Source organism: Rhinopithecus roxellana, chromosome 8 (assembly GCF_007565055.1).
Source record: "Rhinopithecus roxellana isolate Shanxi Qingling chromosome 8, ASM756505v1, whole genome shotgun sequence".
Taxonomy (NCBI): Eukaryota; Metazoa; Chordata; class Mammalia; order Primates; family Cercopithecidae; genus Rhinopithecus; species Rhinopithecus roxellana.
Window position 1 is genome coordinate 4,216,450 of NC_044556.1, and position 286,720 is coordinate 4,503,169.

The 286,720-nt window shown below is 44.9% G+C and overlaps 7 protein-coding genes, 2 long non-coding RNA genes and 2 pseudogenes across 24 annotated transcripts; 6 read left to right on the plus strand and 5 right to left on the minus strand.

Moving 5' to 3' along the window:
• Positions 1-22,289: 22,289 nt before the first annotated feature.
• LOC104661106 (zinc finger protein 44) lies at positions 22,290-72,095 on the plus strand. Of its 8 annotated transcripts, XM_010361667.2 has the most exons (5): positions 22,298-22,498; positions 46,695-46,821; positions 47,755-47,815; positions 48,685-50,261; positions 69,022-69,107. In XM_010361667.2, coding segments are annotated over exons 1-5 (1,770 nt in total). In that variant the 5' UTR covers positions 22,298-22,495; the 3' UTR covers positions 69,024-69,107. The 8 variants fall into 8 exon arrangements, with proteins under 8 accessions (XP_030792255.1, XP_010359969.2, XP_010359968.2 ...); XM_030936395.1 differs by lacking the exon at positions 69,022-69,107 and having other exon boundaries at positions 22,290-22,498; positions 47,755-47,818; positions 48,683-50,934; XM_010361666.2 differs by lacking the exon at positions 69,022-69,107 and having other exon boundaries at positions 48,685-50,934.
• An 8,858-nt stretch (positions 72,096-80,953) lies between these two features.
• Positions 80,954-126,822, minus strand: LOC115899111. Its single transcript, XR_004058761.1, has 3 exons — positions 125,657-126,822; positions 92,400-92,511; positions 80,954-82,034 (listed from the first exon to the last, which is right to left on the minus strand). It is a non-coding gene; the product is annotated as an uncharacterized LOC115899111 (long non-coding RNA).
• On the plus strand, positions 92,452-100,380 carry LOC115899112. Its single transcript, XR_004058762.1, has 3 exons — positions 92,452-92,557; positions 95,687-95,742; positions 99,636-100,380. It is a non-coding gene; the product is annotated as an uncharacterized LOC115899112 (long non-coding RNA).
• Positions 118,921-119,644, plus strand: LOC104661108 (annotated as a pseudogene). Its single transcript, XR_747803.2, has one exon. The product of XR_747803.2 is annotated as a 60S ribosomal protein L14 pseudogene (transcript).
• Positions 126,823-130,861: 4,039 nt separating the features above from the next.
• Positions 130,862-161,591, minus strand: ZNF136 (zinc finger protein 136). 2 transcript variants are annotated; one of them, XM_030936772.1, is made up of 5 exons: positions 161,446-161,591; positions 156,666-156,767; positions 134,209-134,335; positions 133,945-134,005; positions 130,862-133,551 (listed from the first exon to the last, which is right to left on the minus strand). In XM_030936772.1, exons 3-5 carry the CDS (start codon positions 134,240-134,242, stop codon positions 132,120-132,122), a joined length of 1,527 nt encoding a protein of 508 aa, XP_030792632.1. In that variant the 5' UTR covers positions 134,243-134,335; positions 156,666-156,767; positions 161,446-161,591; the 3' UTR covers positions 130,862-132,119. The 2 variants fall into 2 exon arrangements, with proteins under 2 accessions (XP_030792632.1, XP_010359971.1); XM_010361669.2 differs by lacking the exon at positions 156,666-156,767.
• A 9,957-nt stretch (positions 161,592-171,548) lies between these two features.
• On the plus strand, positions 171,549-186,714 carry ZNF625 (zinc finger protein 625). Its single transcript, XM_010361670.2, has 4 exons — positions 171,549-171,752; positions 183,512-183,638; positions 183,843-183,903; positions 185,377-186,714. Exons 1-4 carry the CDS (start codon positions 171,750-171,752, stop codon positions 186,305-186,307), a joined length of 1,122 nt encoding a protein of 373 aa, XP_010359972.1. The 5' UTR covers positions 171,549-171,749; the 3' UTR covers positions 186,308-186,714.
• A 4,157-nt stretch (positions 186,715-190,871) lies between these two features.
• On the plus strand, positions 190,872-200,926 carry LOC104661111 (zinc finger protein 20). Of its 6 annotated transcripts, none has more exons than XM_030936710.1 (5): positions 190,872-191,445; positions 195,165-195,342; positions 196,395-196,530; positions 196,739-196,799; positions 198,303-200,926. In XM_030936710.1, exons 2-5 carry the CDS (start codon positions 195,325-195,327, stop codon positions 199,699-199,701), a joined length of 1,614 nt encoding a protein of 537 aa, XP_030792570.1. In that variant the 5' UTR covers positions 190,872-191,445; positions 195,165-195,324; the 3' UTR covers positions 199,702-200,926. The 6 variants fall into 6 exon arrangements, with proteins under 6 accessions (XP_030792570.1, XP_030792573.1, XP_030792571.1 ...); XM_030936713.1 differs by having other exon boundaries at positions 195,165-195,337; positions 196,404-196,530; XM_030936711.1 differs by having other exon boundaries at positions 195,168-195,342.
• Positions 200,927-218,187: 17,261 nt separating this feature from the next.
• Positions 218,188-237,603, minus strand: ZNF788P. Its single transcript, XM_030934901.1, has 4 exons — positions 237,390-237,603; positions 221,777-221,903; positions 221,514-221,574; positions 218,188-220,947 (listed from the first exon to the last, which is right to left on the minus strand). Exons 1-4 carry the CDS (start codon positions 237,390-237,392, stop codon positions 218,391-218,393), a joined length of 2,748 nt encoding a protein of 915 aa, XP_030790761.1. The 5' UTR covers positions 237,393-237,603; the 3' UTR covers positions 218,188-218,390.
• Positions 231,354-231,845, minus strand: LOC104661112 (annotated as a pseudogene).
• Positions 237,604-249,590: 11,987 nt separating the features above from the next.
• LOC104661150 (zinc finger protein 433-like) lies at positions 249,591-264,758 on the minus strand. Of its 2 annotated transcripts, none has more exons than XM_030935125.1 (3): positions 252,994-253,129; positions 252,727-252,787; positions 249,591-251,686 (listed from the first exon to the last, which is right to left on the minus strand). In XM_030935125.1, the coding sequence occupies exons 1-3, from the start codon at positions 253,127-253,129 to the stop codon at positions 250,036-250,038; spliced, it is 1,848 nt and encodes a 615-aa protein (XP_030790985.1). In that variant the 3' UTR covers positions 249,591-250,035. The 2 variants fall into 2 exon arrangements, 1 of the variants encoding a protein (XP_030790985.1); XR_004058638.1 differs by lacking the exon at positions 249,591-251,686 and adding an exon at positions 264,623-264,758 and having other exon boundaries at positions 252,647-252,787; positions 252,994-253,120.
• Positions 264,759-272,540: 7,782 nt separating this feature from the next.
• Positions 272,541-280,281, plus strand: LOC104661152 (zinc finger protein 878). Its single transcript, XM_010361715.2, has 5 exons — positions 272,541-272,675; positions 273,303-273,347; positions 276,634-276,760; positions 276,963-277,023; positions 278,823-280,281. The coding sequence occupies exons 1-5, from the start codon at positions 272,673-272,675 to the stop codon at positions 280,141-280,143; spliced, it is 1,557 nt and encodes a 518-aa protein (XP_010360017.2). The 5' UTR covers positions 272,541-272,672; the 3' UTR covers positions 280,144-280,281.
• Positions 280,282-286,720: the final 6,439 nt, after the last annotated feature.

The following is a 286,720-nucleotide window of genomic DNA, read 5'->3' on the forward strand; positions in this document are numbered from 1 at the left end:
TGGGCAGATCACTTGACCTCAGGAACTTGAGACTAGCCTGGGCAAAATGGTGAAACCCTGTCCCTACAAAAAATAGAAAAATTAGCAGATGTAGTGGTATGCACCTGTAGTCCCAGCTACTTGGGAGGCTGGGGTGGGAAGATCTCTTGAGCCCAAGGGGTGGGAGTAGCAGTGAGCCAAGACGCACTGCACTCCAGCCTGGGCAACAGAGCCAGATCCTATCTCAAAAAAAAAAAAAAGTACATGAAAGGATTAACTCTGGAGAGAAGTCATATGAATGTAAGAAATGTAGAAAAGCATTGAATTCTCTCAGGTCCTTGCATAGACATAAAAGGACTCACTGGAGAGATACTCTATAAATGTGTGAAATGTAGGAAAATATTCTTTAACGTTATTTCATTTCAGATAGAAATAATTCTCATTGGAGATAAACCCTATGAATGTAAACACATAGTAAAGCCTTAATTAGCCTCAGTTTCTTTCAAATGCAGTTATCCCCTGATATGTGCAGGAGATTGGTGCCACCACCCCTGGGCATACCTAAATCCACGCATGGCAGGTCCCTTTTTTAAAAAGACGTATTTGGGTTAGGCACAGTGGCTCACATCTGTAATCCTAGCACTTAAGGAGTCCAAGGGAGGTGGATCACTTGAGCCCAGGAGTTAGAGGCTAGCCTGGGTAACATGGCAAAACCCTGTCTCTACAAAAGATACACAGATTAGCCAGGTGTGGTGGCATGTACCTGTAGTCTCAGCTACTAGGGAGGCTAAGGTGGGAGGATTGCTTGAGCCTGGGAGGCTGAGGTTCCAATGAGTCAAAATCACATCACTGCACTCTAGCATGGGCAGCAGAATGAGATCCTGTCTCTAAAAATAAAAAATATTTACATATTTCTTTCTTTTTTTTTTTGAGATGGAGTCTCACTCTGTTGCCCAGGCTGGAGTACAGTGGCACGATCTTGGCTCACTGCAACCTCCACCTCCTGGGTTCAAGCAATTCTCCTGCCTCAGCCTCCTGAGTAGCTGGGATTACAGGTGCCTGTCCCTATGCCCAGCTAATTTTTGTACTTTTAGTAGAGACGAGGTTTCACCATGTTGGCCAGGCTGGTCTTGAACTCGTGACCTCAGGTGATCCACCCTCCTTGGCCTCCCAAAGCATTGGTATTACAGGCGTGAGCCACCGCATCCAGCATTGAAGTGCATTTCTAATAGACAAGTAGTTTTAATTGCCTCTCCTTTATTTTTTTGTTTAGAGATAGGGTCTCACTTTGTCACCAGGATAGAGTACAGTGGCATGATCATAGCTCACTGTAACCTCGAACCTGGGCTCAGGGCATCCTCTTGCCTCAGGCTCCCAAGTAACTGGAACTAGAGGCACACCCTGCCACACCTTGCTAATTTTTTCTTTTTTTTTTTTTTAGAGATAGAGGTCTCACTATGTTGCCCAGGCTGGCCCCTCGCTCCTGGCCTTAAACGATCCTCTAACCTAAGCCTCTGAAAGTGCTGGGATTGCAAGTGTGAGCCACTGTGCCCAGAGATATGTTTAATTCTTAGATGGTTTTAAAATTGCTGTATACTAAAGAGCTTATGAAACATGACATTTTGGTATTTGTTGTGACTTTACCACTGGCCTCTTGGAGCAAAGAAAACCCTTCTTCTCCATCACTTTCAGCCCATCCCCGAGCAGGATGGGCTGACTGACAAGGGGGACCCTTTTGCTGCCTGCTGGTGCACACGCTTCGCTGAATCCCAGACTGAGCACATTGGTTGCCATGTGCAAGCACTACAGCCTCAGCACACTGCTGACTACACATGCATCCTCCTGATCAGTTCCCATGAGTGGCCATTCCTGCACTTCAGGAGCAATGGGCCAGGCCATACCAGTGCTGGGAAGGCGGCCTTGCCCTGACCACATCATCTTCTTAAGGATGTCTCACTTGTCTCCTCTCCCAGTTCCAGCCCCAGCCCCTTGCTGCCCCCACCTGAGATGTTCTGTTAATTCAAATATCCCAGTGGTGAGGAATATGCAGTACCCTTATGGCTGGGTCAGGTTAAGGGGGAAACTTGTAAGATGCACTTCTGAAATTTCACAGGGAAGTATGGATCTTCAAATTCAGCTTCTGGTTCAGCAGGTTAGGGACAGAGTGTGAGAGTCCGCATTTCTAACTCGCTCCCATGTGCCATCGTGTTGGTCCATGGAACATAGAGTGCTGAGGTAATAAAAGACATAGTTAGATACGCAGTAAGGTTACAGTTTTATAGGATAAGTTATACTTTTAAAGATAGGTTACACTTTTTTTTTTTTTTGAGACAGTGTCTTGCTCTGTCATCCAGGTTGGAGTGCAATGGCGCGATCTCGGCTCACTCCAACCTCCGCCTCCTGGATTCAAGTGATTCTCCTGCTTCAGCTTCCAGAGTAGCTGGCACTACAGGTGTCTGCCACCATTCCTGGCTAATTTTTGTATTTTTAGTAGAGACGGGGTTTCACCGTATTGGCCAGGCTGGTCTCGAACTCCTGACCTTGTGATTCGCCCATCTTGGCCTCCTAAAGTGCTGGGATTATAGGTGTGAGCCATCGCACCCAGCCTTTTATAGGATTTTGAGCAGAAAAGTGATGTTTGGTTTGTGTTTGAAGAAGCTTACTCCTACTGGTGGGCAGAGAATAGATGGTAGAGGGGAGCTGGGAGATCAGCTTAAAAGCTGTAGTTGTAGTTTCAAGAGAGGTTGTGCTGGCGTGGGTTTGGGTAATGTTAGCGGATATTGACAGAAGGTTGTGTATTGAGAAGTCTAGTTATGAACCCAAGCTGTGTTTTTGGAGCCAGGTTCCGGGGGTGGGGAAAGGCCCCATCAATCCCACTATTTACCAGTTCTGGATATAAACAGAGGATCAGTGGTGATTGTCTTCAGTGCAGGAGAGAATAGTGTGTGGCTCTAAAATATGATGGTAGAAAGGGTTCTCACTAGTCTAAGAGGTTACGGGAGGCTTCCCCAGTGGGACTAATTCTCAAAGCCTGAAGATGGCCGGGTGCGATGGCTCACACCTATAATCCAACACTTTGGGAGGCTGAGGTGGGCTGATCACTTGAGGTCCGGAATTCCAGACCAGACCAACCTGGCCAACATGGTGAAACCCTGTCTGTACTAAAAAATACAAAAATTAGCCAGGCATGGTTGCACATGCTTGTAATCCCAGCTACATGGGAGGCTGAGGCAGGAGAATGGCTTGAATCTGGGAGGTGGAGGTTGCAGTGAGCTGAGATCATGGCACTGGACTCCAGCCTGGGCAAAAGAGTGAGACTCCATCTAAAAACAAAACAAAACCTGAAGGTTGACTAGGAGTTACACAGGCAGGGGCAGCTCCCAAAGAATTTCTGATGGAGCAAAGGAGAGAAGAGAGTCAACTATGAGTCTTATTTTCAGAGCCCCTGGGTGCTGCCCATCACTCAGAGGAGCAAGGCCAGGGGAGATGATTGGAGGGGAAATAAAGGGTTATGTTTTGTAATCACTCATGGCATGTTTGAGTCAAACAAGCGAAGTGTTGACCAGCGTATTGGATCTGGAGCCTGAGAGATCTAAATGAAATTTTGAGAACATTATCATATGGATGCTATTTGATGCTCTGGGTCTAGCAGAGGCCACCTTGTTTCAGGGTAAGGGGCAAAGTATAGCAGAAGACAATTGCTCAGGAGACCAATGGCTGTCCACCTCCAAGGTTAGCAGGAGGAGCAGCCTGCAATAGACTGGGCAGGCCAGTGACTTAGGAGGAGAATGAATTGGGTGTCCCTTCCTGGAATCCTCCAGGAGAAGGTATTTAAAGATGGGAGAGTGGTCACCTATGTCACGAAACCAAACTGAGTTTCCTTTACTTCTATCTATATTCTCCTGTATTAAAGTCCTCCAGCTGTTTGGAAGGCTGAGCTGGGAAAATCACTTGAGCCCAGGAGTTTCAGGTTATGGTAAGCTGTGATCATACCACTGCACTCCAGCCTGGGCCACGAAGTGAGACCCCAGCTCTTTAAAAATAAAAAAAGTCCTCCAATAAACTGTTTTTAGCCATTTTCCAGTAAGAAAAATAAAAAGTTTCTTGTTGTAGTAAGGGTGGGATTAACATTCACACATTCTTTCTAGGGTGTGGACTTCCCAGGGTTGTGCTGAGACCAGTATTTTTAATTTTATTTCTTTTATTTATTTATTTTTTTATATTTTATTTGTTGAGATGGAGTTTCACTCTGTCACCCAGGCTGGAGTGCAGTGATGCAATCTCGCCTCACTGCAAGCTCCGCCTCCCGGGTTCAGGGGATTCTCCTGCCTCAGCCTCCTGAGTAGCTGGGACTACAGCGCCCGCCACCACCCCCGGCTAATTTTTTGTATTTTTAGTAGAGACGGGGTTTCACCATGTTAGCCAGGATGGTCTCGATTTCTTGACCTCGTGATCCGCCTGCCTCAGCCTCCCAAAGTGCTGGGATTATAGCTGTGAGCCACCTCACTTGGCCAAGACCTCCAGTATTTACAGCAGGGTGATGGTCAGCTTAGAATATTCTGACTGTACCCTCAGTGAGCAGGTAGTGACACAGGTTAGGGAGAACAGAAGCAAATAAAACAGATGGCGGTCTTTACCCAAGATACTACAGCCTATATTGGAAGATGGTTTCAAATGAATTATTCAAATCAAGGGACATGGACATGAGAGAGCCACAAGTGGATTCAACCTGGGCCAGTTGGACTGCTTACAAGGAAAAGGTATTTACACAGTGCTTAGGGTTTAGCTGCAGAAATGATTGGATGGGTCACTGGTGAAGGGGATGGGGCTGAGGCACAGAGCACATGCTGAGAACCACAAATTGTGAAGGTCAGGGAGCTGCTGAGATACAGGAAAAAGGAGAGAGCTTATGTTTGATAGTGTTTTACATAACTTTGTTACCAATAAAATAATAGGTTGCTAGCATGTTTGTTTTCTCAAAGGAACAATTATTTCTCAGGTTTGTTTATTTATTTATTTATTTTTATTATTATTATTATTTTTTGAGACAGAGTCTCGCTTTGTCGCCCAGGCTGGAGTGCAGTGGCCGGATCTCAGCTCATTGCAAGCTCCGCCTCCCGTGTTCACGCCATTCTCCTGCCTCAGCCTCCTGAGTAGCTGGGACTACAGGCGCCTGCCACCGCGCCCGGCTAGTTTTTTGTATTTTTTAGTAGAGACGGGGTTTCACCATGTTCGCCAGGATGGTCTCGATCTCCTGACCTCGTGATCTGCCCGTTTCAGCCTCCCAAAGTGCTGGGATTACAGGCTTGAGCCACCGCGCCCGGCCTTGTTTATTTGTTTTTTGAGACAGAGTCTCACTGTGTTGCCCAGGCTGGAGTGCAGTGGCACAATCTTGGCTCACTGCAACCTCCGCCTCCCAGGTTCAAGCAATTCTCATGCCTCAGCCTACCAAGTAGCTGGGATTACAGGCGCACGCCACCACACCTGGCTAATTTTTTTTTTTTTAAGATGGAGTTTCGCTCTTGTTGCCCAGGCTGGAGTGCAGTAGGGCAATCTCTGCTCACCACAACCTCCGCCTCCCGGGTTCAAGCGATTCTCCTGCCTCAGCCTTCCCAAGTAGCTGGGATGACAGGCTTGTGCCACCACACCTGGCTAATTTTGTGTTTTTAGTAGAGACAGTTTCTCCATGTTGGTCAGGCTCCAGACCTCAGGTGATCCGCCCTCCTCGGCTTTCCAAAGTGCTGGGATTATAGGCATGAGCCACTGTGCCCAGCCTAATTTTTGTATTTTTAGTAGAGATGGGGTTTCACCATGTTGGCCAGGCTGGTCTTGAACTCCTGACGTCAGGTGATCCGCCCACCTTGGTCTGCCAAAGTGCTGGGATTATAGGCGTGAGCCACTGTGCCTGGCCCAGCCTACTTTTTAAATGCATATAAGATCTCTTAGAGTTTTCTTCCTCTATTTTACATATAAACATAAGAGGAAACCTGGGACTCTGCTGGCTTCTTATTCAAACAGTGGGATTGAGGGTCTTTGTCTCATTTAACTTCCTAGTGTTCGTAAGAGGCAGGTGAATAACCTTGCAGGGGCCATGAGCAAAGTTCCCCTTTGGCTTCTCATGTTTTCTGAAAAATCAATTCACAAAAGGAAGATGAATTCAAAAAAAGGCACACACAATGTATTCGTCGTATATACACAGGAGCTTTCAGAATGAAGACTCAGAGATGCAGGGGAAATTGTACATATTTGTTCTTATGTTTAGCAAAGTATGGACAGCCATATAGAAATATGATTGGACAAGGCTGGGCATGGTGGTTCACGCCTATAATCCCAGCACTTTGGGAGGCCGAGACGGGCAGATCACAAGGTCAGTAGTTTGAGACCAGCATGGCCAACATAGTGAAACCCTGTCTCTACTAAAAATACAGAAATTAGCTGGGCATGGTGGTGGACATCTGTAGTCCCAGCTACTTGGGAGGCTGAGGCAAGAGAATCACTTGAACCCAGGAGGTGGAGGTTGCAGTGAGCCGAGATTGTGCCACTGCACTCCAGCATGGGCAACAGAGCAAGACTCCGTCTCAAAAAAAAAAAAAAAAATGACTGGACAAAAATGGTATGATTTAATGCTAGTTAACTAAGTAGGGGAACCCAGCAAAGCCGGCCTGCCTAGATTCTTCTTGGGCTCTCTGAGCATGCATTCCTGCTTTCTGGGTATGGGGCAAGACCCTCTTTGGAATAGGGGTCGTATGACCTACAGTCAAACAAGATAGGCCAGAGAAATTATGCCCAATTTTTACATAGAATGGCAGAAGGAAAGTTAGGGTAATATGTTTAGGAGTTATGGCCAGCTTTGGGGAAAAGGGATTCCAATTTCTTTTTTTTTTTTTTTTTTTTTTTTTGAGACAGAGTTTTGCTCTTGTTGTCCAGGCTGGAGTGCAATGGCGCTATCTCGGCTCACTGCAACCTCCGCCTCCCAGGTTTGAGCGATTCTCCTGCTTCAGCCTCCCGAATAGCTGGGATTACAGGCGTGTGCCACCACACCCAACTAATTTTGTATTTTTAGTAGAGACGGTGTTTCTCCATGTTCACCTGGCTTGTCTCGAACTCCCGACCTTAGGTGATTTGCCCGCCTCTGCCTCCCAAAGTGCTGGGATTACAGGAGTGAGCCATCATGCCCGGCCTAGGGGTTCCAATTTCTATGACCCATCCTGGAGAAGAGGGATTCTAGTTTCTATGGCTAGCCTCTGAGGAGAATGGGACTGAGAGACAGGAGGGCAGGAGAGATTCAGAGAAAAACTTTTGCTTCTGCCTTGCTTCTGCCTTGCTTCTGAGGCCTTATTTTTGGGGTATTGCTGTCTGAACCCCAGCTACCTGGAGTGGGCAGCAGAGCCTGAGGCCAGTGACCCCATATTGAGACCAGTCTGGAGCCTGCAAAGGGAGGGAAATGGAGCTCCCCTTGGGGTTTCCTGGGCAGCCCTCCCTCCCCTGCTGGTGGCCTCAAGCTGCTCAGAACAGCCCCAGGAGTGTGGATTCTGAGAAGCTGCAGAGCCCTTGAAAGCTGGATGGAGATTCACATGTAGATGCACCTAGGGGGTTCTGTCCTTTCTGAGGTTGTAAATCTGGGTGCCTTGGGATCGTTTTCTGGACAGTTGTGCATTGTATAAATAGCTTTCCCTTTTGAGCAGTCTAACTGGCACCAGGTGAATCCATCTTTGGCTCTCTAAATCATTGAATTAAATTCATTAGAAACCATCTTCCAGGCGGGGCATGGTGGCTCACGCCTGTGATCCCAGCACCTTGGGAGGCCGAGGTGGGTGGATCCCTTTAGTCCAAGAGTTTGAGACCAGCATGGGTAACATGGCAAAACCCCAGCTCTACAAAAAATACAAAAAATTAGCTGGGTGTGGTGGCAGGTACCTGTAGTCCCAGCTACTCAGGAGGCTGAAGTGGGAGGATCACCTGTACTCCAGGGGTCAAGGCTGCAGTGAGCCAGGTGAGGGAATGAGACCTAGGTGAGGGAATGAGACCCTGTCTCAAAAAAAAAAAAAAAAAGAAAAAGAAAAAGAAAAAAACCACCATCTTCCAGCATAAGTCTGTGATATCATGAGTAAGTTCTGCATCCAGTTTTGTTTTTCTGTCCTCCCTAACCTGTCACACTACCTGCTTATGGAGAATATAGACAGATTTTTTTTTTCTTTTTTTTTTTTTTTTTTTTTTTTTGAGACGCAGTCTCGCTCTGCCACCCAGGCTGGAGTGCAGTGGCCGGATCTCAGCTCACTGCAAGCTCCGCCTCCCGGGTTTACGCCATTCTCCTGCCTCAGCCTCCGGAGTAGCTGGGACTACAGGCGCCCGCCTCGTCGCCTGGCTAGTTTTTTGTATTTTTAAGTAGAGACAGGGTTTCACCGTATTAGCCAGGATGGTCTCGATCTCCTGACCTCGTGATCCGCCCGTCTTGGCCTCCCATAGTGCTGGGATTACAGGCTTGAGCCACCGCGCCCGGCCTTTTTTTTTTTTTTTTGAGACAGAGTTTCGCTCTTGTTGCCCAGGCTGGAGTGCAATGGTGCAATTTCGGCTCACCACAACCTCCGCCTCCCAGGTTCAAGTGATTCTCCTGCCTCAGCCTCCCGAGTAGCTGGGATTACAGGCACGCGTCACCACAACTGGCTAAGTTTGTATTTTTAGTAGAGACGGGGTTGCTCCATGTTGGTCAGCCTGGTCTCAAACTCCTGTCCTCAGGCGATCTGCCCGCCTAGACCTCCCAAAGGGCTAGGATTACAGGCATGAGCCACCGCGCCTGGCCAGAGTTTTTTTTTTTTTTTTTTTTGAGACGGAGTCTCGCTCTGTTGCCCGGGCTGGAGTGCAGTGGCCGGATCTCAGCTCACTGCAAGCTCCGTCTCCCGGGTTTATGCCATTCTCCTGCCTCAGCCTCCCGAGTAGCTGGGACTACAACAGTTGTTTTTTTTTTTTTTTTTTTTTGAGGCAGAGTCTCGCTGTGTCGCCCAGGCTGGAGTGCAGTGGCATGATCTTGGCTCACTGCAAGCTCCGCCTCCTGGGTTCACGCCATTCTCCTGCCTCAGCCTCCCGAGTAGCTGGGACTACAGGCGCCGGCCACCTCGCCCGGCTAGTTTTTTGTATTTTTTAGTAGAGACGGGGTTTCACTGTGTTAGCCAGGATGGTCTCGATCTCCTGACCTCGTGATCCGCCCGTCTCGGCCTCCCAAAGTGCTGGGATTACAGGCTTGAGCCACCGCGCCCGGCCTTTTTTTTTTTTTTTTTGAGGCAGAGTCTCGCTGTGTCCCCCAGGCTGGAGTGCAGTGGCATGATCTTGGCTCACTGCAAGCTCCGCCTCCTGGGTTCACGCCATTCTCCTGCCTCAGCCTCCCGAGTAGCTGGGACTATAGGCGCCCGCCACAATGCCCAGCTAATTTTTTGTATTTTTAGTAGAGAGGAGGTTTCACCATGTTAGCCAGGATGGTCTCGATCTCCTGACCTCATGATCCACCTACCTTGGCCTCCCAAAGTGCTGGGATTACAGGCGTGAGCCACCGCGCCTGGCCCAGACAGAATATTTTAACCTGACCATATTTTGTAAATACTGGAGGTCTCAGCATGCTCAGATGTGTTGGTTTGGGCATGCACAGAGTCAATGGAGTCAGACTGTAATTTCTAGATATCAGGAAAATCTGTGAAGGTCAGACTTTGACAAAGACCCATTGGATTGCCTTGTGGAGAAAGAGGTTATGAATTTGACAGTCTATGTAGGTCAGTACCTTAAACTGACTTTAGGTGAGTTTCCTGCTGGTGGAAATGAAGATCTCGAAGGAGAGAGTGTTTCCACACCCTGGAGAGAAAACAGGAGGGTATGGTGAGCTCCCAGCATTAAACCTTTAAGTGTCCCTGTCTCATCAGCAGGTTCTGATCCACTCGGAGACTCCATTACAGTAGTCAGAGTCTGGCTTTCTGTGAAAGGAAAACAGAATCTCAGGACCCAAACCTCATTATGCCAGAGGGAAAGTTAAGGTTGGGAAATGAGTCACACAGAAACTACCTTTCTTGTTGCCAGATAGATACAGTTTCACATGCTGACTTTAATCTTCTGTAAAAAGTAAATATAAGCATGTGATGAATGCAAAAGTGACTCCTCCTCCATCTCTTTCTTTCCACATGTACAATGTAGATCCACAAAGCACTAATCAAAGCCTCAGAAGAATGTGACCAATTGCGTACCCCCACCTTTTTTTTTTTTTTTTTTTGAGATGGAGTCTTGCGCTGTTGCAAGGCTGGAGTGGGGTGGTGTGGTCTTGGCTCACTGCAACCTCTGCCTCCTGGGTTCAAGCAATTCTCGTGCCTCAACCTCCTGAATAGCTGGGACTACAAGCACGTGCCACCACGCCTAGCTAATTTTTGTATTTTTAGTAGAGATGAGGTTTCACCATGTTGGCCAACATGGTCTCGATCTCTTGACCTCTTGATCCTCCCGCCTCGGCCTCCCAAAGTGCTGGGATTACAGGCATGAGCCACCAGGCCCGGCCACTCCCACCTTTTTGTTGTTGTTGTTTTCCTCTTCTCCTTCCCCTCCTGCCCTTGCTTTCCTCTTTAAATATTTAAGTCCCAAAACCCTCTTTGGAGAAAGCACAAGACACAGATCTACTGTGACTGTGACTTGTGTTTTTCTTTTCCTGAGGCATCCTCACCCTTGTCAAAAGAAACCTCTAAATCGATGAGATCTGCCTCTATCACTTTTCCGTTTACACTCCCAAGCTTGGGAACGTATTTAGCCTCCTAAATGGGGATTTGCCTGTGAAATGTAAGTGCTGCAGGCTACTTATCTGAGCTAGTTCATGGTTTTTTTTTTCTGTTCTTTTTTGATTCTTCATAGGAAATTGCTGCCATATAATTCCAGTTTTTCTGTACATTTAACAATTTTATTTTGTTGTTGGCATGTTTTTATTTTCAGAGTTGAAAATTAACAGATTGAGAAATAAGGTGGAGAAAGGCTTAGCCATGTTGCCAGCAGCCTCATCCCACATTTCTGATGCCTGGAGGACATTGGCCCTTCCTGTCACTGGTGGCGAATATCTGGAGCCACTGCCACACAGGCAGTAAAAAGAATTTACCCAAACCGCTGTAGATAAGGAAAGGCAGGTTTATTAGTGAAAGTAGAAAAATATTTTACAAGGATGCAACAGGCAAGTCAGCAAGAAGGGAGTTGACTGCCAGGAAACAAAGGCTTGCTGGGGATTTTACAGAATGGTGCTTGTGCTGTGAGCTGAAGAGAGCTTTGTGCAGTACTGATAATGCCAAGGTTGCAGTGAGCTAACCTGCAATTTTCTATCAGCTGAGGTGTCTGGTGATAGCTGGGCGCAGGAAGATTGTGAGTCGTTTGCACAGGCAGGCTATGTACCCTGGACCATAAAGAAAGGCAAACTTAGAGCTTATCTGCTTTCTCTTTTTGCTTTCCCTGCTCCTGTCAGCCCGGCTCCCCCTCCCTAATTAGGACTCCACACTCCCTTCTGCTGCAGTGTGGCCTGTGTGGCCTGGGCTCCCACTGGACAATGGGTCTGGAATTCCCTGCACGAATTTGTGAGTCCCTGTCCAGGAGGAAGAACCTGAAAGGGACCATTGCATACAGAAAGGAAATTCGACTTCAATACAAAGGTGCCCTGGGAGGGGTCAGGTCACAGCGCAGGGAGGAAGCCGCATCCCTGCACTCCAGTTCCCGGGTCTAGCTGAGATCCGTCCCTGTTAGTTATATAGCAGCCTGTGTCCCACTGGGACCTGGCTGTCGGAGGCGGAGAGGGCTCGGGACACCGCGGAAGCCTGGAAATGAGTGTGCGTGATCAAGCGTCCCTAGGCTGGGGCGGGGGGGGGGCGGGGGGGGCGGGGGGTGGGGGGAGCTGGCCGGAACCGGCTGTGACGCGACCCAAGCCTCCCCGCGGACCCCAGCCTCCCCGTGGCTACTCCCGGGTCTGCGGATCTGAGTCCGCCTATTCACCTCCTTGCGAGGCGACAGCCGCCCCGGCGCCCTCTCTGAGCAGCTCCGTGTCCGCAGCGCCGCGTCGCCCCAGATTCTGCGGCTGTAACCCACACAGGTCCGCTGCCTGAGTCACTGTACCCAGACGCCGAGGGCTGCAGCAGAAACAGTTTAATAGCGGGAGAGGGGAGGACATCCCAGATCTGCCCTCCTGAGAGGTTTGGGGATGGGGTGTTTGGGGGTGTGGACAGGGGCGGCTGGGGTGTGGGGTCGCTGGTTGGTGGGGAAGTGAGGGGGTGACTCCTGGGACGGAGGTGAAGAAACCACATTCTCCTGCTGAGTGGGCTCCCTCGTGGGGTCTTCAGCCTGCTTGACTCCAGCCTTTCCGCTGGAATTCAGGATCTGAGAAAGAACTCAGGCGACTCTTGAACAGCTCTCAGAAATCTTATCCCCAGGCACGATGAGGAAGCCAGCGGTCGGCGTCTGCTGTGACCTGAGTCTCAGGGAAGCGCCCGTGAAGCAGCGGGGCTGAGGGCACCTGGTTAATTAATATCTAACTGCAATCTCGCCTCCAGCCTGGCTCGCAGTTCCTGTGAACCCCGTGAGGAGGCTGCACGGTGACAACAGAGGGTCACCAGGCAGAATCCAGACTCCTGTGTGGGTTTTGTGTGTGGGAGGAGCTGTGGTCTCTGTGGTCCTCAGTCCCTTCTTTCTTTTCAAGGGTGACCGTTTCCCTTCTGAGTCTTCCAGAGATGTGGGCAGCAGGGTCTCAAATCCACCCCTGTCCCCTCATCCTAAATCTTCCTCGGGCTGGCTGCAAACCCCTTGGTTTCCAGAGCCTTCCCCAGGCTAATTTTCTCTCCTCAATTAACAGCAACATTATGAACTCTTTGTTCCCCACCCCACCCCACTGCCTGGCAATATTTCAAACAGAGGCAATAGTTTACCATTTTGTTTTCAGTTAACGATGTATGGCTCATTTTAAAAGTGTTGTTTGTGCTCATGGACATTTCACATGTGAAGAGAGCAAACAATAACCTGCTGACAATCTTCGGTGAAATAAAATCTGTCTCTCCTTCATCTTCCCTAGGTACACACACCTTCTGAGAATGTATTTGGGTTGAGGTTTCCCTTTAGAAACGTTGCAGGGTGATCTTTTCCTGGTCCTGGGTTTCAGAACCGCCTAGGGCTGTCCCAAGATGCCCACAGAGTCCAAGTCTCTTGGAGGGTCTAGTGAATGTCAGATCCTGGGTCACTCCTCCCAGAGGACAGCCTGAGATGTGGGGGTGGGGCCTCTCAAGGGAGCAGCTGGTTGCCCTGTGGTGGAAGGATTCCTTTGTTATCCTCTTCTAAAAAGCTAATCCCTGGCCAGGCTCGGTTGCTCACGCCTGTAATCCCAGTACTTTGGGAGACCGAGGCGGGCAGATCATGAAGTCAAGAACTCAAGACCATCCTGGTCAACATGGTGAAACCCTGTCTCTACTAAAAATACAAAAATTAGTTTTAAAAATACAAAAACTGTTTTGACAGTAGCTGCTGTGGAGTTATCTTGCACAGTATTGAGTCCATTCTTAAACAGGGAATAATGCCTACACTTTGTATAATATTGTTAAAAACATAAATCCAGGGACTGGACATGGTGGCTCACACCTGTAATCTCACACTTTTCCAGGCCAAGGCAGGATAATTGCTTGAGCTCAGGAGTTCAAGGCCCACCTGGGCACTATAGGGTGACCCCATCTCTATAAAAAAAAAAGTTTCAAATTAGCCAGGCATGGTGGATGCACCTGTGGTCCCAGCTACTTGGCAGGCTGAGGCAGAAGAATTGCTGGGCAACAGAGTGAGACCCTGTCTCAGAAAAAAAAAAAGTAAACCCAATACATTATATCTAATATATAATAATATATTTATTATAATTATATATAATATATTATATATTATATATAGCATATACATAATATCCAACATACAATATATCCTATATATAATATGGATATATTGGATATATATAATATAATGGATATATTAGATATATATAATATAATATATATATAAAATAATATTGAGGTGGAGTCTCACTCTGTCACCCAGGCTGGAGTGCAGTGGTGTGATCTCGGCTCACTGCAACCTGTGCCTCCTGGGTTCAAGCAATTATCTTGCCTCAGCCTCCTGAGTAGCTGGAATTACAGGTGCGCACCACCACACCCAGCTAATTTTTTGTATTTTTGGTAGAGATGGGGTTTCAACATATTGGTCAGGCTGGTCTCAAACTCCTGACCTCGTGATCTACCTGCCTTGGCCTCCCAAAGTGCTGGGATTGCAGGCATGAGCCACTGCGTCTGGCCTGTTCTTACAATTATTACTTTGCCATTGCTAGTTCTGTAGTTCGCTCAGTTTTTATGGTTTTGTTTGTACCTACCATACACACATGTCACATTTATATATATTGTAGGCCCAACAATTCCTCAACGATTTATAATTTTACAGATACCTTATAAAGCAATAACGAGAAGAACAGTAAAGAAATACACATTCAGTCTGGCTTTTATACTTATATAATGATCTTTAATGGTGCTTTCTCTTTTTCCTTGTGGATTTTGACATCCTTTGGTTTCAGACTTAACAGTTTTCTTTAATTTTTCTTGTAGAGCTGGTGTGCTAGGAACCAACTGTCTCAATATATTTCTTTTTGAGACAGAATCTCTCTCTGTTGTCCAGGCAGTAGTGTAGTGGGGTGATCATAGCTCATTGCAGTCTCAGCCTCCTGGGCTCAAGCAATCCTCCACCTAAGCCTCCAGAGTAGGGCTGGGACTACAGGCATGCACCACCATGCTCGGCCTCAATATGTATATTTCTAAACCTAGAAACTCCTTTGTTTTGCCTTTCATTTTGAATGTGAGCTTTGCTGCATATAGGATTCCTGGTTAAAGTATGTTTTGGAGAGCAGTGTGATGAGGAACTGGTGCGTGAGAGGCTTCTACTGAAAGGAGGACAATCATCTAAGTAAAAGCAGGTATTCCAGCCTACGCAACATGGCAAAACCGTGTCTCTAAAAAAAGAAAAAATAATAAAAACAAAATTTAGCTGGGCATTGTGGCATGCACCTGTCGTCCCAGCTACTTGGGAAGCTGAGGTGGGAGGAACACTTGAGCCCAGGAGGCAGAGGTTGCGGTGAGCCCTGATCATGCCACTGCACTCCAGCCTGGGTAATACAGGAAGGCCCTGTCTCAAAAAAAATAGATAAATAAAAATAAAAAATCTATTTCCCTTCAATTATTTTATCATTATGGTAGTCTGTGTAACTTAATGCCAAAAAAAAAAAAAAAAAAAGAAGAAGAAACCAGTGTGGTGGCTCATGTCTGTAATTCCAACATTTTGGAAAGTCGAGGTGGGAAGATCACTTGAGGCCAGTAGTTGGAGAACAGCCTGGGCAACATAGAAAGAACCAGCCCTACCAAAAAAAGAAAGAAAGAAGAAAATGAGCTGAGCATGATGGCATGCACCTATCGTCGAGCTATTTGGGAGACTCAGGTAGGAGGATCGCTTGCGCCCAGGAATAGGAGGTTGTAGTGAGCTATGATTGGGCCAATGCACTCCAGCCTGGGTGACAGAGCAAGACCCTGTCTCAAAAAAAAAAAAAAAAAAAAAAAGGCCAGGCGTCATAGCTCATGCCTGTAATCCCAGCACTTTGGGAGGCCGAGGCAGGCGGGTCACGAGGTCAGGAGATCGAGACCATCTTAGCTGACACGGTGAAACCCTTTCTCTACTAGAAATACAAAAAATTACCTGGGTGTAGTGGCACATGTCTGTAGTCACAGCTACTCAGGAGGCCGAAGCAGGAGAATCGCTTGAACTTGGGAGGCGGAGGTTGCAGTGAGCTGAGATGGTGCCACTGCACTCTAGCTTGGGTAACACAGTGAGATTCTGTCTCAAATAAATAAGTAAATAATATGAAGAATAGGATGGAAGAAACAAATACTGTGATTGGAGATATTTAGTTTACTTGGGAAACTAAAGGAAATAAATTTAAACTATTAGAAAACTATTAAAACTTGGGAAGGAGTCAATTTGCTGCTTATGGAGTAAACATATCCTATATATACAACCAACATATACCATATGATACTAAATTAAAATTACATCTTACAAATATATAAACATTTCGGCTGGGTGTGATGGTTCATGCCTCTAATCCCAGCACTTTGGGAGGCCAAGGCGGGCGGAGGTCAGAATATCAAGACCATCCTGACTAACACGGTGAAACCCCGTCTCTACTAAAACTACAAAACATTAGCCGGGCATGGTAGCAGGTGCCTATAGTCCCACCTACTTGTGAGGCTGAGGCAGGAGAATGGTGTGAACCCAGGAGGCGGAGTTTACCGTGAGCCGAGATCGCACCACTGCACTCCAGCCTGGGCGACAGAGTGAAACTCCACTCAAAACAAACAAACAAACAAAATATATATAAACATTTCAGAGGAATGGGACTAATTTCATGTACATCATCTATCTGCATACAAGCATGAATGTTTCCTGATAAAATGACCTAAATGTCTCTTCCATTGCTATATATACAATTTTGATGGATTGAAGCTTTTTCATCTCAACCCCCACTGGCTAGAAATGCTATAAAGGTGAGTAATTAGGAAAATCTGATTCAAATTAAATCATGAAAAATATGCCAGAAAATTTAAATCAGAAAAGGAAGTTTATAAAATGTATCACTCTATTTATTGTCTTTATTAGTGCCCCACGCCTAAAGTGGATCTAGACTATGGATTCATATATCTTACTTTCAGGAAAAAAGCACATTGAGGTAAGAAAATTCTCTAAATTTTCCTTACATAAAGGTTCATGAGTTGAACAGGTAGTGTTTTCTGGTGAAATCAGTTAATAAAAGTTTTCCTTTTATTTTGTATTCTTTTAGTTCATTACACTGATTGAAATGTACTTCTATTTATATATGTGTGTGTATATATATGTTTACATATATGTGTGTATACATATATATACACATCTATACATGTATGTATATATCTATACATATATATGGGGGGAGAGAGAGAGAGAGATGGAGTTTTGCTCTTGTTGCCCAGGCTGGTACAATCTCTGCTCACTGCAATCTCCACCTCTCGGGTTCAAACGGTTCTCCTACCCCCGCTCCCAAGTGCTGGGATTACAGATATATGCCATCAGGCCTGGCTAATTTTTGTATTTTTAGTAGATATGGGGTTTCTCCATGTTAATTAGGCTGGTCTTGAATTGCCGACCTCAGGTGATCTGCCAGCTTCAGCCCCCCAAAGTGCTGGGAATACAGGCATGAGCCACCACACCCAGCCTGATTGAAGTGTACTTCTAATCGGCAGCTACGTTTAGGTTTTTTTTTTTTTTTTTTTTGAGATGGAGTCTTGCTCTGTCGCCAGGCTGGAGTGCAATGACACAATCTCGGCTCACTGCAATCTCCACCTCCCAGGTTCAACCAATTCTCCTGCCTCAGCTTCCTGAGTAGCTGGGATTACAGGCGTGCACCACCACACCCAGGAAATTTTTGTATTTTTAGTAGAGACAGGGTTTTGGCCCGTTGGCCAGGATGGTCTCCATCTCCTGACCTCATGATCCGCCCACCTTGGCCTCCCAAAGTGCTCGTATTACAGGCGTGAGCCACCGCGTCTGGCCAGGTTTAGTTTTCATACGGATTTTTTGTTTTGTTTTGTTTTTGAGACAGAGTCTCTCTTTATCACCCAGGCTGCTGTGCAGTGGTGTGATCTTGGCTCACTGCAACCTCCACCTACCAGGTTCAAGCGATTCTCCTGCCTCAGCCTCCTGAGTAGCTGGGACTACAGGCGTGTGCCACCAGGCCCAGCTAATTTTTGTACTTTTAGTAGAGACTGGATTTCAATGTGTTGGCCAGGCTGGTTTGGAGCTCCTGACCTCAGGTGATCCACCCGAGTCAGCCTCCCAAAGTGCCGGGATTACAGGCATGAGCCACCACCCCAACCTGGTTTTAAAATTGTGCAAGTAAGGATCCTTTGAAAGGGCCAAAAGACATTTGGCCCTTTCTGTCTCTGTGTGAGACAGAGATGGGCCACACCATTCAGTTTGGCAGGGATATTCAGTACCTGCCATACCATCAATGGAAAGTCACAACAAATACCAAATGTCGTCTTTCAAAGGATCCTTACTTGCACATTTTTAAAGCAGGTCATGCATAAGACCTGATCCTCTGCATTTCTAACTCACTTCCAGGTGTCATCCATGCTGCTGGTCAGTGGACAAAACTTAAGAGTGCTGAAGTAATAATAGATGGGGTCAGATAGACAGACAGGGAACAGATCCCATGGGGCCTGGTGGGCCATGTTAAGGACTTTGATTGGATTTTGAGCAGAGAAGTGGTGTTTGGTTTTTCATTAGGAAGTCTGTTTAGGCCAGCTCACATCTGTAATCCCAGCACTTTGGGAGGCCAAGGCAGGTGGATCACCTGAGGTCAGGAGTTCGAGACAAGCCTGGCCAACATGGTGACACCCCGTCTCTACTAAAAATACAAGAAATATAAAAATACAAAAAAATGAGCTGGGTGTGGTGATGTGCACCTGTAACCCCAGTTACTGGGGAGGCTGAGGCAGAAGAATCGCTTGAACCCAGGAGACAGAGATTGCAGTGAGCTGAGATTGTGCCATTGTACTCCAGCCTGGGAGACAAGAGCAAAACTCCATTTCACAAAAAGAAGTCTGCTCTGGCTCCTGGGCAGAGAATAGATGGTAGAGTGGCATTGGGACATCAGTATGAAAGCCATAGTAGTAGCTGGATGAGAGGTTCTGCTGGCCTGGGCTTGGGTGGTATTAGTGGAGGTTGACGGAAGTTTGCATATCTAGAGTGTAGATGTGAAGACAAACTTTATTTCTTTCTTTGGAGACAGATTCTTGTTCTATCACCAGGCTGGAGTGCAGTGGCACGATCTTGGCTCACTGCAACCTCCACTTTCCAGGTTAAAGCAATTATCCTGCCTTAGCCTCTCGAGTAGCTGGGACTACAGGCGGGTGCCGCCATACCCAGCTAATTAGACAAATTTTATTTTTGTAGTTGGGAGGGAGGACAGGGAAAGGCCTCACCATTCCCACTACTTAGTAGTATCTGGATGTAAACATAAAGGGTCAACTACAGGCCGGGCATGGTGGCTCACATCTGTAATCCCAGCACTTTGGGAGGTCGAGGTGGGTGGATAACCTGAGGTCGGGAGTTCGAGACCATCCTAACCAACATGAAGAAACCCCATTGCTACTAAAAATACAAAATGAGCCAGGCATGGTGGCACATACCTGTAATCCTAGCTATTCGGGAGGCTGAAGCGGGAGAATCGCTTGAACCCAGGAGGCGGATGTTGCGGTGAGCCAAGATGGAGCCACTGCACTCCAGCCTGGGCAACAAGAGTGAAACTCCATCTAAGAGAAAAAAAACCCAAAAAAACCCAAAAAGCCAAAAAACAAAAAACAAAGGGTCAACTACAACACTCTTCAGTGCAGTAGAGTGTGTGGGTCTAAGAGCATATGATGGTAGAGGGGGTTCCCACACTAGTCTGAGAGCCTAGGGGAGGTTTCTCTGCGGGGCTGATGCTCAGATTGAATCCTGAAGCCTGACTAGGAGCTACACAGGCAGAGGTAGCTCCTCTAGAGCGTCTGACAGAGTGAAGGAGAGAGGAGAGTCAAGAGTGAGTCCTACTGTCCACAGCCTCTGGGTGCTGCCTCTTACACAGAGGAGGAAGGCTCAGGGGAGATGATTGGAGGGGAAGTGAAGGGTTATGTTTTCTGTTTGGCCATAATATGTTTGAGACGAATGAAGGTGTTGAGTAGGCCGTTAGACCTCGGAGTCTAAAGCTTGGAAGAAAGATCTGAATGGAACTTTGAAAAGTAGGCCGGGCATGGTGGCTCACGCCTGTAATCCCAGCACCTTGGGAGGCTGAGGCAGGCGGATCACGAGGTCAAGAGATCGAGACCATCCTGGCCACATGGTGAAACCCCGTCTCTACTAAAAATATAAAAATTAGCTAGGCATGGTAGTGTATGCCTGTATTCCCAACTACTTGGGAGGCTGAGGCAGGAGAATCGTTTGAACCCGGGAGGCAGAGGTTGTAGTAAGCCGAAATCGCGCCACTGCACTCCAGCCTGGTTACAGTGCGAGACTCTGTGTCAAAAAAAAAAAAAAAAAGACAAGTGTCAGAATAAGAAGGTTATGTGAAGCCCTAGATACAGAAGGCATCACCTGGTCTCAGGGTGAGGGTCAAAGTGAAGCAGAAGAGGAAGGCTCATAAGAAGAGTAGGCACTACCCAATTCCAAAGGTATCAGGAGGAGGGAGAGCGGGTCAGTAAGGTGGGAGGAGAAAGAGGTTGATGTCCTTTTCCGGAAGCCTCCAGGAACAGGTATTTCAAGATGAGAGAGTGGTCAGCTATGTCAAAGGTCACTGAAAGTTTGAATAAGATGAGGAGGCTGGGCGCGGTGGCTCACCCCTGTAATCCCAGCTCTTTGGGAGGCCGAAGCAGGCAGATCAAGAGGTCTGCTAACACAGTGAAACCCCGTTGCTACTAAAAATACAAAAAATTAGCTAGGTGTGGTGGCACGTGCCTGCAGTCCCAGCTACCCAGGAGGCTGAGGCAAGAGAACTGCTTGAACCCAGGAGGCGGAGGCTACAATGAGCTGAGATCACCATATTGGCCAGGCTGATCTCCAACTCCTGACTTTGTGATCCGCCTGCCTTGGCCTCCCAAAGTGCTAGGTGATAGGATATCTCTCTTTCTCTCTCTCCGTGTGTGTGATTTTTGAAGGCAAGAGTATCATTTATTTGTTAGTTATAATCAGATATCATTTTTTTCCTTATTTTCCAAACATGCCCATTTTTCCTGTCTGGAAACACTATCATTTTACAAATTGAATAAAGATTTTATTTCATCAAATGATACCTGATGTTTGACTCCTTTCTTTTTTAGCCATTAGTTCCAGCTTCCAGTTCATGGTTTTAGGTCTCCTACTTTTGCTTCATAGAAATATGGGAAATTTCTATGAAATTTCTATGAAATATGGGAAAACCCTCATGTTTTCAAATTCATTCCCTAATGTTTCGGCTTCTGATTGGAGCCTTTAAGTCATTAACATTTAAAGTCTTGAAGGAAAGAGTGTTTCTACACTGTGCACAGGGTACAGGAGGGCAAGTTGAGCTCCCAGAGTTAAATCCTTCAGTGTCTCTCCCTCATCATCAGGTGCTGGATCCACCTGATGGGAATATGCTGGGACTACAGGAGCCCGCCACCACGCCCAGCTAATTTTTTTGTATTTTTAGTAGAGACAGGGTTTCACCATGTTAGCCAGGATGGTCTTGATCTCCTGACCTTGTGATCCACCCGCCTCGGCCTCCCAAAGTGCTGGGATTACAGGCGTGAGCCACCGCGCCCGGCCTCTGCCTTTTGGTTTTTATTTCTTCTTTCTTTGGAGGCAGAAATTGGGCATAAGACAATATGAAGGGTGGTCTCCTCCCTTAAATATAGTATAGAGACGGGGTTTCACTCTGTGCCAGGCTGGTCTTGAACTACTGGCCTCAAGCGATCCTCCCACTTCGGCCTCCCAAAGTATTGGGATTACAGGAGTGAGCCACTGTGCCCGGCCAAGAGGACAGATTCCATCCCCATTGATTTCATCCCCACTCCAACCAGTCAGTAGCAAGTCTAGCCACCTCCACCCTTTGCCCCAAACTGCCCTTGAGAAACCCCTACCTACGGACCTTGGATGAGAATAATTTGAGTAGTAACTCCGTCTCCCACGTATCGTAGCTGGCCTAGTGTTTATTAAACTTTTTTTTTTTAAACTGCAATACCGTCGTATTTATTTGCGTAGTGCGCAGAAAGAACTCGTCCAGCGCTCATAGTGGGAGAAAGGCTTGACCTTGCAGAAGTCAGCCTCATCCCAAATTCCTGGTCCCCGGAGAACATCAGCCCCCCGACTCCACCCCCCAGTCCCCTGCTGCTGCAGTGTGACCAGTGTGGCCTCGGCTGCCCTCCTGCTCTGAGGCCAGGGGATGGCTCCAATGGACAGTGAGACTGGGATTCCTTGCACACAATTGTTCAGGAGGAAGAATCAAAAAGGACCCACTGAGTACAGATAGGAAATTCCGCTTTAAGGCAAACGTTCCCCGGGACCGGTCGGGTCACAGCGCAGGGAGGAAGCCCGCCCTGCCAGGGGCTGGGTCTGGAACCTGTTCATCCGGCTGCACTCAGCACTGTGAGATGGCTTCCTCTGTCACTCAGTGCCCAGGAGGCGGGACCTGGAGCACTATCCAATCAGAGTAGAGAGCAGGTTCCTGAGAACTGTCAATCAGGGCCGCTGCGCAGAGGAGGGTGTGACGTTCTAGGAGCTAGTGGCCTCTTCACCCTGGTGACCTCTGTTCCATGTTCTGTCACTGAGAGACGCCTTGGGACATCTGTGGTGGCTTCTGTCGCGCTGGGACCTACCCTGGCTACGGGAGGAGTTGGGAGGACCCGGGACACCGCACAGCCGGGAAATGGTGAGTGTGCGGGGCCCGGCGTCCTGAGGCAGGGCGAAGGACTGGTCGGAACCGGTCGGAACCGGCTGTGGCGGGACCCGGGCCTCCTGGCAGCGTCTTTGGGGTCTGGGACCCGAGCCCCCCTGTGCACCTCGGTCCTTGGTTCCTTTGGACGCAGGGTGGGGCTGGGCCGGCGGCCGGGACCCCGGGCGTCCTGTCCCGTCCCTGAGCGGCGACTGCCGCCCCGGCCCCCCTCTCTGGGCAGCTCCACGCCCACAGACCCGCGTCTCCCCATATTGTGCGGCGGAACCGGCACAGGCTCGCGGCCCGTGTCATTGCAGCCGGACGCCGAGGGCTGCAGCAGAAACAGTTTAATAGAAGAGGACACCCTAGATCCGCCTCCGTGAGAGGTTTGGGGATGGGGTGTTTAGGGACCTGGACGGGGGTGGTTGGGGTGTGGGGTCGCTGGTTGGTGGAGAAGTGAGGGGTGAGTCCTGGAACTGGAGGTGAAGAAACCGTATTCTCCTGCTGAGTGGGCTCCCTTGTGGGGTCTTCAGCTTGCTTGGCGCCAGCCTTTCCGCTGGTATTCAAGATCTGAGAAAGAACTTAGACGACTCTTGAGTAACTCTCAGAGATCTTATCCCAGGCACAGTGGGGAAGCCGGCGGTCGGCGTCTGCTGTGACCTGACTCTCAGGGAGGCGGCCCCGTGAGGCAGCGGGGCTGAGGGCACCTGGTTAATATCTAACTGCAATCTCACCTCCAGCCTGGCTCGCAGTTCCTGTGAGCCCGGTGAGGAGGCTGCATGGTGAAGACGGGAGGGTCGCTAGGCACAAACCAGACACACACACAGTTCCTGCTGTGGTCTCTGTGATCTTCAGACCCTTCTTTCTTTCCAAGGGCGGCCATTTCCCCTCCGAGCCTTTCAAAGATATGAGCATCAGGGTCTCAGAGACCTGTCCCTTCATCCTAACTTCTCTTGGGGTTAACAGTAAAATTTTGGTTTCCAGAGCCTTCTATATGCTAACTTCACCCCTCAATTCCCAGTAACATTATGAACCCTTTGTCCCAAGATGATATTTCAAATAGACACAGAATTTTGTCATTTGTTTTCAGATAGCAATGTATGGCTCTTTTTAAAAGGATTTATTTTGTTCCTTAACATTTCACAGGTAAGGAAGAAGAGAATAACCACCTGACACTCTGCTGTAAAAAAAACAAAAAACAAACAAACAAACAAACCTTTGTGCCTCTTTTATCTCCCCTAGGCACAGATGCCTTATCAGAATGTCCTTTACAGGGTGATGTGACCTCAACCCACCCTGTATCTTTCCAGGCCCTGTGTTATGAAACTTTCTGGGGCTACCCTAAATGCTGGAAGCTGCCAATCTCATGGAGGGCCTAGTGGATATCAGCCCTTGGGTCACTCTTCCAAGAAGACAGTCTGAGGTGTTGGGGTGGGGCCTCCCAAAGGACCAGGTGGATGCCCTGGGGTGGGATGAATCTTCTGGTATATCATTCCTGTAAAAAGCTAACCCCTGGGCTGGGCACGGTGGCTCATGCCTGTAATCTCAGCACTTTGGGAGGCCAAGGTGAGCGGATCAACTGACGTCAGGAGTTCAAGACCACCCTGGCCAACATGGTGAAACCCCATCTCTACTGAAAATACAAAAATTAACCGGGCGTGGTGGCAGGTGCCTGTAATCCCAGCTACATGGGAGGTTGAGGCAGGGGAATCACTTGATCCCAGGAGGCAGAGGTTGCAGTGAGCCGAAATCATGCCATTGCACTCCAGCCTGGGTAACAAGAGCAAAACTCTGTCTTAAAAAAAAAAAAAAAGGCCGGGCACGGTGGCTCAAGCCTGTAATCCCAGCACTTTGGGAGGCCGAGACGGGCGGATCATGAGGTCAGGAGATCGAGACCATCCTGGCTAACACGGTGAAACCTCGTCTCTACTAAAAATACAAAAACTAGCCGGGCGAGGTGGCGGGCGCCTGTAGTCCCAGCTACTCGGGAGGCTGAGGCAGGAGAATGGCGTAAACCCGGGAGGTGGAGCTTGCAGTGAGCTGAGATCTGGCCACTGCACTCCAGTCCGGTTTCTCCAAGCCTAGTTTTCATTCCTTGGTGACACATGGCTTATCAGCAAATTGGATAGTGTTATTCAGGGGACAAGACAAATGATTTCTGCCTTCTGGACTCTCTCTGACTGTGAAACTGGAAAACTGTATCTAAAAACTGGAAAACCCACCCAATGAGGTTTCGCAAGAGCCTGAAAAAGACATAAGGCAGTGTCTACTAGGAGTGTGATTGCTGAGCACTTCAGTGAGCACCTTAGGGCTGGGGGATGTGCCAGGTGATAGAACGACCTGACCTGACAGTTGAGTCAGACTTGTCCAGTCAGTTCTGCCCCACCCTGGGTTAGTTAACCTGAAAAGATTTGTTCAGTTATTTCAAATTTAATTGTTTATTAATTGTAAAGTGCATCCTATCACTAGAGATTGATAGAGAAAATAAAGTATTTCTAAAGAGGCCAGAAAGGGTTGGAATTCAGAAAACAAATTATGTAGTTTTCTATTCCTTCTTTTTTTTTATTTTATTTTATTTTATTGAGACAGGGTCTCCCTCTGTCACCCAGGCTGGAGTGTGGTGGTACCATCATGGCTCACTGCAGCTTAGGCAGCCTAGACTGCCTGGGCTCAGTCTCTGGAGTAGCCAGGAGTATGCCACCATGCCCTACTAATTTTTGTCTTTTGTAATGGGGTTTCCTCCTGTTGCCAGGCTGGTCTCGAAGTCCTGGGCTCAAATGATCTCCTGCCTTGGCCTCCCAAAGTGCTGGGATTACAGGCATGAGCCACTGGACCCAGGCCCTATTCCATTTTTTAAAAACTTTTTTTCTTTTCTTTCTTTTTTTTTTTTTTTTTTTTTGAGATGGAGTGCAATGGCACGATCTCGGTTCACTGCAACCTCTGCCTCATGGGTTCAAACAGTTCCTCAGCCTCCTGAATAAATGGGATTACAGGAACGCATCACCACACCTGGCTAATTTTTGTATTTTTAGTAGAGACGGGGTTTCATCATGTTGGCCAGGCTGGTCTTGAACTCCTGACCTCAGGTCATCCACCAGCCTCAGCCTCCAAAAGTGCTGGGATTACAGGTGTGAGCCACTGCGTCTGGTCTTTTTCTTTTTCTTTTTCTTTTTGAAACAAGGTCTCGCTCTGTTACCCAGGAGTGCCGTGGTATGATCTCAGCTCACTGCAACCTCTGCCTCCAGGGCTCAAGTGATCCTCCCACCTCAGCCTCCCAAGTAGCTGGGACTACAGGTGTGCACCACCATACCTGGCTAATTTTTGTGTTTTTGATGGAGATGGGGTTTCACCATGTCGCCCAGGCTGGAGCATTTTAAAAAAACTTTTATTTACTTTTATTACCCCAGAGACCGTGTAATAGGTTTGTTAGGTCTTTTGTTGGATGATTTCAAATGGAATTTCAGGGCCTACCAGTGGAAATACTACCAAGGGAAAAATTTGGGGAAAACTCTTCCATTTTGGCTGCAGAAAAAATGAATATATTTTCACAAGAATGTGTGGTAGGTATCTGATTGAATTATAAAGCTTTACCAAAACTTTAGTTTCTTTTCTTTTTAGGCTGGAGAACTTGGGACAGTGGATAAGTCTGGTCTGTTCCTGTTATCTGGACTTGGCAGATTAATGCAACATTCTGTGGGACTTTGCAAATAGCTAAAGAACTTAAGTATCATTTGTTTACTAAAGGCTTCATCATTATGAAAGTAGTAACTGATGTTTATTATCTGAGATGGATACTTGTGCTTTTCTTGTTGAGCTATAAAATAGAAGTGACTTACAATTTCCTTCCCTCATATAAACACTGAATTTGAGTGATTTTGATAGATTCATCACATGTGGGGTTTTGTTTGTTTTATTTTTTAAATCCATGTAAGGCATGGAAGGGTAAGCAAATAGCCTTGACTGGGGTGGAGAGGCTTGAGGCCAGTGACTCCAAGTGGAGGCCAATTTTCAGCCTGCAGAGGGATACTGTGTGCCCAGTTTAGTTGGTTCTTCCTGGGGAGCCTCCCCTGCAGGTATCCTAGCCTGATCACTCCAGCAATAGGAGGAGCCTTTTTTTTTTTTTTTTTCTTTTTTGAGACGGAGTCTTGCTCTGTCTCCCAGGCTGTAGTGCAATGCTATGATCTTGGCTCACTGCAACTTTCGCCTCCTGGGTTCAAGTGATTCTCCTGCCTCAGCCTCCTGAGCAGCTGGGATTACTGGTGTAGGCCACCATGGCCAACTAATTTTTGTATTTTTAGTAGAGATGGGTTTCACCATGTTGGTCAGGCTGGTCTCAAACTCCTGACCTTGTGATCCGCTGGCCTCGGCCTCCCAAAGTGCTGGGATTACAGGCATGAGCCACTGTGCCTGGCCTGGGAGGAGCCTTTTTTTTTTTTTTTTTTTTTGAGATGGAGTTTCGCTCTTGTTGCCCAGGCTGGAGTGCAGTGGCGTGATCTCGGCTCACCACAACCTCAGCCTCCCGATTTCAAGCAATTCTCCTGCCTCAGCCTGCTGAGTAGCTGGGATTACAGGCATGCGCCACCATGCCCAGCTGATTTTGTATTTTTAGTAGAGACGGGGTTTCTCCATTTTGGTCAGGCTGGTCTCGAACTCCTGACCTCAGGTGATCTGCCCGCCTTGGCCTCCCAAAGTGCTGGGATTACAGGTGTGAGCCACCGTGCCCAGCCAAGGAGGCTTTTATACTAAGAGAAGCTACAGAGCACTGGAAATCTGGAGATCCACAGGCAGAGGCAGTTAGGGTGATGCCATGTCTGAGGTTGTATTTGTTATTGTTGTAGGGCTGTCACTAGACAGTCTTCAGGTAAGATAAATCTGAATTTAGCTAAGAAATGAGTTTATTCTAAAAGAGCACTACATAAGGGGAAGAGCACTAAGTATAAGATCTGAAAGCATCTTAAAGCTTGGGTGGAAAGTTGCTTTCAAGGTGAAGAGCAACCAATATTACAAAGGAAATGAGACGGAGAGGGCAGGATGGAGGGTGAAAATCAGATTCTAGATCACAGAGTGTTTTACCCTGACTTAAGCCTGTTCATAGGATGAGTCATGAAAGAGGGGTTGTGTTTTGGTGCAGGCTGAGGGTGTGTCAAAAATCAGTGGCCTAGAAGAAAGTGCGAAACTTAAGTAGTTTCCTTTCTTTTCTTTTCTTCTTCTTTTTTTTTTTTTTTTTTGAGACACAATTTCACTCTTGCTCAGACTGGAGTGCAGTGGCGCCATCACAGCTCACTGCAGCCTTGACCTCCCCAGGCTGAGGTGATTGTCCCATCTCAGCCTTCTGGGTAGCTGAGACTATAGGTATGCACCCCCATGCCCAGCTAATTTTTTTGTATTTTTTGCAGAGACAGGGTTTCACCATGTTGCCGAGGCTGGTCTTGAACTCCTGGGCTCAGGTGATCCACCCACTTCAGCCTCCCAAAGTTCTGGAATTAGAGACATGAGCTATCAGGCCTGGCTGCAAGTTTCCTTTGGAAGCATTTTGTTCAGAGTAATCAGTAGAGGCAAAAACTATTCAGCTAGTTATTTATAAGACAAAGAATGGGAATTTGGAGGGCCTTGTTACAGGTTAAAAAGGCAGGAGCCAGAATTGATGTCAGTGAAGGATGTTTCTCTGCACTGGGCTGCTTGTCCAGAACAGAAAGAACTGGGCATGGTAGTGGGGGTCAGGTAGTTTGAGGTGATTTCTTATACCTTTTTTGTTTTTTTGAGATGGAATCTCACTCTTTGGCCCAGGCTGGAGTACAATGGCGTGATCTTGGCTCACTGTGACCTCTGCCTCCCTGCAACCTCCACCTCCTACGTTCAAGCTATTCTCCTGCCTCAGCCTCCTGAGTAGCTGGGATTACAGGTGCATGTGACCATGCCTGGCTAATTTTTCTGTTTTTAGTAGAGATGGGGTTTCATCATGTTGGCCAGGCTGGTCTCGAACTTCTGACCTCATGATCTGCCTACCTCAGCCTCCCAAAGTACTGGGATTATAGGTGTGAGCCACTGTGCCTGGCCTCTTAAATCATGCTTATTACCAGGATTACAGGGCTTATCCAGGATTACAGGGCTTATGTAAAATTGAACATTATCAGGTGCTTGGTTGTATATTCAGTGAGTTTTTTAAATCAGAGTAGAAATTGCACTCATTAAAATATCTTTGAGGGCTCACATAAGTCTCTTGCATTTAGGTATTCTTGACATATACTTTATAACAAACTGATAACCTTAAGCAGCTTGTTTAACTGAGTTCTTCAACTTCTTGTAGCAAATTATTAAATCTGATAGTAGAGTTGTTGGTTTTATACACATTTGGTTAAAAGGGTGGTCCCTAGGGCTTGCATTTGGCCTCTGCAGTAGGGTCCCTGTTGTGGAACTGAGCCTTCAATTTGTGGGGTCTGTGGAAATGTTAGATGGTGTCAGCATTGAATTATCGAACACCAATTTTTGTTGGAGAATCGGCTCGTGTTCAGCAAATGCTACATATTTGTTGTCAGAAGTAATGTTAGATAAAAGACCCATGGATTACAACCATGACTCTGGATTTGTCATTGTTATTCATTATAGGTTCAGTGTGTATTCACCCATAGGCATAGTTTTGCTTCTTCAGTTTCTGGTTAGTTAATACTACCATTAATATACCATCCACATAATGCTGAAAAGGCAATCCTACTACAAGGTATCTACCCAAAGGACTGGAAATCATTATATCAAAAAGTTCCTTGCACTCACGTTTATTGCAGACGATTCACAATAGCAAACGTACAAAATCAGCCTAAGTGTCCATCGACAGAAGATTGAATAATGAAAATGTGATATATTCACACAGTGGAATACTATTTAGACATTAAAAAGAATGAAATTGTTTCTTTTGCAGCAATATGGATGGAATGGGAGGCATGATCTTAAGTGAAACAACTCAGACACAGAAAGACAAATACTGCCTGTTCTCATTTATAAGTGGGAATTAAAGAATGTGTGTAGGGCCAGGCACGATGGCTCACACTTGTAATCCCAGCACTTTGGGAGGCCAAAGCAGGTGGGTCACGAGGTCAGGAGATCGAGACCATCCTTGCTAACATGGTGAAACCTTGTCTGTACTAAAAATACAAAAAAGTAGCTGGGTGTGGTGGCACGCACTAGTCCCATCTACTCGGGAGGCTGAGGCAGGAGAATCGCTTGAACCCGGGAAGCGGAGGGTGCAGTGAGCTGAGATCGTGTCACTGCACTCCAGCCTGGGCGATAGAGTGAGATTCCATCTCAAAAAAAAAGAATGTGTATATATGTGGACAAGTGAAGACTCATGGGGATGAGGGAGGTTATTTGGTGGATAATGGAGATTGCTCCAGGGATGGATGCACTGAAAGGCCTGACTTTACAAGGCAATATATCAGTGTAGTAAAATTGCACCTGTACTCCATGAATATATGTATATAATTTATACATATATATGTATATGTACATATACATATGCGTATATGTGTGTGTATGTATATATATATATGGAATGCACATTTTAGGGTACTACCCAAGAGTACTGAATTAGTAATTCTTGGAACTGGGCCCAGTGATTTTTTTTTCTTTTTTTTTTTTGAGACAGTCTTACATCTGTCATCCAGGCTGGGATGCAATGGCATGATCTTGGCTCACTGCAACCTCTGCCTCAGCCTCCTGAGTAGCTGGGACTACAGGTGTACACCGCCATGCCCGGCTGATTTTTGTATTTTTAGTAGAAACAGGTTTCACCTTGTTGGCCAGGCTGGTCTTGCCAGGTCAGGTTTTTTTTTTTTTTTTTTCTTTTTTTCTTTTGAGTTCTTTTGCCCAGGCTGGAGTGCAGTGGCATGATCTCGGCTCACTGCAACCTCTGCCTTGTGGGTTCAAGCATTTCTCTGCCTCAGCCTCCCAAGCAGTTGGGATTGCAGGTGCCCACGACACCTGGCTAATTTTTGTATTTTTAGTAGAGATAGGGTTTCACCATCTTGGCCGTGCTGGTCTCGAACTCCTGACTTCGTGATCCACCCACCTCAGCCTCCCAAAGTGCTGGGATTACAGGTGTGAGCCACTGCGCCCGGCCTCCAGTGATCTGTTTTTTAACAAGCTCTTCAGATGATTCTCATGCACATAAAGTATGAGAACTAGTTCATCAGAGCCACCTGTTAAAATATAATGCAAAAATATATAACTAAAATGTAAATATAATTAGTAACTAAATTGGGACACTAGAGAATATTGATTTGATTCAAAGACAGCAAGAAAGGATGAACAGACGGGGGGAAAACAGGAAAATTGTGCTGAAAAGATTTTTGTTTTCTTTATTTGCCTCCATCTGTTTGAGACATGCTGTTACCTAAGGCTATGGTCATGCAGTTTACTCACACATTGCAGTGCTCATAGGACTTGACTTTTTTTTTTTTTTTTTTTTTTTTGAGGCGGAGTCTCGCTCTGTTGCCCGGGCTGGAGTGCAGTGGCCCGATCTCAGCTCACTGCAAGCTCCGCCTCCCGGGTTTACGCCATTCTCCTGCCTCAGCCTCCCGAGTAGCTGGGACTACAGGCGCCCGCCACCTCGCCCGGCTAGTTTTTGTATTTTTAGTAGAGACGGGGTTTCACCGTGTTAGCCAGGATGGTCTCGATCTCCTGACCTCGTGATCCGCCCGTCTCGGCCTCCCAAAGTGCTGGGATTACAGGCTTGAGCCACCGCGCCCGGCCGGACTTGACTTTTTTTTGAGACAGAGTTTTGGTCTTGTTGCCCAGGCTGGAGTGCAATGGTGCGATCTCGGCTCACTGCAACCTTCACCTCCCAGATTCAAGCGATTCTTCTGCCTCAGCCTCCCTAGTAGCTGGGATTACAGGCATGTGCCACCACGCCCGGCTAATTTTGTATTTTTAGTAGAGACGGGGTTTCTCCATGTTGGTGAGGCGGGTATCAAACTCCTGACCTCAGGTGATCCGCCTGCCTCGGCCTCCCAAAGTGCTGGGATTACAGGCGTGAGCCACCGTGCCTGGCCAGGACTTGACTTTTAAGTTAATTTTTTGATGTTGTTGACAATGTTGTTTTTGTCTCTACACTCTAACAGTTCATGAGTTTTTTAACATGTGGGGGAAACATTGCTGGGTTATGGATTATAGACAAACTTCAGTTTATTAGGACATCATAATAGCATGTGTGGATTAACCGTCTGACCAGACCGGGTGTTGTGGCTCACGCTTGTTATCCCAGCACTTTGGGAGGCCTTGGTGGGTGGATCACCTGAGGTCAGGAGTTCGAGATTAGCCTGGCCAACGTGGTAAAACCCCATTTCTACTAGAAGCACAAAATATTATCCGGATGTGGTGGCGGGTACCTGTAATCCCAGCTACTGGGAAGGCTGAGGCAGGAGAATTGCTTGGACCCCGGAGGCGGAGCTTGCAGTGAGCCGAGATCACGCCATTCCACTCCAGCCTGAGCAACAAGAGTGAAAATCTGTCTAAAAAAAAAAAAAGTTTTCTGACTATGTATGCATGTCTGTTTATACTTTTTTTCCCCCCCGGGCTGAATTCACTTTATTTTTCTTTCTTTCTTTCTTTCTTTTTCTTTTTTCTTTTTTTTTTTTTTTTTGAGACGGAGTCTCGCTCTGTTGCCTGGGCTGGAGTGCAGTGGCCGGATCTCAGCTCACTGCAAGCTCCGCCTCTCAGGTTTACGCCATTCTCCTGCCTCAGCCTCCCGAGTAGCTGGGACTACAGGCGCCCGACACCTCGCCCGGCTAGTTTTTTGTATTTTTTAGTAGAGACGGGGTTTCACTGTGTTAGCCAGGATGGTCTCGATCTCCTGACCTCATGATCCGCCCATCTCGGCCTCCCAAAGTGCTGGGATTACAGGCTTGAGCCACCGGGCCCGGCCCACTTTATTTTTCTTGTATAAAAACCCTATGTTGTAGCCACAGCTGGGTCCTCTGCACAGGGTCTCTGGTGTGGGTCTTAATGAAGTGGTCAGTGAATTCCTGATAGGGAGACTTGGCGAATACAGTCTCCTTTCAGAGGTCGGGAGTCAGGTAGCTGTAGGTCTTAGAGATGGCATCAAAGGTGGCCTTGGCAAAGTTGCCCAGGGTGGCAGTGCAGCCCCGGGCTGAGGTGTAGCAGTCACCGATACCAGCCATCATGAGCAGCTTCTTGGGCACAGGCGCCGAGACAAGGCCAGTGCCCCTGGGTGCAGGAATGAGGCTCACCAGCACAGAGCTACAGTGGCCTGTCACCTTGCAAGGGACGGTGTGGGGCTTGCTGATCTTGTTCCCCCAGTAGCCTCTGCGCATGGGGACAATGGAGAGCTTGGCCAGGATGATGGCCCCGCGGATGGCAGTGGCTGCCTCCTTGGAGCACTTAACTCTGAGACCGACATGGCCATTGTAGTCCCCGATGGCAAAAACACCTTGAACCTGGTGCGCTGGCTGGCATGGGTCTGCTTCTGCACTGGTGTAATCAAAACCTCATCCTTGAGAGAGGCCCTCAGGAAAAAGTCAATGATCTCAGATTCCTTGATGGGCCGGGAGAAGAGATACATTTCCTCCAGGGACTAGATCTTCATGTCCTTGACCAGGCGGCCCAGCTTGGTAACGGGCATCCACTCCTTATCCTTGGCCTTGCCTCTGCGAGCTCTGCGGCCCCGGCCCCGGATGCCACTGCCGAAATCTCCGCGGAAGCCACCGCGGTTCCCCATCCCCGGGCCCCTTAGGGCCTCTGGGCCCCCGCGCTGCACCTGCATCATCAGCCATCTGGTTTTTTCTCAGAGTAGAACCTTTTAATATTTATTTTTATGTTATCTGCTTGTGATTATGTATCATCTCCATATGATTATATATTGTATTTTTACTGGATTAGCATTCATGCTTAATGGTGTGGACTTTCATCTGTGAAATAATTCTCAGTCATTTAATTCATTTGCATAGTAAATGCAAATGTTTGTTTCTCTCTTTTTGTTTTGGGCATACTTTATACACAAATCCTTTTTTACATGGAGGGGTTGGTAATATTTCCTTTTAGATGGTGGTTTATTGTTTACATTTATTTTATTTAGATGAATTCTTCCTAAATATTTTATTTTTTTAGATAATGTCCATCTCTGTCACCCAGGCTGGATTGCAGTGGCACAATCAGCTCACTGCAGCCTCAAACTCCTGGGCTCCCAAGTAGCTGGGATGATAGGCATGTGCCACCACACTTGGCTAATTTTTTAATTTTGTGTAGAGAGAGGGTCTGCCATGTTGCCTGGCTGGTCTCAAATTCCTGGCCTTGAGATCCTCTTGCCTTGGCCTCCCACAGTACTGGGATTATAGATGTGAGTCACTATGCCTGCCTCTTCTTAATGTAATTAGAGTTCAATTTGCCAGACTTCTCCTTTGGAAGCTACTTTATTTTCTTATATAAGAAGACTCTTATTAAATAAGAAAAACATTTTTCTGGCCAGGCACGGTGGCTCACGGCTGTAATCCCAGCACTTTGGGAGGCCGAGGAGGGTGGATCACGAGGTCAGGAGATTGAGACCATCCTGGCTAACACGGTGAAACCCCGTCTCTACTAAAAAATACAAAAAAATTAGCTGGGCGTGGTGGCGGGTGCCTGTAGTCCCAGCTACTCGGGAGGCTGAGGCAGGAGAATGGCATGAACCTGGGAGCCAGAGCTTGCAGAGAGCCTAGATCACGCCACTGCACTCAAGCCTGGGCGATAGTGTGAGACTCTGTCTCAAAAAAAAGAAAAAGAAAAAAAAAATTTCTGTAATTTCCAAAAGTGTGCTGCTTTTGTCTTTCATAGGTGTTGTATGTTCTTCTAATTTAATCTTTAGGTCTGTCTCTTGAAACTGGCTATAAAGTTTATCTCTGCTCTGATGTACCTCCAGGGATTTGGTTGTGGATGGTTACATTGTGCCTTTCATGGGATACATTTGTTTACCAAAAATAAGGCCATTGATGCAGATATAATTTGATAAAGTTTATTATAAACCAAATTTGAGGATCAACTTGAGAAGACACACCAGCAAATTTGGATGTGTTCCAAAATCGATTACAAGTTGGATGCCTGTATGAGAAAGTTTAGGAGAAGCTGGGGGACTACTCATACCAGAATTGTCCTTTTCCTTGAAGGGTACAATATAGACGTTACGTTCATTGCCTATAGATGACAGCTGACAGGCTAAAATGTTCTAAGTGGAAGACAATCAGCAAAACATGATTCAGAAATAAATCAGTGCCTTTTTTGATGTTAATAGATCACATTAATCATATCAACAGTTTGGAGAACTCACAATAAGATTTGAGGGACTCATGATAAGATCCTTTACTCACAGTCAGGATGTAAGCCATTTAATTAGAAGACTTCTCGCCAGGCGCAGTGTCTCATGCCTGTAATCCCAGCACTTTGGGAGGCCGAGGTGGGCGGATCACCTGAGGTCAGAAGTTTAAGACCAGCCTAACCAATATGGTGAAACCCCGTCTCTACTAAAAAATAGAAAAAGTAGCCGGGCATGGTGGCAGATGCCTGTAATCCCAGCTGCTCGGGAGGCTGAGGCAGGAGAATAATTTGAACCTGGGAGGCGGAGGTAGCAGTGAGCTGAGATCATGCTATTGCACTCCAGCCTGGGTGACAGAACAAGACTCCGTCTCAAAAAAAAAAAAAAAAAGAAGAAGAAGAAGACTTCTCCAAGTGGGTTGATTTGGAAACCTGCCAGATGTGACCTGTAGGTTATCACTTCTTTATCTTAGCAGAGGGCGTAGTGCTTGTATATGAGACCAGTGACCTCATTCCTGTAGACTTCAAAGCCTAATGTGTGGTAGAGAAAGAGTCTACCTCTCTTAGTCACTTAGGACTGCTATACCAGATTGCCATAAACTGCATGCCTTAGACAACAAATATTCATTTCTCAAAGGTGTAGAGGCTGGAAGTCCAATATCAAGCAGATGAGCCTCTGGAAAGGGCCTGCTACCTGGTTTGAAGATGGCAGTCTAACCCTTATGTCCTCATATGGTGGAGATATGTCTGTAATATCTGTCTAGTTTTGGTATTAGGGCAATGTTGGCCTTATAAAATGGAATAGAAAGTGTTTCCTCTGCTTCTCTTTTCTGGAAGAGATTGTAGAGAATTGGTATCATGTCTTCCATAAATGCTTGCCAGAATTCAGCAGTGAAATCATTCTGACCTGTTTGCTTGTTTTTTTTCTGGGACATTTATTATTTATTAATATCTTCAATAGATACAGGCCTATTCATATTACTTAGGTCTCTTTTTGTGAGTTTTGGTAGTGTCTTTCAAGGTCCATTCCATGTAATTTTATCAAATCTGTGGGTACTTAGTTGTTCCTAATAGTCCTTTATGTTCCTTTTACTGTCCGTGGGATTAGTAGTGATGGCTCCTTTTTTTTCTGAGTTAACTTGGTTATGGGTTTATGAATTTTAATGATGTTTCCAAAGAACCATCTGTTGGTTTGTTGATGTTTTCTACTGATTTCTTCATGGCTATTTCATTATATCTCTTCCCATTGTGACTTTCATCTGTTTGATTTACATTCATCTTGTCATTTTTCTCTAGTTTCCTAAAATGGAAGGTTAGGGTGTTGATTTTAAACTGTTACTTTCTAGGAAATGCACTCAATTCTTTAAATTTCCCTCAAAGCACTGCCTTTACTCCATTCCCAAGATTTTGCTAAGATATATTCTTTTTCATCAACATTGCAATATTTACAGTTTGCTTGACAATTCTCTTTGAAGTTTGTGTAGTTGAGAAGTTTGTGGCTTCAATCTCCACTTTGTTGAGGTTTTTCAACTATGCTTCTGTTACTAATTTTTACATTAATTCTAATATGATTTGATCACATACTTTAAAAAAATTTGTTCAAGTGTGTTTTATGGCTAATATTGTTCATCTTGGTGAATATTTCACCAAGGCTTGAGAAGAATATGTATGCTGTTGTTGAATGAGTGATTCTATAAATATGTTTCAATTAAATCCGGTTGATTGATAGTGCTGTTGAGTTCAGCTGTATCATTAGTGATTTTCTGCAGAACTGATCTGTCAATTATTGATAGAGGTGAGTTGTTTTCCCCCAACTATAATCCTAGGTTTGTGTATTTTGCCTTGTGGTTTTATACGTTTTTGCATTATGTATTTTGATGCTCTGTTTTATGGGCATAGATGTTAAGGATTATTATGTCGTATAGGATTGACTTCTTTATCATTATGAAATCTCTCTATCCCATGTAGTTTTTAAAAGTCTAAAACCTGATTTGTCTGAATGTAATATAGCTCTTCCAAATTTCTCTTGATCAAGGCTAGAATGGCATGTATTTCTTCATACCTGTATATTTAATGTGTCTGTTTCTTTCTGTTTAAAATGCTTTTTAAAAATACAGTTTTGGGCCTTGTTTTTTATTTCACTCTGCCAGTCTGTCTTTTTTACTGGTGAATATAGATAATACACATTTAAGTGGCAGTTGACATAACTGGATTCAGATAAACATATATATTACTGTTTTCTATTTGTTGTTCTCCATTTTTTTTAACTTCTCTTTTTCTACCCTTTTTCCTTTTAGCTGAGCATTCTGTGATTTCATTTTCTGTATTATTTATCTATATAGTCTACTTTTTCTTAGATTCTATTAGTGAATTCCCCAGAGTTTGTGGGAGTTTTTTTTTTTTTCCCCACTGGTTGCTCATATCTGATATTTTCATTTAAGTTGTATCTTGCAGTTGCAGAAATTCTATATGGCTCAATTTTTAATATATTTTGGTATTATTTTATCCCTACATCAATTTTCTGGTTTTCTCTTAGTTCTTTATCATTGTCTTTACCAAGTTGAGTATATTTAAGACAGTTGCTTTACAGTTTTTATTCAATAAATCCAATGTTTGAGGTTTCTCAGAGATGATTTATCTCAAATTATTTCTATTAATAAGCCATATTTTCATGTTTCTCTGTTTTAGTTATTTCTCTCTTTTTTGTGTGTGTGTTGAAAAGGAGACATTTGAATGTTACAATTGGGTAACTCTGGAAATCAGATTTTTTCCCCTTAATTGTTTGGCATTCTTGCTTGAAGGCTGAAATTATTCATTTCTTTTTCTTTTTTAAAATGGAGACAGAGTCTCATTATGTTGCCCAGGCTGGTCTGAAACTCCTGGCCTCAAGTGATCCTCCTGCCTCAGCCTCCCAAAGTTCTGGGATTACAGGCTTGAGCCACTGCACCTGGCCTATTCATTTGTGTAGTAACATTTTCAAATAATGTTTGCACAGAGTGTATTTCCTACTGGGTATAGACACTGAAGTCTCTGTTCTTTTGCTTCTATTCATCCAGTGTTCTGACAGAGATTTCCTGAATGTTAGAAGCTAAAAGTAAAAAAGATGAAACAAATGAAAACCTGACCTCTTCCAGTCTTCATGGATAGCTCTCTGCTGGGGTATTCTTTGAGCACTTAGCCAGCGCATTTACTACTTTAGCCTTCTGTTTCTGTTTAACTAAATATGGATGTTAGCCAGAGCTGAAAAAGAAGATCCCCAACCATCTTTTATGAAAATATGTTGTTTCCTGTGCCTGCGTGGGGCTTTCTCCATTACCCAGTATATCTGGATGCTTTTGAATATGTTTATTTGTAAAGAAAAATTATACTCTAGCCTTTTTTCCTAGGACTTAGATGGTCTAATACATGTTTTTTTTTTTTTTTTTCCTTGAGACAGTGTCACTCTTTCACTCAGACTGGAGTACAGTGGCACAATCTTGGCTCACTGCAGCCTCAACCTCCCAAGCTCAAGCAATCCTCCTACTTTAGCCTCCTGAGTAGCTGGAACTACAGGCTTGTGCCACCATACCCACCTAATTTTGTTTATTTTTTGCAGAGATGAGGTCTCCCTGTGTTGCCCAGGCTAGTCTTAAACTCCCTGCATTTAAGCAATCCTACCCCCTTGGTGCTAAGAGCAGCTCGGTCATGGAGACCCTAACCCAGCAGCACTAGAGGAATTAAAGACACACACACACAAATACAGAGTGTGGAGTGGGAAATCAGGGGGCTGACAGCCTTCAGAGCTGAGAGCCACGAATTGAGTTTTTACCCACATATTTATTGACAATAAGCCAGTGATAAGCATTGCTTCTATAGATTATAGATTAACTAAAAGCCTTCCTTACAGGAAACAAAGGGATGGGCTCTGACTAGTTATCTGCAACAGGAACATGTCCTTAAGGCACACATTGCTCATGCTATTGTTTGTGGTTCAGGAATGTCTTAAGTGATTTTCTGCCCTGGGTGGGCCAGATGTTCCTTGCCCTTATTCCAGTAAACCAACAACCTTCAGTGTTGGCGTCATAGCCATCATGAGCATGTCACAGTGCTGCAGAGACTTGGTTTATGGCCAGTTTTGGGGGCCTGTTTATGGCCGATTTGGGGGCCTGTTCCCAACATTTCCCCCTTTTTGTTTTTGCAAGATGATAAAAGCAAAGGCAGCTTTATCACGGTGAGTTACTTCTTGTAGGAGTCAGGATCTGCATCTGCAAACTATACACAAACAACACAAATTAAAAGCACAATCATCATTGAAATCACAGAGACTCCAAGTGTTTCTATCCATTTTAATGGGTTAATAGCTGCTAATCTGTCTGCAGCTACTTCAAGCACTCCAGTTCCTGGCACTAAGGTCAGGTGTGCCTGGGATGCTTTAAATAGTTGTTTTTTAATTTTGCAATATCCAAAGACAAGTTTGTAAAGTGTCCTTCTAGATGCTTTTTTATTCTTTCCCAAATTTAGGTCTTTTTAAGAGCCATTAATAGTTTCCACAAATCCTTATGTTTAGCTCCTACAGCGGGCCATATTATTTGAGGCTGAGGTGCCACTATACCACCATGTTTCCAGATAATAGGAACTCTTGCCATATTTCTTACCATTTCTACCATCTGACCATTTTGTTCAGACCAGCTGAACATAGTGTGGCTGTGGCATGCAGACTGAGAGGTGCAATTCAAGCTAAACATCCCCTTAGGGGACCAATCAATAATGATTCCATAGGAATTGTTGCACAGCACCTTTGCCTGTTTTGCAATGCAATCTTCCCAAACAAGTACGTTTATTATTTCTGGCCAGGTTCAATTCTGTTTACAAATAGGTTTTTGAGGGTGGTGTGCATCAATTATAGGAGCAGATTTATTATGGTAAATACTGAGACCAGAAAGCATGTGTAACTGTGTCATAGAGTGATTACATCCAGACATTATTGCCATCCAGTATTGATAAATATGCCCAATAAGTATAATTGTTCTGTCAGCCCTTGCTCAAGGAATACTCATGGCACTGGTGATCACTGCTATCATAGCTATCATTAAATTACTCATTGTGACTGGTTGTCCCACTTTTCTCAGGTGTTTTTTGCCATCTGTGGACAGCTTCTTGATCTGTCCCCAGGTAAGTGGCTGTGTTTGATGGGTGTTGCTCGTGACAGTTGGGGTTCTCCTCAGCGTCAATCTTGACATGGCTGCAACTGGGAGGGGGTCCTTGGGTTCCTCCCAGAATCTCTTCTTCAGCATCTGGCTCATGATAAGGTTTCAAGTGTCTTGATGGTATCCAAATCGGCTGTTGATTCGGCCCTGGAGAAACACAAGCATAACCTCTACCTCAAGTTATTATTTTACCTATTTCCCAACTTTTTGTTATCAGATCTCTCCAACAAGCCAGTTGTTCTGCTACTGTCTTTGCAACTGGTTTCTGTAGATGCTGTTCAGCTGCTGATAGCATCTGGCCTCAGGCAGGCTAAAAAAATTTAAAGTCAATAATGCTAGATTCAATTGCATATGAGGTATCCTGTAGTCCCTGTTTCCCCCTTTTTGCTTTTGCAGCTGCTTCAGGGAGAGATTCATTCTTTCCACTATGGCTTGTCCTTGAGAATTATTTGGGATGCCAGTAATGTGTTTAATATTCTGTATGGAGAAAAATATAGCTACAGCTTGGTTAGCATAGCCTAGGGCATTATCTGTTTTAATAAAAGCTGGAATGCCCGTCACTGGAAAACATGGCAAAAGGTGGCATTTAACACAGGCAGAAGACTTTCCTGATTGGCATGTAGCCCAGACAAAGTGAGAAAAGGTATCTACACATACATGCACATGAGTTAGTCTCCCAAACGAGGGAACATGTGTGACGTCCATTTGCCAAAGAGAATTAGGTTTCAATCCTCAAGGATTAACTCCTCCTGTAAAAGATGAGGAATGTACCACTTGGCAAGCTAGGCATTGCTGGATAACAGCTTTAGCTTCTTTCCAGGTAATGCTGTATCTGTGTTTGAGACCAAAGACATTAACATGGGTTAAATTGTGAAAGTGTCTAGCATTAGATATTACAGTAGCAACTAGGCGATCAGCCATTTGTTTCCCTTCAGTTAAAGGCCCTGGAAGAGGTGTATGAGCCCTAATATGAGTAATGTAAAAAGGGTACATTCTACTCCGAACTGCTGTTTGCAGTTGGCTAAATAAAGTCATCAGCTGTTCATCTGTATAAAATTGTAACTGAGCATTTTCAACTAACTGTATAGAATGAACCACATATGAAAAATCAGAAATCACATTAATAGGCATATTAAAAGCAGTCAATACCTAAATTACAGCTGCAAGCTTGGCTTTTTGAGCTGAAGTATACAGCATCTGAAAACTACCTTTCGAGCCAGAATAAGAAGCTTTACCATCATTAGGCCCATCTGTAAAAACATTCTCAGCATCGTCAGTTGGTTTAAATTTAGCTATTTTGTGGAGAATTCAATTAGTTAATTTTAAAAATGGAAACAGTTTTGTTTTAGGAAAATGATTATTGAGAATACCCACAAAGTCAGCTAAATGGGTTTGCCAAATGAGACTATTTACAAAAGCTTGCTGTATTTGTGCCTTCGTGAGAGGGACAATAATTTTTCCAGGATCACATCCACGTAATTTAACAATCTGAGTTCTCCCATTTCCTATCATAGTAGCGATTTGATCCAAATAAGGAGTCAGATTCCATGAATTAGTATGTGGAAGGAAAAGCTACTTTACAAGATCTTGCTCTTGAACAATAACACCAGTAAGTGAATGCTAAGTTGAAAAACTTAGTAAATCTATAGTCTTCTCTGGATCTATTCTGTTTATTTGTATCTTATGCACTTGCTTCTCAATTAGCTGTAACTCTGCCTCAGCCTCCTTTGTTAATTATCAAGGGCTAGTGAGACTAGGATATCTCCTCTTAGGATAGAAAATAGATTACTCATGGCATAAGTAGGAATGCCTAGAGCAGGTCATGTCTAATTAAGGTCCCCTAGTAATTTTTGAAAGTCATTTAATGTTTTCAATTGATCCCTATGTATGGTTACTTTCTGTGGCACTATTGTAGTGTCATTTACTAAGGTCCCCAAGTAGGAGTAAGGAGGAGTAGTATGAATTTGTCAGGAGCTATAATTAAACCAGCATAGAGAAATCGAATTTTGCAAGTGATCATAACATTGGAGTAATATTTCTCAAGTGGGGGCAGCAAAAAGTATATCATCCATATAATGAATAATGTAACACTGAAATTTTTTTACGAGTAGGTTTAATTGCTCACACTGCATACTTCTGGCAAATTGTTGGACTGTTTAACATGCCTTGTGGCAACACTTTCCAATTAAAATGCTTAGCAGGCTGCAGGTTGTTTACTGCAGGAATTGTAAATGCAAACTGTTCACAGTCTTGCTCAGCTAAGGGGATAGTAAAGAAACAGTCTTTTAAATCTATGACTATTAAAGTCCAATTTTTTGGAATCATAGCAGGAGAAGGCAGTCCTGGCTGCAATGTCCCCATAGGTTGTATAACTGAATTAATGGCTCTTAAGTCAGTTAACATTCTCCATTTACCTGATTTTTTCTTGATTACGAAAACTGGAGAATTCCAAGGGGAAAATGTTGGAGCTATGTGTCCTTTTCTAACTGTTCAGTAACTAGGTCCTCTAAAGCCTCCGGTTTCTCTTTACTTAGCGGCCATTGTTCTTTCCAAATTGGCTTATCTGTTATCCATTTTAAAGGTATAGGTCCTGGAGGTTTAACAATAGCCGCCATCAAAAATGATATCCTAAACCTTGGCGGGAACTTTGTCTTTCCCTTGAAGCAGTTCCTTCAAACCTTGCAAATTTTTTCCTAGTCCCATACCAGGGACATACCCCATTTCATGCATCACATGTTGACTTTGAGGGCTGTATAGTTGCTCTGGAATTAGAACTTGTGCTCCTCATTGTTGTAATAAATCTCTTCCCCATAAATTTATAGGTACAGAAGTTATAATTGGTTGAGTAGTCCCAGGTGGTCCATAGGGCCCTTCACAATGCAAAATATAACTACTTTGATATACTTCAGGGGCTTACCAACTCCAACTATGTTAAATTGAGTGGGTTGAATTGGCCACGTGGATGGCTAGTGGTATAGAGAAATAGATACAGGAGTGTATCTACCAAACCTTTAAATTTCTTTCCCTGAATAGTTGTTTCACAGGTAGGACATTTATCAGTAATTTGATTCACCCAATAAGCTGCTTTGCCTTGTTGATTTGTGCTTCCAAATCCTCCTGTTCATTTAGTTTCACTTTTCCCCATTTCCACATATGGCACAATCAGCAGCTGTGCTATACGCTCTCCTGGCTCTGCTTTCCAGGGAATAGAAGTAGATATAACAATTTGAATTTCCGCATTGTAATTTGAATCAATGACTCCTGTATGTATTTTCACTCCTTTTAAATTTAAACTAGACCTACCTAGAAGCAATCCTATCATCCCTGCTGGCAAGGGTCCACAGACCCCTGTTGGAACTTTCTGCCGGAGTTCTCCAGGAAGAAGGCTCACAGCTTTTGTGCAGCAGAAACCTACTGCGGCACTACTGGCTATGGGAGGGGACAGACATTTACAGGGGTGAGGGAATGGCCTGAGCCAGCAACGTCCCAGTTTGGAACAGGGCCCTGGACAGGCCCCTCGTGAAGTTTCCCGAAATCAGGTTCCCATCTTCATCAAAGTTAGAGTGACACTGATTAGCCCAGTGTTTTCCTTTTTTGCATTTTGGACATATTCCAGGCTCAGCAGTTTTCTTTTATCTCTCAACTGGCGGCCTGACTCGCTGATTTTTTTCTACGTTCTTTTTTAGTATGATCATTCTTCCCACAGTTAAAACAAGCTCCAGGAAATGGAGTATTTCCTTTACCCACTTTCGGTCCTTCTGTGGCTTGTGCCAACAAAGTAGCTTTAACAGGGAACTGCCAAGCCTCTAAATCACCCTTTCGTCTGGCTTGCTGAATTCCTGCCTGAATAGAACTGAGACTGGTCACTCAAGGCGCTGAATGAACAGTCACTGCGGCAACTACTTTTCACCCAGTGTCCTCAAAAAAAAGAAAGATCTAGAGGGTCAGGCCACTGTTTTTCTTCAAAATAATGAGGGGGTGCAGAAGGGTAGGAATGAACCTCTTCCTCCTATGCCACTTTAGCTTTAGCTGGCAAACAAACTTGCTCTGTCACCTCCTCTGTTACTTCATTATACTCTCATTCCTCCTCATCATCAGTGTGGAAAGGTTCCAAGGTGGAACAAACCAGAGCTCACACTTGTCCCATTGTTACTCTGATGCTTCCGAGCTTCCCTTCTTACTCACCATGGGGATTGCTTAAGAGTACTCGGGTGTCCTCCAGCTTAGTTCCACGGTCTCCAACCGTCGCTTTGGTGACTTTTCGACCTGGGTTCAAGCTCCACGTATGGGCACCACTTGCCGAGACCAGCTTAGTCGTGGAGACCCTAACCCAGCGGCACTAGAGGAATTAAAGACACACACACAGAAATATACAGTGTGGAATGGGATATCGGGGCCTGGCAGCCTTCAGAGCTGAGAGCCACGAACAGAGTTTTACCCACATATTTACTGACAATAAGCCAGTGATAAGCATTTTTTCTATAGATTATAGATTAACTAACAGCCTTCCTTACGGGAAACAAAGGGATGGGCTCTGGCTAGTTATCTGCAGCAGGAACATGTCCTTAAGGCACACATCGCTCATGCTATTGTTGGTGGTTCAGGAACACCTTAAGTGGTTTTCTGCCCTGGGTGGGCCAGGTGTTCCTTGCCCTCATTCTGGTAAACCAACAACCTTCAGCATGGGCATCATAGCCATCATGACTATGTCACAGTACTGCAGAGATTTTGTTTATGGCCAGTTTTGGGGGCCTGTTTATGTCCAGATTTGGGGGCCTGTTCCCAACACTTTGGCCTCCGAAAGTTCTGGGATTACAGGTGAGAGCCTTCACATCTGGCCTTCTAATGTATGTCTTAGTCTGTCCCAGGTGGTTGTACGGTTTTTGTGTATTTTGCAACATTTTAAAGTAGTTCCTGCCCAGTTTGACTCTGATTGGATTCCATTGTAGATGAAATAGAAAGAGTCTTGTTTCAGACCTTTGGATAGTCCCCAGACTGAATCAAAAATACAAAGGCAATAATTTGGAAATAAAATATGATCTGTACTCTCTGTGGTGATTAGAGGTCTACCATGGGAACTCTGACTGCTGTCTTGAAGACTGGCAATGAGGTGGGCAGAGATGGGGCCAAAGAAAAAAAACAATACAAGGCTTTCCTATCATTTTTCACTTTCCTGTTTATATATCTTTTTCTCACTGTCAATAGGATGAGATGTGGAAAATTATAGTTTTAAATCCTCTGTTTTTGTTTAGCTGTCTACTTTCTTGATGAGAAGTGTTTTTTTTTAAGTATTTTTAGACATTTATGACTTCTGTAAAAATGGTTTATGTAATGTTATTATTAAATGTCTGCTGTTGAGATTAATGGAATATAATCGATATTCATGAAAGCTGACACTGAATTCTGTCTAAGAACATTTGCAGCCTGTCCCCTTCTTTTTTTTCTCCTTTGACATTACCCAATAAAAAGTTTAAAATTTTTCTGTTTAGTTGGTAAAATCTCTTTTACTAGTCTTTTGTTATACTTAACTACACTTGATCTACAGGGAACCAGTCACCAGCTTCCAAAATATTCTCTCCATGTAATCACATAGGATAGGCTAAATCCCCCAAGTAAGAAATTGAAAAAAAATGAAACAACAACAACAAAAAACATTGGAAATATCATCTACCAGAGTTGCTCATTAGGGACCCAGTGCCTAGAGTGTTTCTTTGTGTCTGTCTTAGTCTATAATACTGTTTTTTTCATTACTTATAACAGGATACCAGAACTGGGGTAATCTGTAAGAAATGATATTTATGTTTTGCAGTTCTGGAAGCTGGGAAGACCAAGTAAGGTCAAAGTGGGCATCTGATGGGAACCTTCTTGCTGATGGGGACTCTGTAGAGTCCCTGGGTGGCACAGGGCATTACATGATGAGGGAGCTGAGTGTCTAGCTGAAGTATCTTCCTCTTCTCATAAGGACACCAGAACCTCATCTGTGATAACCCATTTATTAATTAAGCCATTCATACGTGAGTGGATTAATCCATCCATGTGTTCCAAACCCTCAAAACCCACTTACCTCTTAAAGCACTACCTTTCAGTACTACCACATTGGAGATTCAGTTTCAGCATGCATTTTGGAGGGGGAAACATTCAAACCTAGCAGTGGCTGATTGGGTATGCTTCCTCTGCTGAGGATGTAATACAATTTCAAACTCTCAGAGGGAAGTTAGGAGTTAAGCAAATACCATAATTTTTACACAAATAGTTTAGCCACACTCCACCCCTGTTGTTAGTTATGCTTATGGGGCCCTCCCCTAAATACATTGTCTAGACCCCATGAAAGGTTCAACATTGTGAACAAGCAGTTATAAGGATATGCAGTCTCAGGACTGCTAATTGTAACTCTCTTTTGCACAGTAGGTCGTAGGACTTTGTCATGACAAGAACTACAGACCCACTGTAGAAACAGACATTAGGAGTAATCCAGGCAATAAGATTCATTTGCATAATTCACCAATAAGAGACATGTTCCTGTTCAACTGTTATTTTAGCAAGCACAATTCCAGCATCAGACAGTGAGTGTAGACACAGAATAAGAGTGGATTTACCATGTCATTGAATAAATGCTTGGAAACCACAGCATCATGGGAAGTTTATGAAGTGAGTATAGGTTCTCAGTACTGTGAGTTTCAACCTTCCTTTTCTGGACATATGGGATGTTTCAGGACTCAGTGGCCTTTGAGGATGTGGCTGTGAACTTCACCCATGAGGAGTGGGCTTTGCTGGGTCCATCACAGAAGAATCTCTACAGAGATGTGATGCGGGAAACCATTAGGAACCTGAACTGTGTAGGTATGGATGACATCATGTCTTCATTTAGTCAATTAGAAACGTTTGTTTTTTGTGGTCATCAGTGCTGTTCAGTGATTTGAAATGCGGAAAAGGGATACAGTTCACCCTTGAACAATACAAGGTTAAGAAGTGCCAGGCCCCAACCAATTGTATGTCCTCATATAATCTTTTTTCTGCCACAGCTTAGCCTATTTTGACTGGCAGCCTTATCAGTCATACAAACAAGTGACGAGCACAGATATGTCATATGTATTGCATACTGTATTCTCAGAATAAAGTAAGTTAGAGAAAGTAAATTTTTTTTTCTTTTTTGTTTTTTGAGATGGAATCTTGCTCTGTCACCCAGACTGGAGTGCAGTGGCACGATCTCGGCTCACTGCAAGCTCCGCCTCCTGGGTTCACGCCATTCTCCTGCCTCAGCCTCCCCAGTAGTTGGGACTACAGGCACCAGTCACCACGCCTGGCTAATTTTTTGTATCTTTAGTAGAGACAGGGTTTCACCATGTTAGCCAGGATGGTCTCGATCTCCTGACCTCGTGATCTGCCCCCCTTGGCCTCCCAAAGTGCTGGGATTACAGGTGTGAGCCACCATTCCTGGCCTAGAGAAAGTAATTGTTAATAAAAAAATCTCAAGGAAGAAGAACTATATTTACTCTGCATTAAGTTGAAGTGGATCCTTATGAAGGTTTTCATCCTCATCTACACATTGAGTAGGCTAAGTAAGAAAAGGGTTTGGTCTTGCTGTCTCAGCGGTAGCAGAGACTGAAGAACATTCATATATAAATGGACTTGTGCAGTTCAAACCTGTGTTGTTCAGGAGTCAACTATAGTTCAATGAATGAATCATGCATGATTGCAGTGTACATAAAATCTTAACAATTTTTGTGTCATTTTGTATCAATTTATAGTGAATTTTCTGGATCTCTCTTTTAGGAATGAAATGGGAAAACCAGAACATTGATGATCAGTACCAAAATCTCAGGAGAAATCCAAGGTAATTTGTACTTATAAGAGACAGGTGATGTCCCTGTAATGTTTCTGAGAATGACAAGCACTTTTAAAAAGAAGCAAAGATTATCAACAAGCCCAGCTTAAATTTATTTATTCTTAGAAAAATTTCTCTATAAAAATGTATTATTAAATGTGACATAGCTATTCAGTGTTTGCAAAGTAGTTCCCATGGAAACAATATTAAGATTTCCCGTAAGAAACTGGGTGTGGTCACTCATGCCCGCAATCCCAGCACTTTGGGAGGCTGAGACAAGAGAATCACTTGAGTTTGGGAGTTGGAGGCTGCAGTGATCTGTGATGGCACTGGTGCACTCTAATGTAAGTGACAGAGCAAGACCCTGTCTTAAAAAAAAAAAAAAAAAAAATGCCGGGCACAGTGGCTTATGCCTGTAATCCCAGCACTTTGGGAGGCCGAGGCGGGTGGATCACAAGGTCAGGAGATCAAGACCAACCTGGCCAACATGGTGAAACCCCGTCTCTACTAAAAATACACAAAAATTAGCTGGGTGTGGTGGCGCACGCCTGTAGTCCCAGCTACTTGGGAGGCTGAGGCAGGAGAATCACTTGAACCCAGGAGGCAGAGGTTGCAGTGAGCCAAGATAGTGCCAACTACACTCCAGCCTGGTGACAGGGAGACTCCATCTCAAAAAAAAAAAGAATCCCCATATGCATATCATCATCTTGAAAATAGCTGGGATTGAGTTCTCTTGCACAACATTCAGTCCATTCACGTTCAAGCAGGGCATGAAGCTTATAGCTTGCCTGATAACATTAAAAATGTAAATCTAATACCTGTTGATAAATATAAATTCAATAATAAACCTTTAGTAATGTACTTTTCATTTTTTACAGGTGTGATGTGGTAGAGAGATTAGGTAAAAGTAAAGATGGTAGTCAGTGTGGAGAAACCTTAAGCCAGATTCGAAATAGTACTGTAAACAAGAACACTACTGCCAGAGTAGATGCATGCGAAAGCAGTGTGAATGGAGAAGTCATAATGGGTCATTCATCCCTGAATTGCTACATCAGAGTTGACACTGGACACAAACACCGTGAGTGTCATGAATATGCAGAGAAGCCATATACACATAAACAGTGTGGGAAAGGCTTAACTTATCGCCACTCCTTTCGAACACGTGAAAGGCCTCACACTGGAAAGAAACCCTATGATTGTAAGGAATGTGGAAAAACCTTCAGTTCTCCTGGAAACCTTCGAAGACATATGGTAGTACAAGGTGGAGATGGGCCTTATAAATGTGAATTGTGTGGGAAAGCCTTTTTTTGGCCCAGTTTATTACGTATGCATGAAAGAACTCACACTGGAGAGAAACCGTATGAATGTAAGCACTGTTCTAAAGCCTTCCCTGTTTACAGTTCCTATCTAAGACATGAAAAAATACACACTGGAGAGAAACCGTATGAATGTAAGCAGTGTTCCAAAGCCTTCCCTGATTATAGTTCATATCTGAGACATGAAAGAACTCATACTGGAGAGAAACCTTACAAATGTGAGCAATGTGGGAAAGCCTTCAGCGTTTCTGGTTCCCTTCGAGTACATGAAAGAATTCACACTGGAGAGAAACCCTATACATGTAAACAGTGTGGGAAAGCGTTTTGTCATCTTGGAAGCTTTCAAAGACACATGATAGTGCACAGTGGAGACGGACCTCATAAATGTAAGATATGTGGGAAAGGCTTTGATTTTCCTGGTTCAGCACGAATTCATGAAGGAACTCATACTCTAGAGAAACCCTATGAATGTAAGCAATGTGGGAAATTGTTATCTCATCGCTCGAGCTTTCGAAGACACATGATGGCACACACTGGAGATGGCCCTCATAAATGCATGGTATGTGGGAAAGCCTTTGATTCTCCCAGTGTATTTCAAAGACATGAAAGGACTCACACTGGAGAGAAACCCTATGAATGCAAGCAATGTGGGAAAGCCTTCCGTATTTCCAGTTCCCTTCGAAAACATGAAACTACACACACTGGAGAGCAACCCTATAAATGTAAATGTGGAAAAGCTTTTAGTGATTTTTTTTCCTTTCAAAGTCATGAAACAACACACAGTGAAGGGGAGCCTTACGAATGTAAGGAATGTGGGAAAGCATTTAGTTCTTTTAAATACTTTTGTCGCCATGAAAGGACTCACAGTGAAGAAAAATCTTATGAGTGTCAAACTTGTGGGAAAGCCTTCAGTCGTTTCAGTTACTTAAAAACGCATGAAAGGACTCACACGGCAGAGAAGCCATATGAATGTAAGCAATGCAGGAAAGCATTCTTTTGGCCCTCTTTCCTTCTAAGACATGAAAGGACTCACACTGGAGAAAGACCCTATGAATGTAAACACTGTGGTAAAGCCTTCAGTCGTTCCAGTTTCTGTCGAGAACATGAAAGAACTCACACTGGAGAGAAGCCCTATGAATGTAAGGAATGTGGGAAAGCCTTCAGTTCTCTCAGTTCCTTTAACAGACATAAAAGGACTCACTGGAAGGATATTCTATAAGTGTATGGAATGTGGGAAAGCATTCATTAGCTTTATCACATTTTGATACTTGAAAGAAATAAATCCTATAAATGTAAACATGGTAAAGCCTTAAGAAGTTTCCAGGCTGGGTGCAGTGGCTCATGCCTGTAATCCCAGCACTTTGGGAGGCTGAGGCGGGCAGATCACGAGGCCAGGAGATCAAGACCAGCCTGTCTAACATGGTGAAACCCCATCTCTACTAAAAATACAAAAAGAATTAGCCAGGCATAGTGGCTCGCACCTGTAGTTCCCAGCTACTCAGGAGGCTAAGGCAGGAGAATCCCTTGAACCCAGGAGGTGGAAGTTGCAGTAAGCTGAGATCATGCTACTGCACTCCAGCTTGGGTGACAGATCGAAACTCCATCTCAAAAAAAAAAAAAGTTTCTATTTCTTTGGAATAGAGTTGCTCCCTGATATATGCAAGAAGATTGGTTCCAGTATACCCTGAGTATACCTAAATCCACAGATGCCAGCTCTTTTATAAAATGGAATATTTGCATGTACCTACCCACATTCTCCTGTATACTCTATATCATGTCTAGATTAATTAAAATATCTCATGCATTGTAAAAGCTGTGTACATAGTTGTATTGTTTAGGGAATCATAAGAAAAAAATCTGTATGTATTCACTACAGACTCAACTATTGCAGGCCTATCCACATAGAATATATCACCTATAGTGTTACAATTTCTTGTTTCAATACTCAGATTACTTTTGTTTAACGACCTGAAGGAATGTGTTAACACCAACCACAATTCTGGGTCTTCTCTCTTGATAACCCAAGTATTATGATGGTTATGACAATGATGATTGCTGTATGGTGCCTAATGTGATATGTACAGGTGACTAGATGTGTGGTATCATAGATAAACAGTGAGACTTCAGGCTAACTTGAATCTTGACAGGACATCAAGACCTTCATCTATGTTGGAAGACCCAGGTTCTGATTGAAGATGTTGACTCTTTGCAGGAGGCTAACTAATATTAAGGTTGGGATCTATTCAGCTTGAGGGCTGAAGATCTTTGTGTTGAAGGGTATATCTTCATATTTGCAGATATTTAGTTAGAAACATTGTTTTAGGAAGCTAGGTTTTTTTCTTTGAATCCCTAAAAAAATCCTTACAGTGTTCATTTGCATATTTTCCCTTATATGACACAGAAGCTTTTTTCAGTCAAAGGATTTTAGTTGAAGTTGATAATCTTTAACACGTGCACCTTGGAGAGGCTAGAGATGCCCCAAATCTGCTGCAAAGTTTTTGTGTGTCCAAATCAATGGCACTGCTCCTGTTCTTAATCTTTTGCATCATCATCATCAGGGTCATCATCATCACTTGTAGAGGATTTCAGTAAATCTTCAGTTTCCTTATTAGTAAGGGTTTCTCTGTCTTCTTTTGTGTTCCTCAATGTTGTTTTTATTCCTGTCAGAGATAGCCCTTTCCACTAACTTTCTTTGCAACACTTAAGATATTCCTGACTGCTGTATCAGTCTTGGGGAAACCCCTGAAATCACTTACTCCCTCACTCTAATGGCTTCCAATATGCTCTGCGTGTCCTGGGCTTTAGGACGTCTACAGCCTCTGCAGTAAGCACAGTCGTATCTGCAATTGTGAAGCTCTTCCATAAATATACTGTGGTACAGTCAGGGTTAGAATCAAGGCAACATAAATTGTATAAATGAGGTGAGGCTGGGCGCACTGGCTCACACCCGTAATCCTAGCACTTTAGGAGGCTGAGGCAGATGGATCACTTGAGGTCAAAAGTTAGAGACCAGCCTGGTCAACATGGTGAAACCCCATGTCTACTAAAAATACAAAAATTAGCTGGACCTGGTGTCATGCACATGTAGTCCCAGCTACTTGGAAGGCTGTGGCAGGAGAATCACTTGAACCCAGGAGGCAGAGGTTGCAGTGAGCCAAAATTGTATCGCTGCACTGCAGTCTGGGTGACAGAGTGAGACTCGGTCTCAAAAAGAAAAAAAAAAGTTGAAGTGGGTGTAAATTGCCTTAATCTGCTTGATGATGCCTTGATCAAGTGGCTGTGGCAGTGATACAGTGTTAGAAGGCAAGAACATCACTTATACTTTTTCTTCAGCATAACAGAAAAATTAAATTTTTGTTTCTGTATTGAACATGAGCTTTGCTGGATATACGATTCTTGGTTAAGCTACGTTTTTTTTTTTTTTTTTTTTGAGACGGAGTTTCGCTCTGTCACCCAGGCTGGAGTGCAGTGGCCGGATCTCAGCTCACTGCAAGCTCCGCCTCCCAGGTTTACGCCATTCTCCTGCCTCAGCCTCCCGAGTAGCTGGGACTACAGGCGCCGCCACCTCGCCCGGCTAGTTTTTTGTATTTTTTAGTAGAGACGGGGTTTCACCGTGTTCGCCAGGATGGTCTCGATCTCCTGACCTCGTGATCCGCCCGTCTCGGCCTCCCAAAGTGCTGGGATTACAGGCTTGAGCCACCGTGCCCGGCCTAAGCTATGTTTTATAGCAGAGCATGATGAGAGTGTGTGAGAGGCTTCCCATTGAAATGAGGAATGGAACCTAACAAAAAGCAAATATATCTATTTTACCCTAGTCATTTATCATTACAGTAGTCAACTAATGTCACAAAACAATGATCAATATGAAGAATGGGATGGAAGAAGCAAATAATGTGGTTGGAGATTATAGCATTGTCTTCTTAGGAAACTGAAGACAAAACAACTGGAAATCTGTTAAAACTGTGAAGGAGTCAATTTGCTGCTTATGGAGTAAGCATATCCTGTATTCATGATAGCATATACTATTGACTTAAAGTAATATTTCTTGCAAATATATATAAATTTCTGAGGATGGTACTAATGCCATATGCAACATCTATTTGTAGACAAGTATGAGTGTTTTCGGATGAGATGACCTAAGTATCACCTCCATGGAGATATATATATATATACCACTTTGGTGGATTGAAGTCTCCTCATCCCAATGCTCATTGGGGAGAAATCCTGTAATTTAAGTAATTTGGGAAAATCCAATCCAAATTAATTCATGTATAGTGCTCCAGAAAATTTGCATCATCAAAGAAATGTTGTAAAATTTATAACTATTGGCCAAGTGTGGTGACACACATCTGTAATTCCAGCACTTTGGGAGGCTGAGGTGGGAGGATCGCTTGAGGCCAGGAATTCAAGACCAGCCTGGGGAACATAGTAAAACTCCATCTTATTTTATTTTTTTTTATTTTAATTTTTGAGACGGAGTTTCGCTCTTGTTGCCCAGGCTGGAGTGCAGTAGTGCTATCTTGGCTCACTGCAACCTCTGCCTCCCGGGTTCAAGCAATTCTCCTGCCTCGGCCTCCCGAGTGGCTGGGATTACAGGCACCCGCCACCACGCCTGGCTAATTTTGTATTTTTAGTAGAGACAGGGTTTCACCATGTTAGCCAGGATGGTCTCGATTTCCTGACCTTGTGATCCACCCTCCTTGGCTTCCCAAAGTGCTGGGATTACAGGCATGAGCCACCGTGCCCAGCCTTCTCTTCTTTTTTAGAATGTGTAAATTAGACAGTTTTTCTCATGTCGTGCACATAAAAGCAGTATTTTCCAGCAGTGGTTGCTCACTCTCCTCCTTGCTGGACAGACAGTCAGTGTATCCAGGGTGCAGTGATTTTGGAGTATCCAGGTGTGGATAAACTATCTACTCGTGATTGGAGTGCTTCCCAAATTCTCATAGCCAGGGGTCCAGGCATGGTGGCTCAAGCCTGTAATCCCAACACTTTGGGAGGCTAAGGCAGGAGGATCACTTGAGTCCAGAAATTTGAGACTAGTCTCAGCAACATAGGGAGACCCTGTGTCTACAAACAATTTTAAAAATTAGTTGGGTGTAGTGGTGCACGCCTGTAGTCTCAGCTATTCAGGAAGCTGAGGTAGAAGGATTGCTTGAGCTTGGCAGGGTGAGATTGGAGTGAGCCATGATTGTGCCACTGCATGCCAGCCTGGGCAACACAGCGAGACCCTGTCTCAGGAAAAAAAAAAAAAAAATAAGTCAGGTATGCTGACATGTACTTGTAGTCCCAGTTACTAGGTGGGAGGATAACTTGAACCCAGGAGTTTGAGGCTGTAGTGAGCCGTGATCATGCCTCTGCACTCCAGCCTGGGTGACAGAGTGAGACTGTGTCTCAATGGCATAAGTTAAATAATAATAAGAAAGAGATTTTCTCCTGGCTCTGAAACCATTTCTGGACCTGCAAAGCAATCATGTGGAATGAGGTGGGGCCATCCATCATCAGGGCAGGTAGTACATTAGCCAGATATACTGGTGTAACGTTAGACATAGACCAATAGAACAGAACAGAGAGACCAGAAATAATCTTCATTTATGGTCTGTTGATTTTCTACAAATGCCCCAAGATAATGGGCAAAGTGTTTTCAACATGGTGCTGGGACAATTGGATATTAACCTACAGAAAGATGAACTGACACCTTTATCTCATATCATATATGAAAGTTCACATTAAAATGATGAAAAGCAAAAACACAAAGTTAGCATCAGATGTAGGAGAGTATCTTTGTGACTGGGGTGGGGAAGGAGCTGTGTGTGTGTGTTTAAGAACACCAAAGGCGCCTATAATCCCAGCACTTTAGAAGGCCAAGGCAGGTGGATCACCTGAGGTCAGGAGTTTGAGACCAGCCTGGCCAACATGGCAAAACCCCGTCTCTATTAAAAATACAAAAATTAGCCAGGTGTGGTTGCGCTCGCCTGTAATCCCAGCTTTTTGAGAGGCTGAGACAGGAGAATCACTTGAACCTGGGAGGCAGAGGTTGCAGTGAACCGAGATCACACCACTGTACTCCAGCCTGGGCAACAGAGCAAGACTCTGTATCAAAAATCAAAAAAAAAAAAAAAAAAAAAAAGACTATCTGTAAAGGTGAGACTTAGAGAAAGTCTCATTTGAGTTGTTTGCTGGAGGAAGGGTTTATAAAGTTGACAATTTATTTAGGGCAGAACCTTAAACTGACTCCAGGTGAGAGTTTCTTGCTTTTGAAAATAAAGATCTTGAAGATGAGATTGTTTCCACATGAGGTGGGAACAGGAGGGCATGTTGGACTCCCAGAGTTAAATCCTTAGGTTTCTCTGCCTCATCACCAGGGACTGGTAGACTCTTGGGCTCCTTTCAACAAAGTCTGACTCCCAAGCTTAGGAATATGTTTTGTCACTTGGCATTTTCCTTGTAAATGGTAGTGCAGTAGACTGCTTAAATGAACAAATTCAGATATTTCCTTTTCTTCCCTTTTTGTTCCTTTATAGAATATTGCTGTCATATAATTCCCCTTTTTCCCATATATTAAATAACTGTATTCCCTTGTTGGTGTGTTTTAATTTTTTGACTGAAAATGAGTAGACAGGCTGGGCACGGGGGCTCACTCCTGTAATCCCAGCACTTTGCAAGGCCAAGGCAGGTGGATTATCTGAGGTCAGGAATTTGAAAACAGCCTCACCAACAAGGTGAAACTCTGTCTCTACTAAAATACAAAAATTAGCCGGGTGTGGTGATGGGTGCCTGTAATCTCAGCTACTCGGGAGGCTGAGGCAGGAGAATTGCTTGAACCCGGGAGGCAGAGGTTGCAGTGACCCGAGATGACGCCACACCACTGTACTCCAGCCTGGGCGACAGAGTGAGATTCTGAAAAAAAAAAAAAAAAAAAGAGAGAGAAAGAAAATGAGTAGACTGAGGGATAAGGATAAGGTGTGAGGAACCCTTCGCCATGCCACCAACAGCCTTTCTTTCTTTCTTTTTTTTTTTTTTTTTGATACGGAGTCTGGCTCTGTCGCCCAGGCTGGAGTGCTGTGGCCGGATCTCAGCTCACTGCAAGCTCCGCCTCCCGGGTTTACGCCATTCTCCTGCCTCAGCCTCCCGAGTAGCTGGGACTACAGGCGCCCGCCACCTCACCCGGCTAGTTTTTTGTATTTTTTAGTAGAGACGGGGTTTCACCATATTAGCCAGGATGGTCTCGATCTCCTGACCTCGTGATCCGCTCGTCTCGGCCTCCCAAAGTGCTGGGATTACAGGCTTGAGCCACCGCGCCCGGCCACAACAGCCTTTCTTTCCAAATTCCTGATCCCTGCAGGACATCAAGCCCTCCCCAATGTTCCAGTGCGGCCTGGTCTAGGCACCCGTCCTGCTCTGAGGCACGAGGATCGTTCCTTTGGCCACTGAGAATGCAATTCCCTTTTGTCCAAGAGGAAGAAGAAAGAAAGGCCCATTAGTACAGGGAGACACCAGTGCCAGCTCTGGAAAGCCAGGAGCAAGTTCTTAAATTCCAATGTCCTCTGGCGAGGGCATGCCCTCCTGGTATCTTATTTAAACAGTAGGTTTGAGGATCTTTGACTCGTTTAACTTATTGATAGGGGAAAATGGATCAGGGAAGATGCCCAAACTGGCAAGGGCAATGGCCAAGAACCTGTCATTCTGGCTCCTCTCAGGCGCTTGCTTTATCTCTCCTCTTTGCACTGTGGCCCCCCCAGGGGGAGGGGCCTAGGGCACTATCCAATCAGAAGTTCTGAGGGAGGGGCCGCGCCAGCTGTCCAATCAAGCATGCTGTAGGACAGCGGGCGGGGCGAGACGCCGAAGCCCGTGGGTTAGGGGTTTTTTTTTCCCCTGGTCTTGGCGCCCTCGAGTAGCTGTAGCCTTCGAGTAGCTCTCAGCTTCTGTGAAAGCGTCGAGGGTGTGTCAGCGCAGGGTGTGTCGCGATTTGCCCAGCTGTGGCCAGGATAGTGGTAAGGAGGATGCCAGGACACCCTGGAGTCCAGGAAAGGGTGAATGTGCCGGGCAGGGGTCCCGACACGCGGCAGGAGGGGCTGGCTGGAACCGGCTGTGGCTTTACGCGGGCCTCCCCGCGGGCGACTCCGGGGTCTGGGACCCGAGTTCCCATGGCGCAGCTCGGCCCTCGGTCCCTGGGCCGTAGGGTGGCCCTGGGCCGGCCGGCAGTCAGGACCTCGGGCGTCCTGTCGCGTCCCTGCGTGGCGACTTTGCCCCCAGCCCCGGAGCCCTCTCTGGACAGCTCCGCGCCCGCAGCCCCGCGTCTCCCCCGGATTGTGCGGGCACCACTGGAGGGTCGTGGGGCGAATTCCCGCCTCGGGTGCAACTTTAGCAAAACGAGTACACCAGGTTCTAGAATGTTCCTTACATCGTTGATGAGGAAACAAATAGGTTTTGTTATGCCTTAAAGTCACAGTTTCTAAGACCCTCTCGAGGACTTTTAGGGAAAACTTAACTGTGTTTTAATAATCTGTTTTCCACAGAGCAAAGGGTTAGTCTTTTAGATTTAATTTTGTTGTTGTTTGTGGATGTTTTACGAGAAAGGAAAGCAGAGATAGCAGCCTGGAAGTTAGTTGTATGAAATGGTTGTGCCTCACCTCCCAGTAGCTTTCCTCGGCACAGACATCTTACGTCTTGAGGATCTTATTTGGAAATTTTTCTGGGTGATCTGTCCTTGAGAATAGTTGCAGATCAGCACTGAGCCTCCCCGGCTTTGTCACCTTGAAAACGTCGACTCAGTTGTGTGTCAGTATTTAAGTAAATGTGTGTTCAATCACTGGAGCGTGAAGATGGTACAAAGTATTTCCAAAAAGGCAAGAAAGGTGAATTTCTGGGGGAAGAAAAAAGCCCAGTATTACATCCTGCTTTTTTTTTTTTTTTTTTTTTTGAGGCCGAGCCCCACTCTTGCTGAGGCTTGAATACAGTGGGGAGATTAAGGCTCACTGCAGCCTCGACCTCCCCAGCTCAAGCGATCTTCTCACTTCAGCCTCCTGAGTAGCTGGGACCACCACACCCAGCTAATTTTTTTGTAGAGAGGGTGCCTCTCTGTGTTGCCCAGGCTGGTCTCAAACTCCTGAGCACAAGTGATCCTCCCAAAATGTTGGGATTACAGGCATGAGCCACTGTGCCTAGCCTAAATATTATTTTAACCCCTTTTTCTTCTAAGTTTCTGAGGCTCGTTTTTTTCTTTTGGTTGATTTCAAAAGGAATTCCAGGGCTTAGCCGTAAAATTCCTAGGTGCGTTAAAATATGATTGTTTAGAAAACCACTTCTGGCTGGGCACGGTGGCTCATGCATGTAACCCCAGCATTTTGGGAGGCTAAGGCGGGTGGATCTCCTGAGCTCAGGAGCTCCAGACCAGCCAGGGCAACATGGCAAAACCCCGTCTCTAACAAACAATACAAAAAATTAGTCAGGCATAGTGGCACGTGCCTGTGGTCCCAGCTACTTTGGAGGCTGAGGTGGGAGGATTGCTTGAGCCTGTGAGGTGGAGGTTGCAGTGAGCCGAGATCATGCCACTGCACTCCAACCTGGGTGACAGAGTGAGACCCCATCTTAAAAATATATATATTTCTAATAATTAACTATTGATTAAATTATTAGTCAGTTTGACTAATTAATGATTATAGTTATGATTAATGATTAATAGTTCGACTAATGATTAATCATTTCTAATTAACTTCATTTTCCAAAATGAATAGATATTTGTGGGTTTTGTTTTGAAACTAGAAGTTTTACAGTTTGCTTCCATGCTTTATACATAAATACTTGGTTTGAGTGATTTTGCTGAATTCTTTAAACACTGGGTTTTTCTAATTTAAAATATCAAAAGTGTTCTAAAGCCACATGACTGGTGAGTGGAGGCCTGAGGCAGTGACTAGAAGGTAAGGCCACCTTTGACTCTGCCAAGGGAAGTAATTAAGACCCAGGTGGTTCTTCTTAGGGCCTCTCCCTGCAGATGTCCTGTGTACGCTTATCAAGAAAAGCAGGTGTCCTACATACTCACACCTATCAAGGAAAGACTCCTTTGGTAGTGACAGAAACTGAGCATTGGAAAACTGGGGATCCACGTGTACGTGGTGGGGAGGGGAACAGCATGATACTTTCTGGGGTTGTAATTGTAGTTTCCTTGGGCTTGCTTTTAGACAGTGGATTTGAGGGGTAGTTGTTGCTGTTGTTTTGAGACAGGTTCTTTTTTTTTTTTTTTTTTTTTTTTTTTGAGGCGGAGTCTCGCTCTGTCGCCCGGACTGGAGTGCAGTGGCCAGATCTCAGCTCACTGCAAGCTCCGCCTCCCGGGTTTATGCCATTCTCCTGCCTCAGCCTCCCGAGTAGCTGGGACTACAGGTGCCCGCCACCTCGCCCGGCTAGTTTTTGTATTTTTAGTAGAGACGGGGTTTCACCGTGTTAGCCAGGATGGTCTCGATCTCCTGACCTCGTGATCCGCCCGTCTCGGCCTCCCAAAGTGCTGGGATTACAGGCTTGAGCCACCGCGCCCGGCCGAGACAGGTTCTTAATCTGTCACCCAGGCTGGGGTGCAGTGGCACAGTCTTGGCTCACTGCAGCCTGGACTCCTGGGCTCAAGTGATCCTCCCACCACAGCCTCCCAAGTAGCTAGGACTACAGGCACATGCTACCATGCTTGGTTTTTTTTGTGTTTGTTTGTTTGTTTTTTGTAGAGATAGGGTGTTGATACATTGCCCAAGCTAGTCTCAAACTTGTGAACTCAGGGAATCCCATCTTGGCCTCCCAGGTGCTGGGATTACAGGCATGAGCCGCCACTCCCGGCCTTCAGTTTTGCATCCCCAGTGTTGCTGCATTCAGAGTGTAATATTTACGTGTTGAGAAAGTCTGTGAAGTTAGGACTTTTGTCTCCTGGATCTGAGATTGATGAATTAGAGAGTTCACTTGGGTCAGAACCTTAAACTGAATCTGGGACTGAACTACTCTAGGTGTTATGCCTTAATGGTGAGAGTCTGACCTCCAAGCTTGTTAAGGTGTTTGACTTTCTGCGTGTGGGTTTTACAGTTCTGCATTGTGGGGAAGCAGGCTGCTAAGCTGATGAGAAGAATATCTGTGTTTCTTTCCTTTGGATTCCTTTATCTGTTTATTGTGGTGCTCCAACTGTAGTTTCCCTTAGCATTTAGTAATTTTATATGTGTGAGTGTGTAGGATATTCGTTTCTTCGGCTTTGAAAATGAAAGTTGATAAATATGATGTGAGGCAAGACAATTCTGGAACCAAACAGAATTGTGTTCCTTTTGTGCAAAAGAATCTCAAGATGCAAGATGAGTGCATTAAAGTTCTCGGGTACATTTTTCATTTTTAAGTCAGTTTTGTATGTGCATATCCCTAGAGGATGTGACATTTAAAAAGCTCCGCTCTTCCTAAGAAAAATGAATTATTTTAATTGATAAGATGAAAATTTTGACATCTGTATGAGCTGATAAACCTTCATGGGATTAGTACTAGGGCTCATGTTTTAGTTGTACCTGGGTATCCCATAAAATGTAATGAAGGTGTCCCGATAGAGGAGTTACTGGATATAAAATAAATAGAGCAGAAATCCCCGTGCCTCTCCTTAGCCGTCATAACTATTGTGTTGGCTAAATCATTCTTGGTTGTATTATAGAACAAATTGTCTTAAAATATCACATAGGGCCAGGTGCGGTGACTCACGCCTGTAATCCCAGCACTTTGGGAGGCCAAGGTGGGTGGATTGCTTGAGCCCAGGAGTTCAAGACCAGCCTGGGCAGCATCGTGGAACCCTGTATTTGTAAAAATACAAAAATTAGCTGCGTGTAGTGGCGCAAACTAGTCCTGGCTTTGGGAGGCTGAGGTAGGAGGGTAGCTTGGGCCTGGGAGGTTGAGGCTGCAGTGAGCTGTGACTGTGCCACTGCGCTCCAGCCTGGGTGATAAGGTGAGACAACAGCCCTTAAAAATCCCACAGTGACCAAGGAAGCTCTGAACCAGTGGGTTATTTATTTGTTTATTTACTTAGACAGAGTGTTGCTCTGTCACCCAGGCTGGAGTGCAGTGGCGGGATCTCAGCTCACTGCAACCTCCGCCTCCCAAGTTTAAGCAATTTTCCTGCCTCAGCCTCCCGAGTAGTTGGGATTACAGGCACTCGCCACCACACCCAGCTAATTCTTGTGTTTTTTGTAGAGATGGGGTTTTGCCTTGTTGGCCAGGCTGGTCTCAAACTCCTGGCCTCAAGTGATTCACCTGCCTCAGCCTCCCAGGGTGCTAGAATTACAGGAATGAGCCACTGCACCCAGCCATAAATTTAAATTCTTTGGCAGTTACAAATTAGATTGACAAAATGGGACCCCATGGAACTTACTCCCCAATTAAATTAGTTAATATGACTCAATGTAAATTGAACTGGGCCTGGAAGGATTGACAGCCATTATACAAAACCATTAATACAAAATGGTTATATGGTTGTAGTGAAGGGGCAACTATCCCCAGTGCTGCCTTTTTTTTTCTTTTTTGATAAGATCTCACTCTGTTGCCCAGGCTGGAATCCAGTGATGCAATCACAGCTCACTGCAGCCTCCAACACCTGGACTCAAGCATCCTCCTGCATCAGCCTCCTGAGATGCTGGGACCAGAGGTGCGCCCCCATGCTCAGCTAATTTTTTTTTTTTTTTTTGGAGAGATGAGATCTCACAATATTGCCCAGGCTGGTGTTGAACTCCTGGCCTCAAGCAGTCCTCCTACCTCAGCCTCCCAAAGTGCTGGGATTATGGACATGAGCCACTGCATTTGGCTGAGTGTTTCTCCAGTTAACAGTCTAATTTGGCCTGGCCTGTTTTTTTTTTTGTTTGTTTGAGATAGGGTCTTGCTCTGTTGCCCAGGCTGGAGTGCAGTGGCGCGGTCTTGGCTCACTGCAACCTCCACCAGCCGGGTTCAAGTGATTCTTCTGCCTTGGCCTCCCGAGTAGCTGGGATGACAGGCATGCACCACAACACTCAGCTAAATCTTTTTTTTTTTTTTGAGACAGTTTAGCTGCTGTTGCTGGGGCTGGAGTGCAGTGGCGTGATCTTGGCTCACTGCAACCTCCACCTTCCAGTTTCAAATGATTCTCCTGCCTCAGCCTCCCACGTAGCTGGGATTACAGGCACCCGCCACCACGCCTGGTTAAGTTTTTATTTTTAGTAGAGTCAGAGTTTCACCATGTTGGCCAGGCCACTCTTGACCTCCTGACCTTGTGATCCACCTGCCTTGGCCTTCCAAAGTGCTGGGATTACAGGCATGAGCCCCCATGCCCAGCCAATTTTTGTATTTTTTTAAGTAAAGACAGGATTTCACCATGTGGGCCAGGCTGGTCTCGAACTCCTGACTCAGGTGGATCCACCCTCCTCAGCCTCCCGAAGTGTTGGGATTATAGGTGTGAGCCACTGCACCCAGCCTAATTTGGCTTGTTCTTAAATCTGGGTGCCTCAAAGTGGATTACTGCAATTTACTGCTGTGATCCCAACCTATTGAGCCCCTACACCCAATATCCAACATGAGGGAAATTACTGACTCTGTCCAGCGAACAAGTGGTAGGTATTCTGGTGTCACAGATTTGTATAGGTTCTATTCAGTCTCTATTTCAAGAGACTCTTAGCTGCAGTTTACCTTCACCTTTGAAGGGATTTGGTCCACCTTTATCTGGTTTCTTTTCATGGAACCTCAGTAGCCCTGCTATTGCAGTCTTTGCCAGCAAGATCTAAATTTTATGTACCTTTCTCCAGGAGCACAGGTATGGCATTACATTAAAGTCATTGCTGGCCAGGCACAGTGGCTCATGCCTGTAATCCCATACCTGTGGGAGGCTGAGGTGGGAAGATCACTCAAGGTCAGGAATTTGAGACCAGCCTGGCCAACATGGCAAAAACCTGTCTCTACTTTAAAATATGCAAAAATTAGCCCGGTGTGGTGGTGAGCGCCTATAATCCCAGCTACTTGGGAGGCTGAGGCACAAGAATCACTTGAACCTGGGAGGCAGAGGTGTAGTGAGCCAAGATTGTGCCACTGCACTCCAGCCTGGGTGACAGAGCAAGACTCCATCTCAAGAAAAAAAAAAAAGTAATTGCTCTCTGGGAACAGTCATTTGACATTCATTCAGGACATACAAATATTGAAAGAAAAGAGCTTACAAAAAGTGGAAGGGCCATTGCCCCATCTAGAATGTAAGACGCACTGACACCTTGGCTAAATTCCAGAAAATTATGTAGTAAGCAGAGGACTCGCATCCTCCGTGACATAGTGAAGAAATAGCGTGTTTTTTTGTTTGGTTTTGTTTGAGACAGGGTCTGTCACCCAGGCTGGAGTGCAGTGGTGCGATCTTGGTTCACCGCAATCTCCGCCTCCCAGGCTCAAGTGATTCCCATGCCTCAGCCTCCCCAGTAGCTGGGATTACAGGCGTGCACCACCATGCCTCGCTAATTTTTTTGTAGTTTTAGCAGAGGCGAGGTTTCACTATGTTGGCCAGGCTAAGAAATAGCTATTGACTGTCTCACCATCACAATATCTTTTAGAGTCTTCTGTTCTTTGTTCTGGAGGCAACATAATCCTGTGCACAAATTTTAATTAAATCCAATTAATGCTGTGACTTGCAGGTTAGCCCACCTTGAATGGGTATTTCTACTACAGAGGCTTCTAGACTGTTCAAACTGCCATGCAATTAATGCCCTCAGACTCCCTTACTATGTAGGCTTTTTTTTTTTTTTTTTTTTTTTTGAGATGGAGTTTCGCTCTTGTTGCCCAGGCTGGCGTGCAATGGTATGATCTCGGCTCACTGCAACCTCTGCCTCCCAGGTTCAAGCAATTCTCCTGCCTCTGCCTCCTGAGTAGCTGGGATTACAGGTGTGCACTACCACGTCTGGCTAATTTTGTATTTTTAGTAGAGACAGGGTTTCTCCATGTTGAGGCTGGTCTCGAACTCCTGACCTCAGGTGATCTGCCCACCTCGGTCTCCCAAAGTGCTGGAATTACAGGCGTGAGCCACCGCGCCTGGCCAGACTATGTAGGCTTTAGCAACCCCTACTTGTGGCCCCTGTAGGTAGCCAGATGGTCATAAGTTGTCCACAGGCTTCTGATGCAAGCCCACACTATGTGCCAGTACCATGTTGAACAGAAATGCTGCATGAGGGGACTCCCTTGCCTTGTTCTTCATCTTACTGGGAAAGCATTTTGTTTTTCACTCTTAAGTATGATGTTAGCTGTAAGTTTCTTGTAGATGTTCTTTCTTAAGAAGTAGTAGTTTCTCTCTATTCCTAGTTTGCTATCATAAATGGAAGTCGTACTTTGCCAAATGCTTTCTCATTTTCATTATCCTCCCTTTCATTTGTGATATTAGTAATTTCTATCCTCTTTGTTTTCCTCAGTTAGCTTGACTAGATTTTTATCAATTTTATTCATCTTTTCAAAGAGTGGGCTTTGGTTTTGATTTTTTTTTTTATTTCTTGCAGTTTCACTATTTGAAAAAATTTCTTTTCTTTTGCTTACTATGGTTTTAATTTGCTTTTTCTAATTTCCTAAAGCACATGCTTAATTGATTATATATTTTTCTTTCTTTCTAGTGTATCTGTTCAGTAGCATATTTGTCCTCTATGTACTCCTTTTTTTGCTGTGTCCCACACAAAGGGGTGTGTGTGTGTGTGTGTGTTTTGAGTTGGAGTCTGACTCTGTCACCCAGGCTGGAGTTCAGTGGCACGATCTTGGCTCACGGCGACCTCTGCCTCCCAGGTTCAAGCGATTCTCATGCCTCAGCCTCCCAAGTAGCTGGGATTACAGGCGTGCGCCACCATGCCTGGCTTATTTTTTTTGTATTTTTAGTAGAGACAGAGTTTTGCCATGTTGCCCAGGCTGGTCTCAAACTCCTGACCTCAAGTGATCCACCCACCTCAGCCTCCCAAAGTGCTGGGATTATAGGCATGAGCCACCGCGCCCAGCCCCTACAAAGTTTAATAAGCTGTATTGTCATTCGTTTATTTTTTATTTATTATTATTATTTTTTTTTTTTGAGATGGAGTCTCTCTCTGTTGCCCAGGCTGGAGTGCAGGCTGGAGCACAGTGGTGCGATCATGGCTCACTGCAACCTCCACTTCCTGGGTTCAAGCAATTCCTCTGCCTCAGCCTCCCAACTAGCTGAGATTACAGGTGCACGCCACCATTGCTGTCTGATTTTTTTGTATTTTCAGTAGAGACAGGGTTTCACCATGTTGGCCATACTGGTCTTGAACTCCGCCCATCTTGGCCTGCCAAAGTGCTGGGATTGCAGGCGTGAGCCACTGTACTCGGCCTGTCCTTCCTATTTTTTTTTGCCTACTGGATCTCTTAATTACTGGTAGGAGGGTGTTGAAATCTCAACCATAGTCATGGATTCATGTATTTCTCCTTGTAGTCGTATCACATTTTGCCTTGTGCATTTTGCAATTTTTTTGTTATGCACATACACGCTAAATATTACACATAGATTCTCTGTGTCCTCTTAGAGAATCAACACCTTGGGCGGGTGCAGTGACTCACGCCTGTAATCCCAGCACTTTGGGAGGCCAAGGCGAGTGGATCACCTGAGGTCAGGAGTTTGAGACCAGCCTGGCCAACATGACAAAACCCTGTCTCTACTAAAAATACAAACATTAGCCAGGTATGGTGGTGCGCGCCTGTAATCCCAGCTACTCAGGAGGCTGAGGCAGGAGAATCACTTGAACTTGAGAGGCAGAGGTTGCAGTGAGCTGAGACCATACCTCTGCACTCCAGCCTGGTCAACAACATGACTCCGTCTTAAAAAACAAAAACAAAAACTGCCGAGTGCAGTAGCTTACACCTGTAATCCCAGCACTTTGGGAGGCCGAGGCAGGCACATCACCTGAGGTCAGGAGTTTGAGACCAGCTGACCAATGTAAAGTGAAACCCTGTCTCTACTAAAAAATAAAAAATTAGCTGGGTGTGGTGGCATACACCCATAGTCCCAGCTACTTGGGAAGCTGAGGCAGGAGAATCGCTTCAACCCAGGAGGCAGAGGTTGCCGTGAGCCAAGATCATGCCACCACATTCCAGCCTGGGAGACAGAGCGAGTCTCCGTCTCTCAAAAAAAAAAAAAAAAAAAAAAAAAGTTTCTTGTAGACAACATATAATTAGGTAGGTAGTTTTCTTGTAAATAACATACTTTTTAATTTTCTTTGTGACTTCTGTGTTTGACTGTTTACCTTACCTGATTTCATTTATTTCCCTCTCTTAACATATTGATTATGCTTTTTTTTTTTTTTTTAAACTATTGTAATGGTTACCCTTGAGTTTTCAGTATACAACTATCCTAAGCCCTCTTTCTGGCAATCTTAGGCCACTTCACTGGGTGCTTAAGTAACTCTTAATAGAGTATTCCCAATTCCTCCCTCCCTTATAACAATGCTGTTACTCATTTTACTTGTCCATAAACTGTACTTATATGTTGTAGCTGTTGTTACTTTGAACAACCTGTTACCTGTCACATTGAGAATGAGAAAATGATTTTACCTCCACTTATGCCTTCTCTATTGCAGTACCTTTCTTTGTCATTTACCTTCTTTCTGGTGAATTCAACATTTCTTGCAAAGCGGGTGTACTGGTGACAGATTCCCTCAATTTTTGTCTCAGAAAGTACTATGGACTCATTTGAAGGGTAATTTTGCTTGATACAGATGGTTTTCTTTTTTTTTTTTTCTTTTTTTGAGACGGAGTCTCGCTGTGTCGCCCAGGCTGGAGTGCAGTGGCCGGATCTCGGCTCACTGCAAGCTCCTCCTCCCGGGTTCACGCCATTCTCCTGCCTCAGCCTCCCAAGTAGCTGGGACTACAGGCGCCCGCCACCTCACCCAGCTAGTTTTTTGCATTTTTTAGTAGAGACGGGGTTTCACTGTGTTAGCCAGGCTGGTCTCAATCTCCTGACCTCGTGATCCGCCCGTCTCGCCCTCCCAAAGTGCTGGGATTACAGGCTTGAGCCACCACGCCCAGCGATACAGATGTTTTTCTTTCAGAACTTTAAATATTTCACTCTACTCTACTTTCTCCTTGTATGGTTTCTGAGAAGAAGTTCAATTTAACTCTTATCCCTCTTCTCTAGAGTGACTGGGGAATCACTTCCTTCTTAAATTGGAGAAAGGGCATTTTATGTTCTTTTGGAAGAAACCTCTGCTGAGAACATTTTATACATTTTATAATCATGTGTAAATTCATCATTTCATTGTGGACTGTAATGCACTTTATTGTAAATTGCAAATCTTTTTTCCTTTTTCTTCTTTTTTTTTGAGACCGAGTTTCATTCTTACTGCCCAGGCTGGAGTGCACTGGTGCGATCTAGGCTCACTGCAACCTCCGCCTCCCGGGTTCAAGCAATTCTCCTGCCTCAGCCTCCCAAGTAGCTGGGATTACAGGCATGCGCCACCACGCCTGGCTAATTTTGTATTATTAGTAGAGACAGGGTTTCTCCATGTTGGTCAGGCTGGTCTCGAACTCCTGACCTCAGGTGATCTGCCCGCCTTGGCCGCCCAAAGTGTTGGGATTACAGGCTTGAGCCACCGTGCCCGGCCTGTAAATTGCAAATCTTAACCTGTTCCTCAAGGTCAGCAAGGCCCAAGGTTAACTGTAATGGTTCTGCTGGAAAGAGCTCTTTTGGCACTTTGCCATCTCAGGATGGCATGCCTGAGCTTTAACTTCCCAGTAACTTAATAACTCCATGAAATGGGACAATAAGTCTCTGATAAATATTAACACAAGTGAAAATAAACACTTCTCTCGGGTGGAGTGAAGTGGTGTGATCTCAGCTCACTGCAACCTCTGCCTCCCAAGCTCAAGCGATTCTCAGGCCTCAGCCTCCTAAGTAGCTGGGATTAGAGATGTGCACCACTACACCCAGCTAATTTTTTTTTTTTTTTTTTTTTTTTTGAGACAGAGCCTTGCTCTGTCACCCAGGCTGGAGTGCAATGGCACCATGTCGGCTCACTGCACCCTCCACCTCCCAGGTTCAAGCAATTCTCCTGCCTCAGGCTCCTGAGTAGCTGGGATTATAGGCATGTACCACCACACCCACCTAATTTTGTATTTTTAGTAGAGACGGGGTTTCACCATTTTAGCCAGACTGGTCTTGAACTCCCAACCTCAGGTGATCCACCTGCCTCAGCCTCCCAAAGTGTTGGGATTACAGGTGTGAGCCACCGAGATGGGGTTTCACCATGTTGCCCAGGCTGGTCTCGAACTCCTGAGCTCAGTCTGCCTGCCTCGGCCTCCCAAAGTGCTAGGATTACAGGTGTGAGCCATCGTGCCCAGCCAACTTCTCCAAAAGAAATATTTTGATTGAATTGGCTGGATCTGACTACCTTGAATATCCTTGAGGACCTCAGGACAATATGGTCAGGTAAATATTGTTGCAAGTTTGATTTCCACGTGTTTCTTGTTCTCATGTTTAGCGATGGGAATAGTAGAAAAAGCTTCTAGTTCTTCAGTGTGCTTTTATTCATTCACACATTATCCAGAGTTGACCCTGTGTCTCATGGAATGTTGAGTGATGTGATGTATAAGAAGATGAGTTTTTCTCACAAAGAATCGATGGTCTTAAAATGGAATTTTTTTGTACAGCAGTTCTCTCACTTCTCCAAAGTGCTCTGGGTCCTGCCATTGGAAAGCAGTATGCTTGTGATCACAGTGAAAGTGTAGAAATAATTTTCATGTGTTCATAAATTACTGAGGGAGTGTGGCCAAAGAGAGTTCGGACAACAAATTCATAGAATAAATCTCTGGAGATCACAGAATCATCGTGAACATCTTATGACTTGAGTACAGTTGCCCAGTGCTGTCAGTCTCACCCATTCTCCTTTACACACATTTGGAATGTTTTAGGACTCGGTGACCTTTGAAGATGTGGCTGTGAACTTCACACAGGAGGAGTGGGCTTTGCTGGATCCTTCACAGAAAAAACTCTACAGAGATGTGATGTGGGAAACCTTCAGGAATCTGGCCTCTATAGGTAAAAATGAAATCATTCTATCATGTTCTTGAATGAATTAGAGAATATATTTTTCTTGGATATCAATGCTATTCCAAGATGTGGAATGTGAAAAGGCAAAATTCTTTTGTAAATCAGGCATGGTCACAGATGGACCTAGAATCTAATAATTTTTCTGTAATTTCTAATAACTTATGATAATTTTCTGGGTCTGCATTTCAGGAACAAAACAAAAAGAATGGAACACTGAAGAGCAGTACAAAAACCAGGGGAGAAATCTCAGGTGAGTCACACTCAGAAAAGAAAGCAGCAGTATTCTAGGAGAAAATCTTAGTATGTCATTAAATTTGATAATTAAGGAAACATAAGCCCAGCCTCAAATGTATCTGTTCTTAGAAAATATTAACCCAGCTGGCGCAGTGGCTCACGCCTGTAATCCCAGCACTTTGGGAGGCTGAGGTGGCCAGATCACCTGAGGTTGGGAGTTCAAGACCAGCCTGACCAACATGGAGAAACCTCATCTCTGCTAAAAATACAAAATTAGCCGGGCATGGTAGCACATGCCTGTAATCCCAGCTACTCAGGAGGCTGAGGCAGGAGAATCACTTTAACCCAGGAGGCAGAGGCTGCAGTGAGCCGAGGTCATGCCATTGCATTCCAGCCTGGGCAACAAGAGTGAAGTTTCATCTCAAAAAAAAAAAAAAAAAAAAAAAAAAAAAAAGAAAATATTAACCCAAAGTGCTTTCTTAAATATGACATAGATGTTCAGTGTTTGAAAAATAGTTCACTTGGAAACAGTATTAAGAAACCCATATATGGTCCGGGCGCAGTGGCTCACGCCTATAATCCCAGCACTTTGGAAGGCCGAGGTGGGTGGATCATGAGGTCAGGAGTTCAAGACCAGCCTGGGCAACATAGTAAAACCCCATCTTTACTGAAAATACAAAAAGTAGCCGGGTGCAATGGCAGGTGCCTGTAATCCCTGCTACTCAGGAGACTGAGGCAGAAGAATCACTTGAACCCGGGTGGCAGAGGTTGCAGTGAGCCAAGATTGCACCATTGCACTCCAGCCTGGGTGACAGAGTGAGAATTGTCTCAAAAAAAAAAAAAAAAAGAAACCTATATATGAATATCACTGTTTTCATAACAGCTATGTTTGAGCCCGCTTGCAGAGTCACAGCATTCAATATATTCACCTCACAAGCAATTCAGACAGGACAAAAAAATCTATACTTTCCCTGAAAGTGGAAAAAATAGTTATTCTAGTATCAGTTAATAAAGAGAACATCTTTAAAAAATGGACTATTAATGTGCTGCTCATTTTTTACAGAAATCATATGGTAGAGAGACTCTGTGAAAGTAAAGAAGGTAGTCATGGTGAAGAAGGTTTCAGCCAGATTCCAAATCTCAGTCTGAACAAGAAAACTCCTTCTGGAGGAAAGCTTTGGGAAAGCAGTGTATGTGGAAAAGTCTTGAGCCATCATTCATCCCTTAACAGACACAACAGATCTTACACCAGACACAAACTGTATAAGTGTCGGGAATATGGAGAGAAGCCGTATAAATGTAAAAAATGTGGGAAACCCTTCAGTTATCTGCAGTCTTTTAAAAAGCATAAGAGAACACACAGTGCAAGGATAGTCTACACATGTAAGGCCTGTGGGAAAGCCTTCAGTTGTCAGCGTTCTTTCCAAATACATGGAAGGACTCACACTGGAGATAAACCTTATCAATGTAAAGAATGTGGAAAAGCATTCCGGTATCACCAGTCCGCTCAAAGACATGAAAAGGCTCATACTGGAGAGAAACCCTACAAATGTAAGGAATGTGGGAAACCCTTCATTTACCGCCATTCTGCTCGAGCACATGAAAGGAATCACACTGTACAGAAACGCTATGAATGTAAACAATGTGGAAAAACCTACATATCTTCTGTAGGTTTTCAAGCACATGAAAGAACTCACACTGGAGAAAAACCCTATGTATGTAAAAAATGTGGAAAAGTGTTCGTGTATCACAACTCTGCTCAAAGACATGAAAAGACCCATACTGGAGAGAAACCCTACAAATGTAAGGAATGTGGGAAAGCCTTCAGTTATCACTGTACTGCTCAAAAGCATGAAAGGAATCACACGGCACAGAAACACTATGAATGTAAACTGTGTGGGAAAACTTACTTGTCTCCTTTAGGCTTTCAAGCACATGAAAGTACTCACACTGGAGATAAACCCTTTGAATGTAAAAAATGTGGAAAAACATTTAGATACTACTACTCAGCTCAGAGACATGAAAGGACTCATACTGGAGAGAAACCCTACAAATGTAGGGAATGTGGGAAAGCCTTTTATTGTTGCAGTTCTGCCCGAAGACATGAAAGGATGCACACTGCAAAGAAACAGTATGAATGTAAAAAATGTGGGAAAACATACATTACTCTTGCAGGTTTCCAGATCCATGAAAGAACCCACACGGGAGAGAAACCTTACGAATGTAAACAGTGTGGGAAAGCCTTCAGTAGTTCCAGTTATATTCATATACATGAAAGAATTCATACTGGAGAGAAACCCTATGAATGTAAAGAATGTGGAAAACCCTTCAGTTTTCTTACAGGCTTTAGAGTACACATGAGAATGCACACTGGAGAGAAACCTTATAAATGTAAGGATTGTGGCAACGCCTTCATTTGGCGTGCATCCTTACAATACCATGTGAAGAAAGTGCACACTGAATAGAAACTATAAATGTAAAATATCAAAAGTTTTGCAATTTTAACGATTTTCAAAGTTGATATGAAAGTTCATACTGGAGAGTAGTTGCATGAATGTAATACAGGAAAGCCTGATATAACTTAATTCAGGTATAATGCTCCAGAAAGTTCATGCCATGAAAAAATTTTATAAATGTATTTATCAGTGTCATGTCCCTTTTTGATTCTAGTTTTTAATATATTTTTATTTTAAAATATTTTTATATATGTGTGTATATGTGTAAATATTTGTAGAGACAGGCAACATTATCTTGCCCAGGCTGATCGCCAACTCCCTGACCTCAATAATCCTCCCACCTCAGCCCCACAAAGTGCTGGGATTATAGGCATGAGCCACCACACTGAGCCAGTTTTTTTTGTTTGTTTGTTTTGAGATGGGTCTTGCCATGTTGCCCAGGCTGGCCTTGGACTTCTAGGCTCATGAGATCCTCCCACCTCAGCTTCCTGAGCAGCTGGGACTACAGGTGTGTGCTGCCTTGCCTGGCTTAGTGCCACATTCTTAAAGTGGATCTCTGGACTGTGGGTTCCTACTTATTTTCATAAATGAACACTGAGGTGAGATTATTCTGTAAATGCTCTTTAAGAAATAGTGCAGAGGTGTAATTGGTAGTGTTTTTTCCTTAAGTCAGTTAATAACATTTTTTCTCTTCATAGTTCTGTAAGTAAGGAAGGGGCCATTGAAAAATGACAGTTTGGTACTGGGAGTTTCCTACTGGCATCTTATGGCAGGTACTGGCTTTCCCTTATCCATTATGTATATATTCCACCTTCCTCAGGAGAAAATCTTTCTTCGTTTTTATTAGAAGAGCCATATTTTATTTCCCTTGCTAACGAATAGTGGGCCGTTATAAAATATAGTCTTATCTAAATTATTTCCACATTTTACTCTTTCTGGGCAAGATATGGATGGTAGACTTTGAATTAAGAAGGGAGATCTGTGATAGGACGGCACAATCTAGGTTGGAGGTGTCCCTCTTAGATTGTGTTATGTCATTATGGGTAACGTGAACTAAGTTTTCTAGAATCTATTCCCTTTTGGATTTTATGTTGGAATTCAGCAGTAGTCTAACTGACATGAAAGTTGGAAGGCAGAACTGAAGAAGGCATTAGTCAGGTTTTGGACCCATCTACATGGAGACAGACAGATGCACAGGGACAAATGAGGGCTTGCAGGAAAATCCAAACCGCAAATGGATCTTTGATGTGAAGGTTGTGGAGACATCTGTGGAACCCGACCCCTCTGAGAAAACAAGTAGACGGTGATGTTTTAAAGAAACTCTTGATTGTCAGGACAAAGTATCAGGAAAACAGGCAGGAGGCCGGTGTCCATGCAGTCCCCTTGCAGCCTTCTTAAGTTCTGCCTCCCAACTTTCATGTCATTAGGCTATTGGTGAATTCTAACATGGAAACAAAAAGAGAAAAGATTCTAGAAAATTGTTAACATTACCCGTATCACCATAATCCACCAGGCAACTAATTAAAACTGTCATGGTTGAGGGTATTTTCTGTTGTTCTGACTACCCTCATCTCTAGATTATATTCAAATAAGATCTAATTTGCATAGTAAACACCTCATTCTGTTAATACTGGTAATAACTGTGTTCCTGATTTCCCCGTGACAGCTACAATGATACAGTCACACAGAACAACATGGGGGCTTGTTCCTCTGTTGTGTTGTGCAGTAACTGCTCTGACGCAGTCTCTGTGAGAACAAATGTCTTAGGTCAGGCAGATTGCAAGAATTTCCAATTACAGCTGAATTGTGATCGTGTGCACATTCTCAGTTATGTTTGTATGTGGTAAAAACAATGCATATTTATCAAACAACTTATGCAGGTATTTCTTAGAAATATTTTATTAACTCTTTTAAAATAACTTGTATACTAACAAATATTGTATTAATATTTTCCATTACCTGAGACTATATATTAAAATATCCCATTGCAATTATGCATTTTCAGGTCAACTTTGTAATTTTGTCAGGTTATTCATTATACATTCTAAATAATGAGTCAGTATTACCATTTGCATATAAGTCCAAGTACTTTTTTTCTTTAAAAAATGTTAAAGAAAATGTAAAGGAAAAATTTTAAAAAATTCTTACATGGTCACAGTTTTTCTCATGAAACTAATTTCTCATTTATAATGCCACAAGAACAAAGCATGCTTTTGTCTGTGCCATCTTGCCAAAGACCACTAGAATCACACCTGTAGTCAGAGTGGTGTGTAAAGAGTTGTAATAAGAATTCACACAAAGCATAAGTGACTGAGGGTTGTCAATGAGAGGGTGCTCAAGAGGACTTCTTACAGGATTTGTGTTTCTTTTGGGTGATTTCATTGCTATTCAACAAAGTGAGGTGTTTGTATTGGATGCTGTGAGGTGAACTCAATTCCATCCTTGGAAATTCTAATAGATCTTATCTAGGAGGCAGAAAGAATAGAGTGGTGTTAAACCTAATTCATAAGAAGCACAGTCATATTAGTTAGAAGAGATTTCTGGTCATTTTTAGGGCTTGGAGTCTGTTTTCTTTCTAACTATATCCGAGACATAGTTACAGAAGTTGATGTTGATCCATTATGGTCACCTGGTAGCTTTGTCTGATGGAGGTTTGTTACAGTTTTCAACAGGGAAGACTTCGCTTTGAGGTGAGTTGGGGAGCAGCTGTCATTGGGAACAGCTTTTGCTTTTCTCATTATCTAAACACTGAAGTATTTCCTGCAGTATAATGGACACTGTTATCTATAAAGTACCTCAGTTAAATTATTGACCAAAATTAAGTCTGTTGAGGCAGAAATAATTTGATAAAGGCTAATCAAAGCCAAATGTGAGGATCGGCCAGGGAAGGCACCAACAAAGCCGGGTATGTTTCAAAGTCATAACACTCTTGTAAGTTTAGGAGGCCAGGTGCTGTGGCTCATGCCTATAATTCCAGGTACTTGGGAGGACTGCTTGAGGCCAGGAATTTGGGACCAACCTGGGCAACATAGGGAGACTTCATGTCTAAAAACATAAAAAATAAATTATTAGCTGGGCATAGTGGTGCCCAGTTGTAGTTCCAGTACTCAGAGTCAAGAAGATCAAGGAGTTCAACACCAACCTGGGCAACATAATCAGACCCCTCCCATCTCAAAACACTAAAAAATTTAAGAAAAATAGACTGGTTTCTGCAAGGGGTAAAAACAATAAGAAAAAATAAAAAACCTTGAGTGGACATTTTTTCCAACGAAGACATACAAATGGTCTGAAAGCATATGAAAAGGGACTTAATATCACTCATCATTACAGAAATTCAAATCAAAACCACAATTACATGTTACCTCATACATGCAAGGATGGGTACTATCGAAAGAGATTAGTGTTAGGGTATAGAGGAAAAGGAAGCTTTGTGTACTGTTGGTGGAAATGTACATTTGTACAGCCATTGTGAAAAACAATATGGAGGTTCCTGAAAAAAAAAAAAAAAATACCATGTGATCCAACAGTCTCACCCCTGGGTATATGCATATATGCCCAAAGGCAGTGATCAATATTTCAAAGATATTATGTGCCACTCCCATGTTCATTACAGCATTATTCACTATAGTCAACATATGGAAACAAACAGTATCCATCAATGAATGAAGAAAATGTGATGTATATTGAAACAACAGAATATTACTCAGCCATAAAAAGGAAATCCTGACATTTGTCACAACATGAATAAACGGGGTGTACACTATAAGGCAGAGATACAGGCAAATACTTCATGATCCCACTTAATTGTGGAATCTTAAAAACTCAAACTCAGAGGTAGAGGGAGGAACGGTGGTTACTAGAGTCCAGAAGGTAGGGAAAATGGAGAAATGTTGGTCAAAGGTTAAAGACCAAGCTGTAAGGTGAACAAGTTCTGGAGATTTAATGTACAGCATGGGTGGTCATCAATGTGTTAATCTGACTGGTAACCATTACAGAATGTATATATACATCAAAACATAACATTGTACGTCATGAACATATTCAATCTTTGTGAAGTATTTTAAAATAAAAAAAGGAATGTTTACTGAATCTATGCCTGTTGGATCTTTGAATTACTGAGACGTGTTGAGTCTTCAGTAAATTGTGAATTTGTCTGTCTCACCTTGCAGTTGTGTTCTTGCATGACATATTTTGACAATCTGTTATGTGCATATATTTTAAATTATGTCATTTCTTTTTCTTTTTTTTTGTGGGGCGGAGTCTTGCTCTGTCGCCCATGCTGGAGTGCAGTGGCCTGATCTCAGCTCACTGCAAGCTCCGCCTCCCGGGTTCACGCCATTCTCCTGCCTCAGCCTCCCGAGTAGCTGGGACTACAGGCGCCCGCCACCTCGCCTGGCTAGTTTTTGTATTTTTAGTAGAGACGGGGTTTCACCGTGTTAGCCAGGATGGTCTCGATCTCCTGACCTCGTGATCCGCCCGTCTCGGCCTCCCAAAGTGCTGGGATTACAGCCTTGAGCCACCGCGCCCAGCCAAATTATGTCATTTCTATTATTGGGTCTTAATTTCTTTTCTTCCTGAAATATCTGATCTGGTTATTCAATCCAGTGAATATTTTATACCAGGCATTGTTGTTTTCCTTTCTAGTAGCTCAAATTGTGTCTTTAGTTTTTAATTTTCTTTCTCTCAGACAGGGTCTCCCTGTCACCCAGGCTGGAGTTCAGTAGTGTTATCTTGGCTCACTGAAACTGCTGTCTCCCAAGCAAATGATCCTCCCACCTCAGCCTCCTGAATAGCTGGGACCACAAGTGCACACTATCATGCCCAGGTAATGTTTTAAACCTTTTTTTTTTTTTTTGGAGAGACAAGGTCTTACTATATTGCCCAGGCTGGTTCCCTGGGCTCAAGGGATCTTCCTGCCTTGGCCTCTCAAAGTGCTGGGATTACAGGTGTGAGCCACGGTGCCTGGCCAGTTTTTAATTTTTTTTAAGGTCAAATATAGTAATATAAAATGTACCATTTTAAGTATGCTATTCAGTAGCATTAAATACATTAACAGTGCTTTAGAACCATCACAGCTAGCTAGCTCCAGAGTTTTTTCATTATTCCAAAAAAATTGGTACCCATTAAACAACCATTCCCCATTCCTCCCATCCCCATCCCTTGGTAATCTCTGTTTTCCTTTCTTGCTCTATGAATTTGCTGACTCCAGGTGCGTCATGTAAGTAGAAGCATACAGTATTTGTCGCTATGTGTATGGCTTATTTCACTTAGCATAATGTTTTCAAGGTTCATCCATATGTTAGCATGTACCAGTAATTCATTGTTTTTGTGCCTGAATAATATTCCCAAGTGTGGCATATTGGATACACCACACTTGATCCATCCGTATGTTGAGCACTTGGGTTGTTTCTACAAAACTCTTTTGACTACTGTGAATAATACGGCTCTAAAATTGGTGTATATGTGTCTGAATCCCTGCTTTCCATGGTTGGTTGATTGATTGAAACAGTGTCTTGCTCTGTCGCCCAGGCTGGAGTGCAGTGATGTGATCTTGGCTCACTGCAACCTCCACCTCCTGGGTTCAAGCGATTCTCCTGTCTCAGCCTCCCAAGTGGCTGAGATTACAGGTGTCTGCCACCACACCTAGCTAATTTTTGTATTTTTAGTAGAGACAGGGTTTCACCATGTTGGCCAGGCTGGTCTCAAACTCCTGACCTCAGGTGGTCCACTTACCTTGGCCTCCCAGAGTACTGGGATTACAGGCGTGAGCCACCGTGCCTGGCCTCCATTATTTTAGATATACACCTAGGAGTGGAACTGCTGGGGCACAGGGTTTTCTATGTTCATGTATAGCCATACTGTTTTTCACAGTAGCTGTGTTTTACATTCTCCCCAGCAATACACAAGGACTGCAATTTCTCTGCATGCTCACCACCCTGGTTATATTCTACTTTCTGTTTTAAATGGCAGCCATTCCAACAGTTGTGAACTATCTCACTGGTGTTTTGATTTACATTTCCCTAATCACCAGTGATAATGAGCATTATTCCATGTGATTGTTGGCCATTTATATATCTTCTTTGTACAAATGTTTTCAAGTCCCTCACTCATTTTTGAATTGGGTCATTGGTTTGTTGAGTTGTAGGAATTCCTTATGTATTTGGGGTATTAATCTCTTCCAAGATACGTGATTTGCAAATACGTTCTCTCATTCTGTACATCGTCTTTTCATTGTCTTGAGAGTGGCCTTTGGTGCACAAGCTTTAAATTTTGATGTAGTCCAGTTTATTTTTTGTTTGCCTGTGCTTTAGATTTCATATCCAAGAAATGATTGTTAAATCCAATGTCATGAAAATTTCCCCTATATTTTCTTCTAAGTCTTCTATGGTTTTAGCTTTTAAGTTTAGATCTTTGACTCAAAGTTAATTTTTGTATATAAGGTAAGGGTCCAACTTTATTCTTTTGAATGTAGATATCCAGTTTTCCCAACAACATATGTTGAAAGATTGTCCTTTCTCCATTGAATGATCATGGCACTGTTGTCAAAAACTCATTTGACCACATATACAAGCATTTTCTTTCTAGACTCTGTTCTGTTCCACTGGGCTGTATGTCTGTCCCTGTGCAGTACCATGTGATTTTGATTATGGTAGTTTTATAGCCAGTTTGAAATCAAAGTGTGAGTCTTTGAACTTTGTTATTTTTGAAGATTGTTTTGGTATTAGAAGATTCCAAATGAACTTTAGGGTTGATTTTTTTCTAGTTTTTTTTTTTTTTTTTTTGAGATGGAGTCTCACTCTGTCTCCCAGGCTGGAGTGCAGTGGCGCAATATCAGTGCACTGCACCCTCCATCTCCTGGGTTCAAGTAATCCTCCTGCCTCAGCCTCCTGAGTAGCTGGGACTACAGGCACGAGCCACCACACCCGACTAATTTTTTGTATTTTTAGTAGAGACGGGGTTTCACCGTGTTGGCCAAGCTGGTCTTGAACTTCTGACCTCAAGTGATCTGCCTGCCTCAGCCTCCCAAAGTGCTGGGATTACAGGTGTGAGCCATTGTGCTCAGCCTATAAAAGAAGGCCATAAGGATTTTGATAGGGGTTGCATTGTATCTGTAGATTAATTTGGGTAGTACTATCATTCTAACAATAGGAAGTCTTATAATCCATGAACATGGGATTACTTGCCATTTGTCTGTTTTTTAATTTGTTTCAGCAATCTTTTATAGTGGTCAGTGTACAAGATACAGGCCTCTTGGCTGAATTTTTACTGTTTTCGATGCTTTTGTAAATGAAATTGTTTCATTAATTTTCTTTCAGACCGTTTGTTTATTAGTATATAAAAACGCAACTTGGGGCTGGGCACGGTAGCTCACGCCTGCAGTCCCAGCACTTTGGGAAGCCAAGGCGGGTGGAGCACAAGGTCAGGAGTAGAAGACCAGCTTGGCCAACATAGTGAAACCCCATCTCTCCTAAAAATACAAAACTTAGCTGGGTGTGGTGGCACGCACCAGTAGTCCCAGCTGCTCGGGAGGCTGAGGCAGGAGAATCGCTTGAACAGGGAGGCAGAGGTTGCAGTGAGCAACACCACGCCATTGCACTCCAGCCTGGATGAGTTAGACTCCATCTCAAAAAAAAAAAAAAAAAGCAACTTGGGGCTCACACCTATAAGCCCAGCATTTTGGGAGGTTGAGGCAGGAGGATCACTTGAGGCCAGGACTTTGAGACCAGCCTGGGCAACAGAGTGAGACCCCATCTCGTTTAAAAAAAAAACACAAAGGCCAGGTACAGTGGCTCACACCTGTAATCCCAGCACTTTGGGAGGCCAAGGCAGGCAGATTACCTGAGGTCAGGAGTTCGAGACCAACCTGGTCAACATGGTGAATCCCCGTCTCTACTAAAAATACAAAAATTATCTGGGCATGGTGGTGCGCACCTGTAGTCACAGCTGCTTGGGGAGGCTGAGGCAGAACTGCTTGAACCTGGGAGGCAGAGGCTGCAGTGAGCCGAGATCACACCACTGCACTCCAGCCTGGGCAATAGAGCTAGATCCCTCAAAAAATCTGTGAAGTTCAGGTTTAGAGACAGACTTGTTTGGGTTGTCTTCTGGAGAATGGGTTTATGATTTTGACAGTTTATTTAGATCAGAACCTTAAGGTGATTCCAGGTGAGAGTTTCTTGCTGGTGAAAATTAAGGTCCTGAGGGAGGGAGCATTTCCACACTCAGGAGGGGACAGGAACTCACAGGTTGATCCCCTCTGGGGCTGCATTACAGCAGTCAGAACCTGGCTCTTAAGGTTGGGAATGTGACTCATTTTCTGAATGCGGCTTTTCCTTGTGAAGGAGGATGGTTATCTGAGGTAGTTCAAATGTCTGTTCTTCCCTTTTTTTTTTTTTTTTTTTTTTTGGAGACGGAGTCTCACCCTGTCGCCCAGGCTGGAGTGCAGTGGCCGGATCTCAGCTCACTGCAAGCTCTGCCTCCCGGGTTCACGCCATTTTCCTGCCTCAGCCTCCCGAGTAGCTGGGACTACAGGCGTCCGCCACCTCGCCCAGCTAGTTTTTTGTATTTTTCAGTAGAGACGGGGTTTCACCGTATTAGCCAGGATGGTCTCGATCTCCTGACCTCGTGATCCGCCCGTCTCGGCCTCCCAAATGCTGGGATTACAGGCTTGAGCCACCGCGCCTGGCCCCTTTTCATTTTTTGAGACGAAGTCTCTGCTGCCCAGGCTGGAGTGCAGTGGCATGATCTTGGCTCACTGAAACCCCTGCCTCCCAAGTTCAGGTGATTATCCTGCCTCGACCTCCCAAGTAGCTGGGACTAAAGGGACGCACCACCATGCCCAGCTAATATTTTTTGTATTTTTAGTAGAGGTGGGGTTTTACCATGTTGGCCAGGATGGTCTCGATCTCTTGACCTCGTGATCTGCCTGCCTTGGCCTTCCAAAGTGCTGGAATTACAGGCTTGAGCTGCTGTGCTCGGCCTAGTTTTTGTATTTTTAGTAGAGAATGGGGTTTCACACGTTGGCCAGAGTGGTCTCAAACTCCTGACCTCAGGTGATTCGCCTACCTCGGCCTCTCAAAGTGCTGGGATTATAGGCGTGAGCCATCGCGCCCGGCCCCTTTTGATTTCTTTACAGAATATTGTGGTAGTATAACTCTTTTTTCCATGCACTTAATTTTTGTTCCCTTCTTGGCCATTTCCCTGAAAATGGGTAGACTGAGATAACGTGTGAGGAAGCCTTGGCCATCCCACCAGCCCAAATTCCTGATCCCCGGAAGACATCTGGGCCCTTCCTCCTGTTCCAGTCCAGTAGCTTTCAGCAAAGGTACTGCTCCATTGGACACGGAGTGTGGAATTGCCTGCTCACACTTGTCCAGGATGAAAAAACAGAAAGGGCCCAGTGAGTACAGGAAGATGCCAATGCCCACTGTGGAAAGCCTGGAGCAAGTTTTTCTTAAATGCGAATGCCCCAGTGTGGGGTCACGTCCAAGCTCCAGAAGGAAGCCTGGCCTCGGTGGGGGGGGGAGGGGGGGGTGGGAGGGCTGTTGCTAGAACCTGTCAGTCCAGTTCCACACTTCCGTGCTTTCCGTGGCTTCTCCTGAAACCCGGGCCTAGGGAGTGGGGCTTGATCTCTATCCTAGGGGTGCTGGGCAGGGTTGTGTAAATCATCCAATCAGGTGCTCTGCCAGGAGGGTGGGGCCAAGCTCCGCGAGTCTAAGGGGCTCTTGTTCCCCTAACCCACTGAAATCAGCGTTCCAGAGGCCGAGGTGGCTCCACCACAGCTTCTGTCCGGTGGTGACCAGCACTGATCCCCGGAGCCAAGGGAGGACCCGGGACACCTGGGAGCCGGGAAATGGTGAGTGTGCAAGGCTGGGCGGGAGGAGGGGCTGGTTGGGACCTGCTGTGGTGGGACCCGGGCCTCTTAGCAGTGATTCCAGGGTCTGCGGACCCGAGTCTCCCTGGCGCAGCTCGGCCCTGGGTCCCCTCAGCTACAGGGTGGGGCTAGGCCAGCAGCCGGACCCCAGGCAGGAGCCCTCTCGGCAGCACAGCGCTCGCAGTGCCCGCAGCCCCGCGTCTCCCCAGATTGTGTGGGGGCCACGGGAGGATCACGGCGAGAATCCAGACTCATGTGTGAGGTTCTCCTGGGAGGAGCTGTGGTCTGTGGGGTTCCCAATCCCGCCTTTCACCTGTAAAAATTAAAATGCAGCACCGTTAAATATTTAATTATTTTTAGCCAAGGGCAGTTCATGAATAACCCAACCAGGGCTTGTTCTTTGGGGTCCCGTCAGGGGGGCTTGAAGGAAAGGCTTTTCTAAGGTGTATGAGGAAGCAGACCAAATTCAGTCTTTTGATTGGTTATGAGTCGCCTTATTTGGTCTGTCAACCAAAGGTTAAAAAAACAGCCGTTTTATTCTGAGCCAAGTTTAAGGACAATAGCCTGGGAAGGCAGACCCAGCACAAACAATGTGTCCTGGAGTGGCTACGTGAAGTATACGCTGTGTTACATAGAAAATGGGAAAGGTGGGCAGTGACCTTATACATAAGATAAAGCAAGTATGTGGTTAAAGTATATGAAAGGTTAACCAGTACACAGGCATCTTAGGGTTTAGAGAGGGATGATTGAATCTGTCCTACCTTTGCTTCATCTGATAGGCAAGGTTGTAATCAGTACAGGTCAGTGAAATATTTGACTTGCAGGCTGAGAGTTCAGCTTTATTTCATGGGTCTGGTTTCTTTTTTTTTTTTTCTTTTTTTTGAGACGGAGTCTCGCTTTATTGCCCAGGGGGGAGTGCAGTGGCCGGATCTCAGCTCACTGCAAGCTCCGCCTCCCGGGTTTACGCCCTTCTCCTGCCTCAGCCTCCCGAGTAGCTGGGACTACAGGCACCTGCCATCTCGCCCGGCTAGTTTTTTTTTTTTTTTGTATTTTTTAGTAGAGACGGGGTTTCACGGTGTTAGCCAGGATGGTCTCGATCTCCTGACCTCGTGATCCACCCGTCTCGGCCTCCCAAAGTGCTGGGATTACAGGCTTGAGCCACCGCGCCCGGCCGGGTCTGGTTTCTAGTACCTGTATGTCCAACCTGCAGCCATCTTAGGCCACTTTTTAAAAACAAATTTCTTTCAGTTTTTCCTATTTCTGACAGGTCTATCCAGGTGGAAATGTTCTGGTCCTGTAGTTGGAGGCTAAATTTCATTTTCCTCTAAACTGGTAATTTACAGGCTGCATTTGTGTTCGATTTTGGTGTCCTTGGGTAGGAACTCAGGGCACTACAGCCACTCCAATCTGATCGCCTCTTATTTCTTTTAACACTCCCTAGGGGTACCAATTTTCCCATGTATTTGTTTGCCCTTGCATTTTCCAAATGTGTGGGACACAGGTCTCATATCAACAATTCTGTTTGCTGAACTTAACCCTTCTAGGGTTTGTATGAATTCCAAAATGTCCAATTCCTTCCCCACATTCCCAAGTGCCAGCTTTGCTTCATCGATACAAAATATTACCAACTATTTGTCCTTTACTGTACATTTCAAACAGATGCAGTACTTTATCATTTTTTCACAGAGCAATAGATGGCTCTTTTTAAAATATTTTTCTGTTTGTGAACATTTCACATGAGGAAAACAGAGTAAGTGCATGAAACTCTGCTGCAAAAAACTTTGTGCCTCTCCTCCTTTTATCTTCCCTAGGCACAGACACCTTGCCAGAATGTCTTTGGATTGAGGTTCACTTTTGGAAATTTTACAGGGTGATCTGTCCCTATTCCTGGGTTTCAGACTTCCTGGGGTTGCCCCAGGATGCTCACAGTCGCCAGGTGTCTTGGAGGATCTAGTGAATAGCAGCCCCTGGTTCACTCTGCCTTCTGGGCTCAAGCAACCCTCTCAGCCTCTCCAAGTGCTGAGATTACAGGCATGAGCCACAGCACCCAGCAATTTCTGAATTTTGAATCAGCCTTGTACACCTGTAATGATTCCCACTTGACGGTGGTGTATAGTTCTTTTTCTACATTTTCAGATTCAATCTGTGAATATTTGTTGAGAACTTTTAGGATCTATGCTGAGAGTTACTGGTCTATAGTTTTCTACCTTTGTAACGTATCTGCCTAGTTTTGGCAGTAGGATTCTGTTGGCCTCATAGCATGTATTAGGAAGTGTTTACGCTTGTATGTTATAGAAAGATTGTAGTGAACTGGTGTCAGTTATTTAAATGTTTGGCAGAAATGACCAGTGAGACTGTCTTGGTCCTTGTCTGTCCTTTTTTGGACCGTTACTACGTTATTAGCTGATTCACTTTCTTTTAACACATATATACCTATTCATATTGCTTCTCTCTCCTTGTGTGTGTTTTGGTAGATTGTCTCTTTCAAAGGATTGGTCCATTTCATCCAAGTTATCAAACTTGTGGGCATGGAATTGTTCATAATAATCCTTTATGGTTCTTTTAATGTCCATGGAATTAATAGTGATGAACCCTCTTTCATTTATGATCAGTAATTTTTTGGGTCTTCTCTCTTTTTTTCTTACCCTGGTTATAGGGTGTGTGTGTGTGTGTGTGTGTATATATATATATATATATATATATATATATATATATAAATTTTATTGATATTTTCACAGAACCAGCTTTTGATATTGTTGATTTTCTTTTTTTTTTTTTTTGAGATGGAGTCTCGCTGTTGCCAGGCTGGAGTCCAGTGGTGCCATCTTGGCGCCCGGCAACCTCCACCTCCTGGGTTCAAGCTATTCTCGTGCCTCAGCCTCCCCAGGAGCTGGGACTACAGGCGCGCGCCACCACACCCAGCTAATTTTTGTATTTTTAGTAGAGATGGCGTTTCACCATGTTGGCCAGGATGGTCTCAATCTCCTGACCTCGTGATCCTCCTGCCTAGGCCTCCCAAAGTACTAGGATTACAGGCATGAGCCACCGTGCCCAGCCTATATTACTGATTTTCAATTTCATTGATGTTTTCTGTAATTGTTATTTTCCTGTGTTTGATTTAGATTTATCTTGCTCTTCTTTCTCTGGTTGCCTAAACTAGAAGGTTACATTGTTGATTTTAGACTTACTCTGCTTTATTTGGTTTATTTGAGACAGGGTCTCACTCTGGCTGGCTGGACTGCAATTGCATGATCTCAGCTCATTGAAGCCTCAACCTCCTGGGCTGAAGCAATCTTCCCACTTCAGTATTTACATTTGTTAAGAGGTGTTTTATGGCTCAAAATGTGGCCTAACTTGGTGAATATTCCATGCAATCTTGGGAAGGATTTGTACTTTGCTCTTATTGGTTGCTGTATCTTAGAAATACCTCTTAAATCCAATTGATTGATGATGCTGTTGAGTTAAAACTATACCATTAAATTCTCTTTGGGGCCGGGTGCAGTGGCTCACGCCTGTAATCCCAGCACTCTGGGAGGTCGAGGCGGGTGGATCACCTGAGGTCAGGATTTTGAGACCAGCCTGGCCAATATACTGAAACCCTGTCTCTACTAAAAATACAAAAAACAAAAAAACAACAACAAAAAAAACTGGGTGTGCTACTTGGGAGGCTGAGGCAGGATCATCACTTGAACTCAGGAGGTGGAGGTTGAGGTGAGCCGAGATTGTGCCACTGCACTACAGCCTGGGTGACACAGCAAGACTCTGTCTTAAGGGGAAAAAAAATTATCTTTGGTACTGAAAAAAAAACCTATACCATTAATGATTTTCTTCCCACTTGATTTGTCAATTACTGATAAAGGTATGCTGGTGTGTCCCACTAAGAAAGAGAATTTCCTTATCTTTCCTCACAGTTCTAGAAGTTTTTGCCTCATGTATTTTGACACTCTGTTATCGTTGCACACCTAATAAGGATTTAAGACAATTGATTTGGCTGGGCACGGTGGCTCACGCCTGTACAATGGGAGGCCAAGGTGGGTGGCTCACCTGAGGTCAGGAGTTTGAGACCAGCCTGACCAACATTGTGAAACCCTGTCTCTACTAAAAATACAAAAATTAGCTGGGGGTGGTGGTGGGCACCTGTAATCCCAGCTACTGGAGAGGCTGAAGCAGGAGAATCGCTTGAACCCAGGAGGTGGAGGTTGCAGTGAGCCATGAGCATGCCATTGCACTCCAGCCTGCGTGACAGAGCAAGACTCCATCTCAAAAAAAAAAAAAAAAGTTGATTTAAAGTCTTTGTCTAGTAGGTCTAATGTCTAGGGTTTTAGAAATGGTTTATCTCAAATGATTTCTTCCATTAATGAGCTATGTTTTTCTGTTTCTCTGTATTCCTCATAAATTTTGTTGAAATACGGACATTTGAATGTCATAAGGGATGACTCTAGAAGTCAGTTTCTCCCTCTTCAGTGTTGCTATTTTTGTTTGTTGACTTTTCCAAAGTATTTTTGCAGAGATCGTATTACTTGTTGAGCACAGCCCTTGAAGTTCCTGTTCCTTTAGCTTGTGTTTAGCCTGTGTTTTGACAGCGATTTCCTTGCATCACAAGAGCTAAAGAAGCAGAAACAAAAAACCTCACGGTGGCCGAGTACAGTGGCTCACACCTGTAATTCCAGTACTTTGGGAAGCCGAGGTGGGTGGATCACGAGGTCAGGCGATCAAGACCATCCTGGCTAACACCGTGAAACTCTGTCTCTACTAAAAATACACACACACACACACACAAATTAGCTAGGTGTGGTGGCACGCACCTGTAGTCCCAGCTACTGAGGAAGCTGAGGCAGGAGAATCACTTGAACCCGGGAGGTGGAGGTTGCAGTGATCGCACCACTGCACTCCAGCCTGGGAAACAAAGCAAGACTCTGTCTCAAAAAAAAAAAACCTCACACTTTCCAGTTTTTATGGATAGTTCTAGGCTGTGGCATTCCTTTAACACTTAGCAAGGCTGCTTAAAACTCTGCTTCCGCCTTCACTTTCTGCCTGATCCTAGAGATTAGCCAGTGCTGAAAATGAGGGTGTTCTTGGGTCTGTGATGTTAGCTGTGGGTTTTTAATAGATTCCTTATAGCAGGTTGAGGAAGTTCCTTTCTATTCCTAGTTTACTGAGTGTTTTCATTGTGAACATGTTGAACTTTGTCAAGTGCATTTTCTTTGTATATTCCACATATTAACACCTTGGCAGTTCTGTGTTTGCAAACATTTTCTGCAGTTCCATGGGCTGCCTTTTCACTGTGTTCATGGTATCCCCTGAGGGACAGAAGTTTTTAACTTTGAAGTCAAACTTGTCTCTTCTTCCTTTTGGTGACTGGGCATGTGTGATATCTAAGAAATCATTGCCAAATTCAATTTTGTGAAATTCCTCCCTCCATATATTCTTCTAAGAGTAGTTTAGTTTAGGTCCTTGCCTCATTTTGATTTCATTTTTGTATATGGTGTAAAGGGTCCAGCTTCATACTTCCACATGTCAAGATTGTTTTCCCAGCACCACTTTTTGCAATAACTTCCTCTTCCCACTGAATGAACCTGGTACCTTGCTGAAAATCATTTAATCATATATGTGAGGATATCTTCTGAGTTCTCTATTCCATTGATATATCTTCTATCCTTGTGCCAGTACTACAGTGTTTTTATCTATTGTATATTTAAGTTTAAAAAAGAAGAGTGAGACTTCCAAATTTGTTCTTTTTTATGTTTTTTGAGATGGAGTCTCACTTTGTCACCCAGGCTGGGGTGCAGTGGTGCAATCCTGGCTCACTGCAACCCAAACCTCCTGGGTTCAAGCAATTCTCCTGCCTCAGCCTCCTGAGTACCTGGGACTACAGGCACCCACCACCATGCGTGGCTAATTTTTTTTTTTTTTTTTTTTTTTTGAGATGGAGTCTCACTCTGCCGCCCGGGCTGGAGTGCAGTGGCCGGATCTCAGCTCACTTCAGCTCACTGCAAGCTCCGCCTCCCGGGTTCACGCCATTCTCCTGCCTCAGCCGAGCAGCTGGGACTACAGGCGCCTGCCACCACGCCCGGCTAGTTTTTTTTTTTGTATTTTTTAGTAGAGATGGGGTTTCACCGTGTTAGCCAGGATAGTCTCGATCTCCTGACCTCGTGATCCACCCGTCTCGGCCTCCCAAAGTGCTGGGATTATAGGCTTGAGCCACCGCGCCCGGCCTGGCTAATTTTTTTTAGATAGTGTCTCACTCTGTTGCCAGGCTGGAGTGCAGTGGCGCGATCTTGGCTCACTGCAACTTCCACCTCCCAGACTCAAGCGATCTCCTGCCTCAGCCTCCCAAGTACAGGCGTGTGTCACCACACCCAGATAATTTTTGTATTTTTAATAGAGACGAGGTTTCACCATATCGGCCAGGATAGTCTCAATCTCTGGACCTCATGATCTGCCCACCTCGGCCTCCCAAAGTGCTGGGATTACAGGCATGAGCCACCGTACCTGGCTCAGCTAATTTTTAAAAATGTTTTTAGTAGAGACAGAGTTTCACCATGTTCACCAGGCTGGTCTCAAACTCCTGACCTCAAGTGATCTGCCTGCCTTGGCCTCCCAAAGTGCTGGGATTATAGGCGTGAGCCACTGCACCTGGCTTGTTCTTCTTTATCAGTCGTTTTGTCTATTTGGGGTTCCTAGAGATTCCCTATGAATTTTAGGATGGGCATTTCTATTTGTTTTTTTAAAAAATTCATTGGTGCCAGGTGCGGTGGCTCACACCTGTAATCCCAGCACTTTGGGAGGCCAAGGCAGGTGAATCACCTGAGGTCAGGAGTTCAAGACCACCCTGGCCAATATGGTGAAACCTCATCTCTACTAAAATAAAAAAGCCGGGCATGGTGGCATGCACCTGTAGTCCCAGATACTTGGGAGGCTGCGACTTGAGAACTGCTTGAACCCAGGAGGTGGAGATTGCAGTGAGCTGAGATCACGCCACTGCACTCCAGCCTGGGGGATAGAGTAGAGTGAGACTGTCTCCAAAAAAAAAAAAAAAAAATCATTGGTATTTGGATAGGAATTGCATTGACTTTCTAGACCATCTTCAGTAGTATTGATATCTTAATATTAAATCTTAAAATCTATGAATGAGATGTCTTTCTATTCATTTATATCTTTAATTTCTTTCAGCAACATGTTATAGTTTTCAGTGTACAAGTTTTTTGCTGCCTTTGTTATTGTTCATGGTATTGTTTCCTAATTTCCTTCTCAGATTATATGTTGTTAGTATGTATAAATGAGACTGATTTTTCTTTAAGGGATGGGGTCTCACTATGTTGTCCAGGGTGGAGTGCAGTGGCTATTCACAGGAGCAACTGTAGTGTACTACAGCCTTGAACTCCTGGGCTCAAGCAATCCTCCTGACTCAGCCTGCAAAGCAGCTTGGACTCATGCCACCACACCCAGTTGAAACTGACTTTTTCATGTTGATTTGGTATCCTGCAACTTTGTGGAATTTGTTAGTTCCAACCATTTTGGGGTGTTCTATGTGTGTTATGCACAATCTTTAGGATTTTCTACCTATAAGATTGTTTCATCTGTGGACAGAGATAATTTTATTTTTTTCTTTTCAGTTTGGATGCATTTCTTTTTCTTGCTTAATCATTATGTGTAGGACTTCCAACAGTGCATTGAGGCAGGTGGTGAAAACAGGTATCCTGTTTTGTTCTTGATCTTAGTGAAAAAGTTTTTTGTATTTCACCACTGACTATGTTTCTGTGGCTTTTTAATGTATGGCTTGTATTATATCAAGGTCGTTTCTTTCTAGCTCAAGTTCTGTGTTTTTATCATGAATGGGTTTTGTATTTTGTCAAACGCTTTTTCTACACCTACATTGAGATGGTTGTGGTGTATTACTTTTTTTTCTTTTGAGACGGAGTCTTGCTCTGTCGTCTGGGCTGGAGTGCAGTGGCATGATCTTGGCTCACTGCAAGCTCCACCTCCCAGGTTCACACTATTCTCCTGCCTCATCCTCCCAAGTAGCTGGGACTACAGGTGCCCACCACCACACCCGGCTAATTTTTTGTATTTTTAGTAGAGACGGGGTTTCCACTGTGTTAGCCAGGATGGTCTTGATCTCCTGACCTTGTGATCCACCCGCCTCAGCCTCCCAAAGTGCTGGGATTACAGGTGTGAGCCACCGTGCCTGGCCACTATTTTTATATGTTGAACCATCCTTGCATTTTAGAGATAAATCTCACTTGGTCATGGTGTGTAATCTTTTAATATGCTGCTGAATATGGTTTGCTAGTATTTGAGAATTTTTGTATCATATTCAAAAAGGACACTTAGCTGCAGCTTTCATTCTTGTAGTGTCTTTTCTTTGGTGTTAGTGTAATTTGGGCCCATAAAATGAGTTTGGAAGTGTTCTCTTAGTTTTTTTAAGTTTGGGGAAGATGGGTATTAATATTTTAAATGTTTGGTAGATTTTAGCAGTAAAACTCTTTGGTCTTAGGTTTTTACTGTTTTTTGTTTTGTTTTGTTTTGTTTATTACTACAACAGTCTCCTAGAACTGAAGATCTGTTCAGATTTTCTGTTTCTTCATGACAGTCTATGTACATTGTGTTTGTAGACATCTGTCCACTTCATCAGTGTCACCCAACTTATTTCTGTGCCCTTAGACTTCTGTAAGTAAAAGGTCTGAGGCATAGTTTTTCAGTTGTGTTCTGCTGTTATTATGGTATAAATTCTGCTGCTATTGATGTGGTGATCAGGTGTGGGACTATGGGAAGCATTTCATGGACCTATGATTTGACCTCATTTGTAGGAAGCCTGTGTCTCTGTGTTGTGACGCTTTCAAGTATTTCTCCCTCACTTCTGCTTAGTTGAGGCAAAAAAGAGGGCCAAGAGGTTTGCCTCTGGTAAAATCTCAATCTGGTTTTTGAGAAACAGTTTCTTTTGAAGGTAGGTCTTGTTAAGAATAGAATTCTCTGGGCATATTGCAAAATAGTGGCAGGGTGCTTTGGAAGGCAGGGGCAGGAGGATCACTTGAGGCCAGGAGTTTTAGACCAGCGTGAGAAGCATAGCCAGACCTCATCTCCAAACAAATGAATAATAAATAAAAATAAATAATAAATTGATAGCTAGAGAGATTATTGCTTGATGGATGGATGGGCCTTATTTCATTAAAATGAAAAGGCTTATTGCTGTTTTCCTTGCCTCAGTACATTTCATACGTGCTAGTGTTTAAGGCTGTGTGCCATCCAATACCCTCATCCATTCCAATAGTTATGGTGCTTGAGCTTCTTCAGGGTTTTTGTTTGCTCTTAGGAAAAATATTGCTCCGATAGTCTTTAAGCACAAATGCACAATAAACTACCTAGAGAAAAATTACTGGGCTGTAGATTATGGTAAAGTTCAAATTACATGAAATAGCAATGGAATGTATCTCTTGACCCCCACTCCTTCATTCATGCATACCTATTTATTTTCTATGGTCATTGCCACTTAGGATTCTCAAATTGACTAATTTTCGTCCTTCTAATCAATGAGAAATATCATCTAGTTGACATTTTATTTGGCTATTTCCTCATTACTATGGAAATGGATATTTTTTCATACATGGTCTTTCATTTTCAGTTAAGTATTTTCTTTATTTTCCCATGTTTTAATCTTGTGTTTGTTTTTACTCTACAAATTAATCCTTTTATATTGCATGTACTACAGGCATTTTTCTCCTACTTTGTTGTTCGTCTTTTACCTTCCTAATTTTAATTTATTTAAATTTATCACTCTGTTCCTTCATTGCTTACTCTTTTATTTATTTTATTTTATTTTATTTTATTTTATTTTATTTGAGACAGGGTCTCGCTCTGTCCACCAGGCTGGAGTGCAGTGGCGCGATCTCGGCTCACTGCAAGCTCCGCCTCCTGGGTTCAAGCCATTCTCCTGCCTCAGCCTCCCGGGTAGCTGGGACTATAGGCGCCCGCCACCGCACCCGGCTAATCTTTTGTATTTTTAGTAGAGACGGGGTTTCACTGTGGTCTCGATCTCCTGACCTTGTGATCCGCCCGCCTCGGCCTCCCAAAGTGCTGGGATTACAGGCGTGAGCCATCGCGCCCGGCCTATTTTTTTTTTTGAGATGGAGTCTTGCCGTGTTTCCAGGCTGGAGTGCAGCGGCAGGATGTCGGCTCACTGCAAGCTCTGCCCCCTGGGTTCACGCCATTCTTCTGCCTTAGCCTCCTGAGCAGCTGGGACTACAGGCACCTGCCACCACACCCGGCTAATTTTTTGTAGTTTTAGTAGAGACAGGGTTTCACTGTGCTAGCCAGGATGGTCTCGATCTCTTGACCTCGTGATCCGCCTGCCTTGGCTTCCCAAAGTGCTGGGATTACAGGCGTGAGCCACCACACCTGGCCCCAACCAATCTTTTGTGTCGTATGTAAATCAGACACTGCCTCATCAAGCTCATCTATAAAACTGTCTGCATTTCGCTGTGGAAGCAGCAACCCACTTCTCTGGGACCTTTCTCTCTGCAGCAGAGAGAGCTCATCTCTTTTGCCTATTAAACTTCTGCTCAGAACCTCACTCCTGTGTGTGTCCATGTCCTAGTTTTCCATGGCCGTGAGACAATGACACCGCTTCAGTGTGAACTCTCATGAACTGAGTCTAGATCCCCAGTGCTGTCCGTCTCACCTGTCCTCCTCTACACATATCTGGGATATGTCACGGCTTGGTGGTCTTTGAAGATGTGGCTGTGAACTTCATCCAGGAGGAGTGGGCTTTGCTGGATTTTTCCATGAAGAATCTGTAGAGATGTGATGAGGGAAGCCATCAGCACCTGTCTTCTATAGGTGAGGATAATATTTTTTTCCTTTAGTCAATTAGAGAAGTGCTTCTTGGCCATCAGTGCTATTCCAAAATTTGGAATGTGGAAAGGGGGTATTTTGATGAATTGATCAAGCATGGCTGCAGTGCACAATGAACCTACAATCCAGTAATTCTTCCATACTTTCTAAATGATGATGATTTTTCTCAGTCTACATTTTAGGAAACAAATGGGAAAACCAGAACATTAAAGATCAACAGAAAAACTCTGGGAGAAATCTAAGGTGATTTGCACTCAAAAGGGGAAAAAAAAGTCCCTGAGGGGATCTTTGCATGTTACCAATTTTTAAAACAAAATTTTCAACAAAAATATATACTTAATGTAACATAGATGTTGAAGTATTTATAAAATACTTCACTTGGAAATAGAACTAAGAAACTTCATACATGGATATTATTATTTTTATAATAGCTATGGGGGAGCCTTGTTGCAGAGTAATCAGTGCATTTACTTTCAAACAATTCATACATGGCAGAAAACCTGCACCTTCTGTGATACTGGTAGCAATGTATGTTCAAAACCTATTAATGAATATAAGTCTAATTAATGAACCGCTAATAATGGGCTTGTCTTTTTTTTTTTTTTAAGACCAAGTCTCACTCTGTCACCCAGGCTGGAGTGCAGTGGCACCATCTCAGCTCACTGCAACCTCCGCCTCCCGGGTTCAAGCGATTCTCCTGCCTCAGCCTTCTAAGTAGCTGGGATTACAGGCACGCATCACCACGCCTGGCTAATTTTTGTATTTTTAGTAGAGACAGGGTTTTACCATGTTGGTCAGGCTGGTCTCAAACTCCTGACCTCATGATCCACCCTCCTTGGCCTCCCAAAGTGCTGGGATTACAGGTGTGAGCCACTGTGCCTGGCCAGGCTTGTCATTTTTCACAGAAGTCATTACATTAGAAAAATTGTGAAAGTAGGGTAGTTATTGTGGAGAAACCTTCAGCTAGATTCCAAATCTCAATGTGTTTAAGTCATGCTCTTCTTTGGTTCTGTGAACATATTCATAATGTACACTTTGAAGTATTTTTCTATTGCACTATCTGTTCTCACAGGCAGTTTCTATTGTCAGCTTTTCTTTTTTCTTTTCTTTTTTTTTGATGTATGGGCTGTACTTGTTGCAAATTGGACATTTTTGATAACATACCGAATCTTCTCAGAGTATGTTCAATTTCTCCAGGCCTTGTTATTGTTATTTGCTTTATTTTGTTTAGTGACTGATTGGACTATTTTGGTGAAGTCTATCTCTGTAATAGTTAAAGAGGAAAGAAACACAGCTTGATGATTAAATATAGGTTTATTTTAGAAATAACCTGAGAGGGGCTTCTGGCCAATTTTGGTCAGGAGCACTTTTTCTTACAGACTAAGAGTACATATTGGTTTTAGGGTGAGGGGGCTTATTACAAGCTTGGAATGTCTCTGGGCGGAGGGAAGGTTATTTGGGGGCAGACATCTTTCTGGCCGGAGAGGGGTTTCTTGGGGCTGGCATCTTCCCAGCCAGAGGTAGGGGTTATTTTGGTGCATGTCTCTGGTCAGGGAGGAGTCTGGAATGTATCTGGTCAGAGGTGTTATTTGTGGTTTATGTTCATGCTGACCTTAGCCATTAAGCTGATGCCCTTTGGATTTAGGCAGCTTTCGATTAAGGTGAATTTTAAAATGAGGTGCTTGCCCACGATGGCGATGTTCCTGCTCTGTCAATTTCTTCCTCATAACTTTAAGCCTCTGATATTGCTCTTGAGGGGAGGGGAAGTGGTTCAGCTTTGTTTCTGCCTGCAGTCATCCTGGGATGACAATGGTATGATGGGAATCTCTTCCTCTCTTGGACAGCCCTCAGATGTTAAACTGTACTAATTGCTGGTTGATGGCTCTATTGTTCTCAAAAAGTCCAAAGACAAATTTGCCCTGTAAATCCAAGTATGTTTTCTCTCCTTTCTAAGAATACTATCTGAGATCAGCATTTAATAGTTGTTAGTTTATACGCTTCACGGACTCCTCCCTAACAGTGTTTTTTCATGGTTTTCTCCACAAATTAGCTGGCCTACAGTGCAGGCAGTATCTTCATTAAATCCACGAATCTCATGTGAATTGTTTTTCACCTCCATTTCCACTGCATCAAGGATGGAGTGCCCTTTGGCTAAAATGTCTCATGATCTATTGCAACTGAAGTTAATTCTTAGGCAAGAGGTTAGGAGCTCTGTTTCACAGCTTGCTTCTCTTCCACCTCAAGGCAAAATCTGACAGGGCTCTGAAGCTTGGGTAGGAACACTGGCAAGCTGCTTTCTGAATAATCCTCTCTTTTTGAGAACTGAGTGTTCAGTGGTGGGGAGGGACAGCAGCCTGATGTCCTCTTGGCCTGTGTCCTGGTATGGATCCACCACCTCTATGAGCTGAGGCAAAGTTGGTCAGTGTCCTAGCAGTCTGAGTGCACCATGCTCACAAACCATATCCCCACTTTTCAAACATATGCACACAGTAAGATGAGAAAAGCTGAAGTTTTGCCCTTCCTAGAAAAAAGCTTTCTGACTAGAGGCTGGGTGACTGAGCAGAAGCATCAACATCATAGACAAGCATCTCATTTTAAAAGTCACCTTAATCAAAAACTGCCTAAATCCAAAGGGCATCAGCCTAATGGCTAAGTCAGCATGATCATAAACCACAAATAATATCTCCAACCAGAAACATTCCAAACTCTTCCCTGACCAGAGACATTCCAACCCTGCCATAAACTTCTCCCCCACACGGAAACATTCCAAGCTTGTAATAAGCCCCCTCACCCTAAAACCGATATATACTCAGTCTGTAAGAGAAAGCACTTCTGACGGAAATCAGCCAGAAGCCCCTCAGGTTTTTTCTAAAATAAACCTGTCTTTGACAGTCAAGCCGCATTTCGTGTTTCTTTCCTCTGACTCTTACATTTGGTGCCGAAACCCAGGACGGGTGCTGGGGGCAGAGGCTCTCTCGCAATCCAGGAAGCAGTGGGCAATGGCAGCTCGTCCTGAGTTAATTCCTGGATCCTGAAGGTCTCTGGCCACCACTCCATCTCTTCTTTGTTCGCTTTTCTCTCATCCTCCCTTTTCTCTCTCTCTCCCTTGTGCAGCTGCAGTCCAAGAGGCCAACTGGAACATCAACATGAGACACTAATCCAGCTGACTGGTAAGAGCTGCCCTCCCCTGGCTTTCTCATGGTACCCAGAAAAAGTCAGGTCTGCTGTCTTGGTCCTCAGAGGACCAGTGGGACTAAGCCAGAGGAAATCTTGGGGATGCCCAGTTTCTTCTCAGCTTGACCATCCTCTTTAGAAAGAGGACTCTGGGTCTCTGTCTTTTGTCTGGGGATGCCTAAAACAAAAACAGACACCCTCGGCGGCTTCTTGCCAGTCCACATGGGTGCCAAACAATCCCATGTTCCCACACCTTCTCCCCTGTGCTGTCTCCTTCCTGACCTTACCAAACTTGGCTTAGTCTTTTATTGTAACATGGCCTGGCCCCAATACACATTAGATAATGACAGCTGATGGCCCAAAATGGCACCTTTAACTTTCAAATTCTCAGGAACCTTAACAACTTGATAACCAGGAACAGCAAATGGCAAGAGGTTCTCTGTATTCACACTTTCTTCTGCTTCTACCTTAAATCCCATCTCTCCCTGTGTCAAGCTTGCACCTCTCATAAAATCTTTCTTCCTGGCTGGGCACGGTGGCTCCCATCTGTAATCCCAGCACTTTGGGAGACCAAGGTGGGCGGATCATGAGGTCAGGAGATTGAGACCATCCTGGCTAACACGGTGAAACCCCATCTCTACTAAAAATACAAAAAATTAGCCGGGCGTGGTGGCAGGCACCTGTAGACCCAGCTACTCAGGAGGCTTAGGCAGGAGAATGGTGTGAATCCGGGAGGTGGAGTTTGCAGTGAGCCGAGATTGTGCTACTGCACTCCAGCCTGGGCAACAGAGGGAGACTCCATCTCAAAACAAACGAACAAACAAACAAATCTTTCTTCCTAATGAAAACCCTCTCTAGGTCTCTCCCTCCTCCAAGCTATAAGTACATTCAAAAGGCTTCTCTTCATAAATCTTGCTTTCCTGGAAAAGGTTTTTTCCCAGTTAACTGAATTACTTTTCTCCACTCTGTCTTGCCACCCTTGGTGCATGTATAAAAGACCCTAAAATGGCTTCTAGTGGCCTGGGACTCCTTGGGAAAACAGAAAAGGTGCCACAATCCCATTTTGGGGAAAATCTGTTTTCCTTATGGAACCCCTGGAATTAAAGGTAAGTACCTCTCAAAGTCTTTGTCTTCCAGCTCTACTTGTTTATTAGGCCCTGGATACTGTTTTCCTAGCTCTTTTCTTAAAGGACCCCACCCAAAGGCCAATAAGTCAACTGGGAAATTAGCAGAAAAAAAATCTTGTAACTACTAAATCTTCTGGGTTGTCTTTGTGGCTATATGTGTGCAATGTCTATTAAAAGAACTCTAATTGGCAAAAAAATAAGGGCCTAAATCAAATATTTTTAAGGGAAAAGTAAAAGCTATGGGATCTTTCAGTTCACGTGACTTTAATCTTTAAAACTTACTGGTACAGTAAAGTTAGAAGTGTCTTAAGAGTTGCCAGCATACATTTTCATTTGCATTTATTAATCAAGCAATTTCATTTTTATCTCTGCCAAATACTATAAAGTATCAAAACAAAACTATGACTCAACCCAAACAAAATAATCTTTAATTTTTTAATAAATGAAACATTAATATTGGTTTAATGAAAATAGCTACATCCTAAGATTTTCATTTAATGAAAATCCTACATCCTAAGCCGTTTAATATCCTAACTTCTACTCTTATGGCCTTAGGCAGTCTAGTCCACAGGCGTGAAGGAAGTTTGTTTTGGGAAAGGACTGTTATCTTTGATATTAAAGGAATTTATATTTTAAAATGTTATATGGTAAATTTTTGTCCTAAAGTAAATTAACTGGTTGTTTAAAGAGAGGGATGTTTCCAACAAGTCAGAAAGTTCAGGCATGTCAGATTGTCTGTGAAAGGCAAGAAAAATTTTATAAATGGAATTTATGCAAGAAATATACAATTTAAAAGTGATTAGGCCTCCTGACTGCTTTATAAAATGCCCCTATAACTCTTACCTGTACAACTTGCCTGCTTTACAGCTAGGTAAAACTTAGGACACACAGAATTAATGCTGGACTAACACAGACTTTATCTGCACTTCTATGTAGATCCTAGGCTCTACACCTAGTACATAATTAAAATCCCAAACTTACCAAGGTGTTCAACAAAAGTTTGCTAAAAGTTAATTATGTGGAAAGTGTGTAAGGAAAGTAAAATATATATATATATACTATATATATATATATATAGTAAAAAGATTATAAGAAGGCATGAGATTGTGGATTTTTTACCTACATTAAAGAATTTTTTTGAAGGTCTAAGCAAGTTTTGGAAGGTTAATTGTAAAGGAAATTCTGTGTAAACATACTGGCTAAAGTTGAAGGGGTAGCATCCAGTTTTTCTGTAAATTGAGCATTAAAATAAAAGCACAACGGGTTTATCTTAAAGCACTAACCTGCTCTTTAACAAAATATAAAGGGTTAAAAAGGGTCTATAAAAATCTTACCTTATGGTCAAACATTAAAATTGAGTAAATGCATCTACAAGGGTTTATTAAAAATGGAGTTTAATATTAATAGTGCACTAATATAAAGGTAAAATTTGGTGTATTTGGTATAAAATCATACAGGAAGCACTGTCAAATACAAAATGGTGTTTGGCTTTCTTTGGGCTATATTTGTATAAATGTTATTGGTATGTGTTCCAAAGTTATGGGAGACTCCTACAATTCTGACATATCTTAGTGTACCTTATAAGTAATAATTCTAATTGTTATGTTAAAATTATTGTGTGCCACAGAGGTAACAGATATCCTTGTCAATTGTGTCTTTATGGCTATTCTAAAACTTTTTTTCTGAGACAGATTTTCACTCTTGTCGCCCAGGCTGGAGTGCAATGGCACGACCTCGGCTCACTGCAACCTCTGCCTCCTGGGTTCAAGCGATTCTCGTGCCTCAGCCTCCAGAGTAGCTGGGATTACAGGTGCACACCACCACACCTGGCTAATTTTTGTATTTTTAGGAGACACAGTTTCACCATGTTGGCCAGCCTGGTCTCAAACTCCTGACCTCAGGTGATCCGCCAGCCTTGGCCTCCAAAAGTGCTGGGATTACAGGCATGAGCCACCGCGCCCAGCCTATCCTAAAACTTTTTGTAATCCATAAACAATTGTTGTCTTGTTTTGGTCCTTTTTAAAAAGTTGGTTTTATAATAAGCTATAAAGGTCTAACAGGTGCCCCTGAATGCAGGTTTCTGATAACTTTGAAAATTGTTATATCAGACTAGAGGAAAACGTTCAGAACTCTTAAAAAACTAAAATGTTAATATCAATCAGGACAGGAATTAATTGCATGAACTAAACTGTAGGAGACTGGAGTGACTTTTTTTTTTTTTTTTAAGACAGAGTCTTGCTCTGTAGCCCAGGCTGGAATGCAGTGGCGGGATCTCGGCTCACTGCAGCCTCCTTCTGGGTTCAAGCAATTCTCCTGTCTCAGCCTCCCAAGTAGCTGGGATTACAGGTGCATGCCACCATGCCCAACTAATTTTTGTATTTTTAGTAGAGATGGGGGTTCACCATGTTACCCAGCTGGTCTTGAACTCCCGACCTCAGGTGATCCACCTACCTTAGTCTCCCAAAGTGCTGGGAGTTTACAGGCATGAGCCACCACACCCAGCCTGGAGTGATCTTTTTAACGTATTGCTTAAAATATTGCTAATCCTTTGTTTTGCTTTTCAAAGTACAAGAATATTTTCTTTTGAGCTATTGACAGCTTTTAACAATTTAGTATGCTTCCATGAACAAAATTTGGAGCATACTTGTTTCTCTCTACCTGATTTTCTCCAGAATTTGGAAACTATCTGTAAGTATTCGTAAGTTATGGTAGTATAGTTATTTGCATAAGTGCAACCAAGAATCTGTTTTCTTTTGTAACAGGACACAATTGGAAAAACTGGTTATTTTACCAAGGCTTTGCCTGGAATGGTGTGCCTTCCTTCAAGGAATCAAATTTGACTTATGGAGCCAATAAAGCCCTTGGAAAGCTGGCCTCAGATTTTGTGTACACAGTCCCTGTACAGGGTTTCTGATCTGTGGTAAGTAAAGAATGTCACATTTTGACAGGCCAGGAGTCCCAAGTTATCTTGGAACCTCAAGAGAAGAGGAATTCACCCAACTCACAGGTATTCAGTGGTACAAATCCATGGCTGGGCTTCCCTTTAAAAAGGTCTTACCTCAGATTCCTTCTACGAAACAAAGTTCCATCAAAGCCCATTTAAAGGGCCGGTGTAACAAGTAATTATGCTTGCTCCACTGTATGCAAATAACTAAGCCAAGTATAATAAAGAAACTCAGTCCTACTAGCATGATTTGTCTTTTAATGAAAATGATAGCACACCTGTTGTTAAATTCTGGTGTTGCCCAGTGTTTTTCAAATCTTGCTATTTTCTGTTTAAATTAAATTCTAATTTTTCTGGCTACAAGTTTCCAAAATAGCTGTGCTTTCTAAAGGCCCTATAAACTGAAAACTTGATGTTTCAGCAGGCTCTGCCTCTAAGCCCCCTGACTCACACAGGAGGAAATAAATAGGAAATCTTAAGCTAAAAATCATAAAAAAATAACCAAGTGAGAATTACTCATCCTATTCAGTCTCACCCCTACCTTGTCAAATACTTTTATCGTTCCTACCTCTGCTTTTAAGTCAAATATTAACTTTTTAATGAAAATTATTTACTAAGCCACCCTTGTGGGAATTGCTTTACTCATTCTACTATTTGCAGTAGGACTATATACTGTAGCACCCTCAGGGTAAAATATCAGACATAGAATCTCCATTACTATAGCATTTTGCTTAATTATTATTATTATTATTATTTTTTTTTTTTTTTTTGAGACGGAGTCTTGCTCTGTCGCCCGGGCTGGAGTGCAGTGGCTGGATCTCTGCTCACTGCAAGCTCCACCTCCCGGGTTTACGCCATTCTCCTGCCTCAGCCTCCGGAGTAGCTGGGACTACAGGCGCCCGCCACCTCGCCCGGCTAGTTTTTTGCATTTTTAGTAGAGATGGGGTTTCACCGTGTTAGCCAGGATGGGCTCGATCTCCTGACCTCGTGATCCGCCCGTCTCGGCCTCCCAAAGTGCTGGGATTACAGGCTTGAGCCAACGCGCCCAGCCGCATTTTGCTTAATTATTATCCTCATAGCAGGAATAATGGTTACTAGCAGAAAATAACACATGGGCCTTTCCAAACCAGCACCTCTGCTCTCATTAGGTAAGGAATGTTGTTTCTATATCAGCCAATCAGACCTAGTAAAAAGCGCTAGAAAAAAAAGTTACAGAAAAAACTAAAAAAGCTAAGGAGTACCAAAACAAGCAAATAGATTCTTGGTTTGGGAACAAAATCATAGCATGGGTCATCCCATTCCTGGGCCCTCTCCTAATATGCCTAATTATGGGACTACTGTTCTTACCCTGCCTAATTAACCTTTTTCAAAGATTTTTTAAACTGACAGGATCTTGGCCATTTCACAGACAACTACCCAAAAACTTCTACAGACAGCACTGCTCCTACAGTCAACCCGAAACCAGGGAACTCTCCGTCCCCTCATCAGCAGGAAGTAGCCAGAAAGAACATGCCGCCCCTCATCCTTTTTATAACTATAAGGTCTGGATTGATGGCAGGAGCATCACCATCGTGGATAAGCACCTCATTTTAAAATTCACCTTAATCAAAAACTGCCTAAATCCAAAGGGCATCAGCCTAATGGCTAAGGTCAGCATGACCATAAACCACACATAACATCTCCAACCAAAAACATTCCAGACACCTCCCACAGAGACATGCAACCTCGGGATAACCCCTGTCCTGCCAGAAAGATGTCACCCCCAAGATAACTGCCCCTCTGCCCAGAACATTCCAACCCCACCAAACACTTCTCCCTCACACAGAAACATTCTTTTTTTTTTTTGAGACGGAGTCTGGCTCTGTCGCCTGGGCTGGAGTGCAGTGGCCGGATCTCAGCTCACTGCAAGCTCCGCCTCCCGGGTTGACGCCATTCTCCTGCCTCAGCCTCCTGAGTAGCTGAGACTACAGGCGCCCGCCACCTCGCCCGGCTAGTTTTTTGTATTTTTTAGTAGAGACGGGGTTTCACAGTGTTAGCCAGGATGGTCTCGGTCTCCTGACCTCGTGATCCGCCTGTCTCGGCCTCCCAAAGTGCTGGGATTACAGGCTTGAGCCACCGCACCCAGCCCCACACAGAAATATTCTAAGCTTGTAATAAGCTCCCTCACCCTAAAACCAATATATGCTCTTAGTCTGCAAGGAAAAGTGCTCCTGACTGAAATCAGCCAGAAGCCTCTCTCAGGTCTTTTCTATAATAAACCTGTCTTTGACTATCAAGCAGTGTTTGGTGTTTCTTTCCTCCTTTTTCATTTTTTTAAAGACAGAGTCTCACTTTGTTGCCCAAGCTGGAGTGCAGTGGTGCGATCTCAGCTCACTGCAACCTCCACCTCCCGGGTTCAAGTGATTCTCCTGTCTCAGCTTTCTGAGTAGCTGGGATTATAGGCGCACACTGCCATGCCTGGCTAATTTTTTGTATTTTAGTAGAAACGGGGTATCACCGTGTTGCCCAGGCTGGTCTCAATCTCCTGAGCTCAGGCAGTCCGCCTGCCTCATCCTTCCAAAGTGCTAGGATTACAGGTGTGAGCCACCACGCCCAGCCTCTTTCCTCTTTAACTCTTACACTGGGGAAACAGAGAACCTTGTACCCTTGGCTACACAGTCTAGAGTGGAGTGTTCACCTCACTGGGGTGAGGATGTGGGGTGCAGGATCAGAAAACAGTAAGGGTTTAAATACCACAGATTCATATTTCTCAAAGAATTTTCATAGATTCTCTTGAATAGTTTTCCTCACTGGCTGGCTGCCTTTAGGATGACTTCCAGGGGCTTTAAATGGTTGTTTTAAAGTGACTGTCACAAGTTTCTCTGGGGAGTGGGTTAGTGAAGCTCCTCATACTGTTACGCCATCCTAATGCCTTAAGATTCTGTCCATATCAAAAAATGCCCTGCAGTTTGATGTGATGGCAGTACAACCTGTCATATCACTTATAATTTTATTTAAGAACCACATGTTTAAAATTATTCTTTTCATTTCCTTTTTTTTTTTTTTTTGAGACATGTCTCACTCTGTTGCCCAAGCTGGAGTGCAGTAGCATGATCTCAGTTCACTGCAACCTCTGCCTCACAGGCTTTAAGCCGTCTACCCACCTCAGCCTCCCAAGTAGCTGGGACTACAGGCACATGCCACCACACCTGGCTAATTTTTAAAATTTTTGTAGAGATGGGGTTTTGCTATGTTGCCCTGGCTAGTCTCGAACTACTGAGCTCAAGTGACAAAAAAATTTTTGTTAACGTTTATTTTTTAAAGATTCCTGGGATAGAATACACAAACCCACATCTCACGAACATCAGGAATCATATCACAAAAAATATACATTTCTATTTATTTACCTTCTTAATAATTTCAACTTTTTAGATTCAGTGGGTACATGTGCAGGTCTGTCACCTGGGAACACTGTGACACTGAGGTTTGGGCTATGGATGAGCCTGTCATCCTGGCAGTGAGCACAGCACCCAACAGGCAGTCCCTCAGCCCTCACTCTCCACCATCCCTCCCCCTTCAGCAGTCCCCAGTGTCCATTGCTCCCATCTTTATGTGCCTAATGATTTCTTATGGTTTGCAAAAACATACTGCTCATTTCATAAAACTTCTTTAGAGGACTATAACACAGAGAACTGGTTTCCTGTTAAAAATTAGTCATCTGATTTATGAACTATTAAAATATAGTTAATGCAAATTTTCTTAATCATTGCTTATAGTCAATGTTAAGATTCAAAAATTCAGCCTGAGGCTGGGCACAGTGACTCATATCTGTTTGGGAGGCTCAGGCCAAAGGATCACTTGAGGCCAGTTCAAGACCAACCTGGGAAACATGGCAAGACTTTGTCTCTACAGAAACAAACAAACAAACAAACAAAATCTCCTGTGTGTAAACACACACCCACCCACCCACCCACCCAAAACCCAGCCTGAGATTTAGAAGCAGTCTACCTGAAGGCTCACTCTTAGCATGTTCTCTAGCATTCCTGCCTAGTGGCCTCAGGTTCCCAAAGGTAACAATTTTATTACTTTGTCTGTTCAGCATTTCCATAAAAAGTAATTTAAACTACATATTTTTCTTTCCTCACTATAAAAGGCAACATGGTTTACGCACTTTGCTTTTTTGTTCATTTGAAAATAAATCCTGCAGCTTTTTTCATATCCACTGGTGCCTTCCCTAATTTTTATAAAGGTTCACAAGATGATAGAAGTTGAGCCAGCTGTGGTGGCTCACAGGCCTGCAGTCCCAGCGACCTGGGAGGCTGAGATGGAAGGATCACTTGAACCCAGGATTTCAAGGCTGCAGTGAACTGTGTGCCACTATACTTCCAGCGTGGGCAACAGAGTAAGACCCTGTCTCCCCACAAAAATTTTTTTAATAAATACATTTTTTTAAAAGATGGAAGTTGGGCCGGGCGCGGTGGCTCAAGCCTGTAGTCCCAGCACTTTGGGAGGCTGAGACGGGCGGATCACGAGGTCAGGAGATCGACACCATCCTGGCTAACCCGGTGAAACCCCGTCTCTACTAAAAAATACAAAAAACTAGCCGGGCGAGGTGGCGGGCGCCTGTAGTCCCAGCTCCTCGGGAGGCTGAGGCAGGAGAATGGCGTAAACCTGGGAGGCGGAGCTTGCAGTGAGCTGAGATCCGGCCACTGCACTCCAGCCTGGGTGACAGAGCGAAACTCCGTCTCAAAAAAAAAAAAAAAAAAAAAAAAAAAGATGGAAGTTTATGTAGCCAGTTCTCTATTAAACATGAGTATGTTCCCACTCTTTTACTAGTCATTTCTTGCTGAAATCAAGGTGAATAGCAATAGGTACAGTCTAAAAGACTTATAAATGTGTCCTGAACTAAGGCAGTGAACAATGAGAACTGGGAAGGTAGTTAGAAAACATAGCAAAATAAATATTTGAAAGTTGTTTTTCATGCTTAAAGAATGACTTTATTTTTTTGGTAGAGATGGGGGTCTCACTATGTTGCCCAGACTGGTCTTGAGCTCGGCCTCAAATGATCCTCCTGCTTTGGCCTCCCAAAGTACTGGGATTACAGGCATGAGCCACCACACCCAGCTGAATTATATTTTTGTAGTGAAATGCAGCATACTTACTATAGAATGCATAGGATGTTTTATGTTTAATCATAACTGTAAAATTCTATATACTGGGCATGTCTTATCTCCCAGTGCTGCTTCACCTTGACTTTGTTTCCCTCTTGTCCCCAGAGGTGACCACTGCCCTTAATTTTGTGGATATTCTTTACGGCTATACCATTATTTTTATCACCAAGCAGTGTTTTGCTTAAGTTTGCCTCTTTTGCACTTTCTATGGAAGGAAATAATGGATAGGCGTCTCCTTAGTTTTTGCCCTAGTTGTTTCACACATGCTGGTGTCTGAGGCTTGCGCTACCCAATTTGCTCATCCAGTGTCTATAGGACTCATGATGCTTCAATTTTGTGTTTTGTTCTTATGGAAAATGCTGCTCTAATCATATTTTAAGTCCCCATGTGCCTGTGCACAGTAAATTCTCTATACATTAGAAAAAACGTGCTGGGTTGTAGATCGTGAGCAACTTTTAAGATTGCCACCAAGTCCCAATGGAGTATATGAATTGACCCTCCCACCATTCTTGCGTGTGTATTTAGATAATTCCAATGTTGCTAGTCATGTGGAATAATGTATTTTTACCTATCTAGTTTGTGTGAAATGAGATCACTTTGTTATTTTTTTTATTTTTTATTTTTTTGAGACAGCGTCTTGCTCTGTCACCCAGGCTGGAGTGCAGTGGCGTGATCTCGGCTCACTGCAAGCTCTGCCATTTGAATTACCACAGAAATGAATTTCCCTTTGTATCTTTGGAAGCATTTGGTGTTATATTTTGGAGTTTAGCCATTCTGAGGTGTGTAAATGTTATAGGAATAATGAACAAAAAGAGTTTCGCTTTCTGAAAAACAAGATGAGACCTTCCCTAACATACCTCAAGAATTTTCAACTATAGAGAGGGAGCAGAGCTAGATGGCGGAATAGAAAGCTCCCCTGATCATCCTCCTGCAAGGACACCAAATTAACAACTATCACACAGAAAAAAAACACCTTTATAAGAACCACAAATCAGGTAAGCACTTACAGTACCTGGTTTTTTTTTTTTTTTTTTTTTTTTTTTTTTTTTTTTTGAGACGGAGTCTCGCTCTGTCGCCCGGGCTGGAGTGCAGTGGCCGGATCTCAGCTCACTGCAAGCTCCGCCTCCCAGGTTTACGCCATTCTCCTGCCTCAGCCTCCCGAGTAGCTGGGACTACAGACGCCCGCCACCTCGCCCGGCTAGTTTTTTTGTATTTTTTAGTAGAGACGGGGTTTCACCGTGTTAGCCAGGATGGTCTCGATCTCCTGACCTCGTGATCCGCCCGTCTCGGCCTCCCAAAGTGCTGGGATTACAGGCTTGAGCCACCGCGCCCGGCCAGTACCTGGTTTTAACTTCATATCGCTGAAAGAGGCACTGAAGCGATTTAAAAAAACAGTCCTGAATCGCCAACAGACCCCTCTCCCACCCCCAGCAGCAGCGGCATCATGCAGACAGCATCTCTAGGTGCTGTGGGAGGGAGAACACAGCAATTGTGAGGCACTGAACTCAGTGCTGTCCTGTTACAGCAGAAAGGAAAACCAGACCAAATTCAGCTGATACCTGCCCATGGAGGGGACATTTAAACCAGCCTTAGCCAGGGAGGAATTGCTGATCCCAGCGGTCTGAACTTAAGTGCCTGCAAACCTCATCACTGAGGGCTGCAGCACTCTCTCTCTCCAAGTAAAGTTGAAAGGCAGTCTAGCCCATAAGGACTGCAACTCTTAGGTGAGTCCTAGTGCTGAATTAGGCCCAGAGACAGTGAACTGACGGGGGCAGGGAGGGGTGGTGACATATGGCATCATCCCTCCCTTAATCCCAGGCTGCACAGCTCTCAGCTCCCAAAGAGACCCCTTCCACTTGAGGGAGGAGACAGTATCGGGGGGACTGTGTCTTATATCTCAGATACCAGTCCAGCCACAGTAGGACAGGGCACTGGTCAGAATCAGGAGGCCCCTGTTCCAGGGCCTACCTCCCAGACATTTCTAGACACACCTTGGGCCAGAAGGGAACCTGCTGCCTTGAAGAGAAGGGTCCAGTCCTGCCAGCATTCATCACCTGTTAATTGAAGAGTCCTTGGACCCTGAATAACCAGCAGCGATATCCAGGTACTACATCAAGGGCCTTTGGTGAGCCTGAGACTTGCTGGCTTCAGGTGAGACTCAGCACATAACCAGTTGTGGTGGCTACAGAGGAAAACTCCTTCCGCTTGAGAAAAGCAGAGGGAAAAGTAAGGGGACCCTGTCTTGCACCTTAGGTACCAGCATGGCCACAGAGGGACAGAGCACCAAGCAGGCTCTTGGGGCCCCTGATTCTAGAACCTGACTCTTCGATAGCATTTCTGGACCTGTCCTGGGCTAGAGGGGAGCCCACTATCCTGACAAGCTAACTTAAGAGACCTTTGGCCCTCCAGGAACATCAGCAGTAGCAGTACTCTGACAGAACTCTTTGTGGCTTGGGGCAGTGGCTATGGGGTGAGGCTCCTCTGCCTTTCCAGGGAAGAACTTGTATAGTTTGAGTGCCAGCTCAGCCAAGCTGCAATACAACAGGACACAAAGTAGTCTTCTAAGGTGTTTTTACTCTAATCCCTGACTACTGGACAGCACTTCTGAACTCACCTGGGCCTTGGGGGACCTCGTCACCCTGAAAGGAAGGACACAGGCCTGGCTGGTTTTGCCATCTGCTGATTGTAGACCCCAGGGGCCTTGAGTGAACACAGGCAGTAGCCAGGGAGTGGTTACAGCAGGCCTTGGGCGAGACACAGCACTGGCTTCAGGTCTGACCCAGTGCAGTCATAGTGGTGGTGGCCACAGGGATGCTGGTGTCATTCCGCCCTCAACCTTGGGTGGCTCAGAACAGAGAGAGAGAGAAACTATGTTTGGGAGAACATAAGGAAAGAGAACAAGAGTCTGCCTGGTAATCCAGAGAATTCTCCCAGATTTTGTCTAAGATCATCAAGGCAGCACCTCTATGAGTCTGCAAGAACCACAGCATACTGGGTTTGGGGTGCCCCCTAAAGCAGATATAACTTAGATATCTGGAAAGTCTTCCCTAAGAAGGACAGCTACAAATAAGCCCAGACAGTGAAGACTACAATAAATACCTAACCTTTCAATGCCCAGACACCAAAGAACATCTCCTAACATTAACACCATCCAGGAAAACATAACCTCACCAAATGAACTAAATAAGGCACCACGGACCAATCCTGGAGAAACAGATATGTGACTTTTCAGACAGAATTCAAAATAGCTGTGCTGAGGAAACTTAAATTCAAGATAACACAGAAAAGGAATTCAGAATTCTATCAGATAAATTTAACATAGAGATTGAAATAATTAAAAATTGAGCAGAAATTCTTAAGCTGAAAAATGCAACTGGTTTACTAAAGATTGCATCAGACTCCTTTAATAGTAGAATTGATCAAACAAGAAAGAATTAGCTTGAAGACAGGTTATTTGGAAATATACAGTCAGGAGACAAAAGAAAAAAGAGTAAGAAACAAGCACACCTACAGGATCTAGAAGATAACCTCAAAAGGGCAAATCTAAGAGTTAATTAAAGAAGAAGTAGAAAAAAAGTTGTAGAAAGTTTATTCCAAATGATAACAGAGAACTTCCCAAACTAGAGATATATATCAGTATCCAAGTACAAGAAGGTTATAGACCACCGAGCAGATTTAACCCAAAGAAGACGACCTCAAGGCATTCCATAATCAAACTCCCACAGTTCAAGGATAAAGAAAGGATCTTAAAAAAGCAGAAAGAGAAAAGAAATAACATACAATGGAGCTCCAATACATCTGGCAGCAGACTTTTCAGTGGAAACTTTACAGGCCAGGAGAGAGTGGCAATACATATTTAAAGTGCTGAAGGAAGTAACTTTTACCCTACAATAGTATACCTGGTGAAAATATCCTTCAATCCTGAAGGAGAAATAAAGACTTTCCCAGATAAACAAAAGTGAGGGATTTCATCAATACCAGACCAGTCCTACAAGAAATGCTAAAGGGAGCACTTCAATCAGAAAGAAAAGGACATTAATGAGCAATAAATGATCACCTGAAGATTCAAAATTCACTAGTAATAGTAAACAGGAAAATACAGAATATTGTAACATTGTAACTGTGCTATGTAAACTACTCTTTTTTTTTTTTAAACGGAGTCTCGCTCTGTTGAAAGGATGGAGTGCAATGGCGCGATCTTGGCTCACTGCAACCTCCGACTCCCTGGTTTAAATGATTCTCCTGCCTCAGCCTCCCAAGTAGCTGGGATTACAGGCATGCACCACCACGCCCAGAAAATTTTTGTATATTTAGTAGAAATGGTGTTTCACCATGTTGGCCAGGATAGTATCGATCTCCTGATCTCGTGATCCACCCACTTCGGCCTCCTAAAGTGCCGGGATTACAGGCATGAGCCACCGCATCCAGCCTGTAAACTACTCCTATCCTAAGTAGAAAGACTTAAACAGTGAACCACTGAAAAATAATAAACATAATTTTTCAAGGCATAGTACAATAAGATATAAATAGAAACAACTAAAAGTTAAAAAGGGGGTGAACAGGACAGGCGCGGTGGCTCATGCCTATAATCCCAGCACTTTGGGAGGCCAAGGCAGGCGGATCATGAGGTCAGGAGATTGAGACCACCCTGGCTAACACGGTGAAACCCTGTCTCTACTAAAAATACAAAAAATTAGCCAGGCATGGTGGTGGGCACCTGTGGCCCCAGCTACTCAGGAGGCTGAGGCAGGAGAATGGTGTGAACTAGGGAAGTGGAGCTTGCAGTGAGCCGAGATTGTGCCACTGCACTCCAGCTTGGGCGACAGTAAGAGACCCCGTTAAGAAAAAAAAAGAGGGGGGGGGCAGTGAACCAAGTTGTAGAGTTTTTATTTTCTTTTTGCTTGTTTATGCAAATGGTGTTATCAGTTCAAAACAATGGGTTAAAAGATAGTATTTACAAGCTTCATGGTAACCTTACACCGAAGAAATAATGGATACACAAAAAATAAAAAGACACTGAATCTTATCACCAGAGAAAATCATCTTCACTAGAAGAAGAAAGGAGAAGAGGAAGAGAAGACCACTAAACAACCAGAAAACAACAAAATGGCAGGAGTAAGTCCTTATTTATCAATAATAATATTAATGGCTAAACTCTCCAATCCAAAGACACAAACTGGCTGAATGGATGAAAAAACGAAACCTATTGATATGCTGCCTATGAGAAATACACTTCACCTATAAAGACACACATAGACTGAAAATAAAGGGATGAAAAAAGATATTCCATGCTAATGGACACCTAAAAAGAGCAGTAGTTGCTATACTTATATCAGAAAAAAAATAGATTTCAAGTCAAAAACTGTAAGAAGAAACAAAGAAGGTCATTATATAATAATAAAGGGTCAGTTCAGCAAGAGGATGTAACAGTTATAAATAGATATGCACCCAACACTGGAGCACCCAGATATAAAAAGGAAATATTATTAAAGCTAAAGAGAGAGAGAGGCCCTGACACGATAACAGCTGGACACTTCAACACCCCGCTTTCAGACCTAGATCTTCCAGACAGAAAATCAATGAAGAAATATCAGATTTAATCTGCACTATAGATCAAATGGATCTAATAGATACTTACAGAACATTTCATCCAAAACCTGCAGAATATACATTCTTTCCCTCAGCACATGGATCATTCTCAAGGATAGGCCATAAGTGGGTCACAAAATGAGTTTTAAAACATTCAAAAAGGCCAGGCACAGTGGCTCACACCTGTAATTCCAGCACTTTGGGAGGCCGAGGTGGGCAGATCACGAGGTCAAGAGATTGAGACCATCCTGGCCAACATGGTGCAACCCCGTGTCTACTAAAAATACAAAAATTAGTTGGGCATGGTGGCATGAGCCTGTAGTCCCAGCTACTCGGGAGGTTGAGGCAGGAGAATCACTTGAACCCGGGAGGCAGAGTTTGCAGTGAGTCGAGATTGCACCACTACACTCCAGCCTGGTGAGAGAGTGAGTGAGAGACTCTGTCTAAAAATAAATAAATATTAAATTTTTAAAAAAAAACTGAAATAGGCCGGGCGCGGTGGCTCACGTCTGTAATCCCAGCACTTTGGGAGGCTGAGATGGGCGGATCATGAGGTCAGGAGATTGAGACCATCCTGGCTAACACGGTGAAACCCCGTCTGTACTAAAAATACAAAAAAACTAGCCGGGCGTAGTGGCAGGCGCTTGTAGTCCCAGCTACTCGGGAGGCTGAGGCAGGAGAATGGCGTGAACCCGGGAGGCGGAGCTTGCAGTGAGCTGAGATCAGGCCACTGCACTCCAGCCCAGGCGACAGCGAGACTCGGTCTCAAAAAAAGAAAAAACCATATGATCATTTCAACCGATCCTGAAAAAACATTTGATAAAATTCAACATCCCTTTATAATAAAAACCCTCAAAATAGTGGATATAGAAGGAACATGCCTCAACATAATCAAAACCATATATGACAGACCCACAGCTAGTATCATACTGAATGGGGGAAAACTGAAAGCGTTTTCTCTAAGATCTGGAACACAAAAAGGATGCCCACTGTCACACTGTCATTGAACATGGTATCAGAAGTCCCAGCTAAAGCAATCAGACAAGAGGAAAATACAAAGGGCATCCAAATTGGAAAGGAAGACGTCAAATTACCTCTGTTTGCTGATTACATGATATTATATTTGGAAAAAACCTAAAGACTTCACAAGAAAACAATTAGAACGAATGAACAAATTCAGTAAAGTTGCAAGATATAAAATAACATACAAAACTAGTAGCATTTCTATGTCAACAGTGAGCAATGTGAAAAAGAAATAAAAAATTAATCCCATTTACAACAGCCACATGTAAAATTAAATTTTACCGAGAAACCAACTTAACCAAATAAGTGAAAGATCTCTATAATGAAAACTATAAAACACTGAGGAAAGAAATTCAAGAGGACACCAAAAAAATGGAAAGATATTCCATGTTCATGGATTACAAGAATCAATAGTGTTAAAATGTCCATATTACTACCTAAAGCAATCTACGGATTCAATGCAATCCCTTTCAAAATACCAAGGATATTCTTCACAGAAATAGAAAAAAAAAAAAATCCTAAAATGTATATGGCACCTTAAAAGACAGAGAATAGCCAAAACTATCCTAAACCAAAAGAACAAAACTGGAAGAATCACATTACCTGACTTCAAATTACACTACAGAGCCATAGTAACCACAACAGCATGGTACTGGCATGAAAGGAGACACATAGACCAATGGAACAGAAGAGAACCCAAAAATAAATCCATACACCCACAGTGAACTCATTTTTGACAAAGGTGCCAAGAACATACACTGGGGAAAGGCAGTCTTTTCAGCAAATGGTGCTAAGAAAACTGGATATCCATATAGAGAAGAATGAAGCTAGATCCCTATCTCTCACCATACACAAAAATCGAAATGGATTAAAGACTTAGATAAGACTTCTACCTATAAAACTACTACAAGAGGCCGGGCGCGGTGGCTCAAGCCTGTAATCCCAGCACTTTGGGAGGCCGAGACGGGCGGATCACGAGGTCAGGAGTTTGAGACCATCCTAGCTAACACGGTGAAACCCCGTCTCTACTAAAAAATACAAAAAAGAAAAAACTAGCCGGGCGAGGTGGCTGGCGCCTGTAGTCCCAGCTACTCGGGAGGCTGAGGCAGGAGAATGGCGTAAACCCGGGAGGCGGAGCTTGCAGTGAGCTGAGAACCGGCCACTGCACTCCAGCCCGGGCGACAGAGCAAGACTCCGTCTCAAAAAAAAAAAAAAAAAAAAAAAAAAACTACTACAAGAAAACACTGGGCAAAATCTCCAGGACATTGGTCTAGGCAAAGATTTATTGGGCATACATCACAAGCACAGGCAACCAAAGCAAAAATGGACAAATGGTATCACTTCAAGTTACAAAAGCTTCTGCACAGCAAAAGATACAATCAATAAAGTGAATGTACAACCCACAGAATGGGAGAAAATATTTATTTGCAAACTACCTCTGTGACAAGGGGTTAATCAGAATATATACGGAGCTCAAACAACTCTATAGGAAGAAAACCTAATAATCTGGTCAAAAAATGGGCAAAAGATTTGAATAGACATTTCTCAAAAGAAGACATAAAAATGGCAAACAGGCATATGAAAAGCAACATAGCAAGACCCTATGTCTACAAAATATACAAAAATGTCTACAAAATACACAAAAATTTGCCAGGTATGGTGGCATGCACCTGTAGTCCCAGCTACTTGAGAAGCTGAGGTGGGAGGATTGCTTGAGCCCCGGAGTTTGGAGGCTACATTGAGTTATGATCATGCCACTGCACTCCAGCCTGGGCAATAGAGCAAGACTCCCTCTGTATTGTTAAAAAACTTCTAAACCATGATCAAGTGAGATTTATCTCCAGAATGCAAACAGTTCATCCTATGAAAATCTGTCAATATAATATAACACATTAGCCAAATGATGGGAAAAATCACAGTAATCTCAATTGATACAGAAAAGGCATTTGACAAAATTCAAGACTCATTCATGATAAACAACAAACTAGGAATGGGAGGAAACTAGGTCAGTATAATAAGGCCATATATGAAGAATCTATAAGACTATTATACTTAATGGTGAAATACAAAAATGGTGATCTTTTCCCCTAAGATTAGAAACAAGATAGGATAACTGCTTTCAACACTTCCATTCAACATAGTACTGGAAGAGCTAGTCAGAGGAATTAGGTAAGAAAAAGAAAAGGCATCCAGCTGGGCACAGTGGCTCATGCCTGTAACCCTAGCACTTTAGGAGGCCGAGGCGGGTGGATCACCTCAGGCCAGGAGGTCAAGACCAGCCTGTCCAACATGGTGAAATCCCATTTCTACTAAAATACAAAAACTACCCGAGCATGATGGTAGGTGCCTGTAATCCCAGGTACTCAGGAGGCTGAGACAGGAGAATTGCTTGAACCCGGGAGACGGTGGTTGCAGTGAGCCAAGATTGCGCCACTGCGCTCCAGCCTGGGTGGCTGAGTGAGATGCCGTTTCAGGAAGAAAAAAAAAAAAAAAAAGGCATCTAGATGGGCAAGGAAGACATAAAATTATGTTGGCAGATGACATAATCCTATGTGTAGAAAATCTTAAAGATTACACACACATATATGTACACAAAAACTGAACACCTAAAGGAATTCAGCAAAGTTGAAGGGTACAAAATTAACATTTAAAATTACATTTCTTTTTTTTTTTTTTTTTTTTGAGACGGAGTCTCGCTCTGCCACCCAGGCTGGAATGCAATGGTGCGATCTTGGTTCACTGCAACTTCCACCTCCCAGGTTCAAGCGATTCTCCTGCCTCAGCCTCCTGAGTAGCTGGGATTACAGGTGCCCACCACCAGGCCCGGATAAGTTTTGTATTTTTTAGTAGAGACGGGGTTTCACCATGTTGGTCAGGCTGGTCTCAAACCCCTGACCTCATGATCCACCTGCCTCAGCCTCCCAAAGTGCTGGGATTACAGGTGTGAGCTACTGCACCTGGCCTAAAATTACATTTCAATACAATAACAGTGAATAATCTGAAAAGGAAATTAAGAAAACAATTACATTAGTAATAACATCAAAAAGAATAAAACAGGCCAAGCAGTGACTCACACCTGCAATCTCAGCACTTTGGAAGGCCGAGGCAGGAGGATCGCTTGAGCCCAGAAGTTCAAAACAAGCCTAAGCAACAAAGTGAGACCTCATACTACAAAAAAATCAAAAAATTGGCTGGACGTGCTGGCCTGCGCCTGTACTTCCAGCTCTGGGAGGCTGAGATGGGAGGACCACTTAAGCCCAGGAGATCAAGACTGCAGTGAGCCATGATTGCAACACTGCACTACCACCTGGTGACAGAATGCGACCCTGTCTCAATAAAACAAAAACAAAAAAACAGCTAGCTATGGTGACACAGACATTGTAGTCCCAGCTACTGAAGATCCTGAGATGGGAGAACAGCTTGAGCCCAGGAGTTTGAGACCAACCTGGACAACACAGTAAGACGCCATGCCAAAAAATTAACCAAAAAAGCAAAAGACTTGTATACTGAAAGCTATAAAACATCACTGAAAGAAATTAAAGCTATAAATAAATGGAAAGACATTGTGTTCATAGTTTAAAATACTTAATTTTGTTAGGTGTCAATATATTACCTGCAAATGCTCTACAAATTCAAAGTAATCATTATCAAAATGCCATGACATTTTTTCTAGAAACAGAAACACTCATCCTAAAATTAACAGGGAATCTCAAAGGACCCCAAATAGCCAAAACAATCTTGAAAAAGAACAACAGGCTGGGCATGGTGGCTCACACCTGTAATCCCTGGACTTTGGGAGGCCGAGGTGGGTGGATCACCTGAGGTCAGGAGTTTGAGACCAGCCTGGCCAACATGATGAAACCCCGTCTCTACTAAAAACACAAAAAATTAGCTGGGTGTGGTGGCACATGCCTGTAATCCCAGCTACTCAGGAGGCTGAGGCAGGAGAATCTACTGAACCTGGGAAGTGGAAGGTACAGTGACCCGAGATCACACCACTGTACTCCAGCCTGTGCAACAAGAGCAAAACTCCATCTCCAAAAAAAAAAAAAAAAAAGAAAGAAAGAAAGAAAGAAAGAAAGAAAAAGAACAACAAAGCTGGAAGCCTCACTCTTCTAGCTTCAAAACTTAACTCTAAGTTTCGGCCAGGTGTGGTGGCTCACGCCTGTAATCCCAGCACTTTGGGAGGCCGAGGTGGGCAGATCACTTGAGGCCAGAAGTTCAAGACCAGCCTGGTCAAAATGGAGAAACCTCATCGCTACTAAAAATATAAAAATTGGCCGGGGGTAGTGGCATGCACCTGTAGTCCCAGCTACCCGAGAGGCTAAGGCAGGAGAATTGCTTGAACCCAGGAGGCTTGGAGGTTGCAGTGAGCTGAGATTTCACCACTGTACTCCAGCCTGGGCAACAGATCGAGCCTCCATCTCCAAACAAAAACAAAAACAAAAAACAACAAAAAGAAACATACACAATTTTGTTATTAAAATACTTCTATTAACAATTTTATTCTTATGAATTCAGGTATCACACTCACGATTTTGGTACGATCAACTTACGCACCTTCTGTGAAAAAGCTGTTTACGTCATATATGAGCCCTATGCATATGACATACCTCAGTGCCCAAGCTGGGCAGTGGCTCACGCCTGTAATCTCAGCACTCTGGGAGGCCAAGCTGAGCAGATCACTTGAGGTCAGGAGTTCCAGACCAGCCTGGCCAACATGGTGAAACCCCATCTCTACTAAATTATAAAAATTAGCCAAGGATGGTGGCCTGAGCCTGTAATCCTAGCTGTTCGGGAGGCTGAGGCAGGCGAATCACTTGAACCCTGGATGTGGAGGCTACAGTGAGCTGAGATGGTGCCACTGCACTCTAGCTTGATAGAGCAAGCCTCTGTCTCAAAAAAAAAAAAAAAAAAAAAAAAAAAAAAAAAAAAAAAAAATTGGCCAGGTGCATTGGCTCACACCCATAATCCCAGCACTTACGGGTGAATCACCTGAGGTCAGGAGTTCGAGACTAGCTTGGCCAATATGGTGAAACCTTGTCTGTACTAATAATACAAAAAAATTAGCTGGGCGTGACGGCATATACCTATAATCTCAGCTACTTGGGAGGGTGAGGCAGGAGAATCACTTGAACCCAGGAGGCAGAGGTTGCAGTGAGCCGAGATGGCACCACTGCACTCCAGCCTGGGCAAAGAGAGAAATTCCGTCTCAAAAATAAATAAATAAATAGGCCGGGTGCTGCAGCTCACACCTGTAATCCCAGCACTTTGGGAGGCCGAGGTGGGTGGATCACAAGGTCAGGAGACTGAGACCATCCTGGCTAACACAGTGAAACCCCGTCTCTACTAAAAATACAAAAAAAAATTAGCCAGGCATGGTTGCAGGCACCTGTAGTCCCAGCTACTCAGGAGGCTGAGGCAGGAGAATGGCCTGAACCTGGGGGGCAGAGCTTGCAGTGAGCCGAGATCGTGCCACTGCACTTCAGTCTGGGCGACAGAGCGAGACTCCATTTCAAAATAAATAAATAAATAAATACATAAAAATAATAAATAAAAGATAAATCAATGCCCATCCTAATATTTAGTATCCCACCACAAACATAAACAATATGTATGATAAAACAGTTACTTTAATAGAGTAAATCAGTAAGCCATAGAGGTTTAAACCCTCTTATTACTAGCATTGTTAAAAAGAAAACAAAAAACAACGAGAGAGAGAGACATGGGGTCACACTAGGTTCCCCAGGCTAAGAGTTTAAGAGGTCAAGGGACACCTCCCTCCCTTCCATGTTTCTTTTTCGTCAGTGCATATACTTCAAGAAAAAGGGTATTTTCTCTAATGGGACAGTTACAATTTTTTTTCCTCCAGAGAAGCTCAGTTCAGTGTCATCAGAATTAGGGGTCTCCTCCATGGCAATGGTTCCTTCATAGGGTTTAAGAATCTCTAGCCTATGTCAGGTTTAAACTAACCCCTTCGTTATGCCACTGGGGAATCATGGATATTGTCCTGTCTATGCCCCAGGGTCAGGATATTTGTTGTGATAAAGGCACCTGAAGCAGAAAGCAGCAACAGCAGAGGTCCTTAAGGTCCTGGTGAGCCCTGTGCCTTTCGGGGTGTGGACTTGGTGCGCCACCTGATGGCTGCCTTTCCTCCCTTTCTCTCTCCTCTTTAAATGACGACTGTTTTCAGGAGCACCTCTTGTACAGGGTGTATATAGACCGCCCTGCACACCGGGCCAACCCAGCATCAGGCACAGCTTCACTCTAAACACACAGATAGATCCAGCATCAACTGAAGGAGGGTTCCAATAGCATATTCCTACTCTTAAATGCCAAAGAATTATTTTTAAAAAGGCGGATTCAGTCAGCAGAATATAGAATCCATACTTGGTAGGGCTCAACATATAACACAGAGCAGCACACTTGAAGCACCAGCTCTCTAGCCAGCAGCAGCTCACCAGACATGTTGGCCATCAGGCAGGTCAGTGGGTTAGCAAATCAGAGCAAGAGAAGATCTACAAAAATAACTCAGGCACGGTGATGCACACCTGTAATCCCAGCTACTTGGGAGGCTGAGGCAGGAAAACTGCTTGAACCTGGGAGGCAGAGGTTGCAGTGAGCTGAGATCACGCCACCACACTCCAGCCTGGGTGACAGAGCAAGACTCTGTCTCAAAAAATAATAATAATAATTAATTAAAAAAATAAAGGCTGGGTGCAGTGGCTTACACCTGTAATCCCAGCACTTTGGCAGGCCGAGGCAGATCACGAGGTCAGAAAATTGAGACCATCCTGGCTAACATAGTGAAACCCCATCTCTACTAAAAATACAAAAAATTAGCTGGTGGCCGGGCACGGTGGCTCAAGCCTGTAATCCCAGCACTTTGGGAGGCCGAGACGGGCGGATCACGAGGTCAGGAGATCGAGACCATCCTGGCTAACACGGTGAAATCCCGTCTCTACTAAAAAAAATACAAAAAAACTAGCCGGGCGAGGTGGCAGGCGCCTGTAGTCCCAGTTACTCGGGAGGCTGAGGCAGGAGAATGGCGTAAACCCGGGAGGCGGAGCTTGCAGTGAGCTGAGATCCGGCCACTGCACTCCAGCCCGGGCGACAGAGCGAGACTCCGCCTCAAAAAAAAAAAAAAAAAAAAAAAAAATTAGCTGGGCGTGGTGGCACACGCCTGTAGTCCCAGCTACTCAGGAAGCTGAATCTGGAGAACTGCTTGAACCGGGAGGGCAGAGGTTGCAGTGAGCCGAGATCGTGCCACTGCACTCCAAGCTGGGCAACAGAGCGAGACTCCGCCTCAAAAAATAATAATAAAAATAAAGAGATGGCTTCTACACATGCGCACGGTTGGGCGGGCCTCCTTCCTTCTCGCTTAACGCTGCCAACATGGTGTTCAGGCGCTTTGTGGAGGTTGGCCGGGTGGCCTACGTCTCCTTTGGACCTCATGCCGGAAAATTGGTCGCGATTGTAGATATTACTGATCAGAACAGGGCTTTGGTCGATGGACCTTGCACTCAAGTGAGGAGACAGGCCATGCCTTTCAAGTGCATGCAGCTCACTGATTTCATCCTCAAGTTTCCACACAGTGCCCGCCAGAAGTATGTCCGACAAGCCTGGCAGAAGGCAGACATCAATACAAAATGGGCAGCCACACGATGGGCCAAGAAGATTGAAGCCAGAGAAAGGAAAGCCAAGATGACAGATTTTGATCGTTTTAAAGTTATGAAGGCAAAGAAAATGAGGAACGCAATAATCAAGAATGAAGTTAAGAAGCTTCAAAAGGCAGCTCTCCTGAAAGCTTCTCCCAAAAAAGCACCTGGTACTAAGGGTACTGCTGCTGCTGCTGCAGCTGCTGCTGAAGTTCCAGCAAAAAAGATGACCACCGCGAGTAAGAAGGTTCCTGCCCAGAAAGCCACAGGCCAGAAGGCTGCGCCTGCTCCAAAAGCTCAGAAGGGTCAAAAAGCTCCAGCCCAGAAAGCACCTGCTCCAAAGGCATCTGGCAAGAAAGCATAAGTGGCAATCAAAAAAAGTAATAAAGATTCTTTTTGACATGTTGGCAAATGTATTTAAGCCTTTGGATTTAAAGCCTGTTGAGGCTAGAGTTAGGAGGCAGATTGATAATAGGATTATAATAAACATTAAATAATCAGTTCCTTAAAATAAATAAATAAAGAGATGAAGGACCAACAAGTGGCAATCAGTGTCTGGACAACATGCTCACGGCACCAATCCTTGTGGTCACCTTCAGAGACGTAGTTCTGACGAAACTGATGGTCTGGCATAGAGGGGTATTAAAAGGCTTATTGCTCACATTGTTGAGATCTGGGGGAGAGCAGGGCAGACCCATCAAGCATAACTGAAATGGCCTGAGAGAGCAAAGAAAGGAGCCTGGCCTGGTTGTTTACCGTGTGGTTGGGGTAGAGTTGGGCACTATAAGGGCAGGTGGTTGCGTGGTTTAAATCTGTTGCCTATGACAGAGAAGGCAGCCCTTGGACTCATCAGCTTGTCCAGGTGTGGGTCACAAGAAAAAAAGGGAAGGGTGAGTCCTATGTTGTTAGCAAACATTAAATAGGGATTCCAGACCAGGTGTGGTGGCTCACGTCTATAATCCCAGCACTTGGGGAGGCCAAGATGGGAAGATCATTTGAGGTTAGGAGTTTGAGACCAGCCTGGCCAACATGGTGAAACCCTGTCTTTACTAAAAATACAAAAATTTGCTGGGTGTGGTGGCACACGGCTGTAATCCCAGCTACTGGGGAGGCTGAGGCAGGAGAGTCACTTGAACCTGGGAGGTTGCAGTGAACCAAGGTTGTGCCACTGCACTCCAGCCTGGGCGACAGAGGGAGACTCTATCTCAATAAATAAATGCATTATGGAATTGGGGCTAATCCCTTAAATATAGCAGCAGTTTCAAAGATTATATAAACTTCAGTAGTTTTCCTCACATCAATTAAAACAGGGATTCAATTGTGTTTTCCTCTTACCAATGGAATCAGGAATTCATTTGTCTTAGCAACTGTATACCCTTTCAAATTTCAAAGTTCTCTATGGACATTCACATATAAAAACTGATCTAAAAATGAAAAAAGTACCTGAGAACTTAAATATACCCATCTCGTATCTTGAGGTTCTCTGGCCTCAAGAAACATTTTTAGTTCCAGAATGTTCTTGCCTTACTCCCACCATATCTAACAACCTTCATTTTCAAAGTGAAAGAAATTAAAATCTTACACACTGACACAGGCAATAAAATTATAAAATGATAAAGGAAACCAGAGTTGAAGGGCCATAATATTCAACAGATAAAATAATCCAAAGGAAACATAAAGTATTCTAATTAGCTCAGATAAGCAGGCTGCTTCCCCACAATTCACAAGGAAAACCCATATTCGAGAGGTTAAACACCTTAACATGCTTGAGGTCCAGGCTTTCCCTTTGACATGTAACTTCTAGAGCCTAACCCTGGTGATGAAGGGAAGAGACACTTGAGTAGCGACAGGAATGAACTCCGGGAGCTCCGCACACCCTAACTGGCCCCTGGCAGTGTGAAAACACTTCCTCTCCCAGGCTTCAATTCTCGGGCAGAAGAAACCCTCAGCTGGATACTTTAAGATTCTGACCCCAAAATAACCTCCGAAATTCATTAGCCCTGTGTCCTGGAGACAGCACTCCTGAATTTCACACACTTTCTCAATATGTTAAGAAGAGTATAACTCTGAATGCGTCAACATTGTGAATGCAAAACAAACCTCATGTCTAAAAAACACGCCCAAGAAAACTGCAGTTACAACCTCAGAAAGCAACCCCTCCACCCAAAACATGTGCATATGGATCCCCAGCTTTCCAGTGCTCTGTAGCTTCTCTCGGTATAAAGAGTTTAGTGGTATGAACAGGGATGCTCCCCAAGAAGAACCAACACAGCCTTTAATTACCGCTCTTGGCAGGCTCAAAGATGGCCTTAGCTTGGGCAGTAATGTTACTTTGGACCACCACTGAGATTTTATTTTTATTTTGTTGTAAAGACAGGATTTTGCCATGTTGCCCAAGCTGATTTTGAACTCTTGGACTCGAGCAATCCTCCCACCTCATGAGCCACTTAAAGTTCTGGGCCACCATGAGCCATCACATCGCATCACCATGAGCCACCACAGCCAGCCTAAACAGATACTTTAAATGAGACAAACCCAATGTTTGAAGAATTCTGCAAAATCTCTCAAATCAAGTATTTATGTGTAAAGTGTTAAGAAAATTGTAAGGCACCTTAGCAAACCAGCCCTAGTCCCCGAAATCCACAAGTGTCTATTGTTTTCAGAAAATGAAATGTCAGTTATTGGGCTGGGCGCGGTGGCTCATGCCTGTAATCCCAGCACTTTGGGAGGCCGAGGCAGGCGGATCACAAGGTCAAGAGATCGAGACCATCCTGGCCAACATGGTGAAACCCCGTCTCTACTAAAAATACAAAAATTAGCAGGGCATGGGGGTGGCACCTGTAGTCCCAGCTAATAGGGAGGCTGAGGCAGGAGAATCACTTGAACCCGGGAGGCAGAGGTTGCAGTGAGCCGAGATTGTGCCACTGCACTCCAGCCTGACAGAGCGAGACTCCGTCTCAAAAAAAAAAAAAAAAAAAAAAGATATGTCAGTTATTATTTCTATGGCAATAAATGTTCTCATAATCATATTTGGATACTTCTAGGTGTCACGGCTATGCTCTGAAATTCCATTTGAAATCACCACAAAAAAAAGAACAGACCTCAGAAACTTACTACGCAACCTAAGGGGAAGAAAAAAAGAAAAAAGTGTTTTCCGATTTCAATGTAATACTGAAGTGTTTTATTTTTTATGAAATTCACCTCTTTCTTGCTTTAAAATTTTTTTTCTTTTGATGACATGATGTCATATTTGGGAAAATCTAAAGACTCTACAGGAAAACTGTAAGAATAAACGAGTTCAGTAAAGTTGCAGGATACAAAATCAACATATAAAAATCAGTAGCAGTTCTATATGCCAACAGTGAACAATGTGAAAAATACATTTAAAAAGTAATCCCATTTATAATAGCCACACATAAAATTAAATACCTAGGAATTAACCAAAGAAGTGAGAGATCTTTATAATGAAAACTATAAAACACTGATGAAAGATATTGCAGAGGACACCAAAAAAATGGAAAAACATTCCATGTTTATGGATTGCAAGAATCAATATTGTTAAAATGTCCATTTACCCAAATCAATCTAGAGATTCAATGCAATCCCTACCAAAATACCAAGGATATTCTTTACAGAAATAGAAAAAAAAAATCCTAAAATTGATACGGAACCCCAAAAGACACAGAATAGCCAAAGCTGTCCTAAGCAAAAAGATCAAAACTGGAAGAATCACATTACCTGACTTCAAATTATACTACAGAGCTATAGTAACCAAAACAGCATGGTACTGGCATAAAGACATACACATAGAGCAATGGAACAGAATGCAGAACCCAGAAACAAATCCACACACCTAGAGTGAACTCATTTTCGACAAAGGAGCAAAGAATACACACTGGGGAAAAGACAGTTTCTTCAATACATGGTACTGGGAACTGGATATCCATATGCAAAAGAATGAAAATAGATCTTTATCTCTTGCCAAATACAAAAATCAAATCAAAATGGATTAAAGACTTAAATCGAAGACCTCAAACCAGGAAACTACCACAAGAAAATATTGTGGAAAATCTCCAGGACACTGGTCCGGGCAAAAATTTCTTGAGCAATACCCCACAAGCACAGGCAAGCAAAGCAAAAATGGTAAATGGGATCACATCAAGTTAAAAAGCTTCCACACAGCAAAGGATAACAATCAACAAAGTGGACACAACCCACAGAAGGGGAGAAAATATTTGCAAACTACCCATCTGTCAAGGGATTAATATAACCAAAATATATAAGGAGCTCAAACTCTACAGGAAAAAAATCTAATAATCCAATCAAAAAATGCCCAAAAATTTGAATAGACAGTTCTCAAAACAAGACATACGAATGGTGAACAGGCATATGAAAAGGTGCTCATACGAAAAAGTGATCATCAGAGAAATGCAAATTAAAACTACAATGAGATACAATCTCACCCCAGTTAAAACGGCTTATGTCAAAAAGACAGGCAATAACAAAAGCTGGAGAGGACATGGAGAAAAGGGAACCTTTGTATCCTGTTGATAGGAATGTAAACTAGTACAACCACTATGGAGAACGGTTTGGAGGTTCCTCAAAAAACTAAAAATTGAGCTACCATATGCCATGCAGCAATCCCACTGCTGGGAATATACCCAAAAGAAAGGAAATCAGTGTAGCAAAGAGATAGCTGCACTCCAATATCTGTACTAGCACTGTTTCAATAGCTAAGATTTGGAAGCAATGGAAGTGTCCCTCAACAGATAAATGGATTTTTAAAATGTGGTACAACTTTGGGAGGCCGAGGCAGGTGATCACCTGAGATCAGGGGTTCGAGACCAGCCTGGCCAATATGACACAACCCCATCTCTACTAAAAATACAAAAATTAGCCCCGTATGGAGGCACATGCCTGTAATCCCAGTGACTCGGGAGGCTGAGGCACAAGAATCGCCTGTAGGCGGAGGTTGCAGTGAGCCAAGATCACACAGTGCACTCCAGCCTGGGCAACAGAGTGAGACTCTGCCAAAAAAAAAAAAAAAAAAAGTGGTACATATACACAATGGAGTACTATTCAGCCATAAAAAAGAATGAAATCCAGTCATTTGCAACATGGATGGAATTGGAGATCATTATGTTACGTGAAATCAGCCACGCACAGAAAGATAAACACCACATCTTCTCACTTATGTGTGGGATCTATTATAAAAATCAAACAACTGAACTCATAGACTTAGAGAGTAAGGTGGTTATTAGAAGCTAGGAAAGGTAGTGGGAGCCTGAGAGAAAGGAGAGGATAGTTAATGGGTGAAAAAAAAAAAAGAACTCTACATTTTAAAATAACTTATAGAGTGTAACTGGATTGTTTGCAACTCAGATGCTTGAGGGGATATCCCTTTCTTCATGATGTGCTTATTTCACGTTGCATACCTGCATCAAAACATCTTATGTACTCCATAAATACGTACACCTACTATGTACCCACAAAAATTAGAAATAAAAAATTATAATACTTTTAATAGCTGTTGATTATATACATTTCAGATACAGGAAGAAAATGACACCCAAATAAGTGGTCAAATCTTTTCAACAATACAAAGGCAAGGACGGGCAGTGCCGACCTGAAACTGCTAAAAAGACATGTCACCCAGGGAAGTTTCCAAAGAGGAGCCTCAACCTAAGAGTTCCTGTAGGGTGTCTGTGCTCAGGAGAGATACTGGAAGGAGAGTCATAAGGATTTAAACAACAAAGTATTCTTTGCCTTCCTCGCATGTAAAATATCCGCAAACAAAAAATAAATCTTTTAAAACGAGTCATCCTTGGTTCTCTGGAAAAATGAGAAACACGGCGTCCGTGTGAAATGCACCAGAGGCCAAATAATTGATAATGACGCTGTGAATTGGAGAGGGGACGTCAGACTTTGGGAATGCGGGAAGGGATCCGCAAACTTAGGAATTTTACTGCCAGCCCCAGGAAGAGGTAGTCTGGAGCCAGGATTATGGATTTGACATACTGCTTTCCGTACATTTGGAAACCTCAGGGGAAGATGGGTGACCTTTACAGAGAAAGGAGGGACGGAGGACGACCCGGACCACTGCTCGTCCCACGCACGAATGCCACACACTAGTCGGAAACCTCCCCATGACCCTTCCGGGGCTCCCGCGCAATCTGGGGAGACACGGGGCTGCGGGGGTGGAGTTGCCCAGAGAGGGCGCCGGGGCCTAAGGCGTAGCGCAGGAACGGGACAGGACACCCGGGGTACCGGATGCCGGCCCAGTCCCACTCTGCGGCCGAGAGACCCGGGTCCCAGACTCCAAAGTCGCCGACGGGAGCCCAGGGTGCCGCCACAGCTGGTTCCGGCCGGTTCCAACCTGTCCCTCCTCAGGTCTCAGGACACCGGCCCCGCACACTCACCATTTTCCGGCTTCCAGGTGTCTGGCCGTCCTCCCTCATCGTATACAGCGTTGGCCACGGCGCTCATAGCAGGAGCTATTACCTACACGTGACGGTCGAGGCGCCCAGCAACCTCGCTGCGTAACGGCGTACGACGTCCACCTGTTTTGTGACGCGTTGCCCCACCCACCTTCCATGTGGCACTTCTGATTGGGCAGTTCACGAAGCCCCGCCCTCTTCACCTGGAGTGACAGAGCTGCGAAAGGTCGTGTCGCTGGGGAAACCCTGCTTCTGTCCAGGCGGAAACCAGTCCCAGGCAGGGGCAGTTGCGTAGAAGCTGAACTTGTTCCCAGCCTCTGGATGGACTCCGGCATCCTGTCGCAGCTGTTTCTGAACGCGGGGACACAAGTTTGAGCAGCGAATTCCAGCCTCAGTTGCCAGATGTACTGACCCTTTAAGGCACAAGTCTACAGCAAGAGGGTCACCCAGGCAAGTCCAGATTGGAACAGCAGGGTCTGACTCCTCCAGGGGCCAGGGACTTGGCCTGAGGCTAGAGGGCACTGGTGGAACTGTGAGCCCCGTTCACAAACACAGACACTTAAAAATGACCTCACCGTGTGTAATAAGAGTCTAGCTCCATTCTGATATTGACGGCTAACGACATTGAGACCTCCACCCATCTCTTCCCCAATCCCCACACATTTACAATCTCTTTGAACCCCACATCCCTAGCATGGATGCAAGGACGCTTATCAGACTAACCACAGCTGTGAGATATTTCAATTAAACTCTGAAGTGTACATTTCACACTAAAGGAAAATTTATTTTAGATAGGTTACAGATTGTGTTCCCAGAGAACTTTGAAATGTAAACGACTATGATATACCTAAGGTAACTGAATTCCTATTTTCACTGATACAAAAATGAACAATAAAAAGTGATGTAAATTAGGGTATATCTGGAAACTTAGTGTGTTTAACAGATTAGATAAAAAATCTGAAGTCATATTTATTTGAAAAGCTATATAAAAATGAAACACTACACAATGCACCCCTTTTAAGCATACAATTCAGTAAAGTATATTCAAAGATGCAAACAGATAGTCATCACCACAGTCAATTATAGAACATTTTTTACTTTTTTTTTTGAAATGGAGTCTACTTTGTCGCCCAGGCTGGAGTGCAGAATGCAATGGTGCGATCTTGGGTCACTACAACCTCCGCTTCCTCCGCTTCCCGGGTTCAAGCGATTCTCCTGCCTCAGCCTCCAGAGTAGCTGGGATTACAGGTGCACACCACCATGCCCGGTTGATTTTTCTATTTTTAGTGGAGACGGGGTTTCACCATGTTGACCAGGCTGGTCTCGAACTCCTGACCTCAAGTGAGTTGCCTGCCTCAGTCTCCCAAAGTGCTGGGATTACAGGCATGAGCCACTGCACCTGGCCTAAAACATTTTCATTACCTCAAAAAAGAAACTCCTGGCAGGGCACGATGGCTCATGCCTGTAATCCCAGCATTTTGGGAGGCCAAGGCAGGAGGATAGCTTGAGCCCAGAAGTTCATGATCAGCCCTGACAAAAGAGCAAAACCCCATCTCTGAAAAAAAAAAAAAAATTAATTGGGCATGGTGGTACACACCTGTGTTCTCAGCTACTCGGGAGGCTGAGATGGGAGGATTGCTTGAATCCAGAAGTTTGAGAGTGCAGTGAGCCATGACAGCCTGGGCTACAGAGCAAAACCCCATCTCTTAAAAAAGAAAACATTAAAAACTACAAACAAAAAAACAAAGTGGCTGCTCTGTTTTCCATTCTCACCAGCAGTGTATGAGGGTTCCAAATTCTCCATATCCTTGACATGTGTTATCCGACTTTTTCATTCTACCCATCCTAGTGGGTTTGAAGTGGTATTTCATTGCCTTTTTGTTTAGCATTTACTTAATGATGTCCAGCATCTTTTCAGGTCCCCTTGCTCAGTTGTTTATCTTCCTTAGAAAAATGTATATTCAGCTGGGTGCTATGGCTCACACCTGTAATCCCAGCACTTTGGAAGGCCGAGGTGGGCCGATCACTTCACCCTAGGAGTTTGAGACCAGCCTGGCCAACATGGCAAAACCCATCTTAACCCAAAATACAAAAATTAGCCAGGTGTGGTGGCACATACCTGTAATCCAAGCTACTCCAGAGCAAGAAAGACCATGTCCCCTCCACCTCCAGAAAAAGTTACCTGTAAAACAGGCTCTGGCAAATCCTTCAGGAAGTATTCTGAAAGGTTTTTTTGTTGCGGTTTTTTGGGTTTTTTTTTTGAGACAAAGTCTTATCCTGTCACTGGAGGCTGCGGCAGGAGAATCACTTGAACTGGGGAAGTGGAGGTTGCAGTGAGCCGAGATCGCGCCACCGCACTCCAGCCTGGGTGACAGAGTGAGACTCTGTCTCAAAAAAAAAGTTACCCAGGGTAGAATTAAGTTCACCTCTTCACTACATCAAATACAGAGAAATTTTTTGCTTCCTTAAGTAGGAGTCAAGCAACCTAAAAGCAGCATAAATCCTGCAATAAATTCTTTTAACTACCCTCTTATTGAGACACCTCACAGTCATTACTGTTTTGTGGTGGTATTTTTTTTTTATTTATTTTTTGAGACAGTCGCACTCTGTTGCCCAGGCTGGAGTACAGTGGCGCGATGGGCTCACTGCAACCTCCACTCCCAAGTAGCTGGGATTACAGATGTGTGCCACCACACCAGGCTAATTTTTGTATTTTTAGTAAAGACAGGTTGTTGCTATGTTGTCCAGGCTGGTCTCCAATTCCTGGTCTCAAGTGATCTGCCTGCATTGGCCTCCCAAAATGCTGGTATTACAGGTGTGAGCTACCCGTGCCCGGCCTGTGGTAGTATTGCCACAATTTATTACATCCTGTTTGACAACAGGTACGTTCCTGATAGTCGTTGGAAAGAAATCACTCACAACATGATTTGACTTTTGGTATTATGCATATGAAAAACTACTATCATCATAAAAGTTGTAATCGAATAAGCATGAAAACTAAAATTTATGAGAAAAAAGAGGCCTGAAGTTGTAAGCTCACAGTAATGTTGACTCACAATGTTGGACAAAGAGCTTAATTATAAAGTTTATCTGATCCATGATTGGAATGGGTATTTTAATATATATTCTCAATAAATACAAAACTCACTAGACAGTAAGCAAGTTGTTTGCACACTGTTAATATTTCTAAGAAATGTGTGAGAACTTTTGTTTGAGGAAGACATGTATATTGTTTGTAATCATATATAATCAAACATAATTCAAAATAAACTGAGGGACTACATTCAGCTATGAATAACAGGACACACCCACAATGTTTCTGTAATGAATAAGGTGCTTATTCTCACATGAAAGAATGGGGTGAGACCCATCTCTGCATAATGCGGCAGAGCAACAAGCTTCATGTAGGGTTTTTGGTTTTGTTTTTGGATAGTGCCATTGTAGATCTCAACCTGTATCAGTAACACTCACTATCCCTAAGGACAAAAATGTTTATGTACAAACTGGACCGTACAGGAACCAAGTCAGATCATCAGACTATTCCCAACAATGACAATATGAACTGATTACTTGGCAGATACATTAGGGCTTTCAGGGATATCCAAATGGCAGCTGAATCTTGGATATGAAGCTTGTAAGAATGTCTATGGAAATCTGTAACTTTGAGAACATGGAGATGAAGTGGCTGGTGGTGGATTAGAGAATACTTTTTTTTTTTTTTTTTTGAGACAGGGTCTCATTCTGTACTCGTCACCCAGGTTGGAGTACAGTGGCGTGATCTTGGCTCACTGCAACCTTCACCTCCCCGGCTCAAGCAATTCTTCTGCCTCAGCTGGGACTATAAGCATGAGATACCACACCCAGCTAATTTTTGTATTTTTAGTAGAGACAGGGTTTCACCATGTTGACCACGCTGGTCTCGAACTCCTGACCTCAGGTGATCCGCCCGCTTTGGCCTCCCAAAGTGCTAGAATTACAGGTGTGAGCCACCACATCCGGCTGAGGATACTCTTGATTGGCAGGGCAAAGAATCAGGAAAATGGGCTAGATGACCATGTCCAAACAGCCCATATGAATCTGTCTCTCTGTATGATGCCTACAAAATCTGACTAATGCCTTCTTCACTTCTGCGTTCTCACCTTCTGGGAATTTAGGCTTTGATGCACTCTACATGTAACCATAAAAGAAATAAATTCTGGGCCAGGCACAGTGGCTTATGCCTATAATCCTAGTGCTTTAAGAGGCTGAGGCTAGAGGGTAACTTGAGGCCAGAAGTTTGAGACCAGTCTGGGCAACACAGCAAGACACCATCTCTACTAAAAAAAGATTAAAAACCAAAACCAAAAACATTAGCTGGGCTTGGTGGCACATACTATAGTTCCAGCCATTTGGGAGGCTGAGGTTGGAAGACTATCTGAGCTCGAGAGTTTGAGGTTACAGTGAGCCACAATTGTGCCATTGCACTCCAGCCTGGGTGACAGAGTGAGACCCCATTTAAGAAAGAAAGAAAGAAAAAAAGAAAGAAATGAAGTCTGAAAAGTTTAGTTCCCATTACCCAGATTGATGTGACACAATTCATGAAAGGCATCTCCCATTCTAGATTTTATTATCCTATCATAGCTGTCTCCTTATCCCAAAATCAATTATACAAAGAACAGCCAGAATAAATAACAAGGAGTAAAGAACAACAGGTTGAAATAATAATTCACGAGACTACAATCTATGATAAACTTTACATATTTAGAATGAATACTCTTTAATAGGAAGGAAAATAAAATTCTTTGAGCCAAGAAAAAAAAAAAAAGGGCTGTGATGGCTTACACATGTAATCCCTGCACTTTAGGAGGTTGAGGCGGGTGGATCACTTGAGGTCAGGAGTTTAAGACCAGCCTGGCCAACATGGTGAACCCCATCTCTACTGAAAACACAAAAAATTAGCCAGGTGTGGTGGCACATGGCTGTAGTCCCAGCTTCTTAGGAGGCTGAGGTGGGATAATCACTTGAACCCAGAAGGCAGAGGTTGCAGTGAGCCGAGATCGTGCCACTGTACTCCAGCTTGGGCAACAGAGCACAGAGCGAGACCCTGTCTCAAAAAGAAAAAAGGACAAAAAAAGGAGTTGTTCCAATAAATATGGTGGAATATATATAATGTGGGAAGGGAATCAAGAACCTGCTAAATGAAGCAAGTAGGTTCATACCGACATTTATTAAGACTTATTTTTCAGTGGTCCTCAATCACAGAACAATTAAGCAACCATATACAATTTAACAGACCTGAATATGAGAAACACATTTAAATTCATCGTTGGATTAAACACATTTCAAAATGGAAAGACAAATATTTTAAATACTGACCTAAAACAACACTACCTATGAAATTCATGCACTATTGCTTTCAGATTACTTACAGGATTATATCACCTTAACATTTCTTTGTGAGATTAAGCATTTGAAATCCATAGAGAACTATTTTAAATATGAGCCACTAATTAACAAAATATACATATAGCTTCCACATTTCTATCAGGTTATTATGTATTTTCTAGAGACTACATGACCCGCTATGCATCAGGCTTTTTGAAGTACTTACATTTATAGGATTTTGCTATATTTTAAGTCTTTGAATGACTTTTTTTTTTTTGAGATGAGGTCTTGCTATGTTTTGCACACTTGAAACTCCGTCTCAAACTCCTGACCTCAAGTGATCCTCCTGCCTCAGCCTCCCAAAGTGCTAGGATTACAGGTGTTAGCCACCACACCCAGCCAGAGCCGAAACACCTGTTCAGATTCAATACCTCAACTAATGAGGCCCTGCTGGGATTGAAACCCAGCATCTCCTGTTTGCCAGACAAGTACTTTAATCCACGAAGCCACAGAGCCCTCAAATGACTTTAAAAGTATATTATAATGGAAAACCTTCCTCGTGGTTTTCACATTTATAGTGTTTTGATCCAGAGTGCATTCTTACATGTTGTTGAAAGCATGTGGGCTGGTTAAAAACGTTTGGACATTGCTTATATTCAAGAGCTTTCTCTCCTCTGTGTGTTCTTTCATGGCTTCAAGTGGAACTAAAATAACTAAAGGCTTTCCCACACTCTTTACATTTACCAGGGTTCTCTCCACTATGCATTCAATGTGTGACAGGATTGTGTGATGACAAAACCTTTCCTACACTCTTTACACAGGATTTCTCTCAAATATGTGTTCCCTTCCAAAAAGCATTTGTTCGGTTTTCTCCATGATGAGTTATTTCCTGTATTTGAAAGGAACTAAAATGATTGAAAGCTTTCCCATGTTACTTACATTTATATGGCTTCTCTCCAGAATTCTTTCTTTCATGTATTATAAAAGGCACCGACAGAATTTCATGCTTTCCCACATTACTTACATTCATAGGGCTTCTCTTCAGTGAGTATTTTAATGTATCTGACATGAACCCAGAGCATTAAAGGCTTTCCCACATGCATTTATAAGGTGGTCCATCTTCAGCATGTGTTAACATGTGTCTCTGAAAGCTGGCACGGCAAGAATAGGCTTTCCCACATTCCTTACAATGATAGGGTTTCTGTCCAGTGTGAGTCCTTTCATGTAGTCGAAAGGAACTAGAAGATCTAAAGGCTTTACCACATCGCTTACATTCAAAGGGTTTCTCACCAGTGTGAATCATTTCATGTGTTCGAAAGGAGTTGAGATAACTGAAGGCTTTCCCACATTGCTTACACTCATAGGGTTTCTCTCCAGTATGAGTTCTTTCATGTATTCGAATTGATGTCGAAGAAACGAAAGCTTTACCACAATGTTTACATACATAGGGTTTCTCTCCAGTGTGAGTTCTTTCATGTATTCGAAATGGACTCAGAGAATGAAAGGGTTTCCCACATACCTTACATTTGTAAGGTCCTTCTCCAGTATGCTTTATCATGTGTCTTCGCATACTGGGGATGCAGCTGAATGCTTCCCCACATTCCTTACATTCATAGGGTTTTTCTCCAGTGTGAGTCCTTTCATGTATTTGAAAAGTACTGGCGGATCTAAAGGCTTTACCACATTGCTTACATACAAAGGGCTTCTCACCAGTGTGAATTCTTTCATGTAGTCGAAGAGAGGGGAGATAACTGAAGGCCTTCCCACACTGCTTGCATTCATAAGGTTTCTCTCCAGTATGGGTTCTTTCATGTATTCTTAAGGTTGGGGAACAACTGAAGGCTTTACCACATTGCTTACATTTAAAGGGTTTCTCTCCAGTGTGAATTCTTTCATGTACTTGAAATGAACTCAGAGAATGAAAGGGTTTCCCACATACCTGACATTTATAAGGCCCATCTCCTGTGTGCTTTATCATGTGTCTTCGAACACTTGTGATACAAGTGAAGGCTTTTCCACATTCCTTACATTCATAGGGTTTCTCTCCAGTGTGACTTCTTTCATGTGTTCGAAATCTACTGGGATAATCAAATGCTTTTCCACATACCTTACATTTATATGGTGTATATCCACTGTGTGTGATAATGTGTCTTCTAATTCTTTTGAGAGAAAAGAAGGTTTTTCCACATTCCTTACAATCATAGAGTTTCTCTCCAGTGTGAATTATCTCGTGTGTTCGAAAGGAGTGGTGAGAACTGAAGGGTTTCCAACATTGGTTACGTCTATCTGCCTTCTCTCCATATTCCTGATATTCCTTTGGTTCATGTCCACTGTGATCTCTGATGTGTCTATTAAGGGATGAGTGACCCATGCTGACTTCTCCATATACAAAGCTTTCACAGAGTTTCACTCCAGGAATTTTCTTGCTCGGATTCTGATTTGCAAACTGGCTAAAAATTCCTCCACGCTGACTACCATCTTTACTTTGATAGAATCTTTCTAACATATGACTTCTGTAAAAAATGAGAAGGACGTTACTAAGGATCTGTTAACCGTTTTATATTAACAGCTATTAAACTTGCATTTTCAATATTATCAGGTAAAGCGTAGACTTGATGCCAAGTCTGATTTGAGTATGAATGGATTCAATGCTCTGCAATGGGCTTGACCACAACTATCACTCAAACAGTGATACTCCTAAATAGACTTTCTTAATTCTCTTGCCAAATGAACGTTTTTATAAAAACTGAACATCTGTTTACACTGAAGAATATGTATTTGGGGAAACTATTCTAAAAATAAATCAATTTGAAGTTTGGCTTATCAGTTATGTTTGCCTGTTTTTAAAATTTCATGACATGCTGAGATACTTTCAATGGAATTTGCTTTGTCAGAGTACAGATTACCTTAGATTTCTCCTTCGGTGTTTGTAGTGATCTTTAATGTTCTGGTCCTTCCATTTTCTCCCTAAAACAGAGACCCAGAAAAATTCTGAATTAGTGCAAAATTATAGAAAAATTATTAGATTCTAGGTTCATGTTACCCTGTGACTATGCCTGTTTTAGCCCCCCAAGTATTCTTCCTCCATGATGCAAACCATGGAACAGCATCACTGCACAAGAAACACTTCTTCTCCAATTGACTAAGTGATGGAAGCATATAATCCTTACCTATAGAGGCCAGATTCCTCATGGTTTCCCACATCACATCTCTGTAGAGATTCTTCTGGGAAGGATCCAGCAAAGCCCACTCCTCCTGGGTGAAGTTCACATCTACATCCTCGAAGGCCACTGAGTCCTGAAGCATCCCACACATGTGGAGAGGAGAATGGGTGAGACAGACAGGGCTAGGGAACTTTACTCAATTCCTAAGAAGTTCACGTTTCAGGGGTCTCCAAACATTTACTCCACTGTTTGGTCGGCATACTCACTTCCTTCCACACAGCAACTCTCATACTAGTATTGAACTACTGGGTAGAGCAATAGCAGTGTCTGATATCTTTCTTGGTGGTGGTTCCAAGGAGTAATACATGCTGCCTGAGTCACATCTAATGTCTGCTTGTACAGTGGACCTGGAGAACCTGTCATAACAAAGTCCTACCACCTAGTGAGGAAAAGAGTTTATACTAGCAGTGCTGAGACTGCTTACCCTTAAAAAAAGGCTCCTCACTCCTGACAACGTTCATCTGAGGTAGGAGACCAACAGGACTTGTTTTCTGATCACAACCCTCCTGGCCAAAACAGGATCTGGCACAGGCAGGTTAAAGTAAAGAAAGTGGCCAAAACCAGATGACGAGAACGGAGATCTCTAGAGGCTCTTGCTGCTCATTAGCATAAAACACTCCCACCAATGCTATGACAGTTTACAAATGCCATGGCAATGACCTGAAAGTTATCACTCCTTCCTTAGAAAGTTTTAAATAACCCACCCCTTAATTTGCATATAATTGAAAGTGGGTATATACGTAGTTGCCAAGAGCCCATATGTTGCTGACTCTGGGTGTACTGCCTATGAGTTAGCACGGATCCACAAAGACCAGTACTGTCAAATCAAAGACTGCCATCTAACACCATTGGTCTGCCCTTGAATTCTTCCCTGGGCAAAGCCAGAAACCACACTGGGATAAGCTCCAATTTTAGGGCACACCTGTCCTGTATCACATCCATTCCTGGTATCTAGCAAATGGATTTGGGGAAGGAGCCCAATGACCTATATAAGAGTAGCTTAGTGCCTAAACTTTTTATGGAAAAAATATGAAAATTTCTGGTCTCCCACCTTCCGAGAGTTTGGGATTTTGTTACACGCGTAACCCATACTGCCCACCTGATGAGCCCCCAGAAACACTCCAGGAAGCATTTCACATGTGTTCTCACAATTGGTAACCGGGAAAATTAATCCCATCTTCTGTTGTTACACTAAGAGAGAATACTCACAAGCTCGTACCTATCCTGCAGATCAAATATAATTAAGTACTAAATGAAGGATTTTTTACCATCTTTTTTTTTTTGAGATGGAGTCTGGCTCTCAGTCGCCCAGGCGGGAGTGCAGTGGTGCAATCTCGGCTCACTGCAAGCTCCGCCTCCCGAGTTCAAGCCATTCTCCTGCCTCAGCTTCCCGAGTAGCTGGGACTACAGGTGCCCGCCACCACGCCCAGCTAATTTTTTGTATTTTTTAGTAGAGACGGAGTTTCGTGTTAGCCAGGATGGTCTCGACCTCCTGACCTCGTGATCCGCCCACCTTGGCCTCCCAAAGTGTTGGGATTACAGACGTGAGCCACCAGGCCCGTGCCCGGCTGTTTTTTTTTTTTTTTTGAGACGGAGTCTCGCTCTGTTGCCCAGGCTGGAGTGCAGTGACCAGATCTCAGCTCACTGCAAGCTCCGCCTCCCAGGTTTACGCCATTCTCCTGCCTCAGCCTCCCGAGTAGCTGGGACTACATTAGGTGGGGCTACAGGCGCCCGCCACCTCACCCGGTTTTTTTTTTTTTTTTTTTTTTTTTGTATTTTTTTAGTAGAGACGGGGTTTCACCGTGTTAGCCAGGATGGTCTCGATCTCCTGACCTCGTGATCCGCCCATCTCGGCCTCCCAAAGTGCTGGGATTACAGGCTTGAGCCACCGCGCCCGGCCTTTTTTTTTTTTTTGATGAAGTCTTGCTCGGCCGCCCAGGCTGGAGTGCAGTGGCAGGGTCTTGGGTCACTGCAACCTCTGCCTCCCAGGCTCAAGCGATTATCCCGCCTCAACCTCCTGAGGAGGTGGGAGTACAGGCATGTGCCACCACACTCAGCTAATTTTTGTATTTTTAAATAGAGATGGGGTTTCACCATGTTGGCCAGGCTGGTCTCAAACTCCTGACCTCAAGTGATCTGCCAGCCTCGGCCTCCCAAAGTGCTGGGATTACCGGCGTGAGCCACCGCACCCAGCTTCGTGAATCTTCACTAAATTGGTAAAAATAAATTGGTGAATTCACCAATTTATCTACCTATTTTCTCATCAAAATGTATTCAGTGGCCAGGTGAACAGGCTTGTACCTGTAATTCCATCGCATTGGGAGGTTGAGGCAGAAGGACTGTTTGAGCCCAGGAGTTCAAGATCAGTTTGGGCAATGCAGTGAGAACCTCCGTCTCTACAAAAAATTTTTAAAAATCAGCCAGCAGTGCTGGTGCATGCCTGTAGTCCCAGCTACTCAGGAGGCTGAGGTGAGAGGACTGCTCGAGCCCAGGAGTATGAGAATGCAGCAGGCTATGATGGGTGCTACTGCACTCCAACTTGGGCAAAAGAGGAAGACCCTATCTCAAAATAGATAGATAGATAGATAGATAGATAGATAGATAGATAGATAGATAGATAGATAGATACATACATACATACATACATACATAGACACAGATAGATTCAGTTATGTGAAGCCATAATGAAGAGTGATTCTCCCTATTTCTCTGAGCTTTTTCTCTCTGTAGCCTTCTCAAGGCTAAACTCTAGGATTCTATTTGAAATCACAAAAAAGGGGCTGGGAGTGGTGGCTCACGCCTAAAATCCCAGCACTTTGGGAGGCCAAGGTAGGAGGATCACTTGAGCTCAGGAGTTTGACACCAGCCTGGGCAACATGGTGAAACCCTATCTCTACAAAAAATTAGCCAGTTGTGTAGTCTGCACCTATGGTCCTAGCTACTGAGGAGGCTGAGGTGGGAGGACTGCTTGAACCAGGGAGGTGGAGGCTGCAGTGAGCCATGATTGTGCCACTGAACTCCAGCCTGGAGCCAGACTATGTCTCAAACAAACAAACAAAAATAACAACAAAATCACAAAAAAGAACAGACTGAGAAACTTACTGCATATTTTTCTGGGGGAAAAAAATTAAATACAAATTTTTAACAAATATAAGGGTAGATATTTATTTTTCTGAGATCCACCTCTTATCTCTTTGGAAATATTTTAGCCTAACTTTCAAGCTTTAATGGTAAAATACATTTTACATGACAAAGTAAGTAAACAAATCTTCTTAATGTGACAAAATCAGGGAAAGCCACTGCTGACCAGGAACACAGAGAAATCTGACTTAACTGCCCAGTCAGGTCATCCTACCACATGGGACATCTCCCAAACCCCCATCCTGGTGCTGCTCACTGACCCTTCCCAGAGACAGTGGATTGTGCCCCCACCCCCATGCCTCAGTGCATTTTGCTTTTCAAGTTCTTGCATAACCTGGCAGAGGTGGGTTTTCCTTGTCTTTTGGGATTTTTCTCGCTTCAAATACTCTGAAGGAATCCAGAGGGCAAGAATCATTTTCTGTCTTTCCCCTCAATACCTCCATCCAATTAGCTGACCACAAACGTGTCTTCAAAGAATGAAAACTGGGGCTGGAGAAAAATAAGCTGGGTGTCCCAAAGGGTGAGCTTTTCAGAGGAAGGGTAAACCATGTCACTGCTTCCAGGCCCAAGGCATCCAGCGGGCATCCAGCTCATGAGGGGCCGCATGAACTGATATTCACTAGACCCTTCAAGAGACATGGAAGCTATGGGCTTCTTGGGGCAGCCCCAGTCAGTTCTGAACCCCAGGACCAGGAGAAGAGAGGGCAGGCTGAGGACAATCAACCCTGCAAAGTTTCCAAAGGGGAACCTCAACTCAAAGGCATTCTGATAAGGGTTTGCACTTGGGGAAGATAAAGGAGAGACACAAAGGTTTTTGACAATGGAGTTTCAGGTGGTTATTCTCTGCTTACCTCTCAGGCGAAAAGGTCACAAACACAAAATAAATCTTTATAAAACAGTCATCCACTGCTTTCTGTAAAAATGATAAACTTAAAATATGACATCTGTCTCTAACGGAGAACGAAGGATAAATACCTTGGTGTGGTGGTTCATGCCTGTAATTCCAGCACTTTGGGAGGCCGAGGTGGGTGGATCACTTAAAGTCAGGGGTTTGAGACCAGCCTGGCCAACACGGTGAGACCCCATCTCTACTGAAAAATACAAAAAAATGGCCGGGCGCGGTGGCTCACGCCTGTAATCCCAGCACTTTGGAAGGCCGAGACAGGCGGATCGTGAGGTCAGGAGATCGAGGACCATCCTGGCTAACACAGTGAAACCCCGTCTCTACTAAAAATACAAAAAAAATTAGCCAGGCGCAGTGGCGGGCGCCTGTAGTCCCAGCTACTCTGGAGGCTGAGGCAGGAGAATGGCGTGAACTTGGGAGGCGGAGCTTACAGTGAGCCGAGATCGCGCCTCTGATCTCCAGCCTGGGCGACTCAGTGAGACTTGTCTCCAAAAAATAAAACAAAACAAAACAAAACAAAACAAATTAGCTGGGCGTGGTGGCAGGCGCCTGTAATCCCAGCTATTGGGGAGGCTGAGGCAGGAAAATCGCTTGAACTCAGGAGGCGGAGGTTGCAGTGAGTGGAGATTGCGCCACTGCAGCCTGGGCGACAGAGTGAGACCCCATCTAAAAATAATAATAATAAACCAGACAAATAGTTGATAACACTGTGCATTCAAGAACAGAGGTTGGTGTTGGGGACTGCGGAAATTATACCTACAGTTTAGGAGTTTGCTGTTAGATCAAGGACAGTTAGGCTGGGGGTGGGGAGCTCGGGGGTGGATTTCATACCCTGCTTCCCACACATTTGAGCAACTCAGATGAAACAAAATCGGATGCTGATGGCGAGGAGGCCTGGGCCGCTCCAGCCATGTCGGACCCTGGGCCCCTGCACACTTGCCATTTCCCATACTCGCCATTTCCCATCTTCCGGTGTCTCCTGGGTCCTCCCTCCGGCTGCCACGGCCAGCGCAGAGCACTGGTCTCACTGGCAGGGAAGCCAGGAGCCAGAAGAGTAAGGTAATGCAGCCGGCGCAAGAAAAGAAAATTCGTAAGATCGTACAGGGTGGGGTAAGTTTGGGGGCAGACAGGGCTCGGAGAAGCGCCTGATTGGTCAGTAATATGCCATCCTGGTGTCCCTAACTGGATATAACTTCAGGCTCCGCCCCCTGTGGCTTGAGGGGCAGAACACTTAAGATGTCTCAACAGGGATCTGACATGGTTCTAGCACACACTCTATGTAGTGGTGCCCTTACCTCCAGGTTCCAGATACCCATGTCCAAAGTCAAGGTCACATATGACACTAAAACTTTTAACCAATGCAAAAATGATGATAAACCATACCTGTATGTTTATGGGGAATCATTATTGTTAACCTCAAAAAGGCAGGACTGTCTATATTGCTATGTACTATCTACATCCACACTTAAGCAGTTCCTGAATAGTACTGAAGACATAGTAGAGGTAGAAATATAAATGACCAGTGGTGACATTTCTTCACTCACTGATGTCGCCACCCTCTATACAGAACATACATACCCTCAGCTTCCGTATTATCTCACACCATCAATTTCCTTCAAAGTGCTTATTTCCTTCTTATAAACCAGTCTTACCATTTTTTTCAACCCCTCTCCTTTCTCACAAAAATATAAGCACCAGGATTTCAATAATTTATTCACTTCGTGTTCCTGTATCAGAGCCTTGAGTGCCTGCATCATTCGTGCTTAATTCTAGATGTTTTGAGTCTACAGTTCTGGCATATGAGGCATATTGAAAAATTAGCATCAAGAGCATATCACCTGAGCAAGAGAGGCTTGATTAGAATACTGATCATGTCTCTCTCCCTTGCTAGGTTTATATTCTCACAACTTTCCTAGAGCTATTAGCCTAATTTGACTAATAAGGGAGACTTTAAAAAATTATGAGTAGTTGACTGGGCACTGTGGCTCATGCCTGTAATCTTGGCACTTTGGGAGGCCGAGGCAGGTGGATCATGAGGTCAGGGGATCAAGACCATCCTGGCTAACATGGTGAAACCCCGTCTCTACTAAAAATACAAAAAATTAGCCAGGTGTGGTGGCGGGCACCTGTAGTCCCAGCTACTCGGGAAGCTGAGGCAGGAGAATGGTGTGAACCCAGGAGGCGGAGCTTGCAGTGAGCTGAGATTGCGCCACTGCACTCCAGCCTGGACGACAGAGCCAGACTCCGTCTCAAAAAAAAAAAAAAAAAAAAAATTATCAATAGTTAGAATTTATGTATTTCAACTGAGGTATCTTATGGGAAGCCATGTCTAATTCATCATAAGAACTATTTCAGTATTTAGGTAATAAATTTAGCACTACTCCATCCTTTTTACTTCTAGGTAAGAACTATCACAATAACTAAGGCCAGAAATAACCTTGCTTCTTCATAGTATACAATCCAGAGAAGTTTCTTGCTTCTTTGAATAGCAATCGATATACCTAAAGCAAGCACAAGTCCTATAAGAAATTCTTTGGGGCCAGGTGTGGTGGCTCATGCCTGTAATCCCAGCACTTTGGGAGGCCAAGGCTGGCAGATCACCCGAGGTCAGGAGTTCGAGACCACCCTGGCCAACATGGAGAAACCTCGTCTCTATAAAAAACACAGAAATTACCCAGGCATGGTGATCTGTGCCTGTAATTCCAGCTACTCCGGAGGCTGAGGCAGGAGAATCGCTTGAACCTGGGAAGCAGAGGTTGCAGTGAGCCCAGATTGTGCCACTGTACTCTAGCCTGGGTGACAGAGTGAGACTCCATCTCCAAAAAAAAAAAAGAAAAGAAAAGAAAAGAAAAGAAAAAAGAAATTCTTCTGAGCTCTCTCCTACTGATACACCACACAGTCACGTATGGTTTGCTATCGTATTTATGACTTTTTTTTATACCTTCTTTGACAAGAGGTATGGTCCTTATGATCTTTGGGAAAAGGTTAAAAGCTTGATTTAACTTTTGGTATCATAAGTGAATGAGAAGTAATTCTTGTGATACAAACTGTGACTACATGAGCATGAAAATTTATGTGAAAAAAAACACACCTAAAATTGTATGCACAGAATATTGATTCACAATTTTTTTTTTTTTTTGTGAGACGGAGTCTCACTCTGTCACCCAGGCTGGAGTGTAGTGGCACGATCACGGCTCACTGAAAGCTCCGCCTCCCAGGTTCACACCATTCTCCTGCCTCAGCCTCCCGAGTAGCTGGGACTACAGGCGCCTGCCACCATGCCTAGCTCATTTTTGTATATTTAGTAGAGACAGGGTTTCACCATGTTAGCCAGGATGGTCTCGATCTCCTGACCTTGTGATCCACCCACCTTGGCCTCCCAAAGTACTGGGATTACAGGTGTGAGTCACCACGCCCAGCCCAATTCACAATATTTAACAAATAACACCACAAAATTATAAAGTTTATTATAAAGTTGATCTGATCCATGATTGCAATGGAATTTTTTTTTTTTTTTTTTTGAGACAGAGTCTCGCTCGTCGCCCAGGCTGGGGTGCAGTGGCATGATCTCGGCTCACTGCAAGCTCCACCTCCCGGGTTCACACCATTCTCTTGCCTCAGCCTCCTGAGTAGCTGGGACTACAGGCGCCCGCCACCACGCCCGGCTAATTTTTTTTTTTTGTATTTTTAGTAGAGATGGGGTTTCACCATGTTAGCCAGGATGGTCTCAATCTCCTGACCTCGTGATCTGCCCACCTCAGCCTCCCAAAGTGCTGGGATTACAAGCGTGAGCCGCCGTGCCCAGCCTGCAATGGAATATTTTGATATAACTTAGCAGCAAATGAAAAAGACATTAACATTTGTTAGCATACATGCTGTTCGAAACCAGTTAGTAAACTATTTCTAAGGAACATGTCCAAAAATGTTGCTTGAGGAAATAAGGCATACTATGTTTGATCACACACAATGAAACCTAACTCAGGGACTACATTCAGCTGTGAATAACAGGAAAGGCCCACAATCTTCCTGATATAACGAAGGTGCTTAATCTCACAAAAGAGTTCTGGGTGAAAGCAGACACTGCAGAAAGAGTACATAAACGGCCGGGCGCGGTGGCTCAAGCCTGTAATCCCAGCTCTTTGGGAGGCCGAGACGGGCGGATCACGAGGTCAGGAGATCGAGACCATCCTGGCTAACACAGTGAAACCCCGTCTCTACTAAAAACTACAAACTTGCAGTGAGCTGAGATCCGGCCACAGCACTCCAGCCTGGGTGACAGAGCGAGACTCCGTCTCAAAAAAAAAAAAAAAAAAAAAGAGTACATAAATAAGTTCCCATGTAGCTGTTTTTGACAGCACCATTGTGGATGTAGATGTCAAACTAAAAAGCTTTTTAGCACAGCAAAGGACACAATTAACAGAGTGGAAGGGCAGGCAACACACGGAGTGGGAGAAAATACTTGCAAACGTGATATCTGATAAGGTGTTAAAATCCAAAATATATAAAGAATTCAAACAGCTCAACAGCAAGAAAAACAACCCAATTTTAAATTTTACTTATTTATTCATTTATTTATTTTTGAGACTGAGTCTCACTCTAACACCCACGTTGGAGAGCAGTGGTGTAATCTTGGCTCACTGCAACCTCTGCCTCGCAGGTTCAAGCCATCCTCCCACCTCAGCTGGGAGTAGCTGGGACCACAGGTATGGGCCATCATGCTCAGCTAATTTTTTTGTATATTTGGTAGAGATGAGGTTTTGCCATGTTGCACAGGCTGGTCTCAAACTCCCAACCTCATGCAATCCACCTGCCTCAGACTCCCAAAGTGCTGAGATTACAGGCATAAGCCACTGGGCCTGGACTCCAATTTTTTAAATGGGCAAAGGATCTAAACAGACATTTCTTAAAGAACACACATAAATGACAAAGACATTCATGAAAAAATATTTAACATCCTGAATCATTAGGGAAATGCAAACTAAAACCTCAATGAGACAACACTTCACACCCGCTAGAATGACTGTTACCAAAAAGATTTTTAAAAAGGCTGGGCGCAGTGGCTCATGCCTGTAATCCCAGCATTTTGGGAGGCCAAGGCAGGCAGATCACGAGGTCAGGATTTCAAGACCAGCCTAGCCAACATGGTGAAATCCCATCTCTACTAAAAATACAAAAATTAGCTGGGCATGGTGGTGCATGCCTGTAATCCCAGCTACTCAGGAGGCTGAGGCAGGAGAATTGCTTGAACTGGACCTGGGAGGTGGAGGTTGCAGTGAGCCGAGATCACGCTACTGCACTTCAGCCTGGGCTACAGAGCGAGACTCCGTCTCAAAAAAAAAAAAAAAAAAAAAAATCCCATACTCAAGTGAGATGTAGTCCAGAAAAGCAAAATTGTTTTCACATTTGAAAATCACAATATTAACAGAATCAGTATCAAAAACATTTGACAAAGGTCAATATTCTTTCAATACCTCTTCCACTATGAAAACACTCAGTAAACCGGAAATGGAAGCGAATTTCTTTAACCTGAAATAAGGTATCCAAGAAAACCTCACTATAACATCATACTGATGGTGACACTGAATGTTTCCCCCTAAGATCAAATACAAGACAAGGATGTCTGTTTTTGACACAGCTATTCAACATGCTAAAAGAGGTGCTACCAGGGCAATCAGGCAAGAAAATGAAATAAAAGCATTCCAGATTTTAAAGGGCATACAAACATAGCCTCTGTCTCCCTATCAAACATACAAAATCACTCATATTTTGTCACTGCACATATAGGTGGATACACCCAGGCAGACACACAAATCCTCAGAGATAACACTTCAGAGACATAAACAGGTGCTTGCAGAGACAAACACAGCCCAGGCCTCTCCACTCCTTCCCAGCTCTCTCTCTCTCCTTAGGACTAAGCACCACCTGACACACTGCATATTCTACTTATATCTTGTTTCTTGTCTCCCACCCTGCTTCAGGCAGATAGGGTTATTTGTTCAGCTCTGTTTAATGCAGCACCCACTAGGAGGTCTGTTACAAAAAAGGAGATTAATACTCATGGAAAGGCTGGGCCCAGTGGCTCAAGTCTGTAATCCCAGCACTTTGGGAGGCTGAGGCAAGTGAAATCACCTGAGGTCAGGAGTTTGAGACCAGCCTAGCCAACATGTTGAAACCTCATCTCTACTAAAAATACAAAAATTAGCTGGGCATGGTGGCAAGCGCCTGTAATCCCAGTTACTTGGGAGGCTGAAGCAGGAGAATCGCTTGAACCAGGGAGGCAGAGGTTGCAGTGAGCCGAGATCACGCCACTTCACTCCCACCTGGGCAACAAACTCCGTCTCAAAAAAAAAAAATACTCGTTGAATCAGGAGATCATACACACAGAGGGGTTTTACACAAACCTCATCATAAGCCCACGTTTACTTGATTTTCAGAATGAATTCTTCAAAACCCATCCTATGTGGCAGAGGGGTGTCTCTTAACCTCCAGACCAAAGGCAAGTTTATCCAAATGAGCTGAAAATTTAGGTCCAGGCAAACACTTGTACACAGATGTTTACAGCAGCATTATTCATAATTTTCAAAATTTGGAAGCTACTAAGATGCCTTACAGTAGATAAATGGATACGTAACAGCTACCTCCAGACAATGGAGGTACTAAAAATAAATGAGCTAAAAGGTAATGGAAAAAGCTTAAATGTGTATTACTTTTTTAAAAAAATTTCATGATCACATGCCCGCAAATGCTTATTACTAAGTGGAAGAAACAACTTTGAAAAGACTACATACTGTATGATTCAAACTACGTAACACTGCAGAAAAACAGTACAAAAATCAGTGGTTGCCAGAAGTCAGGGGGGAGGAGGGATAAATAGGTGGATGAGAGGGTTTTTAGGACAATGAAACTACTCTGTATTACACCATAGTAGAAATGTCACTGTATAGTTAGGTGACAAAACTCATAGAATGTACAACTGCAAGAATAAATTCTAATGTAGGCTAGACTTTGGATGACAATGATGTCTCAAAATAGGTTCATCAATTGTAACAAATGTACAACTTTGGTGCAGAATGTTGATAGCTGGAGGGGTTGTAACTGAGTGGGAACAGGAGGCATAAGGAAACTCTATACTATGTGCTCAATTTTGCTGTGAATCTAAAACTACTCTAAAAAGCAAAGTATAAGCCCGGGCGTGGTGGCTCACACCTGTAATCCCAGCACTTTGGGAGGCTGAGGCAGGCAGATCACCTGAGGTCAGGAGTTTGAGACCAGCCTGGTCAACATGGCGAAACCCTGTCTCTACTAAAAATACAAAAATTAGCCGGGCGTGGTGATGCGGGCCTGTAATCCCAGCTACTCAGAAGGCTGAGGCAGGAGAATCACTTCAGTCCAGGAAGTGGAGGTTGCAGTGAGCCAAGATGGCATCACTGCATAGGCGACAAAGCAAGACTCTGTCTCAAAAAAAAAAAAAAAAATTGAAAGAAAATAGAATCTCTCTCTCTACCCTTCGGCTGACCTCATATCACTTGCTCTCTTTTCTCTGCAAGGCAGACCATAGAAACCAAAAATACACTCTAATCTACCTCGCCTTTCTGTCTTGGAGCTAGTCAACATGGCAAAACACTGTCTCTATTAAAAATACAAAAAATTAACTGGGCCTGGTGGTGCATGCCTGTAGTCCCAGCTACTCGGAAGGCTGAGGCAGGAGAATCGCTTGAACCGGGAGGCAGAGGTTGCAGTGAGCTGAGATCACATCATTGTACCCCAGCCTGAACAACAGAGCAAGATTCCGTCTCAAAAAAAAAAAAAAGAAAGAAAGAAATTAATGCTTGTTGTTTCAGGCATCCAATCTGTGGTTATTTATTACAGCAGCCAAACATGAACTAAGATAGCAAAGTTCTTTCTCTAACATACATCAAGGATTTGAAATCTATAGTAATCAGGAGAGTATGGTATTACCAGAGAGATGGACAGACAGACCAATGAAAAATAGCAAAATCTGAAACAAGGGCATCTATTTAAGGCACAAGAACCTGTGACAGAACAGGCATTGTCAGGCAGTGATAGAGATGACAGGTACTTTAACACAGGGGGGGTTATCTACAAGAGAATATTCAACCCCCTGCATATCATCTAAGTGAAAAAAAACACACCCTGCTATTCCCCTCACACCACAATAATCAACACAAAAGGCTTCTGTGACCAACTGTGTGGGGTTTCTCCACATCAAAAAGCAAGTAATAGGCCAGACGTGGTGGCTCACACCTGTAATCTCAGCACTTTGGGAGGCCGAGGGGGGCAGATCATCTGAGGCCAGGAGTTCAAGACCAGCCTGACCAACATGGAGAAACTCCGTCTCTACTAAAAATAAAAAAGTAGCCAGGTGTGGGGAGGCTGAGGCAGGAAAATCACTTGAACCCGGGAGGCAGAGGTTGCAGTGAGCTGAGATCATGCCGTTGCACTCCAGCCTGGGCAACAACAGTGAAACTCTGTCTCAAAAAAAAAAAAAGGCCGGGCGCAGTGGCTCACGCCTGTAATCCCAGCACTTTGGGAGGCCGAGGCGGGCGGATCATGAGGTCAGGAGATCAAGACCATCCTGGTTAACACGGTGAAACCCTGTCTCTACTAAAAACACACACACACAAAATTAGCCGGGCGTGGTGGCAGCTCCTGTAGTCCCAGCCACTCTGGGTGGGCTGAGGCAGGAGAATGGCATGAACCCGGGAGGCGGAGCTTGCAGTGAGCTGAGATCCGGCCACCGCACACTCCAGCCTGGGTGACAGAGCGAGACTCCGTCTCAAAAAAACAAAACAAAACAAAAAAAAGGCAAGTAATGATTTGTGCAGCATATAGTCGCTGGGTATCTATCTGCCAAACTGATTCGATTATGAAGCTACCTACCTGGGGACAGCAGCGGATGCCACAGGTTGAGGGCTCAGTCCTAAGAGACTGACCCCACATATCCAACAGCAGTGGCAAGACCAGGCCTCTGGAACTTCTGACCAACAGCCTTCAAATTGAGGTTCCCATGACACTCTTTCGGCTGAATTAACTTGCTAACACAGCTCACAAAATTCAGGAAAATACGTTTACCAGTTTATTAAAAAGTCTATTGTAAAGGCTACAAATAAATAGCCAGGTAGAGATACATAGGGCAAGATCTATAAGGGTCCCAAGCACAGGAGCTTCCATTCCGGTAGAGTTAGGGTATGACTCGCTCCTGGCATGAGGATGAGTTCTTGATCACCTTCCTATAATACAAGTCTCCCTGAGTTTAACTGTCCAGAAGCTCCCCATACCCCATCCTCTTGGGCCTTTTATATAGACATCATTCAGTAGGAATGATAAAAGCATGGCTTTTAGGACAGACATCATTCAATAGGAATGATAAAAGTATGGAACACCTCATAGAAGTGCAATTGGACAACGAGGGTATGGACTAATACTAATAGTGGGAAAACCAATAAGGCCTGTCTGCTCACTCTTCTTAGTCTCTGTGTACATTCTTTCCTCCTGGGTATAGGGTAGGATCCTTTCTGAAGTGGGGGTCTTAAGACCTGCAAAGAGGCAAGATAAGTCAGAAAATTTCTTTATGGCCAGCTCCAAGACAGAAAGGCAGGGGAAGATCAGAGAATATTTTTAGTCTCTATGGCCTGTCTTGGGGAGAAATAGAGGCTATGAAAGGACTGTGGATGAAAGCATATATATATATAAATATAGCTGTTACATATAAAAATCACAATCTATGTAATAATCAGTTAATTGTAGACTTGCCTATTATCCTGAATTCATATAATTTTATGTTACTTCAGTAACCATCTTATTAGGTTGGAACAAAAGTAATTGTTTTTTTTTTTTTTTTTTTTTTGAGATAGAGTCTCGCTCTGTTGCCCAGGCTGGAGTACACTGTTGCCGTCTCGGCTCACTGCAACCTCCACCTCCCAGGTTCAAGAGATTCTCCTGCCTCAGCCTCCTGAATAGCTGGGATTACAGGCATGCGCCACTACACCCAGCTAATTTTTGTGTTTTTTAGTAGAGATGGGGTTTTGCCATGTTGGCCAGGGTAGTCTCCAGCTCCTGACCCGAAATGATCCACCTGCCTCAGCCTCCCGAAGTGCTGGGATTACAGGTGTGAGCCACCACGCCCAGGCATTTGTCATTCCTTTTACTATAGGCTTAACTTTCTCATACCAGAAGCAGGGCTCAACCACCCTTGGTACCATTTGCAGTTCTCTACTTCCTCCCAGTTTCTCCATGTGGTTGATCCACTCATCTGCCTTATAGATCGCCTCCCTATGGAACACCTAGATACAATTTACTTGACTCTTCCACTGACACCCACACTCCTATGGACTGAACCCACACGCTGCAATGACTGCCTGACAGTCATGGTGTGACTCCATGTAACTCGTGCCTCCTTCCTCTAAACACACCAAAACCTCCCAAAGAGAAGCTGGGTGAGGTAACACCCTGCACCCCAATAAAGGATTTGGCCCGCAATTTCCTCTTTCCCTTATGCCCCACTGACAGGTTGAGGGTACGTGTCAGAAATAGCTCCACCTACCTGCTGGCCTACAAGGCATGCTACCCTCCTTTCTCTGGGATTTTTTTTTTTTTTTTCCGGATAGAGTCTCACTCAAGTCACCAGGCTGGAGAGTAGTCGCACTTTCTCGGCTCACTGCAATCTCCGACTCCCTGGTTCAAGTGATTCCCCTGCCTCAGCCTCCCGAGTAGCTGGAACTACAGGTGCACCCCACCACACCCAGCTAATTTTTGTATTTTTACTAGAGACAGAGTTTTACCATGTTGGCCAGGATGGTCTCAATCTCCTGACCTCGTGATCCACCTGCCTTGGTCTCCCAAAGGGCTAGGGTTACAGGCGTGAGCCACCATGCCCGGCCTCTGGGATTTCTAAGTAATAAACTCCTTCTATTATTTCCTGTGTTTTGTTGAGTTGTCTCCTCTGAGTCTCACCTGATTGCCTAATTGACACATCTGACTACTGTTTGAACCTACCTACTATCATAATCAGGGCTCTCTTGGTGGGAACAGAGTAGCAGTGTTCACTAGCTACTAATAGATACCAGATTAGTGGCTACTCTTGGATTAAACTGACAATGGTTAGACAAGAGCTACAAGGTGCCTGCTTGTACAGAGCAAGTATAAACAAGTGTGCTGTTGAGAGGGTCACCTGGTCATGGGTATGACATTTAGGCAAGTAGATCATTTGAGGTCAGGAATTCAAGATCAGCCTAGCCAACAGGGAGAAACCCTGTCTCTACTAAAAATACAAAAATTAGCCGGGCATGGTGGCTCACTTCTGTAATCCCTGTTACTTAGAAGGCTGAGGCACTGGAAATGCTTGACCCAAGGAGGTGGAGGCTGCAGTGAGCCAACATGATACCACTGCACTCCAGCCTGGGTGAGAATGAGATTTTTTTTTTTTTTTTTTTGAGACAGAGAGAAGAAATAAATATTTTTAAAATTTTTTTAAAGTAGCAAACTTTCATAAGTTACAATTTTTTTCCAACTTCACTGTAGGGAGAGTGTTCTTTATTTAACCTGGGAGCACAGATTCAAGTTGCCTTAAATATATACTCCCTAAAGTGTTCTTTTACAAGAAAATTAAGTACGCCTCAAAGGAAGAGCCAAAGTCAACTCAATTAAAATCAAGAAGAGTGGCCGGGCGCGGTGGCTCACGCCTGTAATCCCAGGGCCGGGCGCGGTGGCTCACGCCTGTAATCCCAGGGCCGGGCGCGGTGGCTCACGCCTGTAATCCCAGGGCCGGGCGCGGTGGCTCACGCCTGTAATCCCAGGGCCGGGCGCGGTGGCTCACGCCTGTAATCCCAGGGCCGGGCGCGGTGGCTCACGCCTGTAATCCCAGGGCCGGGCGCGGTGGCTCACGCCTGTAATCCCAGGGCCGGGCGCGGTGGCTCACGCCTGTAATCCCAGGGCCGGGCGCGGTGGCTCACGCCTGTAATCCCAGGGCCGGGCGCGGTGGCTCACGCCTGTAATCCCAGGGCCGGGCGCGGTGGCTCACGCCTGTAATCCCAGGGCCGGGCGCGGTGGCTCACGCCTGTAATCCCAGGGCCGGGCGCGGTGGCTCACGCCTGTAATCCCAGGCGGCGGTGGCTCACGCCTGTAATCCCAGGGCCGGGCGCGGTGGCTCACGCCTGTAATCCCAGGGCCGGGCGCGGTGGCTCACGCCTGTAATCCCAGGGCCGGGCGCGGTGGCTCACGCCTGTAATCCCAGGGCCGGGCGCGGTGGCTCACGCCTGTAATCCCAGCACTTTGGGAGGCCGAGACGGGCGGATCACGAGGTCAGGAGATCGAGATCATCCTGGCTAACGTGGTGAAACCCCGTCTCTACTAAAAAATACAAAAAAACTAGCCGGGCGAGGTGGCGGGCACCTGTAGTCCCAGCTACTCGGGAGGCTGAGGCGGGAGAATGGCATAAACCCGGGAGGCAGAGCTTGCAGTGAGCTGAGAGCCGGCCACTGCACTCCAGCCTGGGCCACAGAGTGAGACTCCGTCTCAAAAAAAAAAAAAAAAAAACAAAAATCAAGAAGAGTACCCTTCCCCAACCTTGATGATGGTGCATGCAGAAGGCAGTCAAAAAAAGCAAACAAACAAAAAAATATAAAAGAGTCCATCAAAATGTAGACTGGAGTGAAAAGGTAAATCACTCCCTGCAAGAAAATATTAGCAATCCCTACAAATGAAAAAGAATTAGTCTACAGAACATGTTAAAAAAGGAAGAAAGAAATGAAGCAATAAATATACAAATGACTTTAATGTGACAAGATGACTGAAAATTATTTTACAGAAGATGAAAGTCCACATAGAAAAAATGCTCAATCCCACTGTAAAAAGCAACATGCAATCACACAGAGAAAAATAAAGAGAACTATGTATAAGGAGTAAATACATATGCATACATGGTCAGAGGGTTAATCCATATATTCCACTGGCATTCCCAAGTCAATCTGAATTTATCTATAAGCTATATCCCAGGGATTTTTTTTTTTTCTAATGTATAAAATATTTACAAAGTGGCCAGATGCGGTGGCGCACACCTCTAATCCCAGAACTTTGGGAGGCTGAGGTGGGTGGATCACAAGGTCAACAGATCAAGACCATCCTGGCCAACACGGTAAAACCCTGTCTCTACTAAAAATAAAAAAATTACGGCCGGGCGCGGTGGCTCAAGCCTGTAATCCCAGCACTTAGGGAGGCCGAGACGGGCGGATCACGAGGTCAGGAGATCGAGACCATCCTGGCTAATACGGTGAAACCCCGTCTCTACTAAAAAATACAAAAAACTAGCCGGGCGACGAGGCGGGCGCCTGTAGTCCCAGCTACTCGGGAGGCTGAGACAGGAGAATGGCGTGAACCCGGGAGGCGGAGCTTGCAGTGAGCTGAGAGCCGGCCACTGCACTCCAGCCTGGGCGGCAGAGCAAGACTCCGTCTCAAAAAAAAAAAAATAAATAAATAAATAAATTAGCTGGGTGGGGCAAGGCGCGGTGGCTCATGCCTATAATCCCAACACTTTGGGAGGCCGAGGTGAGCGGAGCACCTGAGGTCGGGAGTTCGAGACCAGTCTGACCAACATAGAGAAACCCCGTCTCTATTAAAAATACAAAATTAGCCAGGAGTGGTGGTGCATGCCTATAATCCCAGCTACTCTGGAGGCTGAGGCAGGAGAATCGCTTGAACCCAGGAGGCAGAGGTTGCGGTGAGCCGAGATTGTGCCATTGCCCTCCAGCCTGGGCAACAAGAGCAAAATTCCATCTCAAAATAAAAAAAAATAAAAAAATAAATGCTGGGTGTGGTGGCATGAGCCTGTAAACCCAGCTACTCGGGAGGCTGAGGCGGAAGAATCGCTTGAACCCGGGAGGCAGGGGTTGCAGTGAGCTGAGACCGTGCCACTGCACTCCAGCCTGGCCTGGTGACAGAGTGAGACTCCGTCTCAAAAAAAAAAAAAAAAAAATTTTATGAAGCATGGCGGGCCACAGTGGTTCACACCTATAATCCCAGTACTGAGCCCAAGGGTTCAAGATTAGCCTGGACGACATGGCAAGACCCCATCTCTATAAAAAAATACAACCATTAGTCAGGCGTGTAGCACACGCCTGTAGTCCCAGCTACTTGGGAGGGTGAGATGGGAGGATTGCTTGAGCCTGGGAGGCCAAGGTTGCAGTGAGCCATGATCGTGCCACTGCACTTCAGTCTGGGTGACAGAGGAAGACCCACCTCCAAAAAAAGAAAAAAAGAAATTTATGAAGCATTAGCACTTGGAGACAAAAATAACAATTACATTGGCAACAAGTAAAATACTAACAACTCAAATCAAGCGGTGGAATGGTTAGTAACCTGGGTGACCCACAGCCTCAGACAGCAGCATGTGTGCAATGGATTTAGGTAAAGAAACCACAAAAATACCTTTTCAGCATATTGTTAATATCAACTTACTGAAAACTTACAAGTGGCAAAACTCTATGACAAAGCAACAATAAAGCTATAAAGAATAAAAGATGCAGTGCATGGTGGCTCACACCTATAATCCCAGCACTTTGGGAGGCTGAGGAGGGCAGATTGCTTGGGCTCAGGACTCAAGGGACCAGCCTGGGCAACATGGCAAAACCCCATCTGACAAAAATACAAAAATAAGCCAGGCGAGGTGGTGCGCGTCTGTAGTCCCAGCTACTCGGGAGGTTGAGGTGGGAGGATGGCTTAAGCCAGAAAGGTAGAGGCTGCAGTGAGCCAAGATTGCAGCACTGCACTCCAGCCTGGGCAACAGAGCCATACCTTGTCTCAAAAATAAATAAATAAATAAATAACCAAAAAAAATCAGAATCAGGGCCGGGCATGGTAGCTTACCCATGTAATCCTAGCACTTTCGGAGGCCGAGGCAGGTGGATCATGTGAGGTCAGGAGTTCGAGACCAGCCTGACCAATATGGTGAAATCCCATCTTCACTAAAAATACAAAAATTAGTTGGGTGTGCTGGTGTGCGCCTGTAGCCCCAGCTACTTGGGAGGCTGAGACAGGAGAATTGCTTGTACCCAGGAGGAAGAGGCTGCAGTGAGCCAAGACTGTGCCACTGCACTCTAGCCTCAGTGACAGAGCCAGACCCTATCTCAAAAAAAAAAAAAAAAAGCCGGGTGCAGTGGCTCACGCCTGTAATCCCAGCACTTTGGGAGGCCGAAGCAGGCAGATCACGATGTCAGGAGATTGAGACCATACTGGCTAACACAGTGAAACCCTGTCTTAACTAAAAATACAAAATATAGCCGGGTGTGGTGGCGGGCGCCTGTAGTCCCAGCTACTCGGGAGGCTGAGGCAGCAGTATGGTGTGAACCCCGGAGGCGGAGCTTGCAGTGAGCCGAGATCGCTTCATTAAACTCCAGCCTGGGTAACAGAGTGAGACTCCATTTAAAAAAAAAAAAAAAAAAAAACAGAATCAGTACTGTGGTCATCTCTGGGTACAGAGAAGGAAGGTGAAATCAGGGAGACATGCCAGAAATGCCCAAGGCTTATTTGTTTACCTTTACCCACATTCAAAAGTTTACTATACTCTCACTGTGGAGATGCAGCCCAGAGTGGCTCCTCCTAGGCAGTGAGGGAGGAATATCTGAGCAATTAGAAAACATAATCCTTGGAGCACTACTCACTCTACTGTCCCCTCCTCAGTGTGGAAATGCTCCCTCCTTCAGCAACCACTCACTAGGAGTTGATGTAAGTCATTTTTTCTGACAACAAATGCGTGGAGACTGCTCAATATCAACTAACTTTCCAACACCAGCTGGGGATCCAGTAATTCAATTCTGTCATCACCTGGCATTAGCCCAGATCCCACAAGTCCAGGGCTCACCCCAGGACACAGCCCCCACTGCAGATGCCAGTCCCAGCCTTGATGTGCTGGCAGGGTGGTACAGTGGGCCGGGGGTGGGGGATGGAGGCACCGTTAATTCTAACCAACTGCATATAAATCCAACAAACCCTCCTCGCTTTTTTTTTTTTTTTTGAGAAATTTAAAAGAGGCCAGACATCGTGGCTCATGCCTGTAATCCCAGCACTTTGGGAGGCTGAGGCTGGTGGATTGGTTGAGCACAGGAGTTTGAGACCAGCATGGGCAACATGGCGAAACCCTGTCTCTACCAAAAAAAAAAAAAAAAAAAAAAAAAAAGGCAGGTGTGGTAATTTTAGCTGGGTCTAGTCCCAGCTACTCAGGAGGCTGAGATGGGAGGATCCTTTGAGCCTGGGAGGCAGAGGTGGCAGTGAGCCAAAATTGAGTCACTGTGGTTCATTCAGCCTGGGCGACAGATTAAAACCATGTCTCAAAAAAAAAAAAAAAAAAAAAAACTCAAAGTCCATAAGATTCCTATTGCAAATGAATTGCCACTTGCACTAAAGGAAAATGTACTTGACCTTTTTTTTTTTTTTTGAGATGGAGTCTCGCTTTCTGGCCCAGGCTGGAGTGCAATGGCGTGATCTCAGCTCACTGCAAGCTCCGTCTCCCGGGTTCACGCCATTCTCCTGCCTCAGCCTCCCAAGTAGCTGGGACTACAGGCGCCCGCCACCACACCCAGCTTATTTTTTGTATTTTTAGTAGAGACGGGGTTTCACCATGTTAGCCAGGATGGTCTTGATCTCCTGACCTCATGATCCACCCGCCTCAGCCTCCCAAAGTGCTGGGATTACAGGCGTGAGCCACCGTGCCTGGCCACAAACCCTCCTCACTTTCAATAATTTGCTAGTACTACTCACAGAACTCAGAAAAACACAAGTTTACCAGTTTGTCATAAAGGATGACCCCTATAATCTCAGCACTTTGGGAGGCTAAGGTGGGTGGACCACCTGAGGTCAGGAGTTCGAGACCAGCGTGGCCAACATGGTGAAACCCTATCTCTACCATAAATACAAAAAAAAAAAATAAGCTAGGTGTGGTAGCAGGCACCTGTAATCCCAGCTACTTGGGAGGCTGAGGCAGGAAAATCACTTGAACCCAGGAGGTAGAGGTTACAGAGAGCCAAGATCGTGCCATTGCACTCCAGCCTGGGAAACAAGAGTGTAACTTTCATCTCAAAAAAAAAAAAAATGACCCAAGAATACCCAAATGGAAAAGATGTATAGGACCAGGGAAGTGGGGGTCCCCTGGAAGGCCCCGGCCCTCTACTTCAACTGTCCTCTGGGAGGACTCGCACAAGGGCTAATATTCACTAGACCCTCCAGGGAAGGGAGTATAGGACCCCCTTCCCTACAGGACTTGAGTTCCACCCTCCCGGCACATCACTGTGTTCACCAACCAGGAAGCTCTCAGAATGTCTTCATTCCAGAACTTTTATATTAACAGAACTCAATATCCAGCCTCTCCCCCTTTACTGTGGTCAAAAATGGGGCTTGGGGGGGCGTGGTGGCTCATGCCTGTAATCCCAGCACTTTGGGAGGCCATGGTGGGCGGATCACCTAAGGCCAGGAGTTGGGGACCAGCCTGGCTAACATGATGAAACCCTGTTTCTACTAAAAATACATGGCTGGGCATGGTGGTATGTGCCTATAATCCCAGCTACTCAGGAGGCTAAGGCAGGAGAATTGCTTGAACCCAGGAGGCAGAGGTTACAGTGAGCCGAGATCGCACCATTGCACTCCAGCTTGGGCAACAAGACCGAAACTCCATCTCAAAAAAAAAAAAAAAGAATGGGCATTTGTAGTCACTATCTGGCCTTCTAATTTAAAGAAAAAAACACTGTGAAGTAATGGAAAAGGTATCTTTGCATGAGTCTGCTTCTGCAAAACAGAAAGGACTGAGTGGTTAATGGGGTAGTGATTTCTGTGACCGTATCCATTTAACTGGATTATAGGGCTTGAGTAAAACTCAACATTATTAGCAGTTTGGCTTTGCTTCCACAGAATTGGTTTAATTGTAGAACAAATTGTACAAATTGGGAAAGTCTCTGAGGGGCAGACTTAGATGCTTTTGCCTCTTGGAGAAAGGGTTTAGGTAGAGATGGGGCGTGGTGGCAGGTGCCTGTATTTTTTTTAGTAGAGACGGGGTTTCTCCATATTGCTTAGGGTGGTCTTGGCATCCCAAAATGCTGGGATTACAGGCGTGAGCCACCGTGCCCAGTGTTATCTTTTCTTTTTTTGAGACAAAGTCTGGCATCGTTGCCTGGGCTGGTCTCAAACTGCTAAGCTCAAGCTATCCTCCGGCCTCAGCCTCCCAAAGTGATAGGATTACAAGCGTGAGCCACAGCATCGGGCCTACAAATGCCCATTCTTTGCTTCACAAAACATTAGCTGAACAGTTTTGTGTTCACTGATCAGTGGGAACAAAACATTTGTTAACCAAACATACCTTAAATTTGTGTCTCTGACACAGACCATCAAAGATTTGGCTTCATTGACTCCTCAATGTACTAGAATGAGATTCTGCTTCATAGGTGAAAAGCCACAGGACCTACACATATCATACAGATAATTACTCCAAAATATGGAGAAATACAGATACAAGCCCTTGACTTGTAAATTTCCTCCAGGTCCTTAACTTTGACCCACTCTCAGCCTGAACAAACAGGCAATGCTTCCTAAGAAGAGAATAACCTCAGAATAAAACATGCTCTGATCTAGGTCTCATTTTGCACCCTCCATCCTGCCTTCTTCCTCTTCATCTTCTTTCTAATTTTGTTTGCCTCTTCCTATGAAAGAAAATGCTTTTCTACCTAAATTTTCAGATCTTTGCAGATCTTATATTTGGTTGATGCCTTCCATTATGCAGTACTCCTTTGGATTGGCCTCAGTTTGGAGTCACTGGCCTCAGGCCTCTGCAGCCCAGTCAAGGCTACCCACTTCCCTTTACACACCTTATGTGGATATTTAAAGAAAATACCCATGTTTGATGACTCATGTTTGATGAATCCAGCAAAATCAATCTCAATGTTTATGGGAGGGAAGAAAATTAAGGCACATCTATATAATAGCTGAACAGAAAAAGCATAAGAATCTACAATCTATTCTTTTCAGACAAAGATGTTACTTAATTACTATTTCCATGAAAAAAATAATTTAGTAAACAAAAATCCTATTAGAGGATTCCTAGTTGTTGCCAGGTCCTGCTCCCTAAGATTTAGAATTAATCTGCCAAGTTCCAACAACAAGAAATAGAAGTTATTCACTGTCACAAATTCTCCACCTTGCAAGAGAAATTGATGTATTGGTGAACCTTTGTAATTCCCCAATTTATTTACCAACTTTCTTGTGAAACCATATTCATTTTTCTGAAACCACAATAGGAGAGTTGGTTCTCCCCACTCCCATTTATTTTCCCTGATAATATTCTCAAGGTTAAGCCCCGGAATTCCATTTCAAGTCACCCAACAGAACACAGATCTGACAAACATACTACACATATACTACACATGCTCTGGGAAAGAATAAAAGAAAATAAGAATTTGTTGTTGTTGGCCGGGCGCGGCAGCTCAAGCCTGTAATCCCAGCACTTTGGGAGGCCGAGACGGGCGGATCACTAGGTCAGGAGATCGAGACCATCCTGGCTAACACAGTGAAACCCTGTCTCTACTAAAAAATACAAAAAAAACTAGCCGGGCGAGGTGGCAGGCGCCTGTAGTCCCAGCTACTCGGGAGGCTGAGGCAGGAGAACGGCATAAACCCAGGAGGCGGAGCTTGCAGTGAGCTGAGATCCAGCCACTGCACTCCAGCCTGGGCGACAGAGCGAGACTCCGTCTCAAAAAAAAAAAAAAAAAATTTGTTGTTGTTGTTGTTAAGCAGTTAAAATTTTGAGACGGAGTCCTGCTCTGTCGCCTAGGCTGGAGTGCAATGGCACAATCTCAACTCACTGCAACTTCCACCTCCTGGATTCAAGTGATTCTCCTGCCTCAGCCTCCTGAGTAGCTGGGATCATAGGCGCCCACAACCACACTTGGCTAATTGTTGTATTTTTAGTAGAGACAGGGTTTCACCATGTTGGCCAGGCTGGTCTCGAACTCCTGACCTCAGGTGATCCACCCACCTCGGCCTCCTAAAGTGCTGGAATTACAGGCTTGAGTCACTGGGCGTGGCCAGCACTTTAAATTTTATTGTACTTTGTTTTTTTAAAAAAGTTTAAGGTCACACTGCTAAGTCTGACGTGCTACATACAGATGGTGCAGAATATGAGTATGAAGAGATACACATTGGTCCATGCCCCAAAAGATTACAGAATTATCTCCATAAATACACAAAGAATTCTTGTGAAGACACAAGGGCACTGTCCAGGTTTTCTAAGACACTTTTCTAAGTGACTTGAGGCATAAAATCCACACCACTGTGAACACACACATTGTAGACTTTGTCTCTGAGACAGACCATCAAAGATTTGGCTTCATGACTCTCTCAAACGTACTAGAATGAGATTCTGCTTCTTAGGTGAAAAGCCACAGCACCTACACATATCATTTAGATAATTACTCCAAAATATGGAGAAATGCAGATACAAGCCCTTGAAAATAAGAATTTTTAAAATGTGGAATATAAGACTAATTTCTTTCCCCCTCAAAGAAATTACCACCTCTTGGGAAATACATTATCTTCTCTATGAAGCTCTACTGATAAAATGCACTTTTAACTAAATGAAATACTCAAGCTGAACTTGTTGTTAAGGCAACAATCCCAGGGAGAAGCAATGCTGACCTGGAATACAGACATTCATCTGACTCCAGTGTCAGCAGAGGTCATCCTATTTATCAGCTGGGACATCCCTCTACCCTCATCGTGCTCACTGAAATGCTCAGTGACCACCTGCCTAAGAGACACTGCATTATGCCCCACTGTGTACCCCAAGTGCATTTTGTTTTTCAGGTTCTTCCACCACCTCGCTGAGATAGTTTTTCTCCCTTCACAAGGCTGAGAGAATCCAAAGGACAGGAATCATTTCCATCTTTTCCCTTGCCGACCTAAAAAGTAGAGGCTGAAGCACAAAACATGACCCAAAGTGCCTGAAAAAGGGGGACAGGAAGTGGGCTGATACAAAGTTGTTTGTCAGGAATTCTCACTGATTTACAGAAGTAACATTGATAAGCACGTGGCTATGAACTGTTAAGCTACAGGGTGTGGGTTCCAGTGTCCCGTGCTGCATTAGTAAGTTAATTATACCTACTTGTGGCAATAGCAGTTTCAAAAGATGAATTCATAGCTTCAGAGAGTTAGAAGGTGATTGCTGTATCATTTGAATGTCTCTACGGGCCCATTCATTTAAAAAGACCCGCATTTATCAGACAAAAATTATTTTTTTGAGGTCGGGTGCGGTCAGGCCTGTAATCACGGCCCTTTGGGAGGCCAAGGCAGGCGGATCACGAGGTCAGGAGATTGAGACCATCCTGGCTAACACGGTGAAACTCCGTCTCTACTAAAAATACAAAAAATTGGCCGGGTGTGGTGGCGTGTGCCTGTAGTCCCAGGTACTGGGGAGGCTGAGGCAGAAGAATCGCTTGAATCTGGGAGGCGGAAGTTGCAGTGAGCCGAGATCGCACCACTGCACTCCAGCCTGGGCAACAGAGTGAGACTGCGTCTCAAAAAAAAAAAAAAAAAAAATTATCTGGGAGTGGTGGCGCAAAACTGTGGTCCCAGCTACAGAGGAGGCTGAGGCAGGAGAATCGCTTGAACCCAGGAGATGGAGGTTGCAGTGAGCCGAGCTCACGTCACTGCACTCCAGTCTAGGCGACAGAGCAAGACTCTTTCAAAACACAAAAAATCTTTTCTTTTCTCAATCCTCAATACCAGCATCTGATTGGCAGACCACCAATGTGTCTCCAAAGGATGGAAACAGGGGTTGAGGAAGGAAAAGCTGAATGCCCCAGGAGTGGGCTATTTAGAAGCAGGGTATGCTAGATTTATCCTAGTCCCGGGGCATTCTCCCAGCCTTCTATTTCTTTTTTTTTTTTTTTCTTTTTTTGAGACAGAGTCTCGCTCTGTTGCCTAGGCTGGAGTGAAGTGGCCAGATCTCCGCTCACTGCAAGCTCCGCCCTCCGGGTTCATGTCATTCTCCTGCCTCAGCCTCCTGAGTAGCTGCGCCTTGTGTTTTTAGTAGAGATGGGGTTTCACAGTGTTCGCCAGGACCTCTTGATCCGCCCGCCTCGGCCTCCCAAAGTGCTGGGAATACAGGCGTGAGCCACCACGCCCGGCCCCAGCCTTCTATTTCAACTGTCCTCTGGGAGGAGTCACCCAAGACCCAATATTCACTAAACCCTCCAAGAGACTTGGCAGCTGTGGGCAGCTTGAGTCAGCTCCAGACAGTTTTGAAACCCAGAACCAGGAAAAAATAAATAGGAGGGGGCGCTGAAGGCATATCACCCTGTAAAGATTCCAAAGGGGAACCTCAATTCAAAGTCATTCTGATGAGGTGTCCGGACCTAGAGAAGATAAAAAGAGAGGCACAAAGGTGTTTTTGTTTTTGTTTTTTTTTTTTTTTTTTTTTTTACAGCGGAGTGTCAAGGCTATGAACAGAAAACAAATCTTGATGAAAGAGTAATCCATTGCTTTGTTGAAAAATAAACAATGAAAAAATGTTTGAAATGTAGAATATAGGAGAAACGGTTGCTAATGTTGTCGTGAATGGGAGGGGAGAGGGTGGCGTTTGGAAAAGCGAGAAGAGAACCGGAAATTTGGGGATTTACTGAAGCCCTGAAAACAGCAGGCTGGGGGACGGAGTGAGGATTTGGGGCTCTGAATCCCATACACTTAGAAAACTCAGGAAAAAACGGGTGTCCTCCGTGGAGAGAAAAGGAACTGGGAACCTCATACACCACAGCTCCTTCCACGCACAAGTCAGGATTTCCCCCACCCCATGACCCTCGCGTGGCCCCCGCACAATCTGGAGAGACTTGGGGCTCCGGGGCCGCAATCGCGGCACAGGGCGGGATAAGGACGCCCGGGGTCCCAGCTGCCGGCCCAGCCCCACCCGCGGCCGAGGGTACCGAGGGCTGAGCTGCGGCCGAGGGTACCGAGGGCTGAGCTGCGCCAGAGGGACTCTGTACGCAGACCCAGAGTCGCCCACGGGAAGGCCCGGGCCCCGCCACAGCCAGTTCCGGTTGTCCAACCAGCCCCTCCTCCCTGTCTCGGGACGCAGGGCTGGACACACTCACCATTTCCTAACTCCCGGGTGTCCCGGCTTCCTCCCTCCAGATCCCAAGGCCGGTACAGGGAACAGCGCCACACAGACTCCAGCCGAGGCACTCGGGGCCTCTGGGACTAGTGAAGCGAAACCAAGTACGGCAGACGCGAGAAATGAAAATCCCGCGAGAAGGTTGAACGTCTGCAGCTGCGTCCCCGGCGGCGCGCCTGATTGGACTGATCGCAAAGCTCCGCCCCGGCGCCCCTGATTGGGTACCGCTTCGGGCTCTGCCCCCTGCATCTTGACAGATGTGAATGACAGGAGATGTGATACACAGATGAGTGGAGCGGGAATGAGGGTTCTTGGCCTCAGCCCTCAAAGGCAGGGTGCACTTCTTCCTCTCGTCCCCTTCACTGTACTTGGTCTGCGGGGGATGGGGAGATGGGAGATACTTGCATTTTAGCAGAACTTAATCCAGGTTTACCAAAGAAGATACTTCCTGTACTCAATGGGTCATTTCTTCATCTACCTCTTGCATGAGGAGTCACAGGTGTGTGCGCAGGGAGTTCCAGGCAGGACTGGAACAGAACAAAGGGCGTGATATTCCCAGGGATCGGAAATTTGGGTTGAGGATATGGGAAGTATGCCCAAGGCTTTCTCGTACCATACCTCTTTCTCTCTCTTCTATTTTTTACTTTATTTATTTATTTATCACTTAATTAATTAATGTATTTATTTATCTATATGAGACAGGGTCTAGCTCTGCCACCCAGGTTAGAGTGCAATGGCATGATCATAACTCACTGCAGCCTCCATCTCCTGGGTTCAAGTGAATCTTCCGTTTCGGTCCCCTGAGTAGTTGCAACTACAGGTACATGCCACCAATCCCAGCAAATTCTTAAATTTTTTGTAAAGACAGAATTTCGTTTGTTGTCCAGGCTGGTCTTGAACTCCTGGACTTGAACTCCTTGAACTCAAGTGAACCTCCCACTTTCGCCTCGCAAATCAATCTACTCATTTTCACCCAAGAAAATAAAAAACTGCCAACAAGTGAATAAAATTATTAAATGTATGGAAAAACAAGTTCTATTTCCGTAATATTCTGTAAAGAAATCAAAAGGGAAGTAAAGCAAAAATTTGAACTAGCTCAGATAAGCAGGGCACGTTTAAAAAGGAAAAGACGGCCAGGCGCGGTGGCTCAAGCCTGTAGTCCCAGCACTTTGGGAGGCAGAGACGGGCGGATCACGAGGTCAGGAGATCGAGACCATCCTGGTTAACATGATGAAACCCCGTCTCTACTAAAAAATACAAAAAATTAGCTGGGCGTGGTGGCGGGCGCCTGTAGTCCCAGCTACTTGGGAAGCTGGGGCAGGAGAATGGCGTGAACCCGAGAGGCGGAGCTTGCAGTGAGCTGAGATCTGGCCACTGCACTCCAGCCTGGGCGACAGAGCGAGACTCCGTCTCAAAAAAAAAGAAAAAAAAAAGAAAAGGAAAAGGCGAAGTCAGAAGGTAAAACATATTCCCAAGCTTGAGAGTCGGTGACTGCTGAAGTGAAGCCACAGCGTACATTAGACCCTGGTGATGAAGCAGGAAACCTAAGGATTTAACTCTGGGAGCTCAGCATGCCTTCCTGTCACAGCATCACAATGTGAGAACACTCTCTCCTTCAATACCTTAGTAATTTACACCAGCAGAAAACTCTCGCCTGTGGTCAATTTAAGCCCTTTGCAATTCCGACCTCTCTAGCTCATAAACCATTTCTCTGGAACGCTACCTAAATGAGTCTCCAAATATGACCTTTACATATTTTCTTCATATATACAAATTACAGCCTGACTGCAGCAACTCTATACATAGAAAAATCAAGGCCGGGCACAGTGGCTCACGCCTGTAATCCCCAACCCTTTGGGAGCCCGAGGCGGGCAGATCACTTGAGGTCAGGAGTTCGAAACCAGTCTGGCCAACATGGCGAAACCCCGACTCTACTAAAAATACAAAAATTAGCCGGGCGCCTATAATCCCAGCTGCTGGGGAGGTTGTGGGTGCCTATAATTCCAGTTGCTGGGGAGGCTGAGGCACAAGAATCGCTTGAACGTGGGAGACAGAGATTTCAGTGAGCCGAGATCACGCCACTGTACTCCAGCCTGGGCGACAGAGCAAGACTCCGTTTCAAAAAAAAAAAAAAAAAAAAAAAAAAAAGAAAGTAAAGAAAAGAAAAAGAAAAAAAAAAGAAAAATCAAAATGTTTTCCAGAAAACTTCCGTGGGAAAATAGAGGTACAACCTCAGAAAGGAGAGAAACCTGCACGTGCATTTGCCTGTGAAGTTCCTGCTTTCCAGGACTCTGCAGCTTCTCAGAATCCACACTCCTGGAGCTGTTCTGAGCAACTGGAGGCTACCTACAGGGGAAGGCAGGCTGCCCAGGAAGCACTCAGGGGAGCTCCCTTTCCCTCCCTTTGCAGGCTCCAGATTGGTCTTAGTGTGGATCACTGGCCTCAGGCTATGCTGCCCCTTGAAAGTTTTCCACCTGCTTTTCGCCCACAATGTTCAGTTCCATGAGGCAAACACCCTCAATCCCAGTGTTTGAATGAAAATCCAGCAGAGTCCCTGCTTTCCTCCTGTGTTTACCATAAAGTAGAAGAGAAAAATTTCAAGACACTTTAAGTGGATTTTAAAACTGGCAAATAATTATTCCTTTGAGAAAATGAAGACAGCAAACTATTATTTCAACATTAATAAACCGTTATGTAAAACCACTAATGAAGGCCGGGCGGGGTGGCTCACGCCTGTAATCCCAGCAACTTTGGGAGGCCGAGGCGGGCGGATTACCTGAGGTTAGGAGTTTGAGACCAGCCTGACCAACATGGAGAAACCTCGTCTCTACTAAAAATACAAAATTAGCCGGCCGTGGTGGCGCATGCCTGTAATCCCAGCTACTCGAGAGACTGAGGCAGGAGAATCGCTTGAACCCGGAAGGTGAAGATTCCAGTGAGCCGACATCACGCCATTGCACTCCAGCCTGGGCAACAAGAGCGAAACTCCGTCTCAAAAACAAAGCAAAACAGCCGGGCGCGGTAGCTCACGTCTGTAATCCTAGCACTTTGGGAGGCCGAGGCGGGTGGATTGCCTGAGTTCAGGAATTCAAGAACAGCCTGGGCAACACGGTGAAACCCCGTCTCTACTAAAATACAAAATTAGCTGGGCGTGGAGGCGTGCGCCTGTAGTCCCAGCTACTTGGGAGGCTGAGGCAGGAGAATTGCTTGAACCCGGGAGGCGGAGGTTGCAGTGAGCCAAGCAAGATCTTGCCACTGCATTCCAGCCTGGGCGACACAACGAGACTCCGTCTCAAAAAAAAACAACCGGCCGGGCACGGTGGCTCAAGCCTGTAATCCCAGCACTTTGGGAGGCCGAGGCGGGTGGATCACGAGGTCAGGAGATCGAGACCATCCTGGCTAACACGGTGAAACCCCGTCTCTACTAAAAAAATACAAAAAACTAGCCGGGCGAGGTGGCGGGCGCCTGTAGTCCCAGCTACTCGGGAGGCTGAGGCAGGAGAATGGCGTAAACCCGGGAGGCGGAGTTTGCAGTGAGCTGAGATCTGGCCACTGCACTCCAGCCTGGGTGACAGAGCGAGACTCCTTCTCAAAAAAAAAAAAAAAAAAAAAAAAAAAAAAAAAAAAAAAAAAAAAAAACAACCAACCAACCAAACGCTAATGAATTATGAACTCCCTTCTACTTCAGCAGCTCCGTGACCGTCACAGTTGATGGTTGTCACCAGGTGCTCTGTGTCAGGAGATGTGCATGTGCAGTTTAGTCACTGAAAATTCTCTCTTAAATCGGGCACGGTGGCTGCGCCAGGGGGACACCAATCCACAAGTCCCAGAGTCGTCCCGGACAGGCCCAGGGTCCCGTCACAGCAGGTTCCTGTAGGTTCCATCCAGCACCTTGCTCCACGGTCTCAGGACGTCCCCCACAACACTCACCATTCCCGGCTTCTGAGGTGTCTGTGGTTCTCCTTACGACTTTCGTGTTCATTGCAAGTCACAGCTGGAAAGAAGCTGCAGCAAAGCCACCTCTGGTGCCCCTCAGAGCAGCATACACCTGACACCCACCGTGTGAGGGGGAAAGGAACGCCTCGCAGTTCTGTGGAGCTTCACGCTGTCCTCCCGGAGCCGCGCCTGATTGGACAATTTGCACGGCCACTCCACGCCGCTCCTGATTGGATACTGCCACGGGCCCCGCCTTCTGGGGGGGCGGAGTAAGAGGAGAAGAATTTAACACCGGGCTGAGTGGAGCTTGAATGAAAGGTTCTAGGACCGACATGTGGCTCACACCTATATAATCCCAGGACTTAGGGAGAGCTGGAAAGGAGGACTGCTTGAGGCCAGGAGTTCAAGACCAGCTTGAGCAACGTAGTGAGACCTCATCTCTAAAAGAAAAATGGCTGGGCTCTGTGGCTCACGCCTGTAATCCCAGCACTTTGGGAGGCCAAGGCTGGTGGATCACGAGGTCAGCAGATCGAGACCATCCTAACACGGTGAAACCCTGTCTCTACTAAAAATACAAAAATTAGCCAGGCGTGGAGGCTGGCACCTGTAGTTCCAGCTACTCGGAAGGCTGAGGCAGGAGAATGGTGTGAACCTGGGAGGTGGAGCTTGCAGTGAGCCGAGATCGTGCCACTGCACTCCAGCCTGGGTGACAGAGCAAGGCTCCACCTCAAAAAATAAAAAAAGAATAATAATAAATAAAAATAAAAAAATTAACCCATCCTGGTGGCCCTGCAACTATAGCCCCAGCTACTTAGGAGGCTGAGGAAAGAGGATTGCTTGAACCTTGGTGGTAGAGGCTGCAGTGAGCTATGGTCACGGCACTGCACTCCAGCCTGGGTGACAGTAATACCCTGTCTCAAAAAAAAAAAAAAGAAAAAGAAAAAGATAGGCTCTAGCCACAGCTGGATTTCCTTTCTGCACTGCAACCTGGCCCCCACCCTGGGGATACTGGCATTTCAGGAGAATATGCTTCAGTCTTTCCAGAGCTGACACTGGTGTCTTCTTGTACTCAGTGTGCTCTTCTTTCAGGGGAGGTGGGTGTGGGGGGAGGGGAGGTGGGTGTGGGGGGAGGGGAGTTGGGGTGGGGAGGTCGTCTGCCTCAAGGTCTGGTCAGGCCAACACTGGAAGAGGAGAGAGGCCTGATGTCAGAGATTACAAATTCGGATGAGGGATGGCCAAGGATTTTTCTTTTTTTTTTCTTTTTTTTTTTTGAAAAAAATGTATTTAGAGCAAAATATGCATGACCAATGGCCTGTAACACAGCTCCAGAAGACCCTGAGAACATGCGCCCAAGGTGTCAGGCTACAGCTTGGTTTTATACATGTTAGGGAGAAATAAGACATCAATAGAGTAATTGATCTTTTAATTAATTTATTTATTTAATAAGACATCAAAATAATAATTAATCTTTTGCAGCATTTTGTTTCCAGTTTTGCTGCTCTGATCCTAAATGTAAACACAATTAATCTATTGATGTCTTATGTCTCCCTAAAATGTATAAAACCAAGCTGTAGCCTCAGTGGGGTAGGAAAAGTACTTTCAGGTGATTGGATTCAAAGATTTTTCTGATTGGCAATTAGTTGAGAGAGTCTATCTAAAGACCTGGAATCAATAAAAGGGAGTGTCTGGGTTAAGATAATAAATTGTAGAGACTAAGGTTTTATTACGCAGATGAAACCTCCAGGTAGCAGGCTTCAGAGAGAATAGACTGTAAATGTTTCTTATCACACTTACAGAGTCTGTTCTCAGTGTGAGAACATCGTAGGATCTCTGTTTTCTTTTTTTTTTTTTTTTATTATACTTTAAGTTCTAGGGTACATGTGCATAACGTGCAGGTTTGTTACATATGTATACTTATGCCATGTTGGTGTGCTGCACCCATCAACTCGTCAGCACCCATCAATTCATCATTTATATCATGTATAACTCCCCAATGCAATCCCTCCCTCCTCCCCCCTCCCCCCTCCCCATGATAGGCCCCAGTGCGTGATGTTCCCCTTCCCGAGTCCAAGTGATCTCATTGTTCAGTTCCCACCTATGAGTGAGAACATGCGGTGTTTGGTTTTCTGTTCTTGTGATAGTTTGCTAAGAATGATGGTTTCCAGCTGCATCCATGTCCCTACAAAGGACGCAAACTCATCCTTTTTTATGGCTGCATAGTATTCCATGGTGTATATGTGCCACATTTTCTTTTTTTTTTTTTTTTTTTAATTTTTCAATAATTTTTATTTTTTTTTTATTTTTTTTATTTTTATCAATTCATCATTTATATCATGTATAACTCCCCAATGTAATCCCTCCCTCCACCCCCCTCCCCCCTCCCCATGATAGGCCCCAGTGCGTGACGTTCCCCTTCCCGAGTCCAAGTGATCTCATTGTTCAGTTCCCACCTATGAGTGAGAACATGCGGTGTTTGGTTTTCTGTTCTTGTGATAGTTTGCTAAGCATGATGGTTTCCAGCTGCATCCATGTCCCTACAAAGGACGCAAACTCATCCTTTTTTATGGCTGCATAGTATTCCATGGTGTATATGTGCCACATTTTCTTAATCCAGTCTGTCACAGATGGACATTTGGGTTGATTCCAAGTCTTTGCTATTGTGAATAGTGCCGCAATAAACATACGTGTGCATGTGTCTTTGTAGTAGAATAATTTATAATCCTTTGGGTATATACCCAGTAGTGGGATGGCTGGGTCATATGGTACATCTAGTTCTAGATCCTTGAGGAATTGCCATACTGTTTTCCATAATGGTTGAACTAGTTTACAATCCCACCAACAGTGTAAAAGTGTTCCTATTTCTCCACATCCTCTCCAACACCTGTTGTTTCCTGACTTCTTAATGATTGCCATTCTAACTGGTGTGAGATGGTATCTCATTGTGGTTTTGATTTGCATCTCTCTGATGGTGAGTGATGATGAGCATTTTTTCATGTGTCTGTTGGCTGTATGAATATCTTCTTTTGAGAAATGTCTGTTCATATCCTTTCCCCACTTTTTGATGGGGTTGTTTGTTTTTTCTCGTATACTTGTTTGAGTTCTTTGTAGATTCTGGATATTAGCCCTTTGTCAGATGAGTAGGTTGCAAAAATTTTCTCCCATTCTGTAGGTTGCCTGTTCACTCTGATGGTAGTTTCTTTTGCTGTGCAAAAGCTCTTTAGTTTAATTAGATCCCATTTGTCAATTTTTGCTTTTGCTGCCGTTGCTTTTGGTGTGGGGGGAGGGGAGTTGGGGTGGGGAGGTCGTCTGCCTCAAGGTCTGGTCAGGCCAACACTGGAAGAGGAGAGAGGCCTGATGTCAGAGATTACAAATTCGGATGAGGGATGGCCAAGGATTTTTCATACTTTATCTCTCAATCAACTCATTTTCACTCATGAAAACAACACACCAACAACAGAATGAAGCTAAGTGCATGGAAAACCTGGAATTATATGGCAGTTTTATTTATTTATTTATTTATTTATTTTTGAGACCGAGTCTCCCTCTGTCACTCAGCTGGAGTTTGATTTCAGTTCACTGCAACCTCCATCTCCCAGGTTCAAGCGATTCTCCTGCCTCGGCCTCCTGAGTAGCTGGGATTACAGGTGTGTGCCACCATGCCTGGCTAGTTTTTGTATTTTTAGTAGAGACGGGGTTTCACCATGTTGGTCAGTCTGGTCTCGAACTCCTGACCTCGTGATCTGCCCGCCTTGGCCTCCCAAAGTGCTGGGATTACAGGCGCGAGCCGCTGTGCCCGGCCGGCAGCAATATTTCATAAAGGGATCAAAAGAAAAGTAAAGCAAACATTTGAAGTAGTTCAGATAAGCAGACTGCTTCATGCACAGTTCACAAGGAAAACCCACTGTCAGAAGGTAAATGATATTTCCAAGTTTGGAAGCCAAACTGTGACTGCTGAAATGGAGCCCCCCAGGGCGGATCAGTCCCAGATGATGAGGCAGAGAAAATTAAGGATTTATCTGGGAGTTTGAAATGCCCTTTTGTCCCCTCCTCAGTTTAGAAATGATTCTCTCCTTTAAGACCTTTATTTTCACCAACAGGAAGCTCTCTACTTGAGTCAGTTTAAGCTAAAGTTACTGTTAAATTCATAAACCCTTTCTCCAGGAGACATCCCAAATGGGTCTTGCTCTAATTCTGACCTTCACAGATTTTTTTGTTTTGTTTTGTTTTTTGAGACAGAGTCTCGCTCTGTCGCCCAGGCTGGAGTTCAGTGGCACGATCTCAGCTCACTGCAAGCGCCGCCTCCCGAGTTCAGGCCATTCTCCTGTATCGGCCTCCCAAGTAGCTGGGACTACAGGTGCCCGCCACCATGCCCGACTAATTTTTTTTTTTTTTGTATTTTTTTAGTAGAGACGGGTTTTCACCATATTAGCCAGGATGGTCTCTATCTCCTGACATTGTTATCCGCCCGTCTTGGTCTCCCAAAGTGCTGGGATTACAGAGCCACTGCACCCGGCCGATTTTCTTTGTGTTTACAAATTACAGTCTCATTCTAGTGACTGTATGCATAATTAGAGAATTTTTGTCTGAGGAAAGTGAGTTCTTTCAATTATCAGGACCAGAGAGATATTAAAATGGACAATATTAATTTAATTATAATTATTTACAGCAGACAATAATCTGCTGTAAATACTGGAATTCTTAGCACAACTCTGAGAAATCCACACCCACAGAGGGTGTGTGGATGTTAATGACGGCTGGCTCACCACCAGAGAGCTTCACTGAGTTTTTCTGGAAAATGTCTCAAAGCAGTTAACCGGAAGAGTTTTGTTTCTGTTTTTTCTTTTTTTTTTTTTTGAGACAGGGTCTTCTCTGTCTCATCTGTCTTGGAGGCTAGAGCTCAGTAGTGCCAGCTGGGCTTACTGCAGCCTTGACCTTCTGGGCTCAAGCCATCCTACCGCCTCAGTCTCCAGAATAGCTAGGACTACAGATGCAGGCCACTATCTCTGGCTAACTTAAATTTTGTGTAGAGACAATCTCTCTATATTGCCTAGGCTGGTCTGGAACACCTGGCCTTAAGTGATCCTCCCACCTCGCTGGCCCAAAGCGCTGGGATTACAGGTATGAGCCACTGCACCTGGCTCCCCTTGGAAGACTTTTATATAGGGACATACAATTGATAGAAGTAAAGATCTTTTTTTTTCTTTTTTTCTTTTTTTTGAGACAGAGTCTCTCTCTGTCACTAGGCTGGAGTGCAGTGGCACAATCTCGGCTCACTGCAACCTGGGTCTCCTGGGTTCTTGCAATTATCCTACCTCACCCTCTCCAGTAGCTGGGACTACGGGTGCGCGCCACTATGCCCAGCTAATTTTTGTATTCTTAGTAGAGACGGGGTTTCACCATGTTGGCCAGGATGGTCTCGATCTCTTGACCTCATGATCCTCCCATCTCGGCCTCCCAAAATGTTGGGATTACAGGCGTGAGCCACCGCGCCCAGCCGCAAAGATTTTTAAATAATAAAAACGGGGATCTTCCTGTGTTGACCAGGTTGGTCTTGAACTCTTTGCTTTAAGTGATCCTCCAGTCATGGCCTCCCAAAGTGCTAGGATTACAGGCGTGAAACACCGCACCCTGCCTGTGTTCGGGTCACAATCTCTTCTAGATTGGATAAAGGGAAAGAAATAAAGAGGGAGAGAGTATGGTTTCATCAATGGAGATTCTCTGCAGATGCAAATTTCTCCCCTCCAAAGGCAGCTTTGCCAGGCCACTTTTGTTTGCAGCCGAGCCATAGTCATTTCACAATTTGTCAAATAAATATATTTTGGCGTAAAATATTTTATTTTCCTTCACCTCCACTGGACTCTGAGTCTGGAATTTCCCGTGCAGGACAAAGGAGCAGGGACAGCCCATTGCGTGAGGAAGACAACGGTGCCCCCTCTAGCAATTCGGAGCAAATTTGGCTGAAATGCAAATACCCAAAGGGCAAGACGTAGGATGGAAGCTCGCTTAGATAACCTGTGGTTGGAAGAGGTCAGATTGGTTCTGCAGGGCCCTGTTACCCAGGGCTTCCGCTGTCACTCAGGACCGATGGGACGGGGACTGGAGCCTCATCCAATCAGGGGCGCTGGGGCGGGGTCCTGCCAACTGTCCATCCGGGGAAGGGGAGGCCGCATTCCCGCTCTCCAGACTCCCAGGCGTTTTGCACCAAAGGGCTGTCGGAATCTTGGTTTTCCGGCCCCGAGAGGGACCAGGTGTCTCCGCCATAGCTTCTGTTGCTCCGTCGCCTGCGCTGTGACTGGACTGTTAAGAGACATCCGTGGAGAGGAGGCCAGGACACCTGGAAGCTGGGAAATGGTGAGTGTACGGGGCCGGGGGTCCCGAGACGAGGGAGGGGCTGGGTGGAACCGGCCCGAACCGGCTCTGGCGGGATCCGGGCCTCCCCGCGGCGACTTCGGGTCTGCAGAGCAGAGTCCCCCTGGCGCAGCTCGGCCCTCGGTCCTTTCGGTCGCAGGGTGGGGTTGGGCCGGCAGCCGGGACCCCGGGCGTCCTGTCCCTCCCCTGCGCTGCGACTGCGACCCCGACCCCGGAGCCCTCTCTGGGCAGCTCCGCGCCCGTAGCCCAGTGTCTCCCCAGATTGTGCGGAGACCACAGGAGGGGCATGGGGGCAATCCTTCCTCGGGTGTGGGGTTCGTGTGGGAGAAGCGGTGGGCTGTGGGGTCCCTAGTCCCGCCTTTTTTCCTGAAAAACTAAATTGAAGGCCAGGCGCAGTGGCTCAGGCCTGGGAGGTTGAGGCCCTGGGGGGATTCCTTCAGCCCAGAAATTCGAGACCTGCCTGGGCAACATACCGAAACCCTAGTTTCTATCAAAAATAAATTTTAAAAAAATGAGCGGGGCGTGGTGCCTCCCACCTGTAGTCCCAGTTACTGGGGGGCTGAGGTGAGAGGATCGCTTGAGGGAGGAGGTTGAGGCTGCATTGAGCCGAGATCGCGCCACGGCACTCCAGCCTGGGCAACAGAGCGAGACCCTGTCTCAAACAAAACAAAACAAAAACAACGACAACAACAACAGCAACAAACTAAACTGAGGCCTCTTAAAAATTAAAGAGTTTTGTTTCTGAGAATAGGAGTTTGGAAAAAATGAATGAGAAATGTTTCCTGAATTAGAAACACCCAGTCATGGCTTGTGATTTGATAACGGAAAGAGCAAAACTCTGCAAAATAACTTGAACTATATTCTACGCCGAATATGAGAGAGCACCACCAAGGGAAACAACCCCATGTAGCTTCCAGTAAGTGGTCCCCAGGATGTTCGATGGCAGTTTGGTTTTATTCATTTCAGCGAGACAGGAATTGCAGGGAAAAACATGAATCAAGGCATGGAAGGCGGAAAGGGCTGGACACGTAGAAGCGGGGCTTAGAAGGCACAAGTGGTTGATGGATTCTGTAGATGGCAGTTGGTTGAGTGTGAAGTTGTGTCTAAAATTTGAAAGGGGTAGGAAGGAATGTTTAAGCGAAGGGAGTCTGTTATCTGCCATGTGATTCCATCCCTGCCAAAAAACAGATCTGTTTCATTAGATTTTATGAATTCTAAGGCATGACTTAACCCTTGCCTTGCATGGCTTTATGGCTTTAGGTCTTGCAGTTTAGTATTTATCGGCAGGAAGGGTCTCTTTGCAGGTTTTTTTTTTTTTTTTTTTTTTTTAAACAGAGCTTCACTCTGTCGCTCAGCCTGGAGTGCAGTGGCGCAGTCTGGGCTCACTGCAACCTCCACCTCCTGGGTTCAAGCAATTCTCCTGCCTCACCTCCCAAGTAGCTGCGATTACAGGTGCACCCCACCATGCCCGACTAATTTCTGTGTTTTTAGTAGAGACAAGGTTTCACCATTTTGGCCAAGCTGGTCTCAAACTCCTGACCTCAAATAATCTGCCTGCCTCCGCCTCCCGAAGTGCTAGGATTACAGGACTGAGCCACTGTGCCCGGCCTCTCTGCAGGTCTTATGTCTATTTTAACATGAATGTAGGTCAGTTGCTGCATCTAAACTCCAGAAGGGAGTGTGTAGTGTCTGATCTCCCTTACTGACATAACTGGGAACTTTCAGGTTTTTGGGGGGGCCTCCCCTTGGTAAAGAGCCAGTCAGTTGACTTGATTGGGGTGGGATGGGGAGCTTAGGTTTTTATTCTTAGTTTACAGGTTGAAGGATAGGCTTTTATATGGTGCATTAGAATAAAAATCAAAAAAATACTTTGTTGGTTACAGTGATGTAGTCGCCTTATTTGGATTTTTCTCCCTTAAATAATTGAAATGATCAGATTCCTATTATAAGGAGATTATTCAAGCAAAAATCTGAGAATTGCCATTCAAGAAAATACATACTCTAGGGAAATGGGCTTAGAACCCTAGAGCTAAAAGTTAAACTCTTGCCGGGGGCGGTGGCTCACACCTGTAATCCCAGCACTTTGGGAGGCCGAGGCGGGCAGATCACGAGGTCAGGAGATTCACACCATCCTGGCTAACACGGTGAAACCCCGTCTCTACTAAAAATACAAAAAATTAGCCAGGCGTGGTGGTGGGCGCCTGTAGTCCCAGCTACTCGGGAGGCTGAGGCAGGAGAATGGCGTGAACCTAGGAGGCGGAGCTTGTAGTGAGCCGAGATAGCGCCACTCCACCCCAACCTGGGCGACAGAGTGAAACTCTGTCTCAAAAAAATAAATAAATAAATTGAATAAAATAAATAAATAAATAAATAAAATAAAAGTTAAACTCTTGACCTAGTGTCATGTCCCACACCTGTAATCCCAGCTTTGTGAGACTAAGGCAGGATGATTGCTTGAGACCAGGAGTTGGAGACTAGCCTTGGTAATACAACAAGACCCATCTCTAGAAAAGAAAAATAGAAAAATTAGACAGGCATGGTTGCACCCACCTGTAGTTCCCGCTACAAGGGAGGCTGAGGCAGGAGGATCACTGGACCGTAGGAGTTTGATGCTGCAGTGAGCCATTATCGAATCTGACATTCCAGCTTAAGACATTGTGATGGCCATGAAGTCTTTGTGTGAAAAAGATATGAGGAGAGTTAATCTATAATGAAGATCAAGAGAAAAGAGGCCCTTCCTGGCTCTGTTCCGGCATTTTCAATATTTTACAAAAGAATATAGGTAATAAAAAAGGCCAATCTATACTTAGGGACAGGAAGGTTCCAGCTGGCTATGCTACTACTGCCAGGCAGATGATTCAACCCAGAATCACATTGCTTTAAACCTCAAGATAGGTTTTACATTTTCACCAGCATTTGGTGATGTCAGGGTTTGGATTTTAGCCACTCCACCCAACAACAATTCAGTGGTGCCTCATTGTTTTCATTTGCTCTTCTCTAATGGCATGCTATTTTTTGACTGGTTGGTTGTTTTCTTATCGAGTTTTGCAAGTTCTTTCTATCTTTGGGGTAGCAGTCCTTCATCAGATAGGTGTCTTGCAAATATTTTGCTCCAGTCTGCAGCCTGTATTTTCATTATGTTAAGTGTGTTTTCCAAACAAAGCTTTTTTATTGTTATTTTTATTTATTATTGCTATTTTTTGAGACAGGATCTCACTTTGTCACCCAGGCTGGAGTGCAGTGGTACAGTCTTGGCTCATTGCCACCTCAACCTCCCAGGCTCCAGCGATCCTCCTGCCTCCGCCCCACAAGTAGCTGGGACTACAGGGGTGCACCATTGTGCATGGGTAATTTTTTTTTTTTTTTTTCGTCGAGAAGGTATTTTGCCATGTTGCCCAGGCTGGTGTCCAACTCCTGAGCTCAAGTGATCTGCCTGCCTCAGTCTCCCAAAGTGGTGGATTACAGCTGTGAGCCACTGCACCTGACCCAAAACAGAAAGATTTAATTTGAATGAAGACCAATGTATTAATTTTCTCATTCACAGATCATGCTTTTGTGTTGTATGTGAACACTTATTACCAAATCCAAGGTTGTTTCTTTTTGTTTGTTTGTTTGTTTTTTGTTTTGTTATTTTTTTGTTTTGAGACAGAGGCTTACTCTATTGCCCAAGCTAGAGTACAGTGGCATGATCTCAACTCACTGCAGCCTCGGCAATTCTCCTGCCTCAGCCTCCCAAGTAGCTGGGATTACAGGCGCCTGCCGCTGCACCCGGCTAATTTTTGTATTTTTAGTAGAGACAGGGTTTCACCATCTTGGCCAGGCTGGTCTTGAACTCCTGACCTTGTGATCCTTCCGCCTCGGCCTCCCAAAGTGCTGGGATTATAGGCGTGAGCCACCACACTCGGCCTAATCCAAGGTTGTTTTGATTTTCACATGTATTATGTTCTAGAAGTTGTGGATTTTGCATTTTCCATTTGAGTAAATGATGCATTTTGGGTCAGTTTTATGATAGTCGTACATTCTGTATCTCATTCATTTCATTGCATATCATAGTCCAGGTGTTTCAGTATCATTTGTTGAAAAGACTGTAGCATATCTATTGAGTTGCCTTGGCTCGTTTATTAAAGATTTGTTTATTTTGTTGAGTTTATTTATAAGTTCTCCATTGTGTTCTGTGATGTATTTATGTGGTCTTTCGAAATACCACACTGTCCTGATGACTGTAGGTTTATATGAAGTCTTTTTGTCAGATGTTGTTTATAAGTATTGTGTTGACCATTTTGGGTCTTGATATGTTTTGGATATTTGACCCGTCCAAACCTCATATTGAAATCTGATCCCAGTGCTGGAGGTGAGGCCTAGTGGGAGGTATTTGGGCAATGAGAGTGGAACCCTCATGAATGGCTTGGTGCCCATCACACAATAACGAGGGAGTTCTTACTCTGCTGGTTTACAGGAGAGCCAACTGTTTAAAAAATGGTGACTGGGCATGATGGCTCACGCCTGTAATCCCAGCAATTTGGGAGGCCAAAGCGGGCGGATCACCTGAGGTCAGCAGTTGGAGACCAGCCTGGCCAACATGGCGAAACTCTTTCTCTTCTAAAAATACAAAAATTAGCCTGGCACGGTGGCAAGCACCTATAATCCCAGCTATTCGGGAGGCTTAGGCAGGAGAATCGCTTGAACCCGGGAGGTGGAGGTTGCAGTGAGCTGAGATCACGCCACTGCACTCCGGCCTGGGCGACAGAGCCAGACTCCATCTCAAAAACAAAAACAAAAACAATACCATGGCATCTGCTCCACCCTTTGTTCCCTCTTTTACATGTGATACCCTAACTCCTCTTGCATTCCATCAGTAAAAGCTTCCTGAGGCCCTCACCTAAAGGCAGGCAAACACTAATGCCATGCTTCTTGGACAGCCTGTAGAGCCATGAGCCAAATAAATTTTTCTTTACATATTATCCAGCCACAGGTATTTCTTTATAGAAATATAAAACTGGCCGGGCGTGGTGGCTCAAGCCTGTAATCCCAGCACTTTGGGAGGCCGAGACGGGCGAATCACGAGGTCAGGAGATCGAGACCATCCCGGCTCACACGGTGAAACCCCATCTCTACTAAAAAATACAAAAAACTAGCCGGGCGAGGTGGCGAGCGCCTGTAGTCCCAGCTACTTGGGAGGCTGAGGCAGGAGAATGGCGTGAACCCGAGAGGCGGAGCTTGCAGTGAGCTGAGATCCGGCCACTGCACCCCAGCCTGGGCGACAGAGCAAGACTCCGTCAAAAAAAAAAAAAAAGAAATATAAAACTAAGATAAGTCTTTTGCCTTTTTGTATTTCTGCCTCAGTTTGTACACCGGTATGGGCAGTGACAAAGTCTATATGCCTGCCAGAATCACTGCATGTATTTTTTTTTTTTTTTTTTTTTGACACGGAGACGCGCTTTGTCGCCCAGGCTGGAGTGCACTGGCACAATCTCAGCTCACTGCAACCTCTGCCTCCCGGGTTCAAGCGATTCTCCTGCCTCAGTCTCCCAAGTAGCTGGAATTATAGACCTGAGCCACCATGCCCGGCTAATTTTTGTATTTTTAGTAGAGACAGGGTTTTATCATGTTGGCCAGGCTGGTCTTGAACTCCTGACCTCAGGTGATCCACCTGCCTTGGCTTCCCAAAGTGCTGGGATTACAAGCATAAACTACTGCACCCGGCCGTGCATGTGTATTTACTATAAATCTGGAAGACTTTTTTTTTTTTTTTTTGAGATGGAGTCTTACTATGTCGCCCAGGCTGGAGTACAGTGGTGCAATCTAGGCTCACTGTAACTTCCACCCCCCAGATTCAAGCGATTCTTCTGCCTCAGCCTTCCGAATAGCTGGGATTACAAGCACCTGCCACCGCGCCCGGCTAATTTTTGTATTTTTAGTAGAGACGGGGTTTCACCATCTTGGCCAGACTGGTCTTGAACTCCTGACCTCGTGATCCACCCGCCTCGCCTCCCAAAGTGCTGGGATTACAGGCATGAGCCACTGCGTCTGGCCTAGTCTTTTATTTTCTGACCTGGTTGGCCTAGTAGCATCTCCTTTCCCAAGCTGAGTAGAAGGCATGAGAGCAGACATCCTTGTCTGTGTCTTATCTTTGAGAGAAAGCAGTTAGTCCTTCACCATCACGAATGAGGGTAGTTTTGCATTTTTTTTTTTTTTTTTTTTTTTTTTTGAGACGGAGTCTCGCTCTGTCACCCAGGCTGGAGTGCAGTGGCCGGATCTCAGCTCACTGCAAGCTCCGCCTCCCGGGTTCACGCTATTCTCCTGCCTCAGCCTCCGGAGTAGCTGGGACTACAGGCGCCCGCCATCTTGCCCGGCTAGTTTTTTTTTGTATTTTTTAGTAGAGACGGGGTTTCACCGTGTTAGCCAGGATGGTCTCGATCTCCTGACCTCGTGATCCTCCCGTCTCAGCCTCCCAAAGTGCTGGGATTACAGGCTTGAGCCACCGCGCCCGGCTGCATTTTTTATATATACCTTACAGTAGGTTAAGGAAGTTACTTTGTATTATTAGTTTATTGAGTGTTTGTTTGTTTGTTTGTTTAAGACTGAGTCTCGCTCTGTCACCCAGGCTGGGGTTTACAATGGTGCGATCTCGGCCTGCTGCAACCTCCGCCTCCTGGGTTCAAGTGATTCTGCCACCTCAGCCTCCTGGGTGGCTGGGATTACAGGCGATGCCACCACGCCCGGCTAATTTTTTGTATTTTTAGTAGAGACGGGATTTCACCATGCTGGCTAGGCTGGTCTCGAACTCTTGACCTTGTGATCCTCCCGCCTTGGCGTTCCAAAGTGCTGGGATTACAGGTGTGAGCCACTGCACCTGGCCGAGTGTTTTTATCATGAAGAAATGTTGAGGTTTGTCATATGCTTTTTCTGCATCTATTAGGATGTTCTTGTGTTGTTTGCTGTTGATCCTATCCTATTATGGTGTATTGCATGAATGGATTTTCAGAGGTGAGAGCAGCATTGCTTTCCTGAATTGAATGCCACTTCATCACGGGGTATGATATGTGTTACAGGATTCTCTTTTCCAATATGTTGGTGAGGTGTTTTCTGTTGAAATTTAAAGGAGATATTCATGTACAGTATTTTAATAGAATCTCACATTATCTAGTACAGGGTACAGTGCGTGTGTGTATATATACACATATACGTGTACATATGCTGCATTTGTATATAGTATATAGTTTAGTTATGATAGGTAATTAGTAAATATTACATGTAACATGTATATGATATATAAGTGCCACATATAAATGGTATTAGACTATATAGCATTATAGTGTTATAGTGTAAACTTATATACTTTTATCCTCCATAGCATAGTGAGTTTCATTTCCTTATTAACCTGCAGAATACACCAGTCTCATCCTCCTCTGGGAACAAAGGAGAACCTCACCCTCTTGTTGCTACAGAATGTGCCACCCAAAAATATTCATGATCTTAGGTTTAGGAAGAAGATTCTATCATATGACAAGAGAAACACTAGGAACAAAGAAAAAGTATGTAATTTTGACTACATTAAAATTTAAGCTTTTCTGTTTTGAAAGACACAATGAAGAAATACAGGAGTATGGTCAAGGTTAGTGGCTCACATTTGGAATCCCAGAACTTAGAAGGCTGAGGTAAGGGGATCTCTTGAGCCCAGGAGTTTAAGACCAACCTGGGAAACATAGTGAGACCGTGTCTCTACAAAAAGTAAAAAAAATTACCCAGGTGTGGTGGCATGCTCTAGTGAGCCCAGGTACTCAGAAGGCTGTGGTGGGAGGATTGCTTGACCCCGGAGGTTGAGTCTGCAGTGAGCTGTGATTGCACTACTGCACTCCAGCCTGGATGATGGAGTGAGACTCTGTCTCAGAAAATTAAAAAAAAAAAAAAAAAAGAAAGAAAGAAATACAAGAGTATAGGGTCTTGCCACTCAGAAGGCAGCTGATCTTAGCAGCTGAGCAGATTCAAGCCTGGTTACTGCATGGTTTGTAGAATGCATGAGAATACTGCTTGCTATAGGCTTTTCTTAAAAAAAAAAAAAAGAAGAAGAAGAAGAAGAAGAAAGAAATTGCAAAGAGTATTCACCAAATGGAAGAAAAACCTGAGAAGTCTACACCTGGTCCTCACATATATCCATATCAGTTGGAACCCCAGTCTCCTTTATGACACAAGGTTAGGGCTGAATTGGCAGACAGGACTCCCAGGCATTGCGTCCCATCACTGTAGGAGGTGAGCTCCACCGTGGAACACTGTCTGGGTAATGGTGTATCCACAGTCTCCCATCTCACCCAGTTTATGGAGTGACAAGGAGTTTTGGATTTGTGAGTGGGAGATACTCTCAGGACACCCTCCTTCCTTCCTACAGGGAGACAGCATATTATCCCCTATGCATTCCAGACTTGTGAAGCAGGGTTTCAGGTCTAAGTCCCTGTCTCTTGTAAAAAGAGACTGTACTGAAATCATGTTAAAAATGTCAAAGAAGGCTTTATTCAGGACAGTTGTGATGTGGGTCATGAGAACTGTGATATGGGAGAGAGATTGACCTCAACCTTGCATGCAGCAACAACAGTATTGAACCTAGAGCTCAAGGGTAAAATGAGGGAGAGGATGGAACTTGGTGAGGTATCAAGGGTTACAGAAGAGAAAGTGGATGAGTTTTCATGAATAGGGGTAACAGAACTTCACTGGGTATCAAGTTTGGAGGGGCCGGGGTGGGGATTCTCTGAACTCCCTTAGAAGGATCTTTGCTATAACTGGGCTTTGTAGGACAAGGTCAAAGCCTTGTCAGAGAGAGAGTCCTTGAGACCCCCACAGCTACCTTTTCACGGGGATGACAACAAATCCTTAAATTTCTGATTCCTTTCCCGCATTCCAAAGCACCCACTTCCCCTCTCTAATCAACATCTTCATCAGTGTGTCCACCGTGATACATTTGAAAGAGCTGTAGTATTTTGTTTTTCATTTTTCCACAGATCCATCAATGATTGCATTGGAAACTTTTCTCTTTTGTTTATGAATACTTTTCGTGAGAGGAAAGCACTCAATAACCACCTGAAACTTTGTTGTGTAAAATACTTAGGCCAGGCAGGGTGCGGTGGCTCACGCCTGTAATCCCAGCACTTTGGGAGGCCAAGGCAGGCGGATCACCTGAGGTCGGGAGTTCAAGACCAGCCTAACCAACATGGAGAAACCCCATTTCTACTAAAAATACAAAATTAGCCAGGTGTGGTGGCACGTGCCTGTAATCCCAGCTACTTGGGAGGCTTAGGCAGGAGAATCGCTTGAAGCCGGGAGGCGGAGGTTACAGTGAGCCGAGAGCGCGCCATTGCACTCCAGTCCGGGCAACAAGAGCGAAACTCCATCTGAGAAAAAAAAAAAGAAAGAAAATACTAATGCCGAATGATTCCTGATGTTGAACCCTTTTTCATGTGCTTACTTGTCACTTGTATGTATCTTTGAGAAATGTCTTCGAAATACTTTGCCCACCTTTAATCAATTAGGTTTATACTTGGCATAGTATTTTATTAATTTAAATTATTATAAAGTAAAAAACTTAAATTTTACCAGCTTATGCAATTTTAACTGTACAGTTGATTTAGTTAGACAACTCTACATAACTTATCTAAGTGAATCATACTGTACTTTTCTTTTTGTGACTACCTTGGCTGTTAGCATAGCATCCTGAATTTTCATGCTTGTTGTAACAAGGGACAGGTTGTTATTTTCAAAGATTAAATAATATTCCATTGTATATATATATATACACACCCCACAGTTTTGTTATGCATTCAGCCATCAATGAATGGACAAGTGGATTGATGCAGCTCTTGTTTTTTTTTTTTTTTTTTTTTTTTTTTTTGAGACCAAGTCTTGCTCTGTCGCTAGCCTGGAGTGCAGTGGTGCGATCTCAGCTCACTGCAACCTCTGACTCACTTGTTCAAGCAGTTCTGCCTCAGCCTCTCGAGTAGCTGGGATTACAGGCATATGCCACCGCCACCACACCAGCTAATTTTTGTATTTTTAGAAGAGACGGAGTTTCACTATGTTGGCCAGGATGGTCTCGATCTCCTGACCTTGTGATCCACCCGCCTTGGCCTCCCAAAGTTGGCTATTATTAACAGTGGTTTTCATATGTGTCTTCAAGATCTGGATTTCAATTTTTTTTTTTTTAATTGAAAATAAGTAGACACAAAAGTGTGTTGCTGAAAGATATGTTAATTTTGCCTGGGGGCATTGGCTCACGCCTGTAATCTCAACACTTTGGGAGGCCGAGACGGGTGGATCATGAGGTCAGGAGTTCAAAACCAGCCTGGCCAAGATGGTGAAACCCCATCTCTACTAAAAAAAAATACAAAAATTAACCAGGCGTGGTGGTGGACACCTGTAATCCCAGCCACCCAGGAGGCTGAGGCAGAGAATTGGTTGAACCTGGGAGGCTGAGGTTGCAGTGAGCCGAGATTGCACCACTGCACTCCAGTCTGGGTGACAGAGTGAGACTCCATCTCAAAAAAAAAAAAAAAAAAAGATATGGTAATTATATTATTTTTTCAGGTACCATCATACTATTCCATAGGGGCTGTCCATCCTTTGGACAGAGCACATGGGGTTCATTTTCTCTCTTGATGGTGTTCTCTCACACCATTTCTATTTATTTATTTATTTATTTATTTATTTATTTATTTATTTATTTATTTATTTTGTTTTTGAGACAGAGTCTAGTTCTGTCACCCAGGCTGGAATGCAGTGGCACCATCTCAGCTCACTGCAACCTCCTCCTCCCAAGTTCTAGTGATTCTCCTGCCTCAGCCTCCTGAGTAGCTGGATTACAGGCGTCCACCACCATGCCCAGCTAAGTTTTGTATTTTTAGTAGAGACAGGGTTTCACTATGTTGGCCAGGGTAGCCTCAAACTCCTGACCTCGTGATCTGCCTGCCTCAGGCTCTCAAAGTGCTGGGATTACAGGCGTGAGCCACTGCGCCCGGCCACTCTCACACTATTTCACACAAAAGTTTTTACATTTGATAAATATTTGCCAAAAAAAAAAAAGATAAATATTTGCCTTTTTGTTGAGACTGGACACCCTGGAGTTTTTGCCTCTCAATCTTATTGCCATTCAACCTTCAGCAATTCATTAATTATCATTCAGGCTTTTCTACCCAAGCACAGTTTCCAAGAAAGGTTTCTGCTCTTGATTTTTTGTTTTAGTTAGTTACGACTCTTATTAGTCAGATTGGTAGGGACTCTGCCAGGCATGGTGGCTCATACCTGTAATCCCAGCACTTTGGGAGGCCGAGGCTGGCGGATCACTTGTGGTTAGGAGTTCGAGACCAGTCTGTCCAACATGGTGAAACCCCGTCTCTACTAAAAATACAAAAATTAGCTGGGCATGGTGGCAGGCACCTATAATCGCAGGTACTTGGGAGGCTGAAGCATGAGAATCACTTGAACCCGTGAGGCGGAGGTTGCAATGAGCCAAGATCATGCCGCTGCACTCCAGCCTGGATGACAGAGTGAGACACTGTCCAAAAAATAATAATAATTAAAAAAAAGAATTTCTTTCTGGAAGAGAGTGAGCGTTGATAGAGTAAAAAGTCTGATGACTAAATCATGGAATAAATGTTTGGAGTCCATAGCACCATGGGAACTTTGTAGGAATAGAGTATAGGAACCCAGTGCTGTCAGTCTCACCCATGTTTCTTTACACATGTGGGATGTTTCAGGATTCAGTGGCCTTTGAGGATGTAGATGTGAACTTCACCCAGGATGAGTGGGCTTTGCTGGATCCTTCCCAGAAGAATCTCTACAGAGATGTGATGCAGGAGACCTTCAGGAACCTGGCTTCTGTTGGTAAGGATAACAATATTACTTTCCTCAGTGAATTAGAGAACAAGTGTTTCTAGCTTGTCAGTAGTGTGGAGTGATATGGAGTGTGGACAGGGAATAGGAATATGAATAAACGTGACAAGGCTGCAGTGTACCATGAACTTAGAATCTAGTACTTTTTTCATAATTTTACTAATTCAGGACTATTTTTCTGGTTCTGTATTTTAGGGAAAAAATGGAAAGATCAGAAAATTGAAGATGAGTGCAAAAATCCCAGGAGAAACCTAAGGTAATTCATGCTCACAAGAGAAAGCAGTGTCTCTCTAGACAATCATAGAATGGAAGAAAATGTTAAAAAGAAGCAAACAAGAAATAAGCCAAGGCCGGGCACAGTGTCTCACGCCTGTAATCCCAGCACTTTGGGAGGCTGAGACGGGCGGATCACGAGGTCAGGAGATCAAGACCATCCTGGCTAACACGTTGAAACCCTGTCTCTACTAAAAATACAAAAAAATTAGCCGGGCGTCGTGGCGGGCGCCTGTAGTCCCAGCTACTCGGGAGGCTGAGGCAGGAGAATGGCATGAACCTGGGAGGCGGAGCTTGCAGTGAGCCGAGATCGCGCCACTGCACTCCAGCCTGGGCGACAGAGTGAAATTCCATCTCAAAAAAAAAAAAAAAGAGAGAGAGAAATAAGCCAAGTTCCACTGTATTTATTCTTATAAAATTTTCTCTAGGGCTAGGCGTGGTGACTCACGCCTGTAATCCCAGCACTTTGGGAGGCCGAGGCGGGGGGATCATGAGGTCAGGAGATTGAGACCATCCTGGCTAATATGATGAAACTCTGTTTCTACTAAAAATACAAAAAATTAGCCGGGGGTGGTGGTGGGCGCCTGTAGTCCCAGTTACTTGGAGGCTGAGGCAGGAGAATGGCGTGAACCCTGGAGGCGGAGCTTGCAGTGAGCCAAGATTGCGCCACTGCACTCCATCGGGGCGACTGAGCGAGACTCTGTCTCAAAAAAAAAAAATTCTCTAGAAACATATATTTAAGTGTGACACAGGCTGAACATCATGGCTCAAGCCAGCCCTTTGGGAGGTTCAGGTCAGAGAATGCTTGAGCTGAAGAGTTTGAGGCTACACTCGGCCATGATAGCACCATTACACTCTAGCCTGGGTTAAAGGGCAAGACCCTGACTCAGAAGCAGTAAAATTGACAAAGACGGTTAGTACTTGTAAAAGAGTTTATCTGAAAATAGTGTTGGCAGTGCCTAGGTGCATGCCTGTAATCCTAACACTTTAAGAGGCCGAGGTGGGCGGATTGCTTGAGTCTAGGAGTTTGAGACCAGCCAGGGAAATGTGACAAAACCCCATCTCTAGCAAATATTCAAAAACTAGCCAGGCATGATGGTGTATGCTTGTAGCCTCAGCTAATCAGGAGGCTGAAGTGGCAGGATGGCTTCAGATAGGGAGATGGAGGTTGCAGTGAGCTGAGATCTCACCACCGCACTCCAGCCTGGATAACAGAGTGAGATCCTACCTCGAAATTGTTTTAAAAAGTACTAAGAAGCCCTATATCAATATTATCTTTCTCGATAACAGGTATAGCTGGGCCATCTTGTAGAGCATGTGGTCTGTTCATGTTCAGACAGGGCAGAAAACCTACACATTGCTGGACAGTGTTCGAAATGCAAGTACAATGACTTGTTAATGAATATCAAATCAGTGATAAATAAACCCATTATGATATACTTCTCATTGTTCACAGAGGTCTTATGGGAGAGAGGCTCTTGGAAAGTAAAAAAGATCATCAGCATGGAGAAATTTTGACCCAGGTTCCAGATGACATACTGAAGAAGAAAACTCCTCCTCGAGTAAAATCACGTGGAGAAGTCAGCATGGGTCATGCATCCCTTAGTAGGCACCACAGAGCTGACACTGGACACAAGACATATGAGTATCAGGAATATGGACAGAAGCCATATAAATGTACATACTGTAAGAAAGCCTTCAGTGATCTCCCCTACTTTCGAACACATGAATGGGCTCACACTGGAGGGAAACCTTATGATTGTGAGGAATGTGGAAAAAGCTTTATTTCCCGTTCAAGCATTCGAAGACACAGGATAATGCACAGTGGAGATGGACCCTATAAATGTAACTTTTGTGGGAAAGCCTTGATGTGTCTCAGTTTGTATCTTATCCATAAACGAACTCACACTGGAGAGAAACCATATGAATGTAAACAGTGTGGGAAAGCCTTTAGTCATTCTGGTAGCCTTCGAATACATGAAAGAACTCACACTGGGGAGAAGCCTTATGAATGCAGTGAATGTGGTAAGGCATTCCACAGTTCCACATGCCTCCATGCACATAAAATAACTCACACTGGGGAGAAGCCATATGAATGTAAACAGTGTGGAAAAGCCTTTGTTTCTTTCAATTCCGTTCGATATCATGAAAGGACTCACACTGGAGAGAAGCCCTATGAATGTAAGCAATGTGGGAAAGCCTTCAGATCTGCCTCACACCTTCGAACACATGGTAGGACTCACACTGGAGAGAAACCCTATGCATGTAAACAATGTGGGAAAGCCTTTGGATGTGCCTCGAGCCTTAAAATCCATGAAAGGACTCACACTGGGGAAAAACCCTGCAGTTCCAACACTTTGAAAGGCCAAGGTGAGAAGATCGCTTAATTCACATAAGATTCCTTGAAGCTACTGAATCCAATCATGGTAAAAATGTGTTTCCCTCAAATCATGGGAACCATCGCAAAATTATTCTGAAGCTTCTGCAGTCACTGTCATCTGACAGCATTCAGAAATAAATGCCAGTGGCCCAGGAGCAAAAAGTTTTTGGGGTAGTTTAGCTGAGGCCTCACTCAGAGACCTAGGACACAGAGTTGGAAATAACTCTTAAGAGAGACACACTTCCAGTAAGACCGTAAGACAGTTCTGTCATAAAAAAATATATAAGGTTTGGCTGGCACAGTGGCTCAAGCCTATAATCCCAGCACTTTGGGAGGCCGAGGTGGGCAGACCACGAGGTCAGGAGTTTGAGACCAGCCTGGCCAATATGGTGAAACCCCATCTCTACTAAAAAATACAAAAATTAGCCAGGCGTGGTGGCACGCGCCTGTAGTCCCAGCTACTCAGGAGGCTGAGGCAGGAGAATCGCTTGAACACAGGAGGCAGAGGTTGCAGTGAGCTAAGATTGTGCCACTGCACTCCAGCCTGGGTGACAGAGTGAGACTCCGTCTCAAAATAATAATAGTAATAATAAGGTTAGCCCAGCAAAGTGGCAGGTGTATATATACAGAAAGGTCAGAAAAATCTGTTTCCTCCTGTTGAAAGCCCAATACCTAAGTGGCAAGCCCTCATTTTAAGAAACTCATTGAAGGGATAACAGAAGTGTCATTGTCGGACTCACTGCCTCAGAAAGACCTTTATCAAAACAAAAGGCTAAAGTTCCTATTCAAAAATATCCTGTAATAAATGGCTGGCTATTGGGTACACTACGTATTTTATGCCATTCCTTCTCATGAGTTTTCTTTCTTTTTTTTTTTTTGAGACGGAGTCTGGTTCTGTCACCCAGGCTGGAGTGCAGTGGCACATTCTCAGCCCACCACAACCTCTGCCTTCCGAGTAGCTGGTTTTACAGGCATGAGCCACGATGCCCAGCCTCTAACCTTGCTTTTTTTTTTTCTTGAGACAGAGTCTCACTCTGTTGCCCAGGTTGGAGTGTGGTGGTGCGATCTTGGCTCAGTGCAACTTCCACTTCCTGGCTTCCCAGGTAGTTGGGATTACGGGCACCCACCACCACGCCAGGCTAATTTTTTATATTTTTAGTAGAGACAGGATTTCACCATGTTGGTCAGGCTGGTCTTAAACTCCTGACCTCAAGTGATCCACATCAGGGTCTCCCAAAGTGCTGGGATTACAAGTGTGAGCCACTGCACCCAGCTTTCTAATCTTTTTCCCGCCTTCTAATCTTTGTTTTTTTTTTTTTTTTTGAGACACAGTCTCACTCCAGGCTGGAGTGTAGTGGTGTGCTCTCGGCTCACTGCAGCCCCCACCTCCCGGTTTTAAGTGATTCTGCTGTCTCAGCCTCCTGAGTAGCTGGGACTACAGGCGTGTGCCACCACACCCCGCTAATTTTTGTATTTTTAGTAGAGACAGGGTTTCACCATGTTGACCAGGCTGGTCTTGAACTTCTGACCTCAGGTGATCCACCTGCCTTGACCTCCCAAAGTGCTGGGATTATAGGCGTGAGCCACTGTGCCTGGTCATTTTTGTATTTTTAGTAGAGATGGGTTTCTCCATGTTGGCCAAGCTGGTCTTGAACTCCTGACCTCAAGTGATCCATCTGCCTCAGCCTCCCAAAGTACTGGGATTATAGGTGTGAGCTACTGCGCCAGGCCTAATCTCTCTCTCTCTCCCTCTTTTTTTTTTTTTTTTCTTTTCTTTTTTTGAGATGGAGTCTTGCTCTGTGGCCAGGCTGGAGTGCAGTGGCCCAATCTCGGGTCACTGCAACCTCTGCCTCCCAGGTTCAAGCGATTCTCCTGCCTCAGCCTCCTGAGTAGCTGGGATTACAGGCATGTGCCACGATGCCCAGCTAATTTTTGTATTTTTAGTAGAGATGGGTTTTCACCATGTTGGCCAGGATGGTCTCGAACTCTTGACCTCATGATATGCCCGCCTCAGGCTCCCAAAGTGCTGGGATTATAGGCATGAGCCACCACGCCTGGCCCTAATCTCTTTTCAAAGTACTTTTTTTCTGTAATGAATGGCATAAATCAAAACCTTTTTTTCTAATGACAAACATTTTTCTTTTTTATTTTATTTAATTTTTTTTAGAGACTTGGTCTTGCTGTGTGGACCCGGCTGGAGTGCAGTAGTATTCACAGGTGTGATCTTAGTGCACTAGAGCTTCATATTCCTGGGCTCAACAATCCTTCTACCTCAGCCTGCCAAGTAGCTATCACTACAGGTGCCAGCTGCTGTGCCTGGCTTCCACTTTTTTTTTTCTTTAATCAGTTCCTTTTAAAGACCAAAGAAAACCTGTCCTCTTGTGTGGCCTAAGTTGATCTGTGAACATTATTCGCTATGACCCAGAAAATCCCACAAACTTGTGCATGTTAGAAGGATGAAACCCTCATGTTCACTGTAAGAACTGTGAAGGTGCTCAGGCCATCACAGGTATGCCTATATGAAAAGCCACCAAGTATCTGAAATATTTTCTTTTACAGAAGTTATGTATACCATTTCAGTCTTAGAAAATGGAGTTGGTAGCTGTACCCAAGACAAACATTGGGGTTGAACTCACCATCAGTTGTCCAAAAAAGGTACTGAAATTTGCTTACAAGTGCAGAGTTATGCCGAACTTAAGGGTATAGATGTAGATTCCCTGTTTATTGAGCACATCCAGGGAACAAGGCACCCATAATGTACCACCTGACTTAACAGAACTCATGGGCAGATGAACCCATCCACAAACTCCCCTGCCACATCCAGATGATGCTTAGTGAAAAGAAACACATTGTTCCAAAAGCAGAAGAGGAGGCTGCATGGAAGAAAAAGATACCCCAGAAGAAACATAAACTTAAGAGACAAAGAAATTCAGCCAAAAGAAAATGCAAATAAAAGTTCAAAACAAAAAAACCAACTCTAAAATTCATAAAACACAAAATATCATACTCTCTTAAATATGCCTGCATGATATCTCTCTGATAAAAGTTGGCTGTACTAGAGAAAATGAAAATAGGTGACTGGCAGATTCTGGGTCTATGATGAATCAGAGAAGGATGGTTTTCACTTTGTTTTACATTTTTTTAATGCCTGATGTTGACTTGGTAGAAAGATGATAATAAAGAGATCCTTCTGTCTATGTGTTTTAGATTACTCATGTTGACTGAAGAAAAAAATTAAATTTGTTAAAGAAAATTTAACAAATTTAATTTAGGATTGATTTAGGACAATAGCCTGGAAGCAGTTCTGATTTGGAAGCAGTTTGATTTAGGATTGACTGAGGACAATAGCCTGGAAGCAGTTCTGACAGATGGCTGCTATGCAGTATTTTGGTTTACAGTTTATAAGAGACAAGTGGGCCCTGTGCTCTATCTTGTTTTTTCTTCAAAGCATATTTCTGGAGAGCGCAGAGTCCCAGAGTCAGGAATGTTATAAAGTCAGGCTGGAAACCAGAAATAAGTAACATGACTAAACATTTGTATGTTTTTTTGTTTTGTTTTGAGACGGAGTCTCGCTCCATTGCCCAGGCTGGAGTGCAGCAGTGCAATCTCGGCTCACTGGAACCTCAGCCTCTCTGATACAAATGATTCTAATGCCTCAGCCTTCCAAGTAGCTGGGATTACAGGTGTACACTACCACACCCGGCTAATTTTTGTATTTTTAGTAGAAATGGGATTTCACCATGTTGGCCACGCTGGTCTCCAACTCCTGATCTCAGGTGATCCACCCACCTCGGCCTCCCATAGTGCTGGGATTACAGGCTTGAGCCACAGCACCCGGCCACTACTGCCTAACTGTCATGCAGTTAAATAATCTTAGACACTTCCTCCTCGACTTTATACATACACACTGGAGGAGGGCTCTGCTCCTGTGTTATTCTCGCAGTGGGTTTGAGGATGTTTGTCTCATGGAAACTGGTGATGTGAGAAGCAGGCGAATAGCCTGCAGGGGGCAGCAGAGACCAACGCCAGGGACTGGACGGGGAGGCCAGTATGGATCCTGCCAAGGAAGAAAGTGGAGCTCTCCTGGATGCTTCCTGGGCAGCCGCCCTCCTGCAGGTGGCTTGCAGCTGCTCAGAGCAGATCCAGAAAGAGTGTGGGTTCTGATGCGCTGCAGTGCCCTGGAAAGCAGGAGACCCACGTGCAGGTGCACTTCAGGGGTTTTGTCCTTTCTGCGGTTGTAATCTGGAATCTGGGGCCGTTTTCAGGAGCAGTGCTTTGGGTTTGACATGCAAAGGGTCCCTGGGGTCAGACTAATTTGCATATCTGAAGAAAACCTGTGAAGATCAAGTTCAGGGAAAGAACTGTTTGGGACCTCTCCTGGAGAATGGGCTTATGAAGTTGACAGTTTATTTAGGTCAGAAGCTTAAAATCACCAAGTGAGAGTTTTCTGCCGATGAAGATGAAGGTCTGGAAGGAGGGAGCATTTCCACACTGTGAAGTGGGGTGAGATATGTGAAAGCCTTGGCCATGTCTCATCCCTAATTCCGGGCCCCTGAAGGACAACGGCCTCTCCTTCCTGGTGCAGTCGTGCCTGGCCTGGTCTGGGCACCCCTTCCTGCTCTGAGGTCAGCAGATCGCTCCATTGGACACTGAGTCTGGAATTCCCTGCATACACTTAGGACCCTGTGCAGGACGAGGAAGCACGGACAGCCCATTTAATGAGGAATAAGATAGTGCCCTGTCTAAAAATCAGGAGCAAATCTGGCTGAAAAAATATCCAATGATCAGGGCTCAGGGAGAGAGCTGTCCCTTAGAGAGAAGCTGTGGCTAGAACTGATGAGTCGGGCTCTGCAGGGCCCGTTACCCAGGGCTTGTGCCGTCACTCAGTTCTGAGGGGGCGGGGCCTTGCACCTTGCCCAATCAGAAGCGCTGGGGCGGGGCTCGGCCAACTGTCCATCCGGAAGGAGCAGGCCCATTCCGCCTCTACTTTTGATGCTATGCGGATTGTTGTCGGGATACTAGATTTCCTACTCCGAGAGGCCCGGGTCCCTTCGCCACTTCTGTCGCTCTGCCGCCTGCACTGTGACCTGCACTATTCACGGGAGCCCTAGAGAGGACCCCGGGACACCTGGAAGCCGGGAAATGGTGAGTGTGTGGGGCCGGAGTCCCCAGACGGGGGAGAGGCTGGGTGAAACCGGCCTGAAGCGGCTGTGGCGGGACCCTGGTCTCCTCGCGGCGCCTCCTGCATCTGGGACCCGAATCTCTCTGTCTCAGCCCGTCCCTCCATCCCCTGGGCCGCAGGGTGCAGCTGGGCCGGCAGCCAGGACCCCAGGCATCCTGTCCTGTTCCTGCACCGGCGACTGTGGGTCCCGGCCCCGGAGCCCTCTCTAGGCAGCTTCGCGCCCACAGCCCCGGATTCTGCGGTGACCACGGGAGGGTCATGGGGGAATCCCTCGGGGTATTTTTCTGTTAAAAGTTAAAGAGTTTGGGCCCGGCGCGGTGCCCACGCCTGTATTCCCAACACTTTGGGAGGCCGAGGCGGGCGGATCACGAGGTCAGGAGATGGAGACCATCCTGGCTAACACGGTGAAACCCCGTCTCTACTAAAAATACAAAAAATTAGCCGGGTGTGGTGGCGGGCGCCTCTAGTCCCAGCTACTCGGGAGGCTGAGGCAGGAGAATCACAGGAACCCAGAAGGCCGAGGTTGCAGTGAGCCGAGATCGCGCCACTGCACTCCAACCTGGGCGACAGAGCGAGGCTCCGTCTCAAAAAAAAAAAAAAAAAAAAAAAAAAAATTAAAGAGTTTGAGCAAACAGCGATTCATGAATGAGAAACACCCAATCATGATTTTTGGTTTGTTACCAAAAAACTTTAAGAAGAATTGCATTTTGTTAACGGTGGAGAGTGTCCAGGTTCTTGGCATCTTGAACAAAGAATTGGACAAAATGCATAAAACAAGGAAGGAATGAAGGGATTAACACTCCACAGTGTGCGAGCGGGGCTGAACACAGGGGCTCAAAGGCCACGTTACAGAATTTTTGGGAGTTTACCCCCTGGAGGATTCCATTGTTTACTTGGGGTATGCCCTATGTCAAAGAAGAGGATGAAGTAAAGTTATAAAATCATTTACTGGCCGGGCGTGGTGGCTCAAGCCTGTAATCCCAGCACTTTGGGAGGCCGAGACGGGTGGATCACGAGATCAGGAGATCGAGACCATCCTGACTAACCCGGTGAAACCCCGTCTCTACTAAAAAATACAAAAAACTAGCCGGGGGAGGTGGCGGGCGCCTGTAGTCCCAGCTACTCGGGAGACCGAGGCAGGAGAATGGCGTAAACCCGGGAGGCGGAGCTTGCAGTGAGCTGAGATCCAGCCACTGCACTCCAGCCTGGGTGACAGAGCAAGACTCCATCTCAAAAAAAAAAAAAAAAAAAAAAAAAAAAAAAAAAAAAAAAAAAATCATTTACTTGGCTTAAGCCCTATGGAGTGGGTATTTCTTTTCATAGCTGAAGTGTGAATAGGCCTTATGTTCCCTGCCTGCAGACCCTATTTTCCTACCTCAACTTGAGTTTGATTTTGATGTCTTTAGGTAATTACTTATGGCACTAAACACACTTCAATCTAATTGCTGCTGCTTTAAATTTGTTCACACTACCTATAGGGACTGGCTTCCTCCTGCATTTTCCTAATCTATGGGATGCAGGGTCTCAAATCCTCTACCCTGCTAGCCCACCCTAACTCTTCAGTGGTTTGCAGTAACATCTTTTTTGGTTTTTTTTTTTTTTTGAGACGGAGTCTCGCTCTGCCGCCCAGGCTGGAGTACTGTGGCCTGATCTCAGCTCACTGCAAGCTCCGCCTCCCGGGTTTACGCGATTCTCCTGCCTCAGCCTCCCGAGTAGCTGGGACTACAGGCGCCCGCCACCACGCCCGGCTAGTTTTTTTTTTTTTTTTGTATTGTTAGTAGAGACGGGGTTTCACCGTGTTAGCCAGGATGGTCTCATCTCCTGACCTCGTGATCCGCCTGTCTCGGCCTCCCAAAATGCTGGGATTACAGGCTTGAGCCACCGCGCCCGGCCTGCAGTAACATCTTAAATTTTCAATTACTTTCCCGCATCTCCAAAAATTAACTCCCCTTCTCCAACTCACAGTATTATCAACTTTCTTTCTTTCTTTCTTTCTTTTTTTTTTTTTTGAGACAGAGTTTCACTCTTGTTGCCCAGGCTGGAATGCAATGGCACCATCTCGCCTCATTGCAACCTCCGCCTCCCGGGTTCAAGTGATTCTCCTGCCTCAGCCTCCTGTATCAACTTTCTTTATTGTATAGTATATTTCTTCATCCTTTCTTTCACATAGATGCAGTATTTTAGTATGTTGTCATCTTTTCACAAGGTCACGGATGACTCTTTTTAAAATATTTGTGTTCTGTTTCTGAACATTTCACGTAACAGGAAAATAGAGAATAACCACTTGATACTCCAGTGAAAAACCCCTGTTCCTCTCCTCTTACCTTGCAAGGCACAGACACCATCTCAGAGTGGCTTTGGGTTGTTTCCTTTTTTTTGTTTTTGTTGTTTTTTTTTTTTTGAGACAGAGTCTTGCTCTGTCGCCTAGGCTAGAGTGAAGTGGCGCGGTCTTGGCTCACTGCAACCTCCGCCTCCCAGGTTCAGGTGATTCTCCTGCCCTCAGCCTCCCGAGCAGCTGGGTTTACAGGTATGCGCCACCACAGCCGGCTAATTTTTTTTGTATTTTTAGTAGAGATGGGTTTTCACCATGTTGGTCAGGCTGGTCTTGACTCCTGACCTCAAATGATCTGCCCGACTCAGCCTTCCAAAGTGCTGAGATTACAGGCGTGAGCCACCATGCCTGGACTGTTTCCTTTTTGAAAACTTTACAGGGTGATGTGTCTTCAGGAGTCCCAATCTATCTTTTCCTGGTCCTGGGTTTCAGAACCGTCTGGGGCTGAGCCAAAATGCCCACAGCTTCCATCCCTCCTGGCCTATTGAATATCAGCCCCTGGGTCAGTCCTCCCAGAGGAGGGTATGGGGCCTCCCAAAGGAGCAGCTGAATTTCCCAAATGGGAGGAGACTCCTGGTACACTCTTCATCTAGATAGCCAACCCCTTGGGATGCTCAGTTTTTCTCCCCCAGTCCCAGCTTCCATTACTTGGAGACACACAGCTGGTCAGCCAGTTGGATGTTGCTATTAAGGGAGAGGTGTAGGTTAGGTGAGTCACAGCAGAGTCATCTTAACAAAGCCATGACATAACAGTGCATTACTCACAATTCCAGAGAGATGAGGGCAGCATGCCTTGCAGGGCAACACAGAGTGAGGGGAACATCCAGGATGCAGATTCAGCCAGCAGGTGGGGAGAAAGACAGACAGGGACCTTTGGGCCAGAGTTTTTCTTGGGGTCCAGGGCAATGCCCAAGGAGGTTTCTCTCAGGGAGTTGTTTCTGGTAGATTTAGAGCAAGAAGGTGCTAGTTCTGTGAAGTCAGGCTGTGATTAAAAAGTGGTATGTGCCATCCTAAGGGTAAGTGGGGCAAGTCAAGTTGATCTATGAAGCTGTTCCACAGTGAGTTGGTCACCAGGAGGCAGCCGTGTAAGTCACATATGTGGGTTAAGCACATGCAGGAACTGGGAGGAGGTAGAGAACTGGGAACTGTTGAGGTCGAGTGCAGCTTTCTTCTTCTTCTTCTTCTTTTTCTGAGACAGTCTTTCTTTGTCGCCCAGGCTGGAGTGAAGTGGCGCTCTCTCAGCTCACTGCAACCGCCGCTTCCCGGGTTCAAGTGATTCTCCTGTCTCAGCCTCCCAAGTAGCTGGGACTACAGACACGCACACACCCGGCTAATTTTTGTATTTTTTAGTAGAGAAGGAGTTTCACCATGTTGGCCAGACTCTTCACCAGACTCCTCACCTGAAGTGATCGGCCTGCCTTGGCCTCCCAAAGTGCTGGGATTACAGGCGTGAGCCACTATACCCGGCTGGAGTGCGGGTTTCTTCCGTTATAAGAAAGTGAAACCCATAATGAAAATGCATGGTAAGGTAACATAAGAACTCACAATAACAGGCAACTCTAGAAGTAATTCATGTGGAGATGATGGGCCAAAGATTGTTTGTTCTTCTGTAGATAACCATCTGTCCCTGTCCCTGTTAAGTGAGGACCACTTGCATAATTGGCTGGTGATACCTGCTTTGTCATGGTTTCACTGTTTTCAGAATCTGCTGTTTTCCATTAGTCTATCTTTCTATCTGTTAATACCATTTTCTCTTGATTAGTATAGATTTTATTTATTTTATTATTTTTTTTTTCCAAGACAGAGTTTCGCTCTTGTTGCCCAGGCTGTAGTGCAATGGCGCAATCTCAGCTCACTGCAACCTCCGCCTCCTGGGTTCAAGTGATTCTCCTGCCTCAGCCTCCCAAGCAGCTGGGATTACAGGCATGTGCCACCATGCCCAGCTAACTGTGTATTTTTTTTTTAATAGAGACAGGGTTTCTGCATGTTGGTCAGGTTGGTCTCAAACTCCCAACCTCAGGTGATCCGCCCGCCTCGGCCTCCCAAAGTGCTGGGATCACAGGTGTGAGCCACTGCACCTGGCCTATTTATTTTATTATTATTTTTTTGAGATGGAGTCTTGCTTTGTTGCCCAGGCTGAAGTGTGGTGACGCAGTCTCGGCCCACTGCAACCTCTACCTCCTGGGTTCAAGCCCTTCTCCTACTTCAGCCTCCCGAGTAGCTGGGACTACAGGCGCCTATCACCATGCCTGGCTGATTTTTATATTTTTAGTAGAGACGAGGTTTCTCCATGTTGGCCAGGCTGGTCTCAAACTCCTGACCTCAGGTGATCTGCCTGCCTCAACCTCCCAGAGTGCTGGGATTACAGGCGTGAGCCACCGCGCCTGGCTGAAGACCCTCTCTCTTAACAAAAAAAGGCTTGGTTTGTGGGAGAACATTAGTATAGACAGAAAGTAAGAGTTGTGATGACCAAGTCATGGGATAAATGTTTGGAGTCCACAGTATCATGGGAACTTCTTAGGAATAAAGAATAAGCCTCCAGGGCTGTTAGTCTTACCTGTCCTCCTTTACATGTGTGAGATGTTTCAGGATTCTGTGGCCTTTGAGGATGTGGCTGTGAGCTTCACCCAGGAAGAGTGGGCTTTGCTGGATCCTTCCCAGAAGAATCTCTACAGGGATGTTATGCAGGAAACCTTCAGGAACCTGACCTCTGTAGGTGAGAATGACAATATTACTTCCCAGTGAATTAGAGAACAAATGTTTCTAGGTCATCAATGCAGTTCATTGATTTGGAACATGGACAGAAAATACTTTGATGAATAAATCAGACATGGCTACCATGTACCATAAATACAGAATCTAATGATTTTTAAATAAATTCATACTAATTCTGGATCTGTGTTTTCTCTGGGTCTGTGTTTTAGGAAAAACATGGAAAGTTCAGAACATGGAAGATAAGTATAAAAATCCCAGGAGAAATCTAAGGTAATTTTCTCTTACAAGACAAGACAATGCCTCTAGAAAATCTTAAAATGTGAGAAAATATTAAAAAGAAGCAAAAGAGCCGGGCGCGGTGGCTCACGCCTGTAATCCCAGCACTTTGGGAGGCCAAGGCAGGTGGATCACGAGGTCAGGAGATCGAGACCATCCTGGCTAACATGGTGAAACCCCGTCTCTACTAAAAATACAAAAAAAAAAAAAAAAAAAACTAGCCGGGCGAGGTGGCAGCGCCTGTAGTCCCAGCTACTCGGGAGGCTGAGGCAGGAGAATGGCGTAAACCCGGGAGGCAGAGCTTGCAGTGAGCCGAGATCCGGCCACTGCACTCAAGCCTGGGCGATAAGAGCGAGACTCCATCTCAAAAAAAAAAAAAAAAAAGAAGCAAAAGAAATAAGCCCAGTACCAAATTTATGTATTCATAGAAAGTTTTCCTAAAAACCTATGTTTAAATGTAACATAGGCTGGGCTGGGCACTGTTGCTCATACCCAAAATCCCAGTCCTTTGGGGCGTTCAGACCAAAGGATTGCTGGAGGCCAGGAGTTTGAGGCTGCAGTGAGCCATGATGGTATCACTGCACTCCAATTTGGACAACAGGGTGAGTTGAGACCCCAGCCCAAAAAAAAAGACGCACATGTTTAGTATTTGTAAAATAGTTTACTTGAAAATAGGATTATGAAGCCCCATAGAAAAACTAATTTTTTAAAAATATATATACCCAGACCATCTTGCAGAGCATATAGTTCATTAATATTCAAACAATTCAGACAGAGCAGAAAGCTGACACTTTGCCGGGCAGTGTTAAAAATGCAAGTGCAATACTTGTTAATGAATATAAATCACGATTTTTTCTTCTTTTTTGAGACAAGAGTCTCACTCTGTCTCCCAGGCTGGAGTGGAGTGGTGTGGTTTCAGCTCACTGCAACTGCCACTGCTTGGGTTTGAGGTATTCTTGTGCCTTAGCATCCCAAGTAGTTGGGATTACAAGCCCACGCCGTCACACCCAGCCAATTTTTATATTTTTAGTATAGACAGGGTTTTGCCATGTTGGCCAGGCTGATCTCTAACTCCTGGCCTCAAGCCATCTGCCCGCCTCAGCCTCCCATAGTGCTGGGATTACAGGCGTGACCCACTGCACCCAGCCAATATAGATCACTTTTTTTTTTTTGAGACAGAGTTTCGCCCTTGTCACCCAGGCTAGAGCACAATGGCGCTATCTCAGCTCACTGCAACCTCTGTCTCTGGGGTTCAAGCGATTCTCCCACCTCAGCCTCCCAAGTAACTGGGATTACAGGCACCCGCCACTGTGCCCGGCTAATTTTTGCATTTTTAGTAGAGACAGGGTTTCACCCTGTTGGCCAGGATGGTCTCGAACTCATGACCTCAGGTGATCCGCCCACCTCAGCCTCTCAAAGGCGTGAGCCACTGCACCCAGCCCTATATGTCACTTTTAATCAAACCGTTAATAATATGCTTCTCATTTTTCACTGAAGTCTTATGAGAGAGAAACTCTTTGAAAGCAAAGAAAGTCATCACTGTGGAGAAAGCTTCAACCAGATTGCAGATGACATGCTGAACAAGAAAATTCTTCCTGAAGTAACACCGTGTGAAAGCAGTGTGTGTGGAGAAGTTAGCATGGGTCACTCATCTCTTAATAGGCACATCAGAGCTAACACTGGACAGAAGTCTTCTGAGTATCAGGAATATGGAGAGAATCCATATAGAAATAAGGAATGTAAGAAAGCCTTCAGTTATCTTGACTCCTTTCAGTCACATGATGAAGCTTGCACTAAAGAGAAACCCTATGATGATAAAGAATGTGCAGAAACCTTCATTTCCCATTCATGCATTCAAAGACACAGGGTGATGCACCGTGGAGATGGACCTTATAAATGTAAGTTTTGTGGGAACGCTTTCTTTTTTCTCAATTTGTGTCTTATCCATGAACGAATTCACACTGCTGTGAAACCATATGAGTGTAAACAATGTGGTAAGACCTTTACTCGTTCCACTACCCTTCCAATACATGAAAGAACTCACACAGGAGTGAAAGCCGATGCATGTAAGGAATGTGGGAATGCATTCAGTTTTCCTAGTGAAATTCATAGACATAAAAGGTCTCACGCTGGAGAAAAACCCTATGAGTGTAAGCAATGTGGGAAAGTCTTCATTTCTTTCAGTTCCATTCAGTATCATAAGATGACTCACACTGGAGAGAAACCCTATGAATGTAAGCAATGTGGGAAAGCCTTTAGATGTGGCTCACACCTTCAAAAGCATGGAAGGACTCACACTGGAGAGAAACCCTATGAATGTAGGCAATGTGGTAAAGCCTTCAGATGTACCTCAGACCTTCAAAGGCATGAAAAGACACACACTGACGATAAACCCTATGGATGTAAGCAGTGTGGTAAAGGCTTTAGATGTGCTTCACAACTTCAAATTCATGAAAGGACACACAGTGGAGAGAAGCCCCATGAATGTAAGGAATGTGGAAAAGTATTCAAGTATTTTTCTTCCTTGCGTATACATGAAAGGACGCACACTGGAGAGAAGCCCCATGAATGTAAGCAATGCGGAAAAGCATTCAGGTATTTCTCTTCCTTGCATATACATGAAAGGACACACACTGGAGATAAGCCATATGAGTGTAAGGTCTGTGGCAAAGCCTTCACTTGTTCCAGTTCCATTCGATATCATGAAAGGACTCACACTGGGGAGAAACCCTATCAATGTAAGCACTGTGGTAAGGCCTTTATTTCCAATTACATTCGATATCATGAAAGGACTCACACTGGAGAGAAACCCTATCAATGCAAGCACTGTGGCAAAGCCTTTATTCGTGCCAGTTCATGTCGAGAACATGAAAGAACTCATACCATTAATATATGAGAAATCCTGTTAGTGGAAGAAATAGGAGAAGCTTTCTGTTGTCCCACTTCCTTTGAAACACGAGAAAAGAGAGTGGTGAAAGAACCTCTGGATAACTGCCTTTTGAATTGAGAAGAGAGACCTGCAAAAGGACAATAAAATCTAGAAGAACTTGGATGGTTCTGTAATACAATTCACCTATAGCCAATCTTGCATGAGATTTTAAAGGCACAGAAAAGGAAGGCATCAGTCACATATTAGAGGCAGCACACAGGAAAAGAGGTGTGTGGCTACCTGCTTCCAGCCCATTTTCCTGATTCTTTCACTTGTTAATCGAGAGTATCCCCCAAATCACTTGTCTCTGTTCTTCAGAGCTGTAGGTCTCCAGAGATGTCCCCAGGTGCTGCACATTGAAGATACATGCCCACTTTGCTATTTCTTCAGAAGTGTTAAAATGTTTACCAGAGAACTAATAAATGTTGTTATGGCTGGAAATACTCCCTGATGCCCAACTCCTCTATAGATTGAGTTGGTTTAAGAGGTCTATGTATTGCAAGCATTGTTGTTTCTATGGATAGTGACCCTGTTCTTGATTAAACCAACTAGATGGGAGCTTGTTCCTCTGCTGCATTGTGCGGTGATTGGTCTCACCAAAGGCTTTTATGTGAGAAGAGCCACCTTGCTCTTACCAGGAAACTTCAAGCGTTTGCTGTTATTCACAACTGAATGTAATGTCTCCCTTCATTTTTAACTTTTTATGAGTATACCTGACTAAAAACACTAATGTGGTTTCCTGGCAACAAAGACTTTTGTTCATGTATTTTAGAAATAAGCTTATTAACTGTTTATAACAACTGCATACTAACAATTATTATTTTTTAATTAAGAAGCTATATTACAACATCCCATTAGCATCATGTATTAGATCAAGTTGATAGTGTTACCATGTTAGCCCTGTGGACACTGTGAGTCAGTGTTGCCATGTGGATGTCAGGCATATTTTTCCTCATGTAGATTTTACTTTTCATGCTTATATTCTTAGTTTTTATCTGGATCATGACTTTTCATTTATTCTAAACACCAAAGGTCATCTCATGTTCTTATGAGTGACTTCTGACCAAAGACCACCAGTGGCATAACTGTTGTCAAAGAGGGTGTAACATACTGTAGTAATGAATATGAACAAAATCCATAGATGACTGTGAGATGTGTGAGAATTACAAGGTAGTCACATTCGTGAGAAGAGCAAAATTTGGGGTATCTTTGTAATTTAAAGTGTTTTCTTCTGTCACATTTTGAGACATGGTTAAAGAATGAGTTATTTTTGTACTGATCCATCATGGTCACTGAGGAGCATCATCTTGTGTTGCAGGTGTATGACATGTGCCTGTTCAGGGTCAAAAGACTTGGCCTTCTGGTGAGGGAAGGCCAGCCATCAGACTTCTGGACCAGTTTTTGCCATACTATTCTCTAAATCCTGACATATTCCCTACAATTTATGGACATTGTTACCATAACATACCTCAGTTAAAATATATAAATTCACTTCTCATCAAAGTATATACTATGATTTTATTTATTTTTTGTAGATGTGGAGTCTCCCTGTTTCCCAGGCTGGTCATTGACTCCTGGATCATGTGATTCTCCCATCTCCATCTCCCCAAGTGCTGGGATTACAGACATGAGCCGCCGCAATCGGCTAGTACTTTTGTTTAAAAAATCACCTTGGCTGGGCGCGGTGCCTCACGCCTGTAATCCTAGCACTTTGGGAGGCCGAGGCGGGCGGATCACGAGGTCAGGAGATCAAGACCATCCTGGCTAACAAGGTGAAACCCCGTCTTTACTAAAAAATACAAAAAATTAGCCGGGCATGGTGGCGGGCGCCTGTAGTCCCAGCTACTTGGGAGGCTGAGGCAGCAGAATGGCATGAACCCAGGAGGCAGAGCTTGCAGTGAGCCGAGATCGCGCCACTGCAGTCCAGCCTGGGTGACAGAGCGAGACCTCATCTCAAAAAAAAAAAAAAATTCACCTTGAGTCCTATGGTGCCAATATGTTTTTGAAAACTGAATTTCCTGTCCAGTAAGGAACAAAGTCAGCATCACGATTCCAATCAAGTCTTTCTTTCTCTGGTAACATGCTGTTGATGCAAACTTGTCAGGAACCCCCTTATGCTAATACTATGAAGCTAATGACATCATGGAAAAGTCATGCATGGAAAATCCAATCATTTCCTTTAAGGCGTCATGGGTGCTTCTCTTCACAAAAGCTTATTTGAGTCTCCCTAGAGTAAAAATCCCAGGTCCCAGTAGACATAGAAGCAATCACTGACTGACCAAACCTTAACTATGTGTGATGATATATGGAAAATACCTTGATTTGTGAGACATGATTTTTTTTTTTTTTTTTTTTTTTTTGAGACAGAGTCTCACTCTGTCACCCAGGCTAGAGGACAGTGGTGTGATCTTGGCTCACCGCAACCTCTGCCTCCTGGGGTCAAGTGATTCTCCTGCCTCAGCCTCCCAAGTAGCTGGAATCACAGGCACCCACCACCACACCTGGCTAGTTTTTTTTTTTTTTTTTTTTTGAGATGGAGTTGCTCTGTTGCCTAGGCTGGAGTGCAGTGGTACAATCTCAGCTCACTGCAAGCTCTGCCTCCCAGGTTCACGCCATTCTCCTGCCTCAGCCTCCCGAGTAGCTGGGACTACAGGTGCCCACCACCACGCCCGGCTAATTTTTTTTGTATTTTTAGTAGAGACGGGGTCTCACTGTGTTAGCCAGGATAGTCTCCATCTCCTGACCTCGTGATCTGCCTGCCTCGGCCTCCCAAAGTGCTGGGATTACAGGCTTGAGCCACCGTGCCTGGCCAATTTTTTGTATTTTTAGTAGAGACAGGGTTTCACCGTGTTGGCCAGGCTGGTCTCAAACTCCTGACCTCATGTGATCCACCTGCCTTGGCCTCCCAAAGTGGTGGGATTACAGGCGTGAGCCACCATGCCTGGCCAAAAATTCTTATTTTAACTATCCGTGTCTTATTTTTGCACTTTTTCACAAGGCAAGGTCAAAAAGCAAAGGAAAAAATCCTTTTAAGATCAATGTACTTAGGTTGAAAATGTGTTTTTTCTCAGGAAAAACTTGTAATTTGATAATTAAAATCCTCAGTTTATATGCAGCATCACCAAATTTTCTTAAAATTACATATTTCAAATGTGAACTTAAGATATATGTTTTTCTCATTATTTACATTTTGCTTCCTATCTATAGGCCTTTTTTTTTTTTTTTTTTTTGAGATGGAGTCTGGCTCTGTCTCCCAGGCTGGAGTGCAGTGGCCGGATCTCAGCTCACTGCAAGCTCCGCCTCCCGGGTTTACGCCATTCTCCTGCCTCAGCCTCCAGAGTAGCTGGGACTACAGGTGCCCGCCACCTCGCCCGGCTAGTTTTTTGTATTTTTAGTAGAGACGGGGTTTCACTGTGTTAGCCAGGATGGTCTCGATCTTCTGACCTCGTGATCTGCCCGTCTCGGCCTCCCAAAGTGCTGGGATTACAGGCTTGAGCCACCGCGCCTGGCCTTTTTTTTTTTTTTTTGAGACGGAGTGTCGCTCTGTTGCCTAGGCTGAATTGCAGTGGCACGATCTCGGCTCACTGCAACCTCTGCTTCCGGGTTCAAGTAAGTCTCATGTCACAACCTCCCAAGTAGCTGGCACTACAGACAAGCATCACCATGCCCAGTTAATTTTTGTATTTTTTGTAGAATTGGGGTTTCACCATGTTGGCCAGACTGGTCTCAAACTCCTGGCCTCAAGTGATCTGTCTGTCTGCCTTGGCCTCCCAAAGTGCTGGGATTATAGGCATGAGCCAACATGCCTGACTCCTCTAGGCCTTTTAAATCTTTTACTCATGATATTGGTCAGCCCACGGTCAAAATAATTAATAAAAGATATACACAAAAATTCAACACCACAGTGAAAGTTAAATTCATTTGTTGAGAACCACTCAAGCAACTCAGGTGTACACAGATAGACCTGTGGCAACTGGTGAACAATTAAATGGCACAGAAGTGGCTGGGTGCGGTGGCTCATGCCTGTAATCCCGGCACTTTGGGAGGCCGAGGTGGGCGGATCATGAGGTCAGGAGATTGAGACCATCCTGGACAACATGGTGAAACCCCGTCTCTACTAAAATACAAAAAAGTAACTAGGCGTGGTGGCACATGCCTGTAATCCCCGTTACTCAGGAGGCTGAGGCAGAGGAATCCCTTGAACCCGGGAGGCAGAGAGTGCAGTGAGCTGAGATTGTGCCACTGCACTCCAGCCTGGTGAAAGAACAAGACTGTGTCTCAAAATAAATAAATGGCATAGAAGTTGCAATAATGACCTCTACTGTGCAGTACTGTCTTGGCAGAGATACACAAGAACTCCAATAAGGCCCTCATATGATATGCAGAACTGCCTCAAACATCATGTGACCATAGAACTTTGCCAAGCATAGTCTTATGTTTACAACTCTGCACTGGCTTACCCAAAGATTCGACTGTGCTCATTTCTCAAGCCATTGTTTACTGAACATTCTTTGTAATGTATGAGGCAAAGACGATTGCCTAGGTGTAATTTCCTAATCACTGGGGTAGGTCTGGTTTCTGAGAGCCCAGTAGAGGAACTCAGTTCACAAAAATGGCTTTCTATAGTTTCTGCTTGATACTTCCTATTCTGCCATCTTTCCAGAATCCTCTCCCCGGACTTCATATACTAATACATCATTTCAGATCTCATTACAGATGTCACCACCTCAAGACACTGTCTTCTCCCCGCCCCCCCGACCCCAACTTGAAACTCAAGGGCACACTCTCTCACCCATTACTCCTATTTCATTTAGTATATAGAATCTTTTCCACACACTTGTCAGAATCTGGAACATAAGGTTCACAGGGTTGATTGCTCTCTGTTTAACAAGGTAAAAAAGTTAAGTCATGTAGGCCGGGTGCGGTGGCTCACGCCTGTTATCCCAGCATTTTGGGAGGCCAAGGCGGATGGATCACAAGGGCAGGAGATCGAGACCCTCCTGGCTAACATGGTGAAACCCCATCTCTACTAAAAATACAAAAAACATTAGCCGGGCTTGGTGGTGGGTGCCTGTAGTGCCAGCTACTCGGGAGGCTGAGGCAGGAGAATCGCTTGAACCTGGGAGGCGGAGATTGCAGTAAGCTGAGACTGCACCACTGCACTCCAGCCTGGGCAACAGAGCAAGACCTTGTCTCAAAAATAAATAAATAAATAAATAAATAAATAAATAAATAAATAAAGTACTCCAACAAAGTCCTTTGAGCCATTTTCCAGAAAGGCAACGTCAGTGAAGCTCCCTCTTGTGGTGAGGGTAGCATTAACATCCGTGGTGAGGGTAGCATTAACATCCACACACTGTCGTGACTGGATTTCTCAAAATTGAACAGGGATCTAAGAGTGGAAAAACTCAAAATGTTTTTCCTGTGCATTCACACAATGCAATACCTCTGTGACCAAATATGTGGAGGATTTTCTCACACAGCAAACAAGCTATCCATTCTGCACTGAACACCACTTGAGTGTCCTCTAATTCACGTGTCCCCAACTCTGGGGCTACAGACGGATACCCGTCCATAGCCTGTTAGGAACTAGGCCACATAGCAGGAGGTAAGCAGAAGTGAGTGAATGGTACTGCCTAAGCTCTGCCTCCTGTCAGAGCAGCAATGGTATTAGAGTTTCTTAGGGGCGAGAACCCTATTGTGAACTGCACATGTGAGAGATCTAGGTTGCATGCTCCTTATGAGAATCTAATCCCTGATGATCTGAGGTGAAACAGTTTCATCCAAAAAAACATCTCCCCACCCTCATCTATGAAAAAATTTTCTTCCACAAAACTGGTCCCTGGTGCCAGAAAGGTTGGGGACTGCTGCTGTAATGCATTTCCCACATTACCTACCCTCATAAAAAGTACAAAACTGTCTCAGAAATTATCTGACCGGACTGGGTGCGGTGGCTCACACCTGTAATCCCAGCACTTTGGGAGACCGAGGTAGGCGATCGCCAGAGGTCAGGACTTTGAGAGCAGCCTGGCCAACACGGCAAAACACTGTCGCTACTAAAAATACAAAAATTAGCCAGGTGTGGTGGCACACACCTGTAGTCCCAGCTACTCAGGAAGCTGAAGCAGGAGAATTGCTTGAACCTGGGAGGCAGAGGTAAGCAGTGAGCCAAGATCACACCACTGCACTCCAGCCTGGGTGACGGAACGAGACTCTGTCTCAAAAAAAAAAAAAAAAGAGAAAAAAGAAAAAAATTATCTAACCATATATTCTGGTTTCCCAAGGACAGGCCTTGATTGTGACTTTTGTCCCAGCATAAGTTTTTGTTTTTGTGGTTTTTTTAGAAGAGGTTTCACTCTAGTCGCCCAGGCTGGAGTGCAATGGCGTGATCTCAGCTCACTGCAACCTCCGCCTCCCAGTTCAATTGATTCTCCTTTCTCAGCTTCCCAAGTAGCTGGGATTACAGGTGCACGCCACCATGTCTGGCTAATTGTTTTGTATTTTTAGTAGAGACAGGGGTTCATTCACCATGTTAGCCAGGCTGGTCTCCAACTCCTGATCTCAGGTGATCCGCTCGACTGGGCCTCCCAAAGTGCTGGGACTTGTGATGTGAACCACCACGCGCCCAGTCTGTTTTTTTGTGTGTTTGTGTGTGTGTGGTGTTTTTTTTTTTTTTTTTTTTTTGAGACAGAGTGTCACTCTGTCGCCCAGGCTGGAGCGCAGTGGTACAAATCTTGGCTTACTTGCAACCTCTGCCCCCCAGGTTCAAGTGATTCTCATGTGTCAGCCTCCCGAGTAGCTGGGACTATAGGCATGTGCCACCATGCCTGGTTAATTTTTGGTATTTTTAGGAGAGACAGGGTTTCACCATATTGGCTAGGCTGGTATCAAACTCCTGACCTTAAGTGATCTGCCCACCTTAGCCTCCCAAAGTGCTAGGATTACAGGCGTAAGCCACTGTACCTGGCCCCTGCATGCTAATATGTAGCTATCTGTGACCTCTCTCCGTTGAACATGCTCACCATCTAGCAGTCTGTACAGTCTGATCTGCATGCATGAATGGGTCCAAAGCCCGTTTTATGAACTTCTTCCCTGTAGCCCTTGCTATGTATTGAATTTAGTCTCCCACCAAATTCATAATTTGAATCTCTATACCCCAACATGATGTCATTTGAAGATGAGCACTTCAGGAAAGTAATTTGGGTTACATAAGGTCACAAGGTTGGACTCTCATGGTGGCATTAGTGACTTCCAGTGAAGGCTGGGCACAGTGGCTCACGCCTGTAATCCCAACACTTGGGGAGGCCAAGGCGGGCGGGAAGACAGAGGGAGAAAACACTCACTCTTTGTTCCATGTGAGGGTATAGCAAGAAGGTATCTATATCCCAGCCAGGAACTTTGTCTTTACCAGGAATCATATTGCCTAGCAGCTAGATTTTAGATATCTCATGCTGCAGAAATGTTTAAAAAATAAAAAATAATGTCTGCTGTTTGAGAAACTCAGCCCATGGCATTTCATTAGCACAACCTGAGCTAAGTCACCCCAATGGCCTCATTTTCCTATGTTAACCATACATCATTGTAGGACTGCAGCATATGAATCTACCTGAAATGGCCTCGTATCTTCCACTTTTGCCTAACACACTGCATCTTTACATGTTATTGAGACTTCCGTTTTGGACAGAGATCAGGAAGGAAGAGTATAACACTCAAAAGTGTAGTTAAGTGAGATAAATTATTATTTAAAATAGAGAACCAATAGCATTACAGGGCGCCTGTGATATGCCCACAAGAGGAGCAGTCCACCAACAGCAGGGAGCAAAGCACATCACTAGGCCTGAAGCAGAGACAAGATGGAGCTGTTATCAGACCCCAGGAACAACCTGAGCTTTAGCAGAGGATGATTCAGCAGGAGGAGAGGAAAGGATGACTGCCAACCCCTCAGAACAGGAAGGTGGCAGCCAACAGACTAGAGGTCCTGATTTTCTCTCCTATTACCTGCTTTCCTGCCAGCACCTCCCATGAGTTGGGCCAACTGAAAGCCAGAGGCTATGGGAACCTGACTGCTGTGGTACTTGGAAGTCAGCTTCCAGGGCCACAGAGCAGGGTAGGTAAAGAATGTGGACCTCCCTGGCTAGGTGCAGTGGCTTACGCCTATAATCCCAGCACTTTGAGAGGCCGAGGCAGGCGGATCACGAGGTCAGGAGATGGAGACCATCCTGGCTAACATGGTGAAACCCCATCTCTACTAAAAGTACAAAAAATTAGCTGGGCATGGTGGCAGGCGCCTGTAGTCCCAGCTACTCAGAAGGCTGAGGCAGGAGAATGGCGTGAATCCGGGAGGCAGAGGTTACAGTGAGCCGAGATTGCGCCACTGCACTCCAGCCTGGGCAACAGAGCGAGACTCCATCTCAAAAAAAAAAAAAAAAAAAAGAAAGTGGACCTCCAGGACCCAAATGAGTAATAACGGCAACGATTCAAAGTGGGGTTTGGTTTGAGAAATTAGCTAATTTTGTAACACATAAGATAATATCTGATGGGGTTAGTGATTATGCCTCTCTGAACTATGGCCAGATGTACTCTTGCACCCAAACTTAGATGAGATTTTTCACATAATGAATCCTCACCATCTGTACATGAGCTGAACCAAAATACTGCATAGGAGCAGTGAGACGGAACTGCTCCCAGGTTATGGATATTGGTCTGTAGTCCTCAGTCAGAATTCTAAATCAAACTTACTTTTTTTTTTTTTTTTTTTTGGAAACGGAGTTTTACTCTTTTTGCCCAGGCTGGAGTGCAATGGCGCGATCTCGGCTAACTGCAACCTCTGCCTCCCAGGTTCAAGGTATTCTCCTGCCTCAGCCTCCTGAGTAGCTGGGATTACAGGTATACACCACCACCCTGGCTAATTTTGTATTTTTAGTAGAGATAGGGTTTCTCCATTTGGGTCAGGCTGGTCTTGAACTCCCGATCTCAGGTGATCCACCCGCCATGGCATCCCAAAGTGCTGGGATTACAGGAGTGAATCACTGCACCTGGTCCAAACTCACTTTTATTGTCTAACAAACTTTTTTTTTCATTAGTTCAGATCAGTAATGTAAAAGAAACAATTAGAATCTTTTTTTTTTAGACAGAGTCACACTCTTGTTACTCAGGCTGGAGTGCAATGGCGCGATCTCAGCTCACCGCAACCTCCACCTCCCATGTTCAAGTGATTCTCCTGCCTCAGCCTCCTGAGTAGCTGGGATTACAGGCACCTGCCACCACACCCACCTAATTTTTTGTATTTTTAGTAGAGACAAGGTTTCACAATGTTGGCCAGACTGGTCTCAAACTCCTGCCCTCAGGTGATCCACCTGCCTTGGCCTCCCAAAGTGCTGGGATTACAGGCGTAAGCCACTGCGCCCAGCTGACGGAATCTCTTTATTACCATCTCACTAACAAGTAAACACCATGCAATAAGAAATGTAAAACAAAGGGAAAAGTGTCATGTAACACATGGACCCAGAACCTGCCAGTCAGCAATATCTAACTGCATTTTGTCTGTCACAGCCAACTTTATCAAAGAGGTATCATACAAAGATTTTTTTTTTTTTTTTTTTTTTACAGAGTCTCAGTCTGTTGCCCTAGCTGGAGTGCACTGGCACAATCTTGGCTCACTGCATCCTCCGCCTCCCGGGTTCAAGCAATTCTCATGTCTCAGCCTCCTGAGTAGCTGGGATTACATGTGCCTGCCACTATGCCTGGCTAATTTTCATATTTTTAGTAGAGACGGGGTTTCACCATGTTGGCCAGGCTAGTCTTGAACTCCTGACCTCAAGTGTTCTACGTGCCTCGGCCTCCCAAGGTGCTAGGATTATAGGCATGTAATCAGCCACCACACCCAGCCCATAGATATTTGATACAGTATTTGATTTCGATTTTTGTAAGGTTTGGGGTTGGTTTTTTTCTTTCTTTTTGAGTGGGAGTCTCGCACTGTCACCCAGGCTGGAGTGTAGTGGTATGATCTCGGCTCACTGCAAGCTCCACCTCCTGGGTTCAAGCAATTCTCATGCTTCAGCCTCCCGAGTAGCTGTAATGAGAGGCGTGCACCGCCACGCCTGGCTAATTTTTTGTATTTTTACTAGAGAAGGGGTTTCACTATGTTGGCCAGGTTGGTCTCGAACTCCTGACTTCGTGATCCGCCTACATCGGCCTCCCAAAGTGCTGGGATTACAGGTGTGAGCCACCGCACCCAGCCTGTGGTTGGTTTTTTAACTTGTGTTTGCATTTCCTCTTGGCTGAATTTATTTCTGGGATATCTTTTTTGTTTTTTTTCTGTGCAGGCTCCTCTTTTAGTTTAGGTACCATGTGTTTCTTTTCATTAAGGATCATCTGGATGTGGCAGAGGAAGTTCATGTATGGGTTCCTTTGCCCATGGGCTCTGTTAAGTCATCATGGGCACTTTGTTCCCTGGGATGTGCTCAATGATCACAAAATCTACATCCACATCCTTTAAGTTCAGCATGACCCTGCATTTTAATGCAAATTTTAGTACTATTTTTGGGACACTAACTCTGAGTCCAGCCCCAATGTTTGGCCTGGGTACACCTACCAACTCCACATTTCTAAGAATGGAATGGCATACATCATTTCTGTTGGGGGCATCTTTCAGATACTTGGTGGCTTTTCATATAAGCATACCCTTAATGGCCTGGGCACTTCCATGGGAGTTCTTAACATGAACATAAGGATTTAAACCTCCTGATTTGCATAATTTTGTGGGGTATTCTGGGTCATAGTGAGCTACTTTCACAAATCACCTTAGACTACATAGAAGAAAGGTATTCGTTGGTTTTTAAAGGAAACTAATTTTTTCATCCTAATTTTACAATTTTTCCTTTTTTTTTTTTTTTTTTTTTCAGTTTTTTGGAGATGGAGTCTCGCTCTGTTGCCCAGGCTGGAGTGCTGTGGCATGATCTTGGCTCATTGCAACCTCCACCTCCCGGGTTCAAGTGATTCTCCTGCCTCAGCCTCCCGAGTATCTAGGATTACAGGTGCATTGCCACTACGCCCAGCTAATTTTTGTATTTTTAGTAGAGGCAGGGTTTCACCATGTTGGCCAGGCTGGTCTCCAACTCCTGACCTCAAATGATCCACCCACCTTGGCCTCCCAAAGTGCTGGGATTACTGGCATGAGCCACTGTGCCCAGCCCTAATTTTACAATTATTAATAGTTCCTTTAATTACAAGCCAGGCATGGTAGCTGGCAGCTGTAGTGTGAGCTACTTGGAAGGCTGAGGTGGAAGGATGGCTTGAGCCCAGGAGTTTCAGGCTTTAGTGCACCATGATGACACTAGTGAATACCACTGCACTCCAGCCTGGGCCACAACAAAGCCCATTCTCTTTTTTTTTTTTTTTTTTTTTTCAGATGGAGTTTCGCTCTTGTTGCCCAGGCTGGAGTGCAATGGCGCGATCTTGGCTCACCGCAACCTCCGCCTCCTGGGTTCAAGAGATTCTCCTGCCTCAGCCTCCTGAGTAGCTGGGATAACAGGCATGCATCACCACACCAGCTAATTTTGTATGTATGTATGGATTTATTTATTTATTTATGAGACGGAGTCTCGCTCTGTCGCCCAGGCTGGAGTGCAGTGGCGCAATCTCGGCTCACTGCAAGCTCTCCTCCCGGGTTCACACCATTCTCCTGCCTCAGCCTCCAGAGTACCTGGGACTACAGGCACCCACCACCACTCCCAGCTAAGTTTTTGTAATTTTTAGTAGAGACAGGGTTTCACCATGTTAGCCAGGATGGTCTTGATCTCCTTACCTCATGATCTGCCCACCTCGGCCTCCCAAAGTGCTGCTGTGATTACAGGTGTGAGCCACTGCACCTGGCCTAATTTTGTATTTTTAATAGAAACGAGGTTTCTCCATGTTCGTCAGCCTGGTCTTGAACTCCCAATCCACCTGCCTCGGCCTCCAAAAGTGCTGGGATTAGAGGTGTGAGCCATCGCGCCTGGCCTGCAAAGCCCATTCTCTTAAAACAACAACAAAAAAACGTATTTGTGGTTAGAATTTTTTTTTTTTTTTTTTTTTGAGACGGAGTCTCACTCTGTCGCCCAGGCTAGAGTGCAGTGGCTGGATCTCAGCTCACTGCAAGCTCCGCCTCCCGGGTTTATGCCATTCTCCTGCCTCAGCCTCCCGAGTAGCTGGGACTACAGGCACCCACCACCTCGCCCGGCTAGTTTTTTATATTTTTTAGTAGAGACGGGGTTTCACCGTGTTACCCAGGATGGTCTCGATCTCCTGACCTCGTGATCCGCCCGTCTCGGCCTCCCAAAGTGCTGGGATTACAGGCTTGAGCCACCGCGCCTGGCAGAATGTTTTTATTTACGACAGTTAACAAAAAAGTTACTTTAAAAAAAGATTAGAAACAGCCGGGCACGGTGGCTCACGCCTGTAATCCCAGCACTTTGGGAGGCCAAGGCAGGCAGATCACCTGAGGGCGGGAGTTTGAGACCAGCCTCAACATGGAGAAACCCCGTCTCTACTAAAAATACAAAATTAGCCAGACGTGGTGGTGCATGTCTGTTAATCCCAGCTGCTCAGGAGGCTGAGGCAGGAGAATTGCTTGAACCTGGGAGGCAGAAGTTGCAGTGAGCCGAGATCACGCCATTGCACTCCAGCCTGGTAAGCAAAAGTGAAACTCCGTCTCAAAAAAAAAAAAAAAAAAAAAAAAGATTAGAAACAAACTCTGAGAGGAAGTTGAGTACAATACACAGTGTATACCACAGCCAACAATTCCCCACAGGGTACTGCTGAATAGGAACTTCAGATTTTGGTTTTGATAAAGGTTCTTCCAAGGCAGTGAGTCTGACTATGATACCTCTGTTGTTTCTACTCCATAATAAAGAACAAATCGTTGATAATACTATGAATTGGAGAAAAAGAGTTAATGTTTGGAGATTTGGCAAAGAAATGGAAATTTTCCTAACATTACTGCAAGAGTTAGGCCAGGGTCACAGGGTTGAGGATTTGAGACCCTGCATCCCATACATGAGGAAAATGCAGGGAGAAACCAGTCCCCATGGGCAGTGTAAAGAAATTAAAAGCAGCAATTGGACCGAAGTGTTTGTAGTGCACTAAGGTTCTACCTAAGGAAGCGAAATACAACTAAAATGCAATTCTTCTGAATTTTTCTGGTAACTGCAAACCATGACTGGGTGATTCTCATTCATAAATCGCCATATGCTCAAACTGTTTAATTTTTAACAGTGCCTCAGTTTAATTTTTTTTGTTGTTGTTTACCTATATATTATAAAGGACATTACAAAGGATATAGATGAACAGCCAGATGATGAGAATGATAGAGCAAAATGTGGAGTGGGGGGATACAGTGCCTCCCTGCTGTCTCTGGGCGTACCACCATCCCAGCCTTGCCATGTGTTCAGCAACCCAGAAGCTCCTTTTTTTTTTTTTTTGAGACAGAGTCTCGCTGTGTCGCCCAGGCTGGAGTGCAGTGGCGCGATCTCGGCTCACTGCAAGCCCCGCCTCCCAGGTTCACGCCATTCTCCTGCTTCGGCCTCCCAAGTAGCTGGGACTACAGGCGCCCGCCACCACACCCCGCTAATTTTTTGTATTTTTAGTAGAGACGGGTGTTTCACCGTGTTAGCCAGGATGGTCTCGATCTCCTGACCTCGTGATTCACCCGCCTCAGCCTCCCAAAGTGCTGGGATTACAGGCGTGAGCCACCGTGCCCGGCCCAGTTTAATTTTTAACAGGAAAAAAAAGTACTGGGGGCCCCACGGACCGCAGTTTCTCCCACTTGAACCCTACACCCAAGGCAGAACTCTCCTTACGTCAAGGGTGCCCCCGCACAACCTGGGAAGATGCGAGGTTGCAGGTACGGAGCTGCCCAGAGAGGGCTCTGGGGCCGCAGTCGCCAGGCAGGGATGGGACAGGACGGCCAGGGTCCCGGCTGCTGGACCAACCCCACCTTGCGGCCAAGCTGTGCCAGAACTCGGGTCCCAAACCCTCAAGTTGCCTGCAGGGGACCTGGGGTCCCGTCACAGCCGGTTCCCGCCGTTTCCAACCAGCCCCTGCCAGGTCTCGGGTAGCTTGCCCCGAACACTCACCATTTCCAGGTTTCCAGGTGTCCTGGCTTCTTCTCTAGGGCTCCCGTGACTAGTGCAGGTCATAATGCAGGCGACAAAACGACAGAAGTTGTGCCGTAGGGACCTGCTCCCTTTCACAGTGGGAAAGACTGGATCCCAACCTCAGTGGCACGATCAGATTACCAAGGTAAGAGCGGGAACGCGTCCCCCACGTTCCCAGGATGGACAGTTGGCAGGGCCCCGCCCCAGCGCTCCTGATTGGACAGGGGTCCAGGCCCCCATTCCCTCATCCAGGAGTGACAGTAGAAGCCTTGGGTAACTGGACCTGCGGAGCGGGAGGGGTTCTAGCCACCATCTAAGGGCCAGCTCCCTCCCTACAACTTGGTCACTGGATATTTTCATTTTAGTGAAATTTGCTCCCGATTTTTAGACAGGGCACTATCTTTTTCCTTACTCAAAGGGTTGTTCCTGCTCCTTTGGTCTCCATTGGGGTTATTAGTGTGTACTGGGAATTCCAGACTCAGTGTCCAGCAGAGCAGTCTCATCACCTCAGAGCCCGAGGGGAACCAAGACCAGGCCAGGCATGATTGGACCAGGAGGGAGAGGCAGGTGTCCTTCAGGGGGTGGCAACTGGGGATGAGACATGGCCAAGGCTTTCTCTCATAGCCCCCATCCCCTCCTCACAGCGTGGAAACGCTCCCTCCTTCCAGACCTTCACATTCACCAGCAGGAAACTCTTACCAGGTGACACTCTAAGCTTCTGAGCTAAACAGTCAACTTCATAAACGGTTTCTCCAGGTGAGGTCCAAACAATTCTGTCTCTGAACCTAACCTTCAGATTTTCTTCATATATACAGATAAGCGTCTGACCCCAGGAACCAAAACACTGTTCCCGAATTTGGCCCCAGGCTCCAGAAGTCCAACCACAGAAGGGACAACACCCTGCCAAGGGCATCTGCACATGAGTCTCCTGCTTTTCAGGGCTCTGCAGCTTATCAGAATCCACACTTCTGGAGCTACTCCGAGCAGCTGGAGGCCACTTGCAGAATAGGTTGGGCCGCCCAGGAAGCACCCATGGGAGCTCCATTTCCCTCCCTCTGCAGCCTCCATACTGGCCTCAGCCTCTGTTACCCCCTGCAAATTCACAGTGGTACCCGAAGGGAGGGGCCGTGGATGGGTGGGGGGAGAGGCCACTCGAACCGTTGGCAGGCCAGGCCTTTCAACAACTACCTGGGAGGCCAAGTGCCATGGCTCAAGCCTGTAATTCCAGCACTGCAGGATGCCAAGGTGGGAGGATTGCTAACAACCCAGAGTTCGAGACCAGCCTGAACAAGGTAAAACTCCATCTCTACAAAAAATACAAACATTATCTGGGTGTGGTATCACATGCCTATAGTCCTAGCCACTTGGGACACTGAGATAGGAAGATCACCTGAGCCCAGGGAGGTCAAGGCTGCAGTGAGCCATGATCCCGCCATTGCACACCGGCCTGCGTGACAGAGTAAGACTGTCTACAAAAGCTATTAAAAGACAAATTTTTAAATAATTTAAAAATTAGCTGGCCGAGGTGGCCCGTGCCTGTACTTCCAACTACTGAAGAGGTTGGCAGGGCCAGGCACAACGCCTCACACCTATAATCCCAGCACTTTGGGAGGCCACAACAGGAAGACCGCTTGAGCACAGGAGTTCAAGACCAGCCTGGGTCACATGGCAAAACCTCATCTCTACCAATAATACAAAAATTAGCCAAGTGTGGTTGCGAGCACCTGTGGCCCCAGCTACTCAGAAGGCTGAGGCTGGAGGAGCCCAAGAGTTCAAGGCTACAGTGAGCTATGATTGCACCACTGCACTGCAATCTGGGTGAGGGAGACTTTCTTTAAAAATGAATACCCATGAGGAGAGTGAAAGCTATGAACAATTCACCAGTGGCAACAGGTCTCCTTCCTGTATGTGTATAATACCTGAGTTTACTTACTGGAGTAGTTCTCAATGAGTTACATTCCACCTTTTGGAGTGACCACAATTTTTGTATTTAACTTTTTTGTATTACTTTGACCAGGGTCTGATTTGAGTAAAAGGTTTAAGAGGCCTGTAGAGGCCGGGCACAGTGGCTTACACCTGTAACCCCAGCACTTTGGGAGGCCAAGGTGGGCGGATCATGAAGTCAGGAGATCGAGACCCTCCTGGCCAACATGGTGAAACCTTTTCTCTACTAAATATACAAAAATTAGCTGGGCGTGGTGATACATGCCTGTAAGCCCAGCTACTCGGGAGGCTGAGGCAGGAGAATTGCTTGAACCAGGGAGTTGGAGGTTGCAGTGAGCCGAGACTGTGCCACTGCACTCCAGTCTGGCGACAGAGACTGTCTCAAAAAGGTGCGGGGGCAGGGGGGGAAGAGGCCTATAGAAAGGGAGACATGTAAATAAAGAGAAAGAATGTAACTTTTAGGTTCACATTCCCAATTACTACATCTCTTACATAAAACTTGGTGCTTTGCAAATACAGTGAGTGCTGATTTTGTGGGATCAGACATAAATAGCAAGTGTTCTTAATCACATATAATCAACCATAAATAAGAATAAACTGAGGCATTACAAAAAACACTCAAAATTCCCAGATTAAGAGCAAGGTGCTTTTTCTCACATGAAAGTCCTGGGTGACACCAGTCACTACACAATGCAGGAGAGAAACAAGCTCCCATCTAGTTGGTATTCAGGGAAGCATAGTAAATGTCAGGCTGAATCATGAACAGGGTCACTGCCACTAGAACAATGCTTGTAAAAGAGTATAGACCTTAACTCACTCTATAGATTAGGGAGTTGACCATCAGAGTATTTCCAACCATGACAGTTTGAATTAGTCCTCTGGTAATCATTTACTAATATCTGAAATAAAAAAGCCAACTGGAAATGTACCTTTAATGTGAATCATCTGGCAACATCTCTGGAGAACTACGACTCTGAGAAAAGGAAAGTCAAGGATTTGGAGAATACTCTTAATTTGCAAGCAAGAGAATCTGAAAAAATGGGCTGAAGCAGGTGGCCACACACTGCTCTCCCTGTGTGGTGCCTCTGTGACTGACACCTTCCTTGTCTGTGCCTGTGAAATCTCATTAAGATTGGCTATGAGTGGCAGGGTGCAGTGGCTCACACCTGTAATCCCAGCACTTTGGGAGGCCGAGGTTGGTGGATCACTTGAGATCAGGAGTTTGAGACCAGCCTGGCCAACATGGTGAAACCCCATCTCTAAAATTAGCTGGGCATGATGGCAGTTGCCTATAATCCCAGTTACTTGGGAGGCTGAGGCAGGAGAATTGCTTGAACCCGGGAGGCAGAGGTTGCAGTGCGCTGAAATCATGCCACTGCACTCCAGCCTGGGCAACAGAGCAAGACTCCATCTAAAAAAAAAAAAAAAAAAAGATTGGCTATAGATGAATTGTATCAGAACCATCTAAATATCTACATACATCCAGATTTAATTGTCCATTCACCGGTAGCTCTCTTCTCAACTCAGAAATCAATTATCTCACAGGTCTTTTCCCTACTCTTTTTCTGTGTTTCAAAGGAATTGGGATAATTGAATGCTTATTAACAGAATGTATCTCTTCATGTCGCTGACAGGAACTGGAACAAATGAAAGCTTTGCCACATTGCTTGCATTCACATGGTTTCTCTCTGGTGTGTGTCCTTCCACGATTTTGAAGGTTCTTGGCAGATGTGAAGGCTTTCCCACAATTCTTACATTCATATGGCTTCTCTCCAGTGTGCATCCTTCCATGTATAAGGAAGAGAAATTACTAAATGCTTGTGTACACCCCTTACAGTTAGCATTTCTCTGTAGTGTGTCTTTTCATGCATTCAAAGCTCCATGGAAGATATGAAAAATCCTTTCCCACGTTGTTTATTCATAGGGCTTTTCGCCAGCGTGTGTCCTTTCATGTCTACAAAGGGAACAAGAAAAACTGAATACCTTCCCACATTCCTTACATTCATAAGGCTTCTTCCTAGTGTAGTTTCTTTTTATGATGTAGAAAGGAACCGGAATTTTTTTTTTTTTTTTTTTTTTTTTTGAGGCGGAGTCTCGCTCTGTCTCCCAGGCTGGGGTGCAGTGGCCAGATCTCGGCTCACTGCAAGCTCCGCCTCCTGGGTTTTACGCCATTCTCCTGCCTCAGCCTCCCGAGTAGCTGGGACTACAGGCGCCCGCCACCTCGCCCGGCTAGCTTTTTTGTATTTTTTAGTAGAGACGGGGTTTCACTGTGTTAGCCAGGATGGTCTCGATCTCCTGACCTCGTGATCCGCCCGTCTCGGCCTCCCAAAGTGCTGGGATTACAGGCTTGAGCCACCGCGCCCGGCCTAGGAACCGGAATTATAGAATGATTTCCCACATTCCTTACATTCATAAGGCTTTTTTCCAGTATAAGTTAGTTCATGTATTCGAAGGCTACTCCAATAACGACAGACTATACCACACTGTTTACATTCATAGGGTTTCTCCCCAGTGTGAGTCCTTCTGTGTATTCGGAGGCTTGAGGCACATCTGAAAGATTTCCCACATTGCTTACACTCATACGGTTTCTCTCCAGTGAGTCATTTCATGATATCGAATGGAACTGGGTAAATTAAAGCCTTTGCCACATTGCTTACACTCATAGTGTTTCGCTCCAGTGTGACTCAACTGATGATATCGAAAAGAAATGGGAGAAACATAGGCTTTCCCACATTGCTTACATTCATGGGGCTTCTTTCCAGTGTGACTCCCTTGATGACGTTGAAAGGCACTGAAATAAATGAAGGCTTTCCTACATTGCTTGCATTTATAGCGTTTCTCTCTAGTGTGGGATTTTTCACGTGCTTGAAATGAACTGGGAGAATGAATGACTTTTCCACATATCTTAGATTTATGAGATCTCTCTCCAGTATTCATGTGTCTAGAAAAGCTTCTAAGATGAGAAAATCCTTTGCCACGTTGTTTATGTTCATAGCGCTTTTTACCTATGTGTGTCCTTTCGTGTCTCCGAAGGGAACTGGAAAAACCAAATACCTTCCCACATTCCTTACATTCATATGGCTTCTCTTTTCTGTGACTCCCTTCATGCTTTTGAAAGGATGTAGGATTATCAAATGCTTTCCCACATTCCCTGCATTCATATGTCTTCACTCTAGTGTGGACCCTTTTATGATTTTGAAAGAAATTGGAACTATAGAATGATTTCCCACGGTTCTTAAATTCATAAGGCTTTTTTCCAATATGAGTTAGTTCATGTATTCGAAGGCCACTCCAGTAACGACAGACTTTACCACCCTGTTTACATTCATAGGGTTTCTCCCTAGTGTGAGTCCTTCCATGTGTTCGAAGGTGCGAGGCAGATCTGAAAGCTCTCCCACACTGCTTACATTCATAGGGTTTCTCTCCAGTGTGAGTCATTTCATGATATCGAATGGAACTGAACACATTGAAGCCTTTGCCACATTGCTTACACTTACAGCGTTTTGCTCCAGTGTGACTCAATTCATGACACTGAAAAGCAGTGGAAGAAATATAGGCTTTCCCACATTGCTTACACTCATAGGGGTTCTCTCCAGTGTGGCTCCTTTGATGACGTTGAAAGGCACTGAAATAAATGAAGCGTTTTCCACATTGCTTGCATTTATAGCATTTTTCTCCAGTGTGAGATCTTTCACGTGTTTGAAATGAACTGGGAGAATGAAAGACTTTTCCACGAATCTTACGTTTATGAAGTATCTCTCCAGTGTGTATCTTCATGTGCCTAAGACAGCTTCTATGAAAAGATCCTTTCCCACGTTGTTTACATTCATAGGGTTTTTCAGTGTGTGTCCTTTCAAGTCTCCGAAGGGAACTGGAAAAACTGAATACCTTCCCACATTCCTTACATTCATAAGGCTTCTCTTTTCTGTGACTCCTTTCATGTTTTCGAAAGGATATGGGATTACCAAATGCTTTCCCACATTCCTTGAGTTCATAAGGTTTCTCCCTAGTGTGGATCCTTTTATGATTTAGAAGGAAACCGGAACTATAGAATGATTTCCCACATTCCTTACATTCGTAAGGCTTTTTTCCAATGTGAGTTAGTTCATGTACTTGAAGGCCACTCCAATAACGATAGACTTTACCACACTGTTCACATTCATAGAGTTTCTCCCCAGTGTGAGTCCTTCCATGTATTTGGAGGCTTGAGGCACATCTGAAAGCTTTCCCACATTGCTTACATTTATAGGGTTTCTCTCCAGTGTGAGTCATTTCATGACATCGAATGGAATTGGGCAAACTGAAGCCTTTGCCACACTGCTTACACTCATAGTGTTTCACTCCAGTGTGACTCAATTGATATCGAAAAGAAGTGGAAGAAACATAGGCTTTCCCACATTGCTTACGCTCATAGGATTTCTCTTTAGTGCGAGTCCTTTGATGGTATCGAAAGGCACAGAAACTAATAAAGACTTTCCCACATTTCTTACATCCATAAAATTTCCCGCCAGCATGAAGCATTTTATGTCTGTGATAGAAACCAAAAAACCGGTGTGTCTTCCCAGAACCCTTACATGCACGATGCTTCCCTCCTCTGTGCATTCTTTCATGTATTTGAAAGGAAGATACGTTATTAAATGCTTTTTCACATTTCTTACATTTGTAAGGTTTCTCTACACTATGAGTCCTTGCATGCATTTGAAGTTCTGAGGTGCATCCAAAGGGTTTTCCAGATTGTTTACATTCATAGGGGTTCCCTCCAGAGTGAGCTCTTTTATGTCTATGAAAAGAAATGGAAAAACTAAATGCCTTCCCAGAATCCTTACATTCATAGAGTTTTTCTCCAGTGTGTGCAATTACATGTCTGCGAAAGTAGGGGAGGTAGCTGAAGGCTTTCTTACAGTATGCACATTTATATAGCTTCTGTCCATATTCCTGATACTCATATGGCTTGTGTCCAGTGTCAGCTCTGGTGTGCTTATTAAGGGATAAATGACCCATGCCGACCTCACGCACATTCCTTTCACATGATTCTACTCCAGTTTTCTTCTTGAGCATGTCATCCAGAACCTGGGTCAAAATTTCTCCACGCTGATGACCTTCACTTTCAAATAGTCTCTCTTCTGTAAGAACTCTGTGAAAAATGAAAAGCACATTTAATGTGTTTATCAGTGATCTTTATATTCATTCACAAGTCTTACACTTGCATTTTTAACATGATCCAGCAAAGTGTAGGTTTTCTACTCTGTCTGAATTGTTTGAACATGAATGGACCACATGGTCTACAAGATGGCCCAGCCATATCCATTATCAAAAAATGTTGATATGGGGCTTAATACTATTTCCATGTAAACTACTGTACAAATACAAAACCTCTTTGTCTTTTAATTTTGTTTCTGAGTGAGAATCTTGCCCTGTTGCCCAGGCTACAGTCCAATGATGTCATCATGGCTCCGTGTAGCCTCAGACTCCTGGGCTCATGCAATACTCTGGTCTGAACTTCCCCCTCCCAAAGGGCTGATTATAGGCTGGACACCATGGCTTATGCCTATGTCACAAATAAATGCATGTTTTTAGAGAAAATATTCTAAGAATAAATACAATGGAACTCAGCTTTTTTGTTTGTTTCCTTCTTTTTAACATTTCCTCCCATTCTAAAATTTTCTAGAGATACTGCTTTGTCTTGTGAGTGCAGATTACCTTTGGTTGCTCCTGGGATTTTTGTACTCATTTTCAATGTTCTGGTCTTTCCATTTCTTCCCTAAAATACAGACACAGATACACAGGCCTGAATTAGTATAAAATTATGAAATAATTATTTGATTCTATGTTTATGATACACTGCAACCATTCCTCATTTATTCATCAAAGTATTACCTGTCCAAATTCCAAATTACTCAACAGAACTGATGAATGAGAAACACTTCTCTAATTCACTGAGGGACTAATGTTGTCACCCTTACCTATAGAGGCCAGGTTCCTTAAGGTTTCTTGCATCACTTCTCGGTAGAGATTCTTTTGGGAAGGATCCAGCAAAGCCCATTCTTCTGGAGTGAAGTTCACAGCCACATCCTCAAAGGCCATTAAGTCCTGAAACATCCCACATGTGTAGAGAAGGATGGGTGAGACTGATAACACTGGACATCTATACCCTATGCCTAAGAAGTTCTCACAATGCTGTGGACTCCAAAGATTTCATTACTTGGACATCAGACCTCTTACTCTCTGTCTATACTCACTTTCTTCCATAAAGCAATTCTGATGCTACAATTTAACTATGGGGTAAAGCAACAGCAGAACAGGACAATGTGTGAGCTTCCGGTAAATCCACATAAAAAGGTGTGCTGTCTGGGCTGTCCCTCATGTCTGTTTGTAGCGTGGGTCTGTAGTGCCTGCTGTAACAAAGTCCTGTGAATTTGCTTGCAGAAAAAAGTTAACACAAGGAGTCTTGAGGCTGTGTATCCTTGAAAATGTCTGTTCCCAAGTTTAAAATTTGATGATATCTAGGAAGTAGATTTTGTTCTAAATACCAATGACAGAAACAAACAACTGGATTTTGTGAGGGGTCCATCAGTCTAACTAATAAGACAGTTATAAATAACTAAACAAAAAACCAAACGCATGAGAAAAAGCGATTCTGGGGATCTCTGCTTGGGTGGTAAAGCCTAAATTATAACCGAATTGCTCATAGCCGAATGTCAACAAGGTTGAGAAGTAAAACCCCAGGATGCCCAATCGTAACAAAAAGGCAAATATTTATCAAACATAAAAACGTTTGTGTGAACAGGTGTGGTGGCTCATGCCTGTAATCCCAGAACTATTGGAGGCTGAGCTGGGCAAATCACTTGAAGCCAGGAGTTTGAGACCAGCCTGGGCAACATGGTGAAACCCGTCTCTACTAAAAATAAGAAAATTAGCTGGGTGTGGTAGAACATACCTCTAATGCCAGCTACTTGGGAGACTGAGGCACAAGAACCACTTGAACCCAGGAGGTGGAGGTTCAGTGAGCTGAGATCGTGCCACTGTACTCTAGCATGGAGACAGAGCGAGACTCTGTCTGAAAACAAAAACAAAAACAAAACAAAACAAACTTTTGCTTATGAGAGGCCACCATTCACAGAGGGAGAAGGCAAACATGTGCTCTGTCCCAAGGATTATTAATGGTTCAGCCCTTATGGAAAATAGTATGATAGTGCCTTTAAAAATAACAAAATTACGGCCAGGAAAGGTGGCTCATGCCTATAACCCCAGCACTTTGGGAGGCCAAGCAGGGCAGATCACCTGAGGTCAGGGGTTTGGGACCAGCCTGGCAACAATGGCAAAACCCCGTCTCTACTAAAAATACAAAAATTAGCCGGGTATGGTGGCGCACACCTGTAATCCCAGCTACTTGGGAGGCTGAGGCAGGAGAATCGCTGGAATCTGAGAGGCGGAGCCAAGAGCTGGATCCATCCACATGTCCACTGATGGTTGTATGCGTACAAAAATGTGGTAGGCATCTAAATACAATGAAATATGATTTAATCTTAGAAAATAACACCCTGTCCCATGCTTTATGCATGAAAATTCATGACGCTATGGAAATTACACAATGGCAGTCACACACACACACACAAAACAGAGTATGATTCATCATAGATAAGTTATACGGAGTTGTCTAAGTAAATTAAATGTACACTTAAAATTGCTTAAGCTAATAAAATGTAATTTTACTTTATAGTAATTAAAAATAATAAATTCACTTTAGGAGGCCAAGGCAGGCAGCTCATGAGGTCAGGAGATCGAGACCATCCTGGCTAACACAGTGAAACCCTATCTCTACTAAAAATGTAAAAATTAGCTGGGCATGGTGGCACACACCTGTAGTCCCAGCTACTCAGGAGGCTGAGGCAAAAGAATTGCTTGAACCTGGGAGGCGGAGGTTGCAGTGAGCTGAGATCGGGTCACTGCACTCTAGCCTGGTGACAGAACGAGACTCCGTCTAAAAAATAATAATAAATAAATAAATTACTGTCCTAAGTGTAAAACTACTTGACCAAAACATGGGCAATGGGCTGAGTGTAGTGGCTCACAGCTGTAATCCCAGCTCTTTGGGAGGCCAAGGCAGGCAGATCACTGGAGGTCAGTAGTTCGAGACCAGTTTGGCAACATGCTGAAACTCCGACTACACTAAAAATACAAAAATTAGCTGCGGGTGGTGGTAGACACCTGTAATCCCAGCCCCTTGGGAGGCGGAGGTTGCAGTGAGCCAAGATCATGCCATTGGACTCCAGATGGGTCAGGAGAGCCAGACTGTCTCAAAAAAAAAAAAAAAAAAAAAAAAAGCCAATGTATTCCAATAACATTTCTCCAAGATACATCCAAATGACCACAACACACATGAAAAGGTGCTTAACATCAGGAATTATTAGGTGTACTTATTTTTTTTGGGTCAGAGTCTTGCTCTATCACCCAGGCTGCAGTGCAATGGCGCAATCTTGGGTCACTGCAACCTCAGCCTCCTGGGTTCAAGCAACCCTTTGTCCTGCCTCAGCCTCCTGAGTAGCTGGGATTATAGGTGCCCACCACCACACCCGGCTAATTTTTGTGGATTTTTTTGTTTTGTTTTATTGAGATGGAGTTTTGCTCTTGTTGCCCAGGCTGGAGTGCAACGGCACAATCTCAGCTCACTACAAGCTCTGCCTCCCAGGTTCACACCTATTCTCCTGCCTCAGCCTCCTGAGTACCTGGGACTACAGGTGCCCGCCACCACGCCCGGCTAATTTTTGTGTGTGTGTGTGCTTTTAGTAGAGACGGGGTTTCACCGGGTTAGCCAGGATGGTCTCGATCTCCTGACCTCGTCATCTACCCACCTCGGCCTCCCAAAGTGCTGGGATTACAGACGTGAGCCAATGTACCCAGCCAACGTAATAAAATTTTAAATACAGTCATATATGGCTCTGTGGGAAAATAAAAACGATTAAAATCCTGCAGCTCTTTCAAATATGTCAGGGTGGATCCATAATTGAAGATGTCCTTTAGGGAGGGAAAGCAGGTATTTTGGAATATAGTGAGGGAACCATATATTTAGGGATTGTCATTCCTAAAAAGAGCCAGCTGCGGGAGTCTTACGGACTGCTTCCTTCCTTGACCAAAGGTGAGTCAGGCTGCTCAGGCCCTCTTCTTGACCCATTTTGTCCTTCTCATGCAGAGCCCAGTTACATCAAAAATCCTTCTAAGGGAGTTCAGGGAGAATCCCCCCAAAACTTGATATTCAATCAAATTCCATTTCCTCAACCCATGATAATTCATCAAATTTCTCTTCCTTGACTGGGCACGGTCGCTCATGCCTGTAATCCCAGCACTTTGGGAGGCCTGGGTGGGCAGATCACCTGAGGTTGGGAGTTCAAGACCAGCCTGACCAACACAGTATAATTTTGTATTTTTAATATCTACTAAAAATACAAAATTAGCTGGGCGTGGTGGCGCATGTCTGTAATCCCCGCTACTTGGGAGGCTGAGGCAGGAGAATCACTTGAACACGGGAAGTGGAGGTTGCGGTGAGCCAAGATTGCACCATTGCACTCCAGCCTGGGCAACAAGAGCAAAACTGCGTCTCAAAAAAAAAAAAAAGAAAAACAGTTTCTCTTCCTTGTTTTGAGACAGAGTCTCACTCTGTCGCCCAGGGTGGGGTGTAGTGGCATCATCTCAGCTCACTGCAACTTCCACCTTCCAGGCTCAAATGATCCTCCTACCTCAGCCTCATAAGTAGCTGGGACCAAAGGTGTGTACTGTATTTGTTCGTATTTTTGGTAGAGACAGGGTTTTACCATGTTCTTGAGGCTGGTCTTGAACTTAGATTGCTGAGCTCAAGCAATCCACCCGCCTCAGCCTCCCAAAGTGCTGGGATTACAGGTATAAGCAAATGCACTTGGCCCCTTTTCTTTTTTTAAAGTGTACAGCACATGGTATTCCCAGTATTACTCTCATACAATAACCAGACCCAATCCTGGTAGGAACTGAGATCAAAAAAGATTAGGTGCATTTAGGCTGGTATGGCCATATGCTTTTCAATGTCTTGCTGGTATGGTGTCCTTTGAAACACAAACAAGTTTAAAATGTCAATGCAGTCTAAATTACATATTTTTTCTTTGTTCCTAGTGCCTGCATTGTCACATCATAGAATCTTTCCTAAATCCATGATCATGAATATTTTTGAATGGCACACTGTAGCATCACGAGGGTAAGATTATCCTTTGTTCCCATGGGAGGATGAGAATGGGGTATTTGAAAAATTCTGCAGGCTAACACAGAATTGAAACCCACTATACATTGGAGACTAAAACTATATAAATTTAGTATACTATAATGGCATATTACATTAAGCTGTTTACCATAATGCCATTTATATATAACAGCTATATACAACATTACAAGTTATATATAATATTTACCAGTTAGCTATCATAACTATATACTATATATACTTCATTTGTGCATGTATATACATATGTGTATATATATGCATATTATAATGCTAGACTATAATACTATACATTAATATCTCTTTAAATGTTAACACACAAAGCCTCAACAATACACTTGCAAAGAGAATCCACCCATATACGACAACATCTGTACCCCATGATAAAGTGGGATTTAATTTGTGGAAGCAACATTGCTTACATTTCTAAAAATCAACTTATGCAATGCACGATAGTTACAGAATCAATGTCAAAAACCACAATCCAAACACATGCAAAAAAAAAAAAAAAAAGTGACAAACCTCAACACTCCCTCAAAATAGAAATCAGGAATACAAGGGAACTTCTACAACCTACTATAAAATATGTATAAGGGTTGGGCACAGTGTCTCACACCTGTAATCCCGGCACTTTGGGAGGCCAAGGCAAGCAGATCACCTGAGGTGAAGAGTTCGAGACCAGCCTGACCCGCCCAGTGAAACCCTGTCTCTAGTAAAAATACAAAATTAGCTGGGCATGGTGGCGCATGCCTGTAATCCCAGCTGCTTGGGAGGCTGAGGCAGGAGAATTGCTTGAACCCAGGAGGCGGAGGTTACAGTGAGCCACGATGGCGCCACTGCACTCCAGCCTGGGCAACAAGAGTGAAAACTTCGTCCCAAAAATAAATAAATAAAATGTGTATGAAAGTGCACAGTTACCATCCACTGACAGTTAACAACTCAATATAACTAATCAAACCTACAAGCTAATTATTTTCTCCAAATTGTTAAGCCAACACAGGCAAGCACTAAGGAAAGATTTTAAAAAGTAAAAGGAACTCAGCAAAACCAAACCCTGCCTGTTTACCAAAAACATCACCAAAAACTGGCACTTTCTGCTCAGTGACATGTTTAGTGGCCCTATTACCTTGACTGTACAAGCGTAGCATAATCATTTGTTCGTGAAACAGAGACTTGTAACACTAGTCATATGAGGGTTTAGCTGTCTCTTACTTTTTATGAGTGCAATTGACCTATCTGTGAAGAGGCAGAATACTTAAATATGATGAGAAGACTCCATGGAACTTAAATTTTTTAGTCCACATATCTAATAATTAGCCTAACTTAACAGGTATTAACATTTTATCCAGTGAACTAAAAATTTTAGTTGAGGTGACCTCACAGCACAATATAACCTCAAAATGATTTTGACTAAGACGTACTAGTCAAAGTAAACTAATCCTTCTTCTTAACAGTAAGTTTATCATTAACCTTCTCCTACTTATTCCCACCATTCTCACTATAGCATTCTTAACATTTGTTGAATGAATAGTTTAGGTTACATACAACTCTGCAAGGGACCTAACATCATAGGCTCATATGGATTATTCCAAACCTTTGCCAAAGCAATAAAGCTGCTCATTAAAGAACCACTACAGGCTGGGCATGGTGGCTAATGTCTGTAATCCCAGCACTTTGGGAGGCCGAGGTGGGCAGATCATCTGAAGTAAGGAGTTTGAGACCACCCTGACCAACATGGGGAAACCCCATCTCTACTAAAAATACAAAAGTAGCCAGGCGTAGTGGCACATGCCTGTAATCCCAGCTACTGGGGAGACTGAGCAGGAGAATTGTTTTGTAAAAACTAAAGTAGAGGTTCCTCTTCAAAAACTTTCCTCCCCATCTAATTAAATTATAACTTCTCTTAAAAGCAAAATTTATTCAAAAACTTATACTAACATTCTTAAATATTTATCTACTCACCATAATAAGCAAAAATCAATATACTTTATATTCTTAACTCCCACAATTTAGCCTAAATATTTGCCCTGGCATGCTTATACTGGTCTGACCAAACATTAAGTCATAGCCTGTTCCTCTTCCTTAAAGGTGTTTGTACCTTTCTCAACATTCCACAAGTTACTTCTTCCTTTATTCTCCTCTGCCTTTGCCTCTCTTAAAAAGTTCTAAGTTATTAGCCAATCAGAACAAATACAAAATATGAGGTCCCGTTCCAGCCAGTGGAAACCGAACACAGCAGTAAGGTGGACACGTCAGGTTATAAATAACCCTATCTCCTTTGTTCAGTATACTCTGGTAACAAAACTGCTAACAAATGTACCCTTTCTGCAGAAAGTATTAAAATGGCCTTGCTAAAACAATTAAATTTATGTTCAAATGCTATTTCTTTACAGCACTGGGAAACAAGCATCTCAAACAGCTTGAACCTGGAAGGCAGAGGTTGTGGTGAGCTCAGATCACGCCATTGCACTCCAGCCTGGGCAACAAGAGCAAAACTCCATCTCAAAAAAAAAAAACAAACAAAAACAACAACAACAAAGAAAACAGAACCATTACAACCACTAATGCCATCCCTCCATCCTCCTTTATACCATCACACCTACCTTGCCCTGACCCTTGCATATGAATCCCTCCCTAACCCCCCCCCCCCTTTTTTTTTTTTTTTTTTTTTGAGACGGAGTCTCACTCTGTCGCCGGGGCTGGAGTGCAGTGGCCGGATCTCAGCTCACTGCAAGCTCCGCCTCCCGGGTTTACGCCATTCTCCTGCCTCAGCCTCCCAAGTAGCTGGGACTACAGGTGCCCGCCACCTCGCCCGCCTAGTTTTTTGTATTTTTTAGTAGAGACGGGGTTTCACAGTGTTAGCCAGGATGGTCTCGATCTCCTGACCTCGTGATCCGCCCGTCTCGGCCTCCCAAAGTGCTGGGATTACAGGCTTGAGCCACCGCGCCCGGCCCAACCCCCATTTCTTAATGTAAATACAGGAGTATTATTTATTCTAGCCCATCAAGTTTAGCCATCTACTCCATTTTATGATCAGGATGAATATCCAATTCAAAATACGCACTAATTGGCACACTCCAAGCAGTAGCCCAGACAATCCCAGAAGAAGTTGCCTTAGGCTGGGCGCGGTGGCTCACGCCTGTAATCCCAGCACTTTGGGAGGCCAAGGCGGGCGGATCACCAGGTCAGGAGTTCGAGACCAGTCTGACCAACATGGTGAAACCCCCATCTCTACTAAAAATACAAAAAATTAGTTGGGCATGGTGGCACACACCTGTAATCCCAGCTACTCAGGGGGCTGAGGCAATAGAATCACTTGAACCCTGGAGGCAGAGGTTGCAGTGAGCCAAGATTACGCCATTGCACTCCAGCCTGGGGGACAGTGCGAGACTCTTATCTCAAAAAAACAAAACAAAACAAAACAAAAAAACAGTTGCCTTAGCCATTCCTTTTCTATCAGTTTTCTTGATAAGTGGGTCATTTGCTTTATCAACTCTTATCACACAAGAAACTGGATAATTTTATCATCACAACCCCTGGCCATAGTAGGATTCATTTCAATGCTAGTGGAAACTAACTGAGCCCCAGTCCACTTAGAAGAAGGCAAATCAGAACTAATCTTGGTCTTCAATGTCTACTATCCCTATTTTTCATTGCAGAATACACTAATATTAATATAATAAACGCCCTAAATACTATTATTTTACTAGGAGCATTACATGATATAGTCACACTAGAAATATACACAATTTTGTTACTAAAACACTTATATTAACAATTTTAGGCTGGGCGCAGTGGCTCATGCCTATAATCCCAGCACTTTGGGAGGCCGAGGTGAGCAGATCACTTGAGGTCAGGAGTTCGAGACCAACCTGGGCAACATGGTGAGACCCTGTCTCTACTAAAAATACAAAACTTAGCCAGGCGTCGTGGCGCGTGCCTGTAATTCCAGCTGCTTGAGAGGCCAAGGTATGAGAATTGCTTGAACCCAGGAGGCAGAGGTTGCACTGAGCCGAGCTCACGCCACTGCATGCCCAGCCTGGGCAACAGAGCAAGACTCCATCTCAAAAGAAAAAAAAAGAAAAACACAATTTTATTCTTATGAATTCAGGTATCATACCCATGATTTTGGTATAATCACTTACGCATTTTTTTTTTTTTACTTTTAAATTGTTTTTACATGCAAATAATGAACAGATGTTTTCCCCTAAATTCTACTTTTCAAAAACAAGAGTTTGTTTTTTTGTTTTTTGTTTTTTTTTGAGACTGAGTCTCACTCTGTTGCCTAGGCTGGAGTGCAGTGGTACCATCTCGGCTCACTGCAATCTCCGCCTCCTGGGTTCAAGCGATTCTCCTGGCTCAGCCTCCCAAGTAGCTGGGACTACAGGCACGTGCCACCCTGCCTGGCTAATTTTTTGTATTTTTAGTAGCGACAAGGTTTCACTGTGTTAGCCAGGATGGTCTCGAACTCCTGACCTTGTGATCTGCTCGCCTTGGCCTCTCAAAGTGCTGGAATTACAGGCATGAGCCATCACGCCTGGTGACAAGAGTTTTTTAAAAGAAAACCACGTAATAGATTTTAAAAGGCAATGAGATTCCTCTGCTTCTAGATCGTTGCTAGTCTAGAAAAATAAAGTTTGTTCTACCAGGAATCACAAGTTAGAACTGAGTCTTCTCCAAAGTGGAAATTCTAGAGTGCAGTGCCATTCCAGGCAAAGATTATTCAGTTCTCATCCCCAATATCCACAACTCCCTATCAGAACGATTAAACCAGGTCAAAACAGTCCAGCATGAGGCTTCATCAAACAATGCCATTATGCTCTTCTAAGATGCAAATAAACCCAAACAGGAAATACTAAAAAAAAATATTTGATGCTGTCATACAAATTGTTAGGTCCTTGTTGTATTTCCCTTCTATAACTTTAAATAAATATTTTACTCCAAATAATATTTTATTTTATACATCACTAGCCATGAATTTTTGCCATTAGTTATTATATAAATGCTGCCAAGTGCCATTATCCAAATGGCATAACCATGTTATGTCCACAATTCACTTCTACAGTTATAAGTAGAATTTTCATGATTTTACATAAGTACATCTATCCATGAAGATTTAACACTGAAATGCAATCTAATATCCGTAATATCTGATGTTTTGTAGATGGCAATGTAGGAAAAATATATTTTAATCACTTTTCAAGTGACCTTATATAAAAAATAAACTAAGAATTTAGCAGTTCTAATTCTCCAAGGGGCTTTTTCAAACGTACATAAAGAAATGGTTACGGAGATTTTTAAGAAGCATATTCCATGTCCACATCCTGTTGTAAACGCTGTACCATTTTCTCTTCCAACTGCTTCCCTTTGCCTGCAAAAGGAGCTAGGATAAGATGGATGTTTTGCTTGACTTCTTTGCTATCCTGAGCTTTCTGTAGCTCTTTACTTTTCTTCAATCAGTTTATTATAAATTTAGCTTGCCATTTCTGTTTGATCTCTTCAACTCTCTTCATTGCATCAACAGTTTTATTCCATAGCTCTCGCTGGTATTTGATAGGTTCATTTCTATGTTTCTCAAATTCAAATGAATTTTCCACTGTAAGCTCTTTACTAGTTGCTTTCCAGAATGCTTTCGTCCACCTAACCTTGTGAGGATTGCACTTCTTTTTAAAATTTTTATGACATTTAGATTTACAAAACCTGAACACTTTGCAATTGTTGCAGAAGAACATCATGCCATGGCCAGGGTAGATGGGCCCCAAACAGAAATAACACTTCTCGATACGCATGTTGAACCCGCATGGGTCCCCACCGACCAAACGCCCAACTTACGCATCTTCTGTGAAAAAACTGTTTACCCCAGACATGAGCCCTGTGTGTATGATATATCTCAATGCCCATCCTAATATCTAGTATCCCACCACAAACATAAAAAATATGTATGATAAAATGGTTACTTTAATAGAACAAATTATGGAGGTTTAAACCTTCTTATTACTAGAACTGTAGGAACTGAAGCCACTCCTGAGAATTCCAGATTCTCCATGGTACCTAGGACACCATATCCTACAGTAGGGTCAGTTAAATAAGCTACCCAGCCCATACCTTGAAAATGCTGGTTTATATTCTTCCCATTCAAATTCATCCCCTACATCTCCTCACTATTCTTTTTATACTATTTTCACAGAGACTGTGACTACAATAATGGACTCACATTGGCTCCTAATCTGAATGAGGTTAGAAATATGCTAGCCATTATCCCCATTCTAACGGAAAAAGTGCCTGCTCCACAGAAGTCACCACCGAAGTAGTTCCTTATATAAGCAACAGCATCTCTAATCCTAGTAGATCCTAGTAGTTATCATCAACAATATGATACACTCCAGACAACGAACAATCACAAAAGCCCTAAACCAAACAGCATCCCTTATAATTATCATAGCACTGTTGATAAAATTAGGACTATCCCCCTTTTACTTCTGAAGTAATGCAAGGGGTCTCACTAATATCAAGTGTAATTCTCCTTACATGACAAAAACTAGCACCAATCTCCATTTTATTTCAAGTCTACCCATCAACAGACTTTTTTTTTTTTTTTTTTTTGAGGCGGAGTCTCACTCTGTTGCCCAGGCTGGAGTGCAGTGGCCGGATCTCAGCTCACTGCAAGCTCCGCCTCCCGGGTTTACGCCATTCTCCTGCCTCAGCCTCCCGAGTAGCTGGGACTACAGGCGCCCGCCACCTCGCCCGGCTAGTTTTTTTTTTTTTTTTTTTGTATTTTTTAGTAGAGACGGGGTTTCACCGTGTTAGCCAGGATGGACTCGATCTCCTGACCTCGTGATCCGCCCATCTCGGCCTCCCAAAGTGCTGGGATTACAGGCTTGAGCCACCGCGCCCGGCCCCCCCATCAACAGACTTAAGCATACTATGGGAGATTGGTTAAGGGGGCCTTAACCAAACAACTCTGAAATATCTTGGCCTATTCGGCAATTGCTCACAACAAATTGAATAATCACAATTTTACCATCTAATCCTTCTTTCACAATCCTAAACCTATCAATTTATGTAAATCTAGCAATTACAATATTTATACTATTTAACCTAATATACACAAAACATTATTATTATCTACGTATGTAATAAATTACCACTCCTAACTTCCATGATTCTCCTCACTCTCTAAGGGGGTTACCTCCAGCTATAGGATTTGTGTGCCCAAATAGGTATAGGGTAAATCCCAAAGTCCTGAGATCACAGGAATGAGTCACCATGCCTGGCCAAATGTAATTTTTATTTTTTATTTTATTATTTATTTACTTTTATTTTTATTTATTTATTTTTTGAGACAGAGTCTCACTCTGTCACCCAGGCTGGAGTGCAGTGGCGCAATCTCCACTCACTGCAAGCTCCGCCTCCCGGGTTCACGCTATTCTCCTGCCTCAGCCTCCCAAGTAGCTGGGACTACAGGCGCCCACCATCACGCCCGGCTAATTTTTTGTATTTTTTTTTTTTAGTAGAGACGGGGTTTCATCGTGTTAGCCAGGATGGTCTCGATCTCCTGACTTCATGATCCGCCCACTACACTGGACAACACATAGTGAGACCCCATCTCTTTAAAATTTTGTAAAATAAAGAAATAATAAATCTGTTATCAAGCCACAAAGACACAAAGATACTTTAAATGCGTATTTTTACATGAAACGAACAGATCGAAATGGCTACTTACAACATGATTCCAAGTACATGACATTCTGGACAAGGCAAAACTCTAGAGGCTACAAAATCATCAGTTGTGCAAAGGGATTAAGGGGTTAGTAGAAGAGAGGGAGGGAAGTGTGATGACTACATGAAGCAAAAGGGATTTTTAGGGCAGTGAAACTCTTCTGTATAAGACTGTTGGGTATAGGCCGAGCACAGTGGCTTGCGCCTGTAATCCCAGCACTTTGGGAGGTCAAGGTGGGTGGGTAGATCACCTGAGGTCAGGAGTTCGAGAACAGCCTGACCAACATGGTGAAACCCCATCTCTACTAAAATACAAAATTATCCAGGTGTGGTGGCAGTCACCTGCAATCCCAGCTACTTGGGAGGCTGAGGCAGGAGAATCACTTGAACCCAGGAGACGGAGACTGCAGTGAGCCAAGATCACACCATTGCACTCTAGCCTGGGCAACAGAGTAAGACGCCATCTCAGTAAATAAATAAATAAGTAAATAAATAAGACTGGTGGGCCAGGTGTGGGATTACAGGCTGGGATCACGCATGTAATCCCAGCACTCTGGGAGGCCAAGGCAGGTGGATTATCTGAGGTCAGGAGTTCGAGACAAGCCTGGCCAACATGGTGAAACCCTGTCTCTACTAAAAATACAAAAATTAGCCAGCACCTGTAATCCCAGCTACTCAGCAGGCTGAGGCAGGAGAGTTGCTTGAACCCAGGAGGCAGAGGCGGCAGTGGGCCGAGATTGAGCCACTGCACTCCAGCCTGGGCAACAAGAGCGAAATCCTGTCTCAAAACAAACAAACGAAAAACAAAAACAAACAAAACTGGTGGGTATATGACGCTTGTAGTTGTCAAAATCCTACTGCCATCCTGCTCACTGATGTGCTCAATGACAGTTTCTCGTCAACACTGTATCATTCCCCACCGCACTGTGTACCCCACATACATTTTGATTTGCTTCACCCTGTTGGGGTGGGTTTTCATTGTCCTGTGGAATCATATTCCTCATTCACTAGTCTGAGAGAATCCAGATGACAGGAATCATTTCTCTTTTCCTTCAATAGCACCATCCAATTGGCTGACCAGCCACGTTTCAAAGTAACGGAAACTGGAGTTGGAGGAGAAAAGCTGAGCATGGCAAGGAGTTGGCTAACTAGATGAAGAGTGTACCAGTCATCTCCTTTCACCCTGGAAAATTCAGTGGCTCCCTTTGGAGGCCCCACCCCCACACCACACGCTAACTTGTGGGAAGAGTGGCCCCACGGGTGATACTCTCTAAACCCTCCTAGAGACATGGAAAGTGTGGGCATGTTGGGGTAGCCCCAGGCAGTTCTAAACCCCAATACCAGGGAAAGATAGGAGGGGTCTCCTGAAGACACATCACCCCACAAAGTTTCCAAAGGGGAACTGAGGCAAGAGAATAGGGTCTGGAGGCAGGGAACTTAAGGCCAATGTGTGCCGACTTCCTAAAGCTGAATCAAGGAAAAACACCAAAGTCTGGGGTCAGGGAATCTAAGGCCAATAAATGCTGATTTCCCAAAGCTGGATCAAAAGGAAAACACCTGGGTCTGGGGGCAGGGACCCTAAAGCCAATTAATGCCAACTTCCAAAAGCTAAACCAAAAGGAAAAATCCTATCTCACCCATGGGATCAAAGACTACTCTCTCTTTACAACCCTTCCCCTTCCACCTTCTCAGATGGAAAAGAAAAGTGTATCTGCATAGGGTACCAATTAACCTCAGCCTTTAATTAGCCTCGGACCAAATCCTTCATCCAGGACCAAATCCTACATCAAGAGAAGGGGTAGCCGAAAGGGACCTCAAAAGGAGTACTTAAAACCTAGAAAACTTTGTAACTGAGTCCTTGAGCCACTTGCTGGGCCCACTCCCATCTTGGAGTGCTTTCTCCCTTTAATAAATCTCTGCTTTTCTTTCGTTGCTTCCTTCCTGTGTTTCGTTAGTTACTTTGTTAGTGCGTTTTGTTCAATTATTTGTTCAAAATGCCAAGGACCTGGACAGCTCACACTCACAACCTTCTTTCAGGTAACAAAACCTCAAGTGCAAGATATTCGGAGCAGGTGTTTGTGCCCTAAGGAAAGATAACAGGAGGAAAGGAACAAGGGTTTTTTTTCACTGGAGTGTCAAGAGGTTATTTTCTACTTTCCTCTTATGTGAAATGTTCAGAAATAGAACAGAAATATTTTTAAAAGTCACCCATGGTTCTGTTAAAAAAAATTAAGAAACCATTAAAATATTTCATCTGTTTGAAGGAAAGGATGAATATATTGTACAATATAGAACAAATAGGCCAGACACGCTGGCTCACGCCTGTAATCCCAGCACTTTGGGAGGCCGAGGTGGGTGGATCACTTCAGATCAGGAGTTCGAGACCAGCCTGGCCAACCTGGTGAAACCCTGTCTCTACTAAAAATACAAAAATTAGCCGGGCATGGTGGTGGACGCCTGTAATCCCAGCTACTCTGAGAGGCTGAAGCAAGGGAATCGCTTGAAGCCGGAAGGTGGAGATTGCTGCGACCGAGATCGCACCATTGCACTTCAGCCTGGGTGACCGAGACTCCATCTTAAAAAAAAAAAAAAAAAAAAAAAAAAAAAAAAAAAAAGGACAAATCATTGATAATACGGTGAATTGGAGAAGGGAACTGAAAATGGAAGATGCTACTGCAGGCCTTTAAAGAGTTAGGCTGGGGTCATAGCGGGGAAGATGTGAGACCCTGCAGACCACAGATTTGGAAAATGGAGGGGGAAACCAGTCCATGCTGGGCAGCGGGAAAAACCTTAAGTAATCAGACTGAAGTGTGTGCAGTGCACTAAAGTCCCACCTGAAATCCAACGCAACTGCAATATTTCCATGTTTCTGGTAACCACACACCATGACTGCGTGCTTCTCATTCATGAATTCCCATTTGCACAAACTCTTGAAATTTTATCAGTGCTTCTTTGTTTTTTTTTCTTTCTTTTTTTTTTTTTTTTTTTTTTTTTTGAGGTGGAGTTTCGCTCTTGTTACCCAGGCTGGAGTGCAGTGGTGTGATCTCGGCTCATCGCAACCTCCACCTCCCGGGTTCAAGCGACTCTGCCTCAGCCTGCCGAGTAGCTGGGATTACAGGCACACGCCACCACGCCCAGCTAATTTTGTATTTTTAGTAGAGACGGGGTTTCTCCATGTTAGTCAGGTTGGTTTCGAACTCCTGACCTCAGGTGACCCACCTGCCTTGGCCTCCCAAAGTGCTGGGATTAAAGGCGTGAGCCACCGCGCCCTGCCATTTTAACTTTTAAGAGGAGAAAAGACGACTGGGGACCCCACAGACTACCGCTTTTCTGACGCAAGAACCCCACACCCGAGACGGGATTCCCCCCATGATCCTCTCCATGGCCCAGCAAAATCTGAGGAGACCCGCGGCTGAGGGCGCGGAGCTGCCCAAAGTGGGCTCCGGGGCCGGGGCCGCAGTCGCTGCGCAGGGACGAGACAGGATGCCCCGGGTCCGGGATGCCGGCCGGCCCCACAGACCCCGGAGTCGCCGCGGGGAGGTCCGGGTCCTGCCACAGCCGGTTCTAACCAGCCCTTCGCCCCCGCCTCAGGATGCCTGGCCCCACACACTCACCATGTCTGAGCTCCCAACTTTATTCCCCAGGGCTCATGCGACTAGAGAGGAACACAGCGCAGGTGACAGAGCGACAGGAGCTCTGGCGGAGAAACCTGGAGCCTCTCAGAGCCGAGAGTTCATAGAGCCGGAAAGAGGGTTCCAACGGTAGTTACCACAACAACAAAAGAGACCGCGGGCGTGCGCCGCAGTCTCCTTCCCAACAAAAACAGTTGTCAGGGTCCCGCCCCGGCGCTCCTGATTGGACCGTGCGCCCAGCCTCGCCCTCTGAGCCCTGAGTGACAGCAGAAGCCCGGGATAATGGGGCGCTGCGGCGCCAGACTGGTTCTATTCACTTTCTTTTTAAGGCCCACCTCCCTCCCTGTGCCCTGATCCTTGGATATTTGCATTTCCGCCAAACTTTCCTGAACTTCATAGATATATATATGATTGATTGATTGATTGATTAACTGAGACGGGATCTCGCTCTTCTCTCCCAGGCTGAAGGTGCAATGGCGCGACCTCGGCTCACTGCAACCTGTGCCTCCCGGGTTCAAGCGATTCTCCCGCCTCAGCCTCCTGAGTAGCTGGGATTACAGGCACCTGCCACCACGCCCAGCTAATTTTTGTTATTTTTAGTAGAGACAGGATTTCACCATGTTAGTCAGGTTGATCTCGAGCTCCTGACCTCAGGTGATCCGCCCGCCTCGGACTCCCAAAGTGCTGGGATTACGTCAGCCACCGCGCCTGGCCTCTTTCCTGAACTTTAGAAAGGGCACTGACCTCTCCTTCACTCAATGGGCTTTCTCTGCTCCTTCCTCCTGCATCAGGTCACAGGTGTATGCAGGGGATTCCAGACTCAGTGTCTGATGGGGCGATCTGTTTGCCTCAGAGCAGAAGGGGAACCGAGACCAGGCCAGGCACAACTAGACCAGGAAAGAGAGACAGATGTCCTCCAGAGGGACAGGAATAGGGGATGAGGCATGGACAACGCTTCCTCACACATCTACCATCTCTCCTCACAGAATGGGAACACTCCCTCCTTCCAGAACTTCATTTTCTTTTCTTTCTTTCTTTTTTTTTTTTTTTTGAGACGGAGTCTCGCTCTGTCCCCCAGGTTGGAGTGCAGTGGCGCATCTCGGCTCACGGCAAGCTCCATCTCCCGGATTCACGCCATTCTCCTGCCTCAGCCTCCCAAGGAGCTGGAACTACAGGCCCCCGCCACCACGCCCGGCTAATTTTTTGTATTTTTAGTAGAGACGGGGTTTCACCTTGTTAGCCAGGATGGTCTCCATCTCCTGTCCTCGTGAGCCGCCCGCCTTGGCCTCCCAAAGTGTTGGGATTACAGGTGTGAGCCATCGCGCCCGGCCAGAACTTCATTTTCAACAGCCGGGAACTATCCCTTGGGGTCAGTTTAAGCTTTTGACCTAAATAAACTGTCAACTTCATAAACCCTTTCTCCAGGAGATGTTTCAAACAATTGTCTCAAACTGACCTTCACAGATTTTCTTCCTATATACAAATTACAGCCTGACCCCAGTGACCCTATGCATGCCAAAACCAAAAACACTGCCCTCCAAATGGCTGCAGGCTCCTGAGGTCCAACCTCAGAAATGACAGAACACCTCCCCCCCTGCATGCCCCCTGTCCCCCACCCCAAATGCATCTGCACTTGGGTCTCCTGTGTTCCAGAGCTCTGCAGATTCTCAGAATCCACTCCTGGAGCTGCTCAGAAACACCCAAGGGAGCTCCATTTCCCTCCCTTTGCAGGCTCCAGGCTGGTCTCCGGCTCTCCTGCCCCCTGCAGGTTATTCACCTGCTTCTTTCCCCCATTGATCACTTCCATGAGACCAACACCTACAATCCCACTGTGTGAATAAAACACCACTGCTTTCCTCCTGTACGTACATATAAAGTGGGAGAGAAAAAACTAAGATATTTTAACTGCATTAAAAGACTTCCAAATCGCGGTGGCAGCAGTGGCTGAGGCACTAGCAGTCAGGGACACTAGAGATACCAGTGGGGCGGGACTGGGCTGGGAATGGGTTGGGGAAGGGGCTGCAGGGACAGATAGCTGCCTGGGCCCAGCAGCAGTGCAGCTGTACAGCCTAAGGCACCTGACGAGCAGAGCTGGGGGCTTCTGGGACAGGACTGTGGGGGAAGAAAAAGGAGGCAGGCTTGATGGAGCTTGGAGCTGTGGGAGCTGATGCAGATTTATAATAGCTGATACTATCATAAATAAGCCCAATTCAGTTGTGAGAACTTGGATTCCTTGGCAATTTATGAAGAGGAAGACTGATGACGAAGAAGTCATTGATGAAGAGGAGGATGAGGATCATTGACATGCTTGTCCTACTATGCAAACAAAAGGGGAAAGCACAACTACTTCTGCAACATGCAGTGAAAGGACGCAGGGGACTCTCATTGTCAGGTAATATACTGCTGCAGAACTCTTAGAGGTTGCAAAACCTTTCAATAAATACCTGGAAGGCCCGTTGCCATGGCTCACATATGTAATCCCAGAAGTTTGGGAGGCCAAGGGGAGCGGATCGCTTGAAGCTGGGAGTTGGAGACAGTCTGACCAGAGAAAGGGGAGAGGATCATTTGAAGCTGGAGTTGGAGACCAGCCTGACCAGAGCAAGACCAACCTGGGCAAAAGAGCGAGACCCTGTCTCTATAAAAAAAAAAAAAATAAATAAACGAAAAACAAAAAGAAGGTCAGGCGCGATGGCTCATGCCTGTAATCACAACACTTTGGGAGGCCGAGGCAGGCGGATCACCTGAGGTCGGGAGTTCCAGACCAGCCTGACAAACATGGAGAAACCCTGTCTCTAATAAAATACAAAATTAGCCGGGCATGGTGGCACATGCCTGTAATGCCAGCTACTCGGGAGGCTGAGGGAGGAGAATCACTTGAATCTGGGAGGCGGAGGTTGCTATGAGCCAAGTTCCTGCCATTTCACTCCAGCCTGGGCAACATTTCACTCCATCTCAAAAAAATGGCCGGGCGCGGTGGCTCAAGCCTGTAATCCCAGCACTTTGGGAGGCCGAGACAGGCGGATCACGAGGTCAGGAGTTCGAGACCATCCTGGCTAATACGGTGAAACCCTGTCTCTACTTAAATATACAAAAAACTAGCCGGGCGACGAGGCGGGCGCCTGTAGTCCCAGCTACTCGGGAGGCTGAGGCAGGAGAATGGCGTAAACCCGGGAGGCGGAGCTTGCAGTGAGCTGAGATCCGGCCACTGCACTCCAGCATGCGTGGCAGAGCAAGACCCCGTCTCAAAAAAACAAAAAAAAAAAAAAAAAAAAAGAAAGAAAGAGAGAAAGAAAAAAAAGAGAGAGAGAGAGAGAGAGAGAGAAATTAGCCGGTAAGGTGTCCTGTGCCTGTAGTCCCAAGCTACTCAAGAGGCTGCAGTGGGAGGATCGCTTGAACCCAGTTGTCCAAGGCTGCAGAGAGCTATGATCAGGCCACTGTACTCCAGCCTGGGCCACAAAATGAAACCAAGCTGGGAATGGCTCACGCCTGTAATCCCAGCACTTTGGAAGGCTGAGGTGGATGGATCAGGAGGTCAGGAGATTGAGACCATCCTGGCTAACACAGTGAAACCCCATCTCTACTAAAAATACAAAAAATTCGCCAGGTGTGGTGGTAGGCACCTGTAGTCCCAGCTACTCAGGAAGCCGAGGCAGTAGAACTGCTTGAACCTGGGAAGTGGAGATTGCAGTGAGCTGAGATTGCACCACTGCACTCCAGCCTGCGTGACAGAGCGAGACTCCATCTCAAAAAAAAAAAAACAAAACAAAACTGTAATCCCAGCACTTTGGGAGGCCAAGGCAGGTGAATCACCTGAGGTCAGGAGTTCAAGACTAGCCTGGCCAACATGGTGAAACCCCATCTCTTTTTTTTTTTTTTTTTTTTTTTTTTTTTTTTTGAGACGGAGTCTGGCTCTGTCGCCCAGGCTGGAGTGCAGTGGCCGGATCTCAGCTCACTGCAAGCTCCGCTTCCCGGGTTTACGCCATTCTCCTGCCTCAGCCCCCCAAGTAGCTGGGACTACAGGCACCCGCCACCTCGCCCGGCTAGTTTTTCGTATTTTTTAGTAGAGACGGGGTTTCACCATGTCAGTCAGGATGGTCTCGATCTCCTGACCTCGTGATCCGCCCGTCTCGGCCTCCCAAAGTGCTGGGATTACAGGCTTGAGCCACCGCGCCCAGCCAACCCCATCTCTACTAAAAATACAAAACATTAGCTGGACATGGTGGTGTGTATCTGTAATCCCAGCTACTCAGAAGGCTGAGGCAGAAGAATCACTTGAACCCAGGAGGCAGAGGTCAAAGTGAGCTGAGATTGCACCACTGTACTCCAAGCTAGATAACAGAGTGAAACTCCATCTCAAAAAGAAAAGAAAAGAAAAGAAAAGAAACCATCCTACCTGGGGATTCCCCTGACCACTTGGCTCATCAAATTGTGGGACACAGAGTGTGATGGTATTCCCTTATGGACTAGATCATTTTAGCCATAAGAGATGCTTGGCCTACTGAAGATTTACCAGAAGAGATGACTTCCTGGCAGTCAATGGAAGAGGCCCTGATAAATTTTGTCAAATTAATCAATGATGATGGGAGGGAGAAAATCAAAACAAACAAAGCATGCTGCACATTCAGAATTAATGATTAGGTCAGCTTGCTCTCTGACCCCTCCTCAAAGCTTTTTTATTTTTTAAAATGGAGATGGGGTCTCAGTATGTTACCCAGAATAGTCTCAAACTCCTGGGATCAAGCAATTCACTCGCCTCAGACTCCCAAAGTGCTAGGATTAGAGGTGTGAGCCACCATGCCTAGTGTCCTAGAATCCTGTAAACCCTAGATGATAATTCCCCTTAACCGCTCTATAGATAAAAACTTGAACATTAAAAAATGTTAATTTTTCCCTTTGAGATATTATTTCAGGTCCCACATAACAGTGAAACTACTGACTTCAGCTGCTCTGAAGGACCCCAGTAGTAGTTGACTCACCAAAGAAGGTAGTTTTTACATCCTGATGATTTAATCCCCTGTACCTCAAACAATCAACAACCCCAATTTTTCAGCGTCTTGCACGCCACAATCCCCTTAAAAATCCCAGCCTAAGGTGGGTCCAAGTGCAGTGATGTTTACAACTAATTGATCACAACCAGTTACAGATGTCTGTTTCTTCTTCACTCTCACTGCTTCAGTTGACTAGCCCAATAAACAAAAAATCCAGCCCAGAACTTTTTGGGGAGTTGGATTTGAGGGCCCTTCCCATCTGCTTGCTGGGTCACCCCGTGATCATTAAACTCTTTCTGTGCTGCAAATCTTGCTGTCTCCGTGTATTGGTCTGTTACTGCACAGTGTATATATGAACCTGGTGATTCTCTAACACTGGGGCTTCCTGGAGGTTGAGGAAGGAGGCAAACCATTGGCATTCCATGGGACCAGTAAAGCAGTTTGTACTGCCCAGATAAAAAAGTGCTTCAGGGTGCACCAGAGGAATGGCATGGCCCTTTGCTATCTTTCTCGAGTCCTACAGTGGGACAAGATGTATATGATGTGGGAGAAGCACTGCAGATTTGGAGAAATCTAGAAATCCAGGAACAGGGTAAACTCGGTAATCCAAAAAGGGCTAACAAAGGGAAAAAAGAAAAATCAACAGAAAGAAAAGAGGAGCTAGGGAAAGGGACCAATAGGAGTCACCCATGAGCAAATGTGGCATAATTTTTTGGGGGGCAGAAACACCCTGAAAAGAAACAGACAAACAACCTGACTTTATTAGTACCCTTATGGTGGAAACCACAGCCTAAACTGCAGTTTCATCCCTTCCCTTCTGCCCCTATGGAAGAAGAGGAAGATGACTCAATCTTTCATTTTATTGTCCCACTACCAGCGGTGGATTCCACCACGGCTCAGAGATTAGGACTGGGGCAAGGTCAACCCCATGTTCAAGCAGTAGGGGGAAACCAGAGGTCCCATATCAAGCTCACCATTTCCTGTTGCCCCCCAAATAAAGAGAAGACTATTACCTTAGTAAGAGTCTGTAATCCTATTACAGGGTGGAATGTACTTTCATCTCTGGAAATCCAGAAACAAATCCTGGTCAGTGGGCTGCCATTGATGGTTATGGAGGACAAACGACCCAGATAAAAAGGACTTTAATACATCTAGGTATTGGGGAAGCTCCTCAACCCATATATGGCATTTATTATCCCTATTTTAGAAAACATTTTAGGCATGGATATTGTTAGGAAAGACTTTGCAAACTTGAGTGGGAGAATTCAGCCTGAAGGTGCTGTAGTAAAGGCTGTTCTCAGGGGAGAGGCAAAATGGGAAACTGAATAGCTTTCTGCTCCTAGGCAGGTTGTCAAGTTTAAAGAGCACAAATTATTAGGCTGGGCTCGGTGACTCACACCTGTAATCCCAGCACTTTGGGACGCTGAAGCGGGTGGATCACCTGAAGTCAGGAGTTCAAGACCAGCCTGGCCAACATGGCAAACCCATCTCTACTAAAAATACAAAAATTAGCTGGGCGTGGTGGTGCATGTCTATAGTCCCAGGTACTCAGGAGGCTGATAGCTTGAACCCAGGAGGCGGAGATTGCAATGAGCCGAGATCACGCCACTGCACTCCAGTCTGGGCGACAGAGCAAGACTCCATCTCAAAAATAAATAAATAGTACAAATTATTTTGGGCAGGGGGGCTGTGGAGGACATGATGAAATAAGTGCAACTAGGCTGGGCGCGGTGGCTCATGCCTGTAATCCCAGCACTTTGGGAGGCTGAGGCGGGTGGATCACGAGGTCAGGAGATCAAAACCATCCTGGCTAACATGGCGAAACCCTGTCTCTACTAAAACTACAAAAAAAATTAGCTGGGCGTGGTGCTGGGCACCTGTAGTCCCAGCTACAGGAGGCTGAGGCAGGAGAATGGCGTGAACATGGGAGGCGGAGCTTGCAGTGAGCCGAGATTGCACCAGTGCACTCCAGCCTAGGCGACAGAGTGAGACTCCGTCTCAAAAAAAAAAGAAAAGAAAAGAAAAAGAAATAACTGCAATTATTGAGGAACTGGTAAGTGGAACACATTATCCACCCAGCTCAAGCTCATTTAACAGTCTCTGGCCTGAACACAAACCAAAGAGTACCTGGTGGATGACTGTTGATTATCAGGAATTGACCAAGGTAACCCCATCCATACATCCTGTAGTTCCCATTACTCAGGTAGCTGATCACATAGTGTCCGTGCTGGGGATGCATCACAGTGTTAGATTTAGCTGATGTTTTTTTCAGCATTCCTCTCTCTAAATAATCACAAGACCAATTTGTTTTTACCCTGCCGGGACGCTACTGGAATAAAAGGGTTCATGGTCAGCTCTCCACTTATTGGTCCTCCAAATAAAGAGAAGACTGTCACATTAGTAGATGCTACGGTGGAATGTGTTTTAATCGATGGAAATCCAGAAAGACGCCCTGGTGAGTCGGCTGCCATTCAAGGGTTGCTCCAGGGTTATCTCCAAAGTCCTAGGATTTGTCACAGAATGTTGGCTACAGTCTTGTCTTCGTTCCCATTCCTGTCATCTTTCATGGTTTAAATATATATATATATATATTTAAATTTTATTTCATTATTTATTTTATCTATCTATCTAATTTAATTTGACAGGGTCTTGCTGTGTCACTCAGGCTGGAGTGCAGTGATGCAATCATACCTCACTACAGCCTTGAACGCCTGGGCTGAAGTGATTCTCACGCATCAGCCTCTTGAGTCGCTGGGACTACAGGCGTGAGCCATCCGACCTGGCCCTGGTTTCATTATATTGATGACATCATGTTAACCTCTGAAGACTATAATGTATTACAGGAAAGTCTTATACCATTGTGCGCTCATCTACAGGAATGGGGATGGGCAATCAATCCTCAGGAAATCCAGGGACCACAGCCCGCAGTGAAATTTTTAGGAGTGATATAGTCAGGTAAGACACATTGATATCAGGCATAGTAATTGACAAAGTCCAACACTTTGCTAAAAATATCATTCAATTTACAAAACCTCATTTAGCTTATTCTTTAAGCATAGATACCCATAACAAAGAGAGTGATGGTTATGCAAAATTATACTGGGATAAAGGAATAATAAACTGTCCTTAGGAAACCAAGTAATGCAGTCACATGATGTTTGATGCAGTTACATATAACAGGGCTTTTATAAAGAGCTTGTGCTTGCCTAACAATAGAGTATCACACAGAAGCCATAATTCCATCTTATTTACCAGTTACTTGTTCATGAGTGATATACTTCTCTTTCCATATAAACCTGAGTTGCTTCTTAGAGTGGTTGTCAAAAATTAAATTTAACCTTTTTTTTTTTTTTTTAGACGGAGTCTTGCTGTGTCTCCCAGGCTAGAGTGCACTGGCACGATCTCGGCTCACTGCAACCTCTGCTTTCCAGGTTCAAGAGATTCTCCTGCCTCAGCCTCCCAAGTAGCTGGGATTACAGGCGCCCACCACCACGCCTGGCTAATTTTGTATCTTTAGTAGAGACAGGGTTTCACCATATTGGCCCGGCTGGTCTCGAACTCCTGACCTTGTGATCCTCCCGCCTTGGCCTTTTAGATCATTTCCCCATTGGATATGTCCTACCATGGTCAAAATAATACTAAAAAGGTATATACAAAGGCCAGGTGCGGTGGCTCACGCCAGTAATCCCAACACTTCATGAAACCCAGATGGGTGGATCACTTGAGGTCAGGAGTTCGAGACTAGCCTGGCCAACATGGTGAAACTCCATCTCTACTAAAAATACAAAAATTAGCCAGGCGTGGTGTTGGCCACCTGTATCCCAGCTACTTTGGAGGCTGAGGCAGGAGAATCACATGAACCTGGGAGGCGGAGGCTGCAGTGAACCGAGATCTCACCACTGCACTACAGCCTGGGCGAGAGAGCCAGACTCCATCTCAAAAAAAAAAAAAGAAAAGAAAAAAATACATTAAAAATCCCTTTCAACACCACAGTAAAAGTTAAATTTGGCTGTTTGAAGTGGCTCAAGCCTATAATCCTAGCACTGTGAGGCTGAGGGAGAATTGCATGAGGCTAAAAGTTGAAGAACAGCCTGGAACCACAGTTAGATCACATCTCCACAGAAAAATTTTAAAAGGTGGCAGGACATGGCAGCTCACACCTATAATCCCAGTACTTTGGGAGGCCGATGTGGTTGGATCACTTGAGGCCAGGAGTTTGAGACCATCCTGGCCAACATGGTGAAACCTCATCTCTACTAAAAATACAAAAATGAGCCAGGCATGGTGACAGGTTCCTGTAATCCCAGATACTTGGGAGGCTGAGGCAGGAGAATCGCTTGAACCTAGGAGGTGGAGACTGTAGACTCCATCTTAAAAAAAAAGAAAAGAAAAGAAAAGTTACCTGGGCATGGTGGTATATGCTTGTAGTCCTACATATGCTAGAGGTTTAGGCGAGACAATCACTTGAGTCCAAGAGTTAAGGATGCTGTGAGCTGTGATCCCACCATTATACCCTGGCCTGAACAACAACCGTGTCTGGCCCAAAATCAGTAAATGTTTCCAAATAAAACATTGTGATACTGCAAAAAAAAACTGGATGATAGGCTGGGCACAGTGGCTCATGCCTGTAATCCCAGTACTTTGGGAGGCTGAGACGGGTGGATTACCCGAGGTTGGGAGTTTGAGACCAGCCTGCCCAACATGGTAAAACCCCGTCTTCTACTAAAAATACAAAATTAGCCAGGTGTGGTGGTGCAGGCCTGTAATCCCAGCTACTCGGGAGGCTGAGGCAAGAGAATCACTTGAACCCGGGAGGTGGAGGTTGCAGTGAGCCAAGATCATACCATTGCACTCCAGCCTGGGAAACAAAAGCGAGACTCCATCTCAAAAAAACAAAATGAAACAAAAACTGGATGATGAACTGCTGGGTCAGGTGTGAATTACACGTTTTTCTGAGGAAAATTTAAAGTTCATTTATCTTGAAGGATTTTTCCTGTTTTGTTATTTGACGTTGCTTCATGAAAAAGCACTTTGGGAGGCTGAGGTGGGTGGATTACCTGAGGTCAGGAGTCCGAGACTAGCCTGACCAACATGGTGAAACCCTGTCTTTACTGAAAATATAAAAATTAGCCCAGTGTGGTGGCGAGTGCCTATAATCCCAGCTACTCAGGAGTTTAAAAAAAAAAAAAAAAAAAAGGTAAGGCAAAAATGGCTCTAGAAGTCCAGGAGCTGCCTCCTCTCACCACAAGGCCAAGTCTTTTTTCTGTTTGTTTTTTGAGACGGTGTTTCAATCTTGTTGCCCAGTCTGGAGTGCAATGGCATGACCTTGGTTCACCGCAACCTCCACTTCCTGGGTTCAAGTGATTCTTCCGCCTCAGCCTCCCAAGTAGCTGGGATTACAGGCATATGCCACTATACCCAGTTAATTTTTGCATTTTTAGTAGAAACGTTTTTCCATGTTGGTCAGGCTGGTCTCGAACTCCCGAACTCAGGCGATCTGCCCACCTCAGCCTTCCAAAGTGCTGGGATTATAGGCATGAGCCACCGCGCCTGGCCACAAGGCCAAGTCTTATGCCATTGGAAAGACACATATCATACACCTGCAGTGTGAGACAATGCTCTTCAGTGACCACGATGGATCAAGACAAAACAAGAGCACTCTGTAACCATGTCTCAGAATAGTATAGAAGAAAACATATTTCAAATTATCAAACTGAGCAAATTTTTTTCAGTAATGTGACTCATTTGTAATTCTCATATATTTCACTGTCATTTATGGCTTTTGGTCATATTTATTACGATATTACACCCTCTTTGACAACAAGTATGGTACTGGTGGTCTTTGGCAAGATGTCACTGAGAACATTATGAGTTAACTTTTGGTACAATGAGTGAATGAAAAGTTAGGACTAAGAGGCCAGGCATGGTGGCTCACACCTGTAATCCCAGCACTTTGGGAGGCTGAGGCAGGCGGATCACAAGGTCAAGAATTCGAGACCATCCTGGCTAAGTGAAACCTCGTCTCTATTAAAAAAAAATACAAAAAAATTAGCTGGGCCGGGCGCGGTGGCTCATGCCTGTAATCCCAGCACTTTGGGAGGCCGAGGCGAGCGGATCATGAGGTCAGGAGATTGAGACCACGGTGAAACCCCATCTCGACTAAAAATACAAACAATTAGCCAGGTGTGGTGGCGGGCACCTGTAGTCCCAGCTACTTGGGAGGCTGAGGCAGGAGAATGGCGTGAACCCGGGAGGTGGAGCTTGCAGTGAGCCAAGATGGCGCCACTGCACTCCAGCCTGGGCGACAGACTGAGACTCCATCTCAAAAAAAAAAAAAAAAAAAATTAGCTGGGTGTGGTGGGGGGAGCCTGTAGTCCCAGCTACTCAGGAGGCTGAGGCAGGAGAATGGCGTGAACACAGGAGGCAGAGCTTGCAGTGAATAAAGATCGAACCACTGCACTGCAGCCTGGGCGACAGAGCAAGACTCCATCTCAAAAAAAAAAAAAAAAAAAAAAAAAAAAAAAGAAAGAAATGAATGGGAGAGAGGCTTTCCCACATGGCTTATAGTCATATGGTTTTCCTCTAGTGTAAGTCTTTTTGTGAATTATACCCTCTTTGATGACAGGTATGCTACTGAGGGTTTTTGGCAAAGTCACTCTGAAAAACGTGAGATAACTTTTGGTATTATGAACGAACAAAAAATTAGGATCAAGATAAATGTTCTAAGTATATAAGCATGAAAATTAAAATTTACATGAGGAAAAAGATGTCTGGGATTTTGTCTACTTAGTAATATTGACTCACAATGTTCAAAAAGTAATGTGGTAACATAAACTTGATCTAATGCATGATGGCACTAAGATATTTTATTACGGCTTCTCAATTAACTAAATAGAGAATAACAGCTGAATGCAGTGGCTCATGCCTGAAATCCCAGCACTCTGGGAGGCTGAGGCAGGTGGATCACTTCAGGTCAGGAGTTCAAGACCAGTGTGGTCAATAGGGTGAGACCTCATCTCTACTAAAAATATAAAAATTAGCCAAGCATGGCCGTGCACACCTGTAATCCCAGGCATCTTTTTCCTCAGGAGGCTGAGGCAGGAGAATTGCCTGAACCCAGAGGTGAAGCTTACAGTGAGCCAAGATCACGCCACTGCACTCCAGCCTGGGCAACAGAGCAAGACTCCATCTCAAACAACAACAAATAGAGAATAACATATGAGTAGGCAGTTGCTATAAACATTTGTTTACATTGTCTGTATTTGAAGGTTCTTAGCAGATCTGAAGGCTTTCCCATATTGCTTATATTCATAGGGTTTCTCAGTGTGAGTCCTTTCTGTACTCGAAGTTGTGAGGCAGATCTGTAGGCTTTCCCACATTGCTTACACTCATAGGGTTTCTCTCCAGTGTGAATCCGTTTATGACACTGAAAGGAACCAGAAGAAGTGAAGGCTTTGCCACATTGCTTGCATTCATAGGGTTTCACTCCAGTGTGAGCCCTTTTATGTCTACGAAAGGAACCAGGCAAACCGAATGCTTTCCCACAATCCTTACATTTATATGGCTTCTCTCCAGTGTGCACCCTTTTGTGTATATGCAAAGAAGAAAAATAATTGAATGCTTTCCCACATTCCTTACATTCATAGGGTTTCTCTCCAGTGTGTCCTTGCATGTACTCGAAGGATCTTGGCAGATGTGAATGCTTTGTCACACTCTTTACATTCATAGGCATTCTGTCCTCTATACATCGTTGCATGTATTTGAAAGGAAGAGAAATTGTCGAATGCTTTTCCACATTCCTTATAGGGTTTCTCTCCAGTGTGTGTCTTTTCACGAATTTGAAGGTTTCTGACAGATCCAAAGGTTTTTTCACATTGTTTAGATTCATACAGTTGCTTTCCAGTGTGAGTCCTTTCATGCATTTGAAGGTGTGAGGCAGATCTGAAGGCTTTCCCACATTGCTTACACTCATAGGGTTTCTCTCCAGTGTGAGTCCTTTCATGATATCGAAAGGAAGTGGAAAAAATGAAGGCTTTACCACACTGCTTACATTCATAGGGTTTCTCTTGAGTGTGAGTCTTTTTATGCATTTGAAGGTGTGAGGCAGATCTGAAGGCTTTCCCACATTGCTTACAAGCATAGGGTTTCTCTCCAGTGTGAGTCCTTTCATGATATCGAAAGGAAGTGGAAGAAATGAAGGCTTTCCCACACTGCTTGCATTCATAGGGTTTCTCTCCAGTGTGAGTCCTTTCGTGATAGTGAAAGGAACTGGAACGATTAAAGGATTTACCACAGTGCTTGCATTCATAAGGTTTCTCTCCAGTGTGAGTTCTTTCATGTCTTAGAAATGAACTGGGAGAATCAAAGGCTTTTCCACATGTCTTACATTTATAAGGTCTCATTCTAGTGTGCATTTTCATGTGTCTTTGAAAGTTAAGATAAGATAATGCTTTCCCACACTGTTTACATTCATAGGCCTTTTTTGCAGAGTGGGTCACTTCATGTCTACAAAGATAACTGGGACACTTGAATGCTTTCCCACATTTGGTACATTCATAAGGCTTTTCCTCACTGTGAGTTCTTTCATGTATTTGAAAGGAATGGAACCATCTGAAGGCTTTTCCACATTGTTTGCATTCATATGGCTTCTCTCCAGTGTGAGTTCTTTTATGTTCATAAAAGGAATTGGGACTACCGAATGCTTTCCCACATTCCTTACATTCATAAGGCTTCTCTCCAGTGTGAGTTCTTTCATGTATTTGAAGGGAAGTTGAATAACTAAAGGCTTTACCACATTGTTTACATTCATATGGTTTCTCTCCAGTGTGAACTCGTTCATGTATAAGATATATGCTGAGACAAGGGCAGGCTTTCCCACAAAACTTACATTTATAAGGTCCATCTCCATTGTGCATTATCATGTGTCTTCGAATGCTTGAACGGGATATGAAGGTTTTTCCACATTCTTTACAATCATATAGTTTTTCTCCAGTGTGAGCCTTTTCTTCCATTTGAAAGGAGGGATGACATCTGAAGGCTTTCTTACGTTGTTGACACTTATATGGCTTCTGTCCATATTCCCGATACTCAGATGGCTTGTGAGCAGCGTCAGCTCTAATGTGCCTATTAAGGGAAGAATGACCCAGGAAGACTTCTCCACACACACTGCTCTCGCATGATTTTACTCCAGGAGAAGTTTTTTTGTTCAGTGTGTCATCTGGAATCTGGCTAAAAATTTCTCCACAATGATTTTCTTCTGTATTTTCATTGACTCTCTCTCCCAGAAGACTTCTGTGAAAAATGAGAAGCACATTATTGAGGGTTTGTTTATAAGTGATTTTATGTTTATTAACAAGGATTGCACTTGCATTTTCAACATTATCCAGGAAAGTGTAGGCTTTCTACCCTGTCTAAATTGTTGGAAGTTGACTGGACCATATGGCTACAAGATGGTCTATCTATACCTATTATTTTTAAAAAATCATATATTTAAAAAAGAAAAACACTATATGATAATTGGGTTTTTTTGTTTTTTTGTTTTTTGTTTTGAGACGGAGTCCCACTCTGTCACCCAGGCTGGAGTGCAGTGGCGCGATCTCAGCTCACTGCAAACTCCGCCTCCTGGGTTCACGCCATTCTCCTGCCTCAGCCTCCCGAGTAGCTGGGACTACAGGCGCCCGCCACCACCCTTGGATAACTTTTGTTTGCATTTTTAGTAGAGACGGGGTTTCACCGTGTTAGCCAGGATGGTCTCAATCTCCTGACCTCGTGATCCGCCCACCACGGCCTCCCAAAGTGCTGGGATTACAGGCATGAGCCACCGCGCCCAGTCAAAAATTCTTAATAATATTTACATGTTGACTGTTTTACAAATACTAAACTTCTGTATCATTTTCTTGAGTCAGGGTCACCATATAGCCCAGGTTGGAGTGCACTGGCAGTGGCATCATCATGGTTCACAGCACCCTTAAACTCCTGGACTCAAGTGATCTTCCTGCTTCAGCCTCTGACGTGGCTAGGACTACAGGTGTATGCCGCATGTATTGCTAGTTCTTTGTTTGAGATGAAGTCTTGCTATTTTGCTCAGGCTCTTCTCAAACTCCAGGCCTCAAGCAATCCTCCCACCTCCAACTCCCAAACAGTTGAAATTACAGGTGTGAGCCACTGTGCCCAGCCTATGTCACATTTAAATATAGGTTTTCAGAGTGAATATTTTAAGAATAAATACATTTAATGCTAGGCATATTTTCTTTATTTGCTTCTTCTTAACATATTCTTGCATTCTAAGATTTTCTAGAGAGACATTGCTTTGTCTTGTGAGTTTAAATCACCTTAGATTATTCCTGGGATTTTTGTACTGATCTTCAATGTTCTCGTCTTTCCATTTTGCTCCTAAAATACAGAATCAGAAAAATAGTGCTGAATTAAAATAAAATTATGAAAAAATGACTATAGATTCTATGTTCATGGGACATTAGAGCCATACCTCATTTATTCATCAAAGTACTGCCTGTCCATATTCCAAATCAAGGAACAGCATTAATGAGCTAGAAAACACTTGTCTCATTCATTGGGGAACATAATACTGTCATTCTTACCTAGAGAGGCCAGGTTCCTCAAGGTTTCCTGCATCACTTCTCTGTAGAGATTCTTCTGGGAAGGATCCAGCAAAGACCATTCCTCCTGGGTGAAGTTCACAGCCACATCCTCGAAAGCCACCGAGTCCTGAAACATCCCACATGTATAGAGGAGGATGGGTGAGACTGACAGCACTGGGGGTCTATACCCTCTTCCTAAGACGTTTCCATGGTGCTATGGACTCTAAACATTTATTCCATTTCTTGGTCATCTGACCCATTACTCTCTGTCTACACTTACTTTCTTCTATAAAGCACTTCTGATGCTGGAACAGAATTAAGCAATAAACCAACAGCAGAATAGAAAAATGTGTCTTTTCATGGAATCCAGGGAGAAAGATGCACCGCCTGGGCTGCTCTTAATGTCTGTTTGTAGCATGGGTTTACAGCACCTGTCATAATACAGTCCTCTAAATTCACATGCAAAAAAATGTTAACATTAGCAGTCCTGAGGCTATATATCCTTGAAAATGCCTGTTCACAAAGTGTAACCATTGATGATTACCTAGAAGGGGGATTTTATTTTGATAGAAGCGCAGACAACAAAAGCAAAAAAAACTGGATTTTGCAAGGGGTTCAACCAACCCAACTGATAAGAGAGTCAGAACTATCTAAATAAAAAACTCATGAATAGAAATTTTGTGAAAAACAGTACCGTGGTAGGAAAACGTACATTGTAACTGATGAAATGCTGAAGGCTGAAAGGAGACAAGGTTCAGGGATAAAACTCCAGCGCACCGGCCAGGCGCGGTGGCTCAAGCCTGTAATCCCAGCACTTTGGGAGGCCGAGACGGGCGGATCATGAGGTCAGGAGATCCAGACCATCCCGGCTAACATGGAGAAACCCCATCTCTACTAAAAAATACAAAAAACTAGCCGGGCGTGGTGGCGGGCGCCTGTAGTCCCAGCTACTCGGGAGGCTGAGGCAGGAGAATGTCGTAAACCCAGGAGGCAGAGCTTGCAGTGAGCTGAGATCCGGCCACTGCAGTACAACCTGGGTGACAGAGCGAGACTCCGTCTCAAAAAAAAAAAAAAAAGAAAGAAAACTCCAGCGCATCCACTCTTAACAAAAAGGCAAATATTTATCAAAATTTAAAAGTTCCCTCCATGAGGGGACACCATAAACAGAAGGAAAAGGTACCCCATAACACTGGAGCAAATATTGGCAATCATGCATCTGGAAAAGTATCAATATTCAGAAAATATAATGAATTCTTACATTCAACTAAAAAGAAAAGAAAAATCAAGGCCGGGTGCGGTGGCTCACACCTGCAATCTCAGCACTTCGGGAGGCTGAGGTGGGTGGATCACCTGAGGTCAGGAGTTCAAGACCAGCCTGGTCAACATGGTGAAACCCTGTCTCTATCAAAAATACAAAAAATTAGCCAGGCGTGGTGGCGGGCGCCTGTAATCCCAGCTACTCGTGACGCTGGGGCTGAGAATTGCTTGAAGCCAGGAGGCGAGGTTGCAGTGATTGTAGATGGTGCCATTGCACTCCAGCCTGGGCGACAACAACAAGACTTTGTCTCAAGAAAAAAGAAAAATCAAACCCCTCAAATATAAACTTTGGAAAAAATGCTGAGAAATTGGAACCCCTGTGCTCTGACCAAAGGACTGCAAAATGGCTCAACCTCTATGGAAAACAGTATGGTGGTGCCTGAAAAGCTAGTAAAAAAATATTTTCTTCCAGCAACCCATTTCTAGGTTTATTTATATTCAATTCATATAAATTGAAAGTTGGATCTTTGAAGAGATATTTGAAAACCACTGTTCACAATAGCCAAGAGATGGATCAATTCAAATGTCCACTGATGGCTACATGGATAAAGAAAATGTGGTATGCATATACTTACAGTGGGATAGTATTTAGTCTTAAAAAATAACATTCTGGGGCCAGGCGTGGTGGCTCACGCCTGTAATCTCAGCACTTTGGGAGACCGAGGCAGGAGGATCACCTGAGGTCAGGAGTTCAAGACCAGCCTGGCCAACATGGTGAAACCCGTCTCTACTAAAAATACAAAAACATTAGCCGGGTGTGGTGGCGAGTGCCTGTAATCCCAGCTACTCGGGAGGCTGAGGCAGAAGAATCGCTTGTACCCGGGAGGCAGAGGTTGCAGTGAGCCGAGATAGTGCCATTGTACTCCAGCCTGGGCAAGAAGAGCAAAACTCCGTCCCAAAAAACAAACAAACAAACAAAAACCTTCTGTCCCACGCTACAACAAGCATGAAAATTCAGGATTCGGCCAGGTGCAGTGGCTCACGCCTGTAATCCCAGCACTTTAGGAGGTTGAGGTGGACAGATCTCAAGGTCAGGAGTTCAAGACCAGCCTGACCAACATGGTGAACCCTCATCTCTACTAAAAATACCAAAATTAGCCGGGCATGGTGGCAGGCACCTGTAATCCCAGCTACTCAGGAGGCTGAGGCAGGAGAATCGCTTGAACCCAGAAGGCAGAGGTTGCAGTGAGCTGAGATTGTGCCATTGCACTCCAGCCTAGGTGACAGAGTGAGACGCTGTCTCAAAAAAAAGAAAATTCAGGGTTCAGCTGGGCGCAGTGGCTCACGCCTGTAATCCCAGCACTTTGGGAGGCCAAGGCAGGGTGAATCACGAGGTCAGGAGTTCAAGACCAGCCTGGTTAAGATGGTGAAACCCCGTCTCTACTAAAAATACAAAAATTAGTCGGCCATGGTGGTGGGTGCCTGTAATCCCAGCTACTTGGGAGGCTGAGGCAGAGAACAGCTTGAACACAGGAGGTGGAGGTTGCAGTGAGCCAAGATTGCACCACTGCACTCCAGCCCAGGCAAGAGAGTGAGACTCCATCTCAAAAAAAAAAAAAGAAAAGAAAATTCAGGAGTCTATACTAATTGCAAAAGGCCACTCATAAAAAAAATACAGTATTATTCATCTTAGACGAGTTATATAGAGTTGTCAAACTAATTCAACAGTACATGTAAAATTCTTAAAGCTAATAAATTTAAATATTTTTATAATAATAAATTATTGTAACAAGTAAAAAAAAACCTAATTAATTAAAAGATAGGGAAAGTATTTGAACGACATTCCTGCAAGATATATGAAAAAGGCCAAGATGCTCATGAAAAGAAGGTCAGTGGACCAGGAGTCATCAGGCACAAGGATTTATATAATGTAGTTTTTAGTGGTTATTGAGTGCTTTCCTCATATTCATAAAGTAATACATTTTTAACCCATTTCCTATTTAGAAAAAAAAAAAAAAACAGTGCAGCTTGCTGCCAGCATTCATTTAATTTTACATAAGCACACTCTTTAAAGCTGAAGCAAATCTGATTGATTTTCAGTGTGAAAATAAAATTTCTTTTTTTTTTTTTTTTTTTGAGACGGAGTCTTGCTCTGCCGCCCAGGCTGGAGTGCAGTGGCCGGCTCTCAGCTCACTGCAAGCTCCGCCTCCCGGGTTCACGCCATTCTCCTGTCTCAGCCTCCCGAGTAGCTGGGACTACAGGCGCCCGCCTCGTCGCCCGGCTAGTTTTTTGTATTTTTTAGTAGAGACGGGGTTTCACCGTATTAGCCAGGATGGTCTCGATCTCCTGACCTCATGATCCGCCCGTCTCGGCCTCCCAAAGTGCTGGGATTACAGGCTTGAGCCACCGTGCCCGGCCTGAAAATAAAATTTCTAAACAGAACTTGTTTCTAATCCTAATGTAACGAAAATATATATGATGTTACATTAGGATTAGAGACAAGAGTATTCTCGGGGCACATAGAAAATGGGTTGAATATACCCAACACTTATTGCTTTGTGGAAAAGAAACGGTAAACAATTAAAATACCGCAGCAGTTTCACATGTATCATGGGGGACACATGATTGATAATGATGTCCACTGGAGAGGGGAAATGAGGGAGTGTTTTGGAATGTGGGGAGGAAACCATAAATTTAAGGATTTATCATCAGCCCTAGCAAGAACTAGGCTGGGAGGATCTCAAGGACTCCTTCCTTGACCACACTTTAGTAAGGCTCCTCGGAGCCCGCTTCCTGACTAGCTTTTGTGTTTGTCCTGCAGAGCCCAGTTATAGCTAAATCCTAATAAGGGAGTTCAGAGAGAATCCCCCCAAACTTGATATCTAATCAAGTTGTTTCCCTCACCTATGATAATTTATTAATATTCTCTTCCCCAACTCTTGACACCTTACCAAGTTCCTCTATGGTACCTTGCTCTTTAGATATAATTGTCTTGTTGATGCATTCAGGTTGAGTTCAATCTCTTTCCCATATTAAATTGTACTATAACATATAGCCAAAAAATAAGGTTTATTCAACACATATTGCAATTGTGCTCAATAAAACCTTCCTTGAAATTTTCACCAAGTTTTCAGTGTAATCCCTCTTTACAAGGAATACAGACTTAGACTTGAGACCCTAATTCACATGTCTGCAGTGCATTAGTGATAAGAAGTTCTCTGCTGGTGGGGAGGAAGATGGGTTTCCCAAGAGCACCTCCTACTCAAACATCCAAAACACCAGGTCAGACTTCTCTCCTGATGACCACTTCTTGTTGTCACCCCATAAACTGGATGAGATTGGGGACCGTGGGTGTACCACTGCCAGAGAGGACTACAGGATAGAATTCACCTCCCACAGTAATGGGCCAGGATGCCTCAGAGTGCTGGCTACCAATTCATCCCCCACCCTATGTGAAGAAGATGGACCAGATATTCAATATAGAAGTTTTCTTCCATTTGGTGAATTATCTTGTCAAATCCTTTCTTTTTTTGTTTTCAAGCATACCACAGCCAGTATTCCCAGGCATTTTCTATACATTTACTAACCAGGCCCAACCCTGCTTAGCTACAGAGAACAGATGTGTTCAGTGTGGCATGACCACACACACTTCAGTTTCTTTCTTTTTTTTTTTTTTTTTTGAGACGGAGTCTCACTCTGTCGTCCAGGCTACAGTGCAGTTGGTGTGATCTCAGCTCGCTGCAACCTCTGCTTCCTGGGTTTAAGCGATTCTCCTGCCTCAGCCTCGCTAGTAGCTGGGTTCACAGGAGCCCACCACCATGCCCAGTTAATTTTTGTATTTTCAGTAGAGACAGAGTTTCACCATGTTGGCCAGCCTGGTCTTGAACTCCTGACCTCAGGCAATTTGTCCGCGTGGCCTCCTGAAGTGCTGGGATTACAGGCATGAGCCACCACACCTGGCCTCTTTTTTTTTTTTCAAGATGGATTTGTTCTGTTGCCCAGGCTGGAATGTAATGGTGTGATCTCAGCTCACCACAACCTCCACTTCCCAGGTTCAAGCGATTCTCCTGTCTCAGCCTCCCAAGTATCTGGGATTACAGGCATGTGCCACCATGCCTGGCTAATTTTTGTATTTTTAGTAGAGACGGGGTTTCACCATGTTGGCCAGGCTGGTCTCAAACTCCTGACCTCAAGTGATCTGCCAGTCTCAGCCTCCCAAAGTGCTGGGATTAGCGGCATGAGCCACCATGCCTGGCTATTTCAATTTCTTGATGGTATTTTTTTAAGCACAAAAGTTTTAAATTTTGATGTAGTCTAAATGACATAGTTTTTCTTTGCTGCTAGTGCTCCCAGTGTGATGTCAGAAAATATTTTCCCTAAGTCCAAGATTATGAAGATTTTTGGGTGGCACTTTCTGTAGCATCAAGAGAGGGAGATTCTCCTTTGTTCCCATGGGAGGATAAGACTGATGTAATTGAATAATTCTGCATGCTGAAATGGAAATGAAGTGCACTATACTATGGAGGAGAAAACTATATAAATTGATGCTATAATAGCTTAATGCTATATACTATAATACCTTTATATGTGGTAGTTATATATAATGTACAAGTTATATATATTTACCAATTACTTACCATAACTAAATCACATACAATATACATATACTACAAGTGTGCATATATATAACATGTATATATATACACATACACATGATACACTATACACGATAATGCCAGGATATACTATAATACTGTATTAAATAAACTTCCTTAAATTCTGACATAAGCTTCAGCAACATATTTGCAAAGAAAATTTATCTATATATGACAACATATAAACTTCATGATCAAGTGGGATTTAATCCAGGAAAGCAAGGTTGCTTTATCTCTGAACTTCATTCAATACACCATAATAATAGACTCAACATCAAAAACCAAAAGAATGTCCTAATAGATGCGAAAAAGTCGTATGACAAACCTCAACATCACCTCATGAATAAAAACACTCAAACTAGAAATACAAGAGAATATTCCATAAGATGACAAGAGATGCACTAAGAACAAAGAAAACCCGACCATAAGACAGGTATGAAAATGCAAAACTACTCTCATTCTTCTTAGTAAAAAACTAACTGCGTCCCTGCCCACCTCGATCTGGGGGCGTTTGGGGCCACCACCTCCCACCTTAGGTTCCCAAGGTCCACAAAAAACAAACAGAAAAACAAAACTAATTGTTCCCAATTCCCACAAGACAAGGAGGTGTACTCTCATCCCTTCTGTTCACCTTGGAAGAGAGGTGCTACTAGTCCCACCAGGCCAGAACATGCAAGCCTTCCAGATTCATAGGACATGTACATTCAGCACCCCTGACAGACACACAGACTTTTGTCACTGCACATACAGTTGTATCAACCAAGGCAGAAACACAGAAAGGCAAAAGGGCTGTGTTAGTTGGTTTTGTGATTCTATAAAATACCTGAGGCAGGATAAATCATACAGAAAAGAGGTTTATGTGGCTCATAGTTCTACAGGCTGTACAAGAAGCATGGCACTGGAATCGTCTTTCCGGTGTGGGCCTCAGGAAGTTCCTTCTTATGGTGGAAGGCAAGAGGAGCTAGGGTCACATATGCAAAAGAGGGAGCAAGGGGCAGAGGAGGTGTCATGCTCTTTTTTTTTGTTTTTCTCACTCTGCCGCCTAGGCTGGAGTGCAGTAGCGCGATCTCGGCTCACTGCAAGCTCCGCCTCCTGGGTTCATGCCATTCTCCGGCCTCTGCCACCCGAATAGCTGAGACTACAGGCGCCCGCCACCACACCTGGCTAATTTTTTGTATTTTTAGTAGAGACAAGGTTTCACTGTGTTAGCCAGGATGGTCTCGATCTCCTGACCTTGTGATCCACCTGTCTCTGCCTCCCAAAGTGCTGGGATTACAGGCATGAGCCACCGCACCCAGCCATGTCATGCTCTTTTAAACAATTAGCTCTCCGGCTGCTCTGCCTATGGAGTAGCCATTATTTATTCCTTTACTTACATAAGAAACTTGCTTTCACTTTATGGACTGGCCCTGAATTACTTCTTAAAAAAACAAAATAGGGCCGGGCACGGTGGCTCACGCCTGCAATCCCAGCACTGGGAGGCCGAGGCGGGCGGATCACAAGGTCAGGAGATCGAGACCATACTGGCTAACCCGGTGAAACCCCGTCTCTAATAAAAATACAAAAAATTAGCCGGGCGTGGTGGCGGGCACCTGTGGTCCTAGCTACTCAGGAGGCTGAGGCGGGGAGAATGGTGTGAACCCGGCAGGCAGAGCTTGCAGTGAGCCGAGATTGTGCCACTGCACTCCAGCCTGGGCGACAGAGCGAGACTCCATCTCAAAAAAAAAAAAAAAAAAAGAAAAAAAAAAAAAGGGCAGGGTGCTGTGGCTCATGCCTGTAATCCCAGCACTTTGGGAGGCGGAGACTGGGTGGATCACAAGGTCAGGAGATCGAGACAATCCTGGCTAACACAGTGAAACCCTGTCTCTATTAAAAATACAAAAAATTAGCCAGGCATGGTGGCATGCACCTATAATCCCAGATATTTGGGAGGTTGAGGTAGGAGAATCGCTTAAACCTGGGAGGTGGAGGTTGCAGTGAGCCCAGATTGCACCATTGCACTCCAGCCTCCAGCCTGATGACAGAGTAAAACTCTGTCTCAAAAAAAAAAAAAAAAGAAAAGAAAAGGAAAAGAAAAAACCAATTAGTTCTTCTGTGAACAAATAGAGCAAGAGCTCCCTCATTATTGTATTATTTAGGCTTAACTAACTGCAATCTGCCAACTAATATTTGATTACAAAATTTTCCACCTAAATGGTCTGTAAAAATAGATATATATTATTTATGCTTAACTAACCTCAATCTGCCAACTAATGTCTGATTACAAAATTTTCCACCTGTGTGGTCTATAAAAAAATGTAATACACATTTTTAAACAGTTGGAGCTCTAAACTATCCTGAGTTTTTTAAAGCATTGTGATTTTGAGATTGAGTCACATGACAGGTAGCTCTAAATGCCAGCTGGAACCTTACTTTCACGGAATACAGACTTACCCTCTTTCCTACCTGTATTGTTTGGGAAAATGTTGGAATTGACTGAAGAGAACCAGGGAAGACCCCTTCCTTCTTCACTATTGATTTTTATTATAAATTAACTTTCCTGTTACCTTTCACAGAAAAACACTTCAGGGCCTGGCATGTTGGCTGGACATGGTAGCTCATGCCTGTAAGATTCCAACACTTTGGGAGGTCAAGGCGGGTGGAAGACTTGAGGCCAGGAGTTGGAGACCAGCCTGGCCATCATGGTGAAACCCCGTCTCTACTAAAAACACAAAAAATTAGCCAGGCTTGGTGGCACCTGCCTGTAATCCCAGATACTTGGAAGGCTGAGGCATGAGAATCGCTTGAACCAAGGAGGTGGAGGTTGCAGTGAGCTGAGATCACATCACTGCGTTCCAGCCTAGATGACAGAGCGAGACTCTGTCTCAAAAACAAGCAAACAAACAAACAAAAACCCTGGCACGTTAAGTTCACTTTTGAAATTGGATAAAAAAGGAAAAACAGCTTTAGGGAAAACAAGCCATAGGGGAAAAATACAAAAATTTTTTTTTTCTTTTTTTGAGACGGAGTCTCGCTGTCATCTAGGCTGGAGTGCAATGGCGTGATCTCGGTTCACTGCAACCTCCACCTCCCGAGTTGAAGGGATTCTCCTGTCTCAGCCTCCGGAGTAGCTGGGACTACAGGCACGTGCCACCACGCTCAGGTAATTTTTGTATTTTTAGTAGAGACAGGGTTTCACCATGTTAATCAGGATGGTCTCAATCTCCTGAACTCGTGATCCGCCCACCTCGGCCTCCCAAAGTGCTGGGATTATAGGCATGAGCCACTGCACCTGGCCTAAAATACAAATTATTAACAAATGAAATTGTATCCTGACATCCCACTCGCACCTTCTTCCTAACCTTGTTTTCGCCTCTCTGTAAAAAAACAAAAAAAAAATTCCTTTTTGGGCTAACTTTGAGATGCTTACATATCTTATACTTCGTCCCTTTTCCTTATTTCAATTCTCCTTTGGAATAAAGTCATTCCTGGCTGGGCGCGGTGGCTCACCCCTGTAATCCCAGTACTTTGGGAGGCCAAGGTGGGTAGATAACCTGAGGTCAGGAGTTGGAGACCAGCCTGACCAACATGGTGAAACCCTGTCTCTACTAAAAATACAAAAATTAGCAGGGCGCAGGCCGGGCACGGTGGCTCACGCCTATAATCCCACCACTTCAGGAGGCTGAGGCGGGCGGATCACCTGAGGTCACGAGATTGAGACCATACTGGCTAACATGGTGAAACCCTGTCTCCATTAAAAAAATACAAAAGTAGCCGGGTGCAGTGGCTCACGCCTGTAATCCCAGCACTTTGGGAGGCCAAGGCGGGCGGATCACGAGGTCAGGAGATCAAGACCATCCTGGCTAACACGGTGAAACCCCGTCTCAACTAAAAATACAAAAAATTAGCCAGGCGTAGTGGTGCGTGCCTGTAGTCCCAGCTACTCGGAGGCTGAGGCAGGAGAATAGCGTGAACCCAGGAGGCAGAGCTTGCAGTGAGCCGAGATCACGCCCTGCACTCCAGCCTGGGCAACAAAGCGAGACTCCGTCTCAAAAAAAAAAATACAAAAGTTAGCCAGGCGTGGTGGCAGGTACCTGTAGTCCCAGATATTCGGGAGGCTGAGGCAGGAGAATGGCGTGAACCCAGAAGGCAGAGGTTGCAGTGAGCCGAGATCACACCACTGCACTCCAGCCTGGGTGACAGAGCGAGACTTGGTCTAAAAAAAAAAAAGAAAAAGAAAAAAAGAACAAAAAGAAAAGTCATTCTTTACCTAAATCCACATCTGTTTCATTAAAAATGTTTAGAAACAACCTTAGGACAACTAGCCTCAGAAGAGCATCGCTGACCCACCGCATCTGCCTGTGGATCCCCAGTTTTCCAGTACTCTCAGATTCTCTCAGCATAAAGGGCTCATCCCATGGTCAGTGTGAGCAGCTGGGACACTGCAGGGGAGGCTCCCCAGCAAGAAACAAATGAGCCTTCAATGACCTCTCTTTGCAGGCTTCTGATTGACCTTAGCTTGCAGTCACTGGGCTCAGGCCTGATTCAATGAGAAAACACCTAGTGTTTGAAGAATCTAGCAAAATCCTTCAAACTCAAGTTCAGGTTTACACATGGAAATTATAAGGCATTTGCATTTCATACCACAAAATGGAAAGCAAAAATATCTAATCCTTTCAGACAATACGTTTGTGGAAGTCAATTCCAATTTGAAGCCATTAGAACTTTAAATTGCTTTATTTTTTATTTTATTTATTTATTCTTCTTCTTCTTATTTTTGGAGACAGAGTTGTTGCCAGGCTGGAGTGCAGTAGCATAATCCCGGCTCACTGCAACCTCCACCACCCGGGTTCAAGCAATTCTCCTGCCTCAGCCTCCTGAGTAGCTGAGATTACAGGCACGTGACACCACACCTGGCTAATATTTGTATTTTTAGTAGACCAGCCTGGCCAACATGGTGAAACCCCGTCTCTACTAAAAATACAAAAAAAATTAGCTAGGCATGGTGGCGGGCGCCTGTAATCCCAGCTACTCGGGAGGCTGAGGCAGGAGAATCGTTTGAACCCGGGAGGCGGAGGTTGTAGTGAGTCGAGATCGCGCCATTGCACTCCAGCCTGAGAGACAACAGCGAAACTCCCTTTCAAAAAAAAAGAAAGAAAGAAAGAAAAAAAGCATCTAGTACACATTGATCATGATGTGAACACAAACATGACAGCAGTTGCCAAGCTCTACGCCACAGATAACAGGGAAAACAGTTATCCACTGTCACAAGTTCTCCACGCTAGGCCAGGCGCTGTGGCTGACGCCTTTATTCCCAGCACGGGGCCTGTTTAAGTTTTAACAGGAGAAAGGGGGCACTGGGGGCCTCACAGCGCAGCTCCTCCCGCACGAACCCCACACCCGAGGCGGGATTGCCTCCATGACCCTCCCGTGACCCCCGCACAATATGGAGAGACTCGGGGCTCCGGGTGCGGAGCTGTCCAGAGAGGGCTCTGGGGCTGGGGCCGCAGTCGGCGCGCAGAGACGAGACAGGGCGCCCGGGGTTCCGGCTGTCGGCCCCAGCCGCACCGGGCGGCCGACTGGACCGAAAGCCTAGCCGCGCCAGGGGTACTCGGGCCCCAGACCCGGAGTCGCCGCGGGGAGGTCCGGGTCCTGGCACAGCCAGTTCCATCCGGTTCCAACCAGCCCCTGCCCACCCGCCCCATATGTCGGGACTCCCAGCGGGGGCTCACACTCACCATTTCCTCGCTTTCAGTTAACTCCCACGTCCAGAGCAGGACAACGCAGACGACAGAGCTACAGAAGTATGGCGGTGGCAACCGGTCCCTCTCAGAGCAGGAAAAACGGGGTGCCAACCTCACCCGGCTGGGGAAGCCAAAGACTGAGCAGAGCGGGAATATGACCCGGTTCTTCCCGCGGATCAACAGTTGGCCGGGCCCCACCCAGCGACTCTGATTGGGTGGGGCGCCAGGCCCCGCCCCCTGCGTCCTGAGTGACTGCAGAAGTCCTGGGTAACAGGGCCAAGCCCGGCAGAAATGACCGCTTCTAGCCACAGTCCAAGGTCAAGTTCCCTCACTGCGCCCTGCTCTTTGAAAGTTTCCATTTCGGCCAAACTTGCTCGTCTTAATTACTAGAAGTGGCTCTGTCAATGGTCTGTCCCTGTTTCTTCGTCCTGCACAGTGTCATAAATGTGTGCAGGGAGTTCCAGACTCCATGTTTAATAGAGGTGAAAGCAATTAAAATATTTTATTCCAAAATATATTTCTTCGGCAATTTCGAATGGCTGCAGCTTTGCCCTTGCACAGCTGTCTTCTGGGGAGGAAATCTGCATCTATGGAGTATCTCCATTAGTGAAGCTATGCACCCTCTCCTCTTTTCTCTTTCCCTGATCCAGGAGAAATTGAGAGTCTGACACCTTTGAAAGTCTGCAAAGCCCGATGGGGCGGCTCACGCCTGTAATCCCAGCACTTTGGGATACCAAGGTAGGTGGATCACCTGAGGTCAGGAGTTCGAAATCATCCTGGCCAACATGGCAAAACCCCAGCTCTACTAAAAATACAAAAATTAGCCGGGCGTGGTGGCAGTTGCCTGTTATCCCAGCTTACCCAGGAGTCTGAGGCAGGAGAATCGCTGGAACCCGGGAGGCAAAGGCTGCAGTGAACCGAGATTGCGCCACTGCATTCCAGCCTGGGCAACAGAGCAAGACTCCGTCTCAAAAAAAAAAAAAGAGGAATTTACCAAGACAGTTGTAGGTAAAAAAAAAAAAGAAAGAAAGAAAGAAAGAAAGAAAGAAAGAAAGAAAGAAAGAAAGAAAGAAGAAAGAAAGAAAGAAAGAAAGAAAGAAAGAAAGAAAGGCAGATTTATTAAGAAAAGTATGAAAGTACCTTGCAAGAAGGCAACAGGCAGAACCAGAGAAGGGAGCTGGCTGCAAAGAAACAAAGGTTTGCTAGAGATTTTATACAATGCAACTTGGGAGCTTGCATTGTTCTGTCAGCTGAAATATTTGATAAATCGAGGTTTTTGATGGTAAACAAGAAATTTGTGAGTTATCTACATTATTTGTTTAGGAGGGCTATTTGTCCTGGGCCATAAAGAAAGTGAGACCTATGGCCAGGCACGGTGGCTCACGCCTGTAATCCCAGCACTTTGGGAGACCAAGGCAGGCAGATCACCTGAGGTCGGGAGTTCAAGACCCGCTGGCCAACATGACAAACCCCAGTCTCCACCAAAAAATACAGAAATTAGCCGGGCCTGGTGGCAGCTGCCTGTAATCCCAGCTACTCTGGAGGCTGAGGCAGGAGAATTACTTGAACCTGGGAAGCGGAGGTTGCAGTGAACGAGATGCTGAGATTGAGTCATTGCACTCCAGCCTGGGTGACAAAGTGAGATTCCATCTCAAAAAACAAAATAAATGTTTTTCTGGACATTGAAAAACAAAAGAATTAGCAATATTTTAAACAAAAAGCTATAAAAAGATTATTTCAGTCTTCCTTAGTTCAGTCTATGTAATAAACTTCTGCTCAACATTTATGAACACATTAGTACTTGACAGGAGTCTTATAGTTTTAAAATTATTTTTATTTTTTTGTTTCTTGTCCACCTGGGTTTTTTTTATTATTATTTTAATGCTACAATTTCTTTTTCTTTTTTTTTTTAATTTTTTTATTTTTTTGAGACGGAGTCTCGCTCTGTCGCCCAGGCTGGAGTGCAGTGGCCGGATCTCAGCTTACTGCAAGCTCCGCCTCCCAGGTTTACGCCATTCTCCTGCCTCAGCCTCCCGAGTAGCTGGGACTACAGGTGCCCGCCACCTCGCCCGGCTAGCTTTTTGTATTTTTTAGTAGAGACGGGGTTTCACCATGTTAGCCAGGATGGTCTCGATCTCCTGACCTCGTGATCCGCCCATCTCGGCCTCCCAAAGTGCTGGGATTACAGGCTTGAGCCACTGCGCCCGGCCTAATGCTACAATTTCTAAAGTTAACAGAAACTTGCCTTCAAGAGCACCTGTTAGAGTCCTATAGCTGATTATAAAACTAACTTAAAAATAATCGAACTAGGCTGGGCACAGTGGCTAATGCCTGTAATCCCAGTACTTTGGGAGGCTGAGGCTGGCAGATCACCTGAGGTTGGGAGTTCGAGACCAGCCTGACCAACATGGAGAAACCCTGTTTCTACTAAAAATACAAAATTAGCCAGGCGTTGGTGGTGCATACCTATAATCCCAGTTACTCAGGAGGTTGAGGCAGGAGAATCACTTGAACCTGGGAGGCAGAAGTTGCAGTGAGCCAAGATCACGCCATTGCACTCCAGCCTGGGTGGTGGAGTGACTCTGTCTCAAAAAAATAATAATAAAAAAATAATAATTAAACTGAAACCAATTGTAGATGACAAATCTTAGAACATCCATTGTTTGTTTTGTTTTGTTTGTTTTTGAGACAGAGTCTCACTCTGTTGCCAGTCTGGAGTGCAGTGGCACAATCTTGGCTCACTGCAACCTCAGCCTCCTGGGTTCAAGCAATTCTCCTGCCACAGCCTCCTGAGTAGTTGGGATTACGGGTATGTACCACCACACCTAGTTAATTTTTTGTATTTTTAGTAGAGACAGGGTTTCACCATTTTGGCCAGGCTGGTCTTGAACCCCTGACCTCATGATCCACCCACCTTGGCCTCCCAAAGTGCTGGGATTACAGCACTTTAAGCCACTGCACCCGGCCAAGAACATCCATTGTTAAGGTCTGGTCATTTCTGTGACACACAATAATTTAACATAAAAATTATAATTAGTATTGATGTTAAACTCAATTCATTTTTTTTTTTTTTAGGCGGAGTCTCGCTGTATTGCCCAGGCTGGAGTGTGGTGGCACAATCTCAGCTCACTGCAACCTCCACCTCCCGGGTTCATGCAAGTCTCCTGCTTCAGCCTCCCGAGTTGCTGGGACTACAGGCACATGCAGCCAAGCCTGACTTTTTTTTTTTTTTGAGACGGAGTCTGGCTCTGTGGCCCAGGCTGGAGTGTAGTGGCCGGATCTCAGCTCACTACAGACTCCGCCTCCCAGGTTTATGCCATTCTCCTGCCTCAGCCTCCCGAGTAGCTGGGACTACAGGCGCCCGCCACCTCGCCCGGCTAGTTTTTTGTATTTTTTAGTAGAGACGGGGTTTCACCGTGTTAGCCAGGATGGTCTCGATCTCCTGACCTCGTGATCCGCCCGTCTCGGCCTCCCAAAGTGCTGGGATTACAGGCTTGAGCCACCGCGCCCGGCCATTTTTTTTTTTTTTTTGTATTTTTAATACATGGTTTCACCATATTGCCCAGGCTGGTCTGCAGCTCTTGACCTCAAGTGATCTGCCCGCCTTGGCCTCCCAAAGTGCTGGGATTACAGGCATGAGCCACCGCACCCAGCCTGTTTTTCCTTATGTCATACATAACACACAGGAGGCCGGGCGCAATGGCTTAAACCTGTAATTACAGCACTTTGGGAGGCCGAGGCGGGCGGATCACGAGGTCAGGATATCAAGACCATCCTGGCTAACACGGTGAAACCCTGTCTCTACTAAAAAAATACAAAAAATTTAGCCGGGCGAGGTGGCGGGCGCCTGTAGTCCCAGCTACTCCGGAGGCAGAAGCTGGAGAATGGCGTGAACCCGGGAGGCGCAGCTTGCAGTGAGCCGAGATCGCGCCACTGCACTCCTGCCTGGGAGACTGAGCGAGACTCAGTCTCAAAACAAACAAACAAAAAACACCACAGGAGGAAAGCAGAGACGCTGCTGGTGTCTTCTTCACACACTGGGATTTAGGGTGTTTGTCTCTAGGAACTGAATAACGGGGTGAGAAGCGGCTAAATAACCTGCAGGGGGCAGCAGAGCCCGAGGCCAATGACGCCCCGTTGAGGCCAGTCTGGAGTTTGCAAAAGGAGGGAAAGGGAGCTCCCCTGGGGGCTTCTGCGGAAGCCCGACCCTCCTTGAAAGTGGCTTCCAGCTCCAGAAGAAGTGTGGATTCTGGGAAGTTGCAGAGACCTGGAAGGCAGGAGACCAACGTGCAGATGCACTTGTGGGTTCTGTCCTATCTGGGGTTGTACCTCTGAAGGCTGGAGCTATTTTCTGGACAGTGTTTTGATTTTGGCATGCACAGGGTCGCTGGGGACAGACTGTAATTTATATATATGAAGAAAATCTGTGAAGGTCGGGCTCAGATAACAAATTGGGTTGTGTTATGAACAAAGGGTTTCTAAAGTTGACTTTATTTATAAAGTCAGAAAGTCAAAGTGTTTGAACCGGAGTGAATTCATCTTGTGTTATGCGCGTCCCTGTGAAGAGACCACCAAATAGGCTTTGTGTGAGCAATAAAGCTTTTTAATCACCTGGGCACAGGTGGGCTGAGTCTGAAAAGAGAGTCAGGGAAGGGAGATAAGGGTGGGATCGTTTTATAGGATTTGGGTAGGTAAAGGAAAATTACAGTCAAAGGGGGGTTTTCTGGGGGGCAGGAGTGGGGGTCACAAGGTGCTCAGTGGGGGAGCTTTTTGAGCCAGGATGAGCCGCGAAAGGGAATTTCACAAGGTAATGTCATCACTTAAGGCAAGGACCGGCCATTTTCACTTCTTTTGTGGTGGAATGTCATCAGTTAAGGTGGGGCAGGGCATTTTCACTTCTTTGTGATTCTTTAGTTACTTCAGGCCATCTGGGTGTATACGTGCAAGTCACAGGGGATGCGATGGCTTGACTTGGGCTCAGAGGCCTGACATCTTGAATAGAGGCTGGGTAAAATAAGGGTGAGACCTACTGGGCTGCATTTGCAGGTGGTTCTTAGTCTGGATGAGCTAGGAGGACGGCAGGACTGGTATCACAAGATACAGGTCATAAAGACCCCACTGATAAAACAGAATGCCCACCAAAACCAAGATGGCGACGAAAGTGACCTCTGCCACCCTGGGCAACACAGTGGCACCCCATCTCTACAAAAAATACAAAAATTAGCTGGTTGTCGTGGCCTGCGCCTGTAGTCTCAGCACTCGGGAGGCTGAGCTGGGAGGATTGCTTGAGCCCGGGAGGCAGAGGCTGCAGGAAGGCAGAGAGGCTGCATGCAGTGAGCTATGATTGTGCTGCTGTACTCCAGCCTGGGCAAGGGAATAAGACCGTCTCAAAAAAAAAAAAAAAGAAAAGAAAAGAAAGTGACCTCATGTGGTCCTCACTGCTTATTATACACTAATTATAATGCATTAACATGCTAATAGACACTCCTGCCAGCACCATTTCACTTTACAAATACCATGGCAATGTCCAGATGTTACCCTATGTGGTATGACAAGGGGTAGGAACCCTCAGTTCTGGGAATTGCCTGCCCCTTTCCCAGAACACTCATGAATAATCCACCCCTTGTTTAGCATATAATCAGGAAATAACTATAAATATACTCTGTCAAGCAGACCATGGCTATGGAGTAGCCATTCTTTTGTTTCTTTACTTCTCTAATAAACTTGCTTTTACTTTATGGACTCACTCTGAATTAGTTCTTGCATGAGGTCCAAGAACTCTGTTTTGGGGTCTGGATTGGTACCCCTTTTGGGTAATAAGATGAAACTGACTCCAGGTGAGAATTTCCTGCTAATGAAAATGAAGGTGTGGGGAGGAGGGAGAGTTTCCACACTGTGAGGAGAAGATGGGTGTATGTGAGGAAGCCTTGGCCATGCCTCATCCCAATTCCTGCCCCACTGCAGGATATCTGTCTCTCCCTCCTGGAACAGGCATGCTTGACCTGTTTCCCCTCCTGCCCTGAGACAAGGGGATGGCTTTGTGGGGGTGATAGACTCTTGGTGTCCTAAAGGTTTGCTGAAAACTGTTTGGGTGAGGGACAAAGGACAAGATGGAGGAAGGTGAACAAGAGGGCACAATCCATATTGCTTCCGGGTTCTTCCTCACCAACTTTCTCGGGCGTGGGAAAATGCAGCCCAGGCCCCGGAAGATGCAGATCAACCGAGCATGCGCCAGGTGACGTCATCCGAAGAGCTCGAAACTTACCTGGCCACGCCTATGGAGATGCCCCTATCACAACCTTATCCCGCCCACTGCCCTCCCCCTTCCAGTACCAATGCATAAAAGTCTGCTGCCTGCAGGAGCCGGTGTGACTTCTTCGGCCCCGCATTCGTGGACCGGGGGATCTCACCTGAGGGCGCCGGGCGACTTCCCTGGCCCCCCTACACCTGAGGACCAGAGAACCTCGCCCGAGCGTGTGCATATTTGCAATAAAGGGCTGCCGCTTTCTTATGTACTTTGGCCTCATGTTTAATTACTTAGCTCTCCTAAATTAAGTTACATTAAATTAAATTAAGACAAAAACTAATTGATCTGAGGCAGATTGATTAATAGAAAAGAAGGCATGCAAATGTATTTAACATGTATACATGGGAACCTTCAGAATGAAGACCCACCCAGCTATAAAAGAGAAGATTATATAGCAACCTGAGGTCAGTAAATTCGGTTTAGTGGCAAGACAGCTTAGTAGAGTGAGAAAGGAAGAGGCTTGGCTAGAAAATTAGCCAGCCACCAAACTTGGCTAATTTTTGTACTTTTAGTAGAGATGGGGTTTCTTCATATTGGCCAGGCTGGTCTCGAACTCCTGACCTCAAGTGATCCACCCGCCTCGGCCTCCCAAAGTGCTGGGATTACAGGCGTGAGCCACTGTGCCTGGCTACCGGCCACTTTTAAAATTTTTAAATAATAGCCGGGCGCGGTGGCTCAAGCCTGTAATCCCAGCACTTTGGGAGGCCGAGACGGGCGGATCACGAGGTCAGGAGATCGAGACCATCCTGGCTAACACGGTGAAACCCCGTCTCTACTAAAAAATACAAAAAACTAGCCGGGAGGCTGAGGCGGGAGAATGGCGTAAACCCGGGAGGCAGAGCTTGCAGTGAGCTGAGATCTGGCCACTACACTCCAGCCTGGGTGACAGAGCGAGACTCCGTCTCAAAAAAAAAAATTTTTTTTTTTAAATAATAAAGACAGGGATCAGCCAGGAGAGCAGGGACAGCTCACGGAGTGAGGAAGACGACAGTGCCCCTTCTAGCAATTTGCAGCAAGTTTGGTCGAAGACAAATATTTTATTTTATCTTTTTGTTGTTGTTGTTGTTTGAGACGGAGTCTCACTCTGTCGCCCAGGCTCGAGTGCAGTGGCGCGATCTCGGCTTACTGCAAGCTGCGCCTCCCGGGTTCACGCCATCCTCCTGTCTCAGCCTCCCGAGTAGCTGGGACTACAGGCGCCCGCCACCACGCCCAGCTAATTTTTTTGGCATTTTTAGTAGAGATGGAGTTTCACCATGTTAGCTAGGATGGTCTCGATCTCCTGACCTCGTGATCCTCCCGCCTCGGCCTCCCAAAGTGCTGGGATTACAGGAGTGAGCCACCGGGTCCGGCCAGTAGAAGGCAAATATTCAAAGTAAAGGTGGGAGGGAGGGACGGAGCTGACCTTGGAAAGTGTGGCCAGAAGCAGTCACTTCGGCTCTGCAGCGCCGGGTTACCCAGGGCTCCTGCTGTCACTCAGGGAAGGGGGCGGAGTCTAGACCCCTATCCAATCAGGGGCGCTAGGGCGGGGCCCTGCCACTGTCCTCCAGGGAAGGGGAGATTACATTCCCGCTCTCCTCACTCCGAGAGCTGTTCGCGCCAGCTGAGGTCTGGGTCTTTCCTGCTCCGAGAGGGACCAGTTACTTCCGCCGTAGCTGCTGTTGCTCTGTCGACTGCAAGGTGAGCTGTACTGTTCGTGGGACGTTTAGAGAGGACGCCGGGATACCTCGAAGCCCGAAAATGGTGAGCACGCTGGGCTGGGGGGTCCCAAGGCGAAAGGAGGGACTGGGTGGAACCTAGAGGAATCCGCTGTGGCGGGGCCCGGGCCTCCCTGCAGCCACTCTGGGGTCCAGACACTGTCTCCCTGGTGCAGCTCGGTCCTCCATCCCCTCGGCCGCTGGGTGGGGCTGGGCCGGCAGCCGGGACCCCGGGCGTCCTGTCAGGTCCCTGCGCGGCGACTGCGGTCCCAGCCCCGGCCCCGGCTCCCTCTCTGAGCAGCTCCGCGCCTGCAGCCCCGCGTCTCCCGTGGTTCAGGGACCACGGAAGGGTCATGGGGGGATCCCGCCTCGGGTGTGGGGTTCGTGTGGGAGGAGCGGTGGCCTGTGGGGTCCCCAGTTCCTTTTTTTCTCCAGTTAAAAATTAAACGGAGGCACTGTTAAGAAATGAGAGTTTATTTTAGCAAACAGCGATTAATGAATGAGAACCCCCAGTCCTGGCTTGTGGTATGGTAACGGAAAAACCCAAACCGTGTAGAGTAAGTTTATTCTGAGCCGAATAGGAGAGACCTCGGCTGAGGAAGACACAACCCCACGAAGCCCGGAGTAAGCGGTCCTGAGGCAGCTCATGACAGTTTGGTTTTATTCATTTCAGGGAGACAGGAATTGCGGGAGAATGATGAATCAGTGCCGGGAAGGTGTAAGTTCCTTTGGCCGAAAGGCGGGACACATGGAAGCGGGGTTAGAAGGCACAGGTGGTGGAAGGATTCTGTAGGTGGCGGTGGGTTGAGAGTGTGTGAAGCTTTGTCTAAAATTTGGAAGCTGTAGGAAGGAGGGCTGTTATCTGCCACGTGATTCCATCCTAGTCCCTGCTCCCTTCCCCAGAAGACCTGTTTTTGTTTACCATATTTTATTTTATTTTGTTTTTTTGAGACGGAGTCTGGCTCTGTCGCCCCAGGCTGAAGTGCAGTGGCGCCATCTCGGCTCACTGCAACCTCCGCCTCCCGGGTTCAAGCGATTCTCCTGCCTCAGCCTCCCGAGTAGCTGGGACTACGGGCGTCAGCCACCACGCCCGGCTAATTTTTGGTTTTGGTTTTTTTTTTTTTTTTTTTTTTGAGACAGAGTCTCGCTCTGTCGCCCAGGCTGGAGTGCAGTGGCCGGATCTCAGCTCACTGCAAGCTCCGCCTCCCGGGTTTACGCCGTTCTCCTGCCTCAGCCTCCCGGTAAGAAAGAAAGCTAATCTGTAATCAGGGAATGGACCCTTCCCCGGCTGGCTCTGTTACCATCTGCCTGTCAGGTGTCTCAACCCCAAAATCGCATTCCTTTAAACCTCAAGATAATTTAGAGTTCCAGCAGCTTAAATGTTTGAATCACCTATTTTCACAGTCTGTACAGGTGAAACTTTTGGTTATGTAATCAGAGATTAATTGCCTGGTTAACCCTAAATTTCATTTCCCTATAAATTAATCTTTAGTGATATCGTTTCCTCAGGCCACAGATTAGAAATTTACGTGAATTGGATTTGAATTTGACTTCAGTATGCTTGTGGAGGGTCTTAGTGTTCTATAGCCAGTTCAGTTTAATTGCTTATTTATTTATTTATTTATTTATTTATTTATTTATTGAAACGGAGTCTGGCTCTGTTGCCCAGGCTGGAGCGCAGTGGCCGGATTTCAGCCTGCAAACTCCGCCTCCCAGGTTTACACCATTCTCCTGCCTCAGCCTTCCGAGTAGCTGGGACTACAGGCGCCCGCCACCTCGCCCGGCTAGTTTTTTGTATTTAATAGAGACGGGGTTTCACCGTGTTAGCCAGGATGGTCTCGATCTCCTGACCTCGTGATCCACCCGTCTCGGCCTCCCAAAGTGCTGGGATTACAGGCTTGAGCCACCGCGCCCGGCCATTTATTTATTTATTTATTTATTTTTGAGACAGAGTCTCTTTCTGTCGCCCAGGCTGGAGTGCAGTGGCCCAATCTCGGCTCACTGCAACCTCCGCTTCCCGGGTTCAAGCGATTCTCCTGCCTCAGCTTCCTGAGTAGCTGGGCTGCAGGTGCCTGCCACCACGCCCAGCTACTTTTTGTATTTTTAGTGGAGACAGGGGTTTCACCATATTGGCCAGGCTGGTCTCAAACTCCTGACTTTGTGCTTTGTGATCCACCCACCTCAGCTTCCCAAAGTGCTGAGCCACTGCCCCCAGCCTTTTTTTTTTTTTGAGGCAGTCTTGCTCTGTCGCCCAGGCTGGAGTGCAGTGTGTGATCTTGGCTCACTGCAATCTCCACCTCACAGGTTCAAGTGATTCTCCTGCCTCGGCCTCCCACGTAGCTGGGATCACAAGCGCCCACCACCAAGCCCAGCTGATTTTTGTATTTTTAGTAGAGACGGGGTTTCACCAGATTGGCCAGGCTGGTCTCGAACTCCTGACCTCAGATTATCCACCCACGTCCACCTCCTAAAGTGCTGGGATTACAGGCGTGAGCCACCTCGCCAGGCCTGCCATATTTTCTATTATCACAAAGTAGAATTTTGGCTGTTTGGAGTTTCCAGTAACTTGGTGTTGCAATTAATGTACCTTTCATGTTATACCAAAAGGGTTTGTTTCTGACTTTTTGCCTCATTCTGTTGCAAACATGCCACTGTGTTGAGTCATGGGTCGCCCAGTGTACTTATGCATTTCACTATTTAATGGGTTTTGGGTTTACAGTTGAGTTTTTGACCTTGGTGACAATGTCATGGTTTTTTTTTTTTTTTTTTTTTTTTTTTTTTTTTTTTTTTTTTTGCCATAAAATGCAACATAAATTTCTCACATATTGGGGGAAAAGTCACTGGGTTGTAGATTATGGATAAATTTCAATGTAAAAGATAATGTCAGTAGAGTGTATGTACGGACCAACCATCTAGCCTTTCATGTGTGTGTTTTTATTTTTGTGGTTTACCAACACTTGGGATTATCTATTAGTAGAGATGGGGTTTCACCATATTGATCAGGCTGGTCTTGAACTCCTGACCTCAGGTGATCCACCTGTCTTGACCTCCCAAAGTGCTGGAATTACAGGCATGAGCCACCGTGCCAAGCCCAGTTTAGGTTTTTCTATTCACGTACAGTTTCCCAGAAAGGTTTCTGTTCATGAGTTTTTGTTTTAGTTATGACTCTCTTATCAATTACAATTTTTTTTTTTTTAACCGACAGAGTTGGCTCTGTCACCCAGGCTGGAATGCGGTAGCATGTTTTTGGCTCACTGCAACCTCTGCCTCCTGGGTTCAAGTGATTCTCCTGCTTCAGCCTCCCAAGTAGCTGGAATTACAAGAGCCCATCACTACACCTGGCTAATTTTATTATTTTTAGTAGAGATGGGGTTTTGCCATGTTGGCCAGGTTGGTCTCAAACTCCTGACCTCAGGTGATCGGCCCACCTTTGCCTCCCAAGGTACTGGGATTTATAGGTGTGAGCCACCATGCCCGGCCAGACTCTGTTATCAGTTAGATTAATAAAGCCCCTTGCAAAATCCTTTTTTTTTTTTTTTTTTGGCTTTTGCTACTGGAATCAGAGCAAAACCCACTTTCTAGTCATCACAAAGGTTAAACTTTGTGAACAGGCATTTTCAAGAATATGCAGCCTTAGGGCTGCTAATGTTAACTTTGTTTTGCTCATGAATTCAAAGGAGTTTGTTATGACAGATGCTGCAGATCCACACTTCAGACATTAAGGGCAGTCCAGGCAGCACGCCTTTCTCCCTGGACTCACCAGAAACACACATTTTCCTATTCTGCTGTTGCTTTACCCCATCCAGAGTTCAATTCTAGCATCAAAATTGTTTTCTGTAAGAAAGTGAGTGTAGACGGAGAGTAAGGGGTCTGATGACCAAGTCATGGAATAAATGTTTGGAGTCCACACACCGTGGCATCCTGAGAACTTCCTAGGAACAGGGTGTAGGAACCCCGTGCTGTCAGCCTCACTCATCCTCCTGTCTACATGTGGGATATTTCAGGATTCGGTGGCCTTTGAGGATGTGGCTGTGAACTTCACCCAGGAGGAGTGGGCTTTGCTGGATCCTTCCCAGAAAAATCTCTACAGGGAAGTGATGCAGGAAACCTTGAGGAACCTGGCCTCCATAGGTAAGAATGACAGTATTACTTCCCTCGGTGATTTAAAGAACAGGTGTTTCTAGCTCATCAGTGCTGTTGAGTGATTTGGAATATGGTCAGGGAATACTTTGAATAAATGAGGCACAGGTGCAATGAGCCATGGACATAGAATCAAGTAACTCTTTTTATAATTTTATACTAATTCAGGACTTTTTCTGGGTTCACATTTTAGGAAAAAAGTGGAACAACCAGTACATTGAAGATGAGCACCAAAATCCTAGGAGAAACCTAAGGTAACTGGCACTTACAAGAGAAAATAATGTCTCTGTGGATTATCTTAGAATGGAAGAAAATGTTAAAAAGAAGCAAGCGTAAGAAATAAACCTAGTTCCAATGTATTTATTCTTAGAAAAGCTTCCCTATAAACAGGCCGGGCGCGGTGGCTCAAGCCTGTAATCCCAGCACTTTGGGAGGCCGAGACGGGCGAATCACGAGGTCAGGAGATCGAGACCATCCTGGCTAACACGGTGAAACCCCGTCTCTACTAAAAATACAAAAACTAGCTGGGCAAGGTGGCGGGCGCCTGTAGTCCCAGCTACTCAGGAGGCTGAGGCAGGAGAATGGCGTAAACCCGGGAGGCGGAGCTTGCAGTGAGCTGAGATCTGGCCACTGCACTCCAGTCCGGGCGACAGAGCGAGACTCCACCTCAAAAAAAAAAAAAAAAAAAAAGAAAAGCTTCCCTATAAACATATACAGTGTGACATGGCTTATATGTATAATCCAGCCCTTTTGGAGGTCAGGATGGAAGATCACTTGAACCTGGGAGTTTGAAGTTGCACTGATTCATGATGGCATCACTGGAGGGCAGCCTGGGCCACAGGGTGAGACCCTGACTCAAAAACAAACAGACAAAGACAGTATTTATAAAATAGTTTACTTTAAAATAGCATTTAAAGCCGGACATGGTGGCTGACACCTGTAATCCCAGCACTTTGGAAGGCTGAGGTAGGTGGATCACGAGGTCAAGAGATCAAGACCATCCTGGCCATCATGATGAAACCCCGTCTCTACTAAAAATACAAAAAATTAGCTGGGCATGGTGGTGTGTGCCTGTAGTCTCTTGGGAGGCTGAGGCAGGAGGATCGCTTGAACCTGGGAGGCGGAGGTTGCAGTGAGCCGACATCGCGCCACTGCACTCCAGCCTGGCGACAGAATGAGACCCGGTCTCAAAAAAAAATAATAATAAAAATAAAGCATTTAAAATTCCTGTATCAATATTATCTTTTTTGATAAGAGATATGGCTGGGCCATCTTTTATAACATGTGCTCCATTCGTGTTCAGACAGGACAGAAAGCCTATACTTCGCTGGGCACAGTATTTTTTTTTTTTTGAGACGGAGTTTCGCTCTTGTTGCCCCAGCTGGAGTGCAATGGCGCGATCTCCGGCTCACCACAATCTCCGTCTCCTGGGTTCAAGCAATTCTCCTGCCTCAGCCTCCCGAGCAGCTGGGATTACAGGCATGTGCCACCACACCCAGCTGATTTTGTTTTTTTTTGTTTTCTTTTTTTTTTTTGAGACGGAGTCTTGCTTTGTCACACAGGCTGGAGTGCAGTGGCCGGATCTCAGCTCACTGCAAGCTCCGCCTCCCAGGTTCACGCCATTCTCCTGCCTCAGCCTCCCTAGTAGCTGGGACTACAGGCGTCCGCCACCTCGCCTGGCTAGTTTTTTGTATTTTTTAGTAGAGACAGGGGTTTCACCGTGTTAGCCAGGATGGTCTCGATCTCCTGACCTCGTGATCCACCCGTCTCGGCCTCCCAAAGTGCTGGGATTACAGGCTTGAGCCACCGTGCCCGGCCGATTTTGTATTTTTAATTTTTAGTAGAGACGGGGTTTCTCCATGTTGGTCAGGGTGGTCTCAAACTCCCAACCTCCAGTTATCCGCCTGCCTCGGCCTCCCAAAGTGCTGGGATTACAGGCGTGAGCCACCCTGCCTGGCTAACTGGGCACTGTTAAAAATGCAAGTGCAATACTTGCAAAAATGAATTAAAGTTAGTGATAAACCCATTATAATGTGCTTTTCATTGTTCACAGAAGACTTATAAAAGAGAGACTCTCTGAAAGTAAAGAAAGTCATCAGCATGGAGAATTTTTGACGCAGGTTCCAGATGACACACTGAAGAAGAAAACTCCTGGAGTAAAGTCATATGAAAGCAGTGTGTGTGGAGAAATCGGCATGGGTCTTTCATCTCTTCATAGGCACCTGAGAGCCTTTAGTTATTCCAGTAGCCTTTCAATACATGGAAGAACTCACACTGGGGAAAAGCCTTATGAATGTAAGGAATGTGGGAAAGCATTCGGGTTTCCCAGTTCTGTTCGTAGACATGAAAGAATCCACTCTGCAAAAAAACCCTATGAATGTAAGCAATGTGGGAAAGCATTATCTTATCTTATAAGCTTTCAAACACACATGAGAATGCACACTGGAGAGAGACCTCATAACTGTAACATATGTGGGAAAGCCTTTTTTTCTTCCAGTTCATTAAAAAGACATGAGAAAAGTCACACTGGAGAGAAACGCTATAAATGCACACTATGTGGTAAAGCTTTCAATTGTCCCAGTTCCTTTCAATATCATGAAAGGACTCACAGTGGAGAGAAACCCTATGAGTGTACACAATGTAGGAAAGCCTTCAGATCTGTCAAGTACCTGCGAGTACATGAAAGAAAACACACTGGAGAGAAACCCTATGAGTGTAAGCTGTGTGGTAAGGGCTTTATTTCTTCCACTTCCTTTCGCTATCATGAAAAGACTCACACTGGAGAGAAACCTTATGAATGTAAGAAATGTGAGAAAGCCTTCAGTTTTGTCAAGGATCTTCGAATCCATGAAAGGACACACACTGGAGAGAAACCCTTTGAATGTAAACGATGTGGGAAAACCTTCACTTCTTCTAACTCCTTTCACTACCATGAAAGGACTCACACTGGAGAGAAACCCTATGAGTGTGAGCAATGTGGGAAAGCTTTCCGATCTGCCTCAATCCTTCAAAAGCACATACGAACTCACACAGGAGAGAAACCCTATGGATGTAAGCAATGTGGGAAAACCTTTAGAGTTGCCTCACAACTTAAAATGCATGAAAGGACTCACACGGGAGAGAAACCCTATGAGTGTAAGCAATGTGGAAAAGCCTTCATTTCTTCCAGTTCCATTCGCTATCATAAAAGGACTCACACTGGAGAGAAACCTTATAAATGTAAACAATGTGGAAAAGCCTTCATTTCTTCTAACTCTTTTCTCTATCATGAAAAGATTCACACTGGAGAGAAACCCTATGAGTGTAAGCAATGTGGGAAAGCCTTTAGATCTGCCTCAGCCCTTCGTAAGCATGTGAGGACTCACGCTGGCTAGAAACTCTGTGGATGTAAACAATATGGTAAAGTCCTTAGATGGGACTCAGAACTTCAAACGCATGGAAGGACTCACTGCAGAGACACCTGTAATCTCAGCATTTTGGGAAGCCAAGGCAGGAAGATTGCTTAAGCTGAAGAGGTCAAGAGCAGCTTGGGCAACATGGTGAGACTATATTACATAATAAAATAAAATACGCCAGGCACAGTGACTCACGCCTGTAATCCCAGCACTTTGGGAGGCAGAGGTGGGCAGATCACCTGAGGTTAGGAGTTCAAGACCAGCCTGACCAACATGGAGAAACCCCATCTCTACTAAAAATACAAAATTAGCCAGGCATGTCAGGTGCCTGTAATCCCAGCTGCTTGGGAGGCTGAGGCAGGAGAATCACTTCAACCTGGGAGGTGGAGGTTGCGGTGAGCTGAGATAGTGCCATTGCACTCCAGCCTGGGCAACGAGAGTCTCAAAAAATAAGTAAATAAAGTGAAATATACATATTTACATTTTATATATAAATATGCATATATATTTTAGCATAACTATTTAAAATGCATAAGTAAAATATATAGGATATTTATATACATACATACATTTATATATGTATTTGTGTGTGTGTTTTGGGAGACGGTATCCCTTTGTCACCCAGGTTGAAGTGCAGTGGTACAATCATAGTTCCCTGTAGCCTTGAACTCTTAGGCTCAAATGATCCTCCTGCCTTAGCCTTCTGAGGAGCTATGACTACAGACAGGTACCACCATTCTTAGCTCTTTTTTTTTTTTTTTTTTGAGACGGAGTCTTGCTCTGCCCGCCCAGGCTGGAGTGCAGTGGCTGGCTCTCAGCTCACTGCAAGCTCCGCCTCCCGGGTTCACGCCATTCTCCTGTCTCAGCCTCCCTAATAGCTGGGACTACAGGCGCCCGCCTCGTCGCCCGGCTAGTTTTTTGTATTTTTTAGTAGAGACGGGGTTTCACCGTATTAGCCAGGATGGTCTCGATCTCCTGACCTCATGATCCGCCCGTCTCGGCCTCCCAAAGTGCTGGGATTACAGGCTTGAGCCACCGCGCCCGGCCCTTAGCTCATTTTTTAATTCCTTTCATAGAGACAGGGTCTCATTCCATTGCTCAGGCTGGTTGTGAACACCTAGCCGTGAGCAGTCCTCCCACCTTAGTATCCAAAAGTGCTAGGATTACAGCTGTGAGCCACTCGACCTGGCTGATAAACATATTCTGAAAAGTTAACTTTATGCTGTCTGTGAAGGTATATATCCTGAGGATAAAACAGTTTTGATTTTAAAGAAGGAAACTACTTATTTCCTACAAGAAAGTGAGAGGCCGGGCGCGGTGGCTCAAGCCTGTAATCCCAGCACTTTGGGAGGCCGAGACGGGCGGATCACGAGGTCAGGAGATCGAGACCATCCTGGCTAACACTGTGAAACCCCATCTCTACTAAAAAAAATATATAAAGAACTAGCCGGGCGAGGTGGCGGGCGCCTGTAGTCCCAGCTACTCGGGAGGCTGAGGCAGGAGAATGGCATAAACCCGGGAGGCGGAGCTTGCAGTGAGCTGAGATCCGGCCACTGCACTCCAGCAGCCTGGGTGACACAGTGAGACTCCGTCTCAAAAAAAAAAAAGAAAGTGAGAAAGATGTGGGAGAAAGCCTGTCTATTTCCAGCTGCGACCAGAGCCCCGGGGGTGGAGGACAGAACTGTGATCCAGTTGCCTTGCCCTGGAAAGCCAGGCATTTACACTGGGGTTTGAAGTCATGTGGAAAAAGCCTTTTATTACAGGGTTCCAATCAAGGAGGACCACACAGGTATAGTCTTAAATCCTGACCTCCCCAACTGGATTGCAGGCAGGGATTTTTAGAAGCAGGGGTAAGTTTTAGGAATGTAGATGCTATAGGCAAAATAACAAATGAATACATGGAGATTACTCATTGGTTTATGCTTGAAAGGGTGGGATATTTTAAAGCTGGGGCTTACAGGTCATAGGTAGATTTAAAGATTTCCTGATTCGCAATTGGTTAGGGAAGAACAACTTTGTTTAAAATTTGGGGGTCAGCAGAAAAATGTTACCTGGGTAGAGGAAGTGACTTCAAGTCCTTCAGGAAGAAACCTAAAACAAAGGAGGATAATTAGAGTACAGTCTTCACTTCTGCTTTACCTAGTGTCTAAGTACCAGGGAATTCCTTTAGTGGGGGCCCAAAACTTTGAATGACAATTTAGGGACAAATTCAAAGGTGCTATCCTTAGGTTTTTTGCCTAGTTTGTTTTGTTTGAGACAGTCTCCATCTGTCACTTAGGCTGGAGTGCAGTGGCTTGATCACTGCTAACTGCAGCCTACATCTCCCAGGCCCATGGGATCCTCCCATCTCAGCCTCCCGAATAGCTGGGACTACAAGTGTGAGCCACCACACCCATCTAATTTCATTTTTTTTTTTTTTTGAGACGGAGCCTCACTCTGTCGCCCAGGCTGGAGTGCAGTGGCACAGTCTCAGCTAGGATTACAGGCATGCGTCACCACGCCTGGTTACTTTTGCATTTTTAGTAGAGATGAGGTTTCACCATATTGGCCAGGCTGGTCTCGAACTCCTCACCTTGTGATCTACCTGCCTTGGCCTCCCAAAGTGCTGGGATTACAGGCATGAACCACCACGCCTGGCCACACCCACCTAACTTATTAATTTTTTGTAGAGACCTGGTCTCCCTGTGTTGCCCACGGTACTCTGGAACTCCTGGGTTCAAACAGTCCTGCCTTGGCCTCCCAAAGTGCTGAAATTACAGGCATGAGCCACCATGACTGCTATCTAGTTTTCATGGGAAAACAAATATTTCTGAAATTTTAACTTTTTTGGCTATTGTATTAGGCTATTATTGTTTTCTTGTTTAATAAATTGCATATTTATTCCTGGGACTAGTTTGGTATGTGGAATTTATTTCTTCTTTTTGAGACAGAGTCTTGCTCTTGTCGCCCAGGTTGCAGTGGGCTCAGCTCACTGCAACATCCACCTCCTGGGTTCAAGCAATTCTACTGCCTCAGCCTTCTGAGTAGCTGGGACTGCAGGCGTGTGCCACCGTGCCTGGCTGAATTTTATACTTTTATTTTTTTGAGATGGAGTCTTGCTCTGTCACGAGGCTGGAGTGCAGTGGCGTGATCTCGGCTCACTGCAACCTCCACCACCCTGATTCAAGGGATTCTCTTGCCTCAGCTTCCTGAGTAGCTGGGACTACGGGTGAGCGCCACCACACCTGGCTAATTTTTGTATTTTTAGTAGAGACGGGGTTTTACCATGTTGGCCGGGATGGTCTTGATCTGGTATTACAGGCATGATCCACCACTCCCGGCCTGTTTTTTTTTTTTTTTTTCTTTTTGAGACAGAGTCTCGCTCTGTCACCCAGGCTGGAGTGCAATGGCACAATCTCGTCTCACTGCAACCTCTGCCTTGTGGGTTGAAGCAATTCTGCCTCAGCCTCCCGAGTAGCTGAGATTATAGGCGCCCGCCACCACACCTGGCTAATTTGTTTGTACTTTTAGTAGAGACGGGGTTTCACTATGTTGTCCAGACTGGTGTCGAACTCCTGACCTTGTGACCTACCTGCCTCGGCCTCTCAAAGTGCTGGGATTACAGGCGTGAGCCACATTCTCGGCCAAATTTTTTTTTTTTTTTTTGAGACGGAGTTTTGCTCTTTTGCCCAGGCTGGAGTGAAGTGGTGTGATCTTGGTTCACTGCAACTTCTACCTCCCGGGTTCAAGCGATTCTCCTGCCTCAGCCTCCTGAATAGCTAAGATTACAGGTGCCCGCCACCACGCCCAGCTAATTTCTGTATATTTAGTAGAGATGAGGTTTCACCATATTGGCCAGGTTGGTCTCGAACTCCTGACCTCAGGTGATCCACCTGCCTCGGCCTCCTAAAGTGCTGGGGTTAGAGGCATGAGCCACCGTGCCCTGCCATATTTAGGCACTATTAATTTTGTAAAACATCCAGGTGTGGTGTCATGTGTCTATGGTCACTGCTTGTCAAGAAGCTGAGTCAGGAGGATTACTTTAGCGTGGGAGTTTAATGCTGCACTGTTCCCCAGCCTGGACTAGGTAGGAAGATCTTGTCTCTAAAAATAAAGAAAAATAGCTCACGCCTGTAATCCCAGCACTTTGGGAGGCCGAGACGGGCGGATCACGAGGTCAGGAGATCGAGACCATCCTGGCTAACACTGTGAAACCCCGCCTCTACTAAAAAAAATACAAAAAATTAGCTGGGCGCAGTGGCGGGCGCCTGTAGTCCCAGCGACTCAGGAGGCTGAGGCAGGAGAATGGCATGAACCCAGGGGGCGGAGCTTGCAGTGAGTGGAGATCGCGCCACTGCACTCCAGCCTGGGATACAGAGGGAGATTCCGTCTCAAAAAAAAAAAAAAAAAAAAGAAAGAAAGAAAAAAGAAAAATAAATAAACGAATAAAATTTTAAAATAATCAAAAAGTAGAAATGAAAGCTGGGCGTGGTTGCTCACGCCTGCATCAATCCCAGCACTGTATGGGAGGTCAAGGTGGCCAGATCACTGGAGCCCAGGAGTTTAAGACCAGCCTGGGCAACATAGTGAGAATTTGTGTCTACAAACTCATACAAAAATTAGCCAGGCATGGTGGCATGGGCCTGTGGTCCCAGCTACTCAGGAGGCTGAGGTGAGAGGATTGCTTGAATCCAGGAGGTAGAGGTTGCAGTGAGCTGAGATCACGCTAGTGCACTCCAGTCTGGATGACAGGTGAGACTCTGTCTCCAAAAAAATAAAAAATTAAACAAATAGAAGTGAAAATTAAGCTACTGAAAAGAAAACTTGCTATACAACATAAGTCTCCTTTGCCTCTGTGTGACCTCATTGGCCTAGCTATGTTCCCATTTATAGTCAGTTTTCCATAAGGGAAATAACAATTGCTTAGCTACCTTTGGAGGATGAAAAAGTATCAGTGGAAGTAGCAGTGTACCTGGCAGAACATTACCAGAGGGAAGAAGCAGAGTAGAAAGTTTTTTTTTTTTTTTTTTGAGACGACGTCTCATTCTTGTACCCCAGGCTGAAGTGCAGTGGCGTGATCTCGGCTCACTGCAACCTACACCTCCTGGGTTCAAGCGATTCTCCTGCCTCAGTCTCCCAAGTAGCAGGGATTACAGGTGCGTACCATCATGCCCAGCTAATTTTTTGTATTTTAAGTAGAGATGGGGTTTCACCATGTTGGCCAGGCTGGTCTTGAACTCCTGACCTCAGGTAATCTGCCTGCCTCGGACTCCCAAAGTGTGGGGATTATAGGCATGAGCCACCGCGCCCAGCCTTTTGTTTTGTGTGTGTGTGTTTTTTTTTTAAGATATAGTCTCACTCTGTCACCCAGGCTGGAGTGCAGTGGTGAGATCTCAGCTTACTGCAGCCTCCACCTCCCAGGTTCAGGTGATTCTCATGCCTCGGCCTCCTGAGTAGCTGGGACTACAGGTGGGCACCACCACACCCGCCTAATTGTTTTTTTTTTTTTTTTTGAGATGGAGTTTGCTCTTGTTGTCCAGGCTGGAGTGCAATGGCGCAATCTCGGCTCACCGCAACCTCCGCCTCCTAGGTTCAAGCGATTCTCCTGCCTCAGCCTCCCTCCCTCCTCAGCCTCTCAGTACCTGGGATTACAGGCATGCACCAGCATACCCAACTAATTTTGTATTTTTAATAGAGACGGAGTTTCTCCATGTTGGTCAGGCTAGTCTTGAACTCCCAATCTCAGATGATCCGCCCACCTCAGCTTCCCGAAGTGCTGGGATTACAGGCGTGAGCCACCGCGCCCAGCCCACACCCAGTTTGTGTGATTTTAGTAGAGATAGGGTTTCGCTGTGTTGGCCAGGCTGGTCTATAACTCCTTACCTTACATGATCTGCCTTCCTTGGCCCCCTGAAGTGTTGAGATTACAGGCGTGAGCCACTGCACCTGGCCCTCAGAGTGGAAAGTTCTTTAGATCACATTATTGCTGTACTCAGTTTCCATGGCTGAGGATATAATGCTATCAGTTAAATCAATAGGGAATGGCACTTCCACTTGAGGGAACAATTAGTAAACCTTCAACAAATTGTCCTTTTCTGGTCATTTAGTGTCTGTATGTGAATTCCAACATCATTACTGCCAGCAGCTAAAATTATGATTCCATATCTGAAGTCACCTTTGCAAAAAAAGTATAACATAAGTCTACCTTGTCTCAGAGTGACGCCATCAACCTAGACATGTTTTCATCTTTGCACAGTCTTCCATAAGGGAAGTAATTGCTTAGCCACATTTGGAGGAGGAAAAAGTGGCAGTGGAAGTAGTAAGGTGCCTGGCAGGACTTCACTAGAGAGAAGAAGCAGAGTGGGAACATTCTTTAGATCACATATCATTGGTATACTCAGTTTCCATGGCTCAAGAAATAGTGCTTTCAGTTAAATCAAAAGAGTGCCACTTCTACCTGATGGAGCAGTTAGTAAATCCTCAACCAATTATCCTGTTCCAGTGATTTAGTTGCTGTATATAAATTCCAACATAAATGTTGCCAGGAGCTAAAATTATGACTCTACATCTGAAAACT

What these genes read in the sequence shown, in the direction of transcription:
- LOC104661106 (XM_010361666.2), top strand. An exon ending in TAGGAACCTGAACTGTGTAG is followed by an intron (nt 46,822 to 47,754) that starts GTATGGATGACA and finishes TCTCTCTTTTAG; the next exon opens with GAATGAAATGGGAAAACCAG. An exon ending in AATCTCAGGAGAAATCCAAG is followed by an intron (nt 47,816 to 48,684) that starts GTAATTTGTACT and finishes CATTTTTTACAG; the next exon opens with GTGTGATGTGGTAGAGAGAT.
- ZNF136 (XM_010361669.2), bottom strand. An exon ending in GAGGAATCTGGCCTCTATAG is followed by an intron (nt 134,006 to 134,208) that starts GTAAGGATTATA and finishes TCTCTGTTTTAG; the next exon opens with GGAGAAAATGGAAGGACCAG. An exon ending in CACCGAAGGAGAAATCTAAG is followed by an intron (nt 133,552 to 133,944) that starts GTAATCTGTACT and finishes CATTTTTTACAG; the next exon opens with AAGTCATATGTTAGAAAGAT.
- ZNF625 (XM_010361670.2), top strand. An exon ending in CAGGAACCTGGCTTCTGTTG is followed by an intron (nt 183,639 to 183,842) that starts GTAAGGATAACA and finishes TCTGTATTTTAG; the next exon opens with GGAAAAAATGGAAAGATCAG. An exon ending in AATCCCAGGAGAAACCTAAG is followed by an intron (nt 183,904 to 185,376) that starts GTAATTCATGCT and finishes CATTGTTCACAG; the next exon opens with AGGTCTTATGGGAGAGAGGC.
- LOC104661111 (XM_030936710.1), top strand. An exon ending in CAGGAACCTGACCTCTGTAG is followed by an intron (nt 196,531 to 196,738) that starts GTGAGAATGACA and finishes TCTGTGTTTTAG; the next exon opens with GAAAAACATGGAAAGTTCAG. An exon ending in AATCCCAGGAGAAATCTAAG is followed by an intron (nt 196,800 to 198,302) that starts GTAATTTTCTCT and finishes TTTTCACTGAAG; the next exon opens with TCTTATGAGAGAGAAACTCT.
- ZNF788P (XM_030934901.1), bottom strand. An exon ending in AAGGAACCTGGCCTCTATAG is followed by an intron (nt 221,575 to 221,776) that starts GTAAGGGTGACA and finishes TCTGTATTTTAG; the next exon opens with GGAAGAAATGGAAAGACCAG. An exon ending in AATCCCAGGAGCAACCAAAG is followed by an intron (nt 220,948 to 221,513) that starts GTAATCTGCACT and finishes CATTTTTCACAG; the next exon opens with AGTTCTTACAGAAGAGAGAC.
- LOC104661150 (XM_030935125.1), bottom strand. Translation starts at nt 253,129, where the DNA reads ATGTTTCAGGACTCGGTGGCTTTCGAGGATGTGGCTGTGAACTTCACC. An exon ending in GAGGAACCTGGCCTCTCTAG is followed by an intron (nt 252,788 to 252,993) that starts GTAAGAATGACA and finishes TCTGTATTTTAG; the next exon opens with GAGCAAAATGGAAAGACGAG. An exon ending in AATCCCAGGAATAATCTAAG is followed by an intron (nt 251,687 to 252,726) that starts GTGATTTAAACT and finishes CATTTTTCACAG; the next exon opens with AAGTCTTCTGGGAGAGAGAG.
- LOC104661152 (XM_010361715.2), top strand. An exon ending in TGAATCAGTGCCGGGAAGGT is followed by an intron (nt 273,348 to 276,633) that starts GTAAGTTCCTTT and finishes GGGATATTTCAG; the next exon opens with GATTCGGTGGCCTTTGAGGA. An exon ending in GAGGAACCTGGCCTCCATAG is followed by an intron (nt 276,761 to 276,962) that starts GTAAGAATGACA and finishes TTCACATTTTAG; the next exon opens with GAAAAAAGTGGAACAACCAG.